Below are 215,878 nucleotides of genomic sequence, written 5' to 3' on the forward strand. Positions count from 1 at the left end.
GGAGCCCTTTTTTTAAATTTATGTATAACAATTTTTATTGAAAGAATCAAATAATCAGTACAATAGGATAATACAAAAATACATTCAATACAATAAGAATTACAATAAATTTCATACCCTTTTAACTCTAGTGGATAAAGGTGATCGGCTTTGCTGTCTAGATCTTAAAGAAGCATACATAATTATAAAAGACTTACCTTAGGCAGGATTTATGACCTTTAATATTAAGTAACCTGTTTTACTGGGGGGTGGGTCAATCAATAAAGAGAAGAGTGTGGGGTAGTGGTTAGAGCTACAGCCCCAGCACCGTGAGGTTGTGGGTTCAAACCTCATGCTGTTCCTTGTGACACTCGGCAAGTCACTTAAATCCTCCACTCCCCCAGGTACATTAGTTACCAGGGTGGGCAACCCCGGTCCTCGAGGACAGGAATCCAGTCGGGTTTTCAGGATTTCCCCAATGAATATGCATGAGATCTATTTGCATGCAATGCATATTCATTGGGGAAATCCTGAAAACCCAACTGGATTGTGGCCCTCGAAGGACCGGAGCTGCCCACCCCTGAGTTAGACTGGGTGCCCGTTGACACAGATAGGGAACATGCTTGAAAAGTGGTTCTCAACCCTGTGTTTTTTACGCCCCAGCCAGTCGTGTTTTCCAAGATATCTGTAATGAATATGCATGAGAGAGATTTGCATATAATGGAAGTGACAGGTATTCAAATCTCTCTCATGCATATTCATTAGGGATATCTTAAAAACCCAACTGGCTGGCTGAGCTTCTTTGGAAAGACGGGCTAAAAAAAAAAAATGAAGAAATGAATAATTTTGAGTTTAGCACCTGGACTCATTTTTGAGAAGTGGGCACTTCAGTAATATTTTATGTTTAATTTTAGTGTTTATTTTATGATTAATATTATTGCTTTATTGCCAAAACACGGCTTACGCTAGTGCATTTTTAAATTCGGACTAGCTCAATTCCTTTAGTTAGTCTAAGCCAGCCGGCTTGACTGAGGTGTGGAGCCGAGTGCGCATGTGCCGGTGCTATTCCGTCGCGCGTCGCGGATGGAGGCTGTCATTAAGGGCCGCGCCAGGGCAGCGAATCGAGCGTCGAGCGGTCTTGGATGGAGGTTGTCATTGGGAGCCGCGCAGGGCAGTGAATCGAGCGTCGAGCGGACTTGGATGGAACCTGTCTTTGGGGGCCGCGCAGGGCAGCGAATCGAGCGTCGAGCGGACTTGGATGGAGGTTGTCATTGGGGGCCGCGCAGGGCAGCGAATCGAACGTCGAGCGGACATGGATGGAGTTGCCTTTAGGGGGGCCGCGCAGGGCAGCGAATCAAGCGTCGAGCGGTCTTGGATGGAGGTTGTCATTGGGGGCCGCGCAGGGCAGCGAATCAAGCGTCGAGCGGTCTTGGATGGAGGTTGTCATTGGGGGCCGCGCAGGGCAGCGAATCGAGCGTCGAGCGGTCTTGGATGGAGGTTGTCATTGGGGGCCGCGCAGGGCAGTGAATCGAGCGTCGAGCGGACTTGGATGGAACCTGTCTTTGGGGGCCGCGCAGGGCAGCGAATCGAGCGTCGAGCGGACTTGGATGGAGGTTGTCATTGGGGGCCGCCCAGGGCAGCGAATCGAACGTCGAGCGGACATGGATGGAGTTGCCTTTAGGGGGGCCGCGCAGGGCAGCGAATCAAGCGTCGAGCGGTCTTGGATGGAGGTTGTCATTGGGGGCCGCGCAGGGCAGCGAATCAAGCGTCGAGCGGTCTTGGATGGAGGTTGTCATTGGGGGCCGCGCAGGGCAGTGAATCGAGCGTCGAGCGGACTTGGATGGAACCTGTCTTTGGGGGCCGCGCAGGGCAGCGAATCGAGCGTCGAGCGGACTTGGATGGAGGTTGTCATTGGGGGCCGCGCAGGGCAGTGAATCGAGCGTCGAGCGGACTTGGATGGAACCTGTCTTTGGGGGCCGCGCAGGGCAGCGAATCGAGCGTCGAGCGGACTTGGATGGAGGTTGTCATTGGGGGCCGCGCAGGGCAGCGAATCGAACGTCGAGCGGACATGGATGGAGTTGCCTTTAGGGGGGCCGCGCAGGGCAGCGAATCAAGCGTCGAGCGGTCTTGGATGGAGGTTGTCATTGGGGGCCGCGCAGGGCAGTGAATCGAGCGTCGAGCGGACTTGGATGGAACCTGTCTTTGGGGGCCGCGCAGGGCAGCGAATCGAGCGTCGAGCGGACTTGGATGGAGGTTGTCATTGGGGGCCGCGCAGGGCAGCGAATCGAACGTCGAGCGGACATGGATGGAGTTGCCTTTAGGGGGGCCGCGCAGGGCAGCGAATCAAGCGTCGAGCGGTCTTGGATGGAGGTTGTCATTGGGGGCCGCGCAGGGCAGTGAATCGAGCGTCGAGCGGACTTGGATGGAACCTGTCTTTGGGGGCCGCGCAGGGCAGCGAATCGAGCGTCGAGCGGGCTCAGCCCTTTTTTTTTTTTTTTTTTTAGCTCTGCGGGGAAAGGAAGGGGCGGCCTGGCCCGAGGGTGATGGGCTCGGAGAACAGCGCCCTGCGGAGCTCCGTCTTGCAGGAGCCGCCCTGCCCCTTGGCCTCCGGCCTCTCCTTGTACCGGGCTGTGCTGACCGACGGGCGGCCCGCCTCCGTCTTCGTCTACAGCCCCGAGAAGAAGGAGACGGTCAGCAAAGCGGCCCAGGTAGGGTCAGGTGGGAAAACCTTTGCCAGGACGGGTAGAAGTTGCTCAGTCGGTTCGGACTCACTTTTCCTCCCTTTCCTTCGACTGTGCTCGGTCTCAACACTTTCTTTTGCCTGGGTTAATGCTTTTTATTCAATTTTCTAGACCAGGGATCCCAAAAGTCCCTCCTTGAGGGCCGAATTCAGTCGGGTTTTCAGGATTTCCCCAATGAATATGCATGAGATCTATGTGCATGCACCGCTTTCAATGCATATTCATTGGGGAAATCCTGAAAACCCGACTGGATTCCAGCCCTCGAGGACTGGAGTTGCCCACCCCTGCTCTAGATCCAACCAATATGAAGAACCTATATCAGGGTCCCAAAAGTCCCTCCTTGAGGGCCACAATCCAGTCGGGTTTTCAGGATTTCCCCAATGAATGTGCATTGAAAGCGGTGCATGCACATAGATCTCATGCATATTCATTGGGGAAATCCTGAAAACCAGACTGGATTGTGGCCCTCAAGGAGGGACTTTGGGGACCCCTGATATTGGTTAGATCTAGAGCAGGGGTGGGCAACTCCAGTCCTCGAGGGCTGGAATCCAGTCGGGTTTTCAGGATTTCCCCAATGAATATGCATTGAAAGCGGTGCATGCACATAGATCTCATGCATATTCATTGGGGAAATCCTGAAAACCAGACTGGATTGTGGCCCTCAAGGAGGGACTTTGGGGACCCCTGATATTGGTTAGATCTAGAGCAGGGGTGGGCAACTCCAGTCCTCGAGGGCTGGAATCCAGTCGGGTTTTCAGGATTTCCCCAATGAATATGCATTGAAAGCGGTGCATGCACATAGATCTCATGCATATTCATTGGGGAAATCCTGAAAACCCGACTGGATTCCAGCCCTCAAGGAGGGACTTTGGGATCCCTGCTCTAGAGTTTGGCAACTAAAATTTAATGCTAAAAAAAATCATACATTTAGGCCAGGGGTGGGCGACTCCGGTCCTCGATGGCCGGAATCCAGTCGGGTTTTCAGGATTTCCCCAATGAATATGCATTGAAAGCAGTGCATGCACATTCATTGGGGAAATCCTGAAAACCCAACTGGATTCGGCCCTCAAGGAGGGACTTTTGGTACCCCTGATATTGGTTGGATCTAGAGCAGAGGTGGGCAACTCCAGTCCTCGAGGGCTGGAATCCAGTCGGGTTTTCAGGATTTCCCCAATGAATATGCATTGAAAGCAGCGCGTGCACATAGATCTCATGCATATTCATTGGGGAAATCCTGAAAACCCGACTGAATTCGGCCCTCAAGGAGGGACTTTTGGGACCCCTGATATTGGTTGGATCTAGAGCAGGGGTGGGCAACTCCAGTCCTTGAGGGCTGGAATCCAGTTGGGTTTTCAGGATTTCCCCAATGAATATGCATTGAAAGCAGCGCATGCACATAGATCTCATGCATATTCATTGGGGAAAACCTGACTGGATTGTGGCCCTTAAGGAGGGACTTTGAGACCCCTGGTTTACATGAATTTATTCAGGTACTGGAGCAGTTTTCCCTGTCTGTCTCGGCGGTCTCACAATCTATCTAATGTACCTGGGGCAGTTGGGGGGGGGAGGTCACAAGGAACAGGGTGCTAAGGCTATATAGCTTTAACCACTGAACCATACTCTCCCCCTTTTTGTGTTTCTCAGGGAGTTAGCAGCAGGCCCCATAATTTACCCAACCCTTCTATGTGGGTGATCATGATACCCAACTACAAAACATTCAGGAAAGAACTGTAAAACCAAGAAATTTGTCAAATGATCTAACCAAACCGTATCGACCCTTCCCATATCCTGACACATACTATAGCTATCAACCTTGTAATCTCTCTGGAAATGCCCAGGCTAATTTCTTGTTGTAAACCGCCTAGAACTGAAAGATATTGGCGGGATAGAAGACATCAGTGGAATGGAATGTACATTAGAGAATGACACGGGGTCAGATTTTTTCCCCGTTCCCCGCGGGAACTCATTTTCCCGTTCCCGTGAGTTCTTTTCCTGTTTCCTGACCTGTTCCCGCAAGCTCGATCTTCATCTGCACAAGCCTCAAACACTTTAAAATCAGAAGGGTTCGAGGCTTGTGCAGTTAAGGCAGGAATAGGGCAGGGACAGCGACACCAAGAAAACACACGGGGGACAGGACGGGGAAATTGAGTTTCTCTGGGGACAGGGGCAAAACTGTCCCCGTGTCATTCTCTAGGGTACATCCTCTCATATCTCAGTGCTTGACAAGTTGGGTTTTTTTACATTTAGGAGCTAACATAACGATAATGCTCTGGAGCGCATCACCAGAGGATGTAGTAAGAGCGGATAGCGTAGCTGGTTTTAAGAAAGGTTTGGGCAAGTTCCTGGAGGAAAAGTCCATAGTCTGTTACTGAGAGAGACACGGGGGAAGCCACTGCTTGCCCTGGATCGGTAGCATGGAATATTGCTACACCTTGGGTTTTGGCCACCGTGAGAACGGGCTACTGGGCTTGATGGGCGTATAAAGGTGAAAGATGATATCTTCCGTCTTACAGGGCCCTCGGTAACCAGAGGACACTCGCTGAAAATCAGGGGAGGGAAATTTCAGGGTGATGCTAGGAAGTACTTCTTCACTGAAAGGGTGGTAGATCATTGGAACGAGTTGCCTCAGCGGGTGATTGAGGCCAGCAGCGTGTTAGATTTCAAGAGAAAATGGGATATTCATGTGGGATCTCTAGGAGAGTAAGAATCAGGGAGTGGGTCATTGGTATGGGCAGACTCGATGGGCTATGGCCCTTTTCTGCCGTCAATTTCTATGTTTCTATGTTTCTATTGTTCTGACCCAGTAAGGCTAGTCTTATGTTCTCTCTTTTTTTAAGCTGTTTGATGCCAACTGCCCCCCTCATGTGTGTGTTCTCTGTAGTGTGGGATAATCCCACTGATAGCTGTGCCTGAGGCATTTGCCTCTTGTCATTGTGGCCTATGGCTTATCAATGGAGGCGGGGGGCACATTAAAAGTTAGCCAGCTTGATCTGATATGTAACTGATTCGCTGTGAATGTACCAACAGTACCGTTGGAAAGAAAATATGTATTTGTGGCTAAGGCAGCTAGGACATTTGGAGGGTACAAAATTCTGGATGCTTGGGGCTGATATAGGAAAAAAAACCCCAACAAAAACCTATGCTGAACATTAGATGTTGGTTCTATAATGCAAGTGCTAAAACAAAGTTTTACTCCACATTTTGTAAACTAATAGTATGCAGATAATCTGAGTGGAAAATAATAATTTAAAAAGTGCACCCAACTGCCAAGAAAATCACTATTTTAAAGGGCTCCGACGGGGGGTGGGAAACCCCCCCACACACACTTTACTTAACAGACATTGCGCTGCCGTTGTGGGGGGTTTGGGGGGTTGTAACCCCCCACATTATACTTAAAACTGAACTTTTTCCCTAAAAAACAGGCAAAAAGTTCGGTTTCAAGTATAATGAGGGGGGTTACAACCCCCCAAACCCCCCACAACGCCAGCGCGATGTCTGTTAAGTAAAATAGGGGGGTTCCCCACCAACACCCCCCGTCGGAACCCTTTAAAATAGTGCTTTTGTTCGGCGCGCCGTTGTCTCGCGCGATTTTGTCTATGAACCAAGTTAACATGCATTACTGTTGGTGGCAGACATCGGTATTTAGCTTAGGGCACTCTTCCTAGCCTTGTTTATAATTCATGGGTTATATGCATACACGGGGTCACGTGAATGTTTCTGCGAGTCGTCTTAATTGATACGAAATGAAGCTTTTCCTTTCTGATATTATGGTACCTCTAAATGTTTCATAGTGTCCAGCGATTATTTGTGACTAAAGCAAGTGCATGGTTATAAAAAGTGAAAATATGTTGTATTTATTTATTTAGATTTATATTTCTCCCCAAAACTCGGTTACACTTTGCAATCACAGTGTTACAATGTAGGGTTTGCATACAGCGTATTGCAATATATCTTCCTATAAGGATTACTTACTGATACTGTTGAAGGGTTAACAGAATGACTAAGCAAAAAGGTTTTTTACAGCTTTTCTAAAGATAAGAAGTCCTTTAAGGGCTCTGATATGATGAGTGTTGCCTTTGTCTAGCCCTCATCTGCTAGCGGCAGTAAAATAAGAAAAGGAATTACGTTGTGGATAATTTGTGTGGATCCATAACCTTCACTAATGGTGTCAGGTCAAAAGCGCGCCGGGACAAAGGCGCACGCAGGCGCGTGCCGCAGAAAATGACTGTTTTTACGGCTCCGAAAGGGTGGGGAGTGGGGGGAACCCCCCCCCCCCACTTTACTTAATAGAGATCACGCCGCGTTGTGGGAGGTGTGGGGAGTTGTCACCCCCCACATTTTACTGAAAACTTCACTTTTTCCCTGTTTTTAGGGAAAAAGTTAACTTTACAGTAAAATGTAGAGGGTTACAACCCCCCAACCCCCCCCACAACGCCGGCGCGATCTCTATTAAGTAAACTGGGGGGGGGGGGCTCCCCAACAAAACCCCCCGTCGGAGCCCCTAAAAACTGTAATTTTCTTCGGCGCACGCCTCCGTCTTGCGCTCAGTTGTTGGCGCGCGCCTTTGTCTTTCGCGGGGTTGTCTATGAACCTCACTAATACTAGCCACAGAAAACCAAGCTAAAACCACGAACCTCTTTAGATCAGTGTGTCTCAAACTTTTTTTGCTCTAAATGGAGCAAATGTTCTCATTGAAATGATAAAATTGCAAAACCAACCAAAAATTAAATTTTGAGACTTATTTAAAGTTCTTTAAGCTATGTATGGGTAATTGTAACAATGGTGAAACTAAAGTAGATAGAATAGAATTGCTAATCAATTGGACGGATGTGCAAATTAACTCAAAATGCAGCTCAATAGTCAACAAGCAAACACGCATTTCATGATCCACCATCTGCGGTCGTTCTCTTTTTTTTTTTTTGTCAGAGCTGAAAATCCAAGTTCGCAAAGATACTTTCATAAGAAGAGCCAAACGGTAACAAAGCCTTGATTGCTACCGCATATAAAATAAAATGACTTGCTATTAGTTTTCAAGGATGAATCGCATCAAAGAATGATGCTTGTCTGGTCTGTTGGATCCTTACGCACACAGACGCTCATAATATTGATAGACTCTTGCGTACGTGAAATTCTGGAATCTCTCGTGGCACACCCGGAATCTCTTTGGGGAACCCCACTCTGCCCGTGGCACACAGTCTGAGAGACGCTGCTAATGATTTGAATGTAACTTTGCTGCTTGAGATATCTGATAGAGAGTTGGTAACACCTGCAACTTTGCTATTGACAGTGGCTCTGGCCCCGGACAAGAATTGGCTTATAAAAATTTTCTTTAAAAACAAGCAGAAGGGATTTTTAGGCTTAAAAATCCATATGTACCCAGATTTGGCCAGAGATACCCAGAGACTTAGGAGAGAATTCCTACTGCTAAAACCTGGAGTCGTAGCTATGGGGGTGTGACATTTTTTTTGCGTCATCCTTGTAAATGTGTCATGCATTATTCTTCTCTACACACTTCTTTGCATCCAGATTAAAGTATGATTATTATTAGACTAGTGTTTAAGCCCGTTACACTAACAGGTGCTAGAATAAATGTGTAGACTTTTAGCACAATGGGTCGCTCAGGCGTTTCTTCCTTCCTTTATGTTTTTTATCTCTCTCCCTGCCCCCCTATCTTTCTGTTTGTCTCTGGCCCCCTGTGTGTCTCTGTCTCTTCCCTGGCCCCCTGTCTTACTGTCTCTCTCCCTGGCTGTCTATCAGTCTTTCTTTGTTTCTGTATCTTCTCCCTTCGCGAGTGTGGGGCAGTTGTAGGCACACATGCGCACTCCTTCCGGCCATGGACATACGGAACACGCAGGTAGGATTGCGCATGCGCCGCTTAAGGTTTTATTATCTAGTCATTAAGCCCGTTACATTAACGGGTGCTAGAATATATGTCTGTCTGTCTCCCTCCCGCTGACTCTCTCTCTCTCTCTCTCTCTCTCTCCCTGGCCCCCTTTCTCTGTCTGTCTTTCTGTCCCTCTCCCTGCCCCTGTGTCTTTCTTTCTGTCTGTCTCCCTCCCTCCCGCTGTCTGTCTTTTTTTCCCACTTCCCTATGCAGCAACAGCATTTTCCTCCTATCCCCCCCCTTTCCTGTGCAGAAGCAGCAGCGGTATTTCCCTTCCCCTCCAGGTCCCTGTGTAGCAGTAGCAGCTTTTTCCCTCACCCCCCTTTCCCTTCTCATACCGTGATCTTGGCTTGCTCTGTTCGGCCCCTCCCCCTTCTTTTACTGCGTTGCCCTGCTCGATCTGGCCTGCTCCTGACCCTCCCATCTGACCCTCCCACCGCTGACAAACCTCCCGGCTCCAGCTGCATAGGCAGCACTTTAAACACGCTGCTTCGCGGCCTTCTACTGCCGATTTCCTCTCCCGCTTCTGTCTCCGATGATGTCATCAGAGACGCGGCAGAGGAAATCGGCAGTAGAAGGGGGGCGAAGCAGCGCGTTTAAAGTGCTGCCTACGCTGCTGGAGCCGGGAGGTTTGTGGAGGGTCAACGGGCGGAGCGTGGCTGCTCTCCACCACTCAGTTGCTGCCACTGGAATGCAAAGAGGGCCGCGAGTGTTGGGGCAGTTGTAGGCGTGCGTGCGCCCTTCTTCCGGCCACGGACATACAGAACACGCAAGTAGAAGTGCGCATGCGCGGCTTAGGGTTTTATTATAGAGATGTATGATAAACTGCTTTTCTGTAGTACAGCCAGAACAATTTTACATATTACATATAGGTACTTAATTCAACAAAAAAAAGCTCACGGGTAATTTTTTTATTTATTTTATTTATTTTAATTTAATTCTTATAAACCGCTAATAACCGTGAGGTTTCTAATGGAGGATTAAGTGACTTGCCCAGAGTCACAAAAAAGCCACCGTGGGAATCGCTGGATTCAAATGAACAGTGCGTTGATGAGTTTGTGTGGTTTTCTTAAGAACATAAGCAGTGCCTCCGCCGGGTCAGACCATAGGTCCATCCTGCCCAGCAGTCCGCTCCCACGGCGGCCCAAACAGGTCACGACCTGTCTGAATCACCAGAAGGGGCCCCCTTGCCACGACCTGGTTGGCTTTCTATACTTATTACCTGGTTGGGTTTCTATACTTGTGTTACATCCCAGCTCCTCTCTCAGTATCCCACGATCCCTTTATCCCTCAGGAATCCGTCCAATCCCTGTTTGAATCCCTGTACCGTACTCTGCCTGATCACTTCCTCCGGTAGCGCATTCCAAGTGTCCACGACCCTTTGGGTGAAAAAAATCTTCCTTGCATTTGTTTTGAACCTATCTCCCTTCAGTTTCTCCGAATGCCCCCTCGTACCTGTTGTCCCCTTCAGCCTGAAGAATCTGTCCCTATCCACCCTCTCTATGCCCCTCATGATCTTGAAGGTCTCTATCATATCTCCCCTGAGCCTCCTCTTTTCCAGAGAGAAGAGCCCCAGCCTGTCCAACCTCTCGGCGTATAGGCAGTGTTCCAGCCCTCTTACCAGTTTCGTTGCTCTCCTTTGGACTCTCTCAAGTACCGCCATGTCCTTCTTGAGGTGCGGCAACCAATACTGAACGCAGTATTCCAGATGTGGACGCACCATCGCTCGATACAGTGGCATGATGACTTCCCACGTCCTGGTTGTTATGCCCCTCTTTATGTTGCCCAGCATCCTGTTGGCTTTTTCCTTGGATGCAAAACTTCTAAATACATAGGGTGGTTATAACAGTGTAGAAAATTGTCGAGAACATGTGCTAACCGGCACTTTATTATATCGGTTATATCAGTGGTCTCCAACTCCAACCCTTTGCAGGGCCACATTTTGGATTTGTCGGTACTTGGAGGGCCTCAGAAAAAAATAATTAATGTCTTATTAAAGAAATGACAATTTTGCATGGGGTAAAACTTTTTGTAGTTTATAAATCTTTATAGCTAAAGAGACATATGATCGAGAAACAGTTTTATTTTACTTTTGTGATTATGATAAACATACCCAGGGCCTCGAAATAGGACCTGGCGGGCCACAAGTTTGAGGCCACTGAGTTATATAAATAGTGCCCGTAGAAGCTAAGAAGCACTGCCTCCTGTTTTACATGCTCTTTGCACTTTCTGTATCTTACAAACCATAAACCTCATTTATTATACATTCATTCATTATCTCAGCAGCAGGCGATAGTGGAAGTTTAACAGTGTGTTTGCACAGGTGACTTGTGTAAATTTCTGTGATGGCTTTTGCTCTTAAATAAGGGGCAGATAAGGGACCTAAAACGATGTACATTGTTAAATGAATGATGCTTTGATGTCAGTAGAGGTCTGCACGGGAACAGGGATCGCGGGAATCCCACGGGTCCCGTGGGAATCCCCCCTAACCCATGGGTCTCCCACGGGGACCCCCCTCTGGCCCACGGGACTCCCACGGGGATGGAAGGCTTTGGAAGCAGGGTTTGTCCGTATAATATAATGGACACGTCAGCCTTAGTAAAAGAGGGGGTTTATAAGTTAATTACCTGAACAGAAAACAAAAAAAGGGTTCCACCAACGAGATTCCACAAGGAAAACAGCAAAAGAAACTGTGGAATTGATGATCCTGTCAGAAGTAATTGCTGCTTTTTATGGAGATGGGCGGGGATGGAGGTAATTCCTTGCGGGGATGGGTGGAGACGGAGAGGATCCTGGCGGGGACGGGTGGGGATGGAGAGGATCCTGGCGGGGACGGGTGGGGATGGAGAGGATCCTGACGGGGACAGCTGGGGATGGAGAGGATCCTGATGGAGAGGATCCTGGCGGGGACGGGTGGGGACGGAGAGGATCCTGACGGGGATGGGTGGGGACGGAGAGGATCCTGACGGGGACGGGTGGGGACGGAGAGGATCCTGACGGGGACGGAGAGGATCCTGACGGGGACAGTGGGGATGGAGAGGATCTTGACGGGGACGGGTGGGGACGGAGAGGATCCTGACGGGGACGGGTGGGGATGGAGAGGATCCTGGCGGGGACGGGTGGGGATGGAGAGGATCCTGACGGGATCGGGTGGGGACGGAGAGGATCCTGACGGGGACGGGTGGGGATGGAGAGGATCTTGACGGGGACGGGTGGGGATGGAGAGGATCTTGACGGGGACGGGTGGGGACGGAGAGGATCTTGACGGGGACGGGTGGGGACGGAGAGGATCCTGGCGGGGACGGGTGGGGATGGAGAGGATCCTGGCAGGGATGGGTGGGATTTCTGTCCCCGCGCAACTCTCTAGATGTCTGCAGGTTAGAGTCAAATGCAACATATTAGGAGAGTCATATCCACCCCACATTCGTTGAGAATGGAGGAATGTGATAGTCGAAACGGTTTCATGAAGCTAAAATGATTTCCAAACTATTTTGTTTTTGAAGTATCTAAAGACTTTGCGCCATCCTTGTTTGCTGAGGTTCTTGTCCTGTGTGGTAGAAGCAGATGGAATTCATCTGGTCACGGAGAGGGTGCAACCCCTGGAGACGGCTATGGAGAATCTTTTCTCTGAGGAGATCTGTGCCGGAATCTATGACATTCTGCAGGCGCTAGTATTTCTGCATGATAGAGTAAGTATCTAGTAGGTTTTTTTTTTCCCCTTGCCTCTACATACACTTCCCCCTCCCCATTCGCGGTTTCTGCACTCGCGATTTCACATAATCGCAATTTTTTTCTGGGGAGTGGGAAAATAAAAAAACCTGCCCCGTGCAGATCGCCATGAGGAAATGGCTGTAGGGAGTTCCCATCGTAGTCTCGAGAGACTACGGGAACTCACAGCAGCCATTTCCTCATGGCGATCTGCACGGGGCAGGAGTGTAGGAAGATCGCTCCTGCCCCGAAAGCCCTCTAGACCACCAGGTAAGGCCAGGGAGGTGGGGGTGGGTCAGAGCCGGATAATCGCGGTTTTTCGCCATTCGCAGTCCGGCTCTGCCTGTATCCCCCGCGAATAACGAGGGAGAAGTGTACATCCTCTTTTATGTATAACAATTTTTATTGAAAGAATCAAATAATCAGTACAATAGGATAATACAAAAATACATTCAATACAACAAGAATTACAATAATATTTCATACAAATTTAAATCCTTCTTTCAAATTTAATTTCCATATGAATTAATTCAATCTTATCTACACCCCCCTTAATTCCATCCCCTACCCACTATCTTCCCCTAAATGAAATCCCTCACCCTGGATGAAAGTTGACAAAAATAAAGAATTAAAATAAATAACTGGAATGTAATTATTAACCCTAATTTTCATAATAAATCATTGATAACCAAACTTCGTATTTTTGGTGAAAGATTCTGAATATAAGGATCCCAAACCTCCATAAAAAGACGAGTTTTTTTAGGCGAACCTCGAACCTCCCAACTCTCAAATAAAAATAAGCGATGTAATCGGTTCCTCCAATGCCAAAAACTTGGAGATTCTTTCTGCAACCCAAATGGCATAATACATTTATGTCTAATCATACAGGCTTTCTGAAATAAAAGACATTTTAGTTGGCCAAAACCCCCACAAGCTGATGCTTTACCAAAAATTATACCCCTAGGACAACCCACTATCGAATTACCCCATAAAGAACCCCAAAATAATAGGATGGCAGACCAAAATGAGTTGATCAAAGGACACAACCAAAAAGCATCCTCTTTTAAACCAAAAAAAAAAAAATCTATTTTCTGAGAAAATGCGTAGCTGCTACTATTTGGGTTTTTTGCCAGGTACTTGTGACTTGGATTGGCCTCCATGAAGGAGGGCTACATGGACCATTGGTCTGACCCAGTAAGGCTATTATGTTCTTATGCATTTCGTCATAAGACTCCAAGAGCTGTTTCTAGTGCAATAGACATAGAAACATAGAAAATGACGGCAGAAAAGGGCCAAAGCCCATCAAGTCTGCCCGCTCTGATTGCCCTCCCCCAATTGACCCTCTTAGAGATCCCACATGTGCATCCCATTTTTTCTTAAAATCTGGCACGCTGCTGGCCTCAGTCGCCTGCATTGGAAGTTCATTCCAATGACCAACCACTCTTTCGGTGAAGAAATACTTCCTGGTGTCGCCATGAAATTTCCCACCCCTGATTTTTAGCGGGTGCCCTCTTGTGGCCGAGGGGTCCTTTAAGAAAGAAAATATACCTCGATACGACTGGTGATATATTTAAACGTCTCAATCACGTCTCCCCTCTCCCTACGTTCTTCGAGAGAGTACAGCCGCAATTTAGTCAGCCTCTCCTCGTATGAGACATCCTTGAGCCATTCGTTGAACCGACTCAACTCTCAGCACATCTTTTCGGTAGTGTGTCATTCTGGATAATAGGGTATTCTCCCCATGCCCACGAGCCATGCTGAAGGCATGCACTTCAATGTTTCCTTTTGCACACGAGCCGGAAGGTGTCCATCTGCTCTGCTCTGTATATTTCGTTATTTTCAGTTTTTTTCATAGTTTTGTTTGGGGTTTTTTTTGTTTTTGTTTTTTTTTGCGACTGAACAAATTGCAGCTCTACACTCTAGAGGAACGCAGGGAAAGGGGGGACATGATTGAGACATTTAAATACATCACAGGACGTGTCGAGGGGGAAGACGACATCTTCTTTCTCAAAGGACCCTCGGTCACAAGGGGACATCCGCTCAAACTCAGAGGAGGGAAATTTAATGGTGACACCAGGAAGTATTTCTTCACAGAAAGAGTAGTAGACCACTGGAACAAGCTTCCAGTGCAGGTGATCAAGGCCACCAGCGTGCTTGACTTTAAGAATAAATGGGACATTCACGTGGGATCCTTACGAGGGTCAAGATAAGGAACTAGGACATTAGCACTCAGACTTAATGGGGTGGGTCAGTAGAGTGGGCAGACTTGATGGGCTGTAGCCCTTTTCTGCCGTCATCTTTCTATGTTTCATTACACCAGAGATCCCAAGTGCAGGGGAAAGCTCTGCCTGCCTGGAGAAGAAGCAGACTTGGCCGGCCTGCAGAAAATGTTGGGGAGCTCGAGGTCCATATCCCTAGTTGCTTAGCTCACCTACTCATTTTGCTTGAGCATCTGCAGGGGGCTCAGTGAGGCTTTTCAAAGTGTCGGCTGCAATTTCAGATTTCCCTTTTCAATTTTAGGGAAACTCGGCTCACAACAATATTAGATTATCATCTGTCTTTGTGAGTGAGGATGGGCACTGGAAGCTAGGAGGCATGGAAATGGTGTGTAAGCTCACAGAAACACCACCACAGGTAAGAGCATCTATCAAAAGCAGAAACAAACATTTTAGGGGTAGTGCTTGACAGTGAACTAATTACTGTATATATTCGAATATAAACTGACCAGAATCTAAACTGAGGTAACTTCCCCCCCCCAAAAAAAAGGAGGGAAAAAGGTTGACTTGAATATAAACCGGGAATGGGGGGGGGATTAATATCCAAGCGCTGTGCCGCCACTAGACCACCAGGGAGGGGCCTTAGGCACCAGGACCGATCAGGCCTTAGGCCTGTCCCCGGTGCATCCCGCTGGGAAGGGGCAGGCCCGTCTCTTCCCAAAGGAGGCGGACCTTCTGGACAGACGTAGGGAAGACCCGGCTAGCCATCATTTCAGGTTAGAGGGGGGGTTAGGAGGGGTTCGGGTTCAGGTGGGGGGTGTTTCCAGCAGGAGGTATTGGGCTCCCTTCTGCCAGTTTCGTTTCAGGGGGGTGTTCCAGAAGGAGAGATTGGGTGACTTCCTGCCGGTTTCATTCAGGGAGGATGGGGGGTTTTCTGGCAGGAGGGAATGGGCACCCTCCTGCCGGCAATCTACTGGCGGGGGGAGGGGGTGTTCCGGACAGGAGGGACAGGGCATCCCTCCTGCCGCGTTCGTTTGGGGGGATGGTGGGACTGGTGGCTGCTAAACTTATCATGGTAGGGAGATCCCTTGCCGCGATAAGCTTAGCAGCCGTGTCTACAGCAACCCGATTCTCTAACCGGCGTCTGTAACATGGACGTCGGTTAGAGAATCGGGTTTACTTTAGGTAGCCTTAGGCCTGATTCTATATAGGATGCCCTTCGTCTTCTGAGACCAGGCATCCTATACAGAATCTGGGCCTTAGTATCCCTGGTGTTCCAGCTGTGAACCGCAGAGGAACGACCTTCCTTCGCTCCTGCCTGTGCAGTGACGCTAGCTGATTGGCTGCTGTGAGTTCTTGCGGGACCGCAAGAACTCACAGCAGCCAATTAGCAGTTCTGCAAGGGCAGGAGCAAAGGAAGGTCGCTTCTGCCCATACAGAGCCACTAGCTTATTGGCTGCTGCGAGAACTCACAGCAGCCAATCAGCTAGCGACTCTGCGTGGGCAGGAGTGAAGGAATGTCGTTCCTGCTGTGGTTCACTGCTGGACCACTAGGGATACTAAAGGTAGGCGGGGAAAGTGGGAGGGAGCTAAAAATTCTTAGAATCTTCTGGGACAGGAGGCGGGAGGGATTTTTCCTGTCTCGGCCACCGCTGGACCACCTGGTCTCGCGGCACGTCCGGCAGAGGCCTGCAACAGGTTAGGGGGGGGGCAGGACCCAAATATAAGCAGAGACCCCCATTTTTTTGTTGTCTTTTCCTTGTCTCAAGATTGGCGCTTCTGTCTTTCACCCCCCCCCCCCCCCCGATGACTAGCACTGGTTTCATCCCTCCCATCCTTTCTGATGACCATCTATGCTACTTTTCCCCACCACCATGACCATCACCGTGCTGCTGTTCCCCCCCCCCAAAGATGACTGGCGCTTCTGTTTTCCACCCCACCGCATGACCAGCACTAGTGTCCTACTTCCTCCTTTTCTCCCCCTCCCGCCATGATAACTATGGCACTAGTGTTCCTCCCCCCTCCACGATGGCCATTGGCATTCTGCTGTCCCTACTTCCACAACCCCTCCCCCAAGATGACTGACGCTGCTGTTGTACACCAGGCCTCCCCCCCCTGACCAATATCGCCTTTACCAAAGCTGAACAAACTGCCATCGATGCTCTGTGTTGGACCGGTGTAGGGTCTTGAACTTCTGCGCTTGCTCAAGGCCTGCCGGCCTCCACACTTGGAGCCAGTGGGAGCCAGCAGGCTTTGAGCGTGTGCAGAAGCTGAAGGCCCTACACCAACCCAACGCAGAGGATCACTGGCAAATTGTTCAGCACAAGTAAACGCCATGTCGGCCAGGGGAGAGTCCGGTGTATGACAGCAGCATCAGTCATCTTGAGGGAGGGGTTATGGAAGGAGAGACTGCAGCGTGGAGGTAAGTGCGATTCCATTTGTAAGGGGTGGGGAGCAGCAGCCCATCGATTGCCAGAAGGGAGGGGAGAGGGGACAGTAGCCTTCTAGTCATTGGGGGGACTCGAATATAAACCGAGACCCTCATTGTTTGGGAAATTTTTGGCCCCAAATCTCTGTTTTATATGCGAGTATATACAGTAAGTTAACCAGATACATTTCTTCCCTCCCATCCTTAGTTAAGTGAATATTCAGGATATCTGGATCTTCCCTCTTCCTGTGTCCTACAGTCTCAGGGATTATCTGTGCAAATGACATATCAAATCTGCTTTCAGAGCATTAAAAAAACTCATTTCACCCCTTCTCCACCCCCAGAATTGTGCTTGCATTGTACCTTTAAGGGGGGTGGGGGGCTACGCCAAGAAAAAGCACGCCTAGCTCTATTGAGGTCCTGTTTCCTCACTTAGTGGGAGTCTCTCAGAAGTTTAGAAAATATTAACAAGAGAAACTTGCTCACATTTTCTAACAAATCTTTTTGGTGACTAGTATTGTACATTTGAATTTATTTATTTATTTTTTTTAAAAATTATGACTCGCTTAAATCTAAGCGATGTACAAAACATTTACATTCACAGTTTCAAGCACAAACATTTATGAAGTGCAATAAACAAATAAGTCAGTCTTCCCCACAAATTTCTTTAATACAGAATTATTTCAATCTGAAACAAATAATAACCAGAGTTCGAGAGAGGTTTACACAAATGTTTGTGCTTTTAACATTTTCTTAAAAGACTTACGATCTTTTTATAAAGTACAGTGAAACCTTGGTTTGCGAGCATAATTTGTTCCAGAAGCATGCTTGTAGTCCAAAGCACTCGTGTATCAAAGCGAATTTCCCCATAGGAAATAATGGAAACTCAGACGATTCGTTCCACAACCCCAAAACTTTAACACAAAATACTATACGTACTTGTATTGCAAGACCTCACTACACTCCCGCAGCGTCAGAGAGAGAGAAGAACCATCGGCTCAAGTGTGATGATGTGACACATGTAAACTGTATGTACTCGTATTGCAAGACTTTGCTTGTTTAGAATAGTCACTACACTCTTATAGTGTGAGAGAGAGAAGAACCATCGGCTCAGTTGTGATGATGTGACGCGTGTATACTGTATGTACTCGTATTGCAAGACCTCGGTCATTTAGAACAGTCGCTACACTCCCCCAGCGTCAGAGAGAGAAGAACCATCGGCTCAGTTGTGATGTGTGTACACTGTATGTACTCGTATTGCAAGACTTTGCTTGTATATCAAGTTAAAATTTAATCAAATGTTTTGCTTGTCTTGCTAAACACTTGCAAACCAAGTTACTTGCAATCCAAGGTTTTACTGTAATGAGGTCTTTTCCTAGCTTCTGAAACTATACCCATTTCATCCTGTATGGACCTAGCAGAGGTCAACTAACCTTTGGTTTCTTGGTTAGTCTGCAGAGTTTGGGATCCTTCCTGAAGCCTATGGTCATGCCCGTGATGCTTTTGACTTTGGGAAGTTGGTTGAAAGTTTACTACTGTACATGAACGATCAGGGTAAGTTTCGGCCTTCTCCAGCAGCTATCCCTGCAATCTTGCTGCCCGTTTGCTTTTTGTATGACATATTCAGTAGAAGCAATAAACTTGATACAGAAAATAAGTAAACAATCTACAAAATCTCTTTTAAGGAAGAACTAAAAGGTATCCCAAAAATTCCCCTTCGCCCCCCCCAAAAAAAAAAAGTGAAAGGGGACAGTCACTCGGAAATAAACAAGGGAAGTTTATTTTTAGAAAAATTAACAGGAAAACCCAATTTGCAGGTACTTAATGAAGAAACTTGTCTACCTGGCAGACTAATATGCTCTTATTTATTTAGATTTTTATCCCGTCCTCCCAGTAGCTCAGAACGGTTTACAAGTAAAGATTCACAATGGAGTGAATTGGACGTACAAGATTATACAGTAGATTTAAATACTTGGACATACGAGACTGAGCAGCAGTTTAAATATAGGGACTATACAGCAAATTAAGAACAGTAGTTTAGTTTAGATACAAGTTATTTGAGTATAGGCTGAGAGTGGACTATACAGAAATTTAGGCAGAAGATTAGAATGGAGAAAGAAGGGTAGAGGTGGGGTTTAAGGGAGTTGGGTGTAGACTTAGGGTGACCTTTAGTTGAAGAGGAGGGTCTTTACCATTTTCCGGAATGTCATTAGTGAGTTCTGTAGTCTGAGTTGAGGGGGGAGTTGGTTCCAGAGTTGGGGAATGAAGTGGCTGTAGGAGCGTTTGCGGATAAACACTTTACTCAATTGAATAGGAAACTTATCAAGAAGATTTAAGGACCTAGGTGAAAAAAAAAATCCATAATATATTTTTGAAACTTTATCAAACGCTTAGGGCCGGATTCTCAAAATTAACTGGTAAAATCCAGCGAGTCTATATAGTGGTAGTAGTGGGAGTGATTTTTATTTTATTGGCGATTCTCAGCATAATATGCAAATTATATGCTTGCTATTTGTGCAGAGAATCACCGTCTTACGCTCAGTTGATGGCGCGCGCCTTTGTCTTCGGCGGTTTTGTCTATGAACCATATGATGGTGTTGACGAAAAAGAACATGTACTTTGTACCTACTATTGTGTATGAACTGAGCTGCCTACTTCCTCTTTGTTTCTGCAGATCTTGTCTCAAGTTTTCAGGACACAGTGTGCAGCTCCCTCCTGAATTCTGACCCTTTACGCCGGCCTCCTCTGCACAACTTATTATCCCATGAGTTTTTCAGGTGAGCAACAGAACAGCATTTCACTGCTCTAGCAAACACGGTGTATAACTGCAGTAGAATTAGGGATCCCTGAGTGATAGACACAATGTATAGCGCCAATGATAATTTGTGTGCCTCACCACGGAAGGCCTGGGAGTGAGGGATGTGGCATATACCTGCAAGTAATATCCCGGTGCTTCGCTACCAGAATTCTGGGATTGAGGGACATCACGTATACCTGTAGGTCATATCCCAGTTCCCCGCTCCTGGGATTCCATAAGTGGGGTGATGAAATGTTCTAGCTTGCCTATTTCGATTCCTTTTGCCCAAAAAAATTTTTACCTTTTCACATCTTCCTTATTAGGGATCCTCTGTGTATATCTCATGCTTTCCTGAATTTTGCTACTGTCTCCCTCACTTTCCCTGGGATAGAACTGAAGCTAGGAAAAGGTAATGGCTGTTGCCTTAGGGCCCTTGGGAGACACCCTACTTTCTGTTACCGTATATACTCGAATATAAACTGAGGTGACCTTTCTTTTCCCTAAAAAAGGAGGAAAAAAGGTTGACTCGAATATAAACTGAGATTAGACATTTAGGTATGTCAAGGATCATGCATAAATAATCGCTAATTTTTCAGCTGGGGCTGTTTTTAGTCCAAAAAAGCTGAAGGAGAGCTAACAAGACGTAAGAAGACTTGAGGCGGTCCAGAGGAGGGCGACGAAAATGATAGGAGGCTTGCGCCAGAAGACGTATGAGGAGAGACTGGAAGCCCTGAATATGTATACCCTAGAGGAAAGGAGAGACAGGGGAGATATGATTCAGATGTTCAAATACTTGAAGGGTATTAACGTAGAACAAAATCTTTTCCAGAGAAAGGAAAATGGTAAAACCAGAGGACATAATTTGAGGTTGAGGGGTGGTAGATTCAAAGGCAATGTTAGGAAATTCTACTTTACGGAGAGGGTGGTGGATGCCTGGAATGCGCTCCCGAGAGAGGTGGTGGAGAGTAAAACTGTGACTGAGTTCAAAGAAGAGTGGGATGAACACAGAGCATCTAGAATCAGAAAATAATATTAAAAATTGAACTAAGGCTAGTACTGGACAGACTTGCACGGTCTGTGTCTGTGTATGGCCGTTTGGTGGAGGATGGGCAGGGGAGGGCTTCAATGGCTGGGAGGGTGTAGATGGGCTGGAGTAAGTCTTAACAGAGATTTTGGCAGTTGGAACCCAAGCACAGTACTGGGTAAAGCTTTGGATTCTTGCCCAGAAATAGCTAAGAAGAAAAAATTGAAATTGAATCAGGTTGGGCAGACTGGATGGACCACTCGGGTCTTTATCTGCCGTCATCTACTATGTTAGTATGTAACAAATAGCTTCCTACTTGGGGCATGGCATCAACCAAAGTTTCTGGACTTCAGAACACCTGCAGAAAACAGGAAAAACCCTTTTCAAATACAAATCCACAAATTATTATCCACAAACGAAACCCTAATATACCAGACTCTGCACACAGTACACCAGAAGAGAAACAGAAAGAAATGCATTTCTTCCTGAACACTCCCAAAATATAAAAGCAACAGATGTACTGTTCATGTTCAAAATTGACACATTTCAATAACTAAATTGAAAAAAATATTTTCCTACCTTTATCTGAGCTCTTAACTCTGTTTCCAAGGTCTCCTTAGGCATTTGCAGTTTCTTTTCTCTCCTTCACATTTTGCACCACATCCATCTTTGGCACTAATTTTCACATTCAGTTTTCTTCCATTTTTCTGCCTCTATGTCAAATCTATCTATCTTTCCAACTCTTCCCCTCTCCTCCAGCTATGCGAACCATCTTTTCCTTCGCTTTTCTTTTCTCCCACTTCTTTCTGGTCATATGCATCATCTCATTCTCCTCCCCTCCGTCCATGTGCCACATCCCTTCCCTCCTCTCCCACTTCCCTCCGTCCATGTGCCACATCCCTTCCCTCCTCTCCCACTTCCCTCCGTCCATGTGCCACCATCTCTTCCCTCCCTGCTCGGGTTCCACCAGATGTTCTCCCCATCCAGTTCCAAAGCCCCTCTTGCCACAAAAACGTCAAGGCGCTCGCTGGCACAGTATCAATTTTCTTTTTCTTGCGCTGCCCGCAACCGCCTCTGCGTGGCTCCTTTGCTGCGGTCGGCCCAAGCAGGAAGAGGAAGTTCCTTCAGAGGAGGAGGTGGACTGTGGCAAAAGAACAGCACAGAGGAGGCCACCAGCCGGGCTGAAGAATCGCTGCCGTTTTTGAGGCGAGAGGGCTTTTGGAACCTGGTGGGGAACGGCAAGCCGCCATTGGCTCGTGGGCCTTGCAGTGAAGAACAGTGGCTAAGGCACTTCTACCCGTAACTGCCTGCTCCCCCCTGCTGCAGACTGACATCGCACTTACAGTTCTAGTGCTGAGGAGGTCGACGCCAGTACTGGGCTGACCTTGAGCGTCTGCGCATGCTCAAGGCTTTCTGGACTCTCTTCGCGAGTCCCAGAGAGGGCAGGAGCCAGCAGGCCTTGATCATGCAGAGACGCTCAAGGCCCCTCACCAGCACAGAGCATTGGCGTCTGCTTCCTGGGCAAACTATAAATGTGATATTGGTCTGGAGCATGAGGGAGTAGGTGCCGGTAATCAGGTGTGGGGGGGAGGGGGTAGATAGCAGTGCTGGCAAACCGAGACCCCCATTTTATTTTTTTGCCTCTTACAGTTTGGTTGATATTTGAGTATATACGGTAATTTTTATAACTTATTTTTACATTACAAGAGTGCTTTCTGGGCACACTGAAACACAGGAGGAGGGGGGGGGGAATATCAGAGAGGTGCCTGTTCCTCCACAGGTAGACTCTTAGGAATACTTTGCTTTCTTTCTAGGATTGATTTCCTGGAAGTTGTAAATTTCTTAAAAAGTCTGACTTTAAAGACTGAAGAGGAGAAAAATGAGTTTTTCAAGTAAGTGGTGATGGCCCCGGAAGGAAGCGTGTAATGTTTGTTCTGTGCACCGCTGTGGATGTGCTGATGGTGCCGTGTTAGAAAAAGCAGAGCTAGACAGCACACTGCCTTCTGCTCTTACTCAGAAGTGGTATGGTGGCAGCTGTTGTGAGAACCAGGAACAGCCTCTTTCTATATTATTATTCTCCAGCTACACTGGAAGCTTTCATAAATGGATCAAGTGCTTTCTTGCATATGTTAAATTAGAACGATTTGAGCAGCTTCTGATGTTAGTTTTTCATATACTAGTGCCTATTTGGCAACAGAGCCACTGTGACTATTTGAAAATGTTTGGCTCCTTTTTTAAACAGAATAATAATAATAACTTTATTCTTCTATACCGCCACAATCTTGCGACTTCTAGGCGGTTTACAATCAGGAGAGCTGGATATGCAGCGAAATGCAATATGCAGATAATCAGAGGAAATACAGAGAGCAGAGTCCTTAAGAGGCATTAGTATAGAGTTACAATTTGTTGAGTAAAATATAAGATGTACATTTTAGAAGATAATTTCCGACAGGACCTGTTAGGAATAAGTGTATGGCCTGATGTTGATTTGCATCCAAGCGAGCGTGATTGTCTCCTGTGGGCAGGTTTCTCTTGGACAGAGTTTCCTGTCTGTCAGAAGAGTTAATTGCGTTCCGGCTGGCTCCCCTTCTGCTCAATCAGCTGGTTTTTGCTGAACCAGCGGCCGTGAAGAGCTTCCTCCCTCACCTTCTTCGTCCAAAGCATGGTGAGTATCTGGAACAGAAATTTTACTGGGGTTCTGCTCGTTTCTCGGTTCTTTTATTGCATCACGGTCAAAGAAATTGGGTTTTTGGTGGTCAAAATCTGTGCTAGCTACAGCTTGGTTATCAGTGGCTGAGTATCTATCTTTCTTCTGCGCTGACTAACATAGGAACTCCCACTCTGCTCCCCTGACACGTTCCCTCCAAGAAAGTTTAAAAAAAATGTTAGCACATGCTGATTTGGCACACACATCAAACACAAGGGGGGGGGGGGGGGGGGAGGGGGGGGGGCCCGCCTGGCCGTTTAATGCGGCCCGCATTTAAGCACCTGACTGTGCAGCCCCAGTCCCAGTGGCGCTTCAAGCTCCTCTCCACGCTGCCTCGGTATCCATTTGCAGGCAGAAGAACCCAGTCCCACGGGTGTCTGAAGGTGAGGAAGGATCTATACTTCTACTAAAACTAAGTATCTTCTTTTTTTCCCCCCAATTCTTTATTCATTTTTTTATCTTACATCAAGTGTACAATAATACATCAATTGAATCGTACACATCACTTGAAATTCTTTTCTACTATCATCTACAATATATAAATTAAGTCTCTTTCCCACCCACCCTTTCCACAAATATTATAAAATAAACATTTCTCACATATAATAAATTGAAAAAACATTGATTTAACCAATAATATAACTATATATCCCCATTTCCCAAAATTATAATTATACTTTTAGTGTAAAAAGGTGTCTAATCATTACAAAATGTTATCAATGGCCCCCAAATCTTTTTAAAATTGTTATAGTTCCCTTTTTGTATGGCAATTATTCTTTCCGTTTTGTATATGTGACATAACGAGTTCCACCAGAAAGTGTAATTGAGTCTGGTGTAATCTTTCCAATTTCTGTTAGGAAGAGGGAGCTGGCTCGAAGATAACGCCGGGCATCGATCTTGTTGAATGTTGCTTCTATACTTATCTAAATGCTCTTGCTCAATATACCCCAATGCATGCTCTTGTCACAACACACCTTGATTACTGTAACATTGTTTATGCTGGTGATAATATTTCTGAGATTTAGACAGCTCTAGGCTGTTCAAAACTCAACCTTTAGGCTACTTTGCTGGGCTCGCAAGTTTGATCACATCACCGGCTTCCCATTTAATTTTGAATTCAATTTAAAATGTTAGTACTGGTCCATAAAAGCTTTCTGTACTTATGATCTGTCCCACCTTGATTTCAGTTGTTTTCATAACCCCTTACTCATTTGCTTCATTTTTCACATGACTATAGACTTCTTCCATCTTTCTTTTTCTTTATAATTCTTTATTCATTTTAACACTTCCAATAAGTGAAAACAGTAAAGAAAACAGTTTGCACAATAAACAACACTTAATAATCTTACATGACATCAACAGAGTAATATCCCTCCCTCCCTCCCTGCCCCCTATTATCAATCAAATTATCCATTTAGTTCTTAGAAGTATAATAAGTATCATATACCAAATATATCCTGCCTACATAACAATCATTTTGAAATTATAAAAACAGTAAACAGAACCTTCACCCCCCCTCCCAAATCTTTAAGAAAGATATTATTTCATTTAAACCCTTTTGTTCCCTCCCCCTCCCTTCCCTTGGATATGTAAAGTAATACATAAAATAAATTTAAACTATAATAATTGTACAAAAGACATCAATGGGCCCCATATTAATTTGAAATTTTTTGTATTCCCTGTCAGATCAGCATTTATTTTCTCAAATTTATAGATTAAGCCTAAGTTTGCCCACCAAAATGTGAAATTAAGTCGATCCCAATTTTTCCAATTTCTTGTGATTAATTGCCGTCATAATTAAAAAAAGTTTTCTTTTATATTTATCTAGGGGATCTTTTACATATAACAGTGTGCCACAAATCACAACTTCATAGGTCAAAGGGACCACAACTTCTAAAATATTATTTACATGTCCTCAAATCGACTTCCAAAAAATTTGAATCATAGGGCAATAAAACAGTAAATGATCCAATGTTCCCATGTCTAGATGACAGTGCCAGCATCTATTAGACCTTGAATTATCTAACTTATTCAATCTAACCGGGATCCAAAAAGAACGATGTCACAAAAAGAACCAAATTTGTTTCATAGATGTCGACGCTGTACATCTCAACCTCCAAGACCAAATCCGTGGCCATCTTCAAAGGCCAGGTTAGAATAAACAAGGCATTGCGCGGCATCATCTGTATGGAGCAAGCTTCCTACCCCTCTAAGAGATGAGCTGTCCAATTGGTAACGGCTTTCAAAACATCACTTTTCTCATCTGTCTTTGCTGGGTAATAGGGGCAGGTTGGGGAATGGTGCAGTGGGGACAATTCAGCCTGGATGTCTGGGTTCCCTGCACTATTGCTCTATAAGCTTCTCTTTCGTGTTCCTGTTGCTTTTCTGTCTCATAATGGCGGTTCCTTTTCCCATTCGTTATTTAGATTGTAAATTTCTTTGGCGGTGTTTTATAAAGGGTGGTATTGGAAAAGCCAGTAAACATGAACATTGTTTAACTAATTATAATGCCCCAGTGGTTAAATGCTAAAAGTTGTTTTTTTCTGAAAGATAACATGAGACTTCCAAAATACATGTGCACAAAATTTCTTATAGTTTGAAATTCATATTGCAATAAAGATAAAATTTGAAAGAGACATTGAAGCCAAGAATGCACCTAATGTGTGTGTGGTTTTCCTCCCAAGAAGCATAGAACCGTCAGGCCTAACCCGATGTTTGTCTCTTTGTCCCGTTTGCATGTACTTTCCTCAGACAGCCAGAGGAGCCAGACTGAATGCCTGCTGTCCCCAGCTCTCTTTCAAACGTATGTGATTCCAATCATCCTGAAACTGTTCAAAGTACATGAAGAACATGTGCGAATGGTGCTTCTCAGTCACATTGATGCCTATGCCGACCTCTTCTCTCAGGAAGAGCTGAAAGCCGTCATATTGCCACAGGTGGGTGAGGGCAGCCATAGCTTTACTATATGCTTCTTCATTGGCACCTCTGTTTGTAAAAACAAAAATAGTAATAGTAATAATAAAAAAACAGATGAGACATCATTACCAGAGGGGGAGAGGGCAGCTATAGTCCCACTTTCAGTATCACATCACTGTACAACTTCCTGTTATGTTCATATATACAGTGTTCCCCCGGTGGTTCGCGGTCGGCGGTTTGCGGTCCCAGTCATTCACGGTATTTTCTGACCCCCGAACCACTGACAAGGAGAGGGCAGCGGGAGAGGCAGGAGAGAGCAGCCGGAGCGCCGCGAGGGCAGGAAATCAACTCGCGGTACGCTCCGACTGCCTCTTCCTGCACTAAGTCGGGCCTTATCCAATCAGGAGCTGCTTTGACATGCAGCTCCTGTTTGGATAAGGCCCGACTTAGTGCAGGAAGAGGCAGTCGGAGCGTACCGCGAGTGATTTCCTGCATTCGCGGCGCTCCGGCTGCTCTCCTGCTGCCCTCTCCCGCTACCCTCTTAAGGCTCCCCCATGAAAAACCGTATTCGCTGTTTTTTGAGATTCGCAGGGGTTCCTGGAACGGAACCCCCGCAAATCTTGGGGGAGTACTTTATACTGTTGGATTTATTGTTATACTGGCACACATTTATTGGTTAATATCAACTTTATTACACCTTAATACTGATTGCGTGGGGTTTATTTTCTGGTAATAGTAACCTTCAGACAAAGTAGTTAATACACGGGCTAAAAATGAGAAAAATATATAAATAGGGTGTTGGCTCAGGAGAGAAGTGGGTCTTTTTCATTCACGTTACCTCATCAAGGGCTCCTTTTACAAAGCTGCAGTAGTGAGTCCTGGGGAGCAAATGCAACACAGCCATAGCAATTGAATGGGCTCTGTCACATTTGCTGCATGGGAATTGCTACCACAGCGCTGTAAAAGGAACCCTAACTGAAGCACATGAAGGATTTTCAAATTCTGACAGTCTTTGGCAGACCTCAAATTGGTTTAATTGTATGTGTGTGTGTTTTTTTCCTTGCCTGCAACACTGATTCCTCTAATGCAGGTATTACTGGGCCTGCGAGATACCAGTGACCCTCTGGTAGCGGTAACTCTGCATAGTCTGGCAGTACTGGTTTCCTTCCTTGGACCAGAAGTTGTCGTGGGTGGTGAAAGAACCAAGATTTTCAAAAGTACAACGCCAGGTTTTACAAAGACTGCAGACACTACCCCAGAAGGTAAAAATTTTCACAAAGTTCTGACGGATGCTGAACAAGAGACATGATACTAAATCAGAATTCATAATGAAGAAACTGAAGAAGAACTGGTGATACTTGAGTAGAAAATTCAAAATACTTTGGTGGACATTACATTAGAGATTTCTATTCTGCCATTACCTTGCGGTTCAAGGCGGATTACAAATTTAAATTGAATCAGGTTGGGCAGACTGGATGGACCATTCGGGTCTTTATCTGCCATCATCTACTATGTTACTATGACATAAGAATTGTCGTGAAATTAGGTAATACATGTTGGGTAATTTGAACATTTTAGATTTGATAAGGAGTAGACAATATAGTAGGTGGAGCTTGGGATGGAGCTGGTCGTGTTAAATAGGTTTTATGTATTTTTTGAAGAGTAGAGTTTTTGTTTCTTTTTTGAAGGTTTTGTACCAGTGAAAGATGTGAACTAAATCAGATAAGTGACAATAAATAGATATAACAACATTGGGCAAGAAGGCTCTTTAAAACTAACAAACTGAGGGGAAAAAATTCTTAATCTCTAGGGCATAGCAGACAAGCTAAAATAATAACCTAACAAAAACAAAATACCCTGCAGATACATGGATCAGCATGAGTCTGTGCCTTGGAGGAGAGCAAGGCAGTGGAGGACAGTGCAGGCTAGCGTGGAAAACCTTTAAATGCTTGGAGGGTGGTAGAGAGGCTGTCCTATAACAAGAAATCTAAAGCAAAAGGTATATGAGTCTTGAACCAGTGGGTTATTCTCCTTTACTTGTGAATTTGTAGAAGGCATTATAGTGGAACCTTGGTTTACGAGCATAATTCGTTCCAGAAACATGCTCGTAAACCAAATTGCTCGTATATCAAAGCGAGTTTCCCCATAACTACGACTTAGCTTGGATTAGATGAAAACGATTTCCTTCGGTTTAGCAGGAAAGTCCAGGGAATCGCCGCATTCGGAGATCCCCTTATGCCATCTAATCCAAGCTAAGTCGTAGTTCATTTTGGGAGTTGGCTGGGGGGGGGGTTCTCAAAGTGGTTTTCTGGTTTGATTTCACTTGTGTGAATATTCTAATTATTTATTACACTGTTTTTCACAATTTCTGTTGAGGCACACGTGAGATATCCGATGATGGTGTGCTGGCAGGGTTTGTTTAGCCTTTGCCTTGCTGTTCAAAGCGCTGGAAGTTCTCCTCCCTTCGCTGACCTCTCACACTGAGGATATCCTGTTTCGCAAAAATTTTATATATTTCACACAATTTTCTAATCTTCAGAATACCACTCTCAGAACCTATCGACTTTCACTGCCTTTACGTTTGTGTCTTTTGATAGTTACTTTGAGCAGCACTTCAGCCTTCACAAGAAGTAGAGTGCCGTGCACACGTGGTCTGATGGAGATCAAAGGGACTCGTATGCTAGTTTCAGAGATTTTTGATTGGTTAAAGCCTGTGCTGCGATGGAAGAATCAAAGGCTCTCAACACTTCCTATGTGTCATGAGAACAGTTATACATGATAAAGTTGCTCCATCAACAGTCATACCTCCTACAGCTTTTATATTGGTTTTGGTGCATGCAGTTCCCAAGGAGGCCTCAACGACGAGACACAACAAAGGAGTCGTGAGGATGAGGATGTCAGTAATTCAGCCACGGGTGTAAAGTTCAAAGTTCACTTTATTGATAGTACAAGTTTCAAGTTTATTAAAAATTTGATAAAACGCTAATCATAAATTCTAAGCGTTTCACAATAAAAATTAATTGTTTATTAGAAAACCATGTAGCTCTATCATATGATACAATTCTATTTGGAACGTCCATGAGAATAAAAAGTCAAATTTTATCTAGCAATAATAAACGTTTATTAATAATGACACGAGTTGCCATTCAACATATCACCAGAAATTGGAAAAATTACACCAGACTTAATTATATCTTCTGGTGGAATTCGTTATGTCATATACACAAAATGGAAAGAACAATTGCCATACAAAAAGGGAATTATAATAATTTTTTAAAAATTTGGGGGCCATTGATAACATATTGTAATGATTATAATAATGGGAAAGGGGGGATATATTGCTATATTATTGGTTTAATCAATATTTTGAATATATTACATGTATGATATGCTTGATTTACAATATTTGTGGAAAGGGAGGGTGGGGGAGGGGCTTAATATATGTATTGAAGATAATAATAGGAAAGAATTTCAAGTGATGTATATGATTCAATTGATGTAATATTGTACACTTGATGTAAGATGAAAAAATGAATAAAGAAATGGAAAAAATAAATAAATAAAAATTTGATAAAACGCTAATCATAAATTCTAAGCGTTTTACAATAAAATTTTTTAAAAGGGGTCCAGTTAATAAACTTTTAATAACATAACATTACTTACATGGAACAATAGGAAAGTGGGGAGAAATACAATTTGAAAGAAAAAGAGAACAATTAATAAGGAAAGGGAAAAAATAAGTTTTGTATAGAAAATGAATTTTTATATTGAAAATGAGCTAGAAAAGTCCCTTAGACCAATTAATAGTCGCATGCATCTTTTTAAATAAAAAGCTTTTGAGGCCACCCTTGAATTTATCCAAATTCTGTTCAGACCTTAAATATGATGGTAACGAATTCCACATTGTTGGGGCTATTGTTGCAAAAGAAGAAGCCCTACAGGTACTAATAATTTTTAGGGATGGGATATGAAGAATATGCTGTGAAGCGGATCTTAATGTTCTCGGAGGATCATGTGGAATCAGATATTTATGGATAAAGGTGGGTTCCTTGGTTTTCATAGTTTTGAAAGTGATTAAAGCGATTTTGTAAGTGATACGGTGATGGATAGGTAGCCAGTGAGCACTTTTTAACAAGGGACTCGCAGTGCTACTATCAATAAAGTGAACTTTGAACTTTGCACCCCTGGCTGAATTATTGACATCCTCATCCTCACGACTCCTTTGTTGTGCAGTGCATGCAGTTCAGCAGTGACCTGTTTCGAGGATCTGGGTATGTTTTTTAAGTAATAAATTGCTTATAGATGTAAAATACATAGGCGGTGATGCGGTGACACTTCTGTAATAAATGATAGTGTCAGCAAAACATGAACTTTATATCAGCTACTTGCTGTAATCTTTTGAAAAGCGTGATGCTTTAGTCTCTCACTTCATGCGTCATTTTCTCTTCCCTTGTAGACTCGCCTGTTCACATAGTCAATAACCTGAAACCTGTAATGACGCAGGCCGTAAAGAATAACTTATCCAATCTGCTGCCAAAAGGCACACTTTCTGGGAAAATGTTCTTCAATGGAGAGGAGACTCTGAAGAAATGCTTGGAGGAAACGGAGGCTCTTGGCTCTTTACAGACAGGTAAATCTGTGGCAAATTCTCAATAACCCTCCAAAGAGCTGTCTAATTTTTATTCTTTGATACATGGGCTGGAGCAAATGATTAATCTGAATCTTGCTGAGATGATCTGACTTGATGCTATCATAGGTAGGTGTTAAACACTGTTTTCAGAACAGCAACTGACCAACCCACAAGAGTTTGTATTAACATAGAGGTGAATTTCAAAAGCATCTCTCGTAGATTTTATTTTTAATGTCCCTTGTCCTGTAGACCCAGAATTCTTTGATGTACTTGCTATCTTGACTCATCCACTGTTCTAGTGCCTAGAAGTTTAGGCGTGAATGAATGTTTGTTTTATTAACATTTGCTATACTGCTTAACCATATTACAGAATAAAATAAAATAAAATTAGGTACTTAGAACTTCCCTATCTATCCCAAAGGCTCACAGTCGAGCTAAAGTGACTGAGTAAACAATTATTAAAATAAGATGTAACCTTTTAGGATATAACTACTGAAGGAATTTTTCTTGCTTATGTGAGGGTCCTCGCTACTAAGCACCAAATGACTGTGAAGAAGGTATTGATGTCTCTAAGAAGGGGGGGTGGACACCCTTTGTTTGATACACCTGGGAGACTTAGGAGAGCATTAGAAGATGTGTGAGAGGGATAGAACACGTGGCACAATACTAAATACTTTATTTTGCTCGGAGCAATTTTATTTGTATCAGTGAAGCGAGCCCTCGGTGTCTTCCGAAACAAGACAAGACATAACATACAAGTCATAAACAGAGTTGCAGTCCAATAATATTGCTTGATTACCATGAGTTTAGATAGCTCTTTGCAATAGAATAACACACATGTAATGTCAGCAGATGTTTTTAACCTTTGCTAGTGCTGCCAAAGGGGACCCTATGGCATGCTATAACTGCGTCGTCATTATTCCTAGGGAATCCGACTAAAACATAGACTGAAGAGACCAGGCTGACCTACAATATTGCTTCTTCCAGTAGTTGTTTAGACGGGTTAAAGAGAATAATATGTCTATTCATAAAAACATAGTTTTATTCCACTTACATAGTTACGGCAAATATTAACGACCTTGTAAGAAACGGACTATCATGTGATTGTAACCATATGACTAGTAGAAGTACTAATAGTATGATTGACTTATGCACTATGTATTTTCTTTGTATCTGTGATGTGATTGGTGAGTTCCTTTCCAAGCTTGTACTCTGATTGGAAGTTGCATTAACCATGTAGAAATTAATAAAAGGAAGGGATTCCTAGGGTCTCGGGGTGCTCTTAGTTTGGACACTGCAATTTTAGCAATTCCTAAGAGTACCCAATCTGTATACATTGCTTGCTTTATTTTTACCCTTACTTGGTTCTTTGGTTAGGCATTCTTTGGTGGTTCTTAAAAACTTGGAAGTAAAGGGCCGAGGGGCTTCCCTGGAGGGTTTCCCTGACCAAACAACTGCAAGCTGAGATTTTACAAGAATTTTTCGGTGTGAATTATAGCAAATTTTTGTTATAATTCAGTATGCAAGACGTTTGGATGACCAAATCAATACCTTTTACTAATATAGATGTTATTTTGACCCTAGGAACAATTATTCCAGGGGGAATACTGTGCAGTGCATAATTTTATGCAGAATTCTGTATAGGCATGTGCATCAGTGATTCTCCTATATCCCTTCTTCCTCCCCTTGAGAGACTGCAGCGACAAGAGGAGGTGAATGGCTGTGCATGAGGGGCCTGTTCTCCTCCTCCTGCTGTTGCTGTCCTTGGACCAGCTGTTCATTTGAACGACACAGGCCTCTGAGTAGCACTGCAGTTAAAATAAACAGGAGAGCAGAGGAGGAGGAGACGGCCCAATGGGGGTCGCTGGAGATAGCTGGGAATAATGTTGCACAAGGATAGTCTTTGGAGCTGGGTTGAGAGGTCACTGGAGCCAGAAGGGTGGGTGGGTGTGACTTGAATGGGGAAGATAGGATTACCATATGGCTCCAGAAAAAGGACGACAGATTGAGACATCCGGGTTTTATTTCTATTGGAAGCAATGGAAGTAAAACCCAGATGTCTTAATCTGTTCTCCTTTTTCTAGAGCCAGTGCTTGAGTGCCTGAAAAAATTCATGTAAACTGTTCTGAGCTCCCTTGGGAAAATAGTATAGAAAAATTGAATGAATGAAATAAGTTAACCCTAGGGAGGATAAGAGTCACTGGAGCAAGCTGGGGGAAAGTGTGTTTGTAAGGGTATGGAGCCATTTGAGTAAGGTGAGGTTATGTGTGCCATGAGGGTGAGGGGTGCATAAGCAAGTTGATGGGTATATCATGGAGTTGTGAATCTCTGAAGGAAGGTGGCGGGATGCGAGGAATGAGAAGTTTGGTATATTTTTGAGGCAGGGAGGAGAAAAAAGGTGGAATATATATCAAAGGGAAGAAAGAAGATACTGGAGAGAAAAGGAGTTGGGGATATGCAAATCTTGGGTGAGAATGTCCTGGGGAAAAAGATAAGAGGTTCTATACATGGGGATTGGGGGGAACCATGGGAGAGCTTGCTGAGAGGGAGAGAGAATGAGGGGTGGGAGAGAGAAATCTGTGGTAGGAGCAAGAGAGAGTTGAAGAGGGAATATTATATTTTAATGATCTGGGAATTCTACATAAAAAAAATGACAGGTAAAGCATTTAGAATTTTAAAATCTTTACAGAATTTACAGGATTTTTGTACAGACCACCCCCATGAGTAAACAGAATTGGCCTTGCGTTGTCCACTTTCTTATACTTTTTGTGATCATCTTTTTTTTACAGGACAGAATGTTGTCCAGACGTTTCTCAACCTTTCCAAAAGTGAAATCACTAGTTCGGAGAGGGACAGTTGTACCCTTTTGAATAGCTTTGAGAATACAGCTGAAGAATGGCCAGATTGGAGTGAATCGGAGGAGGTAGGAGTTTCAGGGCAGGATGTGATCTCTGGAACACCAGCCAGGAACAACGCAGGAGACCAGGCAGAGCCAAGGACATGTTTAAAAGCTTATCATACAAGCTCAAACAATATCAAAGGATTGGAGTCCCTGGCTGCCACATTTCAGCCGGGCATGAAGTGCAGCCCTCCAAAAGCAAGTCCTGCAGCCTGTAGCAATAATAGCTGGAAGCAGCCAGTTATAGAGGAGGAAAAGAACTCAGATTTACGGACTCAGATGTCCTCTGAGAAAGAACTTGGTTTGGGTGAAGAATTTACTATACAGGTGAGGAAGAAGCTTCAGGACCCTGAGTTGGACTGGTTTGCCGATATGATTCCAATTATTAAACCTTCTTCAACTCTTCAGATTTTACCAAAACAGAGGACTGAACTGGTAGATGTGGTACCAAACCAAGAAGAAAAGAGGAATATGGAAGCACTGTCATTTTCCTCCAGATTTGCTGCTGAGATTACAGAAGTAAGTATATAAGCTCTCAAATGTTTTCTATGGAATTAAGAATGCCCCAGTTAAATTCACTTTCCTCCTCCTTGCTGCATTTTGGCATTCTTGTCTATTGTTCATTGAACACTATGGAGCATGTGCGACTCCTTACCTTAGATGGTTCTCAAATATGTGGGGCAGCAGAGCCAAACATTTGGGGGGGGGGGGGGGGTCAGTTTTCAAAGTTTTAGCCATCTAAATAAGCCCCTCTGAAAAAGTAGGAAGGGCTGAGCTCAGAAATTTAAGAATCTAAAAAGTAGGCAGTTACAGGGGCAGTTAGGTGCTTAACACTGTTTTTAAGCACTAGGCACTTAGATTGTCAGTAGATTTAAGGGACTATCCAGTCTTTTGCACTGAGTTTCACATGTTCGATTATCTCCCAGATGGTGAGAATTTGTATGTGTGCTTGGTGCAAAGTGGTTCTAGCACTTAGGGAACAGTCAGATCTCTGGAGACTTGGAACAACTGAGGCAGACTGTGTTTTTTGGGGGGAGGGGGGTTAAGTAGAGGCCTACAGGAACATACCGTGTTTCCCTGAAAATAAGAGAGTGTCTTATATTAATTTTGGGCCCAAAAAGTGTATTAGATCTTATTTTTTCATGTACAGTGATCATCTCTCCCTTCCTCTCCTCAACCCCAATTCTTCCTCTTTTCTTTCTCTCCCCCACATGTGCAGCATCTTTCATCCCCTCTCACCCATCTCCTTGTGCCTTCCCCCTGCAGCATCTTTCTATCCCTCCCTCCCATCCCTCATGCAGCAGAATCCTTGCCAAGCTTCTATCCCTTCCTTTCGTGCAGTAGAACCCTTGAGCAGCCCTGCCACCGCGGTGCAGCGGAACCCCCACTGACCCATCCTTCCATCTCTCCCTCCCATCTGAACCCTGCCGACCGCAAGACCTACATGCCTCCCTCCAAAGAGCAGCGTGGCAGCACTCTAAACAGGCTACTTTGCAGCCTTTTCCCTCCAGGACCTTCTGTGTGCCGCGTTTCTGATGCAGCAGAGGGAATGCCCCGGCAGGAGAAGGCCACGAAGCAGCCTGTTTAGAGTGCTGCCATTGCTGCTCTTTGGAGGGAGGCATGAAGGTCTCGGGGTCGGCAGGGATTGAATGGGAAGGTCAGAGGGGCTTTGTCTGCACAGCGGCGATGGAGGCAGGGGGTGGGAGGAACCGCTGCTGCTGGCACAACAGGGACTATGGCTTTTTTGGGAGGTAGGGCTTATATTAAGACCTACCCCCAAAATCATGCTAGGGCTTATTTTCGGGTTAGGTCTTATTTGGGGGGGAAACCAAAGAGAATTGACCCCAAAGTATCCACAGAGAAGAAAATCCAGAAGAAACCAAAAGAAACTGTGGAGTGACGATGTTCCTAAAATGGACTTTATTTGAAAATGTCAAAGTTCCAAAGATACACTAAAATTATCCACATAAAAGTGAAGTAATCCACATGAAAACCTTAAAGGACCTCATCCGTTAGAGACGCAGGACCCAACACGGTCTGCTTTTTGACAGAAAGTCTTCTTCAGGGGTCCTATAAATAATGAGGGGTACGTTTAAAAAATATATGTAAATTCTGAAAAGTAGTAGCTATAAAATCTGAAACTGTGAGTGATATCAAACATGCAAAAAATGTAGAAAATGTGAGATGAAGGATACAGTGATGTGAATGAAACTAATAGTAATCAGTTGGTGAAAGACCGTGATGAATATCACAAACATATAAAGACAGGAAGTATTAAGTCTATGCAAAATGCAGAGTGAATTGAAAAACTTAATATAATACGAAAACTGTGCTGAACAGTTGATCTGTGAACACAGTGTAAACAAGCTTGAAAAGCAGAAAAGACACTATACAGGACGAACGTACATACCTGAGGGTCCTATAATGGTGAATACGTGGAGAAGCTGATTAATTTAAGAAAATAAAATTACATAAGAGAGATTAGATCAAAATTTGCAAGAATTAAAAATGTATCTAAAACTCAGCACTACTACCAGATTTAAAATTAAGCATATTAGCAACACCATATAAGATATTTAGGAATTGCATCGTGAAAAACTAGTGACGTCAGAAACCAAGTGCAGGTGATGGAAGTGGAAACTTCCAATGAAACAACTAAACTAAAAAACTGAGCTAAAAACCCAAGCTACAAAAGCTAACAAGCCCAGTGAGCCGTGATCATATAGACAAACCGGTGGGAAAAAGGCATCTACAACGGAGCCACAAGAAAGTAATAGTGGGGGATGGGCTCACATTGCTAAATGCTGCTAAAAAAGACGATGACATAGAAGAAAACCTATAGAGGGCATTCCGGTGAAAAAACAAAGGGAGGGGAGAGCTAAGAAAGACCATATCTAAGAGAAGTCGGATACAAAACCGAAAAACATAAAACAGTAGTGTCCGTGAAAAGGGGCAAAAGCAAAAAAGCGAATCAAAAGCACTTACCTAATATGTGGTGAGCCGCTGCTTGCATTCAAAGGGAATAGGGATGCGCGTAGAAAGAGGAGCATTTAAATACGCAGTCTAATTGGTGGAAAAGAAGGGGAGGAACTAACTAAAGTGAATGAAAACTAATCAAGTGCAATACCAAAGAAAGGGGCCCCGAACACATATTAAACTGCTAAATAAGAAAAAAGATTAAGCCGGTATGTTTTAAATATATGAAAAAAGGAATTTTACGGTTGAATTAGACACAAAAGATTTGGTGATTTCTGATGTAATTGCAAAATAAAACTGCAATAGATAATATAAGTTAGCAACAACCTTATATGTGTAAATCCATAATTACAGTAAGATGCTTATGAAAAATATAGATATTATAAATATACATAGTAAATCTGTTTACACATAATCAGCTTTTATCACTTAAAGGTCAACTTAATGTAAATCAAAGAAAAGAGATGTAATCTACATCCTGGTTAAGACCTGCAGGGTTTGTGGTATTCATTTCAAAAATCACCGATTACATCTCTTTTCTTTGAGAATATTAATACATTTATTCGAAACTGTTTTAATTTACATTAAGTTGACCTTTAAGTGATAAAAGCTGATTATGTTTAAATAATATATATATATATATATTTTTTTTTTTTTGTATATCTCACCTGACACTTATTATGTTTTAAATGCCATTTTTTGGGGCTTTTAGATTTCATGTTCATCACACTTTAATGTCACTCATTCTTTCATGTTTACTGTATAATTATTTATCATATTTGGCATTTTGTTTCATTATGTGGATTTGGATTTTATATATGTCATGCATCTTTTATGTTCCAATGTGGATTTACACATATAGGGTTGTTGCTAACTTATTGTATTTATGCATCTTTTATTAGATATAATTTTTACTTTTCCATATCTATGTCATTGCAACTTTGTTGTTTATTTTGTTACTTGATGTATGCACCGGCTTAATCTTTTTTCTTATTTAGCAGTTCCGTGATTTTCTGAGTTCTCACACAGTGTCTATGTTCAATCAGCCTAGTAGTCTCCAACATTCTGGAGTTTTGACCCACATAAATCACATTTAGGGATAAACTATTGGTGAGATCTCAGATGAAAACGCACATTAGATTTTTGATCAAAAAAGACATCAGATAACAAAACATTACACAAGCCACAACTTCCGTGTCCACCAAAATATTCCCTCCCACCATCCCTTTTGTATGCCGCACTTCAGCCAAACACAGCTGATCACATAAATTCCGTTGATGCTTATAAGAAAAAATGAAGTTCACATTATGAAACATGGGTGAACATGCACTATCTGAGTGCGATTATACTGGAGCACACACAAAACTTTCTCCGATTCCTTATTCACATACTGCAATAGTTGATCCTTAGAATTATACAATGCTTCTTTGGCAGCGTTCTTCACAATCTCCCGACAGTATCCGCTATGGATAAATTTATATCTCAAAGCCGAGGATTTACTTCTGTATTCTTCCACTGAAGAACAAATCTGTATCTCCAGAACTAGGCTGTAGGAATGTTATTTTTGGAATGCCTTGGATGCATACTAGAGTTCATCAGCAAGTTGTTTTTATCAGTTGGTTTCACATAAACAATAGTACGGAACATATGCTGTTCCATAGAAATTTCAATATCCAAAAATGAAATTCTGTTGGAATGGCTGCTGGACTCAAAACCAGTGGTAGAATGGCAAGAGTTCAGAGGTAACAAAACTCATGAAATCTTCCTGAGACCCCCCTTCCATATTAAAAAAAAAATCAGCAATGTACTTGGGAAAACCATCCTCAAGAATACACAGATATCTCTTCAAACATGGACATGAACAAAATGGCTATAGATGGAGAAAACACCACCTCCATTTCTACTCCCTTCTGTTAAAAAAAAAAAATATATATATATATTTTTCAAGACTACTTCCAATAAGGACAAAATAAACTCAACTGGAACCAAACAGGATCTGGGGTCCAAATTCAAAATATGAGCCACTGTTTCCAAAGCCTCCTTCAATGGTATATTCGTACACAAAGACGTAATATCCAATGTCACCAATAAAAAAAGGAGAGTCCAGGACAAATAATTCTGCCAGCAATCTAAAAACATGCTTACTATCCTTGATGTAATACCAAACCTCACAGTCTCAAGGTTGCGGGAAAATGTCCACATATCTTCATACCCATTTCAAAAGTGAACCCCTAGCCGAAACTGTAGGGCGGCCAGAAAACTAGAATCTTAAATTTTTTGAAATTCAAAAACTGAAATTCAGCTTTGGTCATAAAACCGCCTCTCAAACCAGCACTTGAGATCTTCATCATGCAAGCTGCCATATCCTCTGAAAAATCCTCCACCAGCTCCTCATAAGTTAAATTATCATTCAGTTGTCGATAGATCTCCTTCATTTAATCCACTCTGTTCTGTACAATAATGGCTTCACCCTTGTCTGCCTTGCGAATCACAATATCCACATTATTCCATAAAGAATGTAAAGCCCTTCTTTCTCTAGTGATATTTCACTTAGTCTTTGGAAGTGTGGACTCCAAATCCTCCATGAGTGAAGCCTCATCCAAGGGCTCATATAGAGCCCGAGCTGGTGCCCGCAGACGAGATTAAGATTCCAGGACAGAAACGGCTGCACAGGGGAATGAAGACGCAATGCTTCCTTTAAAAATCTGGACCCATCTTGATAAGAAGCCAAGTTCGCTGTTTGGTATGCCCTCTAAAGCAGGAAACACCTGCTATATGAACCTTAAATGAACCCACTGCAAGGCCTTTATCAAGCCCTTTATCAAGCCCCTCTTGAAGAAAGGCTAAGACCATGGCAGCTGGAGCCTTAGTTGTATCTGTGTATCTCTGACTGCACCAGCTGTTGAAATGCTTCCAAGCCTTTGTATAGGCTGCCAAAGTGGACTGCTTCCTAGATCTTAGCAGGGTGTTTATCACCAAGTTCGAATAGCCTTTGCTCACTAAGGCTTTGCACTCAAGAGCCACATAAGACCAGACACAGAAGAACCCAGACACCATTCACATACCCTCCAATCAGAGACATCAAATGGAAAAAACTGTACGACGGCCTTCTAGTCACACAGGCAGCAAGACTAGACCACCAACTCTCCAATCTACTAATCTCGACCCCAGACTACAAAACTTTCAGAAAAGAAATAAAAACCCTGCTATTCAAGAAATCCATGAAAACTAACACACACCGTATGAAACATTTCAATCCTCTGAAGCAACTCGCTCTACTCTGTAACACCTCTGGACATGTCCAGAAATCCTCTTCTGTAATCCACATTGAACCGCAAGATAATGGTGTAATAAAAATCACTAATGTGATGTAATTTATGTGGTGATTGCGGGTTTTGCTCGTGGGCAGATTTTGATTTTTTTTTTTGCGGTTTCTAGTATTTTTCTAGGGCCGGGAAGATTTAAGAACAGCGGCTATGGCTCTGCTGGTGAGCTGTGGGGACATTTTTATACCAGGTTTTTGGTTCTATGCATGTTCCAACAGTTGTTTACAAGTGTTTTGTTGTTTTTACACTCTTGTTCGGAGTATGTTTTACTGTTCTCAGTTTTAGCCTTTCCTAGGTTCTGCTTGGTTATTTGGCAGACTGGATTGGTAGGTGGGAGTCTATCCTAATATACACGTTTTGTTCTCAGTCTCCACCTGTTGGTCACAGTGAGATATAAACCCATTTGTAAAAACTATACCGGTCTACAGGCTAACAGAAAGAAAATTAGAAGGTAAGAACCTAATTTCTCCTTTACTCTTTCAAAAATACTAGGACTAGGTGGCATGCAATGAAGCTACTAAGTAGTAGTAAATTTAAAACAAACTGGAGAAAATATTTCTTCACTCAATGTGTAATTAAATTATTGAATTCATTGCCAGAGAATCTGGTAAAAGGAGTTAGCATTGCAGGTTTTAAAAAAGGTTTGGATAATTTTTTAAACGTCAAGTCCATAAGTAATTGTTATGATGGATTTGGGAAAATCCACTGATTTATTTCTAGGATAAGCAACATAAAATCTGTTTTGGAATCCTTACCAGGTACTTGTGACCTGGATTGGCTACTGATGGATTTTTGGTCTGTCCCAGTATGGCAACCTTTATGTTATTATCCTAAAATCATAGCCTTGTGTGCCCAGATTTTGGAGATGCTGAATGCCTCCTACTGACTGCAAATGCTTTTTGTAAATGTCATCAAACTAATCTAGAAGTGTTGTTAAAGTCAGTGTTTCTCAACTTCTTCAAGCCAAGTACCCACTAAGTCTAACAAATATCAACAGAATACTCTGCCTAAGCTCCGCCCCTGAACCCACCCCCATAATAATAGTGGTAATTGTAATGCAATTTCTTCCATTCATTTTTCATATACACACAATATAATATTATTAATACATAATAATGGTAACCACAAAATAAAAAAAACACAAAGCACTGTATGCAGAGAAAATGTTAATTTATCATTTATATTTGGGTTTTTTTTAAAAAAGAGGTCAAGGCAGATGACTTTAAAATATGCAATGTCACCTCAGTAACAACTATAGAAAAATAGACACATACAGTGCAAAATATAGACAGCAGATATAAATTCTCAAGACTGACACATTTCAATCACTACATTGAAAATTAAATCATTTTTACTACCTTTGTTGTCTGGTGATTTCATGAGTCTTTGGTTGCACTTCCTTCTATTTTCTTTCTGCCTCCTATACTATTCCTCTCCTCAGGTCCTCATTTCGTTCCCCAACCATCTCTTTGTCCCTCCATGAGTCCAACTTTTCTTCCTCTCTCCTCCACCTCTATTGGCAACATATCTTCCTCTCTCACTGTCTTTCATCCCTTCCCTTGCTGCAAAGGGAGTGGGGAAAGAGAGAGAGATCCAGGGTGCATCTCTCCCACCCCCTCTACTGCCACATCTAACATTTCTCCCTCTCTCATCCACCGGATCGTGTGCAGAATTTTTCACCACTGCCTGCCAGCCCCATGTCCATTTCTCCATCACCCCTCTCAAGCATCAAACCACATCTCAAAATTTTAACAAAACTTGAAACCCTGGAAACTAAAAATTCCCTCCATCACTATATTCAAAAGTCCTCCCCCTTGCAGCCCCTTCAATCTGTCCCCTCTCCACCACCATATCCATGTCTCCCTTTCATCCTTCTCTTCACTTCTCACTCACACACTCATGCCCAACAATTCTTCCATTAGTGCTTCCTTCCTCCCTCCCTTCTTTCTGTGTCCCAAGTTCGTGCCCCCTTTTCTTCCTTCTGTGTCCCGAGTCTGTGCCCCCTTCCCTGCCTTCCAGCTTTTGTCCCAAATCCCCCATCTCCTTTTGTCCCATGATCATGTCTCCTCTCTCCCTTACTTGCTACACTGTGCTTGCTCCCTTCAGGGCTGCCCAATTGGGCTGTTCCTTCCTGCTTTCAGCAGCACAGGGATGGCATCGCGAGCAGTGGCTCTTACACACTGCACGTGACTGACCCACAAGCCTTCCCTCTGATGTCAGCTCTGACGTCTGAGAGGCTTCTGGGTAGGCACGTGCAGTGTATAAAAGTCGCTGCTTGTGATGTGTCCCTGTGTGGCTGAAGGCTGGAATGAGCAACCCTGAAGGAGGTAACTGGGATCTCCTGCTGACCCGGTAGACTTCCCTCTGACATCGGAGGGAAGCCTTTTTGGGTCGGCTTTGGTGGAGGGAATGCAGGAAGAAGGGCATGCGGCAGCAGCACTTTGGTAGAGGAAGGGGCAGGAAGGGGGCGGGAGACCCGCAATGTGCCGCATACCCCAACAAGCGACTCGCGTACCCTTACCGTATGTTGAGAAACTCTGGTTTAAGTCATCGGTGTCACAACAAACAGGCAATTGAAGAGGTCACAATATCATGTCTTGTGTAGAGTTTAGAGCTTGAGTCAAGTGTGTGACCATTTGGCTTTTAATGTTTCTTCTGAAACCATTCACCGTATTGTATCCCCATTGTATAGTCTTTTTATTTTCATGTTGCTCTATTATTACAGGTGGAAGCAGGAGGCTGGAGTGGAGATGATGACCTTAACTGGGAAGAAGATGAAAACAACTGGTGATAATAGTAAAGGCACAATTTCTACCCTTACAAATACAAGAGACTAGGTCACTGCGTTTGCCACTCCCAGGATGTATTCTCCTTCCTTTCTACAGCCAGCATATGATACAGCAGATTGATTTCCTGAAGGCAGAGAGAATTGCAGTATCGCTTGCTGGTGCTAAGCTTCTGTCCTAAAGCCATAATCGCATCTTGATGTGAGGGAAGGGGGGATCCTCAGTGTGCCAATGAGTCTTATCTAACTAAAATATAGTTGGAAGGAGCTAGTCTCTTGTGGGTGCTACAGTTGTTTACAATTGGAAATTAAAGGGGTGAAAGACTCCGTAAATATTTTTAAATGCTACTTGTAAAGATTCTGGAATGGATGCACAATTTATTTATTACTGGTTTTATTGAAAAGTGAATGGTTGGGTAGTATGACATGGAAAGAGAGCACAACGTAGAGGAGAAGATGCATCTTGGCCATTACTGTGATCTAATCCACAAGGAGCCAGTGCTTAAACAAAATCTGTATAGTTGAATGTTATGCTAGTTTGTCAAATATTAAAATGGACTTAAATTATTGCATACATTATGCAAGCCTAATTTTATTATATATATATATATATATACATACATACACATACATATATATATATATATACTGTATACTAAAAGGAAAAGTCTCTATATAGTGTGTACACCTGCTGTTTGTGTTTACAATTTAGGAATACTGTTGGCCTCAATAAAAATTTCAGTTTCATTAAAAGATTTTCATTTTGGCCTTTCTTTCCTTTTTTATCATATCTTGTTCAATCACTTCCATTTTTCTTACAGTAATACTCCTAAATAAATTTGTGCTCTAGAAGCAACCGTGTGTGAAAAGGGATGATGCTGTCCTGTAGGTAACTGTCCTTTAAAAAACAGCTGAAATAGCTCAATTGGGAAAACGGTAGACTGAAGATCTAAAGGTCCCTGGTTCGATCCTGGGTTTCAGCCCCCCATTTTCTTGCCCTGGCTCGCTGGCATGGCATGCTGCTATAATTTAAGTTTTTGCCAGGTACTTGTGACTTGGATTGCCTTCTGTGAAGATGGGATACAGAGCTACATGGACTATTGATCTGATCCAGCAAGGTTGTTCTTATGTTCTTATTCTGGGGGGGGTGGGGGGGGTTGTCTTTAGCACTGTTCCCAAGAACAAGTCTGCTTTTGAGTACAGGGCATCAAACACTGACTTCTCCAAGCACACTACGCCAATACCTACACTGAAAACCATCTGCGGGTAGAAGGTACTGAAAAAAGAAAAATCTGGGTCTAGTCTTTTCCTCTTGTTACTAACAGGCCTTCACCTCAAGTGGTCTGAAAAGCCTCTTCCCCCAATCCAGTCCATGATTGTCCTTGGAGGTTCTACAAAACCATTTTTCCCTTCAGTATGGCCCAAGAATGAGGTAGTTGGTCCAAAAATGAGCCAAACTAAAATTTAAAGAATGTATAAATGTAAATGTAGATAGATGTCTTAGGTTTGCAAAAGTACATAAGGGAAATCTGTCCTTAAATATAATATTTATTCTCATTGCCAGCATATTGAAAACTGGTTAATTTTCTTCTCTTACCCCAAATCATAGACTTCTTAAACTAAACTAAACCTTAAGTTTACCGCATCCTCTCCATAAATTATAGAGCTTCTTACCTGAATCATAACTGCAGATTTTTTATTTACAGTGCAATAGGGATGGTATGCTGATCCATGGGGTCTTGCAATCCCCCTCTTGTGAGTCCAGTGCAGGAGATACTAAACACTGTTTTCTAGAGAATAGAAACATAGAAATAGACGGCAGATAAGGGCCCACGGCCCATCTAGTCTGCCCACCTTAATGTCCCTCCCCTACCTTTGCCCTGTGAATAGATCCCATGTGCCGATCCCATTTGGCCTTAAAATCAGGCACGCTGCTGGCCTCAATCACCTGTAGTGGAAGACTATTCCAGCGTTTCAGTGAAAAAGAATTTCCTGGTGTCACCTCGTAGTTTCCCGCCCCTGATTTTCAACGGATGCCCTCTTGTTGTCGTGGGACCCTTGAAAAAGAAGATATCTTCCTCCGCCTCGATGACACAGGGAAAAAAATTGGTCCCTGTCTCTGCGAGCTTGGTCCCCATAAACCATCTGATCCCATCCACACAAGCCTCAAATAGTTTTATATTGAACTTATTTTAATAAAATATAAAAGGAAACAATATTCTGTACAATTTTATAAATCAAGAGTTCTGGCTGCTGAGCTAAAGGAAGACATCTTCTGGCACCTTTGGGATTTCCTGGAGGCATGCACTAGAGCAGGGATCTCAAAGTCCCTCCTTGAGGGCTGCAATCCAGTCGGGTTTTCAGGATTTCCCCAATGAATATGCATTGAAAGCAGTGCATGCACATAGATCTCATGCATATTCATTGGGGAAATCTTGAAAACCCGACTGGATTGCGGCCCTCAAGGAGGGACTTTGAGACCCCTGCACTAGAGGTTTGAGCTCTCTAGAGTCTCCAAACCTCTCTGAGATCCATGAATCCCTGCTGAGGACTGAAGATTCTCAAGAATCCTGAAAGAAACTACGACCTAACCCCCCTGAGGCACTCAGTCTGTTATCTGACAAGGACTTTGGTTAATGATCTGCCACTTAGTAACATAACATAGTAGATGACGGCAGATAAAGACCCGAATGGTCCAGCCAGTCTGCCCAACCTGATTCAATTTAAATTTTTTCTTCTTAGCTATTTCTGGGCAAGAATCCAAAGCTCTATCCGGTACTGTGCTTGGGTTCCTACTGCCAAAATCTCCGTCAAAACCTACTCCAGCCCATCTACACACTCCCAGCCTTTGAAGCCCTCTCCAGCTCATCTTCCCCCAAACAGCCATAAACAGCCATGCAAAGTCTTTGGCTATTAGATCGTCCAGTCTGTTTCCAAAGAGCATTTTGCCCTTGAATGGAAATTTGCTCAAAGTGGCCTTTGACACTGAATCTCCCGCCCATTGTCTGATCCAGAGCATTCTATGGACAGAGATCAAATAAGCAGAAACCTTGCTCATAACTCTGAAATCATCATATAGACTAGAGCATCTGCCACATAATCCACTTCCAAAAGTAGAAATGGGGAGTATGTGCACCTGCCGTTTTTAGATCCTAGGCCAGGGCCTCAAATTGCCATTGAGGACTAAATCCACTCTTTGGTCTTGCACATCCTTGAAAGTTACTCCACCTTCACTAGGCAGTGAAGTAAGTTTACTCACTTGCTCTACCAGAGAATCCACTTTAGGCAGGACAGTTTCTGAGAATCTGGAGCCATTGGATATTGCTTTGTCTTCCAAAGCTCTGTCAGCATCTTGGTAATATCTGAATGCAAAAGAAAAAAATGTACATGAAGAAGGACACGGTACTACTCGAAAGGGTCCAGAGAAGAGCGACTAAAATGGTTAAGAGGCTGGAGGAGTTGCCGTACAGTGAGAGATTAGAGAAACTGGGCCTCTTCTCCCTCGAAAAGAGGAGACTGAGAGGGGACATGATCGAAACATTCAAGATAATGAAGGGAATAGACTTAGTAGATAAAGACAGGTTGTTCCCCCTCTCCAAGGTAGAGAGAACGAGAGGGCACTCTCTAAAGTTAAAAGGGGACAGATTCCGTCCAAACATTAAGGAAGTAGTTCTTCACCCAGAGAGTGTGGAAAACTGGAACGCTCTTCCGGAAGCTATTATAGGGGAAAACACCCTCCAGGGATTCAAGATAAAGTTAGACAAGTTCCTGCTGAACTGGAACGTACGCAGGTAAAGCTAGTCTCAGGGCACTGGTCTTTGACCTAAGGGCTGCCGCGTGAGCAGACTGCTGGGCACGATGGACCACTGGTCTGACCTAGCAGCGGCAATTCTTAGGTTGTTATGGTCTAAGCCTTAGAGCAGCTCATTATTGAAAGCTGAGCCTCGAAGGTCTGCAGAGGCTCAAGCTTTAATTCCCTCAAGGATTCTATAATTATCTCCAACAATGCTGCAAGCTTAAAAAGGCAGCACACCATTGGCCCTTCCCCTGATCCAGGGCTGCCATAGTCTCCTGCCTAGTGACCTGTCTGAAATCCTGCATCCTCCAGGATTGAGGATTCAGACTGGGGTATTAGGGACATTAACTCCAAACCCCATTCCTCCTAGTCCTTCACCGACTGGAATTCTGTGTCCTGCAGATGACTCTTAGGTGGGAAAAATCCGCTGAAAGGGTTAACATCCTCTGCGCAATCACAGACATAACCCCCAGATGATGCCTGCAGACCTCAATAATTTAAATAGGATGTGAACATTAAACTCACAAAATCTGGAGTAAACCCCTGAACAGGGAGCCCCAAGGACTCCTTCAGGACCTCACCTTCTATCCACACAGGCCCAGATGCATCTGCACTTCACAGAATCCACCAATTTGCAGTAAGTTTGCCAGTTCCACTCTTTATCTCTTCAGTTCCTGTTACACCAGAACAAGAAGTTACATCAGCTGTTCCAGTGTAAGCAGGGACTGAAGAGGCTGTGGAGCTGGCAAGCTTGCCAGCAGTGCTCTGCTTTAATTGCTAGCAGGCTATAAAAGGTTAGTTGAAGGGAAGGAGAGCAACCGATTTGACCCGGGAAGGAAGGAAGGAAGGAGAGACAGAGACCTGACCAGAGGGGAGGGGTGAGGGAGGAAGTAGAGAGACCACCAAGGGAGGCAGACTTCCCCAATCATGGAGGGGAGGGAGGAAGGAAGGAAGGAAGAGAGAAAGAGACCCAACCATGCCGGGAGGGAAGGAAGAAGGAGTGAGAAAGAGGGAGACCCAACCAGGGAAGAAAGGAGAGAGAGAAAGACCTCAAAAGTACTATGCTCTATGAAAATGCATACCATCATACTACATTGATGGTAATTTTTATGAAGGTAAAAGAATCTCAGAAATCCAAACCATAGACTAATTGAATGTCTCTTGGTAACCAATGGATTGTGATATCTTTCATTGATCCTAAAAAAAACTTTTTTTCAATATATTTCTTGAAGAAGCCTAATCAGCGAAATGGGTTCCCATCAGCTTAATTTGCTATATGGGGAGAGCAGAACCATTTACTGCATGTTTGAGATAAGTGTGTTTTGTTTTAATAAGCCCAGTTATGCTGGTTTTTTTTTTTTTTTTTTTTAATAAGTTCAGTAACCCTGAGGTTTCAGCATATTCTGGAGACGTACATGTTTGTATGTTTTAGTAGCTAAGTTATTTTGAAAGTGTTTTTTTGCTACTTCGTTACGATCAATGAGTTAGTTTCTCCAACAAGGACATTGTCTTTGCTCTATATTCCTCTCAGTGATTTGAATAGTGAATCCCAATGGGATAAATATAAATGTTTTCAGCCAAAGGTCACTCTATATAAATTATTTCACATGAAAAATTAAGATTTTTTTCACAATAAAATTCACAAGAAATATACTGACAAAAAGAAGGTTTTTAGGATCAATGAAAGATATCACAATCCATTGGTTACCAATAAACATTCAATCAGTCTATATGGTTTGGACTTCTGAGATTTTTTTACCTTCATGAAAAATACCATCAATGTAGTATGATGGTATGATGATATGCGGTATCTATATTATTTTACTTGCTCACATTTTTTGCAGTTTTTGGGTATTGTGTAGGAGAGAGAGACTTAACCAGGGAAGGACGAAGAAGAAAGAGACCCAACCACGGAGGAAGGAGAGAGAGAGGGAGACCCAATCATAAAGGGAGGGCGGTAAGAGAGAGATCCAACCATGTAGAGCGGGAGAGAGAGGAGTGGAGATCCAACCATGGAGGGAGGGAGACCAAACCAAGGAGGGAAGGCGGAGAGAGGCCCAACCATGGAAGGAAGGAGGGAGGAGACAGAGAGACACAACTATGGAGGGAGGAAGGAGACAGACACAACTAGGGAGGAAGGAAAGAGACAGAGCCACAGAGGGGGGTAGGGAGAAAGGGTAGGATCACAGGAAGATTTCCTGGGGGAAAGAAGTGCAGATAGAGAGTGGGAAGATAGAGTGATGTTTGAGATGGCTAGATTCTTGAAAAAGGAATGGGAAAAAACAAGGGAAATGGTGACATGAGAGAAGGAGAAAAATGGTGAGCAGAGTGGTGGGAAGAGAGGGTACCCACGGGAAGGAAGGGATGATAGTGCCCATGAATGGCAGGGAAGAGACAGAAACTAAACAGATTTTAAAAAGAGGAAGAAAAATTGATCATGAAAGATGGATATAGGACAGAAAGTAAAGAGAATTTTTTTTAAATCAATGTACAGCCCTAATCTAATACAATGTCAGCACCCTGAGATTGTGTATTCAAACCCACACTACTCCTAGTGACCCTGGGCAAATAGCTAAGAGACAGTGATGTCCTCCTGTATGACCCAGTTCAAATCCAGTGGAAACACAGGAATATTCGAAGTCTCCATCCCTCTCTGGATAAGTTAACGAATGGATCCAATCCACCTTTTATCCTCACTGAATGCCAGGCTGATTGTCTCAAGACAAAGCACAAGACAGAACAAGTCTCTGCACGCAGTTGGATAAAATTCAGAACTGAATCAGTATGGTCGACCTGGGATGGAGCAGCAAATCCATTTAAGACTCGCTAGACCAGCCCTCAGGATGGCTACTGAAACAACTTGTGCTGTGCAGAAGCTGTGGAGTCTTCCCTAAAGGCTGGTAAGCGAACCCAGGGCTACCAAGTTTCCCAGTTCCAGGCTGGAGCCTTTTTGGCCAGTCCTGGTTTTGAACTTCCATCCTAAAGCACTATGGGATTCATAGTCCCTGGATTTACCCACTGAACTTTGTGCTGAAAATCAAAGGCATCAAGGATAAGACTGTCAGAAACCCAGAACTGACCTATGATCTTCCTTTTGGATCTTTGCAATTTGGCAGTTGTGGCACATTGCTTCCAAAATGCACCTCTCTTAAGATCTTAGAAGCAAGGAGTTAATATACTGAATATTTGTCACCCTTCTATTGCCCTTTGTATATTTTGTTAGATAAGGGACAGGTAAAAATAAATTACAGAATGTTTAAGGTAGAAGACCTCCAGCTAGCTGGCCAGTCTGAGGGACAGAGAAGGTAGGGTGTAGTAAACGTTGCTGTAAATTTATACCAATGATTAAGCGATTATACCTGTATTCTGAGGAATGACCACAGGATAGCACTGAGCTATTAAATATAGTTCTAAGGTAATTGGCGCCCTCGTGTGGCACTATCCAGAATAGCACCTATAAATCTAAGATTTGAGAGGGGAGATACGATAGAAACGTTTAAATACTTACCTAATATAAATATGCATGAGTCGAGTCTCTTTCATTTGAAAGGAAACGCTGCAATGAGAGGGCATAGGATGAAGTTAAGAGGTGATAGTCTCCGGAGCAATCTGAGGAAATACTTTTTTCCCAGGAAGGATGGTAGTTGCATAGAATGGTCTCCCAGAAGAGGTGGCAGAAACAGAAACGCAATAAACTCGCTCCAAAAGTAACAAAAACAATGTCAATTAAAAAAAACAAACCCTTGGTATACACCAGAACTATCATTTATCAAAAAACAAATGCGTTCCTTGGAAAAAAAATGGCGCAAAGTAAAAACATCTGCCAATCAAGTCAGATATCTAAGTCAAGCACAGTATTATAAAAACAAAATCAATGAGACAAAAAAAAACAACCTATACTTCACGCATTAGAACAGCAAACAACTCTGCTACATTATTTTCCATCCTAAAATCCTTAACTACGTTTAAAACACGGTCAGCACAGGGTACAGCTAGCACCCTGACTGCTCAAGAGCTAGCTAATCATTCTGTAAAGATCCAAGGGTTAAGGAAAACATTCGGAACCAACCCAGACCCAGATATGGACTATTCAACTCCAGATACCTACATTCCAATGTCAAAGTGTTCTCATTTCACACTACCCTCAATATTAGACCTGAAAAGTTTATTTACCTCACTAAATACAAAGGGGAATAAAGAAGACTTACTCCCTCCACGTATTATGAAAAACATTTTCAACACATTCACCAATTAATCTGTTCTTCATTAGAGAAAGGCCAAACCCTAAAACTGGAAAAATGCAATTATCCACCCAATTCCCAAAGACGTAAAAGGAAATCGGAATGATCCCAATAATTTTAGGCCAATAGCAAATATCCCATTCTTAGCAAAAATGACAGAAAAAATAGTTTTTTAATCAAGTCTCAGAATTCATAGAGAAAACTGGAGCATTACACCCTCATCAAACGGGATTCCGACAATTTTATTCAACCGAGCACTCTTTAATAGGCCTGACATCTTCTGTATTATATTTTTGGGATCAGCATCAATCAGTCATATCTTTAGACTTGTCATCGGCTTTCGACACCATTGACCATCATCTTCTCTTACGCAGACTAAAATCTACAGGAATATCAGAAGTAGTTCTCCAGTGGTTTCAATCTTATTTTCACAAACGCTCATCCAAGGTTACATTCAATAATTCTTCGGCAAAGATAACCGCCACAAATTTTGGGATTCCGCAAGGCTCAATCCTATCTCCGTTACTATTTAACATATTCTTGGCACCATTTGCATACACAAATGATGTTCAATTGCTATACCCTATAGACACCAACGTTAATGGAGATATTACAATTATCAATGAAAAACTTTCTAAAATATCAAAATGGTTGCACGACAACAAATTGGCCCTTAACGCATTCAAAACAGAAGCCATGCTGTTTCCGTGTAGGGAGGGTCAGAAATTAGGAGCCAATATAATCATAAACACAACTAATCTCAAAGTAGTTACTAAGGTAAAAATTCTTGGAGTCATACTGGACCAAAAGCTCAGCTACCATGACCAAATTAGTTCATTGGTAAGAACATGTTTCTACAGGTTAAGATTAATTAGATTTCTTTCTGCATTCCTCGATAAATCATCACTAAATATTATAATACATTCTTTGGTCATCTCTAAAATCGACTATTGTAATGCCCTATACAAAGGGATTACCTTAAAAGAAACACGTAGATTACAAATTCTCCAAAACACTGCAATAAAAATTATCATGAACAGGAAAAAATTCGATCATGTAACCCCACTGTTGAAGGAAAATCATTGGTTACCGGTAAACCACAGAATTACTTTACTGACACATAAGATATTAGCAAATAAAGATTAGAAAGATTTTTAATACCGTACACGCCTGTAAAATCTCTCAGATCAGAAGAAAAATCCTTGCTGGTAACTCCCTCACTAAAAATTATTTATTCAAGGAGGGATATGATCTTTTCTGTCACAACTCCCCAAATTTGGAACTCTCTTCCTCTCAATATAAGAGAAGAAAAATTACTTACTAAATTCAAAGGCTTACTAAAAAGCTGGCTGTTTAGGGATGCCTTTAACTGATCTTTCTTAATCACATTACTTCTTTCTTTGAACTTATCTGGACAAGGAACACTGTTAAGTAGAAATTAAGTGGGTACCATCCCCTAGCCTTCTGTTTCCTTACTCACCCTTTCATTTATTTTTATATTGTATTTAATCCATTTTTCCCCCTCATTTTCTTTAGTGTTTTACGTCATAATTGTCTTCAATGCCCTGTTTGTTGAAAAAAATTTTTATTTTACCTACTTTTAATTTTGTAAATTGCATTGGATTTGGATACTGCGATTATATCAAATATAATAAACTTGAAACTTGTGTCTGAATTCAAGAGTGTCTATATTAATAACAAAGTTTGCAATTCCTCTCAACTGCCTCACTCTATGTTGTCCAATTTTAACCCATATGTATAAACAACCAATTCTGTAACTCCTTTGGTACGTTCCACTCCATGTATATTAATTTGTAACAAAACAACAAGGCAGTCACTTGCAGGCTGAAACTAGAACTAGAACCTTTGCACCTGAGGGTGTGTGGCATGACTGCAGGCTTTTACTCCAGGGAGCAGAACAGATAGAGAGGCAGAGGGAAAAGGAGCAGCAAGGAAGGCAGGAATGCTCAGGGCTGAGAGTGCTGGGTGGCAGTGAACCACCAGAATGCATGGACCTGGTAGAGGTTAGTTCAGAGCAGCTGGGGCCTCAAAACCAGGAAGTTCAAGCCATGGAGCTGGAGCCATACGAGCAGCTCAATGGGACATTGCCTATGGAGATTTGCTGCACTAAGGGCAAGTGAGTTAAAATTGCCTTATTATTTTTTCTGGTTTTGGATTTGCTTATGAAGAACTGGATATGTTTGTTTTTTATAAGCTTGCTCGATGCATAGGGCTGTGTAACCCTGAGAAAGGTGTGGTGCTTGGTGGTACCTGAAAGAACTTTTAAAAAAACTGTTTTTATTTTCCCCTCTTTCCTTCTGGGTGGGGGAAGGACAGTAAGTAGTCCCAGGAAGTGGGGACTTCTCTGTGTTTTTCTGTGGTGGGTTTGAGGGCATAAATTTTGCATATTGAGACCACATAGAACACACTCCCTGGTCAGCAAGCCATATGCTGGGGTCTAGTGCTGTAGCACTAGTGCAGGCTGAGTTACTGACATCAACCCAAGAAACTGTTTTTGAGATATCTAAAAGTTGTGAACAATTGATCAGCTGGAGAACCTGTGGCAGCTTTGAAAAGCCAGAACTGTGGGGTTTTGGATTTAATTATTTTCCCAATACTGAGAAACCCAAGGGAAAGGGTTTCAAAGAACTTTATTGGCTGGCATTCATGCAGAGACTGAAAATACAGTTTGTTTTTTGTTGTTTGTTTTTGCACATGGTAGACACTAGCAGAAGGACCATTCTTTGTATTTTGGAGCATTCTGACAATATTGATTTTCCTTCTTCCAATGTGAAACTGTTTAACCCTATGCAAGCAGGCTGGTTTAAATGTTTTTTTTGTGTGAATAAACTCAGACCTTGCTTTATGAGATACACTTACCTGGTGCTGTGGTGTTTCTTTTTGCTTGCCTATTTTTTCCTTGTGCAGCCTGTAGCGGCTCACAAGAGTTTTCTCTTGTCACTACTGTTGCCCTAGGACCCATTGCCCTGAGGCTGCCAGTGACAAAGTTGGTGTCATTCTTGAGATTTAATTTTTACTGTCTCTTGGAGACTGTGATAGGAAGGAACACTACACCAGAAATTTGAGTTTTGTTTTGAAACAATGCTTGACACCATGTTTTGTTTTGGACTTTCACCTGTTGAGCCAGTGGACTGAAAGCTGTTCAGCAGGAGTGAAGACAGTTGGAGAGCTATGCGAGGGACCGTGTAGCATATACCGGGAAGGACTTCCAGAAGCATGGAAGCAGAACCAAAGGGAGCCCAGTATTCTGAAGTGCTGAGCCAGTTATCAAACCCAAAGGCCCAGATTCATCAGTCTGTCGGGTAAGAGTACCCTGGGGACAGCTGGGGACACAGGGATTGATACCTTAGTCAGGAGGCAGGAGCTCGGGCTAGCTCTCAGAGGTGCACAAAAGGGAAAAAAAGGCCACACAAGTTCTCTTCTCTTTCTTTTTCCTTTCCAGGCTCGACATGGATCTCCGGCAGCTGTTTACCCACTTGGCTTCAGAGTGGCAGAAGCAGACGGACGACTTAGACAGTGTTGCAGAGCAACCAGGAGCTCTGGCGGGTGAGCCAGATGGAGTCCAGTCGGCGGCATGAGGAGCTGGTGCAAGTAATGGGCAACCAGGCGAGGACACTAGCATAGTATCTGCAAGAAGTGACCACTAGTGGACCGAGTACAGGGTTACCAGCAGCAGCAGGAGCTCCGGTAGGACTGAACTTTTTTACAAACATGCAATTTTGTAAGATGGGACCTACAGATGCCCCGGATGATTTTTTACATGCATTCGAGAGAATGGCAGCGACTGCAGGTTGGCCGGAACAACAATGGCCACTAGGCTGATACCATGCATCGGCTGTAGAAGCATTGGCAGCTTATCAGACTCTCAGCCCTGAACTAGCCAATTATAGAGCTATTACAAACCATATATTTGACTATCTAGGCTTCACTAGGGAGTACTACCATCAGGAGTTTAGGAAAGCCCAAATAATGGATAGGGAGAGACCTAAAGTGCTCCTGCACAGGTTGAGGAAATTAGTCGAGCGGTGGCTACAGCCCTGTCTTGTGGATCCTCAGGCATTGCTCAAGCAGTTTTTGGAATCTGTGCCTAAGAACCTGAAGGCCTGGATCCAGAGGCAGGGAAGTCGCTCCCTAGCCCATGTTGTTGAGCAGGCAGAGGCCTACATAGATTCAAATGCTTCCACAGGGTGTGAAGGGGGCACACATGGGGGTACTTTCTCACTTAGGGGACAGTTACCATAGGCAATGGCCCATAGTAAATCCCAGGTTAGCATACCCCAGCATATGAAGAAAATTCAGGACCCAGTTATATCAAGTAGAAAGCTTATATCCTACTTTTTGTGCTTGAAACATTCTGACAGTATTGCTTTCTTTTTGAACCTTGGACTGTTTAAACCTGGATGCAAGAAGGCTGGTTTAAATGTGCTTTTTTGCCTGAATAAACTAGGTCCTTGCTTTATAAAACATACTTACCTGGTGCTGTGGTGTTTTTCTGTGGCTGCCTTTTCTTTTCCTTGTGCAGCCCGCAGTGGCTCACAAGAGTTTTCTCTTGTCACTGGTGCACTAGGACCCACTGCCCTGAGGCTGCCAATGACACCCTGCAGCAAACCACAAAACGCAGACAAAGCTGCAAGCTGAACCCGGTGAGACCAGGCCAGGTCCCTATCCAGGCCATCCTGCAAGAACTCTAAGATGTGAGACAAAGAGGCACGAAAGGAAACCACTCCATACACAGCACACCACTCTTCAAAAATATGTCAAACCCGCACATAAGCTCGAGAAGTGGAAAGCCTCCGGGATCCCAAGAGAGTGGATATCACTTTATCTGAATAACCTTTCTTACCTAGGTGTTCCCTCTCAAGAGCCAAGCTGTGGGAGTGAGATGCTGAGTGGATTCCCCCAAAGCAGAGGGTCCACTACACGCTAGGGCTCATTCGCATGTTCCTCGAAACACAATACCAAGGAGACCTGAAGAATAAGCTGCTGGAGCTCTTCTCACTGAAAGATGTGCACTGCCGACGTATCCTCGCCAGCTGACGGAACCAAAAAACTGCTGCCAGCGGCATCCATCCCCCCGAAAGGAACCTGGAGGATCTCCCAAAGGGTATATAGATCCTCATCAAGAGAAAATTGCTCCACATAGAAAAAAATCATCGTACCAAGAGACCCTCGGCCGCTTGTATGAGAGAGAAGACGAGGACGAAACCAGCTCTGAGGGTGGCCAAACTGGAGTGGATGCAGAGGGAACTCCCCCCCCCCACCCTAAACCCCCAGGGCGTAAGCAGGATTCCCAGCCGCCTGAAGATAAGCCTTTCACAAGGCAAAAACAAAATCGGGGAAAAAAATCCTGGCGGCCCAATGGGACTCACTGCCAAAGAAGAGAACCCAGCAGAAAACTGCCCCCTGTCTCTCCAATACAGGAGGAAGGTCACCTGAGGCTGAAGACAAAATGGAGGCGCTTCTCACCAAAATCAGAGCACAACCCGCCAAAAAACATGCCCCCAAGGCCTGTAGCAGCTGAGAAGCCTGAACCGTCCCAGCTGCTAAAGAAGGCAAGCAACGGTAAGGGAGTCCTCAGAAGTATCGGCGGTAAGGGAAACCTTATTTCCCTGACCATCAACGGCTGGGGGAATCCCTTTTTGGGCAGCGAGGGAAGCCTGGGCTTCCCCGCTGCCAGCATTTGAGGCACTCGTGAAGGGGATCCCTTGATGCCAGCACCCAAAGCCGACGAGCATTTCCCTTTGTGGCGGCTGGCACACCGTGAGCACAGGCTGGCCGCATCGACCTCGTGTCTGGAACATAATGAGCACTTTTTCCCTTTAATTTATAACATTTTATTGAAGGAATCAGAAAAATATACAAGTATACAAAAATATAATATAATACATAATAAAAAACTCATAACAATTAAATTCATAAAAATATTTGTCAAACATAGATCTATTATTCCTCCAAAATATATTTCCATATTATTAAAAGTGCTGATTGTGCAATACACGACCTAGCTAAGAGAAAAAGTGCCAGTAAGCAATTAAAATGAACTGAAGGCTCCCTTCAGACCAGCAGTGCCTTAGGATTTTTTTTTCTGTTAGAACAGACTCCACTGGCACTCTAAGCCATATGCCGGTATCAGCAAGACATATGCCTTGCTGGTATGGCAAGACTTACAGCTGCGGCACCTCTAAAAAAAATTTGGGGGAGGTAGAAGAAATGTGGGGAGGGACTCAACTCATGACTCGTCGAGTGTGTCACCCCCGAGGTCAGGTGGATCCCCATAAGGGTTCCCCCAAGCTCAGTCTGGCACCAAACAGGGACAAGAAGGCTACTAAACAACTTCCAATAGGCCTACACTAACCAATGGAAGACTGGCACAGCTTACCACACCTACTGAGATTGAGACTAGACTGGTTAGACTAGAGGGAAGCACAGCTATTAGTATTACAGCCAACATTTTGACTCAGTCTCCACCTGCTAGTCATGATGAGTTATTATCCATCAGTGAACTGTACCGGTCTGGAGAGATGCTAAAGAAGAACCTGTTTACAGTTATCATTCTTATGGCTGATTTCTGTTTTACATGTAATAAAGATTAAAGTTTAAAAAAAATGTTATCTGGCTGATCCCAAAACGTAGATCTATTTCTCATACTTCATTTCCAGGGATGAGCAAAGGCTCTTCCAAGCATACCTGGATAGTCAGTTTTTATGGACTTTTTCCTCCAGGAACTTGTCCAAGCTTCTTTTGAATAATGTTATGTTACTTACCTTGATTACAGCAGACAATTGTGGGGTATAAGAAACAATATGGTATATCTTTTGCCACTGGTTCCACAGCTTAACTTTCTGTGATTTGTTTTCAGTGTGCTGGTCATTAGTTTTTTGGAGCATCTCCTTATTTCTTGCTTGAAAGGTGAAAAAACTATACCCTATTTAACATCTTCAAGCTGAACAGCCCTTACCTGTTTACCTTAATTTCTTAAGGGAGGTGTTTCAAATCCTTTATCATTTTTGTCACCTTTCTTTGAACCTTCTCTGGTTCCACTATATTATTTTTAAGATGAGGTGATCAGAAATATACACAATATCAAGTTGCTGTCACACCATGGACCTATACCGAGGCAAAACCAGCATTTATTACCTGGAATTGGGATCACATGTTGAATTGCTTTGCACTTGCCCCATACAAATTTTCATGTGCCGTTTACACACCATCCTCTGGTCTCACAAGACCCATCTGTAAAATTCTCTGGACTGAGAATGACTTTTTTATGCATACACAAATGCTGCAGATTTCTTTTGGCATACATGGTTACACGGTCTCTAAAAAAATGTAATTTATTAAGCAGAAACAAGTACAAAAAGGACATGTTGTACAAAAGAACAAAAAAGAAATCAGAACTGCTAAAATATTAGTTTACCGATCCTTTTATGAAGCCGCACGCTAACCTCTGTGCTAGCCGAAAAACTACCGCCTGCTCAAGAGGTGCTATTACGTACGTTAAACCGCTTCATAAAAGGAGCCCTAAGATCTGGATGGCAGCAAAAGGAAAGAGATAAAATTCCATGCTTCAGTTCGTAACCATATGCTGGAAACCTCAGGCACAAAACGGCTAGGCTTTAGGTTACATGAAAATGGCTTCTGAATCTCCTACAACATGCCAATCCACAAAAAAGCAGCAGCTGTGAAAGTGAGGAAACATGGAGTTAGGGAATCCTGGGTCTTCTGGCGTTATGATGGCAGCAGACCCTGCACATGCCTTTGTAAACTTGTTAGTGAGGTTTGTAACTCCTGCAGCTTCTGTGATAACCAGTGAGGCGGTGACCCTTTTGGCACCAGCATGTGCAGCGCTTGGAGGGCAGCTTCCATAGAGTATATCTCAGAGCTATACTTCTCGTCATGGTCAGGTTCCTCTCGTGGTCGCTTTGCTGAGGGCTGCAGGGATGAAAAACCACCAGAAACTTATTATTATGTACTTCATTAACACATACATTGTCACCAACCTTTTATTTGGTTACAGCTTAATTTTAAGGAACCCCTGCACACTAGGATAATGATTCTACTGTCACTGTTCTTGTATCTCAACTTGAGGCAGTCACATACTCCAACATGTTTCCTTAAAGGTATTTCAGTTTTATCAAGATGGACACTATGGGGCCCATAATCAAAAAACAAACAAACAAACAAAAAAGTCTAAAAAGTGGGGGCGATCATGGAAGGGGGTGCGCCGAGGGCAGGAGGGCCTGGGATCCCTCCTGCCCAGATCTTAGTGGGGGTGGGGGGTCACCTGGGCAGGAGGGCTTGGGCTCCCTCCTGCCCATATCGTAGTCGGCGGGGTGGTCGCTGGGCCAGGAGGGCTTGGGCTCTCTCCTGGCCCGATCATAATCGTGCGGAGGGGGGGGTGGTCACGGCTTGCCGGGGCAGGAGAGCTTGGGCTCCCTCTTGCCCCGATGTTGAAGGGGGGGGGTCACGGCTTGCCAGGGCAGGAGGGCTTGACTCCCTCTGGCTCCGATGTTGAAGGGAGGTCACGGCTCAATGGGGCAGGAGGGCTTGGGCTTCCTCCGGCCCAGATCGTTGTCGGGGTGGGGGGGGGGAGAGATTCTGTAACCGGTGTTGTTTTTGACATGACACTGGTTACAGAATCCAGCTTTTAGGCGAAGGACTGGCTCCTCCTTCGCCTAAAAGCTCTTGTGTTGGGGTTTTGGGACTTAGGCTTTTTTTTTTTTTGGTTGATTATATGTTGTTAGTGTAGACGTTGATGGTCGTAGAGGCTGAACGTAGAGGCAGGCCATTATCAAAAGAAAACTCCTTTTGGATGTTTAGGGCCTTAGGCCAAAAGGGGACTTAGATGGTTTTTTTTTTAATTATGCCCCTCCACGTTATAGATTTTATAGATCTCAAGTGATTTTTTTTAACCATTTGCATTAATGAAGTAACTGGTTGAAGTTTTTGACATCTCACTTGCCTCCTTTCATTGGTTTGCTTTGCTATATTTTTGAGTCAAATTTCTTCTTTCCCCTTCTGGTTTGCCTGTTGTCTTGTATTGAAGTCGAGATGCCATTTTAACCAAGGGACGATGTCCTCAGTTACTCAGAAGAACAATTGCAAAAATTGATGCAAATACCTATGCAAAGATCTTAGCAAGAGCGGTTGAAGTAAAAACAGACATGGTGGGGACAGAATTAAATTTGTGTTGATGCGGGTTCTCTGAGGCAGCATGGTGAAACGCGCCAGAACCTGTTGAACCCCTGCATTAAAAGCTATGTCTGTTTTGGGGGCGTGGCTTGGAGCGCGCACGATATGGCAGCCTAACCGCAGCGCTCCCGTATCCAGGCAACAAACGGAACAAAAATAAAACTTCTACTTTATCATATCGATATTAAAAATATATAAAACAACGTCGGAAATGGCTAGCATGAAGCAGGGGAAAGCTGAAAAACCTTCAACATCGGGAATATCAGCAAAAAGAACAAAAGTTACTCCCCTGTCACCATCGAGTGTGCCGTTCCCGATGGAGACTGAAGAACTCACAGAAAAGTCTGATATCATGACTGAACTATTCAAAATAAAACTGATGCTGACTGAAAATGCCAATAAAATATCTGAGGTAAAAGAAGAGCTTCTTAACATGAAACAAGAGATCCAAACGGAGAGACTGAGAATGACAGTGCTGGAAGAAAAAATGGAGAGGTTTGAATCCTTCACACAGGAATATGACAAAGATAAAAAAGAAGTAGCAGCTTTAAAAAATCAAATGGTGGACATGGAAAACCGAGGAAAAAGAAAGAACATCAGAATTTTGGGGCTGGCTGAAAATATTGAAGGGGGAGATCCTGTACAATTCTTGGAAAATCTTTTACCTAAACTGCTTCAGCTCAATTCAAAATGGCCGTTAGAAATTGAAAGAGCCCACAGAATCCCCACAAGAAAGCCAGTAAATCAGGCTGCTCCAAGACCTTTGATATTCAAGGTTTTAAGGTATCAACAAGCTCAAGAAATATTAAAAATGGCAAAAGCAAATAAAAACTTGAACTATAAAGGATCAAAACTGATTTTAGTTCCGGATTTTGCTAAATATACAGCAAACATAAGAAAACAATTCCTCACATACAGACAGCAGCTGAAAGAAAAAGGATACATATATGGACTATATTATCCATCTACTATGAGAGTATCCAGTGGAACTAAATCCATATATTTTCAAGACCCTGCAAAACTGAAAGAATTTTTGTCACAAAAAGAACCTATCTTTACATAAAAAACAGAATAATTCAGCTGAAGAAAGAAGAAAGAAGAAAGAAGAAAGAAGAAAGAAGATGGAAGAAAGGGAAAATAAAGAAGATTATAAAAAAAAAAATTTTTAAAACATAAGAAATGTTATTAATTGGAAAATAATTCATTGATATAGTGGATTCAATAATATAATATTATTTTATTAAATTAATAATTAATGGATTAATAAAATATTAACATCCACAATCATTAATATTAAAAAAAAAATAATAAAAAAATAATAAAAAAAAAATTTTTTTTTAATTATTAAAATATAAATAAATGAATTATTTACTTAAAAATTTATTAAAAATACACATTTTAATCAAAATAGAGAAATTATTTAATTATATAGCATATTAATTTATTATGATTAATGAATAATGAAATGATTACAATGAAAATATCATTAAAAATATTGAAAGGAAATTTTATTATTGCTATATTGAGAATAGGATAGAAAAATGAAATATATTAATTTATTATAAATACAATATTTTAATTCTGTGTAAGAAAATTATAATTTTATGAAATATATACAAGAAAATAATTTGATTATTGACAGGATTAATTAATAAAATAGATGTCTACTATAAGATTTTTATTTAATTCAATTATCCAGTCACATTAACTTGTTATAAAAATAAGAAATTAAGCTATTGATTGGTAGATAATTAATAAAATATGAATTTATTATAAAACTTATTTATTGATATAAAATGTATATTTTGTTCAAATATTTATTTAAATTAATTTATTATGAAGATGATCTAAGAAATGATTGAAATGCATTATTATTAATAATAATATTTTTATAAAAATGGATATATTTAATTCACATGATGAATAACAGAATATATAGAGAATAAGAGCTATAGTTGTAATATATTTATTTATTCAGAGTATTATATTATATATATGCATGATATTGAATTTAATTTTATGAATCAAATATACATAATTCTCAATAAATTTATAAAATTTTATAGATCAAATGGACATAATTTACAATGATATAAGGGTGGAAGTATTAAGAATATATAGAATTTAGAAATATGTTTTTGAATGATATAATGAATTATTAGTTGCCTGGGAAAGGAGATTTAGGTTTTGCATGACCAATGCGTGTTCCAAATCAGAATATGATAATGGGTGGGAAGGGAGGGAAAATAAGGGGTGGGATAAGAGATAAAATTTTATTGAATGTGCTGGAAACTAATCTTGTAAATTATCATAGAATATTGGTTACAACATAATTATTAATTAGATGGACATAAAAATGTATTCCCTGAATGTCAATGGTTTAAATCATCCTATTAAGAAGAAGAAATTATTATCGTTCCTTAAAAATCAAAATGCGGACATTTACTTCATTCAAGAGACCCATCTTTCAGAAATTGAATCAAAAAAATTATCTGGAGGTTGGATTTCTAAATGTTTATTTGCACCGGCTTTAAAAAAAAAAAGCTGGAGTGGCTGTTCTAATAAACAAAAAATGTAATGCAGATTTTAAATTAATTAATTATGATCCCTTAGGAAGATGGGTACATATCGAAATGGTTCTGGGAAATACAACCCTGAATTTATTCAATTTATATGCTCCTAATACGAATCAAATGGAGTTTTTTAAACAAATTCAACAATTACTTTTACCACTGGCTACATCTAATTTAATAGTAGCAGGGGATTTCAATGCTGTAATGGATCCGATATTGGATAAAAAACCAAGTAAAGTTATAAAATCATTAGGTTTAGATAATTTGATTCTATCTTGTGATTTAGTAGATATATGGCGAATTCTTCATTTTAATGATCAGGAATTTTCTTTTTGTTCTCAGGTTCATAAATCTTTTTCACGAATTGATTATATATTTGTTTCTAATAATATAGCGCAGCGTGTACTAAAAGCAATAATTGATCCCATTATAATTTCAGATCATGCTGGTGTGTGGATTAACCTTCAAAATTATGATGTTGAAAACTTTGATTCAATATGGAGATTTAATAATGATTTATTAGAGGATTCAAAATTTCTTGAAGATTTTAAAATAAAAATGCAAGAATTCTTTCAATTTAATGAATCAGATGATATTAATGCTGAGATCTTATGGGATGCTTTTAAAGCAACTATGAGAGGAAATATTATTTCATATTCAACATTTATTAACAAACAAAAAAAAAAACAATTTCTTGAGATGGGAAAGCAAATTAAATTATTAGAAAATAAATTAATTGAGAAATGGGAAAATAATACATTACAAGAATTATTAAAATTAAAAGTTAAATATAATGAGATTTCTTCCCAAATTGTGAGGAAAGACATTTTCAACAAACAAGTACAATATTATGGAAATTCAAATAAAGCGGGGAAATTATTAGCAAACTTTCTAAAAGCAAAGAAAAGAAAATCTAAGATTATTGCAATTAAAGATACACAAGGTAACACACATACCAACACAAAAGATATTATAACAAAATTTCTTGATTTTTACAAAGAATTATATACTTCCAATTCTTATAAAAATAAAGAACAAGACGGATTAACTTTTTTAAATTCATATATTGGACCAAATATTCCAGATCATATAAAAGGAAGTTTAGAAGAACCTATATCTTTAAAAGAAATAGAAACAGCATTGAAGTCTCTTAGAGTTGGATCCGCTCCAGGTGGAGACGGGTATACTGTTGAATTTTATAAATTTTTCCAAAATATCATATTACCACATCTGTTAAATTTGTATCAATATCAAATAAAGAATGAAAATATTTCTGGTACTATGGCAGAATCGATAATTATAGTCTTACCAAAACCAAACAAAGATCCTACTCTGGTTTCAAACTACAGGCCTATTTCATTATTGAATGTGGATAATAAATTAATGGCAAAAGTATTAGCATTAAGATTGGCAAAAGCTCTCCCTTTCATTATTGATGTACATCAAACAGGATTTATTGCTAAAAGACATTCATCAAATAATACTAGATTAGCATTCCACTCATTAAATTTAGCAAAAAATATAAATGATCCAGTTTTCTTTTTTTTTTTTTTAAATTTTTATTTATAAATTTTCCATTCTTACAATATTTGATTCATTTATAATATTATTAATTATTACATGTGAAAATTTCATCATTAATATTTCATATTGTTTAAAATATAATATGATAAAGATTATACAATGTTCTATAAAATATAAATCCCTTCCCCTTTTTATATAATATATTTCCATTAATATTCAATTCCCACCCCAATCATATATAATTTTTATCATTGTGCTAAGAACTAATCATTAGAATAATTTGTCAATGGTTGCCAAATTTTCTTGAAGTTAGGAAGATTTCCCTGTTGTATCGCTATTATTTTTTCCATTTTATAAATATAACAGACAGAATTCCACCAGAACGTGTAATTTAATTTGGTATAATCTTTCCAATTTTGAGTTATTTGTTGCATGGCGACTCCTGTTAATATTAGTAATAGCTTATTATTATTTGCTGAAATCGGACTCTTAGTTCTCATTGCAGTGCCAAATAATATAGTGTCATATGAGAGTCCTACATGATTTTCTAATAACTTATTAATTTGGGGCCAAATTGATTTCCAAAATGCGTTTACACAGGGACAGAAAAAGATTAAATGATCTAACGTCCCTATTTCTAATTTACAATGCCAGCATCTATTAGATCTAGTACTATCTATTTTTTGCAGGCGCGTTGGGGTCCAGAACACTCTATGTAATAAAAACAACCATGTTTGATTCATAGATGCTGACCTTGTAGTTCTTAATCTCCAGGACCAAAATCGTGGCCATTGAGATTCAGAAATAGTCTGACCTATCTCAATACTCCAAATATCCTTAAGACCTGTTTTCTTTTTTTTATTTAAAAATCCGTATATTAATTTGTACCATTTTGCGGCTTGGTGACCCAAAAAATCCGTCTGGAAACATAGAACCTGTAGACTATATTTATTATTTAGATTTTTCCATTCAGGGAACCCTTCTTGAATGGCCTGCTTCAATTGCATCCATTTAAAATATTGTGTTTTATTTAAACCAAATTTATTTTGCAATTGTGAAAAACTAAGCAGTGATCTTTCTGATATAACATCATTCAATGTTCTTATTCCTGCATTTATCCATTGTTTCCAGACGATTTTAATTCCGCCAATTCTGATCCTGGAGTTTATCCATATTGATTGATTTAAAGATTTAGTAATAGGTTCTGGTGATAGATTACTAATATATCTCAATGTTTTCCAAGTGTCAAATAAAATTTTGTGGTCTTTGTATCTTTTAGGCATTGTTATAGTTATTAGCTGTTCTGGATATAAAGGAAACAGGAGCCGCCATTCTAAATACAGCCAATCTGGTACATTTTCTAAAAGGTCTGGGAGGATCCAATACATACCCTGTCTTAAAATATAGGCTTGATGATACCTATAGAAATTTGGAAAATTTACCCCCCCTTCCATAATTGGTCTTTGTAATGATACTAAAGCGATTCTTGGTCTTTTCCCACACCAAACAAATTTTGTAAGAACATTGTTAAGTTTTTTATAAAATGACCCCTGAAAAAATATTGGAATCATACTCATTTGGTAACAAACCACAGGCAATATCATCATTTTAATTGTTTGAATTCTTCCCCACCAAGAAAGATGTAATGGATTCCATTGCTCACACATTTCTGTTATTTTTTTTAATAAAAGTTTCTCATTCTCTTTAACTGTATCTTCAATTGTATTTTTAATCATAATTCCTAAGTATTTAATTCCATCTTCTTTCCAAATAAATGAATATGGATCAAATAATCCTTTGGTACAATGAACATTAATTGGGAGAATTTCAGATTTGTTCCAATTAATTTTATATCCAGAAAAAGTACCATATTTTTCTATTAAATTAAGTATACATGGAATAGTAGTTTCCGGTTTTCTTAAATATAATAATATATCATCTGCATATGCAGATAATTTAAATTCAAAACTATTAAATGATATTCCCTCTATCTCCTTAGTTTTATTTATTGCAATTAATAAAGGTTCTAGGACAATATCAAAAAGTAATGGAGACAAAGGGCATCCTTGTCTAACTCCCCTATGCAAGTTAAATCTATTTGATAAATTATTATTAATATATAATCTTGCTCCAGGAGAGCCATACAATGTCTGAATCATTTTAATAAAACCGGATCCTATACCAAACCATTGTAAAGCTTGGTATATAAAATTCCATTCCACTCTATCAAAGGCTTTTTCTGCATCTAAAGATATTAAAAAAGCTGGATCAATTATATTTTTTGCTATATTTAATGAATGGAATGCTAATCTAGTATTATTTGATGAATGTCTTTTAGCAATAAATCCTGTTTGATGTACATCAATAATGAAAGGAAGAGCTTTTGCCAATCTTAATGCTAATACTTTAGCCATTATTTTATTATCCACATTCAATAATGAAATAGGCCTGTAATTTGAAACCAGAGTAGGATCTTTGTTTGGTTTTGGTAAGACAATAATTATCGATTCTGCCATAGTACCAGAAATATTTTCATTCTTTATTTGATATTGATATAAATTTAACAGATGTGGTGATATGATATTTTGGAAAAATTTATAAAATTCAACAGTATACCCATCTCCACCTGGAGCGGATCCAACTCTAAGAGACTTCAATGCTGTTTCTATTTCTTTTAAAGATATAGGTTCTTCTAAACTTCCTTTTATATGATCTGGAATATTTGGTCCAATAATTGAATTTAAAAAATTTAATCCGTCTTGTTCTTTATTTTTATAAGAATTGGAAGTGTATAATTCTTTATAAAAATCAAGAAATTGTGTTATAATATCTTTTGTGTTGGTATGTGTGTTACCTTGTGTATCTTTAATTGCAATAATCTTAGATTTTCTTTTCTTTACTTTAAGAAAATTTGCTAATAATTTACCCGCTTTATTTGAATTTCCATAATATTGTACTTGTTTATTAAAAATGTCTTTCCTCACGATTTGAGAAGAGATCTCATTATATTTAACTTTTAGTTTTAATAATTCCTGTAATGTATTATTTTCCCATTTTTCAATTAATTTATTTTCTAATAGTTTGATTTGTTTTTCTAATTCAAGAAATTGTTTTTTACGTTGTTTGTTAATATATGCTGAATATGAAATGATATTCCCTCTCATTGTTGCTTTAAAAGCATCCCATAAGATCTCAGCATTAATAGTATCTGATTCATTAAATTGAAAGAATTCTTGCATTTTTATTTTAAAATCTTCAATAAATTTTGAATCTGTTAGTAAATCATTATTAAATCTCCAAATTGAATCAAAGTTTTCAACATCATAATTTTGAAGATTAATCCACACACCAGCATGATCTGAAATTATAATGGGATCAATTACTGCTTTTAATATTCGCTGCGCTATATTATTAGAAACAAATATATAATCAATTCGTGAAAAGGATTTATGGACCTGAGAACAAAAAGAAAATTCCTGTTCATTAAAATGAAGAATACGCCATATATCTACTAAATCACAAGATTGAATCAGATTATCTAAGCCTAATGATTTCATAATTTTACTTGGTTTTTTATCCAATATCGGATCTATTACAGCATTGAAATCTCCTGCTACTATTAAATTAGATGTAGCCAGTGGTATAAGTAATTGTTGAATTTGTTTAAAAAACTCCATTTGATTCGTATTAGGAGCATATAAATTGAATAAATTCAGGGTTGTATTTCCCAGTACCATTTCAATATGCATCCATCTACCTAAGGGATCATAATTAATTAATTTAAAATCTGCATTACATTTTTTGTTTATTAGAACAGCCACTCCAGCTTTTTTCTTTAAAGCCGGTGCAAATAGACATTTAGAAATCCATCCTCCAGATAGTTTTTTTGATTCAATTTCCGAAAGATGGGTCTCTTGAATAAAGTAAATGTCCGCATTTTGATTTTTAAGGAACGATAATAATTTTTTTTTCTTAATAGGATGATTTAAACCATTGACATTCAGCGAATACATTTTTATATCCATCTAATTAAAATTATGTTTTACCAATATTCTATGATAATTTACAAGATTAACTCCTAGCACATTCAATAAAAATTTATCTCCTATCCCACCTATTATTTTCCCTCCCCTCCCACCCATTATCATATTCTGATTTGGAACACGCATTGGTCATGCAAAACCTACATCTCCATCCCCAGGCAACTAATAATTCATTATATTATTTAAAAACAAATTTCTAAATTCAATACATTCTTTATACTTCCACCCTTATATAATTGATATTTATATCAATTTAATCTATATATTTTTATAGATTTACTGAGAATTATATATATTTGATTCATAAAATTAAATTCAATATCATGCATACATGTAATATAATACTCTTAATAAATAAACATATTACAAATATAGTTCTTATTCTCTATATATCTGTAATTCATCATATAAATTAAATATATCCATTTTTATATAAATATAAATATTAATAATAATGCATTTCAATCATTTTCATAGATCATATATATCTGTAATTCATCATATAAATTAAATATATCCATTTTTATATAAATATTAATATTAATAATAATGCATTTCAGTTATTTTCATAAATCATCTTCATAATGAATTAATTTGAATGAATAATTGAATAAAATAAACATTTTATCTCAATAAATAAGTTTTATAATAAATTCATGTTTTATTAATTATCTACCAATCAATTACTTAATTTTTTGTTTTTCATAATAAGTTAATATGACTGAATATTTGAATTTAATAAAAAATTTTATAATAGATATCTATTTTATTAATTAATCTTTTCAATATTCAAATTCTTTTCTTGTATATATTTCATAAAATTATATTTTTCTTACATAGAATTAAAATATTGTTTTTATAATAAATTAATATATTTCATTTTTATATATTATTCTCAATATAACAGTAACTAATTTTCTTTTCAATATTTTTAATAATAAAAACATTGTAATTCGTTTCATTATTCATTAATCATAATAAGTTAATATGCTATATAATTGAATAAATTCTATATTTGATTAAATTATGTATTTTATAAATAAATTTATAATAATTTAATAATTTTTTATATTATATTTATATATATTTTTTTTTTATAATTTTTTTTTTTTTTTTCCTATTAATATTAATGAATATAGATGCTAATATTTTATTAATAATTAATTTAATAAAATAATATTATATTATTGCATTCAGTATATCAGTAAAAATATTTCCAGTTAGTATCATTTCTTATTTCTTAATTAATTTTTTTTTTAATAATCTTCTTTCTTTTCCCTTTTTTCCATGTCGTTTCTTATTTCTTCTTTCTTCTTTCTTCTTTTTTTTTTTCCTTCAGCATAGTTATTTTTTCCATGTCCTTTCTTGTTTCTTCTTTCTTCTTTCTTCTTTCTTTCTTCAGCATAGTTATTTATTTTTTTTTTTTTTTATGTGAATATAGGATCTTTTTGTGTCAAAAATTCTTTCAGTTTTGCAGGGTCTTGAAAGTATATGGATTTATTTCCACTGGATACTCTCATAGTAGATGGATAATATAGTCCATATATGTATCCTTTTTCTTTCAGCTGCTGTCTGTATGTGAGGAATTGTTTTCTTATGTTTGCTGTATATCTAGCAAAATCCGGAACTAAAATCAGTTTTGATCCTTTGTAGTTCAAGTTTTTATTTGCTTTTGCCATTTTTAATATTTCTTGAGCTTGTTGATACCTTAAAACCTTGAATATCAAAGGTCTTGGAGCAGCCTGATTTACTGGCTTTCTTGTGGGGATTCTGTGGGCTCTTTCAATTTCTAACGGCCATTTTGAATTGAGCTGAAGTAGTTTAGGCAAAAGATTTTCCAGGAATTGCACAGGATCTCCCCCTTCAATATTTTCAGCCAGCCCCAAAATTCTGATGTTCTTTCTTTTTCCTCTATTCTCCATGTCCACCATTTGATTTTTTAAAGCTGTTATTTCTTTTTTATCTTTGTCATATTCCTGTGTGAAGGAATCAAACCTCTCCATTTTTTCTTCCAGCACTGTCATTCTCAGTCTCTCCGTTTGGATCTCTTGTTTCATGTTGAGAAGTTCTTCTTTTACTTCAGTTATTTTATTGGCATTTTCAGTCAGCATCAGTTTTATTTTGAAGAGTTCAGTCATTATATCAGATTTTTCAGTCAGTTCTTCAGTCTCCATCGGGAACGGTACACTCGATGGTGACAGGGGAGTAACTTTTGTTCTTTTTGCTGATATTCCTGAAGTTGAAGGTTTTTCAGCTTTCCCCTGCTTCATGCTTGCCATCTCCGACGTTGTTTTATATATTTTTAGTGGCGATTTGAAAAAGTGAAAGTTTTATTTTTGTTCCGTTTGTTGCCTGGATACGGGAGCGCTGCGGTTAGGCTGCCATATCGTGCGCGCTCCAAGCCACGCCCCCATGATCCAGTTTTCTTAATATCTTTAGATGCAGAAAAAGCCTTTGACAGAGTGGAATGGAATTTTATATACCAAGCTTTACAATGGTTTGGTATAGGATCCGGTTTTATTAAAATGATTCAGACATTGTATAGCTCTCCTGGAGCAAGATTATATATTAACAATAATTTATCAAATAGATTTAACTTGCATAGGGGAGTTAGACAAGGATGCCCTCTGTCTCCTTTACTTTTTGATATTGTCCTAGAACCTTTATTAATTGCAATAAACAAAACTAAGGAGATAAAGGGAATATCATTTACCAGTTTTGAATTTAAATTATCTGCATATGCAGATGATATATTATTATATTTAAGAGAACCGGAAACTACTATTCCATGTATACTTAATTTAATAGAAAAATATGGTACTTTTTCTGGATATAAAATTAATTGGAATAAATCAGAAATTCTCCCAATAAATGTTCATTGTACCAAAGGATTATTTGAACCATATTCATTTATTTGGAAAGATGATGGTATAAAATACTTAGGAATTATGATCAAAAATACAATTGAAGACACACTCAAAGAGAATGAAAAACTTTTATTGAAAAAAATAACAGAAATGTGTGAGCAATGGAATCCATTACATCTTTCTTGGTGGGGAAGAATTCAAACAATTAAAATGATGATATTGCCTGTGGTTTGTTACCAATTGAGTATGATTCCAATATTTTTTCAGGGGTCATTTTATAAAAAACTTAACAATGTTCTTACAAAATTTGTTTGGTGTGGGAAAAGACCAAGAATCGCATTAGTATCATTACAAAGACCAATTGTGGAAGGGGGGGTAAATTTTCCAAATTTTTATAGGTATCATCAAGCCTATATCTTAAGACAGGGTATGTATTGGATCCTCCCAGACCTTTTAGAAAATGTACCAGATTGGCTGTATTTAGAATGGCGGCTCCTGTTCCCTTTATATCCAGAACAGTTAATAACTATAACAATGCCTAAAAGATACAAAGACCACAGAATTTTATTTGACACTTGGAAAACATTGAGATATATCAGTAATCTATCACCAGAACCTATTGCTAAATCTCTAAATCAATCAATATGGATAAACTCCAGGATCAGAATTGGCGGAATTAAAATCGTCTGGAAACAATGGATAAATGCAGGAATAAGAACATTGAATGATGTTATATCAGAAGGATCACTGCTTAGTTTTTCACAATTGCAAAATAAATTTGGATTAAATAAAACACAATATTTTAAATGGATGCAATTGAAGCAGGCCATTCAGGAAGGGTTCCCTGAATGGAAAAATCTAAATAATCAATATAGTCTACAGGTTCTATGTTTCCAGACGGATTTTTTGGGTCACCAAGCCGCAAAATGGTACAAATTGATATACGGATTTTTAAATAAAAAAAAGAAAACAGGTCTTAGGGATATTTGGAGTATTGAGATTGGTCAGACAATTTCTGAATCTCAATGGCCACGATTTTGGTCCTGGAGATTAAGATCTACAAGGTCAGCATCTATGAATCAAACATGGTTGTTTTTATTACATAGAGTGTTCTGGACCCCAACGCGCCTGCAAAAAATAGATAGTACTAGATCTAATAGATGCTGGCATTGTAAATTGGAAATTGGGACGTTAGATCATTTAATCTTTTTTTGTCCCTGTGTAAACGCATTTTGGAATTCAATTTGGCCCCAAATTAATAAGTTATTAGAAAATCATGTAGGACTCTCATATGACACTATATTATTTGGCACTGCAATGAGAACTAAGAGTCCGATTTCAGCAAACAATAATAAGCTATTACTAATATTAACAGGAGTCGCCATGCAACAAATTACTCAAAATTGGAAAGATTATACCAAATTAAATTATACGTTCTGGTGGAATTCTGTCTGTCATATTTATAAAATGGAAAAAATAATAGCGTTACAACAGGGAAATCTTCCTAATTTCAAGAAAATTTGGCAACCATTGACAAATTATTCTAATGATTAGTTTCTTAGCACAATGACAAAAATTATATATGAATGGGGTGGGAAATGATTAATTAATGGAAACATATTATATAAAAAGGGAAAGGGATTTATATTATATATGTTATTGTATAATCTTTATCATATTATATTTTAAATAATATGAATTATTAATGATAAAATTTTGATATGTAATAATTGATAATATTATATATGAATCAAATATTGTAAGAATGGAAAATTTATAAATAAAAATTTAAAAAAAAAAAAAAGCTATGTCTGTTTTGAAGTTGAGCAGACAGAAAGTATTTTAAAAAGATCAAAAAAAGTTAAAAAAAAGTGAGAGAGCATTATATTAATAGATATTACAGGGACCAGTGCAATGATTGAGAATTGAGCCGTATCAGTGGTCTCATAAGCTAAAAACGGTTCTCTGAGCATGAAAAGTGTTAGAAGGTGTGTGTTAAAATCACCTGTGTGCACATATAGTTATATCTGTATAAACCCACCAGGATGTTTGAAAAAACAAAACAAAACACCCAATTGGGCACTTTTAAAGTGCCTGTACCGGGGCTCCGTGGATGACGTCACCCACATGTAAGAATATGTTGCCTGCTTGTCCTGGGATAAATGCCGTTACAATAATCAAATACAGGGCTATTTGAATAGTTTTACAGTAATGATACTTTTATGTATTATTGAGTAGGGAGGGAGGGGAGGGGAGGTTATTCTATTCAATAAGAATAATTTAAATATTAGATTTCTTACATAATTTTTAAAATATTACAGAATATTAATTTGTTATGAAATGTTATACTTAAAGCATATATGAGAGTTAATCAAGTGTGTATCTTTAAGTTCATATGAGTTTAACTGCTTCACTTGTTGTAACATGCAAAAATGAATAAAGAATTTAAAACAATAATCAAATAAAGGACAAATAGTACTTCGTAGTACATCCCAAAATTTTTAAATGACAAAGCTTCCTATAATCTACAGACCAATCAAGAGATCCTTTAACAAAGCCGCAGTAATCACTCCGATGCCCATAGGGATTTAATGGGTGTCAGCGCATTTGCCTCGCCCTGGCTTTTAAAAAATACGACTAAATTAATTTTAAAACATGGCTCATCATCTGAATCAGCTACCCCCTCCATATTGGATCAGGCATCATTATGAATCGTTTTTCACTTTACCCCTTTTCAGTAACACTCATCAAGAAAGCAAAACAAGCTATGCATAATTATTTCTCCTCCAACAGTGAAAGATCATTTCAAAACTACTCTATGGCTGTAACTGTAAGAGCACAACTTTATCCCTTCCTTCAAGAAAGACTGGCCGTAGCTCTACCCTACCTGTTTCTCTTTTGAAATGATGGGTTTTTGCAGCTGCATCTCCTCTTCTGTGTTGCTTGTTTTGAAGTTGGTGAAGTATTTCTGAAGCACAAGTTTTTCCTGATTGACTCTTTCTAGTCTGGCTTCCTCTGTCTCATCAGAATGGCAAGTCTGAAAGAAGTCATTTTTTTTTGTAAATTCTTTATTCATTTTATAACTTACATCAAGTGTACAGTAAATATCAAACAATTATAATACATCACTTGAAAAATCTTCAATATCATACACCAATAAGATTTAACCCCCACCCCCTCCCAAATTCATATATAACTAATATATACCACCTGAAAATAATCTTATGGCATTCATATATATATTCTTGTCTGTAAATTCTTTATTCATTTTTGCATGTTACAACAAGTGTAGCAGATAAACTCATATGAACTTAAAAATACACACTTGAAGTGTCAGTTATCCTCTAATAATAACAAGCTTTTAATGATTTTAACAGGAGTTGCCATTCAACAAATAACATACAATTGGAAGGATTATAGAGGGTTAAATTACTGCTTTTGGTGGAGTTCGGTGTGTCATATGTATGAAATAGAAAAAACATGGTGATCTGCACGGGGCAGGAGCGTAGGAAGATCGCTCCTGCCCCGAAAGCCCTCTAGACCACCAGGTAAGGCCGGGAAGGCGGCAGGGAGGAAAAAAATATGGGTTATTTTAAAATTAAGACTGCTTTTTTTATTTTCCCCTCCCCAGAAAAAATTGTAATTATATGAAACCGCAAATGGAGACACCGCGAATGGGGAGGGGGAAGTGTATAATACAATGTCAGTATAATACTTATGAAACAACTAATAAATACACATCATAACATTCAAATAATATAGATATGATGCTAATGTGTTTCTACAATACAGCTTATCCTATAGCTGAGGGGCCAAGTGCAGTTATTAGATAGGGACAAGTTGAATATTGAAGTACCTGCAGCAGTACAATGACTTCTGAAGGTAAAATTCACAGTGCTACTGTCACATCAGCAGCTTAAAATACCAATCAAGCTCTGTAGCAGCTGAAAAAGCACCAGCCCCAAATACACTATGCTTCTACAGAGCCATGCAAAGAGAAATTTAATTTTAAATCTAATAAAAGATTGGAAAACACAGACTTCTGAATAAAACTATGGCAGTGATATCTGTATAGAGGACAAGGAGGAGACTAGAAGCATTAAAAAAAACAAAAAACAACCCAGTAGAAAGTACAGAGATATGACCTTAATAAAGGCAGCCCTTAATACATAGGGTGAAGATGAGACATTTTCAGTTCTACTTTACTGCAGGTTAAGATACCTGGCTTAAATGATTCATAATTATGATGGATGACTTCTATGGTTATTTGACTTCCTTTGAGCCTTACCTTGTTCAGAAAAAGAATCACTTTGTTCTTCACCTCTTCAGAATGGAGACTCTGGGAAATTGCTTCTTCGTGGCTTGTTTCCTGTAAACAAATAACAGCAATTTTTAAGAGAGACAACCAACATATATCCTTGTCCAGCAAAAGAAATGAGGATAATGTACCGTATTAGATAACGCGCACCCGTGTAAAACGCACACACGGGTATACCGCGCGGGGAATACAAATTTATGTAGTAAAATGTTAATATAGCGCGCACACGCGTATACCGCGCATGCTAAAACCTCCTCCCGCCTACTCCGAACCGGCATCCTCCCCCCCCCGCTCGCGTCACCCCCCCTCCCCCGCGATCCTACATCCCTCCCAGCACTGCAAATACAACTCTTACCCGATTGGGCACTGGCACCAGCACCAATGTACAGCATGTGCCAGTGCCAGTTCCCGAAGATCCTCCCTCGTTGGTTTAGGCTAGGCTGGGCTGGGCCGAGCGGTGCAAGATAGATCCTCCTTCTTCCTCTGCCGGGCTGGACTAAGCTTTGAGCATTTGCACATGCTCAAAGCCTTCTGGTCTCGCTCTCTCCGAGATAATCTCGGAGAGAGCGAGACCAGAAGGCTTTGAGCATTTGCTATTCTGATTGGCCCAGGCGCCTTAGGCCCCACCAGGAGGCGGGGCTTTGGTGCCCCTGGGCCAATCCAGCCCCATTCTTCATTGAGCTGCATGCCGGACGGACGGGTTTGGCACCCGTCTGTCCGGCCAATCTAAAATAGGTACGGGGAAGGGAGGGTGGGGTGGGGGGGGGGTCGGCCAGGGGGGGGGCGATCGGGGGTTCTTGGGGGGGCGGACGTTGGGGGGGAGGGGGGGTGCGTCGAGGGCAGGAGGGCCTGGGATCCCTCCTGCCCGTACTGTAGTGGGGGTGGGGGTAGGGGGGTCGCCTGGGCCAGGAGGGCTTGGGCTCCCTCCTGGCCCAAACGAGTCGGGGGTGCCGCAGGTGCCTGGGGCAAGAGGGCTTGGGCTCCCTCTTGCCCTGATCGTGTCGGGGGGGGGGGGGGTCGCGGCTGCCGCAGATCAAGAGGGCTTGGGCTCCCTCTTGCCCCGATGTTGTGTTTGGGAGGGGGAGTGATTCATCGCGGCAAGAGAGATGCCTCATCTCCCCTACCGCGATGCTATCACTCCTCTACCCAAACTGACGCGGGTCGCGGCAGTTTGGGTAGAAGAGTGATGGCATTGCGGTAGGGGAGATGAGGCATCTCTGCTGCCGCGATGGTTAGGTTGCCGGGCCGCTGAACTGATGGCGCCAGCGGCCATCAGCTCAGCGGCCCGTTTTTCGGCACTTAGACCTGGTTTTATTTCATCTAAGTGAAACAGGTCTAAGTGCCGATTAAATTGTTTTGGTTATACCTGTTGTAGGTCGGCCCACCTCCCGCCCACTGCCCGCCCTTTCCCCTCCTCTAAACACACCTCTTTTCTCTCTGTGCGTTTAGAGGCAGGGGAAAGGCCTAAGTTGGTTTTAGATACGTCTAAAAACCAGCTTTGGTTATGGGTACTTGGACGATCAGGCTTTTTGATCGTCCAAGTAGCCACTTAGGACACTTTTTAGACGTTTTTTTTTTTTTTTTAAATTATGAACCCCATAGTGATTAAGGTCATAAATGGAAAGAAATCAATGAAACCTAATACCCTTTGTGTTACAAACTAAAAATATATTAGGTTTAATTCTTACTAATACTCTCTGAAATAATATGCATTCTATATAGATGTCAGAGAGTATTAGTAAGAATTAAACCTAATATATTTTTAGTTTGTAACACAAAGATAGACCTGTAAGCAGTATATATTCCAGGACATGCAAACATCATAGCAGATTCACTCAGCCGCAAACTTGACTCATAAATGGTCTCTCAATTCCAAGATATGCCGACTGTTTAGGCTATAGGGGACCCCTGCCATAGACCGCTTTGCTTCATAAGACAATGCCATCAATTCTGTTCACTTCGTCCAGTGTCTCAAGCCATTGCATGGGATATTTTTTCCATCCATTGGTCAGAGATTATTATATGTCTTTCTACCGTTTCCACTCATACCCAGTTCTACAGAAAGTCATCAGGGATTCCACTCACCTCATCCTAATTGCTTCACAATGGCCCAGAAAAATATGGTACCCACTGCTCTTGGACCTACTTGAGCCAGGACCCCAATCCTGATTCCACTGGAATCCCATCCTACCCTCCTTTCACAACAGAATAGACCGATTCTTCATCCAAATTTACCTAACCTCCTCAAACAAATTTCAGCTCTCCAAATAGTAAAATCAATTCTCCTAGCTGCTAGATGACCTTCAACCAGGAGATCCTACCAATCTAAATGGACTCACTTTTCTCATTGGAGGACATCTACCCCAGGTCAGATTCCTGTTGTATGTCTAATTCCTCAAATCCTGACTTACCTTCTCCATTTGTCTCATTCAGATATCAAGACCAATTCAGTACAGTTTCATTTATCTGCTATATTGGCTTATCATAACACAGTGGATGGAAAACCAGTCTCACGTTATCTCCTAGTAGTTTGCTTCATAACGGGTCTCACCAATCTCTGCCCTCCCATTCAGAACCCAATACCACTTCCATTCTGTAACAATTCTGGACATCTGCAAAGCAGCAACCTGGTTTTCAGAGCACACTTTTACTAAACATTACTGTCTGAACCAGAGTTTAGCATAAGACATTCATTTAGGACAATCAGTTCTACAAAACCTATTTGCTCCTCAAATTTTTTCCACCAACCATACAGTATACAGCTTATAGCTAGGGACTCACCAATAAGTGTGCCTGCATCTCCCCTGCTTGTCTCCAGAGAAAGCGAAATTGCTTACCTGTAACGTGGGTTCTCTGTAGACAGCAGGGGAGTGCAGCCACACTTACCCTCCCTCCATCCCTTCAGAGAGAGAGAGAGAGAGATATTTTAAGCTAGAGACAAACTGACCTGGCAAGGGGAGGGGCCACAGAGGGCAGAAGTCCTTGCACATCCCAGTAAGAAAAAAGCTCACTGTAGCTAGGGGAGAGAACGACACACAGGCTCAGTGTGAGGAACTCACCAACAAGTATGGCTGTATTTCCCTGCTGTCTATGGAGAACCCACATTACAGATAAGCACCTTTGCGTTCCTTTTTGTATAAGCATCACCCAGTTCTGCCAGCAATGTTAGGATCTCAACATAACAGGTACACTAGATAGAGTTTGAGCCCACAGAGACAGATAGGGAAATATGATAAAGTACCTGAATGTAAATCACTTAAGATATAAGTGGTATATAAATAAATAAAAAATAAAATACAAATAAAGCATTTAGTACTAATTTAATATTTAGCCTCATACTCTCCTACCTCTGCAAACTGAGTGAAAGCCTCCAATGCATGATGATGAATGATCCAGGAGCTGTCAGACAGAAGTGAATAAAACAGAGTAGACAGCACAGGAAGAATACTGGACTGAAATAAAAACAGAAAAATAATCTAGTAACAATAATTAATTTTACTTGTAACACAATTGTTCTAGAATTACAAATGATTCCATGAGGAAACACTGAGCCAATTTAACATCAGATTTAATTAAGAATAGTATTGAAAGGGAGGGGGGGGAGGGGTTTATATATATATACAATTGTTATTATCTTGATGGATTTATCAAGTGTTGTTTTTGAACCTATATATCACTTTTTATTGTACACTTGTTGAATGATTAAAAATGAATAAAGAATTATAAAAAAACCCCAAAAACATCAGATTTGTAATGTAAATTTATTTTCAAGTGATTCCATTTAATTCCAGCTGCTCTACAGCCAGACATGCTCTATGGCTCCCCGGGCCTGATATAGTTTCACATTAGAGTTATAATGATAAGATGTTCAAATGCTCAAATTAATTGTGTTTATTATGAATTTTTGTACACTTGATGAAAGTTTAAAAATGAATAAAGAATTTAGAAGCCATATGCTCAACCATCAACATATGGCTCTAAAGACCAGTTTTTTTAAGAGATATTTTTTGATGTATTAGGTTAGATTTTCTGAAACAGGTAGGGAGAGATTGGGGTTTTTTCTATTTTAATTACAATTGTCATACATATTAAATGTGTTACATAATATTTAAATTATTATAAAATATGAATATAAGAATGATATGTTGTATTTAAAGTGTTACATGAAGGAAAATCAAGTGTGTATTTATAAGATCATATGAATTTTTCTGATACAGATGCCGCTGCTGGGTCAGACCAGTGCTGGGCATGATGGACCACTGGTCTGACCCAGCAGTGGCATCTCTTAAACTGGTCTTTAGAGCCATATGTCGATGGTTGAGCATATGGCTTCTAGTGTGAAACTAATGTCAAAGTTCTGCCGTCAAATGGCATGCAAATCACTGCTGCATTAAAAAATGTGCATTATCGGAAAAAACAGCACAAACCATGGTGGAGCCCAATGTCTGATCCACAAGATTCTGCGAGCAGACAGAAGGATAAATTATGTTCTTACCTGCTAATTTTCTTTCTTTTAGTCTCTCCAGACTGGCATAGTTCACTGATGGGTAATAGCCCATCCTGACCAGCAGGTGGAGACTGAGGCATAAACTTTTGACTGTAGTACAAGTGGGTTGTGCATTCCCCAGTACACTCCGTCTGCCGAATAGCCAAGCAGAACCAAGAAACTAACAACTGTGAACTTTTTGGGGGGGTAAATCTTTATTCATTTTTAATTCTTACATCAAGTGAATTATAAATAATAAAACAATTTTCACAAATCACTTGTAATTACAATCATATATTCTTATAAAATAAAAATAAATACCCCCCTCTTTATCAATATCCCCATGAACTGTGAACTAAAATAGCAATAACACTTCAAATGAGGAGCAACCACTTAACATAAGGAAATACTGTTGGAAATTGAATAGGATAAGGACTTTCATAAATGTCCCCACAGCTCGCCATCTATGCCAGACGAATCAAAGGCCGCTGTTCTTTTTATCTCCCCACCCTCACTAAAAACACGAGATCCCGCGAAAAACCCATACTCTCCACATGAATCCTGAACAATACAGACAGACAGGGCAGAGGGGCTACCATAGGAATCACCCTCCCCCCCCAGCGGGCCCCACGAAAAGATTGCATGCGCTGAAAGGAATGGAGCTTGGGCGGGTCTGGGGTGGAGCTAGGGCAGGGGTACTCAGTTGGTATTTGTTAGGCTTAGGGGGTACTTGGCTTGAGAAACACTGGTCTAGACCACCAAGGATTTACTTTTTAGGGGTGTAAGGGAAGTGTAAAGAGGATCTTTGGGCCAGGAGTTATTACGTCCCGATGCAACTGTTACAGAAGAGCAGGCTAACTCTTCCAAGTTTATTAAAATTTAATATATTGCTTATAACAGCTGTCTAAGTGGTGTACAAAGTTACAATATTTTTAAAAAGTTTTAAATTTGGGGGGATAAAAACAAAGGCATATGATGTACAGGAATGAGTGGAAGAGTGGGTGGAACTACAATTGTAAACAGAATAGACTACATAGAAGGAGGGTACATTAGGGAGGGGTTGTTATGCTCTTCCTTTTTGAGAATCATTAGCGGCGGGGAAATCAAAGGTTGTACGCATCCTTAAATAGGAAGGTTTTTAAGTTTCCTTTGAATTTTCCAAGATTAGTCTCTTCCCTCAGATAAAGTGGGAATGTGTTCCAAAGTGTAGGGGCTGTGACTGAGAAAATTTGCTTCCTAGTGGTATCGTTAAAAATATGTCTTACTTAAATTATACTTTTTGGTGGAATTCAGTGTGCCATATTTATAAGATGGAAAGGGTATTTGCTCTGCAACAAGGTAATTATAATAAGTTTAAAAAGATTTGGGGGCCACTGGCGATTGAATAAGATAAGGGGGTGGGATTCTGAAGGATAATTGATAATTGTTATTTATTGGTATATGGGCGGGAGGGGTGGGCTTCTTATAATTATTTATTTGGAGTAATACAAATAAGAATGTCAAGTGATGAATTAAGGTATTTCTGAATGAATGTTGTACACTTGTAATTTTTGAAAATGAATAAAGATTAAAAAAAAAAAAAAATGTCTTACTGAGGGGATGTGCAAAAGAAATTGGTTGCAGGAGCGAAGTGGAGAACAGTAGGAGATGAGTAATCTGTCAATAAATCCAGGTATGTGTGAATTTTTTATTTTGATTTTAACGGTTACTCTGTGTTGGATCAGTAGCCAGTGAGATTTTATTCATAAAGGTGTAGCATGGCAAACTTTTTGGCTTTATATATTAGTTTGACTGCAGTGTTTTCGATAATTTGAAGTCTGAGTTCTTTTTGAGTAATTCCAGAATATAATGAGTTACAGTAGTCAAGTTGTGATATAACTAAAGAATGTAGAAGAATATTGACTGAAGAGGGCTCTAATAGATTAGAGATTGATTTTATCATTCTTCATTTATAAAAGCTTTTTTTAACTTCCTGAGACCTGGTGTTTGCTTTAAAGTCTTCCTAATGGACCACCAGCTTTTGCTTCTGTGTAAAACTTTTTTTCTGCATCAGGCACCCATAAAGCTGAGCACAGATATAGTGCTAACTATCTGCTTCCATCTGTGCCAGCATAGTCTCCTACCCTCCATGTCTGATGCCTCCGCTTTAACCTTGAGGTTTCATAACTTCACATTGTTACTGAACACAGAAGCTGTGTTGGATTTTGCTGTGATTAATCATTGCTAAAGACAGATTTCACTCTGTTGCTTTTACCTTCATCTTCATTGCTAATGAAACCGTGCTCTGAGCAATTACCTGCATTTCTGCTGGTATATGCAGCTTTCTTAAACAGGACAAAAAATCCAGAGTTGCCAGATGTACATGGGAAAGTGGTTCCAGCTGGACGAGAGACAATACTAGGGACAGAACCTAAAAATAAAATAAAGGCCTGTTAAATCTGATGTACTCTGAAAAATGGACACTTAAAGAGCATCTACTGTACTTGTATGTTGTCTTCATTAAACTGAAGCATTTCCTTTTCTTTCTGAAGCCCATATTTCTGAAGCTCTTATTTTCCTTATAGATCAACCATTATTATTCATCGACCCTGGATTCGCCAGCATTCAAACCCCATACCCAGTGAACCTGGGCTGTGGTGGAAGACCCTATTAGCTAATCAAACCAGAAACTTTCTGCATGACAGCACTGCCACCAAGCCAGCAGGGCTAAACCATTTTACCTTTTCTAATTGTGCAATATCTTAATTATTATTATTTATTTTTAACCGCACAACTTTCTAAATGTCAAAACTAGTTTTAAGCAAATCACGTTTCTTACCTGAGTGATCAGGTTAGGCTTTAAGGTGTGTATGAAAAAGCCCAAGAGAGACAGGAGCAGGCTAAGCGTGTGCTGGAGGGAGGGCTGATCTGACACCTGAATCACAAGATAGCAACATGATACACTATCAAACTTGTTCACACACAAAAAAATTATACTTCCATCTTATGGACTATGTGGATTGTTTTGTCAGTGACTTGAGAAGTTTCATATACTCAAGCAGATGCTTGTGAAAGTGACCAGGAATATGTGCACTTAAAACTAGACATGACAGCTGTGGAGATATTCATTAGGGAGAAACAGGAGCAAGAGAGAGAATTTATGTCGCTAGTTAGTTTGCTGTTGAAACAAATTATCGTTCACCATTGGACATAGAATGGGTGATCTCTGGGCAGGAGGTCAGAGAAATTATGAGACATGAGTGTTGTGTGTAGAATCATTGTTTTCTGGAGAGAGAGAAAGATCTCAAACCAACCATAAGATTTAGGACCCATTGATTAAAAGATAGTAGTGTATAAATGGGTCCTAATCTTATGGTTGGTATGAGATCTTTCTCTCTCTCCAGAAAGCAATGATTCTACACACAACACTCATGTCTCATAATTTCTCTGACCTCCTGCCCAAAGATAACCCATTCTACTTCCAATGGTGAGCGATAATTTGGTACCTTGGTTTACAAGCATAATTCGTTCCAGAAGCATGCTCGTAAACCAAAGCACTTGTATATCAAAGCAAAGTTCCCCATAGGCCATAATGCAAACTCAGATTTGTTCTACAACCAAAGTTTGCTATGATGGCCCAGGGGTGGGTACCTGCCTATGGGTGCCACAGCCCCTTCAGCAGGGTGGCTTCCTTCCCTCAGGGTCCCCATGCAGTTGCCCTCCTGCTTTGGCTGATGCCTCTGTCATCCGCCAGCACCTTCCGGCTCCCGATTTAAGCCTGCCGCCATCCTGCAGAAGCATGCTCCCGAATCAAGCCGGCCACCGCCCTGACAACGCGTGCACCACATACAAACCTGCCTAAAGTTATACCTGCTGTACGCCTATATCTAGGTCAGCCCACCTCCCGCCCTTTCCCCTCCTCTAAAAACGCCTCTTTTCGCTCTATACGTTTAGAGGCATGGGAAAGGCCTAAACTGGTTTTAGATACATCTAAAACCAGCTTTGGTTATGGGTACTTGGACGATCAGGCTTTTTGATTGTCCAAGTACCCATTTAGGCCACTTTTTAGACGTTTTTGGGGTTTTTTTTTATTATGAGCCCCTAACTGTCTAGTAATGCTAATAAAGCTGTGCATAAAGTGGGAAAGTTTAAGTTTAAAATATCGTTTTGCTCCAGGCTGTGTGACTATGTATGCATCAGTCACGCAGCCTGGAGCAAAACGATACCTCTGAGGGAGGCTTCTTTTTAAAGCCGAACCATGTCGGGTTTGCAAAACAGATAGGTTCTGATATACCATTTTACGGCAATATTGCCTGTTTTGCTTTATAATAAGTTGATCGTATTAAATAAACTCTTCTTTATCCCAGGTTGATGTGTCCAAGTTCCTTCCCCACTTTCTTTCCATAATAGGTTAGACAGCCAAACAGACCTGCCTAAACAGCTGGTCTATCTTTGGCCACTATAACTTGGTAGCTGTATTAGAAATAAATATGCTTAGAAAATGATGGTAAGCTGTAACAAGCTCTTAAGAGGATATACACATACATATAGCATTCACAATTGCATTTACAGGGTGGTATCTCAGAAACAAACAGTTCACCTTCATTTAGAACTACAAACACACACCACAGTGTTCATGAAACTCAGTGAAAATATTCTCACCTGTTTGACATGAAAGAGAGGCCAGAGCTGAACAATAGCTTCCGAGGCAACTACCTGCAGTTCGGGCTCCATCACCTCCTCAGCAGAACTACACACGGTTAGCAAAGCAGCAAGAGAGGCATTCTAACAGGGCAGAAACAACAGTGAGTAATACTTCAGCTAGAAGTAGAAAGAACCAACCTACATACCAATAAAGCTAGAACTAAACACTGCCATCCAGTGAGAAAAACATAAGGGGACATGGGCACCTTAATTTAGGTGAATCAAGAGCATATCCTATACTGGCATCTGGGCACCCACATTCGATTATAGAATATTAACATAACCAGGTATTGTCATACCTTTCATTTATATGCCTGCAGTTACAATAGCCATAGACCTGGCATATCTGTGGTCATCTAAATGTAGCAGGGACATGCACAACTTACACTATTCTATAAGTTATGTGCATAAGTGGGAGTCCCACCCATGTGTACGCCCCCTTACATTTACATGCTATGCTGTTATAGAAGTGACATTTTTGCAGGTAAGTGTACATTTACGTGCTAGTATTCTACTAATTTACATACACAGGGAATGCATAAATGTGGACATCCAGTTAAAGAAATGCCCTTTAAATGAGAAGGGAGAGAGAGTGACTCTAAGAACCTTCTTTTTTATGACACCAGCCATGGATATTTGTTGAGAGCCAGACGGGAAAAGATAAAAAGAAGCTGTGCATGATATCTCTCTGGTGACAGCTGGATAGGGAGGAATGTGAGAGAAGAGTCCTGAAAGATGCTGTTCATCTTCTTTCTAATCTGAGTTACATTTTCAACTGGTTTTCAGTCTATGCATGAGTTGCTGGTATTAGATCTGACAAAATCCAGGTTATCATATGCAGTTATTTTTTCCTATCACTTCAAAATTTTTCTGAGTTGATTTTTCCTTCTTCCTGGTTGAGGAAAATTATAACTAGAGCCCCCACAATCCATAAAATATGGAGCTCCATTTAAACTCCTTAGTCCAGTACGAGGGATTAGAGATAAACCAGCAACTCAACAGAGGATCTCATGGTACTCCACTATTGTTTATAAAGGTGGTGTGAAAATTAGCAAAGTCTGTCTTGCACATGGAAGATTGTCATTTTATTCTCATTGACCAGTCTCTATATTACTCATGAAACATTTTACCAGCAACAGCAAAAGAATCCGATTAACATTACAAAGGCTACCATTGGAAAATTAACTACAAATCTGGAAGGTCTAAATTTTGCTTGCTTCATTAAAATTAAAATATTCGTCCCCTTACCAGATGTATAAGGTCTCCCAAGGTGTACATGTTACTTGCCCACTGCTGGCACACTGTTGCTACAGCTGTAGTGATATCATTGGCTACTTGCTTCCTGAGTTCTGTTGTGAATGCCTTGAGTGAAATATGCTGCCATAACACTAAGTTCTCTACTTCTCCTGGAGAATGATTATTGATAAATTCAACCTGAAAAAAAGGCAAACATATGTATTTTAGCATGGACTATGCCTGTCTGCAAGGGAAGATTAAGTTCCTAACTCAGTAATCTTCTTTTTAGTATAAAGAGACGTGAGTCTTGACAAGTGGGTTTCTTCCCTTCACCTGCAAGGATTGCAGAAGGCATCATCTACATTTTTCAAATCTGCCTCCTTGTGTCACTGGGCAGTGCCTCAGCTCTTCAGTTCGTACCAAAGCAATGGATAACCCCTAAGGAGAAGAAATAATAAGGAGAACTCCCTGACAAATCAAGTCTTTTTTTGCTCTGCAACAATAACATTTAATTGAACAATTAGACATGTGTTTGTTTAAAAAGTATGTTTGATTCATTTTCTTTTGTTTGGAAGGAAGATGGATTGAAGTATTTAGGAATTTGGATTAAAAATACAGTAGATGAGACGGTAAAAGAAAATGAAAAACTTTTGTTAAAAAAGGTTACAGAATTATGTGAACATTGGAATCCATTATATTTATCTTGGTGGGGGAGAGTCCAAACTGTTAAAATGATGATATTGCCTGTGGTTTGCTATCAAATGGGTATGATACCAGTATTCTTTCAGGGGGTCTTTCTATAAAAAACTGAATTCGATTATTATTAAATTTACTTGGCTTGGTAAAACTCCTAGAATTGCTTTAGTATCTTTGCAAAGGCCAATTAAGGAGGGTGGGGTAAATTTTCCAAATTTTTATAGGTACTATCAGGCCTTTATTTTACGTCAAGGTATATATTGGGTCCTCCCGGATCTCATTGAGTATACTCCTGATTGGTTATATTTGGAATGGCGACTCATGTTTCCTTTACATCTTTCTCATGTTCTCAGTATCAAGATGCCCAGATTATACAAAGAAAATAGAATTTTAATGGATACTTGGAAAACGCTAAGATTTGTTAGTAACTTAACTGATATTCCTATTAATAGATCAACTAATCAATCCATATGGCTAAACTCCAAGATTCAAATTGGCGGTTTCAAGGTCGTCTGGAAACATTGGATAATTGCAGGAATTAGAAATTTAAATGATGTCATCTCTATTCAGCTAAAGATGAGCATAAGTCTTCCGATACGTAAAAATTGACTTATCGGAAGACAGACTCGTAATCGATAAGGATGAAAGCTATGGAAACATAGAAAACTAGCTCTATCCGTAGGTTTTCTAAACAAAGACGTCTGAAGGGTGGTACTTGATTTTAAAATATGTATATCTAAAAAAATCCACCTCTGTGTTATTATATGTTACTGTAAATTGTATACAAGGATCTATTGTATTCAACCACTGAACAAGACAGTAGCTCTTTTTCTGTTGCTGACCATATGAATAAACAACATCCAGAAAACGCATCCAGAACTTAACATGTTTAAACTTTGTATTAGCATATATGTACTGTTCTTCAATATTTGCAACATATAACGTGGTCAGTGAGGAGGCCAACGAGGCTCCCATTGCAATACCATGGACCTGTAAAAAATATTCTCTATTAAATGAAAAATAATTACAATAGATGCTTCTTTTCGTCTTTTTCTTGTCTTCTTTATGGCACACATGGAGGGGGGGTAGTGAAAATAATTTTACATAACATGTTATAATATGGTATACAATATGTATAAGGTGATTGGAAAGTACTTGAAGGGTGGGGGGTGGGAGAGGGGATAAAAAAATTTGTTCAGAATATTATGTAATAGATATAAAAGTGATTTTGTGTATTCATTAGTTGTAACTCAATATTTTGTACACTTCATGTAAAATATGAAAATGAATAAAGAATTATAAAAAAAAAAGATGCTAATTTTTTTTTAATTCTTTATTCATTTTTACATATTTCAACAAGTGTATCAGATGAAATCATTCAAATTTATATATATACACTTGATTAACTTTCATGTAACACTTTAAATATAACATTTCAGTCAATACTTATGTTCTATCATATCTTAAATATTATATGCTACATTTAATATCTAAAGAATTAATATTAGGATAGAAAACCCTCCCATCCCCTCCCTCCCTCTACAGAAATTCTATCTACAATATATCAAAATTATTAACACATTCATATACATTATAGTATTAATAAATATTACCAACCCACAATTACAACTCACAACAATGCTAATTAACAAAAAAGAGTGAGCAATTCTCAAGAAGCATATTTTCTTATAGAAATACATCTGAAATAATCTTCAATGCTTTATTCACAGGAATCATCATGTATAGAGAGGTTATATCCATGGAAACAAACCAATCTTCTTCCTTAATGTCCATTAGATCATCTAACATATTAAGTATATGCGTTAAGTCTTTAATATATGAAGTAACCTTCTTTGCAGCCTGTTGTAAAAAAAATATCAAGAAATTTTGATAAAGGCTCTAGAATGGAATTTTGCATTGCTACTATTGGACGGCCAGGTGATGTCTAGATTTTTTATGAATCTTAGGTAGGAAATAGATTTGTGAGACATGGGAGAACTGTTCCTGTAAAAATTTGGCCTCCTTAGGAGTAATCATTTTCTGTTTAAGAGCAGTTTTTATAATATCCCCAATTAATTTTTTTTATATTTTCTGTAGGGTCTGATAGTAGCCATTGATAATGTTCACTTATATTCAGTTGAGCATACAACTCCTGAAAATACATCTCTTGAGTTTGGATAACAAAAGCTCCTCCTTTATCAGCACGAGTAATTATTAAGTCTGAATTTTGACGCAAGGATTGTAGAGCTTTCCATTGAACTGAAGACATATTCTGTTTTATAGGGGGATTAGAATCTTCTAATGTTGCCAAATCTTTTAGAACCAAGTCTTGAAAAATAGCCACATTTTGATTTAAAGGGCCCGGAGGACACCAAGTAGATTTAAGGATCACTAGAGAACCATCCAATGTATATTGATGGTCTTTAAAAAGATCTTTAACTGAAGTTTACATAGAAATCTATACAATTCCCGGCGGGCTTAAAAAGGATAATATTTCGGTGTTGGTATAAATCCCAGCCCAAATCCTAACACTTCTACTTGAGGTATAGTCAGTTGGAAAGTGGTTATATTGATGATCGATGATACTACTGTTGTTGAGACCTCGTGTTGGGACGACTGTTGTCCTGTACTCGGGATTGGAATCCCACCCGATTCAAACCTCCTTGTCTTTTTCTGCCTCTTTGGCGCCAGTTTAAAAAATTACCAGGAGACCGATTGCCTCCACGGGCACTACTGTCACTTCCGGAGCCTGAATCTATCATAGATGAATCATCATGAAATGGCTTTACCTGAGACTGGTTTACTACAGGTCATTTAAATGTCCATGTACATATTTTATTTTGGCTATAGTCCTGTTCATCCCGTTTTAGTTTTTTGATTTTAGTTTGCTTCACAGATTCCCTAAAGGCATCCAACCTCTGTTGAGTTTCTTCTTTTAATTTTGGAAACATTTTTGTGTTGGTGTTTTGTTGAATTATATTTTCTTTTTTTCCAAATTCTTTAATCATTTTTCATCTTACATCAAGTACACAATATTACATCATTTAAAACTTTTACACATCACTTGAATTTCTTTCTATTGTCATCGTAAATACATAAATTTATGTTTTAATTCTGCAATCTTGGTCTTCAGTTCATTCACTATCTTTGTGATGTGTTCAATTATAAGTAGCATTAAATCCATACTACATTTATTAAGAATAGATATCCATTTTCCCCACAAAACCTTGGTCAGTTTTAAGCTTCAGACATCAAACTTACAAAATCAGTCAAATCCCTGAGCCAGATCTTCTGAGGAACTCCTACAGAAGAGCTTCTTGTCTCCTCATGGGTTCAGAAGTGTCTGTGCATTTGCATTTTGACAACAACGCCAAGTCACTATTCGAGGCCTCTAGGGGGGATTTATGCCCCAACCAATGAGCTTCCTGTGATTCTAAGACCCTGGAAAGACCATAAGAAGCTAAGCCCATCACTCCCGTCCCTCCTTCATTTATTCCATGGCACGTGGCACATGGACGCTCCTCAGCCGGTCATGCAGAGGAGTCCTTATTAACCAATTTTTAGTAAAATCGATGGGTTTTTAGACAGATAGAGGCTTTTAAAATAAAATTGAGAAATCCAAGATGGCTGCTGTGGCAGTGTTTTGGCGCCTAAAAATGGCCCAGGAAAGCTGTAATAAAGATCCAAAAATTCAGAAAAAAGATTATTTGTGGTGGAAGACTCTAAAGGAAGCCTCAAAGACTCTCAAAAATTTGATTCTTAAGACCACCCCAATGTCTCCTATAGATAGTAATGCACTGTATTTGCAGAACAGGAAGGTGCTGTGCCTGCATCAGCTACCACTGCAGCTGGACTATGCAGAAGAGTTCTGCCTCAGAAAAATCTGTAAATTCCTCCAGCAGCTTGTCACTTTGGGCTGCCTTTTAGTCAGACCCGAGTGTCTGAAATCCTCGACCCCTCTAGTTCCTCTGCATCGTCAGTGGGGGGGAGGGGGTCACAGCTGGCACCTGCTACAGCCCTCTTGGCCAACACAGGGTCACACAGCCTGTGTTTCAGCACCTGATAAATCAGGGGTGAGCTGCACTACTAGGGGAACTCTCCCTGAGCTGTTTTAGAAGTTATTGCAGGCCAACTAGGTAGGTTCCTCTCCACAGAGGCTGCATCTTCTCCCAGGCAGAGCAGTTCCATGATTTCTGGAACCTCTGTAGCACCAGAAAGCCTCAAAAGTCAGATTAAAACCCTCAAAATAATAAATTATATGCAGAGCACATGAAGAGACATCTTCTCAACTGCGGAGCTGAGGCACTGTCCAGTGACACAAGGAGGTGGGTGATGAAACCTAAAACAGTGATAAGAAACTTAAGATACTGTAAAGCAAAACTGCTGATATAGTAGTATCATACTAGACAAGGCAGTGCAGAAAGCCAACTGGTTAGTAGAGATTTTCAATCTGCTAAAAAGGTGTTCTAACTTTATGCAGTGATGGCAACCGGGTACCTGTCTGAATATCAGCTGGTGCCTGGGTAGCTTCCAGGTAATGACCAGATTGCCCCCCCCATCCTGATCCTTTTTCATGACTATAAATACCTCCCCCTCCCATCTCAGTAGACCCTTCCAAGTCTATCTTCAATCTCTAGTGGTCTAGTAGTGGTGTGATAGGGGAAGAAGCTAACCCCCTTCACGCTTGCCTCTAGCACCAGCATCTGGAAAGTGGCTGCTGCAACCTCTCCCATTAGTCTTGCAGAACTGCAAAAGTACTAAGAGATGGTTGTAGCAGTCATATTAAAGAAGCCTCCATTAGGGGCAGGAGCAAGGGAGTTCGCTCCTGCACCAATCACTCCCACTAGAACACCCAAAATTGAAGGTAGGCCCGAGGGGGAGGGCAGAGGGGGCTCAGAGGGTTACTGTAAAGTTATGCGGACCCTGGCTAAATATCAGCTGAGACCTGCATAGAAACATAGAGTATGACGGCAGAAAAGGGCAGACGGCCCAACAAGTCTGGCCACTCAAGAACCTTCCCTCCTCCCTCCCTCCCTCCTTCGGGAATCCATCTTTTAGGCATTCCTCTGGAGCGACCCCACCTGTCTGCCACATCGTCCCTTGAAGTCGAGCGTAGTCAGCACAGCACCATTTACCCTGGATATTCAGTGTTGGGGTCCACACACAGCTTGGCAATGAATATCAGGGGCTAATTTAGCCGGCAATGGTCAGCATTTTTTTAAAAAAAATGCTGACTGCCAACAGCTCAATATCAACCGGTTAGATTGTAAGACCTTCACAAACAGAGAAATTCCTACAGAACCTGAATTTAAATTGCTTTGCTATATTATTGCAGATCCTCCTTGAAGTGACTCTAAACTACAGATCTTGTAAGTCTATGCAAATTACCAAGATTCACAGACCAAATGTATGCTAACATATCTCATGAATTCACTATGGATATCCTGAAAAGCAAACATACTGGCAGAAGTAGCATCGGCTCTCTAGGACCAAAGTTGAGATCACTACTTTAATGCTACATTATTTTGCAAAAATAAGACATCTTGATTAATTTGTGGATGCATAGTGACTTCAAGCCTAGTTTATTGGTTTTCTCTTTCATACCCTGATACCTTGTATATAAAGTTCAAGGTATGCACTTGATGTGACTCTAGCAATGCGGTTTCACCCCTTGAGCTTTGTATTTTGTTCCCAATGCCCAGTAACCAATTATTTAATCAATGAATGATTAAAATATCAAGCATCCCACATACCTTTCAGGCACAGATGTCACTACTAACCAACGATGGCTTTATCACAATGTGTATAAAGGACACTATCAAAGCAAAACAGTAAGGAGGTATCCTATGTTACAAACCTGAACTTAAATGAGGTGAGGTGAAGCAGCTCTTGTGTAAAATAAAACACCTCAAATTGTGGGCATGAGTGAGGTGCTTTCATGATATGTCAGAGCTTCCCAAATTGTGGGAACCCAAAATGGGGCTGCAAAATCCATATTTGGGGTCACGATTTAGGTAGACTTTCCATAGGTACATAAGTATTCTGCATCTCCAGGGGGATCACAAATTTTTAATTGGCTGTAATCATAAGATCATGTCCTCAAAAAGACTGATAAGCATCACAATACATTCTGTTATTTATTGATTAAGGGGGAGGGGAGAGATAAATTCTAAATTGATATTTTGCAGATTATTAAGTATTGTTATTTAAGTTAAAAATGTTTTTATTTGCTTATACACTTATTGTAAGTTCTAAAAATGAATAAATAATTTAAAAAAAAAATTCACAATAGCTCTTAAGAAGCTCTGGACAGGAAAAAATGTAAATGAAAATCTTCATCTTGCCTGTTAAGTTAACTCTTTTGAGTTATTCGATATAGTCACAGGATGTCAGGTTTCTTCCTTGCTCTACTACAGGAGACAGAAACTTCTATGAACTGTAATCTATGAGTTTCTGCATGACTGACAGAACCAGAATTAACAGGTAAGACATGTGCTTCCTTTATGCTTCCTCATTATCTGTTGTTCTAAGCCATAAAGGCCACCATTAGTGTAGGTTTGGCATTCAATCTATGGGGGAAAAACCCTCAAACTTATATTGCCCAGCTCACACATGCTCACAAGAGCAAGAAAAAAATCACTCTGTGCATCTATCAGAATTTCACTATAGAAGGATGTTTCACTTAACCTGTTATGCAATGCCCAGGTTTAGCCTGAACAAAAAATTACAAAAATATTTTGGGCCCAATATTCAACTGGTGGCAATCAGTGTTTTGCTGACCACCACCAGTGTTATACCTGGAAATTCAATCCTGGGCCACGTCTGGGTTCCAGTACTGAATTTATGGGTATAGGGAGCAAGCTAAAATATTTTTGGTTAAGTGCAACATTTGGCATTTAACCGACTATGAAGAACTTCATCTTAACTGGTTAAGTGCCAAATATCAGCACTTAATTGACTAAGTGCTGACTTTACCCCAAGTTGATTTCAGCTTGAGCACTAACCAGGCGTTTTCAGCAGTACTATCCAGTTAGATGCCATTGAAAATGCCCCTTTAGCCCCAGACAGCACAAGTGAAAAACATTCCATCTTCTGGAGTTCAGTGATAAGAACACAGACTGCTCTTGTGATATGTTCCTTCTCATCAATTCATGTACAGTGGCCCTGATTCTTTCTATAAATGGTGTCTAGAAGGCAGTGCCTAGCTGGTTTCCATGCGAAACTCAAATTTTTTAAAATGGGCTTAAATGGCGATGATCGAAAACACCATTAAAAAATGATAAATTTAAGTTCATCATGAAAATAGACATGGCGCCTCTCTGCGCCTATGCAAAAAGTAGGTGTGGTTAAGGGCGGAGTTTGGGCGTGGAATGACACCAGCATTAATAGGTGTCTTATTTTGGGCGCCAGTAAATTAGACTAGGAAAACCCTGGCTTAATATACTGGAGCCTTACATTATGATGCCTACCGATGCCTGAGTCAAGTTAGGCACCACTAGGCGTGATTCTATAAACGGTGCCTTAATTTGACTAACATGTGGAAGGTGCCATTTTCAACTGTGCCTACCGATTTAGGTGCTGTTTATAGAATCAGGCCCAGTATGCCTTCCTTCCTCCATTCTCATCCTCCTTCAAAATACTAGGCTGATTGAGAAAGAAAGGGAAGGAACCAGGCCTGGTTCCCTACCCACTCCTGCCTCCTTTCCTCAAACACAGAGGAGCATAGTACTTACCTGGTGATCTGCAGCCATAAGGAATACCATACGTCGTAGCAGCACAGATAGGTGAGACAGCTGGTAACACTCTCCTGGACATAATTTAATCTGTCAAAAGAATGAGATCAGGATAACACATGCCAATGCATATGGAGTGTTCCCACCTGGCTGGTGTCCTAGGAATTGCCTTACACATACAGAATAGAAAGACCAAATAGGAAGAGAAGCCTACTCATAGGACATCAAAGATATCTAGGAAAAGCATATGCAAGGCTCTTTTCTTTTTCATTTTATTCATTTTAAACTCTTACAACAAGTGATTTATACATAATATAACAATTTTCAGATGTCACTTGTAAGTACATTCAAAAATTCTTAAATAATAAAATATCATTCCCTTTTCTCCAATATTCTTATATCTTTTAATCAATACCCCCACCCCCACCCTAACCCATCCCCATCCCCTTCCCTTATATTCTTCCAGGTGCTAAGATATCTCATCATTAGAATAATTAATCAATGGTCCCCATATTTTCTTAAAATTATGATAACTCCCTTGTTGTAACGCAAACGCCTTTTCCATTGCAAGGCTCTTTTCAAAGTCATTTAACTGGATTTAGTTGGGCAAACCAAATGCAGCTAAAGTACATGCACATTTAAGAGATGTGTGTTTCAGTAGAAGTTAAAGCTTTCTGGGCTATATTCCGAAAAGGTATATATGTCCACCTTGCAGATTGCTTTTATTGACTGAAAACTTCCCTGGGCTCTATAAATGCCTGAAACATGCTTTGCTAGGACTTCTCTGTTTAGGTCAGGCCTCAGTTTTTCTCTCAATTTAGGGAACGCTGCAAGAATTCTTCATGAAGCGGACTCTCTATAAACAATATTTCTCAGCTCTTTTGGGGCAAAGCAGGAATTACTGCAGAAATCTGTACAATCAAACAGAAAAGTTTTGTCACTTACCAGCTGAGCTATAATCAAGACATGCTGGGCACAGAGTTCTGCTGTCCCATAGCTGTAAAGAGATATGGATAGTGAGATTCAGCCTACATTTACTACAGTTTTATCTATCAATGGGACACATTCTTTCTTTTTGCTCATGAAGATTTAGAACAGGGGTGTCAAAGTCGGTCCTCGAAGGCCGCAATCCAGTCGGGTTTTCAGGATTTCCCCAATGAATATGCATGAGATCTATTAGCATACAATAAAAGCAGTGCATGCAAATAGATCTCATGCATATTCATTGGAGAAATCCTGAAAATCCAACTGGATTGCGGCCCTTGAGGACCGACTTTGACACCCCTGATTTAGAACATTTGAAGCTATGGAGTTCCAGAGTCCTCGGGAGGTCTCGCTATACCAGCAGTCTCAAACTCAAACCCTTTTCAGAATCCACAACTAGTGATTGAGACCTATGTCTCCTGCATCGTTGGTACCGATCCTGTGAGGGTGAAGGTATCCGATGCTTGCACGTCTCTGAACACTTAGATGAGACGTGTTTTGATTTAAGAGAAAACTTACTCAAGTGAGAGCGTCAAGGAGAGGAAGAATGCTGTCTGGCGTAACTATGGCTGGAAGCAGTTTTGGATGCATGCCTGGATGATGGATGGTGCCGACCGGGTGACTGCATCGAAGACTAGGTACTGGTACCAGCATCCCTGGCATTGGTACACTCAGGCTGGACCAATACTTGCAGAATCAGCTCTGGGGTCAAAAATTTAAATATGTGACTTTACTCTGCTCGAAATAACTCCTCGAACTGTGGTTTTATTGTTGGTAAACCCTTTCTACCGGAGTACAGCCTGTGAAAATGGAAGAGTGAAGTAGAGTTTGGATCGGGGCCGGAATGAATGTGGGTCCTGGCCCGTTTGTGCAGCAGCAGTGCTTGGAGACTTTAACAGCTGTAATGGCTTTTGTGAGCTACACCAAAGAATGTGAAAGAGAACTTACTGGATTATATCAACTACAGCAGTGGATTATATCAAGTGCAACAGTAGACTGATGTCTTGAACTGGTAATATGTTGATACTGCAGGACGTTTGGATAAGTCTCTCCAATGGAAGCCTCTACTGTTTCCAGCTAAGTACTTGGCTTTTTTGAATTTTTGTTTTTTGTCACCACATGTTAGGCTTTGTAGTTTTGTTTTGTTTTGTAGTTCTGTGCTTTATTGTCTCTGTGCCTGGGTGCAGCTCAGGTTTTTCTCAGTGTTCTGAGTTTTTTTTACTGTAACTCCACCTGGCCACAAAAGGAGCCTATGATTATTGGGCTCTAGCCGGTTGGCTTGAATGGTCTGGCATGGAATAAGTGGTCTTGCCTGTCTTTCTGAGGCTCGTTTTGATAAAGAATTGTGATGGCCAGTAGCTCATGACAACACAGTGTCTGTGTAAAATTTTTGCAGGTGTTTGAGAATACTTTAAATCAGGGGTGTCAAAGTCCCTCCTCGAGGGCCGGAATCCAGTCGGGTTTTCAGGATTTCCCCAATGAATATGCATTGAAAGCAGTGCATGCAAATAGATCTCATGCAGATTCATTGGGGAAATCCTGAAAACCCGACTGGATTCCGGCCCTCGAGGACCGACTTTGACACCTGTGCTTTAAATAATGAATTTTTTGGTGACAAAATCACCTTATTGATAGTTTTTTGCATAATAATCATCTATGCCAGGGGTAGGCAATTCTGGTCCTCGAGAGCCACGGGCAGGTCAGGTTTTCAGGATATCCACAATGAATATATATGAGACTAGCTGATGCCCCGGCGTTGCACGGGTATTTAATTATAGCAATAACACTGTAAATGGATTCAAATAAAGATACTTTATAGTGGTGAATGAAATTATTTTTTTACAGCTTAATAAAAAGTACAATATTCAAATTATAATGTGAAATATTTGACAAAATGAATACAATACAACTAACGCAAAACGTGATTATAAACAACATTTTTAGTTTCACCTCCTGGAGCAAGAACATATAAATTCTTAGGTGAACCCACCCTTGAGCAAGCAACATAGAGTTGTGGGCCGCGAGACCCCCAGAACATATCACCCCAGGTAGTGAGGGATCTGCATACCAAGTTTCGTTCAAATCGGTCCCACAGCTTTTTACATTTTTTCCATTGACATGAATGGGTGAAATCTGATTTTCTGTTTGTAGCTCCGCCCACGTGTGCAGGTGGGCCGCGAGACCCCCAGAACATATCATCCCAGGTAGTGAGGGATCTGCATACCAAGTTTCGTTCAAATCGGTCAAGCCGTTTTTGCGTGATTGCGGCACATACACACACACATACATACCTCCGATTTTATTTAGATAGATAGATGGATTTGCATGCACTGCCTCCTTGAGATGCAAATCTCTCTCATACATATTTATTGTGGATATCCTGAAAACCTGACCTGCCTGTGGCTCTCGAGGACCAGAATTGCCTATCCTTGATCTATGCCTTCAAAGCAAGAGAACATCATAACTTACCGAGCCAGAAAGCACCAGGTGTCCATAGCAAGTACAGATGTTATCAGATTTGCACTGAGCACAGCATCCAGCAGAGCACGCTCCTGAGCAGAAAAAGTAAACAGCAGAACTTACCGTTTTAATGAACAGCTTAATATTTTATCATTACATTCATAGAGTCATATGACAAATATTTCTATTACAAAATAAGAAAGATTGATGGAAGGTGAAATTTAGCCTTATTTGTTGAATTCTGATGAACCACACCAGGCAAGTGGGTTTATGTCTCCCTGCCAACTGATGGTGGAGAAACTGTACACAGTTTTGCAGTATCATCATCATTGCCTAAAAGAGGCTCTATATCCTGGAACTATCAGTAATTCCTCACAAACCCAGCAATCAAAGATCTGAACAATGAACTACAACAGAAGACCTCACCTGAGCAAGCAAGAACCATCTGAGAAAAAACCAAAAAGCTTAAGGCAAAGGAACAGATGGTAACCTGACACTCCCACCACCAAAGAAAAGAGGAAACTCAGAACTATAATGAACATACAGATTAGAGTATACTTCAAAAGAAACAAGGAGATCAATGCCTGGCTTCCCCGGGTGAGTCCTGCACTAGTTTAGCAGGTTTCAAGAAGTATGGAAATTTAATAGGTAAGGCAACATTTCACATGCCTTATTATCTTGTCTTCAGTCTACACCAGTGGGTAGGAAGACAACAGGGCCACTTTTGAGAACATCAGCCCCAAATGTCATCTACAGTGCTTCGTAAAGGAATGCAAAGAAGACAATGTCCTCAGGATAGGAGAGCTTGAGACTCTCCCCATGACAAAGCCTGAGCTTTAGCTGAGTCTGAATGGAACCCTACCAGGACTGGTTGCCCCTTTAAAAAGTAGGCTGGTGCAATGGCTTATTTCACCCAATTGGCTATATAGGCCTTAGAAGCTGTCTGCCCCTTGCACAGTCTGCCAAAGAGAATGAACAGGTGATTTGACCTTTTGAAAAAGTTACTAACTTAAGTATCCAAATTGTGAAGGTCTCTTTCATCACTGCAGCATTCCTCCCTGCAAAAGGCTCAAACAGGCCTGGATTGTATAAACTGGAGGGGGAGGCCATGCTACAGTTGGATAAGTAGATTAGGGTAGACAAGGTATAGCCTACCAAAACCTGGCAAATCACCAGGATTAGATAGTCTGTCTATAAGACATCTTACATTGGCATCCTTTAATTTCATTAGTGTGCACTAAGCTCTAGAAAAGGGCCCCATAGTATGGAAGAGACTGACATACCAGCTGAGAGAAGTACACAGGAGGGAGTGCTGCTATTAAGGCACACAGGTGCACACAAACATACTGATACACAGTGACATCAGTAGCTGCCTGTCCATGAACAACCACATCCACTAATCGCACAGGAAGTGAGAGCTCAGCATAGCACTGTCCAAAACTGAAGAAAAGGGCTTCAAACAGAGAGAATCTAGAAAATAAAACAAAATTTATATATTTTATATAATATTTCACCCTAAAAAGGCAAGTACTATATACAAGAATTCCAACTTCAGCTAGAAGAATCAGGCCTTCAGTACCTGGGAGTCTCCTCTGGGAAGCAAATTCCAGTGCACCACAAACTCTGCACATCTTCTGACATAGAAGGAAGTTTGTCCATGATGCTAATCAGCAGGAGGCACTGTGGGAGCAGCAGTTCACTTGGAAGATCTGGAAAGAAAATCAAGAAAAGTGAAATCCTTCTCGATGAAACTTAGTCATGCTTATATCATTTTAATAGATTGATGTTATTTCAACATGTCACTCTATTTTGTTGCTACTTTGAAAAGCACACAGGGTCAGCTGAAATTGGAGGAGTCAGGAGAGTAATGAAAGAGTGAAGCTCTCCTGAACGTTTATCATCAAAAGCGGGTTCTTTGAAGAAGCCGTCTTGGCGAAACGCGTAAGATCCCGCCACAGTGAGACAACTTCTACTACCGTTTTGATTCAGAAATGAGCTAAGTTGAAGTTCATATTCTAAAAATTTATGAAAATTTTTTTTCTATGAACACTTATTACTAATTCAGAAATCACTATACAGTGGTACCTCAGTTTACGAATGCACCGTTTGCGAGTGTTTTGCAAGACGAGCAAAACATTTGCAAACTTGGTGCCTTGTAAACCGAGCTTGCCTCGCTGTACGAGTGCCCCCCCTCCCCCCGCGATCTGGCATCCCCCCAGCGATCCGGCATCCCCCCCGCTCGCATTGCCCCCCCTCTACCGCGATCCTTTCCCCCCACGAGCACATCAATGACACTTCCTTTACCCGACTTGGCACCAGTGCCGGTGCCCGAAGATCCTCCCTCTTCTGGTCTGGGCTAGGCTGGACTGGCTTTAAGCATTTGCGCATGCTCAAAGCCTTCTGGTCTCGCTCTCAATCTCGGAGAGAGCGAGACCAGAAGGCTTTGAGCATGCGCAAATGCTCAAAGCCAGTCCAGCCCAGCCCAGCCCAGAAGAGGGAGGATCTCCGACGCACCGCCCACCCAGGCCGCACCAGAAGAGGGAGGATCTTCGGGCACCGGCACTGGTGCCAAGTCGGGTAAAGGAAGTGTCATTGACGTGCTCAGGGGGGGGGGAAGTAGGATCGCGGTGGAGGGGGGGGCAACGCGAGTGGGGGGAGGATGCCGGTTCACAGGGGGGGAAGCCGGATCGCGGGGAGGGGTTTGGAACAGCGTCGGATTCCTCAAGGGGGGGGAGAATGGAGCAGCGCCGGTAGCCTCGGGGGGGGGGGGGAGAGGAGGAGGTGGAACCAATCAAAGCAGTTTCCCTTACTTCCTATGGGGAAACTTGCTTTGATATACGAGCAATTTGGTTTACGAGCATGCTTCTGGAACGAATTATGCTCGTAAACCAAGGTTCCACTGTATTTGGAAACCAGTGCTAAAATCATTTGAAATAACTTTATACAAACTCAAGATGGAGCAATGATAGACACAATGAAACACATTTAAAAGGGGTTTTTTTTTTGCCCTGATTGCCCTGAGCTCCTCTTGTAAACGTATAAAGTATATTTATGATTACAAGTGCCCCTTATTTTTGTTGTTGTTGATCAGCTGAAAATAGGCCACTTTGGAGCTTAGTCATAGATTTTTTAAAGGTTTCAGGTTTGTTTAAAAATTTGATATACCGCCTTATTAAAAATTCAAAGCGGTTTTATATAATATAAAAACAGAGTATAATAAAAATGTACATTAAAAACAAATTACAATCAATGCTACAAACAATCAAACACACTGACTAACATAAACTTACCGATACAAGATTGAGAAGGGCAAAAATACAATTTGTATGAAGAGAAGGAGAGGGGGAAGAGGGATCAAGACAAAAGGAAGGGGAACAAAGTATAAAAGTCTAGAATTATGTAAAATAAGCTAAAATGATTCAAAGATGGCAAGGTTCAGATTTCCATCACTGTCCTTAAAAGGACTATTATACACCATGTGTCTTTATTTTTTTTTTTATATGAATTTAATACATTTACAATATCATAAATATATCAAGAAAAAAAGGGTTTCCATACAAATATTTCAATAACAAATCATACACCAAACAATCCTTTAAAAGGGTAGTTGATCACTGGAATAATCTTCCACAACAGGTAATTGAGGCCAGCAGCGTGCCAGATTTTAAGAAAAGATGGGATTGGCATGTGGGATCTCTTCATGGTGGTAGTTAGGGGGTGGGCCATTAGTGTGGGCAGACTGGATGGGCCGTGGCCCTTTTCTGCCGTCATGTTCTATGTTTAATACTGTAATGAGAAAGCTAAGATCCATCAGAAAATACTTCGAAACAGAGGCTTTCTGAATTTTAGTGCAATCCCCAATCCTATCTTGACAAGACTATTGTAATGTAATACTAATTCTTTGTTCTAAAACATTCTGTTGTGTCTACAACTAGTTCAAAATGCAGCAGTAAAACTCATATACAGACTATGAAAATCGGAATACTTCACAGTAAAGTCACAGCCCATAAGGTCAGAGCAATGGCAGCCTCTGTTGCTTTCCTCAGATCTACACCTATTGAGGAAATCTGTAGAGCTGCTACTTGGTCCTCGGTTCATACCTTCACTTCTCACTATTGTCTGGATACTTTCTCCAGACGGGATGGACAGTGTGGCCAAACAGTATTGCAAAATTTATTCTCCTAAGTTGCCAACTCTCCCACCATCCCACTTTGGTTAGCTTGGAGGTCACCCACTTGTGAGAATACCTTCCTGCTTGTCCTGGGATAAAGCACAGTTACTTACCGTAACAGTTGTTATCCAGGGAAAGCAGGCAGCTATTCTCATGTCCCACCCACCTCCCCTGGGTTGGCTTTTCTGCTAGCTATCTGAACTGAGGAGACGCGCCCTGTGCTGGGTGGGAAGGCACTCGCGCATGTGCGGTGCGGGCGACTCGAAACTTTGAGTTTCTTCAAGCAAGACTGCTTGTGAGGCGTCCGCATCGGGGCTCCGTTGGATCACGTCACCCACTTGTGAGAATACCTGCCTGCTTGTCCTGGGATAATAAGGCAACGCTTACAAGTGACTGCTCTGTCTCCATCTGCTAGTTGGAGGGCACAACACATTGGTACTGGAATGGTCTGGTCAGAATGATAAGGAAATTAAAAAAAAAAAAATTTAAGAAAAGAGTTTCCTCCCAATCTTGTTTATTCATTTCACAATACATAGCTGCAATTTACAGTACTTCAAATCATCCAGGACTTTAAAATGATATTTTTCAACCTACCTAATTTTTCAGCTAACACCAGTTCCATGAAAGGTCTAAAGAGAAGAAGCTGTCGGATAAGGGGATCCAAAACGACTAAGAAAACACAGGCCAACTCATCCTTGTGCTCTTCAGAAATAATTGGGGCAGAAGGACTTGGAGGAAATTTGCTGAAGAAAGAGAATATATGGTATAATAATTGCACATATCACATATAAGTATGCATTTCTATGTACTATTGATACATGCACACATGGTATACATAAAATGCAAATAGCTTAAAAATAAAGATCAAGAACTTTATAAATTTCCATTCCCAAAAAAGCATCAATCTTAAGAAGTTTCTTTAAAAAAAATGCAATGCATACGCCAAACATATAGCACTAGAAAGTAGGTCCTCAGTTCAAAGATACAGCTTTCCTCACAAAAACAAATAAGTTGCCCCATCAGAGGACAGATAAAGCATGGTTAGTAGCAGTACAAGGTTCCCTCAAACACTGTTCCACCATATAACAGGCACAAGGACAAGTTTCTGACACATACACAAAAGCATAGCTACTCACCAGTAGCAGGTGTTATCCAAGGACAGCAGGCAGATATTCTCACATGTGGGTGACGTCATCTAAGGCAGTGGTTCCCAACCCTGTCCTGGAGGAACACCAGGCCAATTGGGTTTTCAGGCTAGCCCTAATGAATATGCATGAAGCAAATTTGCATGCCTATCACTTCCATCATATGCAAATCTCTCTCATGCATATTCATTAGGGCTAGCCTGAAAACCCGATTGGCCTGGTGTTCCTCCAGGACAGGGTTGGGAATCACTGATCTAAGGAACCTTGGCGTGGACAGTTAAAAAGTGTACTGTCACTTTAAATCTTTAAGACCGCCCATATTGTGCAAGCCGCCTGATGTTGGCTCGCAGGACTATGAGTTCAGTAAAAAAGCTAAGAAACCAACTAGGGGAGGTGGGAGGGTTGTGAGAATATCTGCTACAGGTGAGTAACTATGCTTTATTTAAGGACAAGCAGGCAGTCCAGAGGAGGGCGACGAAAATGATAGGAAGCTTGCGCTAGAACACGTATGAGGAGAGACTGGAAGCCCAGAATATGTATACCCTAGAGAAAAGGAGAGACAAGGGAGATATGATACAGACTTCATGATTCAGGTTCAAATACTTGAAGGGTATTAACGTAGAACAAAATCTTTTCCAGAGAAAGGAAAATGGTAAAACCAGAGGACATAATTTGAGGTTGAGGGGTGGTAGATTCAAAGGCAATGTTAGGAAATTCTACTTTACGAAAAGGGTGGTGGATACCTGGAATGTGCTCCCGAGAGAGGTGGTGGAGAGTAAAACTATGACTGAGTTCAAAGAAGCGTGGGATGAACACAGAGCATCTAGAATCAGATAATAATATTAAAAATTGAACTAAGGCTAGTACTGGGCAGACTTGCATGGTCTGTGTCTGTGTATGGCCGTTTGATGGAGGATGGGCTGGGGAGGGCTTCAGTGGCTGGGAGGGTGTAGATGGGCTAGAGTAGATTTTAATGAAGATTTCGGCAGTAGGAACCCAAGCACAGTACTGGGTAGAGCTTTGGATTCTTGCCCAGAAATAGCTAAGAAGAAAAAATTTTAAAAAATTTAAATTGAATCAGGTTGAGCAGACTGGATGGACCATTCGGGTCTTTATCTGCCGTCATCTACTATGTTACTATGTGGGACTCCCTAGCTGCCAGGATCATGCCTCTGAGAAGGTTATTGACAACTACCATGTGCCTGGCAAAACCAGTTGCCATCTAAGTGGAGAATAAATTTTGTAGAATTGCTTGACCAAACTGACTATCCCGTCTGGAACGATTTTCCAAACAATAGTGGGATGTGAAAGTATGAATTGAGGACTAGGTGGCTGCTTTACAGATGTCGTTGAGGAGAGTGGAATGTAGATGATCTACTCATCTACTTGATGTGCAGTGACACAGCCTTCAAGCTCCAAGACTACACAGAGGCTAAGGAATCCCTTTCCAACTATGCTTTCTCTCAATCTAACTACTCCCCTGATTCAACCTAGCTGACCAGACCCAGACTGCATAGGATGTCTCACCTACCATCTGCTAGAGCAGGGGTACCCAAAAGGTTGATTGCGATCGACCGGTAGATCATGAAGGCAACGCGAGTCAATCGCGTTGCCTTCTCGTTCTACTTGCTTCCCGACTCAGAAGTGCCGAGCCAACCAACTTCCCCCACCCGACGTCAATTCTGGCGTCGGAGAGGAAGTTCCAGGCCAGCCAATTGCTGCCTGGCTGGCCTGGAATTTCCTCTCCGACTTCAGAAATGATGTCAGGGGGAGGAAATATGGTGGGCCCGACGCTTCTGTGTGGGGAAGCAGGGAGAGCTTGGTGCGGCGGTGGTTTGGAGGCCTGTTCCCCGATGGCAGTGGCAGTGGCTTGGGAGCAGGCAGGGAGACAGAAAGAAGGGGAAGCAGGGAGACAGAAAGAAAGAATGGAAAAAGAAAAAAAGGGGGAACAGGAATACAGCAAGAAAGGGGGCATGGAGAGAGAAAGACAGACAGAAAGAAAGGGGGGCAGGGAGACAGAAAGAAAGAAAGGGGAGGGGGCAGGGAGAAAGGAATAAAAAGTTGGCAGAGGGAATGAAGTCTGGATGCATACAGCAGGCTGAAAGAAGGGAAGAAATATTGGATGCACAGTCAGAAGAAGAAAGTGCAACCAGAGACTCATGAAATCACCAGACAACAAAGGTAGGAAAAATGATTTTATTTTCAATTTAGTGATCAAAATGTGGCCATTTTGAGAATTATATCTGCTGTCTATATTTTGCACTAGTGGTTTTTAGTGCAGGGAGCCTATGAGCATCGAGAGCAGTGCTTGTATTGACGTATTATATGCTATATATTCATGTATTGCACTATTGAAGTATGAAAATCAATAAATATTTTTTTTTTAAAAACCCGTTATCGTTTCTGATAAAGAAGGGAGGGGAGGGTGGGTGATAAACTTTTTAAAATGGATTATTGGAGAATATTAAGTGTTGTATTTAAGTTATAAAGTTTTTATTTGCTGTGACACTATCGCGGTTTAGTAAAAAGGGGGGTATATTTGACTATTTTTGTATAGTTGTTCCTCAGGTGACATTGCATAAAGTCATCTGCCTTGACCTCTTTGAAAACCCGCAGAATATAAATGATAATTAACATTTTCTCTGCGTACAGTGTGTTTTGTGTTTTTTTAAATTTTATTGTTGGTAGATCATTTTGACTTGGTCATTTTAAAAGTAGCTCGCAAGCTAGAGGCTAAGAAATACTGGCTAGTGTGGGACTATGCAAGTTACTTAAATGATGCTGGCACTAGTTCAGTGGTAAACAAATCCAAGTATCTGGTCTTGTCTGGTGTGATGATACAGAAAAGTCATTTGAAAGATTTTGTTAGTACGCTAAAGACATAACCAAAAACCTCAAAACTCCATTCAAACAGCTCTTTAGATCTAATCTAATCTAATCTAATCCTTAGGTTTGTATACCGCATCATCTCCACGTTCGTAGAGCTCGACGCGGTTTACAGTAGGAGAAATAGGAAGGAACTACAACAGAGGGTTAGAGGTAGAAGTGGGAAGAAAATTTACAGGACTTGGGATGGCAAGATATAAGAGTTTCCTTGATTCCTTTTTTTTTTTCCTTATTATTTTTTATTTTCAAATTTTACATAAAGTGTACAAAATACTAAAATACAATTGATGAATACAGAATATCACTTTTATATCTAATACATCATATTTCTAAATATATTTTTCCCCCTCTCCCTCCCCCCACCCTTCTATTACTTTTCATATATTATTTTTAATTTTCAAATTTTACATAAAGTGTACAAAATATTAAAATACAATTGATAAATACACAATATCATTTTATATCTAATATATCATATTCTAAATATATTTTTATCACCTCTCCCTCCCTCCACCCTTCTATTACTTTTCATTCATACATTACGTATTGTATAACATATTATAACTTGGAGAGAGCTCAAGTTCCGAAGAGGGGAGGTAAGGTTGTTCCAGAGCTCAGTGATTTTGAAGTGGAGGGAGGTCCCTAGCTTTCCTGTGTGGGAAATGCCTTTTAGCGAGGGGAAGGATAGTTTTAATTTCTGGGAGGATCTGGTGGTATTAGGGTTTGAGGAATTCCAAGAAAGAGGGATAAAGGGAAGGAGGATACCATATAGGATTTTGAAAGTTAAACAGGCGCATTTATAGTGGACCCTGGCGATTATCGGAAGCCAGTGGAGCTTGGCCAGGAGCGGGGAGACATGGTCAAATTTACTTTTAGCGAAGATGAGCTTGGCCGCAGCATTCTGAATCCGTTGGAGTCTGTGGAGGTTTTTCTTAGTTAGGCTTAAGTAGATAGAGTTGCAATAGTCCAATCTGGAGAGGATGATGGATTGGACAAGGAGGGTAAAATGTTTTTGATGGAAGCAGGATCTAACTTTCCTCAGCATGTGAAGACTGAAAAAGCATTTTTTTTACCAAGGATTGGAGGTGGTCATTGAAGGACCATGTGGAATCAATGATGATGCCCAAGACCTTGCTCGAGAACTCAAGCTGCAGAGAGGAGCCAGAGGGTAGTGGGATGGAGGTGGGTAGGTGATCTAGTTTTGGACCGAGCCAAAGAAGTCTTGTTTTGGACTCATTCAATTTCATTTGCACAGTGTGGGCCCAGGATTGTAGGTTCATTATACAAGAGGATATGTTCTTAGACAGGTCGGTGAGGTTCGAATCGGTCTCGAGGAGGACGAGGATGTCGTCTGCATAAGTGTAAATTGTTTCAAGGGGGGATAGGTGGAGGAGTTTTAGGGAGGACATATAGATGTTGAAAAGGATAGGGGATAACACACTTGACTGGTCTGCTATTGTTTTGTCTGGTGTAATGCATACCTATGTATCTGAAGATATAATTGATGTATTCTGCTGCAAGAATCAGATAGGAACGGCATGAACTCCTGTTAGAAAACACATTTTAATTATGAATGAGATATTCTTAATTTTCACAAAGTATGAATATATACCAGTAAGATAGAAAAAAGCCCTTATTATATCTAGATTATATTCTGCATTCTATCTCACCATAGTAATATCCAAATTCAAGCATGTATATCACTTAAAATTGTATTCGTGGAAGGACATAATCAAAACATACATATAAGTCCAATATGTTTTCTTTGAACCAAATCAGTTAACGGCACTTCTCTCCATGTCTCGCCTGGAAAAGGGGAAAGAATGAGGGCTTAGATATAAGGCGCCTGGAATTTCAGTTAACCACGTACCACTTATCTTTTATAATATGGTTCTTTGTTAAAATTCAGTTTAATTCACATCATGGATCAAAATGGTGGACTTGAGAGATTATACAAATATTTGATTTCTATATAATCCATTATGTTTCTTTTTGTTCTTTTTGTTGTAATCACTTTCTGTACAAGATGTATCTTGATTTGTTAATTTGAAAATTATAAATAAATAATAAAAAAAAAAAAAAAAAAGAAACTGCATTGAAGTCTCTTAGAGTTGGATCCGCACCAGGTGGGGATGGTTTTACAGTAGAATTTTATAAAATATTTCAAAATGCGTTACTCCCTCATTTATTTTTTTTTTTAAATTTTTATTTATAAGTTTTCCATTCTTACATTATTTGAGTAATATGATATACAATTAATTATTACATATCTGAAATATTATCATTAATAATACATCATGTTGAAAATATAATATGATAACACTTATACAATAATATATATAATATAAATCCCATTCCCTTTTTATAAAATATATTTCATTAATTATTCAAAACCCACCCCATTCATGTAGAATTATTTATCCTTGTGCTAAGAACTTAATCATTAGAATAGTTTGTCAATGGTTGCCAAATTTTATTAAATTTAATAAGATTTCCCTGTTGTAAAGCTATTATTTTTTCCATTTTATAAATATGACAAACAGAATTCCACCAGAATGTGTAATTTAATTTGGTGTAATCTTTCCAATTTTGGGTAATTTGTTGCATGGCGACTCCTGTTAATATCAGTAAAAGTTTATTATTATTTGCTGAAATCGGACTCATAGTTCTCATTGCAGTGCCAAATAATATGGTGTCATATGAGAGTCCTACATGATTTTCTAGTAATTTATTAATTTGGGGCCAAATTGAATTCCAAAAAGCGTTTACATAGGGACAGAAAAAGATTAAATGATCTAACGTCCCTATTTCTATTTTACAATGCCAGCATCTATTAGATCTAGTACTATCTATTTTTTGCAGGCGCGTTGGGGTCCAGAACACTCTATGTAATAAGAACAACCATGTTTGATTCATAGATGCTGACCTTGTAGATCTTAATCTCCAGGACCAAAATCTTGGCCATTGAGATTCAGAAATTTTCTGACCAATCTCAATACTCCAAATATCTCTAAGACCTGTTTTCTTTTTTTTATTTAAAAATCCGTATATCAATTTGTACCATTTTGCGGCTTGGTGACCCAAAAAATCCGTCTGGAAACATAGAACCTGTAGGCTATATTGATTATTTAGATTTTTCCATTCAGGGAATCCTACCTGAATAGCCTGCTTCAATTGCATCCATTTAAAATATTGTGTTTTATTTAAACCAAATTTGTTTTGCAATTGTGAAAAACTAAGCAGTGAACCTTCTGATATGACATCATTCAATGTTCTTATTCCTGCATTTATCCATTGTTTCCAGACGATTTTATATCCACCAATTCTGATCCTGGAGTTTATCCATATTGATTGATTTAGAGATTTAACAATAGGTTCTGGTGATAGATTACTGATATATCTCAATGTTTTCCAAGTGTCAAATAAAATTCTGTGGTCTTTGTATCTTTTTGGCATTGTTATAGTTATTAATTGTTCTGGATATAAAGGGAACAGGAGCCGCCATTCTAAATATAGCCAATCTGGTACATTTTCTAAAAGGTCTGGGAGGATCCAATACATACCCTGTCTTAAAATATAGGCTTGATGATACCTATAAAAATTTGGAAAATTTACCCCCCCTTCCATAATTGGTCTTTGTAATGATACTAAAGCGATTCTTGGTCTTTTCCCACACCAAACAAATTTTGTAAGAATATTATTAAGTTTTTTATAAAATGACCCCTGAAAAAATATTGGAATCATACTCATTTGGTAACAAACCACAGGCAATATCATCATTTTAATTGTTTGAATTCTTCCCCACCAAGAAAGATGTAATGGATTCCATTGCTCACACATTTCTGTTATTTTTTTTAATAAAAGTTTTTCATTCTCTTTGACTGTGTCTTCTATTGTATTTTTGATCATAATTCCTAAGTATTTTATACCATCCTCTTTCCAAATAAATGAATATGGGTCAAATAATCCTTTGGTACAATGAACATTTATTGGGAGAATTTCAGATTTATTCCAATTAATTTTATATCCAGAAAAAGTACCATATTTTTCTATTAAATTTAGTATACATGGAATAGTAGTTTCCGGTTTTCTTAAATATAATAATATATCATCTGCATATGCAGATAATTTAAATTCAAAACTGGTATATGATATTCCCTCTATCTCCTTAGTTTTGTTTATTGCAATTAATAAAGGTTCTAGGACAATATCAAAAAGTAAAGGAGACAGAGGGCATCCTTGTCTAACTCCCCTATGCAAGTTAAATCTATTTGATAAATTATTATTAATATATAATCTTGCTCCCGGAGAGCTATACAATGTCTGAATCATTTTAATAAAACCGGATCCTATACCAAACCATTGTAAAGCTTGGTATATAAAATTCCATTCCACTCTGTCAAAAGCTTTTTCTGCATCTAAAGATATTAAAAAAGCTGGATCATTTATATTTTTTGCTAAATTTAATGAGTGGAATGCTAATCTAGTATTATTTGATGAGTGTCTTTTAGCAATAAATCCTGTTTGATGTACATCAATAATGAAAGGGAGAGCTTTTGCCAATCTTAATGCTAATACTTTAGCCATTAATTTATTATCCACATTCAATAATGAAATAGGCCTGTAATTTGATACCAGAGTAGGATCTTTGTTTGGTTTTGGTAAGACTATAATTATCGATTCTGCCATAGTACCAGAAATTTTTTCATTCTTTAATTGATATTGATATAGATTTAACAGATGTGGTAATATAATATTTTGGAAAAATTTATAAAATTCAACAGTATACCCATCTCCACCTGGAGCGGATCCAACTCTAAGAGACTTCAATGCTGTTTCTAATTCTTTTAAAGATATAGGTTCTTCTAAACTTCCTTTTATATGATCTGGAATATTTGGTCCAATATATGAATTTAAGAAAGTTAATCCGTCTTGTTCTTTATTTTTATAAGAATTGGAAGTATATAATTCTTTATAAAAATCAAGAAATTGTGTTATAATATCTTTTGTGTTGGTATGTGTATTACCTTGTGTATCTTTAATTGCAATAATCTTAGATTTTCTTTTCTTTGCTTTTAGAAAGTTTGCTAATAATTTCCCCGCTTTATTTGAATTTCCATAATATTGTACTTGTTTGTTGAAAATGTCTTTTCTCACAATTTGAGAAGAAATTTCATTGTATTTAACTTTTAATTTTAATAATTCTTGTAATGTATTATTTTCCCATTTCTCAATTAATTTATTTTCTAATAATTTAATTTGCTTTCCCATCTCAAGAAATTGTTTTTTTTTTTTGTTTGTTAATAAATGTTGAATATGAAATAATATTTCCTCTCATAGTTGCTTTAAAAGCATCCCATAAGATTTCAGCATTAATATCATCTGTTTCATTAAATTGAAAAAATTCTTGCATTTTTATTTTGAAATCTTCAAGAAATTTTGAATCCGCTAATAAATCATTATTAAATCTCCAAATTAAATCTAAGTTTTCAGCATCATAATTTTGAAGATTAATCCACACACCAGCATGATCTGAAATTATAATGGGATCAATTACTGCTTTTAAGATGCGCTGCGCTATATTATTAGAAACAAATATATAATCAATTCGTGAAAAAGATTTATGGACCTGAGAACAAAAAGAAAATTCCTGATCATTAAAATGAAGAATTCGCCATATATCTACTAAATCACAAGATAGAATCAAATTGTCTAAGCCTAATGATTTTATAACTTTACTTGGTTTTTTATCCAATATCGGATCCATTACAGCATTGAAATCCCCTGCTACTATTAAATTAGATGTAGCCAGTGGTAAAAGCAACTGTTGAATTTGTTTAAAAAACTCCATTTGATTCGTATTAGGAGCATATAAATTGAATAAATTCAGGGTAGTATTTCCCAGAACCATTTCGACATGTACCCATCTTCCTAAGGGATCATAATTAATTAATTTAAAATCTGCATTACATTTTTTATTTATTAAAACAGCCACTCCAGCCTTTTTCTTTAAAGCCGGTGCAAATAAACATTTAGAAATAAAACCTCCAGATAATTTTTTTGATTCAATTTCCGATAGATGAGTTTCTTGAATAAAGTAAATGTCCGCATTTTGATTTTTAAGGAACGATAACAATTTCTTCTTCTTAATAGGATGATTTAAACCATTGACATTCAATGAATACATTTTTAGATCCATCTAATTAATAATTATATTTATCCAATATTTATCCACTGTTCTATGATTGTTTACATGATTAGTTCCTAGCACATTCATTAAAAATTTATCCCCTATCCCACCCATTAATTTCCCTCCCCTCCCACCCTTTATCTTATTCTGATTTGGAACACGCATTGGTCATGCAAAACCTACATCTCCATCTCCAGGCAACTAATAATTCATTATATTATTTAAAAACATATTTTTGAATTCAATACATTCTTTATATTTCTACCCTTATATTATTGAAAATTATAATCATTTAATCTATAAAATTTTATAAATATATGAAATTTATATATATTTGAATCATAAATTATATTCAATATGCATACATGTAATATAATATTCTTAATAGATAAACATATTTCAAATGTAGCTCTTATTCTCTATATATATATCTATATATCTTCATATAAATTAAGTATATCCATTTTTAATATAAATATATATTATTAATCTTAATAATAATGCATTTCAATCATTTTCATAAATCATCTTCATAATAAATTAATTTGAATGAATTGATTAAAATATACATTTTTTGTCAATACATAAGTTTTATAATAAATTCATCTTTTATTAAATATCTATCATTCATTTACTTATTTTCTTATTTATCATAATAAGTTATTATGACTGAATAATTAAATAAAATAAAATATTTATTAGACATCTATTTTGTTAATTATTTCTGTAAATAATCAATTATTTTTCTTATATATATTTCTTAAAATTATAATTTCATTATACAGAGTTAAAATATTGATTTTATAATAAATTAATATATTTCATTATTAAATCTTATTCTCAATATAACAATTACAAATTTTTTTTCAATATTTAATGATAATTTCTTTGTTATTCATTTATTATTACTTAATCTTAATAATTTAATATGCTATATAATTAAATGTATTATCTAATTTGATTAAAACTTGTATTTTATATATAATTTTTTATTTATATTTTGATAATAAAAATTTTTTATATATTTTTTTTAATATAATAATAATTAGTGATATTAATAATTATGGATGCTGATTTTTAAATACTATTATATTATTGCATCCATTATTCCAATAAATACTATTTCCAGTTAATAACATTTCTAATGTCTTAAAAATTTTTAATTTTTTTTTTTTTTTTTTTTTTTTTTTTTAATAATCTTCTTTATTTTCATTTTTTTCCATCTTCATTCTTCTTTCTTCTTTCTTCTTTCTTCAGCTGAATTGTTCTGTTTTTTATATAAACTTAGGATCTTTTTGTGTCAGAAATTCTTTCAGCTTTGCCGGGTCTTGAAAATATATGGATTTATTTCCACTGGATATTCTCATAGTGGATGGATAATATAGACCATATATGTATCCTTTTTCCTTCAGCTGCTGTCTGTATGTGAGGAATTGTTTTCTTATGTTAGCAGTATATTTAGCAAAATCCGGTACTAAAATCAGTTTTGATCCTTTATAATTCAAGTTTTTATTTGCTTTTGCCATTTTTAATATTTCTTGAGCTTGTTGATACCGTAGCACCTTGAATATCAAAGGTCTTGGAGCAGCCTGGTTTACAGGCTTTCTTGTGGGGATTCTGTGGGCTCTTTCAATTTCTAACGGCCATTTTGAATTGAGCTGAAGCAGTTTAGGTAACAGATTTTCCAGGAATTGTACTGGATCTTCTCCTTCAATATTTTCAGCCAGCCCCAAAATTCTGATGTTCTTCCTTTTTCCTCGGTTTTCCATGTCCACCATTTGATTTTTTAAAGCTGCTATTTCTTTTTTATCATTGTCATATTCCTTTGTGAAAGATTCAAACCTCTCCACTTTTTCTTCCAGCACTGTCATTCTCAGTCTCTCAGTTTGGATTTCTTGTTTCATATTAAGAAGCTCTTCTTTTACTTCAGATATTTTATTGGAGTTTTCAGTCAGCATCAGTTTTATTTTATACAGTTCAGTCATTATATCAGCCTTTTCAGTGAGTTCTTCAGTCTCCATCGGGAACGGGACACTCGATGGTGACAGGGGAGTAACTTTTGTTCTTTTTGCTGAGATACCTGATGTCGAAGGTTTTTCAGCTTTCCCCTGCTTCATATTCGCCATCTCCGACGTTGTTTTAAGTGTTTTTAATTGCGATTTGAAAAAGTAGAAGTATTATTTTTGTTCCGTTTGTTGCCTGGATACGGGAGCGCTGCAGTTAGGCTGCCATATCGTGCGCGCTCCAAGCCACGCCTCTACTCCCTCATTTATTAAATTTATATCTATATCAACTAAATAAAGGTTGTATTACAGGTACTATGGCAGAATCTCTAACTATTGTTTTACCTAAGCCAATAGAGATCCTACTTCGGTATCAAACTATAGGCCGATATCTTTAATTAATGTAGATGGAAAGTTACTGGCTAAAACTTTGGCTATGAGATTGGCTAAGGCTCTCCCTTATATAATTGATGTACATCAAACTGGATTCATTGCGAATAGACATTCTTCTAGTAACACAAGATTGACATTCCACACTTTAAATTTAACTAAAAATATGAATGATCCGGCTTTTGCCATATCTCTAGATGCAGAAAAAGCATTTGACAGAGTGGAATGGGATTTCATGTATCAAGCCTTGGAATGGTTTGGTATAGGTTCAGGATTTATTCAAATGGTTCAGACTTTGTATAGCTCCCCTATGGCAAGATTATATATCAATAATAAAATGTCAGATCGTTTTCAGTTACATAGGGGAGTTAGACAGGGTTGTCCACTATCTCCTTTGCTTTTTGATATAGTATTAGAACCCCTATTATTAGCTATTAATCAAGCAAAGGGGATACAGGGTATTCCTCGTAATGATTGGGAATATAAATTCTCTGCTTATGCAGACGATATTTTATTATACAGTGATGCCTCACACAACGAACTTAATTGGTTCCAGGAGCAAGTTTGTTATGCGAAAAGTTCGTTATGTGAAACGCGTTTTCCCATAACAATACATGTAAAAAAAAATAATTTGTTCTGTAGCATAAAATATGCTAAGATGACATAAAAAAAGATAAATTTTTTGTTATTATTTTTATTTAGATACATCTAAAAACATAATTGTTTTTTAAAACAACACACATTTTTTAAATTTAAAGACAGACTAAGTAGAGTCTAATTTTACAGTGAGAGAGGGCAGTCTCAGCTGCAAAAACTGGGACTTAACTGTTCATTTTTTTTTTTTCTAGCATCGGGGAAGCGGCGAGAGTAGCTCCGCCCCCCCAAAGCAGCCCCCTTTCCTTCTCCCGCTGACTCTCTCTCTGGCCCCCTTTCTCTGTCTGTCTTTCTGTCCCTCTCACTGCCCCTGTGTCTTTCTTTCTTTCTTTCTGTCTCCCTCCCTCCCGCTGTCTGTCTGTCATTTTTCCCCATTTCCCTGTGCAGCAGCATAAGGGGTTAGGGAGTTTCTCAGGCTGGCAAACTGTCTTCTCCTCTCCCTCTCTAATGCTCCTCCTATGCTTTCCTTTTCTGTTCTCTTCCTCCTTCACCATCCCCTCCTCTTTGTCCAATCTCTCTCTCTCTGCTTCTCTCCTCCTCTCTGATTTTCTTCTTCTACCTTGCCTCTCCTCCACCCTCTGATGCTCGTCTCTCCTGATTCCCCCCTCTGGTGCTGGCCGACTCGTGGCTGGCACCCATTGGCTGCTGCGCGCAAGACCTGCCAGCGGCCGGATGCAATGGGAAGCAGTCATCTGTTGGAGGCTGTAGTCGGGAGTCAGCGCCGTTAAAGCTGGTGGTTCTGCTTAGAAAGAACCACGCGCCTGTTTGAAAACTGTCACGCCGCTGGAACCGGGAGGCGACAGAGAGCAACCGTTGCCAATCCAGCGCGTCTCTCCCCGTCTCCTCCCTGTGCGCGCATGCTCGCTCTCAGGCCTCCCCTCCCCACCCCACCATCCTAACTCATACCTGAGGCCGTCCACCACCAACACCACTTCTGCAGCTCGCTCGCGCTTCGATACCCCGTCCCCTCTGACGCGGGCCGCCTCGCTGGAAACAGGAAGTGTTTGGGGGGGAGGGCTAGATGCTGGATAATCGGGGGAAACAAGTGAGAGAGGGCAGTTAAGCGCAGTGCCTGCGCGGAAGGATGCAGCTCGGGCGACTTCGTTGTGTGAAACGAAGTCCGTTGTACGAATCAAGACAAGAAGTTCGTTGTGGGCAGCGCTCGCTGTGCGAGGCGTTCGTTATGCGAGGCACCACTGTATTTGAGAAATCCTGTTTCCTCTATTCCTTGTTTGTTAGACTTGATAGACAAGTTCGGTAAATTTTCAGGATATAAAATAAATTGGAATAAGTCTGAACTTCTTCCACTCAATGTATATTGTTTAAAAAGTATGTTTGAGTCCTTTTCTTTTATTTGGAAGGATGATGGTTTAAAATATTTAGGAATATGGATTAAAAATACAGTAGATGAGACTGTAAAAGAAAATGAAAAAATACTATTAAAAAAGGTTACGGAATTATGTGATCATTGGAATCCATTACATTTATCTTGGTGGGGGAGAGTTCAAATGGTTAAAATGATGATTCTACCTGTAGTTTGCTATCAAATGGGTATGATACCAGTATTTTTTCATGGATCTTTTTATAAAAAATTGAACTCGATTATTATAAAATTTATTTGGCTTGGTAAAACTCCTAGAATTGCTATAGCATCTTTGCAAAGACCAATTAAGGAGGGCGGGGTAAATTTTCCAAACTTTTATAGGTACCATCAAGCCTATATTTTACGTCAAGGTATGTATTGGGTCCTCCCAGATCTCATTGAGTATACTCCTGATTGGTTATATTTGGAATGGCGACTCATGTTTCCTTTACATCTTTCTCATGTGCTCAGTATCAAGATGCCCAGATTGTACAAAGAAAATAGAAATCTAATGGATACTTGGAAAACATTACGGTTTGTCAGTAATTTAACAACAATTACTATTAATAATTCAACGAATCAATCCATATGGCTAAACTCCAAGATTCAAATTGGCGGTTTCAAGATCGTCTGGAAACATTGGATAATTGCAGGTATCAGAACTTTAAATGATGCAATTACTAATGGTAAGTTGCTGGATTTTACACAATTGCAACATAAATTTGGGCTTCACAAATCACAATATTTTCGTTGGTTGCAATTGAAGCAGGCCATTCAGGCAGGGTTCCCTGAATGGAAAAATTTGAATACTCAACCTAGCATAGAATTTTTATGTTTTCAGGCGGACTTTCTGGGACATCAGGCCGCACACTGGTATAAAACTATTAGTGAATTGGTTAAAAAAAAGCCTAAAAATACTCTTAGGGATATTTGGAGCATTGAGATTAAGCATGATATTTCAGCATCTCAATGGCCACAAATTTGGTCTTGGAGAATGAGATGTACAATGTCAGCGTCTATGAAACAAACTTGGTTTTTTTTGTTACATAGAGCTTTTTGGACTCCAGTTAGATTGCAAAAGTTAAATAGTTCTTTGTCTAATAGATGCTGGCATTGTAATCTGGATATGGGGACTTTAGATCATCTTTTGTTCTATTGTCCCCATATCTTAGCCTTTTGGAACTCAATATGGGATCAAGTAAATTGTTTATTGGAAAATCACGTAGCATTAACTTATGATACTGTACTTTTTGGTATGTCTATGAGAAAAAAGAGTCAGATATCAATGTGTAATAACAAACTTTTATTGATTTTGACCGGAGTAGCCATTCAACATATTACTAATAACTGGAAAGACCATAGTAGGCTCAATTTTAAATTTTGGTGGAATTCAGTGTGTCACATATACAGAATGGAAAGATCAATAGCGGTGCAAAATGGAAATTATAAAAACTTTATTAAAGAGGGGCGTGGCTTGGAGCGCGCACGATATGGCAGCCTAACCGCAGCGCTCCCGTATCCAGGCAACAAACGGAATAAAAATAAAACTTTCACTTTGTCTAATCGCTATTAAAAATACATAAAACAACGTCGGAAATGGCAAGCATGAAGCAGGGAAAAGCTGAAAAACCTTCAACATCGGGTATATCAGCAAAAAGAACAAAAGTAACTCCCCTGTCACCATCGAGTGTGCCGTTCCCGATGGAAACTGAAGAACTCACTGAAAAGTCCGATATTATGACTGAACTGTTCAAAATAAAACTGATGCTGACTGAAAATGCCAATAAAATCTCTGAAGTTAAAGAAGAACTTCTCAACATGAAACAAGAGATCCAAACCGAAAGACTGAGAATGACAGTGATGGAAGAAAAAATGGAGAAATTTGAATCCTTCACACAAGAATATGATAAAGATAAAAAAGAAGTAGCAGCTTTAAAAAATCAATTGGTGGATATGGAAAACCGAGGAAAAAGAAAGAACATCAGAATTTTAGGACTGGCTGAAAATATTGAAGGGGGAGATCCTGTACAATTCTTGGAAAATCTTTTACCTAAACTGCTTCAGCTCAATTCAAAATGGCCGTTAGAAATTGAAAGAGCCCACAGAATCCCCACAAGAAAGCCAGTAAACCAGGCTGCTCCAAGACCTTTGATATTCAAGGTTTTAAGGTACCAACATGCTCAGGAAATATTAAAAATGGCAAAAGCAAATAAAAACTTGAATTATAAAGGATCAAAACTGATTTTAGTTCCGGATTTTGCTAAATATACAGCAAACATAAGAAAACAATTCCTCACATACAGACAGCAGTTGAAAGAAAAAGGTTACATATATGGAATATATTATCCATCCACTATGAGAGTATCCAGTGGAAATAAATCCATATACTTTCAAGACCCTGCAAAACTGAAAGAATTTTTGACACAAAAAGAACCTATGTTTACATAAAAAACATAAAAAAAGGAACAATTCAGCTGAAGAAAGAAGAAAGAAGATGGAAAAAAGGGAAAATAAAGAAGAATATTAAAAAAAAAAAAAAAAAAAAAGACATAAGAAATGTTACTAACTGGAAAAATATTTTATTGATATAGTGGATGCAATAATATAATATTATTTTATTAAATTAATTAATTATTAATAAAATATTAGCATCCACATTCATTAATATTAATTTTAAAAAAAAAATAAAAAAAAAATAAAAAAAATTTTTAATTATTAAAATATAAATAAATAAATTATAAAACTAAAATATTTATATAAAATACATATTTTAATCAAAATAGAAAATTATTCAATTATATAAGCATATTAACTTATTATGATTAATGAATAATGAAATGTTTTACAATGAATTTATCATTAAAAATATTGAAAGGAAAATTTGTTATTGTTATATTGAGAATAAGACTTAAAATGAAATATATTAATTTATTATAAAAACAATATTTTAATTCTATGAAAGAAGATTATAATTTTATGAAATATATACAAGAAAATAATTTGATTATTGAAGGGATTAATTAATAAAATAGGTGTCTATTATAAAATTTTTATTTAATTCAATTATTCAGTCATATTAACTTAATATGGAAAAATAAGGAATTAAGTAATTGATTGGTAGATAATTAATAAAATAGGAATTTATTAATAGCGGTATATAAGAAATAAATTACATTACATTACATTACATTATAAAACTTATTTATTGATATAAAATGTATATTTTATTCAATTATTCATTCAAATTAATTTATAATGAAGATGATCTAAGAAAATGATTGAAATGCATTATTATTAATATTAATATTTTTATAAAAATGGATATAATTAATTTATATGATGAATAACAGATATATAGAGAATAAGAGCTATATTTGTAATATGTTTATTTAATAAGAATATTATATTACATGTATGCATGATATTGAATTTAATTTTATGAATCAAATATATATAATTCTCAGTAAATTTATAAAATTTTATAGATTAAATGGATATAATTTTCAATTATATAAGGGTGGAAGTATAAAGAATGTATTGAATTTAGAAATATGTTTTTAAATAATATAATGAATTATTAGTTGCCTGGGGATGGAGATTTAGGTTTTGCATGACCAATGCGTGTTCCAAATCAGAATATGATAATGGGTGGGGGGGGGAGGGAAAATAATGGGTGGGATAGGAGATAAATTTTTATTGAATGTGCTAGGAACTAATCTTGTAAATTATCATAGAATATTGATTAAAACATAATTATTAATTAGATGGATATAAAAATGTATTCGCTGAATGTCAATGGTTTAAATCATCCTATTAAGAAGAAGAAATTATTATCGTTCCTTAAAAATCAAAATGCGGACATTTACTTCATTCAAGAGACCCATCTTTCGGAAATTGAATCAAAAAAATTATCTGGAGGATGGATTTCTAAATGTTTATTTGCACCGGCTTTAAAGAAAAAAGCTGGAGTGGCTGTTCTAATAAACAAAAAATGTAATGCAGATTTTAAATTAATTAATTATGATCCCTTAGGTAGATGGGTACATATCGAAATGGTTCTGGGAAATACAACCCTGAATTTATTCAATTTATATGCTCCTAATACGAATCAAATGGAGTTTTTTAAACAAATTCAACAATTACTTTTACCACTGGCTACATCTAATTTAATAGTAGCAGGGGATTTCAATGCTGTAATGGATCCGATTTTGGATAAAAAACCAAGTAAAGTTATGAAATCATTAGGCTTAGATAATTTGATACTATCTTGTGATTTAGTAGATATATGGCGAATTCTTCATTTTAATGAACAGGAATTTTCTTTTTGTTCTCAGGTCCATAAATCTTTTTCACGAATTGATTATATATTTGTTTCTAATAATATAGCGCAGCGTGTACTAAAAGCAATAATTGATCCCATTATAATTTCAGATCATGCTGGTGTGTGGATTAATCTTCAAAATTATGATGTTGAAAACTTTGATTCAATTTGGAGATTTAATAATGATTTACTATCGGATTCAAAATTTCTTGAAGATTTTAAAATAAAAATGCAAGAATTCTTTCAATTTAATGAATCAGATACTATTAATGCTGAGATCTTATGGGATGCTTTTAAAGCAACTATGAGAGGAAATATTATTTCATACTCAACATTTATTAATAAACAAAAAAAAAAACAATTTCTTGAAATAGGAAAACAAATTAAATTATTAGAAAATAAATTAATTGAGAAATGGGAAAATAATACATTACAAGAAATATTAAAATTAAAAGTTAAATATAATGAGATTTCTTCTCAAATTGTGAGGAAAGACATTTTCAATAAACAAGTACAATATTATGGAAATTCAAATAAAGCGGGGAAATTATTAGCAAATTTTCTTAAAGTAAAGAAAAGAAAATCTAAGATTATTGCAATCAAAGATACACAAGGTAACACACATACCAACACAAAAGATATTATAACACAATTTCTTGATTTTTATAAAGAATTATATACTTCCAATTCTTATAAAAATAAAGAACAAGATGGATTAACTTTTTTAAATTCATATATTGGACCAAATATTCCAGATCATATAAAAGGAAGTTTAGAAGAACCTATATCTTTAAAAGAGTTAGAAACAGCATTGAAGTCTCTTAGAGTTGGATCCGCTCCAGGTGGAGATGGGTATACTGTTGAATTTTATAAATATTTCCAAAATATCATATTACCACATCTGTTAAATTTGTATCAATATCAAATAAAGAATGAAAATATTTCTGGTACTATGGCAGAATCGATAATTATAGTCTTACCAAAACCAAACAAAGATCCTACTCTGGTATCAAATTACAGGCCTATTTCATTATTGAATGTGGATAACAAATTAATGGCTAAAGTATTAGCATTAAGATTGGCAAAAGCTCTTCCTTTCATTATTGATGTACATCAAACAGGATTTATTGCTAAAAGACATTCATCAAATAATACTAGATTAGCATTCCACTCATTAAATTTAGCAAAAAATATAAATGATCCAGCTTTTTTAATATCTTTAGATGCAGAAAAAGCCTTTGATAGAGTGGAATGGAATTTTATATACCAAGCTTTACAATGGTTTGGTATAGGATCCGGTTTTATTAAAATGATTCAGACATTGTATAGCTCTCCTGGAGCAAGATTATATATTAACAATAATTTATCAAATAGATTTAACTTGCATAGGGGAGTTAGACAAGGATGCCCTTTGTCTCCTTTACTTTTTGATATTGTCCTAGAACCTTTATTAATTGCAATAAACAAAACTAAGGAGATAAAGGGAATATCATTTACCAGTTTTGAATTTAAATTATCTGCATATGCAGATGATATATTATTATATTTAAGAGAACCGGAAACTACTATTCCATGTATACTTAATTTAATAGAAAAATATGGTACTTTTTCTGGATATAAAATTAATTGGAACAAATCTGAAATTCTCCCAATAAATGTTCATTGTACCAAAGGATTATTTGACCCATATTCATTTATTTGGAAAGAGGATGGAATAAAATACTTAGGAATTATGATCAAAAATACAATTGAAGATACAGTCAAAGAGAATGAAAAACTTTTATTGAAAAAAATAACAGAAATGTGTGAGCAATGGAATCCACTACATCTTTCTTGGTGGGGAAGAATTCAAACAATTAAAATGATGATATTGCCTGTAGTTTGTTACCAAATGAGTATGATTCCAATATTTTTTCAGGGGTCATTTTATAAAAAACTTAACAATGTTCTTACAAAATTTGTTTGGTGTGGGAAAAGACCAAGAATCGCTTTAGTATCATTACAAAGACCAATTATGGAAGGGGGGGTAAATTTTCCAAATTTTTATAGGTATCATCAAGCCTATATTTTAAGACAGGGTATGTATTGGATCCTCCCAGATCTTTTAGAAAATGTACCAGATTGGCTGTATTTAGAATGGCGGCTCCTGTTCCCTTTATATCCAGAACAGTTAATAACTATAACAATGCCTAAAAGATACAAAGACCACAGAATTTTATTTGATACTTGGAAAACATTGAGATACATCAGTAATCTGTCACCAGAACCTATTGCTAAATCTCTAAATCAATCAATATGGGTAAACTCCAGGATCAAAATTGGCGGATTTAAAATCGTCTGGAAACAATGGATAAATGCAGGAATACGAACTTTGAATGATGTCATTTCAGAAGGTTCACTGCTTAGTTTTTCACAATTGCAAAATAAATTTGGATTAAATAAAACACAATATTTTAAATGGATGCAATTGAAGCAGGCCATTCAGGTAGGGTTCCCTGAATGGAAAAATCTAAATAATCAATATAGTCTACAGGTTCTATGTTTCCAGGCGGATTTTTTGGGTCACCAAGCCGCAAAATGGTACAAATTGATATACGGATTTTTAAATAAAAAAAAGAAAACAGGTCTTAGGGATATTTGGAGTATTGAGATTGGTCAGACAATTTCTGAGTCTCAATGGCCACGATTTTGGTCCTGGAGATTAAGATCTACAAAGTCAGCATCTATGAATCAAACATGGTTGTTCTTATTACATAGAGTGTTCTGGACCCCAACGCGCCTGCAAAAAATAGATAGTACTAGATCTAATAGATGCTGGCATTGTAAATTGGAAATAGGGACGTTAGATCATTTAATCTTTTTCTGTCCCTGTGTAAACGCATTTTGGAATTCAATTTGGCCCCAAATTAATAAGTTACTAGAGAATTATGTAGGACTCTCATATGACACCATATTATTTGGCACTGCAATGAGAACTAAGAGTCCGATATCAGCAAATAATAATAAGCTATTACTAATACTAACAGGAGTCGCCATGCAACAAATTACTCAAAATTGGAAAGATTATACCAAATTAAATTATACGTTCTGGTGGAATTCTGTCTGTCATATTTATAAAATGGAAAAAATATTAGCGTTACAACAAGGGAATCTTCTTAATTTCAAGAAAATTTGGCAACCATTGACAAATTATTCTAATGATTAGTTTTCTTAGCACAATGATAAAAATTATATATGATTGGGGTGGGATTTGAATAATTAATGGAAACATATTATATAAAAAGGGGGAGGGATTTATATTTTTATGTTATTGTATAATCTTTATCATATGATATTTTAAATACTATGAATTATTAATGATAATATTCTAGATATGTAACAATTAATAATATTTTTTATGATTCAAATATTGTAAGAATGGAAAATTTATAAATAAAAATTAAAAAAAAAAAAAAAAAAAAAACTTTATTAAAATTTGGGAACCATTAACGTCCTTTTGTCATGATTGATGCCATTTTTCTAATATTTCTATATTTAATATGTAAGATAAGAGTGGGGTGGGGGAGGGTCTCTATTATATGAAAAAATAAAAATTACTAAAGGGATTTCAGGATGGGAGAGGGAGGGTTATATTTACAACTATAAGTTATAATGATAAGATGTACAAGTGGTTAAATCTATGTTATTGTGTTGCAATTTTTGTACACTTGATGAAAGTTTTAAAATGAATAAAGAATTTATTTAAAAAAAAAAAAGAAATGGATAATGTAGGCATCAGAGCTGTTGTGGCACCGTTGTTTGTTGCACGTGCCTATCTCTCTTAGTTGCGCATGCTGGAGACTGCTGTGGTGAATCTGCCTCCTCAATTTCTTATGGCTAGAACGGATTATCTGGCGGATGCCTTATATGACTTTTTGAGAGTGCTGGCTAGGGTGTCAGCGTACTCCCTTTCGGCCTGCCAAATGCTCTGGGTCAGGTAGTGGGCTGGTGATTTCACTTCCAAGGCGACTTTACCGAGGCTGCCTTTTAAGGGGCAGTTATTGTATGGCACAGGCTTGGATGACCTCATCCTGCCTGATAGTGGACCCAGACCCTCCAGGGATTCTGGTTGTTCTAATTTTCATGGCTCCAGAGAATATGCACATTTCAAGTTGCAGAGTTTTTCCCAGGGCTCCCGAGGTCGGTATTCGAGCTACAGGCGTTTTCAATCTTTCACCTCCTATCATGCATGCTCTACCAGAAAGACTCCAAGACACCAAGATGAGGGATGTCCCTCTTCAGATAGGGAGCCGGCTCTCGGAGTTTCTGCCTGCCTGGATGTGCATTACTGCAGCCCTGCGAGTCTTAAGACTTTATTCGATCAGGCTGCAAGCTAGAATTTGTCCAGCCTCTGTCAGATTGGTTCATGGATTCTTTGTCCAGGCGCCCGGATAAGGCGCTCAGAGTCCAGACCACCGTTCAGCACTTGCTGGATCTTCAAGCTGTAGAGTCAGTGCCACACAACCTCTCGGTCTCAGGCAGATACTCTGTATACTTTCTCATGCCACAGAATGGCCCAGAAGATTGGAGATTCGGGGCCAAGGTCAAGGCCGGGGCCGACCTCGAGGCCGAGGTAGAGGGTTGGTCGGCGGCGAAGAGATCCGCCATGCGGGCTTTTCTTCGGCGAAGGGCCCGGTTCTGGAAAGTAGCGCACTGGGGGCAGGAGTCGGTTGGATGAGCGGCCCCCAGGCAGAGGATGCACCGGCGATGCGGGTCTGTGATGGAAAGAAGCCGCTCGCACCGGGTGCACTTTTTAAAGCCGGTCAAAGGCCGGGACATAGAATCGAAACTGGCCGCGGCTCGAGTAGCCACGCGGCCACGGGGACCCGGAAGCCTCCGGGTCGGTCAAAAACGAAGCAGGAACAAGTTGAACAAGAAAAAATTCGCGCACAGCGACTTAATCGAGAAAAATAAGAAAAATTGCGGTGCTAGAAGGCAGTTGGGGCAGAGCCTGAAACACACGACTTCTAGGCTCAGCGGAAAATTTTGAACTGGAGACCACGAGGGGATGCGCCCCCTAGTGGAGCAGGAAGGCACGCATGCGTGGAACAGCAGAGCAAACTTAAATCTTCAATCAAGTTTGCTTGAAAATGCTTTTGCATCGGGGCTCCGTAGATGACGTCACCCACATGTGAGAATATCATGCCTGCTTGTCCTGGGATAATTGCATATTCCCATATTTCTGGCCCACCGCAAGTTTCTGTGGTTTCATGTTCTAGAGCAGCATTTCCAGTTCTCAGCCTTGCCCTTTGGGCTGGCGACAGTGCCTCGGACCTTCTTCAAGGTGATGGTGGTAGTAGCAGCTTTCCTGCGAAGATGGGTTTACACCCTTATCTGGACGAATGGTTGATCCGAGCTCCCTCATTGGCCAAGGGACATTGCGCAGTGGAGCAGATGCTTCAGCTGCTGGAGGACTTGGGCTGGATTGTCAACTTCATTGGAGTACCTAGGAGTCCTCTTCAATACGGCTGCAGGCCATGTCTACCTGCCCGAGACTCTCAGGCAGAAGCTTTGTGCCCAGATTTCTGCTCTTCTAGAGTGGTTGGCTCCTTCAGCGTGGGATTGCCTTCAGGTTCTGGGATCTAGGGTTGCCACACTGGATGTAGTCCCTTGGGCAAGAGCACACATGCATCCTCTTCAGCTTGCCCTACTCTCTCGCTGGACACCAGACTGGATGCCTTGCAGACTTGTCTGCTGTGGACTCTGAAGGCTCAAGTTTCAAGTTTCAAGTTTATTATGGGACTTGATAAATCGCTTAATCGGATATTCTAAGCGATTTACATTTAAAATTTACAATGTAAAATCAAAGAACAATAACAATGCAATACATAATAATACATACAATTTAAATAATGGCTAAAATACTCTAAATTTGAACATTATTAAACAATGGGAAAGGAGGGATGAAATATAATTTTAAAGTAAAGAAGAAATATTAAGGGCAAATACAAAAGGGACATAGTTAAAACAGATTCAACCAAATAAATATAATTCATGAAGTATAAAATTATGTAGAAAAGGCATCTTTAAAAAGGAAGGTTTTTAACTCAGTTTTAAATTTTTCAAGGTCTTTCTCCTCCCGTAAAGTAATAGGGAGGGTGTTCCATGTTTGAGGTGCCGTACAAGAAAAAATAAGTTGCCTCCTTGTATTAATAATTTTTAATGATGGGATCGATAGCAGTATGGACTGGCATTCCACTCCACATTGCCTCCTGGATGGTAATGACAGATGCCAGCCTTCGGGGCTGGGGAGCTCATTGCAATCGTTGTTCAGGGGTGTTGGACACTCTCACAGAGAAAGTGGTCCATCAACCGGTTGGCACTCAGGGCCATTCGTCTGGCCTTGAAGGGATTGCAGAAGACTCTGGAGGGCCAAGCGGTCAAGGTCTTCTCCAACAATGAATAGACATAATTCCTTAATTCCTTGTGGCTCAAAATTGAAACTAAACTACTTTTGCAGTCAACACACACTGCTGACAACATAAGAGTTTTCAAATATTGGTCTAAGAATATTTTGGCTAGCATTATTGCTTTCATGTTTTCTTTATTTTAGTATTTATATACCCCATATAAACTAAGTTGTTTACATTCAGGTACTCAAGTATTTCTCCTTATCTGTCATGGTAGGTTCACAATCTGACTAATATACCTGGGGCAATGGAATGCCAAGTGACTTGCCCAGCAAATCAAATGCTCAAAGAAAAGACAGAAAGACTTACCTTCGTGTAATGTACGAGAGAATTAGCAAAGAAGCGGCACAATTTGGCTGTTTTCTGGAATAACCGAAGTTCTGTGTTCTCCTATTCAAAATGTATGATAGGAAAAATTTACAATTTATGTATGCATTAAAATAAGAACATAAGCAATGCCTCTGCTGAGTCAGACCATGGGTCCATCATGCCCAGCAGTCTGCTCCCGCGGCGGCCCCCCCCAGGTCCATGACCTGTAAGTGATCTTTTACCTAAAACATTTTATCCTGTATAGTAACCCTCTAATTATACCCTTCAATCCCCTTTTCCTTCAGGAAATCATCCAATCCCATTCTGAAACCCAAAATCGTACTCTGCCCCCTCCTCTGGAAGCGCATTCCAGTTGTCTACCACCCTCTGAGTAAAGAAGACCTTCCTAGCATTTGTTCTGAATCTGTCTCCTTTCAATTTTTTTTGAATGCCCTCTTGTTTTTGTTGCCCCTGCTAGTCTGTCCCTCTCTACCTTCTCTCTACCTTTCATGATCTTATAAGTTTCTATCATGTCCCCTCTAAGTCTCTGCTTTTCCAGGGAAAAGAGCCCCAGCTTCTCTAGCTTTTCAGCATATGAAAGGTTTTCCAAGTCTTTTATCATCCTTGTTGCTCTTTACTGGACCCTCTCGAGTATCGCCATATCCTTCTTAAGGTATGGCGACCAATATTGAACGCAGTATTCCAGATGCGGGCACACCATCACCCGATACAGTGGCAGGATAACTTCCTTCGTTCTGGTAGTGATACCTTTTTTGATAATGCCCAACATTCTGTTCGCCGCCTTTGAGGCCGCTGCACATTGTGCTGCCGCTTCATTGTTTTATCCACCAGAACCCCCAAGTCCTTTTCTAGTTTGCCTTCCCCCCAGTACCATCCCCCCCATCATGTAGTTATACATCGGGTTTCCTTTCCCTATGTGCAAGACTTTACATTTCTCTACATTGAAGCTCATCTGCCATTTATTTGCCCACTCACTCAGTTTGTTCAGGTCTCTTTGTAGTTCTTTACATTTCTCAAGAGCTCTAACCCTACTGGAGAGTATTGTGTCGTCTGCGAATTTTATAACTTCGCACTTCGTCTGCTTTAAAATGTTTTGAAACAAAGGAATACAACATTAAAATGTGCTAATATTTTGATTTATAATTCTGGTTTTACACATTATAAAAAGCATTTGAGACATAGTAAGACTGATACTTTAAAGCAATTATGCGGTTGGCAGTGGTGTCAACCATATAAGTGCCTTTTCTAAAACAATTACTAGGTATGAGGGAAGATAATCTTCTTTCTAGTAGAAAGGCATATGAGCCTTGATCAGTTGGTTATGTACCTCTACTAAACTAAACTAAACTAAACCTTAGGTTTGTATACCGCACCATCTCCATGGTCGTGGAGCTCGGCATGGTTTACAGGAATTGTAATGAGAAAGGAACTCCAAGGAAAGGGCTAAATGAAGATCGGAGGAAAGAAGAATGTTAGAGGGCTAGGATGTCAGATGAGGAGGGAGTGTTAGATTTTTGAGAAAAGCCAGGGAGGGAGGTTAAAAATGGCATTGGAGAAGCAAAATAAAAGTGCCAAATCATGGGGGAAGGGGTTTTTGAAGATGGGGAACCTAAATACTGGTCCTAGAAACCCCCAAAATTGGGAATTAAAGACCCCCCTCCTCAATTTGCCCCATAGACACTAAAAGGTTCAGTACTCAATTTAACTAGTGCTATTTCTCTCTCAGCCCTCAGACAAGCTGGACAGTAGTGAAGATTTACCTGCCTTAGACAAGCATACAAAAAGGAACTCGCTTGTTTCTTCTGGTTGCTACTCAGACTGTGATAGATCCTGATCCCTGGGCCTCACAGCCCCTCTTCATGGGGGGATGTAGCCGGCACCTAATAAAGTCCTATCTAGAACAGATTATCTGGCGGATGCCTTATATGACTTTTTGAGAGTGCTGGCTAGGGTGTCAGCGTACTCCCTATCGGCCTGCCGAATGCTCTGGATCAGGTAGTGGACTGGTGATTCCACTTCCAAGGCGACTTTACTGAGGCTGCCTTTTAAGCCTAGAGACAGATACAGATGCCAATCAGCCTGCACTCAGCCCCAAGAATGTCCGAGAACACGAGGAAACAGTCTCCAAGCTAATGCAGCATTAGTGCAGGCTGGCCAAGTAGGTTCTCTGAGTCAGCTACAGACACTGAGTGTGTCTGTGTCTCTACCCAGGTACAGCTGCTTCAGGAAACCTGAGCTGTTTTAAGACACCAGAAAGCCTCTCAAGTGGTACCCCCCAAAAAAAATCCCAACCCCCCCAAAAAAAAATCCCAAACAAACCCCAAAGAACAGAGCAGAGAAAAAATGATGCCTTCAAACTCAAGTATAGAATGATGAACTGAGCAGTACAGAGGAGGTGGAGTCAAAAAATATAAATTGATACCTTCTACACAAACTCGCAAGAAGGGGTACATAACCCACTGGTCAAGACTCATATGCCTTTGCACTAGAATTAAGTTATCTATTTATATTCTGAACACCCCTCTGTTTACTGCCACTGAATATACATATGTTTATTCATACCACCTTTTGTGAGAAGCCTGTCACTAAATCTTGGCTTAGTGTATCCAACTAGCAGGTGAAGTATATTTGAGATGAAATCTAAAGGCAACCCAAAGATCTCATCTGATCAACCAAAGACATATTGGGCAATTTTTACAACTGCCTGGGTAATTTGAAAGTCCATCTCTAATAAACAGCAGACTTTCAGACTCAAGCAGAACAGTCAGGCCTTCTCTTTGGGCAGCTTATCTTACTCCCCTGTACCCCATATACTCAGAAGGATACATTAGCAGCAGACTCACTTGCATCCCTGACTGTTTCATTTGCTCAGCCAGCTGTAAGCAGGACAGGAAAGAGACCAGGATGTCATCACAAAGCCTACCAATGATGTCACGGTGTCTCAGCTGGTTCTCCACCAGGGACTGGTGCTTTAGGCTTTGCCTTTCAACAAATATTAAAGGAAAATCAAAGTTTGACAATAAAAGAGCACTTATACCTGTTTTGACTTGGTCTAAATCAAAACGTATAAATGCCGACTAGGCAACCTGTCAAATGTTTTGGTTATACCTGTTGTACGCCTAGGTCTAGGGCGGCCCACCTCCCACCCACCGCCCGCCCTTTTCCCTCCTCTAAAAACGCCTCTTTTCTCTCTGTGCGTTTAGAGGCAGGGGAAAGGCCTAGATTGGTTTTAGATAAGTCTAAAACCAGCTTTGATTATGGGTACTTGGACGATCAGGCTTTTTGATCGTCCAAGTACCCATTTAGGCTACTTTTTAGACGTTTCTTTTTTTTGATTATGAGCCCCATAGCTTCTGCCTCACAAAGCAGGTGTATAATCTCTGCTACCATAATCTGCATCTGAAGTCTGGCTAGAAATCACTGAAGTAACTTAAGTACTTCTCTCTCTTTTACATGATGTAATTTTCTTTCTTTGAAAAACATTCCTTTTTAAAAAAATCTGTCTCAAATATGGGGGCCATTAACATCTTTTTGTGATGATTAAACACCAGTTGTTTGATTGAAATATACACCATGAATAATAGAGGGGGAAGGGTGCTTATTTATTGTGTTTACTATTAATAATAATGGGAAGGGGGAGTGGGTTATGGGTTTATATATATACATATGGTTGTTTTTCTTGATAAATTTACAAGTGATGTTTTCAAGAATATGTATGTGTATCTATGGAAAATGTGAAGAAGGACTTACAAATATAGTAGGAAAGACTTTGAATGTTGCATGGACACATCCAGTGGTTGGGCAAGTTCTGGGTGCATTCAGATGCATGTAGAAGTAATAGAGTATAATAATAAAAGGAATATAGATATACAATAGATAATAGACTCATGTACATTGTGGGCCTGATTCTCCAAAGTGCGTCCCGATTTTAGGCAGCTGTAGGCGTCCTACAGCTGTCTAATCAGCCAATCGGGATGCACGTTTTTAAAAAAAATGCTCCCCAGGCAGGCCGCCTATATTGAAGGTGCCTCCGGGAGCCTAGGGAGACCCGCAAGACGCCTAAGCTCGCCTAAGGGCCTTAGGCGGGCCTTAGGTTAACCTAGGCGGCCCTAAGCGTCTCCCTAGAAGAGGAAGAAACGCTTAAAATGTAGGCCAGCAAAATGCTTAGTGGGGATGGGCGGACCCGCTATGCCTAAGGCCTGATTGGTCCAGGCTTCTAGAGCCTGGGCCAATCAGGCCTTAGGCTTTGGCGGGATGGGCCAGGAAGGAGCGGGCCCGCCTTATTTCGACGAGGCAGGCCTGCCGGCTGGACAGGCAAGACCCGTCTGGCCTTAAGAAAAGGTTAGTTTGGTGGGATGGAGGTTTGGGGGTTGTTAGTGCCGGGGGAGGGGGAGGGTGCGTCTTCGGGCAGGAGGGATTGGGCACCCTCCTACCAGCAATCGATATTGTCGGGGGGGAGGGTGCGTCTTCGGGCAGGAGGGATTGGGCACCCTCCTGCCAGCGATCGATATTGACCCATATTCGAGCATGATCCGAAATAATAATTGGATCAATGGAAGCTTTAATCACATGTTGAACTTTATAAGATGAAACAAATATATAATCAATTCTCGAAAAAGACTTATGGACCTGTGAACAGAATGAAAATTCCTGATCATTAAAATGAAGAATACGCCATATATCTTTTAAATCACAAGATTGAACCAGATTTTCTAATCCTAAAGATTTTATACTCTTACTTGGTTTTTTATCCATTAATTATATTTTTAAAAAAGAAAGAAAGAAAGAAAATAGAAAATAAATGCAATAATTTACCTCTGCATAGGTCCATGGAGTAATGCATGCAGTTGTGGTTATCTCATCTCAAAAATTATATTTAACTAGAAAAGGTTTATTGGTGATCAATAAAAATTATAAGGAAGGCTAAAAAGGTTAGGCTCTCCAGCCTGGACAGGAGAAAGCTGAGAGGAGTGAATAGGCTTGTAAATGTGCTGTAATGAAATTAACAACTTACTTGATAATGAACTTCCATGTGTTGGCATGTAGGGCATGGTCCATGCTAGAAATGACAGTACAAATCTCCAGCACAGTGTGCAATACTACCAAAGAAAGAACAAAAAATAGATATAAAGGATAAATCTAAATAAATAATAATAAATAAGACTTGATTTAAATGTGCAATATGGGGTTCATAATTGAAATGGAAATACGTCTACAAACTGGCCTAAATCGGCACTTAGACGATCAGTTAGACAAGTCGTCCAAGTGCTGATAATCAAACCGGGTTTTAGACATACCTAAAAATGACTTAGGCCTTCACAGTGCTGCAGTACGCCCAGAGCTAAAAGGGGCATTTTAGGTGGAGTGGTGAGGGCGGGATTTGGGTGGGACATGCTCGTACTGCATGTATAACCGAATGTTTAACAACACTGCCTAGACGGAACTTGGACGTTGTGACTTAGGACATTTAAAACCAAATCTAAGTCACAAGGAGGTATCCAAAGAGACCAGATAAGTAAAGCAGGCACAAAGTACAGACCTCTACACACTCCCCCAGTGATCACTGACTCCCCAACCCCCCACTGCCATAAAAATCATAATAACAAGTTTACATATCTGCCTCCAGAACATCAGCACCTGGCAGCCTGGCATAGGAAAGCCTAGTAGAGCTGCACAGAGGTGGCTTAAGTGGTCTTGGCGGGGGGGGGGGGGGGGGGGAAGGCTAGTGAACCATGAAGAAGAGGACCCAGGCCCATAAGCCATGCTAACCACTGCATGCATGGTGAAACATGTGCACCCCACAAAATCCCCAAAATCCTTATGTACTGCCATATAAGAGGCACCTGCAGCCATAAGGGCTATTGGGGTGGTAGACAGATGGGTCTAGTCGATTCTGGAGGGTGTTTTGGAGGGCTCACCGTGACCTATAAGGTTGTGGTGAGATGTGTATGTGGTACCCTTTTTGTGAGTTCACAGCAGTGCCTAGTACTCTGGTGCAATGTTTTGCTGACCCTGCCCACGTCCAAAAGGTCTTTTTCTAGGCGTTTTTGACTTGGACAAATTTTTGGACGAAAAAGGGGTATAAAGATGGATGACTTAGCGGTCTAGATGATCAGACGGCTGGACGTACAGTTAGACGATTTAAAAAAAAAAAAAAAAAATATGTTGGATGTATTTTTCGGAAATGGACCCTTTTCTCATGTCCGACTTGACGCATCTTTTGATTATGCCCCTCTATGTATTTAAACATCACTATAAACCTTAATTCTACATCCCATATTTTTATTTCTTCTCAATTTGTACTGAACAGAAATAATTTAATTCCCCCATAATCCAAGTCTTCACATACAAAGAAAGAATCTCATGGCAAAAAATGCAGGCTCATTTCAGTAAAGGAGTGCTCTTCTAGAACATTTTGCACACCTCTAGATTTTTGTAAGAGAGATTTAATCCATTCTTTACCACTGAATAGTGATGGTAAAAATTCATCTTCACCTTATTCTACTCACACTGTTATTCTGAAGAAATAAATGGGCATGTCATCTAATTGGACCCCAAATTCCAGACAAGAAACCATACACAGTATGGCGCTCATAATAAAAAATTTTAAAAAGTTAAAAGTGGCCTAAGTCAGTACTTCGACGATCAAAAAGACAAATCACCCAAATAGTGATAATTATAAGAATATAAGAATTACTGCTGCTGGGTCAGACCCATGGCGGCCCCTAGGTCAAAGACCAGCGTCCTAACTGAGACTAGCCTTACCTGCGTAAGTTCTGGTTCAGCAGGAACTTGTCTAACTTTGTCTTGAATCCCTGGAGTACATAGGGTTCTCGGTGGCAGCTACCATGATTGGTAAAAACTCTTGAAAACCCTTTTGAGCATCAGAGACTGAACTGTCTTGCAAGTAAAACTTGTTACAACTTGCACGGCAAGCATTTGAGCATCAGGGCCTCTGAGTTAACAGTTTTAAGGCAAAACTATTATTTCATCTGTCCATCTAGCAGTGCACTGCTTGACCAAGCAAGCGAGGCGTCAGTGAAGGGAATATCTCTTCCTCCTCCTCTGCCTCCCTGCAATCTGGGTGTAATGCAGCACCTGTGCATGCCCTGTGGCCAGATGAAAATCCTCTGATCCTGAGAGAGCTATCTTTGGACATACAGAAAGATGAAAATATACAGGAGACAAACACGAGATTAGGAGACTGGAGTAATGCAGTGCAGGGTGGATTGCTTCTGAGCTTCTGCAGCTTGCTCTCTAGTTGTGTAGGTATCAGAGCACTAATAAGAGGGAGAACTACTCCTATGTGGAACCCAGAGCAACAAAAGCAAGTGATGTACATATGTTGCTGAGGCTGCAGGAAGGAAGGGAAATCTAGATACTGCTGGGGCTAGGGGACGTGGGCGAGAGGAATCCATATGGGGGAAAATTATAAATGTATCATTTTAAATTATGCATGGTGGGGAAAAGAGTGTATGACTGAAGGTTTGCCTTAGGCACATAATATCAATGCACCAGCCCTGCCTTAATTTCAACATCTCCATCTTCAATGGGTTTTGGGTATTTCAACTGACAAACACACACAAAAAGAAGCTTGTGTTTGCTGACAGAAAAAGAATGAATGGGTGGACAAAAGTTTTTGTTTACATTATGAACAGATATAGATTGATAGATATTAATTTACATTCCCAAGACTATAGAATGTTTAGTGCTCTCCAGTGCCAAACAGAAAACCAGAATTGGATTAGATTGGACTTGTTTGTAGACTGGCAGAATCCTCTTCCATTGAAGAAGATAAAACCAAGTTTTAAACTTAAAGTAACCTCTAACCAATGGAGCAACAATAGATATGGCAGCAAGGAAGCTCCCACAGAGAAGAGGACAGAGAAAATGCTGGAAGTTGTACATGTCTACCATGACGAGAACTAGTCAGGAGAACAGACAGAAAAAGAAGAAGTGCATACCTGACACCATGTCTATAATATCATCCTCTAGAGCAGTGGAATCCATGTTGATTTTATCCAGCAGCTCCATCAGTTGCTTTTGGAGCAAGACAGCCTCTTTAAAAAGAGCCTGCAATAGGTCAGACACCAGGTGAAGACAGCCACTGTACATCAACTCACTTTCCTGGAATAAGAATAGAGGGAGGATTCAGATATCATGCTATGAAACAAGCTGGCTAACTAACACCATGATGTGGAGACTCTGTTCTTTTAGGCCTATACTTATGTTTATTAGATTCCTGATATACAGACTTTCTCTTTAATAATCTTTATTCATTTTTACATCTTACAAGTGTATCAATAAATTGACAATTGAAATTAAGTACATCACTTGAATTTCTTTCATATTTAACAGACTTTCTGTGGTATAGCCAAAATGGTTTATTGATCCATATCAACAGTCTTCAGTTTGATGGCTTCAGTTTGCTGCTGCAGCTCAAGGATAGGTATTAGCACCTGTAGATAATTTGGGGTGGAAATTATATGTTAACTTCAACAGCTTTGGGGCGTCCCTTGCCACTCAGCTGTTAGGGCTTCCCCAGACCAGATCTGCGCATGTGTCATTCGCTCTCACAGCAACTGATCGGATGTGGATTACCAAGAACCTCCACAGTTGGCCAAAAAATCAGCCGTGTTTTGTGCAGCTAGCCCTTTGTCTTTCACTTTGCCTACCCCTCCCTCCTCCTGTAAGACTCTCATTGGAATGTTTTTTTGTTTCACTTGTATATACCGTATTTTCACGCAAATAACACGCACCCGTATAAAACGCGCACACGTGTATAGCGCGCAGAAATCACGATGATAAGCACAAAAACTTTGGTATAACGCGCTCACGATTATACCGCGCATGCTGCCCGACTCTCCGTTCACCCCCCTGACTTCCGTGCACTGCCCCGCCTCTCCGTGCGCTGTCCCGACTCTCCGTTCACCCCCCCTGACTTCCGTGCACTGCCCCGCCTCTCCGTGCGCTGTCCCGACTCTCCGTTCACCCCCCCCTGACTTCCATGCACTGCCCTGACTTTCCGTGCGCTGTCCCGACTCTCCGTTCACCCCCCCTGACTTCCGTGCACTGCCCTGACTTTCCGTGCGCTGTCCCGACTCTCCGTTCACCCCCCTGACTTCCGTGCACTGCCCCGCCTCTCCGTGCGCTGTCCCGACTCTCCGTTCACCCCCCCCGACGTCCGATTCATCCCCCCCCCCGGCAGGACCATTCGCACCCCCACCCCGAAGGACCGCCGACTCCCCGACAATATCGGGCCAGGAGGGAGCCCAAACCCTCCTGGCCACGGCGACCCCCTACCCCCACCCCGCACTACATTACGGGCAGGAGGGATCCCAGGCCCTCCTGCCCTCGACGCAAACCCCCCTCCCCCCCAACGACCGCCCCCCCCAAGAACCTCCGACCGCTCCCCCAGCCGACCCGCGACCCCCCCTGGCGACCCCCCCACCCCCCTTCCCCGTACCTTTGGTAGTTGGGCCAGAAGGGAGCCCAAACCCTCCTGGCCACGGCGACCCCCTAACCCCACCCCGCACTACATTACGGGCAGGAGGGATCCCAGGCCCTCCTGCCCTCGACGCAAACCCCCCTCCCCCCCAACGACCGCCCCCCCCAAGAACCTCCGACCGCTCCCCCAGCCGACCCGCGACCCCCCTGGCGACCCCCACGACCCCCCCACCCCCCTTCCCCGTACCTTTGGAAGTTGGCCGGACAGACGGGAGCCAAACCCGCCTGTCCGGCAGGCAGCCAACGAAGGAATGAGGCCGGATTGGCCCATCCGTCCTAAAGCTCCGCCTACTGGTGGGGCCTAAGGCGCGTGGGCCAATCAGAATAGGCCCTGGAGCCTTAGGTCCCACCTGGGGGCGCGGCCTGAGGCACATGGGCCCAACCCGACCATGTGCCTCAGGCCGCGCCCCCAGGTGGGACCTAAGGCTCCAGGGCCTATTCTGATTGGCCCACGCGCCTTAGGCCCCACCAGTAGGCGGAGCTTTAGGACGGATGGGCCAATCCGGCCTCATTCCTTCGTTGGCTGCCTGCCGGACAGGCGGGTTTGGCTCCCGTCTGTCCGGCCAACTTCCAAAGGTACGGGGAAGGGGGGTGGGGGGGTCGTGGGGGTCGCCAGGGGGGTCGCGGGTCGGCTGGGGGAGCGGTCGGAGGTTCTTGGGGGGGGCGGTCGTTGGGGGGGAGGGGGGTTTGCGTCGAGGGCAGGAGGGCCTGGGATCCCTCCTGCCCGTAATGTAGTGCGGGGTGGGGTTAGGGGGTCGCCGTGGCCAGGAGGGTTTGGGCTCCCTTCTGGCCCGATATTGTCGGGAAGTCGGCGGTCCTTCGGGGTGGGGGTGCGAGTGGTCCTGCCGGGGGGGGGGGGATGTATCGGACGTCGGGGAGTCGGCCGGGCAAGAGGGCTTGGGCTCCCTCTTGCTCCGATCGTGGATGCGGGTGCGGGTGGGAGCGCGTGCGAGTGGTCGTTCGGGGTGGGGGTGCGAGTGGTCCTGCTGGGGGGGTGAATCGGGCGTCGGGCGGGGTGGGAACTATGTTTGAAAACTTTCGTATACCGCGCTCACGCATATAACGCGCGAGGGGTATGCGCGGTAGGTAAAAACGCGTATAACGCGCGCGTTATATGCGTGAAAATACGGTACTGGTATTTGTCAACATTTGCTTATTTCTGATCTGAAGATGAGTTACCTTTGAAAGCTAATCAAACATTGCACTAAGGGGTCCTTTTACCAAGGCGCTAAACACCAACGCGTCCATAGGATATAATGAACGCGTTAGCATTTAGCATGTGCTAAAACAGCTAGTGCGCTTTCGTAAAAGAACCCCTAAGTTAGTCCAATAAAAAAGGTATCGCATTTATTCCTTTGTTTTTTTTAATTTCTACATATTAAACTAAGTGCAAAGCAATAAAACCAAAGAAAACAGGGGGTCCAACCTTGTCTGCAGTAAAAAACCAACCAGAAGCAAACAAACCAAAACTGCAGGCGTGTGTACATGATGGGCGACTATCCATAGTAATTTGCGATTTTCGGCGAAATATACGACGTTATCTTTCCAGCTTTTTTTGTGACAAATTTTTCCTTTTCTTTTTTACCACGGACCCCTGATGAAGGTTGTCCGAAACACGGACCGTGTTGGGTCCCTTGCTTGGTAAAAAGGTTTTTAGATATAATTTATTTGTCACAATAAAATTTGCCTGCATTGTGTACACGCCTGCAGTTTTGGTTTGTTTACATATTAAACTAAACCAGAAATAACCAAGAAAATGCATCAGCTTCAGACCCCTCTTGCATAATCTGAAATATTTGTTGAGGGAAGGGGGCGGTCCAATGTGAAATCAGCATTCATAACTCAAAAAAGGGAACAAGTAATGTAATAGCTATGTTAATCTTCAAAGTAGGTTAATAAATAAAAAGAAAAGAAAATAAGGTGCTTTTATTATTTTTTTTTTTTTTATTGGACCAACTTTGACTGATTTTTTTTTCAACTGTCTTGACCTAAGGAAGGTGGTTTAGGCTTCCAACAGCTCATCAAAAATATATGTATTCAATTCATCCAACAAAAAGATAGCACCTTATTTTCCATTATTAAACATTTTGAATTTATTAACCTTAATAGGAATGTGTAATGCTGGCTCCAAAGCAACTTATACCAGGATTCAGAGGGAATTCCGATTTTTCCGGCACAGCAAGAGGACTTTCACTACCACTTAACATCCAGAAAACCTGTCTGTATCCCACCTTGCAATGCGTGAAGGTATTCCTGAGTATGTGAAGGACAGCAGTAGGAAGAGTCTGGATGCTGTGCAACGCCAGCGGCTCATCCAGGGAAGAAACATGACACACACAGGCTGTCAAAGCTTCGAGTCCATGAATCAGATTCTGCAATTCAGGAAACAACATTCAATGCATCCTAACAACATACATGATGGCCTTTATATCTAAGTATGTAAGTGGATTAAGAAGATAACAATAGATTCTCAAAATTAAAAAGGAAACTAGTTCTAGGAATGCTTTAGATCAGTGGTCTCAAACTCGCGGCCCGGAGACCATATGCGCCCACCAGGTACTATTGTGAGGCCCTGGGTATGTTTATCATAATCACAAAAGTAAAATAAAACAGTTATTTGATCATACGTCTCTTTAGCTATAAATGACAATATTATTATTAAGACTTAGCCAAAAGGAAAGATTTATAAACTATAAAGAGTTTTACCTCATGCAAAAGGAGAAATTAGGTTCTTACCTGCTAATTTACTTTCTTTTAGCTTCTCCAGACCATAAGAACATAAGAACATAAGAACATAAGCAGTTCCTCCGCTGGGTCAGACCTCAGGTCCATCCTGCCCAGCAGTCCGCTCCCGCGGCGGCCCGAACAGGTCACGGCCTGTCTGAGACACCAGAAGGGGCCCCCTTGCCACCTTGGTTTCCCATTGAGTTTTATCTTCCCATCGAAGTCCTAACCCTCTGGTCTTGCACATGCACGACCTGGTCGGATTTCTATACTTATTACTTGGTTGCTAACCAGTAGAGGTTAACTTTACGAATGGGTATATCTAATCATGACCAGCAGGTGGAGACTGAAAACAAAACTTTGGGACAGTATATACTATCCTCCCTTCTCTATTTCCCTCAGTCTGCCGAATAGCCAAGCAGAACCAAGAACTGGAAAACAGGAAGAAAACAATACTCCGAACAGGAGTAACAAATAACATACCCAAATGCTGTTGGAAAATGCAGAGGAGAAATACCCGAAGGAAAATGTCCCCACAGCTCGCCATCTAAGCCAGCCGAGCCACAGCCGCTGTTCTTTAATTCTCCCCGGCCCTAGAAAAATACTAGAACCCGCAGCAAAAAACAAAAACTGCCCGCGAAAACAGCCCCAACAACAACAACAACAACAGACAGGGTGGGGACCTCTACTGGTCTGGAGAAGCTAAAAGAAAGTAAATTAGCAGGTAAGAACCTAATTTCTCCTTCTTTAGCACTCTCCAGACCAGTAGAGGTTAACTTTACGAATGGGACGTACCAAAGCAGTCCCTCTCACGGGCGGGACCCCCGAAGGGCCGATACCAGAACACGCTCACCGAACACCGCGTCCCGACGCGCCTGAACATCTACCCGATAATGTCTAACAAAAGAATACAAGGAGGACCAAACCGCAGCCTTACAAATATCCACCGGAGGCACGAGCGACGACTCAGCCCAAGAAGCCGCCTGACCCCGAGTGGAATGAGCCTTGAGAAACTCCGGAACAGGCTGCTGTTTCAGAAGATAAGCGGAAGCAATCGTCTCCTTGATCCAGCGCGCAATAGTAGCCTTAGAAGCGCCAGCTCCCCGACGAGGACCAGCCAGGAGGACAAAGAGATGATCGGACTTCCGGAATTCCTGGGTCCGCTGCACATCAGAGCGAAGGACCCGACCGACATCCAACTTGCGCAGCTGCCGTTGCTCAGAAGAGCCCTCCCGACCACCCAAGACCGGGAGAACCACCGATTGATTGACATGAAAAGGAGAAACAACCTTCGGCAGAAAGGAAGGAACAGGCCGCAAGACGACCCGCTCCCTAGACAACTCCAAGAAGGGAGCCCTACAAGAGAAAGCCTGCAGCTCAGAAATACTCCTAGCAGAAGTAATGGCCACCAAAAAGACCGCCTTCAAAGTAAGGTCCTTCAAAGAACAGTCGTCCAAGGGCTCGAAAGGCGGGCGCACCAAAACAGAGAGAACCAGATTAAGATCCCAAGAGGGAACCGAGGGCCGTAGGGGAGGCCTAAGCAACTTGGCCGCCCGCAGAAACCGAATCACATCAGGAAGAGCCGATAAACGCTGACCTGACACCAACCCTCGAAAGGTCGACAGGGCCGCAAGATGAACCCGGAGAGAAGACCAAGCCAGGCCTCTATCCAGGCCATCCTGCAAGAACTCTAGAATGTTAGGCAGAGAAGCGCGAAAAGAGGTCACTCCCCGCGCCCGACACCATTCCTCAAAGAGACGCCAAACCCGCACATAAGCCCGAGAGGTAGAAAGCCTCCGGGACCCCAACAGTGTAGCGATCACCTTGTCTGAATATCCCTTCTTGCTAAGGCGACCCCTTTCAAGAGCCACGCCGTAAGACAGAAGAGAGACGGGTCGAACAAGGGAATGGGACCCTGCATCAGAAGGTCGTCCGAGAGAGGCAGAGGAAGAGGAACCGCCACCAGGTGTCTCACCAGATCCGCATACCACGGACGTCGAGGCCAATCCGGAGCCACCAGCACCACCAAACCCGGATGGTGAACAATGCGAAGAAGCACTCTGCCCACCAGCGGCTAAGGAGGGAACACATACAACAGCCCCTCCGTTGGCCACGGCTGGACCAGAGCATCCAGACCCTCGGCCAGCCCTTCCCTGCGACGACTGAAGAAGCGGGGCACTTTGGCGTTGCCACTCGTGGCCATCAGGTCCATCAGGGGCTGCCCCCAATCTTGCACTATCAACCGAAACGCTCCGGCGCCGAGAAACCACTCTCCTGGATCCAGGAAGTGACGACTGAGGAAGTCTGCCTGAACATTTTCTACCCCGGCTATATGAGAAGCCGAGAGGTCCAGAAGATGGGACTCCGCCCAAACCATGAGCCGAGCCGCCTCCTGCGCCACAGGAGTGCTCTTGGTGCCCCCCTGACGATTGACATAAGCCACCGCCGTGGCATTGTCCGACAGGACTCTGACCGACTTGCCCAGCAAAAGGGAGTGGAAAGCTAACAGCGCCAGCCTGACCGCTCTGGTCTCCAACTCGTTGATCGACCAGGAGGCCTCCTCCGCGGACCAGGTGCCCCGAGCTGAGTGGCCCATAAACTGAGCCCCCCAACCGAGGAGACTCGCATCCGTAAGGAGCACCGTCCACTGCGGGAGATCCAGACCCACCCCCTGAACCAGGTGAGGGGTCCGGAGCCACCAGCGCAGACTGCAGCGCGCCAAGCCTCGCAGGGGAACCGGAACATCCAAATCTTGCCTCCGGGGAGACCACCTCCGGAGCAGAGCATACTGAAGAGGACGCATGTGGGCCCGCGCCCACCTCACCACGTCCAGGGACGCCGCCATTGACCCCAGGACTTGGAGGAAATCTCGCGCCCGAGGACCCCGGGACGCCAAAAGCAGGCGAATCTGAGATTGCAATTTGCTCACCCGGGCCTCTGGAAGGAAGACCTTCCCCAAGGAGATGTCGAACATAACCCCAAGGCACTCCAGACGCTGAGCCGGGACCAACCGACTCTTGGAAAGGTTGACCACCCAGCCCAGCGACCGGAGAAACTCCACCACCCGAGCCGTAACCCGGGAGCTCTCCTGCAACGACTTTGCCCGAATCAACCAGTCGTCCAGGTAGGGGAGAACCAGGATGCCCACCGACCGCAAGGCTGCCGCGACGACCACCATTACCGTGGTGAACGTCCGAGGAGCCGTGGCCAGACCAAAGGGAAGCGCACAGAACTGAAAGTGCCGCCCCAAGATCGCAAAGCGAAGGAAGTGCTGATGAGAGGCCCGAATTGGAACCTGCAAGTAGGCCTCCGTCAGATCGAGAGACATCCAGGATGGGCCGAAAGGTCCCCTCCTTTATGGCCACCACAAAGTAAATGGAGTACCTGCCGGTGCCCCACTCCGTAGGGGACACCGGCACCACTGCCTCGAGATCTAGCAAACGCTGAAGGGTCTGACGAAAAGCCTGCGTCTTCCATGGAGTCTGACATGGAGAAGCGAGGAAAAGGTCCGGCAGAGAGCAGGTAAACTCCAGAGCGTAACCGTCCCGCACCACCTCAAGGACCCACTGATCGGACGCGATCTCGGCCCATTTGGGGAAAAATTTGCGCAGCCGGGCCCCCACCGGAACCAAAGGGGGCGCCGGCAAGGAGTCCTTGCGCAGGACGGGAAGCGGGGGAACCGGCGGAGGGATTCCCTGCCCCCCGACGGGCCCCCCGAAAGGGCTGCATGCGCTGGAAGAACCGACCCCGGGAAAAACCCTGAGCCGGGAAAGAAGCAGCCCCACGCCCCGGGCGATACTTGCGAAATTCCCGCAAACGCCCCCGGGCAGCCCCACACCTAGACGCAGGGCGGGCACGGTCCTCAGGCAGACGGGGCACCTTCGAGTCCGTCAGAGTCTGAATCAACTCATCTAATTCCTCTCCAAACAAAAAGACCCCCTAAAGGGAACTTTAGTAAACTTAGCTTTGGACGCAGAATCCGCCGCCCAAGCGCGCAGCCACAAAATACGCCGCGCGGCCATGCCATAGACTTAGCCGAAATCCGCACCAAGTCATAAAGAGCATCTGAGAGGAACGAGGCAGCCATCGCAATCTTCGCTACCTCCTGATCCACTAGAGACCAGTCATCAGACTCCCGATCCAGGACACGCTCAGCCCACCGAAACACGGCGCGAGCGACTAGCTCCCCACAAACAGCCGCCTGGACCCCAAAGGCAGAGACATCAAAATCATACTTAAGAAGAGTCTCTAACGCACGCGCCTCCGAGACCCTAAGAGCAGAACCGTCCATAACAGGCACGGTATGCCGCTTAGGAAGTGCCGAGACCACCGCGTTCCCCATTGGCGAAATTAAGGTAGCCCTACCTCCCTCCGGGACGGGATACCCAAGAGCCAAGGCGCACACCAAACGAAACTGCGCCCATAGGCCACTGCGCCAACACAAAATCCCGCAAATCCTGACGCACAGGAAAAGAGCGGGAACCAGGACAGACCCCCTGAAGCAGAGGGGCCCCCATACGCGGGGTCTCCGGCGGCGCCACTGCAAAAATGCAGCACCAAGGAGACCTGCTACACAGGTCTAAAAGCTCATCCCTCTGAATAAAAAAGCGCACCACGGACGCATCTGCTCTGGAAGACGGGAAACCCGCCGCCCCGCTGCCAACAGGCGTCCCCTCTAGAGGATCCTGGAAGCCCGCCAAAGCAGCCAGGTCCTCAACCAGGCCAACACGCTCCTCCGCCCACCAATTCGCAATCCAAGCCCCCCCGCGGGCGCTTGGATGAGGGAGGAGGAAGAGGGGACGCCAAACGAAAAGAGGGAGGCAAAGCCATAGGGGGCGCGGAGGGAAACCCCCCCCGAAACCCCCCAGGCGCACGTGGGACCCCCAAAAGTCCGCACAAAGAAAGAAAATAAATTGGGGGCAAAAAACCCCTGGGGGTCCCCAGGGACTCCCTGCCCCAGCAGGGGTCCATGCTGAAACCTGCCCCTGTGTTCGCCATACAGGGGGAAGGTCACCTGAGGTTGCAGACAAAATGGAGGGGCCAGACAAAGAAAATGGCGAAGTTCCCGCCAAAAATGCTCCCTCCATGGCCTGTAGCGGCTGAGAAGACTGAACAGTCCCAGCCGCTAAGACAGGCAAGTCGGCATCAGCTGTCAAAAAATCAGCTGAGAGGGAATCCTTCGGGGAATCCCTCCGTGGGCGGTTGTGGAAGACCGGGCTTCCCCACTGCTCCAAGCCGACTCGCGAGGCACCATCGGCGGGGAGCTCTGGGCGCCTGCAGCCGCTGCCGACGGAGCTCCACCACCTCACCGACCCAAACCGCCGAGTTCAGGCCGGCCGCGAGTGCCTCGCGGCTGGACTAAAATTGTGGCCTACTCCCCCGGAGAAGGGCACAATTGCTCCAGACGCGACCTAGCTATAAAAAAGTGCTGGTTACATGAAAAAATACAGTAAAATACAGTTTTCTTAAAGGGAAACAACCCTTCAGACCAGCACTACCTCAGGATTTTTTTTTTTTTTTTTTTTTACAGAACAGACTCCACAGGCTCTCGAAGCAATATGCCTTGCTTGACTTAGGGGGCAAGGCTTACTGCTAAGGCTCCTCTAAAAAAATGTGGGGAGGTGGAGGAAGTGGGGGGAGGGACCCCGCTCGTGACCCGCCGGGTTTGACACCCCCGAGGTCGGACGGACCCCCAAACAGGGCCCGACCAAGCTCCGTCCGGCCAAAAACAGGGACAATAAACCCCTAAACAAATTCCAACAGCCCTACCAAGAGAGATGGGTACAGATCACTCAACACCTGCTGGAGACTGAAAGAAGACTGAGGGAAATAGAGAAGGGAGGATAGTATATACTGTCCCAAAGTTTTGTTTTCAGTCTCCACCTGCTGGTCATGATTAGATATACCCATTCGTAAAGTTAACCTCTACTGGTCTGGAGAGTGCTAAAGAATTGTCATTTCTTTAATAAGACATTAACTATTTTTTTTTTTTCTGAGGCCCTCCAAGTACCTACAAATCCAAAATGTGGCCCTGCAATGAGTTTGAGACCACTGCTTTAGATCAATGATTGTCATTAATTTTTAAACTGGGGCCACTTCAGATTCTAATGAGTTGACGGAGAGACGCCAAATATCTTCCCATGCAGAGCCATGATACTGCTGACCAGTGTATGTCATTGACATCCATCTCCACCAGCCCACTTTCAAATTTAATTGGGGGTATCTTCAAGGTTGTGAGCATTTCCAAATGCATTCTCTTTTATCTATTGAGAAATGTCTTGTCCTTCAAGCATACAGCTCTTCCCCCATCCACTTTCCCTTTTTCGTACTGAGCATGGGTACAGAGGCAGCGTAGCAGAAAAAAAACACAAAGAAAAACAATGGGGACTGCCCCAGAGGTCTCTGGGAGCCTCCTTTGGCTCCCAGGCTTTGCACTGACGAATACTGCTTTAGACAGATGATAAATTATGTTATTAGAGAAAATACAGTTTTCTACATAAAAAAGTGATTTGCCATGACCTCCACAAGCTTATTTTTGTTCTATGTCTGGCCACTGTTAATTGTGCCAAATTATAAGTCTTTCAGTAAACATTTAGAGGCCGTTCAACAATTTTATTTTAATACCGTATATACTTGAATATAAGTCAATCCAAATATAGGTTGAGACCCCCTTTTTCCCCCAAAAAAGGAGGAAAAAATGGTTGACTCGAATATAAGTTGGGTAGCTTAATATTCAAGTGTCCTGCCCTGTCAGGCTCTGCGCCCAGCACCCTTCCTTCCTCCCCTCCCCAGAACTGCACCCAGAACCCTTCCTTCCTCCCCTCCCCTGTCAGGCTCTGCACCTTTCCTTCCTTCCCCTGTCAGACTCTGCACTCTGTCACTCCCTCCCTGCCCTATCTTCATACCTCTACCGATCTGGCAGTGGGTCCTCTGCCGATCACTGGTGGAGGTGCAGCAGGCAGGAGCAAGCTTTCCAAACTCCTGCCCCGCTGCAAACCAGCTGCGCATCAACTTCGCCATCTGAGCTGCACGAGCTGCAGCGTGATTCGGCGCTGCTTCTCAGCGCTCAGTGGCTTCCTTACTGGCTCCTGTGAATTCTCGCACTTTGAAGATAGCAGTGTGTTCTAAACTCCAAGATTCAAATTGGGTAAGTCTAGGATCTTCTGGAAGCACTGGATGCAGGCAGGTATACGTACACTAGATGATGTTTTATCAAATGGGAAAATGCTTGATTTTCCATGACTGCAACAATCTTTTGGTATTTCAAAGTCTCAAAATTATAGGTGGTTGCAGTTGAAGCAGGCCAATCAGAAGGGGTTCCCTGATTGGCGAAATCTAAAAAATCATTATAGTTTGCAGGTCCTATGCATCCAGACAGATTTCTTAGGACATCAGGCTGCCCAGTGATAAATTAATATCTGAATTATTGAATAAAAAACCAAAAACTAGTCTTAAGAGACATTTGGAGCATTGAGATAAAGCAGTATATTTCTGCGTCTCAATGGCCACGAATTAGGACTTGGAGGATGAGATGTACAGCGTCAGCATCTATGAGACAAACATGTTTTTTTTTGTTACATAGAAGTTTCTGGATCCCTGCTCGTTTACAAAAATTAGATAGTTCTAAATCTAATAGATGCTGGCACTGTCATCTGGACATTGGATCATCTGTTGTTCTATGGTCCTTTGATACTCAATTTTTGGAGGATGGAGCAGAAAACCTCTCCTGCTCTAAAGTCTGAAAAGAAGTGGCAGAACTGCATTCCAGAATGTTCCCCCTAAATGAAGCCCTGCTAATGATCATATACATTTAAAGGTGTAGAATTTTTGAGCTTCACCATTTCACATTTATATTTTTAAAATCCGCCAATCAGAATTTAGGGATGGTTATACCTGTAGAATATTTCTTAGTGTTGCTTGTAGCTCCAGATTCTGGCTGTTAAGTCTTGTTGCCTGACTAGATAACTCATGCATCAAATCATCAAACAGTTTTAACGCCTGCCAAAGACATCAAAGATTAATGGGACTTTAGGAGAAATGCCCTTGTTGAAAGCAAACTTGTTATTTTTTTATCTTTATTTTTTTTATTATTCAAATTTTTCATCATAACAACAAGAATACAAACTTGAAAAGGAATTGAAAAATAATATCCAACAAAGCAAATGTGGTTGATTTAACATCAAACAACAAATTAATTAATTATTTAGTCCACATATTATTATTGGATCCAAGAACAAAAAAAGTAAAAATAAAAAAACTAATACTTAACCTATTTAGACAGAATCAGGGACATAGCTAACCCCCAGACAGCCGGTTTGCTACACTGCGGCTGGTACAATTGGACCTAAAGCGACTCCATCCCCTTCTCCGGCTGTAATAAATTCACATAACTGTTTTGAATCAAAAAATAAGAAATTCTTTCCTCCTAAAGAAATGCAACATTTCGCAGGAAATTTTAAAAAGAACTGAGCACCCAGAGCCAAGACTCTGTGTCTATAACTAAGAAATTCTTTTCTCCTCTTTTGTGTATCTTTAGACAGATCAGGAAAAACACGTACAGTGGAACAAAAAAAAACTTATCATTCAAGTGCCTAAAGTATGTTTGTAAGATTAAATCCCTATCAAACTCTAAGGCAAAAGTCGCAATACGGGTAGTTCTTCCCGTTATTATTTCAAGTGAGTCCTCCCAAAAAATGTGTCAGATTTAGATCGCTTTTCTGTTGTTCTGCTGTATTTTCCCCACTCAAAGACAAATTCTGAGCCCTAATTATTGAAGGTAGATTTTCTTCTGAGATTAACAGAATTTCTTTTAAGTACTTCCACATCATTGCTAACGGAGCAATTACTGATGACTTTGGGAAGTTTAATATTCTTAATTTGTTTCTTGTTTATTTTCTAAATATTCCAATTTTTTCTGTATATAAGATCTTTCCTTAACAATCTCTGTCTCCAAACTTTTTATTTGTTCTTGATGTTTCACAATAGTCTCACTCTGCTCTTTTAAAATAATCCCTTGTGCGTTGACCTGAGTACTAATAGTAGCACAATCAGCACGAACTAAAGTTAATTCCTTTTTAAGGTTAGAATCCATGGTCACTATTGCCTTCCACAGGTCGTCTAAATTGACTTGGGCAGGCTTAGTTAACTTCCCAAATTGAACCAGTAAAGATAGAATATTCTCACCAGCTTGGGCTATGGAAGATATCGATGTTGCGCTATCTTCAGTGGGGGGCCTGTCTCTCAAAAGACATTCCTCTCACCTCTCCTCCATCAGTTGTCCACCTTCACAGGACCGCTGAATTGCCTATTCCACCGCCGTAATATCTCCTTTAGGTTGGGGAGGAGGCTGCCTTGAGATCGGGTTCAGAGAAGCCTGATCAGAGGTAAGGTTTGCCGATGGAATCGGCACTCCTTCCGAGGCCTGGGTCGTCCCTGGAATCTGACGTGTAATTCCGGCGTCCAACATCGTCTGCATCATGGCTCTGGAGCCGCCGACCGTCTGAGGTCCCAGTCAAGAGGCTCCCTTCATTTCCCCCTTCGCGTATCAGCAACGGAAATCGGTAAATCTTCTTTAAGCAAGAACACGTCCAAATGACCACGCAGGCCAGTGACTTATTGATGTCAGAGGTAATTTAATTCCTGATTCTGTAAAGCCATTCTCACCATCCTTCTATCAGTCTGAGGTGTTGAAGCCTTTTTCCAGCCCCTTCTAGCTTTGTTATTGATGCTTCTAGTCTCTTCAAAGCGCTTGCAGAGTTTTATTACCCGGGCTGGTGATACACCTTGACCAATTTTGGCTGCACTCTCTCAGTAACTGTAGCTTTCTTTTCTTAAGGTTATGGCTGTTGCTCTCTTTTTAGGCGACCAGTCAAGAACTGCAAAATTTAGCATACAACTGTCATTTTAGTGTATTTAGACAATTAATATTCAATTCAATTCCAATTAATGAAAAATCATTCAAATTTTGTCAAATTGCACAGCAGGCCTTCAGACCCACTAGCTGCGACAACATCAGAGCATCAAAACTACTACTGTACTGTATGCACTCAAAATCTAAGCAATACGTATCAAAAGAAACATGAGCAATCGCTTACCTTTTAGACATCAAATCACTAAAGTCATTCCTAACCACAAAATTACTACACAAATACAAAGGTAAATCAAAAAGTAAAGGCTCACTCATCCTACCAATCCTTCAGAAAATCCCTGAAGACCCACCTAATCAACAAATTTATCGAATAAGAAGCCACCCTCCAACTATCCCTTCCCTTTTTCTCATTCCCCCACTCTTCCCTAATACCACCACAATCCGTCTTCCCCCCAATAACCTCTGCTGAACCAAATTCTTAAACCAAGTTCAAATACTTAAAGGGTATTAACGTAGAACAAAATCTTTTCCAGAGAAATGAAAATGGTAAAACCAGAGGACATAATTTGAGGTTGAGGGGTGGTAGATTCAGGGGCAATGTTAGGAAATTCTATTTTACGGAGAGGGTGGTGGATGCCTGGAATGCGCTCCCGAGAGAGGTGGTGGAGAGTAAAACTGTGACTGAGTTCAAAGAAGCGTGGGATGAACACAGAAGATTTAGAATCAGAAAATAATATTAAATATTGAACTAGGCCAGTACTGGGCAGACTTGCACGGTCTGTGTCTGTGTATGGCCGTTTGGTGGAGGATGGGCAGGGGAGGGCTTCAATGGCTGGGAGGGTGTAGATGGGCTGGAGTAAGTCTTAACAGAGATTTCGGCAGTTGGAACCCAAGCACAGTACCGGGTAAAGCTTTGGATTCTTGCCCAGAAATAGCTAAGAAGAAAAATTAAAAAAAAATTTAAATTGAATCAGGTTGGGCAGACTGGATGGACCATTCGGGTCTTTATCTGCCGTCATCTACTATGTTACTATGTCATCTACTATGTTACTCTACCTCTATCGCTACCCAGCGATAACCACGAAGTATCTCTACCTTACTCTACACCGTCTTGCACTGAACAGGTATGACGGGATATAAATAAAGATATTATTATTATTATTTAACATCTTTAATAGAAGTAATTCAACATATCACAAATAATTGGAAAAATCACAGTAGACTCAATTATAATTTCTGGTGGAACTCATTATGTCACATCTATAAAATGGAAAGAACAACAAGGGAATTATAATAATTTTAATAAAATTGGGAGCCATTAACATCTTATTGTAATGAGTAGACACCATTTTCTATTGAAATATACACCATCTAATGTTGGGAGGGGGGGAGGTTTTATATATTATTATTCATATTGGGAAAATAATAGAGGGAATGATGGGAGGGAAGGGAGGTAATTTTATGCATTATAAGATAAATTAGAAAGATTGTCAAGTGATATATTTAATTTTAATGTTTTGATGTTTGTACACTTGATGTAAGATTGAAAATGAATAAAGATTTTTTTTTTTTTTTTAAAAAGAAGTAATTGTGAACAATTGAACATATCCATTTTCCACATAGTCCCCATGCAAGACAACACATTTGCTGTATCATTCAACTAGTTTTTGCATTCCTGCAGAGAAGTTTTTCAGCTGCTCCTGGAGCCAGGTGAGCACTGCTTCCTTTACTTCATCATGCTTTGCCCAAAGAAAGTGCACCACTGCACGTTGCTCTTTGATGGTGCAATCTTGCAATGCAGCGTCTATGTTTCTGACCTCATGGCTGCCACATGACTAAAGGCCAAGATCTGCACCGTGCATGGATGAACTCTCTAACAGGCACATATGTTGCACTTTGCTAGCTCTGTTCCAGTTATCGCATAATTTACTGCCTTTCGTTTTTGATTTGCCCTCGTACCATACGTTGCAGGATTCAATAAGTAACTGGAGCAACAGTTGAATAAAGTTCTGTGATCTCGAAAAACTCGAAGTGTTTCTACAATTTTGGCCACTAGTGTAAATACAATACTGAAGGTGCAGTCACATCATGGAGTGATGCAGAGGCATTATAACATATTGGTTTTTGGGCCACTGCCACACACTGGTCAGAAGATTTCAGTACATTACATTAGTAATTTCTATTCCGCCAATGCCTTGTGGTTCAAGGGGGATTACATAAAAGTTTACAGGAATAGCATAAGAGGTGTCATAATAGTTACTTAAGAAGTACCAAGGAGTTGTTGAGATCTTAACACCTAGATCGTTTCTTGGGTGCTGACTCCTAAGGTGGACTCTAGCATCAAGTAACTATTATTTGGATTACTCTTTGCCATATGCATTACTTTGCATTTGTCCACATAAGAACTGCCATCTCTGGATCAGACCTTCGGTCCATCAAGTCCGGCGAGTCGCACACGCGGAGGCCCAACCAGGTGTACACCTGATGTAATTCTAGTCACCCATATCCCTCTATGCCTCTCATAAGGAGATGTGCATCTAGTTAGCTTTTAAATCCTAGAACGGTGGATTCCGCAATAATCTCCTCTGGAAGAGCATTCCAGGTGTCCACCACTCGTTGCGTGAAGCAGAACTTCCTGATATTTGTCCTGGACTTGTCCCCCTTAGCTTCAGTCCATGTCCTCTTGTCCGTGTCACATTGGACATTGTAAATAATTTTTTTTCCTGCTCTATTTTGTTGATTCCTTTCAGTATTTTGTATCCCCTCACAGTCTCCTTTTCTCAAGGGAGAACAATCCCAGTCTCTTAAGTTGTTCCTCGTATTCCAAGTTCTCCATACCTTTTATTAGCTTTGTTGCTCGTCTCTGCAACCTCTCCAGCAGTTTTATATCCTTCTTTAGGTTGGGAGACCAATGTTGGACACATTAAATTTCATCTGCTATTTGGATGCCCAGTCTTCAAATTTCCTAAGGTCTTCCTGTAATTTATTTTACAGTTCACATGTATTTTAACAACTTTGAATAGTTTTGTGTCATCTGCAAATTTAATCACATCAGCTGCGATTCCAATTTATAGATATTTATATGTATGTTTTAAATAGCACCGATCCTTCAGTCATCAGTTTATTTGCCTTAGTATACCGCCTTTCAAAGCCAGAATCAAAGCAGTTCACAACTGAGAGATAGATGCACTAAAGCCAGCAATTGTCGCTAAATCTGTTTTGACAGCTTTAGAGATGATCACATTTGCCAACCCGATGCACAAAATGGTTCCTGCAGGCTTTTTTCCCCCTTTGATCGCACATTTTCCAATCTGGCCATGTAAATTAAGTAAACCCAATGCAAAATAATCAAGCAATTGATGCACTAACGAAGCTTGGCTATGCACAAAAAAAGCATGGGGGGGTTTAATGGGACCTCCGGTGGCAGGAGGGAGTGTTTATGTTTATTTAAGATTTGATATAACGCTCCTGCATTTTAAGCGGTTTACAATGAATCAAACTAAAATGAAATTAGGTCCTTGAGAAAAACTACCCTATCTGCCCCGAAGGCTCACAATATATTTCCAAGATCAAAAATCAAAGAAATAGAAATAATGAAAGAAGATAAAAAATTATAAAATAAAATAAATTTAACAGATAGAAAAATCTCTGAAGCAGCATGATAGGAAACAGTCATATTTTAGTGCAGGTCTTAATACAACTCCCGTTAAAGCACATTTCACAGATCTGTCACTGGCAGAGCTTGAGAGCATCAAAGAAATTAACATTTCTAACACAAAGATCAATAGCTATACAAAATGGAAATTATAAGACCTTTTCTAAAATATGGGGGCCATTGACATCATTTTGTGATGATTAAACACCAGTTATTTTATTGAAATATACACCATGAATAATAGGGAGGGGGAAGGGTTCTTATTTTACTGTGTATACTATTAATAATAATGGGAAGGGGGGTGGGTTATGGGTTTATATATATACAATTGTTCTTTTTCTTGATAGACTTACAAGTGATGTTTTCAAGAATATGTATGATATTAAATTGTACACTTGTTGAATGATTAAAAATGAATAAAGATTTATTTAAAAAAAAAAAAAAAAAACAACCCCATTTCTACCACATATCCACTAATCCCCTCTTCTACTAAACCGTGCTAGCGGTTTTAGCATGGGGAGCCGCGCTTGACATTCATAGGAACTCAATGAGCGTCGGGAGCAACGCTGGCCATTTAGCGCAGCTCCCCGTGCTAAAACCATTAGCGCGGTTTAGTAGAAGAGGGAGTAAAACTGTTATATGAAATAAATAAATCCAAATCAACACAAATCAGTACAAATTAATACAAATGAAGGCAGATTGCGGTCCCCATTCCATTATTCAATTCGGGAGAGCCATTTGAAAAAAAAAAATGCTTTTAGATGTCTCTTAAAATTTTGAAATGATTCTTCCTTCCTTAACTCTACTGGTAAATTGTTCCACAATGTGCATCCCTCCTGCTGATTTTCACTAGTGTGGGGGAGGAGGTGATTCCCAGTGCCATAGTCATTGGGGAGGACCATCGGTGGGGGGCTTTTCTTTCTTTTTTAATGGAGCAGATATTGTACGTGTGTGACACACACAGCATGTGTGCCCATTGGAAAAAAATAGTTTCCTGCCCCAAACAGCTGAGTGGCAGAAGGTTGCTTTCGGGGCTTTCCCCTGCTGGCTCTCACAGCCATCAATTGGGTGGGAGAGACAGTGATTACGACGAACCTCCACGTGAATCATTTGCATGGAAACTTTTTAGTGTATCAATTGCTCTTTTTGAATCAGCCAAATATTGAATCGGAGCAGACCCACACAGTCTTACCTATCCTCTTTCGTGCATCTAGCTCCGAGTCTGCAGATCTGAAACTACCAGATCAAACCATAAATAGGGATCTAAAATGCATTTAGCTAATTTTGACTTTTATGTTGGGGTAAAATGAACAATTTTTACAAAGAACTAACAATTCATCTTCCTATTACTGATGAAAGCAAACTTTTGAGCACCTTGGGCAATACTTGCGAAAAGAAATTCTCTTCCAGCTCTGAGAATTTAATATGAGGCAGGACTGTTTGTGTCAGGATCCTGAGAACTCCTGGGGAAACACAACAGAAGGAAAAAAAAAGCCATCATTAACTGCATAGACTCAAATTTAGCAGTTTGAGTCATTTTTAAAATTTCATTATAAGTTTAAATAGTCATACCTAAACAGGTAAGAAATTTTACTATTGAATGGATTAGATCAGTGTTCTTCAACCTTTTGACACCTATGGACCGGCGGAAATAAAATAATTATTTTGTGGACAGGCATCGTGGCTTTGTGCACTGAATCAGTTAGGAAGAGGGAGCTGGCTCGAAGATAACGCCGCATTGATCACACCGTGGAGCGGCGGTTGAAGAACACTGTTTTGGGCCTGATGCACGTGCTGGCCCTGTGGACCGGCAGGAAATTTCTGTGGTCCATGAACCGGTGGTTGAAGAACACTGTTGTAAACCACACTGAACTACATGTCTGGTATTTTGCAGTGTACAAGTAATTGTATTGTATCACACTTCTGGTTTACACAAACCCTAATGGATACTGTCATTTGCTAGTACTGCTGGTTTATACACCACTCTGGTGACTATTTTATAAAAGTATTTCTAATATTCTACAGTTATAGCTAATCTATCAGGATAAAATTCACTATAATGATGAAGCAGCTCTTACTCCCGAGGTAAACCTCCAAATACAAGGGATTTTAAATTTTTCTATATATTAACACATTTCAAATAAGTCTAAAATAATCCATACTGCAAAATAAAATTGTTCAAACATGTTTTTAAAAAATTTGAGAAGAAAAAAAATCCAGCAAGTTATATCTCATGTACAGTACTGGCATCGTAGAGAGTGTACAGGTTTTTAAAGCCATTACTTACTTATGTGTTCAGGCCAGCTGTCAGCACATTGATACATAGAGTAAAATAAGTTAAAGAAATTAAATGCCAGCATATCCATATCATACAAATCAGGTTGACACTTATGTATGTTCATTTCCCAAGATATCATAGCTCTAATATAAACATTCAAGGTACTGAAGGGGATAGACTTAGTAGATAAACACAGGTTGCTCTCTCCAAAGTAGGGAGAACGAGAGGGCACTCTCTAAAGTTAAAGGGGGATAGATTCCGTACAAATGTAAGGAAGTTCTTCTTCACCCAGAGTGGTAGAAAACTGGAACGCTCTTCCGGAGGCTGTCATAGGGGAAAACACCCTTCAGGGATTCAAGATAAAGTTAGACAAGTTCCTGCTGAACCGGAACGTAAGCAGGTAGGGCTGGTCTCAGTTAGGGCACTGGTCTTTGACCTAAGGGCCGCCGCGGGATTGGACTGCTGGGCATGATGGACCACTGGTCTGACCCAGCAGCGGCAATTCTTATGTTCTTAATAGCATTTCTACATGATTATAGTTTCATTTGTTCAGCTTCATCAAATATATTTGTATTCTACGGTAGAATGGTGCTAGATGGTAACGTCACCATTGAGCTGGGGTTAGGGGTAGCGCGGGGGGCAGCGCGGCTAATCTGCAGTGTGCACTAAAAACGCTAGTGCACCTTAGTAAAAAGAGCCCTTAACTCATGTCAATCCCAAAATAAAAAAAAAGATGCTGATGCAATTGGTGCACAGGGAAAGGGGAAAGAGACATAAGGGGGAAGGATACTGGATGGAATTGGGTTGGAGGAAAAGAAAGGGGGCAGATGCTGATGGAAGTGGGGGGAAGGGAAGGAAAGGAGAGAGATGCCACACCATGGAGGGGAGAGCGGAGAGAAGTAGATGGATACCACACCAGAGGGCAGGGGAGGGAGAGATGGAAGGGAGAGGCAGACAGTTTCTGGAAGAGGCATAGAAAGAGAGCAGATGCCATATGGAAGAGGAAGAGGGCATACAGTGGATGGAAGGAAGAGAATGATGAGAAGATAAGGAAAGAAGAAACCAGACAACAACAACAAAGGTAGAAAACAAAATTTCTATTTGTTTTATTTCTTTCTTTTTGCTTTAGGATAAAGTATTATTATAGCTGTGTTGATAATCATTTATTAATAGAAAATGGAAATAAGGTGATCCTGTTCATTGGACTAATTTTAATATATTTTTTACTAATTCAGAGATCATAACTCCTTTCTTCAAGTCAGGACAGGGAAACTGTAACAGCAGTATAGTTTACTGACCTGAAAAAAGAGGTTTTAACCTCTGAAAGCTAAGTGAGAAATGTATTAGTCCAATAAAATGCCGGGTACCAAATTTTCTTCCCAGGCCTCCTACCCATATGCAAAATATAAATTGGTGGGCTTCCCAAAGCCCTGCCAGCTGAAGATCTCTTCCTCTAGGAAGGAAAGGGAGATTTGTTCAGAGATGTTTGGAGGTTGCATAGAAGAAAAACTGTACACTGGCACTGGTATGGTAATCTTTGCTGTTTGTTTTGAATTTTAAAATAAAACAAATAAAGTGGAAATAAAGAAGTAAATAAGAAAATGGGGGCGAGGCATGGTGGGGTGGGGGCAGGGGGAGCAGTGTACTAGGGGCCCTGAGAAATTAATCCTGCCTTGCCTCCAGAGTAAAAACTTAAAATCAAAGTGAAAAGCAAAAAGCATAGGAAGATGCAAAGGGGTGCCTTGGGATTATGTAATTCACGATTGTGAGATGTCATACATGATTACTTTAAAATACGATAATCAACTTTATCTATTTTATTTTATTTTTCTTAATACTCAATATAGTTTGCAGTTCCTCTGCTTTCAGGCGGATTTTTTGGGACACCGAGCCGCAAAATGGTATAAACTATTATATGGATTTTTGAATAAAAAAAAGAAAACTGGTCTTAGGGATATTTGGAGTATTGAGATTGGACAGACAATTTCTGCCTCTCAATGGCCACGGTTTTGGTCTTGGAGATTAAGGTCAGCATCTATGAGTCAAACTTGGTTATTTTTGTTACATAGAGTTTTTTGGACCCCTATACGTTTACAGAAGTTAGATAACACTCGATCCAATAGATGCTGGCATTGTAGATAAGAAGTGGGGACTTATGGAGATAATGCGGTATATAAACTTAAGGTTTAGATTAGATTAGATCATTTAATTTTTTTCTGTCCATGTGTAAATGCCTTTTGGAAACTAATTTGGCCCCAAATTAATAAATTATTAGAAAATCATGTAGGACTCTCTTATGACACTATATTATTTGGTACAGCAATGAGAGTTCAGAGTCCGATTTCTGCAAATAATAACAAGTTATTATTAATATTGACAGGGGTCGCCATGCAACAAATTACTCAAAATTGGAAATATACTAAGTTAAATTATACATTTTGGTGGAATTAAGTTTGCCACATATATAAGATGGAAAAGATGATAGCGTTACAAGGAAATTTTCATAATTTTAAAAAAATATGGGGACCATTGACTATTTACTCTAATGATCAGATATCTTAAGCACATGGTTAGTTTATATTTGGGTTGGGATGGGGAATATGTATCATATGGTCATGGGAATATTGATAAAGAGGGGGGTATTTATTTTATAAGAATATATGATTGTAATTACAAGTGATTTGTGAAAATTGTTTTATTATTTATAATTCACTTGATGTAAGAATTAAAAATGAATAAAGATTTACAAAAAAAAAATATTTTATTTTTCAGGACAGCCCTATCCATTTATTGGGGAGGGTGTTAACAGATCATTCTAATCCAGTAATACCTAGCAAATTTTCAATACACACACCCTACCTCACACCGAGATGGTCCATTTATCTACGAAGAAACCAAGACCCCTGGCTGAACCCGGTCAGTTTCTCAAGAACCTTTTTTTACGCAGTCTGCGTCATCAAATCCTTTCAATGATAAAGGCAAGTCTTGCTTCTGATGTCTTTCCTTTTCCTGGAAGCAGGCAATTTATGTACATACTTTTCCAAGAAGCCCAAATTAGATTTGTTTAATATTCCACACTACCTCCCAGTGTCTTTCCCATTTACTTCTAACATAAGAACATAAGCAATGCCTCCACTGAGTCAGACCCGAGATCCATTGTGCCCAGCAGTCCGCTCACACGGCGGCCCAACAGGTCCAGGACCTGCGCAGTAGCCCCCTATCTAAACAATGAAAAATTATTATTGCATTTATCTGTCACCTATAGTTTTCATAAAGCTTTCACAAGTTACTTTCCTGCTCAAGTGAATCTACAATCTATTCTAAACTATGGGCTCCTTTTATCAAGCCGCGCTAGCGGGGTTAACCCGCACGACTTTTCATCACGCGTTAACCCCTGCCCTGGCCTAAAAACTACCGCCTGCTTAAGAGGAGGCAGTTTATCCGGCGCAAGGGAGGATAAAGTAACTTGCCAAGGTTACAATGAGCAGACTCAGCCAAATAAATAAATAAGGGGGACCACAGACTAGGTACTCTATATTATGTAAGTGATTAAAGAAAATATAGCCAATCTGGTACAAAATCACTCTTCAATATTCAGATGTTACTTTTCTGAAAGATCATATCAACTTATAATAGGAAATATGCTCAGAGACATAGGGCTCCTTTTACTAAGCTGCTGTAGCGTTTTTAGTGCGTGCTACAGATTAGCGCGCGCTAACCCCTGCGCTATGCGGAGAAACTAACGCCAGCTCAATGGCGGCGTTAGCGTCTAGCGCAGCTTAGTAAAAGGAGCCCATAGAGGCAAAAACAAGGGGGCGAACCCCACGAGTGTCGCCTCATCACCCAATCATCACATATTAAGGGCTCCTTTTACAAAACAGCGCTAGCGGGTTTAACGCGCGTGACTTTTCATCACATGCTAACCCCCGCGCTGGCCGAAAAACAACCGCCTGCTCAAGAGGAGGCTTTGTAAAAGGAGCCCTATATGTATTTAAAAAAAAAAAAAAAAATTCTTGAGTATTTTCATTCAACACAGTAATCTCAATACAACATACAATTTATAAACTAATTAAAATATTGCGCCCATCCCCCTCCCAATAGACCTGCTTCCATAACAATAGAATAGTTATTTCAAAAGGCTTCTTTTACTAGTTCAATATAACTCTCCCATATATCAGAGTAATCCAGACTCCATTCAAGCTGAATCCTGAAAGAGCATTGTTGGGAGTAAGGATAGAAGGTTTAACATCCTCTCAATCTAAACTTTTGGACTTAGCATTTATAGCTGCTAGATTGACTCTTGCCCAACAATGGCATATGCCAAATGTACCTACCTTAAGAGATGCGAGGGAACGTTTAGGAATAGTCTGTGAAAAATATAGACTTTCGGCCCTTTTAAATAATCAATGGGCAAAATTTAATGATATATGGGAGAGTTATATTGAACTAGAAAAAGAAGCCCTAGATGTATTTCAATGGATATCCAAAAAGTGTTCAATATGCTGTGTTCCTGAAAGGTCACTTTGGTCAGCCACAAAACTTAGAGACTTGAAGAAAGCACAGATGTTTATTCAGCATATGCGGACCCCTGAGCCCCGAGCTGGCTTCAGAAGTCCCGAAGCCAGGACGTTACAGAGATATTTATACATTCTTCTGGCTACACAACTGAATTCTAGAAAAAACTTTTCACGTGTTACTTTTCTTAACAATCATTGGTCCTAAGCTCACACTAGCAGGTCACTAATCTAAGCCCTGCAGTCTTTCTGTTACATGTCCAGGAGGGCGGAATACAATATCGTGTATGCTGAGATAGCCATAAGAAGCTAGAATGCCCAAGCTAAAACATCCAGTGCAGGCAGGCTAGAACATCAGATAAGTTAGATCTGCAGTGTTCTCCCCAGCGCTTTTTAGCCGGGCGCACCGCCCAGCAAATTTAGATGCCCGCCCGGCTGTCATCTGCCACGAATCCTGCTGCTGCTACTGCTTAACGCGCAGCCTGAACAGCCGCCGAAAGACTCCCGCCTGACTAAACAAAACCCAGCAAGCGACTTGAACCTGGCTTCCCTTCTCTTCCCTCCGAAACTGGAAGTTACGTCCGGGGGGGGGGGGGTAGGGAAGAGAAGCCGTCACGGACAGTGGTACCATTAGAGCCTCGGAGAATGCGGGAAATAGGCCAGCCACGGAGTGAAGCTTACTTGCTCTTGCTTACTTCAGGCCTTTCTCGCTGCAGGTCTTGCCTACTTTCTGTTTCCACGAAGGCAACGAGAAAGGCCCGAAGTAAGCATGAGCAGCAAGTCCTGTCGCTGACCTTTGGGAGATAGGTCAGCGACGAAGGGAAACTTGCAACTTGCCTGTAGCGAATCTGCCGGGTGTGTGAGACGGGGGGGGGGGGGTGAATGGGAGGAGAAACGCTGCTGTACCCAATTAGAGGGAGAGGGGGGAAGAGAAATGATGCTGCTGCTATACCCAATGGGGGGGGAGGGTGAAGAGAAATGCTGCTGCTTCTGCTGTACCCAAATGGGGGGGATAAGAGAAATGCTGATGATGATGCTGCTGTACCCAATGGGGGAGGGTGAAGAGACATGCTGCTGTACCCAATGGGGGGAGGGTGAAGAGAAATGCTGCTGCTTCTGCTGTACCCAAATGGGGGGGGTAAGAGAAATGCTGATGATGATGCTGCTGTACCCAATGGGGGAGGGTGAAGAGACATGCTGCTGTACCCAATGGGGGGAGGGTGAAGAGAAATACTGCTGCTTCTGCTGTACCCAAATGGGGGGGGGGGGTTAGAGAAATGCTGATGATGATGCTGCTGTACCCAATGGGGGAGGGTGAAGAGACATGCTGCTGTACCCAATGGGGGGAGGGTGAAGAGAAATGCTGCTGCTTCTGCTGTACCCAAATGGGGAGGGAGGTAAGAGAAATGCTGATGATGATGCTGCTGTACCCAATGGGGGAGGGTGAAGAGACATGCTGCTGTACCCAATGGGGGGAGGGTGAAGAGAAATGCTGCTGCTTCTGCTGTACCCAAATGGGGAGGGAGGTAAGAGAAATGCTGATGATGATGCTGCTGTACCCAATGAGGGGAGGGTGAAGAGAAATGCTGCTTCTGCTGTACCCAATTGGGGGGGGGGAAGACACATGCTGACTCCTTCATTCCCTGGGGGGGAAGACACAAGCTGACTCCTTCATTCCCTGGGGGGGAGACACATGCTGACTCCTTCATTCCCTGGGGGGGGGGGAAGACACATGCTGACTCCTTCATTCCCTGGGGGGGGAAGACACATGCTGACTCCTTCATTCCCTGGGGGGGGGAAGACACATGCTGACTCCTTCATTCCCTGTGGGGGGGGGAAAGACACATGCTGACTCCTTCATTCCCTGGGGGGGGAAGACACATGCTGACTCCTTCATTCCCACAGCCTATCACATTTGTGAAGTTAAAAATGCCAAAATAGCAAACTTATTTTAAATTGCAGCTCCCTGCGGTCAGGGAACCAAATGCTAGATTCCAGAAGCTTCACCTGTCTCAAAACGGGCTCAAAGGCATTTAAAGCCGTGGCCGGCAGTTCCAATGAGCAGCTGGAGGGGGCGGAGCCTGGGACCCTGCGCCCGCTCTGTCCTTGGCCAGTTCTCGAGCAGAGGCAACGCCCAGCGCCACAGCAAGTGATAAGCACCTGCCGTTCAGAGCGCTCGCGCCGCTCAGAGCGGCCAACGGCTGGGACGCACGAGGACGGGACGTAAAGAAAAAAAGGGAACGCCGCTACAACACACGGGAAAGGATATAAGAAGCCGGGGCATTGCCGACTGCAGCTCCGCCTCGCTCAGCTCCGGGGGCCAACGGCCAATCTCCTCCAGCAGCTCGGCCCGCGACATGCTCGGCCCTGGAGACGTTCCACGGCGTCTGCCGCCGGCTGGCTCCACCGGTGCGCTTCGAAAAAGCGCGCCGTCATCCGCCCGCTCGGAATCGACTTGGCGGCCTGCGCTGCGTGCGCTCGAGTGGTTGGCGCTCCCGTTGCCATGCCTGCACGCCGGCTCGCGTTTGAGCATGCGCCGAGGGGCTTTTTTTCCGAATGAACCTCCGGCTCCGCCCTCTTTTCTAGTCCCTGTGGTCAGTGGGTGGTGGAGATTGTGAGGTAGTTGGCCCTAGATGAACTTTCACCTTTACACAGTCCCTCCCTCTCCACATAGCCTTCAGGCCCTTTGCCTGCTGCCCCCATCTTCGAAGATTTTGATAATTAAATGCAACAAACATTCTATAAAAATGTGCTACTCATAGCTGATTGTACTTATATGTGGCTGTCACTGGGCTGATGCAGGGTATTTGTCCTCTAGGCCAGTGGTCCCCAACCCTGTCCTGGAGGACCACCAGGATAGCCCTAATGAATATGCACGGGGCAGATCTGCACTCCTATCATCTTCATTGCATGCAAATCTCTTTCATGAATATTCATTAGGGCTATCCTGAAAACCCAGCTGGCATGAAAGATGTAGTCTGAATTTTTTAGTCACAGTACCTGACACTGCGGTAAAAGGGTTCAGAGGTTTGAGGACAAGGGGCATTTCTTTCTCCAGAAAGCCTTTCACTTGCAACTCTTTGGCTGCTTTGTTCAGCTCCTCTTGCTCCATCTTCGGCTTGCTCCTCTGCTTTTTATATGCCTGCACAGCCAGAAATGTCAAGAAGGAAAAAAAGTAACCCAGGACATCTTCCCCCTCAAGCACCCAAGCTCAGCTGTCTCCTCAGAGATGCCAGTGCTGTTATAAAGTCCTCAGACCTATAATAAACCTTAGCAGGGATTTGTCTCACCTCACACTTTGCTTGCATGCAGAGAGTGTTTCAGGTCACAAATACCCCAATGTATTTTATTCTTCATATAAATGTTTTCTCAAATATTAAAAGCTTGTAAAATATTACTTTTAAGAACATAACATAAGTATTGCCAGTTTTTTTACTCAGAGCTTTACTATGATTGATTACCTGTATGTCCTGAGGCAGCTTTTCTGAAGCTAAACACTGGCCATTGTCGATGGGTGGTATATCTTTCAGACGCAATCAGTATTGCTCCGATGAAGCATTAGCTGCTTAATCATTTAGTCTCTCAATGCAGCATAAACTTAGGGATTCTATTGCTTTGCACAAGGATTTCATTTAGTGAAACATTATAGAGGAGGTTTTTTAATGTCAGTGATTTATACTAACCCCCATAAAGCCTCCTATTTATCTACAATTTTAATATAGTGTTGGGTTGGAGGAGGGGATGAGGCTTTTTCCTATCTCATGATAATTTTCACAATATTAAGCCAGTTGGTCAGTGCTTGCCAATCCCTATTTTGTTTCTATTCAGGGTCATGGGAGACTATTTGTGAATTATTCCTTAGCATTCACATGGTGTGTGTGTTCACTGTGCTGCAAACATTTTGAGAGTGTGGTTGTTAGTAATAGTATGGTACCTTCTACTATGAAAATACAACTCAAGCCAATACTGTATGAAGGATATCTATTACTAACTAGAATGTTGCAGTAACAACAATCAGGAAACCCTTAACTATTTGTTCCATTCTGCAAGATAATAAGTCATTATGGAGTAGCAGCTCTCCTCTTGTTCTGTGCTCTGGTACCGCTCCCCTCTTCCTGAAGTTTGAGCCACTAGTTAAAGACAGTCTAGAACCAGCCCTACCCATGTTCGGCCAACTCAGAATGGAAGAGCTCTTCTGTGGAAGTGACCCCTCTGCTCCCCTCCCACTTGAGAAAATGAAAGAGCCAGTGTGAGAAGAAACCATTTTATTATCACAAAAAGATTACAGCTCCGCTGGGGGTAAAAACTGTCTAGCTGTCAGATTCATCTTCATCCAAGGTCAGTTTATCAAAGAGGTACTCTCCCATGCCCACTTCTGCTGCCTTCAGCCTCTTCAGATTGGTCAGGTTGTCTCCCAACCTCTTGATGAGCTTCACCTCTTCCTCCAAGAAACAGGACTCCAGGAAGTCACACAACTGTCCAGAATGAGACCAGACATTACTACAGTATTTGAAATATGCTATACCAAGAGTCCAGTCATTCTGCAGTTCTTGAAGAGTGAAAAAATAGCCTAGAAAGAATCCCAATATTAACTGCCACATGAATTAGCACCAACACCCCTCCATCTCCCAGCTGCTGAGTGATTTGCACAGTAGTTCTGGTGGGTATTGTACAGCAGCTGAATTGATCCTATTTTTAGCCAAAAAGGAGCTCAAATTTTGCTACCACAAGTAATTACAGTAAATCCCTCCCCACCTTTCCCTCCCCAGTATCTATACGTACATGGGGATCAGCATGGTCTCTGGTAATCTTGTGCAGGTCCAGCAGAGCCTGGTTAATAGTCTTCTCCAGTTTTAGGGCATACTCCATGGCCTGGGTCCCATTTCCCCAATCGTCAGATTCTGGCTTCTGAAACAGGGCATAGGGTTGTCTAAGTACTAGCCCAGGCAACTGTTTATATCACAAAACTGCCTAAGAAACTCATTTTCTGGCTGACTTACATGATACTAGAACACTTGATAGCAAGAATGATTCAATACATTAATAGTATTTTATGCACTAGGCAGACATGTCTACTGTATAACCAAACCAATGGTTACAAGCAGAACCAAGACATCTATACCTTTTATCTCATCTCTCCCTGAAAAGATTAAATGAGTAAATATCTTGAGGTACAATGGCTAGGTGAACATGCCTCATTTATTACCTTCACATCCTGCAGGACCACACGCCCTCCACGCTTGTTCTGGAACTTCAGGAATTGCTCCGACTGCTCATGTTTCTCCTTGGACTGCTCCAGGAAGAACTTTGAGAACCTGGCCAGGGCCACATCATCCCGGTCAAAATAATATCCCTGAAACAGATAACGGCAGTAAAATCAAACATCCCAGATTTGAGAAAAAGAGACCCCATCCTATACCCTCAACATACAGCCAAGCTCCCAGAATAACTTGAACCCAAGGAATCTCCAGCCTACATACTGAGCAAAGGCTCAAGGGATTAACTGCATATTGAAGTGAGAAAGAGTGTAGTTGCAGTAGATTTGTTATTTTTACATAGGGAAATGTGCTTTTTGTCCACCAGTCACCTAAAGGTAGAGGAGACAGGACAGGAATAAATGTAGCCACACAAATAAGCACAAAGTCAGACTAGAGCTAAAGACCTACTGGCAATATCCTCACCCTCTCCAGTCACTCCTAAGCTTCAGCACTTCCCCAGTTACTCAAAGCTTCTCCCATATGTATAAACTCTGCTCATTTAATCCCTAGAGCCAGGATCCTTGGGCTAAAACAAACCCCAAAACCCCACCTTCTCTTCGCCATTCAATATATTATTACATTTCTAGACAGTAAAACCTTATGGATTGATGCGGTTCACAAAAAGATAAATTAGACATTGCCAGTGCTCTACAAAACTTGTCAAAATCTTATTAGTGCTCTAGAAGTTTTGTAAATATTTAGTCATTTCCTAAAATGTAAATAGGAACAAGACTTTGTAAATAAAGAGCGTTAACTCCCTGTCCCCACTTGCTGCCTGATAAGCACATCCAAGCCAGCTCCGATACCCAAGACATCACTAACCAGATTAAAACATGTGGAATTATATTAAAGGTCCTCCTTCCACTCAGGACTTTTGAGTAATTACTGGTAAACCAGAACCACACCGAGCTAATCAGATACCAGCCAAAGCCAATCAAGTATCCTGAACCAGAAGGTTACAAGACAGTCCCCAGTCAAAGGTAAACTAATGAACCTCAACCCCCTTTCATTAATGAGGAGAGTAATTTTAATGAATTTACTAGTGAGTGGCTAAGACTAGAGATAAAGGTCATGAGTTTATGACCTCAAGCTTCTGCTTAACCTCCCTTCAGGCCAGTGTTGGTATGAGGGGTGGCACAATACCACCTCAGTCCTCCCTCCCACCATATCATGCACAAGAATGATAACTGCAACTGGTAGCAATAGTGGCCTAGCCAAACATGCCAGTTTGTGTAGGCCCGAGTCCAAAGTGGGCCAAGTACACTTTCTTCTGCCCCACCTCATTATCCCAAATTAAATAAATTCCCAAGTTGACAGGGAACCCCAAGCCCCACCAGCTGAAAAGGTCTTGTTCCAGGAGTTCAGAGCACCCCCTGTACCCATAACAACTGGCAACACTCACTATGGGCCATCATCAAACCAGCCCTCTTCCCTCTTATGTATGGGCAAACAGCCAGCCTAGAGTTACCATTGGCTGCAGCAAGCAAGACCTCTTCAGCTAGCAGGGATTGGGGATCCCCACCAGCCTTAATAAGGGCACCACAGTTACAGATGGTCAATTGTAAGGGATTAGGAAAAAACAAGGGAAGGGCATGTTGACTGTAGCCAGAAACCCACAAGAAGTGAAGGAGACGAAGGCCTAGGAGTCAATACTCCCTTCAGCCCCTAATCAACACTTTCCCAGGATTGTGGTGATTTGAAAGGGGGAGAGGAATGGCCAAAACCAGGCAGCAACTCTATACAACACCTGCAACAGGCCAGGCCAGTCATTGAGGGACTGTTGTTGGAATCAAGGGTTACAGGGTCCCATTCCTCCACCCTGCTTCTCAGCTCCTATGAGTGTTGAAAATGAGACTTTGCAAGTTCCAAAGCCCACCCCTGGCCAACAGACACTACTTTCACCAAGAGGAATTAATGAGAGGATTGTACACACCTTGGTCTAATTACCTTTCTACATTCACACTGCCCTCACTCTCTGCCCTACCAGCTCGCTTGGTGAAACTCTTTAAAAGCTAATCATAAAATGCATGCAGTTAGTCCAGAGTTATTACCTTATATCATTGATGGTTTTGTTTTATTTCTCTATATATTATCTAGATCCTTAAAGAAAGGCACCCTGTCCTTCCCTCTACCCCTCCCACAAACACACAACCCCTTTGCTCTTACCTGGGACAGGTAGGCATAAGATGCCTGCAGGAGCAGATTCACCAGCCTGTTAACTCCAGCCTCACTCTCCTGGTGGAAGTTCTGGCAAATCTGAGAGCTCATGGTGGTGGAAGAAAGAGAAATCAACCTCCAGAAAAGCAGCCAAGATCCTGGAAATGGCACTAGCTCTAAGTCTGTTCAAATCCTGCTGAAGCAAAACTCAAAGCGACTTCCTTCAGTCTAAAAGCAGAGAGCTTGCTGGAATGCTTTTATAGCCCATGGAGGCCACGCCTGTTTTTAGTTCCAACCAATGGCCTGCCCCCCTGCTGGCAGATCCAATGAGAGCTCTTGCATTGGAACTCAACTCAGATTCACACACACCTGAGCACAAAGGCAAACATCATCATGCAGACACACTCAAAGGGGTCTCCAAAGTCCCTCCTTGAGGGCCGAATCCAGTCGGGTTTTCAGGATTTCCCCAATGAATATGCATGAGATCTATGTGCATGCATTGCTTTCAACGCATATTCATTGGGGAAATCCTGAAAACCCGACTGGATTCGGCCCTCAAGGAGGGACTTTGGAGACCCCTGGCGTAGACATACAAACACGCAGGGTCAGCTTTGGGGGGAAGCAAACAGGGCAGTTGCCTTAGGCCCCACAGCTACAAGGATCCCCCGACTGCTTGGCAAGGTGAACTTCCCTCCCTTCCCTACCTGTCACCCACTTGCTGCCCTCTCTCTCCCACCGCCACTTCGGCGGCATGTAAACAAATCTAACCCATGCTGCAGGGCCTTAATGCTGTGTGTGCCGCTACCGGCTTCTCTCCCCTTCACAAAGCAGGAAGTAATATCATGAGGGGGAAGAAGGAAGCCAGCAGCGGCACACACGGCATTAAGTCCCCTTGACATGGGTTACTTTTGTTTGCATGTGGTGGTTGTGATGGTAGTGGGAGGGAGAGTAAGTGAGCAACAGACAGAGAAGGGTGGGAAACTGGCTGTGGCACACATAGGTTTTGGGCTCCACAGCACGGGTGAGAGGCAGCTGAGGTCCCGGGGGAAGGAGGACAAGGGAGAGAGGGGATTGGCAAGACCCCCTTCTTAATTTCTGCCCTTAGCCCCACAATGTATATAACCAGCCCTGCAAACACATACTATTATCCCAGAATTAAATAGCAGAAAACTGCCTGCTGTCAACTTCCAAAACAACACAGTCTGAATTTTCTGTTCCACTTCTCCACTGCAGTATTTAAAACTGCAAACACATGATGGGGAGCCAGAAAACTGGTGAGCCGGGTATCACAGAGCAAAGACACACGCTGTCTCATGATGACTATAAATTTGGGGGTGGGGTGGGGCTGGAAATCCTTCCAAATTCTGAGCTCATGATGTGCCTGTATATTTATGTGTATTGGAGAGGTCTCCTTCCATGACTCCCAGTGCTCTCTTTATATCACTAGGTTTACAAGCTGCCTTCCTGAAGTGTAGAAATGGAATACTAAGGGCTAGATTCACTAAGCCCACCGTTCCATGGGCGATTCGAGGCAGGCCGACTAATCCACAACATGCCCTCATTCAAATGGGGGTGATCGGAGGTATTTATTCCGGAGCAGATGTGGCAGCCACGCTGAAGTGCAGGAAGGTCCTGCGATGACTGCGTCTACCGCCTCTGCTCCAGAAGAGGTAAGTGACGTCGGAGGGGGGTGGACAGGAAGCCACAGTCATTGCGGAACCTTGCCACAACTCCCTTCGTCTGCCGGCCCACCCCTCTCCAACGTCACTTACCTCTTCCGGAGCAGAGGCAGCAGAAGCATTCATCGCGGGACCTTGCTGATTTGGATGGAGAGAGAAATGAGCATAGCAGGGTGGTGGAATGAAAAAAAGGGCATCAGGGTGGTATGGAAGAGTGGTGAAGTGAGAGAAAGGGGGTCAGGGTGGTATGGATGCATGGTGAAGGATGAGAAAGGGGGTCAGAGTGGTGGAGGGAGAGAAAAAAAGTCAGGGTGGTATGGAAGGGTGGTGAAGGGTGAGAAAGGGGGTCAGGGTGGTCTGCAAGGGCGTGGATGGTGAGAAAGGCGGTCAGGGTGGTATGGAAGGGTGGTGAAGGGAGAGAAAGGGGCAGATGCTGATGGAATTGGTGTGCAGGGAAAGGGGAAGAGACATAAGGGGGGAAGGATACTGCATGGAATTGGGTTGGAGGGAAAGAAAGGGGGCAGATGCTGATAGAAGTGGGAAGGGAGAGGAGAGAGTGAAATGCCAGACCATGGGGGTGTGAGAAAGGGAATAAGAGGAGAGGAGAGAGATGCCAGACCATTGGAGGATGGAAGGGAAGATGGATGCCAGACCAATGGGGGTGAAGGGAGAGATGTAAGGGGGAGGCATAAAGTTTCTGGAAGGGGAATAGGAGAGAAGATGCCATATAGAAGGGGCAGAGAGAGGGTAGACAGTGGATGAAGGGAAGAGAGTGAGAAGAAGATGAGGAAAGCAGAAACCAGAGAAGACAAGATAGAAAAAAATTATATTTATTTATTTTTGCTTTAGGGGAGATGCATCGCTGTTTCTGTGGTGTTGCATTGTATGCAGAGTTCAGCTTCTTGGTGCTTCAGTTTAACCTTTGTCTACGTATTTCTATTTAATCTCCCCATTTACAAAACTGTAAAGCGTTTTTTAGCGTTGGCCATGGCTGTAACAGCTCTGATGATCAGAATTCTATGAGCATCTGAGCTGTTACCACCATGGCTAAAAACCACACTACAGTTTTGTAAAAGGGGGAGGGGTTAGTTTGTGATTATATATTCCATACTAGGCGAAGGTGTTTTCTGTGTTCGAAAGACATGGTTATCTGTTAGGATTGACTGTGCAGGATTGATCTGTACTAGTCTGGGTTGTTTAGTTTTACAATGGGTGTATTGATGTACTGCTCACTGCAGTATGTAAGATTCTGCCTTTTCCTAGGTACATTTTTGTGTGACGTGTGGATTGTTACTAAAAATCATGTTTTTCATACAAATGGGGTGTGTGTGTCAAAAAATGATGGGCCCCGGGTGTCACATATGCTAGGTACGCAACTGCTTCTGCCTCAACAAGCCTGGAATCCAGACTGCTTGTCTCTTCAGACTGCATCTCAGCCCCTAACAAACCGGCCAGAGACCTCAACCCCCACTGGACCTCATGCATGCAGATGGGGAGAGGAAAGCAGTCGGCCCCAATCCTGGAAAATCTCCATGGAGCCGCTCAGCCTGCGCTCAAGCCCACTGAGGATGAAACCTGGGAGGGATCGGTTACTGAGCCCCCCCAATTGTTAGTGCAGTGCCAAGGAATCTGCACCTTGGAAACAGACCCTTGATCTTAGAGTCTGGACTCTCCAACAAGAAGATACACTTCCCCCTCTGTATTCGCGAATTCCATATCTACGGATTTGCTTATTTGCGGTTTTAAATCAAAAAATGCATTTTCATTTTTCAGGCTATTTTAAACCCTGTAAGCCCCCCCCCCCCCCCCTTAAGCCTTACCTAGTGGTCTAGCGGGTTTTCGGGGCAGGAGCGATCTTCCCACGCTCCTGCCCCGTGCAGATCGCTCACAGGAAATGGCTCGAGAGACTACGGGAGCTCAAGGCAGCCATTTCCTGTGAGCGATCTGCACGGGGCAGGAGCGTGGGAAGATAGCTCCTGCCTGAAAACCCGCTAGACCACCAGGTAAGGCTTAAGGGGGGGGGCTTTCAGGGCTTAAAATAGCCGGGTGAAGCGGGGGTTAGGAGCAAAACCAGCCCAAATATTATTTGTGGGTTTTTAATATTCACGGGCCGGCTCATAGAAACATAGAAACAATAGACAGCAGATAAGGGCCCACGGCCCATCTAGTCTGCCCACCTTAATGTCCCTCCCCTACCTTTGCCCTGTGAATAGATCCCATGTGCCGATCCCATTTGGCCTTAAAATCAGGCACGCTGCTGGCCTCAATCACCTGTAGTGGAAGACTATTCCAGCGATCAACCACTCTTTCAGTGAAAAAGAATTTCCTGGTGTCACCTCGTAGTTTCCCGCCCCTGATTTTCAACGGATGCCCTCTTGTTGTCGTGGGACCCTTGAAAAAGAAGATATCTTCCTCCGCCTCGATGCGGCCCGTAAGATACTTGAACGTCTCGATCATGTCCCCCCTCTCTCTGCGCTCCTCGAGCGAGTATAGCTGTAATTTGTCAAGCCGTTTTTCGTATGGTAGATCCTTGAGTCCCGAGACCATCCGGGTGGCCATTCTTTGCACCGACTCCAGTCTCAGCACATCCTTGCGATAATGCGGCCTCCAGAATTGCACACAGTATTCCAGGTGGGGCCTCAAGATGGATCTATACAATGGCATAATGACTTCCGCCTTACGACTGACGAAACCCCTTCGTATGCAGCCCATGATTTGTCTTGCCTTGGACGAAGCCTAGGCTCTGCCCCTAACCCCTGCGAATAAGGAGGGGGAAGCGTATGCAAAAAGATTGGGGTCCTCTGCAGTACAGAAAAAAGCCTCACAAATGGTAAGCAAAAGCCAAATTTAAATGAAAAATAAACACAAATAGAAAAGACAGGCTCCTACCATCTTGCTTATAGAAAGACAACTGAGGAACTGGAGGATAGCCCAGGGAGCAGAGCAAAAGAATGCTAATAAGGATCTCTAGAAGAATTCTCACGAGAAGGTTCAGGAATAAAGGGTCTGTTGCACTAGAATAGCTCTTGCACTCTTTGTGAGGGCAGTTTGAAAAGTTCAGTATAAATAAGCAAGTTGAACGAATATTTTTTTCCACCTTTGACAAAACCTATATTTTCTACGGGATGGAAAACCTGGACTAAGGGCTCCTTTTTTACTAAGGTGCGCTAGCATTTTTTAGCGCAGGCACGAAATTACCGCATGCTACACCGCACGGTACGCTTCTAGAATAACGCCAGCTCAATGCTGGCATTAAGGTCTAGCGCGCACTATTCCGCGCGGTAGGGCTCTAACGCTCCTTAGTAAAAGGAGCCCTAAGGGTGACTATATTGATGAAGACTATATTGAGAAATATTTAACTTGGTTTTTTTTTTACTGACCTTTTCAAATCAACCTCGTATTACTCCTCTGGCAACTCTTATATAAGATTGAGATGTTACAATTTACATTTATGTGGACAATATATAACTCGCCATTGCCCACAATACTTGAAACTGTACATGTCAAAAGAGCTTGTTGGATAGCGTTTTTTGATATTACTTCTTGGATAGCAGAACATAAACTTGTCCTTAATCCTGCTAAAGTAGAAGCAACTTTGCTCCCTCACCATGCTACTTGTTTCCCTCTTCAACCTCATATTGCAGCTTCAAAAATGCCAGTTAAGGACTCTAGAAATCCTTATAGACAGTTCAGTCTCACCTGGATCCCTCATCTCTTGGGTGATTCCGAAGTCATTCCGGAGACTGCGGAAGATTGTATCTCTTAGACCTTTGTTAGATGAGAGCACTAACCCCTCTTTTATGAAACTGCGATAGCAGTTTCTAGCGTGTGGAGCCGTGTTGAATGGCCTACGATGCTCGCGTCGGGAGCAGTGCGGACCATTCAGTGCGGCTCCCTGCACTAGAAACTGCTATCACAATTTCATAAAAGGAGGCTTAAAAGTTTTAATTTATGCCTTCATTCTGTAAAGCAGTTACTTACTGTATCCGAAGACAGCAGGCAGATTTTCTCACATATGGGTGATATCATCCACAGAACCCGATACGGACAGTATGACAAGTGAACTGTCACTTTAAGTTTTAAGAAACTTTGCAACTGCTTTCCCGCCCGCTGAGGCTTGCAGTACGTCAGTTCCGTAAGCAAGCTAAGAAGCCAACTAGGGGAGGTGGAAGGGATGTGAGAATATCTTCCTGCTGTCTCCAGATAACACCTGTTACGGTAAGTAACTGTGCTTTATCCTAGGACAAGTGGGCAGCATATTCTCACATATGAGACTCCCTAGCTTACTGCTATGGGATGGAGAGTTGGCCGTCAAGAAAACAAATTTTGTAAGACTGCTTGGCCGAAAGGTCCATCTCTTCTAGAATATGATTCCAGACAGTAATGAAACGTGAATATGTTGGTTCAAATGGAGGTTTCATCAGTCTGGTGAGAACATTAAGATCTCAAACCACTGGACCCTTCATAAATCTGGAAACAAGAACAGCAAGGGATTTATTGACTTGAATATGGAAAGCACTGATAGCACTAAGGTGAACTCTGACTGAAGTGGTTTTAAGACCTGAGTTGGATAAGTGTAAAAGAAATTCCAACACTGAAGGTATGGAGGAGGATGAAGCATCTTGATGATGAAAATCACACCACACTGAAAACTGTGTCCATTTCTGCTGGTAGCACTGCTAAGTAGAAAGTTTTCTGGATGCTTCTAAAATGACTCTAACCAGATCAGAAAGATCAGCGTCTGTTGATGTCAGGCTGAGAGGTACCAAGCTGTCAGGTGTAACTATTGCAGATTGGGATGTAAAAGAGATCCTTGACTCTGAGTAAGAAGAAATAGCAAGATCTGGAGGGTTATTGGATCTTTGACCTTGAGCTGAAGTAGAAGGGAGAACCACGATTTGTCTGGGCCACCGAGATGCTATGAGGATTATAGTGGCTGATTCTTGCTTGAGCTTGACCAGCATCTTGAGAACAAGAGGAATTGGAGGGAACACATAAAGATACTTGTCCCTCCCATCAAAGAGGAAAGCAACTGCTTCTAGGCAAGGAGAGTATAGCCTGGAACAGAATAGAGGCGGTTTGTGATTGCTGGGGGGTGCAAATAGGTCTATCTGAGGCGTCCCCCAATAAGAAAATATCAGATGCAAGAATTTGGAGTGCAGCGTCCACTCGAAGATATCTGCTGAATTTGTCGGCAAGTGTATTTTGTGCTCCTTGAACATAGACAGCTTTGAGGAATACGTTTTGAGCAATTGCTCAGGTCCAAATCTTCTCGGCTTCTTTGCAGAGAGTCAGAGAACCCATCCCTCCATGAATCAGTCTATGGTCAGGATCTTCTGATGTGGAGGTGTTTGAAACAGAAGTCCTTTGAAAAGATTTGACAAATTCATCCACCACTGAAGAGATTGATGAAGTGATGTTGTGACTGTAATTTTTTGTGAAAAATGATCTAAAGCTTGAGACCATCGAGATGCCAGGGGCCACTGAGCTGTTTTGAGATGAAACCTCGTAAAGGGGGTAACGTGGATTGTAGATGTCATATGACACAATAGTCTCATCATTTGGCTGGCTGAGATGGACAGAAGCTGTTATATTTTGACGTCACAGTTGAATCGGGTTGTCCTGTCATTGCTGAGGTAGGAATGCCCTGAGTTGAATGGTATCGAGCAGGGCTCCAATGAACTGTAGAGTTTGAGAGGGTTTAAGTTGTGATTTTGGAAAGTTGACTTCGAACCCTATGTGCTGAAGGAACAGGATTGTTGACTGTGCTGCTGAGCGCACTCCCTGAGGAGAGGCATCTTTTATGACCCAGTCATCGAGATAGGGGAAAATTTGAAACCCTTGGTCTCTTAAAGCTGCTGCCACTACTACATGGCATTTGGTAAATACTCTTGGAGAAGTCAAGCCCTAAACATTGCAGACACCATTTATGAGGGTCTGCAACAGAAACAGACCGCTGATACCTGCCACACTTCTTAAAACCCGTCAACAATTTAGACATAGACGGAAAAATTACTTCAGTGAAATTGAACTCATTTGTCACTGAAATTTACGAGAGAAAAAAATAAAATTTAATTCTTCTTTCCCCTCGCTAAGAGAAAGAAAAAATACAGAAGAAAAATGGCATGAAAGCGGGAAGGCAAACTTAGACTGAAGAGTCCAGCCAAACAGTAGTTCTTCGCTCTGCGGAAAACGAAGAACTGAGGTACCACGAGCCTCAGCAGACGGGAAGGCAGTTGAGCAAGCATAGTGCGGGCAGTCGCAAAGTTTCTTAAAACTTAAAGTGACAGTTCACTTATCATACCGTCCGTACCGGGCTCCGTGGATGACGTCACCTATATGTGAGAATATGCTGCCTGCTTGTCCTAGGATAACACCTGGATTACTGTAATTCTCTTTTAGTAGGGGTTTTGTCCATGCAATGTTGGCTTCCCATCCGGTGAGCCACTATGGGACTCCTTTTCAAAAAATAAAAACATACAAAATGTGGCAAAAAGAGGCAGATGATGTTTTTCTTGCCAAACCTTCCAAGTCACTTTTTTAGAAATGCATTTTGTAGGATTTCTATAGTGTTTGTCTGCGGTGCATCTAAATCTCAAGGGGTAATGGTAGAGGCATGATTTAGGTGGGACTAGGGTGAACTTGTGATTTGGACATTTTTCTACAATAATCAAACATTTTAGAAAATGTCCAGGCCACAATTTGGACATCTGGGGCTAGACCTGTTTTAATAACAAATAAGTGCCAAAAGGTGCCCAAACTGAGCAGACGACCACTGAAGGAATGAAGGCATGACCCCTCACACCCCCCCCAAAGGTCACTGACACCCTCCCACCCTCCAAAGGTATGAATGAAATAATGCACACCTTCTTGTATGTTACCTTCCGATGTTATATAGTCAGTCCTAGTAGAGCAGCAAGCAGGCTCATGGAGTAGCCTAGTGGAAGGTGTAGTCAACCATAAGAGATGGGGACTCAGGCCATTATCCTACTTATGGTGGAATAAGTGAGCCTTCCAATATCCACCCAACTCCCACTATATCTACATATAGGTCACATCCGCAGACATAAGGGCTCTTGGTGTGTACATTTGGTTGGGTTTGGAGGACTTACCATACATTAGAAAGGGGTTATGGTGAGATGTGTACCTGATTCTTTTTATCTTAAGTTCACTGCAGGGCCTTCTAAGGTGTCTCACTGCTCTGCTGGGACGTCTATGTGGCCAGTCTACTAAAATTCCTAGCCCCTCCTACATCCCGATGGCTCGTTTTGTGCGTCTTTCTTTCGGATGTTTTTTTTTTTTTTTTTCAAAAATGGATTCCAAAAGAGAGATGCATTGAGGACAAGCACATCTGAGAAACGGCCATTTTCAAAACAAAAAGATATTTCTGTTTCTAAAATAGTCATGTTAGTTTTGGATGTCATATCAAAAATGTCCCTCTATATCTGGTTTTGTTATACCTTAAGCTCCTTCTTGTTCTCTTCTCTGCAAAGCTATTGGGAGTCCTCTGTCTCGCAAGTTTTCAACTTGACATCACATTCCATAACTTTCTGTGTGTTGCATCTGTCCTGTGGAACGCACTTTAGAACTATGATTAGGATTGTCATTGAAGACGTTTAAGACTGCCTTGATAACTTGGCTCAAGGATCATTTCTTAAACCGGTTCATCAGTTCAGGTGTTCTAATGGACGTACATGATATGTCCCTCCTGCTCCTCACCTGTTTAGATGGGCAGTTATTTATGTTCTTCTATGTTACTGCTGTCCTCTATTTTGATTTTTCCCTCCCCTTTCCTCCCGTCTGTGTATGGCCGTTTGGTGGAGGATGGGCAGGGGAGGGCTTCAATGGCTGGGAGGGTGTAGATGGGCTGGAGTAAGTCTTAACAGAGATTTCGGCAGTTGGAACCCAAGCACAGTACCGGGTAAAGCTTTGGATTCTCGCCCAGAAATAGCTAAGAAAAAGAAAAAAAAAAAAAATTTAAATTGAATCAGGTTGGGCAGACTGGATGGACCATTCGGGTCTTTATCTGCCGTCATCTACTATGTTACTATGTTAAATACATTTTCTAAAGATTGTACACCACCAAGAAGGACTGTGTGAATGAAAAAAAATGGGCAAAAACTGAACTTAATGATTAATAATGGAAAAACTTATCTTGATGTGACAAGCAAGGCCCTTGGTCCAACAAGACACCCCATTTCATTTGTCCTCCTCAGGAAAAGTGTAGAACAGTGGTCTCAAACTTGCGACCCAGGAGCAACATATGGCCTGCCAGGTACTATTTTGAGGCCCTCGCTATGTTTATCACAATCACAAAAGTAAAATAAAACAGTTTCTTGATCATATGTCTCTTTTGTAAATCCTTCTCCTGTCTCTTCCTATATTTTTAAGCTTTGTAAACCGTGTCGAGCTCCACTTCCGTGGAGATGATGCTGTATATAAACTTAAGGCTTAGTTTAGTTTAGCTATAAATTGCAATATTATTATTAAGACTTAACCAAAAGGAAAGCTTTATAAACTATAAAGAGTTTTACCTCATGCAAAATCGTCATTTCTTTAATAAGACATTAACTATTTTTTTCTGAGGCCCTCCAAGTACCTACAAATCCAAAATGTGGCCCTGAGTTTGAGACCACTGGTGTAGAAGGTAATCGTCCAACATACAATATTTGCATTGCCACATTTTCATCAGCCAAGTTAGTCCTCCTGGTATAGCAAATTTGCTACATATGGGACGAATGTCTAGTATTATAGTGGGTTATTAAGGGATGCTTCTGTGGATAAAGCATTTGTTTACAGAACTGGAGGTGCAGGATTGCTGTTGGCATTCTGACTCACTGTGGTTGGGACTGAACGGTAGAGATCCCATACATCATGCCCCCAAAATAATGGTTTAAATAATGCTATCAATTTTTATAATTTGCATAAATCTTTTTTTTTCACCTTATCCTTCTCTCAATATCTCCCAACCTTCCATCATGCATTTTCTAGTGCAAAGCATTAGTTACAAGAACGGACACTTTTTGATATCCTGATATGACCTAGGAAAAGCTCATTGAGAACATAAAACTTGACAAGGTCCTATCATTCATAACAGATTCTCTGGCGAATTTCAAAAAAATATATTTTACTACCCTAGAGCTGCAGAGTATCCAGTAAAAACTTTTCAACACACTCAGTCCTTTTGGGATTCTGCAAAGTCCCAACAAGTTTCTTTGATATTTTTATTTTTGGCAATGTAGCGTTTGTTAGATCGTCAGAAGGAAGCTGGATCCGATGGATGTGTGGTCTTCTTTCAATTTAGCCAACTATATAACATCAGAATTAGCTCTGAAGATGCTGCGTCTTGAGGCCAGAAAGCACTTTGGCATGTGCCGTACCAAAAAAATGTAATCTGGAACCAGAGATGCAGATTACTGGTTTTATGACATATTCTGAAGTGAGCATTTTTCAGCAATGTTGCTCCTGCTTTCATGGTCTCTGCACACAAACAGTCTTCTATATTTTCCCTTTCTGCAGTCCTGGGATATATACAGGTAAGATCTCATCTACACGGTTCTTGTGGATCTGGAAGGCTGGGGTTACCCAGCGAGCACAGGAGCACCGTACACCATACCAGTTAAAGGATCCCAACTTCCAGCTGCACTTGGGACACAGAAGCTAGGAAAAACCAACAATGGAATGATATTAGTGAACATAAAAAGTTATTTCTGCCGTAAAGTCCTTTCTTACAGCAGCCAATAAATTCTAGGAAGTAATATATACATTATTCATTTTAAGAATTACAAAAGAATTGTAGAACGGACTAGTTCTGGTCACTTAAATGTGACGAAGTCATAATCTATGATAAATAAATAATCTGCTGCTTTCAGGAATACATTTATGATTAAAATTTATATCCTAATACTATAAACTCCTCTACATTTGCCAAAAGGTGCTTAAAAAGATACAAAAAAGAAGGCAAAAAATGTCAGTAAGGACTCTATGAGTGTGTCTATCAGCTAATCACTGCTAACAAACCATACCACACAAATACCAAATGTCAATTAAGGAGTAGGGACGCTCTCAGTGTGAGGTTATTAGCGACGGGAGAACAAACTCCAGCGCTTCCACTTACAAAGACGGAGGTGAATCACCCTAGTGCGTCCCTAGTGTGCAAAATCAACTGTGCAGAATTAATAACAATAAATAAGTCACAAACAGTGAACTAGTGAGAGAGTGAATCAAACTGAAAACCCACTCATAGAGTCCTCCCCAGCCTAATCCCCAAGATGCAAAATGAAACCACAGCCAACTTAGCTTTTAAAGCGAGCCAAATGAAGTCAATGAGAATTGCAGGAGACCAGAATAGTCATTGGATCAACCGGTTTCGGGTGAAACTCTTCATCAGGATCTTAAGGCTGGAGCAGAACCGGCTGGGAGGGAAGCAGGAGAGCCCGCAGAGGCAACTGACCGGGCTTAAAAGCAGATCCAAAATGACGTCAGACACTTTCAACCAATCAAAAACAAAAAAGAAAAAACAAGGAGGAGTCACCAAAAGATCAAACAATGGTATTCCACTCCACACATTCATTGAGACCCCCCGGAATGACCGTGCCAAGCTTGAAAATCCAATGTTGTTCTCTCAGTTGGAGTTGTGTCATTCTGTCTCCTCTGTAGGTATCAGGAATTTGTTCCAGCACCATCCATGTTAAGTGTTGGAACTCATGGCCCAATTGTAAACAATGGGAAACCATAGGAGCCGACTCAACAGCCTGGTGAAGTCTACTCTTGTGTTCCGTCAACCTGGTTTTGATCATTCTGCATGTGCGACCTACGTAGGATAACCCACAGGGGCAGTTGATGACATACACAACCCACTGTGATTCACAAGTGGTGTGACTCCTTAACTGAAATTCCCTGTGGGTGTGAGGATCATGCCAGTAAGACGCAGTGATAGTATTTGCACACATGGAACAACGCCCACAAGGTAGATGAGAGCCAGGACTGCTCTTGGTGACACGAGTAGACAACAAATTTTTTAGATTCCTGGGGCGCGAGAATGCAATGAGGGGGGGTTCCTGAAAGATAGAGTGGAAACTCAAAACCTGCCAATGTTGTCTGATGAGAGCAGCCATTTGTTGAGCCCGAGGGGAATAAAAGCTAAGTTGGCTGTGGTTTCATTTTGCATCTTGGGGATTAGGCTGGGGAGGACTCTATGAGTGGGTTTTCAGTTTGATTCACTCTCTCACTAGTTCACTGTTTGTGACTTATTTATTGTTATTAATTCTGCACAGTTGATTTTGCACACTAGGGACGCCCGATGATGGTGTGCAGGCGGGGTGATTCACCTCCGTCTTTGTAAGTGGAAGCGCTGGAGTTTGTTCTCCCGTCGCTAATAACATCACACTGAGAGCGTCCCTACTCCTTAATTGACATTTGGTATTTGTGTGGTATGGTTTGTTAGCAGTGATTAGCTGATAGACACACTCATAGAGTCCTTACTGACATTTTTTGCCTTCTTTTTTGTATCTTTTTAAAATTTATATCCAGCATTATCTGCAACATCTAAGCAGGTTACAATTTAACATACACAAAGTAAGATTCATAGATAAAAAAACATTACTTTATGATGTCATAGACCACTTACAGTCAAACATGAAACAACTCGCTCGTCTTTAAAATAAACTACCTTATAACAATTGACAATTTATTGCAAAAGGACATAGTAAAGCAGTTAGTATTGCTGGGTTTAAAAAAAATGTGTGGACAAGTTTCTGGAGGAAGAGTCTATAACAGATTTGAGAAAATCCACTACTTCTCTCTGGTGGGTACGTAGCATGAAATCTAGCTATTTTTTGGTACTAATGAACTGGATTGTCTACTGCTGAGAATATGATACTGGACTTGATAGACTGTAGTTCTTATGTTCTTATATTCACAATGGTTGTCCATTAGATGTAAGGCCATACTCTCAACTCTCTCTCAATGGGACAGTGAAGACAAAGTATATACACATTATCCACCCTCACAGACTTCAATAGCATCAACTTCTATAAAGATCTGAAAGAGAGAGTTGCGCGGGGACAGAAATCCCACCCATCCCCGCAAGGAATTACCTCCATCCCCGCTCGTCCCCATAAAAAGCAGCAATTACTTCTGACAGGATCATCAATTCCACAGTTTCTTTTGCTGTTTTCCTTGTGGAATCTCTTTGGTGGAACCCTTTTTTTGTTTTCTGTTCAGGTAATTAACTTATAAACCCCCTCTTTTACTAAGGCTGACGTGTCCATTATATTATATGGACGAACCCTTCTTCCAAAGCCTTCCATCCCCTTGGGAGTCCCTTTGGCTAGAGGGGGATCCCCGTGGGCCAGAGGGGGGTCCCCGTGGGTTATGGGGGGATTCCCGCGGGATTCCCACGATCCCCGTTCCCGTGCAGACCTCTAATCTGAAAGATCCAAAAGATTTTATTCATTCGTGCCCATACTTTCACGGTGAGATACGGTGCCTTGTAAAAGTCTTCACGTCCTTGTACATATTTCACATCCTTTTAAAATATACCATTCAAAATTCATTAAAATAGTTTTATTGATCCATGCAACATACTTTACACTTTTGACATGACAAACAATTACTTTTTTCAATATTCTTGTCCGGAATATAATTTTGACCCAAATGGATTATTGTAATTCAGTTTATATTGGGGTTTTGGTGAAAATGATTAGGAAAATCCAATTGATTCAGAACACAGCTGTCTGATTACCTAACCCTGACCATATCATCCCAATGTTTATAAAATTGGACTGGTTTCTGGTAGATGCACATCTAATTTTGATGTCAAGTTTTGTTTTTCAGATTCTCAATGGGGAGGTTCCTTTACAGCAGTGGTCTCAAACTCATGGCCCGGGGGCCACATGCGGCCCATCAGGTACTATTTTGCAGCCCGTGGTCTGTACCAGTGCTGCCTGCTCTTTGCAGCGTCTTCCGGCTTCCCCCCTGGCCTCCCGCTCTTACCCTCAGATAATTACCGCAGCAAGCAGAGAGGATTGCAGGTGTTGTAGCGATCCTTGCAGGCTACCGTCACCCTCAGCAGCACGTTCCCTCTGCTGCGATCCTGCCCCTGATGTCAGAAGAGGGACGGGACCGTGGCAGAGGGAACATGCTGTGGAGGCCGATGGCAGCCTGCAAGGAACGCTACAGCACTGGTGATCCTCTCTGCATGCTGCGGTAATTAGCTGAAACTAAGACCAGAAGGCCAGGGGGATGCTGGAGGACACTGCAAAGAAGGGGGGGGGGGAAGATTTATAAACTATAAAGAGTTTTATCTCATTCAAAATTGTCATTTCTTTAATAATACATTAACTATTTTTTCTGCGGCCCTCCAAGTACCTACAAATCCAAAATGTGGTCCTGCAAAGGGTTTGAGCCCACTGCTTTACAGCTAATGAATTTATTTCATATTTTGACAAGCAAAGCTTGTTTTAAAAAAAACACCTTGCACTAGGTTTTCCACCAAGAAGGCAGTGCTGGCAAATCTCTCTCATGCATATTCATTGTGGATATCCAGAAAACCTGGCCTGCCAGTAGATCTCGAGGACCGGACTTGGGTAGCCCTGCTTTAAAGGAACATTGAATAGCTCTTTTACTTACTTAGCAATAACGATTTTACTTAGGATTTTAAAGTGTTCGAGGCTTGTGCAGATGAGGACAGAGCTTGCAAGGATAGGACAGGGACATAACTCGTGGGGACTCCTGTGGGGAGGGGGACAAATCCCCGTGTCATTCTCTACTCAGTATTTCAAATGTCAAATTTTTCGCCATTTGGCTTAAGTTGTTGTACCAATATTCAACAAAACAAGACTACATGGAGAGTTGATGGTCAAGATGTAGGCACATCAAGGACACAGACCATGCGGTTTCTGCTCTGTTTGCCACCCCCACCTGGAATACTGCATCCAACACTGGTCACCGTACAAGAAAAGGACATAGTACTACTCAAAAGGGTCCAGAGAAGAGTGACAAAAATGGTTAAGGGACTGGAGGAGTTGCCGTACAGTGAGAGGCTAGAGAAACTGGGCCTCTTCTCCCTTGAAAAGAGGAGACTGAGAGGGGACATGACCGAAACATTCAAGATATTGAAGGGAATTGACTAAGTAGAGAAAGAGAGATTGTTCACCCTCTCCAAGGTGGAGAGAACGAGAGGGTACTCGCTAAAGTTAAGAGGGGGTAGATTCCGTACAAATGTAAGGAAGTTCTTCACCCAGAGAGTGGTAGAAATCTGGAACGCACCCCCCTCCAGGGATTCAAGACAAGGTTAGACAAGTTCCTGCTGAACCACAACGTACGCAGGTAAGGCTAGACTCAAATAGGGCACTGGTCTTTGACCTAAGGGCCGCCGCATGAGCAGACTGCTGGGCACGATAGGCCACTGGTCTGACCCAGCAGCGGCAAATCTTATGTTCTTATAAAACTTTTCAAACATCCGCGAACATGAAAGGAATACAAGCTCAACTTTAATAGTGATTGCAGTTCAGAGAATGTTCTATATCTCATTAAATGTCCTTGTAACCTTCTATACATTGGTAAAACTAAAAGAAAAATTAAAAGCAGAATCATCGAACATAGAAGCTGTATCCTAAGAGAAGTAACATCGGCACCACTTGTGAGTCATTGGATGGAACTGGACAACAAACTGGTTATCAAGTAAATTTAATTGACCAGACCTCAAACACCCAAGGCACTACTTGTAAGATTTTTCAAGCCCTTACTGGGGTGGTGTATTCATCACTGGTCTTGGTAAAGTGACGTGTGCAAAATTAAATTATTTTTAATGCGTTTTTAACAGGATCAATATAAATATAAAGTGCTTATCTATATATATAAAATCGGAGGTATGTATGTGTGTGTGTGTGTATGTGTGGAGGTATGTATGTATGTGCCGCGATCACGCAAAATCGGCTTGACCGATTTGAACAAAACTTGGTATGCAGATCCCTCACTACCTGGGATGATATGTTCTGGGGGTCTCGCAGCCCACCTGCACACGTGAGCGGAGCTACAAACAGAACATCAGATTTCACCCATTCATGTCAATGGAAAAAATGTAAAAAGCTGCCATTCTCACAGTAATTCACAAACGGCTTGACCGATTTGAACGAAACTTGGTATGCAGATCCCTCACTACCTGGGGTGATATGTTCTGGGGGTCTCCCGGCCCCCCTGCACACGTGGGCGGAGCTACAAACAGAAAATCAGATTTCACCCATTCATGTCAATGGAAAAAAATGTAAAAAGCTGCCATTCTCACTGTAATTCAAAAACGGCTTGACCGATTTGAACGAAACTTGGTATGCAGATCCCTCACTACCTGGGGTGATATGTTCTGGGGGTCTCGCGGCCCACCTGCACACGTGGGCGGAGCTACAAACAGAAAATCAGATTTCACCCATTCATGTCAATGGAAAAAATGTAAAAAGCTGCCTTTCTCACTGTAATTCAAAAACGGCTTTCACATTATAATTTGAATATTGTACTTTTTATAAAGCTGTAAAAAAATAATTTCATTCACCACTATAAAGTATCTTTATTTGAATCCATTTACAGTGTTATTGCTATAATTAAATACCCGTGCAATGCCAGGGCTTCAGCTAGTGGTGCTATGCTAGTGGTGCTATAAAAGGAAGGCACTTATCTTTAATGCCTGACCGTTTCACACTTTGTTTCATCAGGGGGCTATGCCTCCTTATTCATCCAGGTTGCTTGTGACCTCAGAGTTTTCCACCGCATGACGTCGCCTCGGCTTTAGTCGGTTAACACAACTCAGTCCCGGTCTCACACTCCCCATTCGTTTAGCATCCCGTTTTACCGCTAATCACAATTCTATTTTTGTTTGGCAGAGTGGTTATTTTATTTGAAAATTTTTGATTGCATTCAAGGAAAAGTACAACCACCAACCAAGACAATAAATCCATACCCAACCCATCCTCAAATCCCCCTCCCCCCAATACCAGACCACTGTGACCCTCGGACCCCCTTCCCACCCACCCATCTCACAGTTACAGTAGGCGACCCAAGTAAACATTCCAGGAAACACATAGCATCAAAATCACAGATTATTCAAAATCTGACCGGCCTTTCGGATTCAGGACATTCAAATAAGGAGTCCACGCTTGAAGGAAAGCTTTACATCGCTTCCGGGAGCCTGCTACCGCTCTCGCCTCCCAACGCATCAGGGTATGCAGTTTATTCCTCCAGTAGCACACAGAAGGAGGCTGCACCGAAATGGTTCCTGATACATTTTTTCCCTACAATGTAATACTTGCTCAGAAATATTCATTCCCAAGCAGGATACATATTTAACAAGGTAATATGACAGAATAGCAAGCCAGGTGTCGAGAGAGAGACGGTGGCAATCAGAGTACCCAAAAAGAGAGCCACCCACAGACCATGTACATAGGAGTTCACCTCTACACGACATTTTATAAAAAGCTGTGTATCTAGACACCCCATATGATAAACCTGGTTCTGGAGGACATAAGCTCTCAACATAGTACGGCAATGTCATTCTCGCAGTTCTGCAATTCCCACCATCCCTGGTATACCCTTAAGTGCCCTCATCAGCACCGGTAAGGTTACTTTCCAGATAAGATCCCTTTGCCAGTGTTGTATTATCCCAGAGAAGTTCCCTGGTGGTTGTACTTGAAGCAAGCCCTTATGAAAATAGGAAACAGATATTCTGATCTCCGCGGATGCCTCTAAGAATTCCTTAAAATGAACCCCAAATTCCCTGGAAAGATAACCCACCGAGAGGAACTCACATAGTACCTAATTTGTTGATAAGCATAGTGTGCCCCAAAGCCGGAATCCCCTTAGTAAGTAAATCCTCATAAGAGAGTAAAGTACCCTCCTCTTGCAAAATATGACATAATTGAAAATTTGTTTTGAATCTGTCCCCTTTCAGCTTTTCCGAATGCCCTCTTGTTCTTTTATTATTTGAAAGTTTAAGAATCTGTCCCTCTCTACGAAGGGCATAGAGAGAGTAGAATGTCAATACGAATGTTAGGAAGTTCTTCTTTACCCAACGTGTGGTGGACACCTGGAATGCGCTTCCAGAGGACGTAATAGGGCAGAGGGTACTGGGGTACTGGGGTTCAAGAAAGGATTGGACAATTTCCTGCTGGAAAAGGGGATAGAGGGGTATAGATAGAAGATTACTGTGCAGGTCCTGGACCTGTTGGGCCGCCGCGTGAGCGGGCTGCTGGGCGCGATGGACCTCAGGTCTGACCCAGCGGAGGCATTGCTTATGTTCTTATGTTCTTTACCCTTACTCTGCCACCGGCAGAGTATATATGATTGTATATATGATTATCTCCCAATCATGACAGAGATACCAAACTCTCACCTGGCCATCTAAAACCCCCAGCAATGTTGGTTCCATCCACCGCACGGGCTCAATGAAATAAGAGGTGCACTTAACTGGGCCCTCTGCTCCAAGCATTTCTCCTGAAGACAAGCGTTTGTGAGTGAAGGCCAGCGGTCCACTTCCGTAGGTGTGGTTCAGAATGCTGGAACTACGAAATAATGCTCGCCTGCCGCAAGAGATGGCAAAAATCGTCTTTAAAACGGGACCTTGACAACAGTCGATGGGACTTTTATTTTCTTACAGCAAGCAGTTTTCAAAGCTAAGCAAGTAGCTGCAAAGTACAGTGGTGCCTCACACAACGAACTTAATTCGTTCCAGGAGCAAGTTTGTTATGCGAAAAGTTCGTTATGTGAAACGCGTTTTCCCATAACAATACATGTTAAAAAAAATAATTCGTTCTGTAGCATAAAATATGCTAAGATGACATAAAAAAAGATAAATTTACCTTGTTAGAGCTGTTAGCATGATATAGAGGGGATATATGTGAAGGGGAGGGGAGACAGGGGTTTTGTTGATCCTTGCTGTGTATTATAATCACCCCCCACATACTCCCCAGTACCTTTTTTAATTCCTCCCATCTTTCCCAGCCAGTGGCGTACAGGCCAGAAGCGCAGAGATCAGGAGCAATTCCTCTGCACGCCTGTGTGGGCCCATGCCGATCTCCGAATGGCTGCAGTTAGTTCTTGTGAGTCCCGCGAGAGCTGGCTGCAGCCATTCAGAGATCAGCGCAGGCCCAGGCGGCGGGGGGGGAGGTTTAAACATATGCGGTGGCGACGGGGGGAGGTTTAAACATATGCGGTGGCGGCGGGGGGAGGTTTAAATATATGCGGTGGCGGCGGGGGGAGGTTTAAACATATGCGGTGGCGGCGGGGGGAGGTTTAAAAATATGTAGCGCCAGTTAAGCGATGCAGCTCGGGCGACTTCGTTGTGTGAAACGAAGTCCGTTGTACGGATCAAGACAAGAAGTTCGTTGTGCGCAGCGTTCGCTGTGCGAGGCGGCCGTTATGCGAGGCACCACTGTATTCTCAAAGCAAAAGCATGCCTCTGGAAAATCTGCACTACATTTTTACAGATACATTTTTTTTTTTTCTGCAAACAAATGCACCAAATACTGAAAATGCAATATGACATGCATTGTTGCTTCCCTAACATAATTGCACTTCTATGTCCCTCCTAATTTTTCTCCCTGGGTAAACGTGCATGCATCATTCACACTCTACATCAGGGGTGTCAAAGTCCCTCCTCCAGGGCCGCAATCCAGTCGGGTTTTCAGGATTTCCTCCATGAATACGCATGAGATCTATTAGCATACAATGAAAGCAGTGCATGCAAATAGACCTCATGCGTATTCATGGGGAAATCCTGAAAACCCGACTGGAGTGCGGCCCTCGAAGAGGGACTTTGACACCCCTGCTCTACAAAAACTTTTGCCTACGCAAGGGTGGCAAATGTTTAAATAGGCCATTTATACCTTTAAATAGCAATTTTCCCTGGTAAATGACTTCTGAAAACTGTTCTTATTGCGCTGACCTCATAAAAGGGTAGATATATAAAGCATTTTTCCACCCCTATAGTATCTCCTAGCCAATTCTTCAAACCATATCCCCAAAATATACTCAGAAACCTAAACAAGCAACCTCCATCTGTTACCAGAATATTTCTTCCCTCAACGTTATGTAATAATCTTCTATAACCTGAATGTATTGTTATTCTTACCTGATATGTAAACTTGATATCTTTTTTACTATTGTATAAATATATTAGCTCATTATTTATCTGTTATGTAAATTCTCCCTTTTTTTTTTTTTAATTGTATTTATTGTATAAATTGTTAGTTTTATAATATCTTATATGTTATTTTCTATTTTTGTATTATGTTCAATTATATGTTACTTTTATATATTGTAATTCGCTTAGAAACAATTTTAATTAAGCGATTAATCAAATATAAATAAAACTTGAAACTTGATATGTAAACTTCCTGGAAATGTCCAGATTTCTTCTAATTTTGTAATCCGCTTAGAACTGCAAGGCACAGGCGGAATAGAAATCACTAATGTAATGTAATGTAAAGCTGCTCTCTTTGCTATATTACCTCAGACTGTATGAACAATATGATAACTTTATTTAGCATATATAATTCTTCGTAGCATGTTTAATTCTATACAGAATTCTATGTAGTAATATGCTATTTCTAACCTGCCCAGAACTCTAATGAGGATTCAGTGAGATTTAAGATAGCACATTATATGCAGAAAAGCTGCATGACCACATACTCTATGCACAATGTATCACACATGGAAATTGTGAGCTTATTGTCACATCATAGGCATTTCTGGATGTGTAATCTAGGCAGAGTTGTATATGAATATTTTGTAAAATATGACTGTACAGACACAAATAAGCACCTGCTTCAAAGGTGTAATTTTAATAAAGACATATGTGTGATGCATGGGGAGGGGTCTAAGGCCCTGATGTCTTAGCCCCTCCCAATGCATCACACAGGATTCAGAGGGAGGAGCCCGAGGACCTGATTGGCTCAGATGCTTTTGGTTCCTCCATCTGTATCCCATGTGATGCATGGGGGAGGGGCCTAAGGCTCTGATTGATTTAGGCGCCTAAGGCCCCTCCCCTTGGGAATATTCTTTGTATATCTATGAAACAGTTTCAGTTGAAAGAACAAATACTGAAATATTCACAAATTAAAATTTTGATTACATGCGTCGTCCTACTTGGGAGGGGCCTGTATCCCATGTGATGCATGGGGAGGGATCTAAGGCATCTAATGCACCGAGATGGGAAGACCCACCATTTTGGATCAGCGGGCCATGAAGGTAGAGGGACCGTTCTTCCCTCCTGCTTCCATTTTCGAAAAAAGGTACCGAGGGGGAGGGCTTGGGGACCATCCAGTGGCAGGAGGGAGCAGGCATCCCTCCTGCCTTTTCTTGGGGGGGAAAGAGATGGTTCAGGGGGCACCTGGTGTGGGAGTGGGCATCCCTCCTGCTGTTTCGCTGCTGCGGGGAGCGGTGGTCGGCATGGCAGGGGGAATGTCGGTTCCTGGTGCGGAGAGCACCGTCATTGGCGGAGATGGGGTGCTTTTTTTACTTTTTAATGGGGCAGATATTGCACAGCTTCTGTGCTCATTAAAAAAAAAATGGGCTAAATTATGGTTAGACAGGTAAGCGAATGGTCTTGACCAGTTGCTTTTTTTGGATCACTAAAAGTGATCACTTTTTTTGTGCATCGGGAAGCCATGTTAGAGCATCAATCGCTCTACTAGTTTACATTGCATTTCAATATTAATGAGCTTATTTGCATGGTTGGATCGGAGAATGAGTGATCATGCAGAAAAATCACGCGGTGAGCCATTTTCTGCATTGGGTCGACAAATATGATCGTTACTAAAGCTGTCAAAACAGGTTTAGCAATGATTGCTGGCTTTAATGCATCTGGGCCTCTGTCTCTTGGTCCTGGAATAAATCTAACAAGGCGGTTATGTGGGTTATGTGAGTAAGAGCCTGGTAATCAGAGGAAAATAAACGAAAAAAACCATCAGTCGTCAAGTAATGCCACTTTTTTCCCATTGTAGCTCTTTGTGATCCTAAGCAATGAAGGACTAACCCCCCTCTTCTACGAAACCGCGCTAGCGGTTTTTAGCGCATTGAGCCGCGCTACTCCCGACGCTCATAAAGTTCCTATGAGCATCGGGAGCAGCAGCGCGGGACATTCAGCGCGGCTTCCCGCACTAGAAACTGCTAGTGTGGTTTCGTAGAAGGGGGGTAAGTGATTTGCTTAGAGTAACAAGGAGCTGAAGTAGGCGGTGGGGTGTGTGTGGATACCTTTCATCGCACAATAAAAATTTTAATTGAAATGCAGCACTAAGTTTTAGATGAGAATTATTGTTTGCAGCACAGGAAAGACTTTAGGGCAGTGGTTTTCAATGCAAGGCCCGGAAGTCAGTGGCGACCCACGGAGCGATTTCAGGGTTTGGTTTGGTTTTTGGCTACTCTCTGCCTCTTTATCCAAGGTTGTGACACAAAAGGGGAAATGCATGAGGCAAGGAGCCATATGCATAAAGGTCAAGCCATTTCTCAACAGTAAAAGAGATTGCACTTGGAAACACACACCTACCTCTGTGAGGATACCCCAAACGGAGAGTTTGAAAAGGGACTAGAAGGGATGGATGTCATTGATGCATGCTAGTCAGCAGTATCACAGCTCTGCATGGCAAGATATTTAGTGACTGTCCTTCAACTTGTTTGGATCCATAGTGGCCCCAACTTAAAAATTAATGAAGACTACAGCTCTAGGGTAACAGTATAAGGGGAAATGGTGATGAGAATGGCTGAGTCTACTCTCAAATCTGGAAGCAAGCTCTTTGTTTGGATAGGCCGGGATGCTGTATTGCACCGACAGAAAAAATGATCAAATAGATGAGACAAACTTGTTTTGTTTTTTTTTGTTGCATAGAAGTTTTTGGACCCCTGTTCGTTTACAGAAATTAGATAGTTCAAAATCTAATAGATGCTGGCACTGTCATCTGGCTATAGGAACACTGGATCAAATATTATTCTATTGCCCTTTGATACTTAACTTCTGGAGATCTATTTGGGGGTCATATTAATCTGATTGTGGAGACTGGTTCCGTTATCATATGAAGTGGTGTTATGTGGGACGCTGTTATTTCCTAAATCTCCAGTAGACAGGCATAAAAACAGGTTATTGGGCATAATGACTGGGGTAGCCATCCAAATGATTACAAAAATTGGAAAACTTATTACCGACTGAATGTCACCTTCTGGTGGAATTCGTTATGTTTAGGTTACCAATATGAGAAGACATTTTCTGATCAATAAGTGGTTCAATCTGAAATGGGGCCATTGACTAATTTCATTGATTCTACTTGAATAGTTCATTATTCACTTATTTCTGGTTATCAGTTGCACATCCAGGGGGGGGGGGTTGTATATTGGGATTGGATTTTTTGAATTATATATATATGGACAAAATACTGTATGGTTTACTTATTACATTGTGATTTGGGGAGGGGGTGAAAATGTTTTTCATAAATATTATTGAAGGATGATAGTGTTGTTTTTCATGTAAATTGTATGAATATCTGTATGCACTGATTTTAATTTAAAAAAGAATAAAGATATTTTAAAAAAAAGAAAGAAAAGGCATCATATAATCTATTATGTTTTACAACAAAGAAAAATGGGGAGACCCAATGATCCACAGTGAAAACAATCCACCGATGAAAACAAAAACAAAAAACTGTGGATACCGATGTTCTGGAGATAATTTATTAAACACTGACATATAAAACCATGAAAATTCAATTTAAAAAGTACAATGATAAAAGATACAGTGATAAAAATCCAACCGGACCCTACACGGTCCGTGTTTCGGCGAACACGCCTTCCTCAGGGGTCCAATGGTTTGCAAACTCACATATAAAGAATTGGGCTGAAAACAGTCTATTATCTTTAAACATGTGAGCAAAGAATACCACAGACAACAGACTGTTTTCAGTCCAATTCTTTATATGTGAGTTTGCAAACCATTGGACCCCTGAGGAAGGCGTGTTCGCCAAAACACAGACCATGTAGGGTCCAGTTGGATTTTTAGCACAGTATTTTTTATCATTGTACTTTTTAAATTGAATTTTCATGGGTTTATATGTCAGAGTTTAATAAATTATCTCCAGAACATCTGTATCCACAGTTTTTTGTTTTTGTTTTCATCGGTGTATTGTTTCACTGTGGATCATTGGGTCTCCCCAATTTTCTTTGTTGGGCAGACTAGATGAGCCATTTGGCCTTTATCTGCCATCATGTTACAATGTTTCTATAACCATAAAGCCCTATGACCTCACAATGCAGGTGTAAAGAGCCTTAGCCTATAGGAAGAGGAGATGCAAATGTTAAGAGCCTTAGCCAATAAGGAGAGAGATAATGGTTACTGCAGATGGGTATTTTTTTTTGCTACTTCAGCTTGTCTGCGGTGTTCTTTGCTCACACATTTAAAGATTGTTTCCAGTCCAATTCTTTATATGTGAGGTTGCAAACCATTGGACCCCTGAGGAAGGCGTGTTTGCCGAAACATGGACCGTGTAGGGTCCGGTTGGATTTTTATCACAGTATTTTTTATCATTGTACTTTTTAAATTGAATTTTCATGGTTTTATATGTCAGTGTTTAATAAATTATCTCCAGAACATCTGTATCCACAGCTATTATGTTTTACACCACAACAAACCTTCGTTGTCATTGTAGTTAATTGAATGAAATAAATAAAACACCTGCACTTCCTGCAGCGATAGAGAATCTCTCCAGAGAGCGATGTTTGGCAGGTGGAGGTTGGATCTACTGCAAACACTTCCCGAGGCAAGTTCTGTAACTCTGCAAAAGAGAAAAAGGGAGGGGGGGGAGAGGGGAAGCAAGATCTGGAGAACATTAATCCTCTCAAACATGAACTGTACAAAGATGGCCTGCAAGCCAATTTCTAAAGTGAAATTCTGTAGGGATCTCTCACTATAAAAAGCAGTGCACAAATGAAATCCCTGTTAGAGAATGACACGGTGGCGGTTTACCCGCGGCTACCGCGTTTAGCCGCGGGTAACCCGCCAAAAACGGGGAATGAAAATCAGCAGCCTCTGCGGGGACGGGGACAAGGCCATCACCGCCCCGTGGAGCGGTGAATGGTCTTGTCACCGCAGTGAGGCATAAAGGATCGTGCGGTCCCCGAAACCCCCACCTGCCCACCCGCACGCCGGCTCGATCGTTTAACCAGCTTCCTCTCTCCACTTCACCTTAGTTTGCCGGCTTTCTTTTTCGGCGACCGGAACGCTTTCAAAAGAGCCGCGCATGCGCGGCTGCTCAATATTCAATCTTCTGCTCTGACCCAACCGGAAACAGGAAGTTGCAGCAGAGCAGAAGATTGAACTTTGAGCAGCCGCGCATGCGCGGCTCTTTGAAAGCGTGCCGGTCGCCGAAAAAGAAAGCCGGCAAACTAAGGAGAGCTGGAGAGAGGAAGCTGGCTAAACGATCGAGCCGGCGTGCGGGTGGGGGCTGCGGGGACCGCGTGTTCCGGCTCACACAAGGAAGGAGGGGGTGAAAGGGAAAAGTTTCTCTTCCTTGGAAATGTGGAAGGCAGAGTGGGGAGAAGACGCTGGAAGGGAAGAAGACAGATGCCAGACTATGGGGGAGCGGAGGGAAGAAGATGGGTGCTAGACCAATTGTGGGAGGGGGTGAAGGGAGAGGCACAGTAACAGCAAATGGAAGACGCAGAGAGAAGACACACAGTGGATGGAAGGAATTGAATGAGAAGATGTGGAAAGCAGAAACCAGTCAACAAAGGTAGGAAAAAATTTATTTATTTATTTTTTGCTTTAGGATAAAGTAGTATATTAGTTGTGTTGATAAAAATTTATAAACAAAGCCCTGCCAGCTGAACATCTCTTTCTCTAGTTCAGCAGCAGGAACTTTGATTTATAAGAAAGGAATAAGCTAAATATTGCAGTACTAAGGCTTATATGGATGCTGCGGGGACGGTGACGGGGCGGTGAATGGGATGGCAGTGGCGGTGACGGGGCGGTGAAGGGAACGGCGGTGACGGGGCGGTGCAGAGGATGGTGGGCCGGGGACGGTGCAGTGACGGGGCAGATTTTTCCCCCGTGTCATTCTCTAGCTTGCTTTTCCCAGCTCACCCTGATCCCACCTCCAATTACCATGTCATTTCAGTCTGGGCCTGATATTCAGTGCTATTCAGCTGGCCAGGACTAAATAGCACACAGCCGGCTATCCACCGATATTCGGCAGAAGACTGATGGCTATCTACCACTGGATATTCCGTTGCCAATATTCAGCAGCCAATCAGAGCCACCTAAAAAGCAGGTCTATCTTTGACTGTTAAGACTTAGCACACCAGACACTGAATATCTGCTTAGTTGACTATGTTTCGGCTCCCAAACCCCCCCCCCCCCTAGAAATTCAATGCTGGTCGCCGGATGCGGCAGCAGCACTGAATTTCCAATTTCAGTGCAGTCTGCAGGAGATAGCTTCAAGAAATCCCTTAATAAAGCTTAAAACCATGATAAAGCTTAACCCCCCTCTTACCATCCCCTCCCTAACCCCAGATCCTACTTTTCCCTCTCTTGGAAACCTTCTCTGATCTAACGTTGTAACCCTTCTTCCATAACTCTTTTTGTAATCCGCTTTGAACCGAAAGGTAATGGCGGAATAGAAATCTGTAATGTAATGTCATGTAATAGCTGGCTATCTCCCGCAGTCTGAACTTCAGATGGACTGTGTACCGTACAAATTTGTCTGTGGTGGGGAAGAGACCGCAAATTTCAACGGGCCTTAATTTTCAGGTGATTACCCATGCAGAATCCCATTGAATATGCAAAAGATCGCGGCTGGTGGGTTCCAAATCATTCCCTCCCCACGTCACACTCGCTCTTTTCCACCCTGGCATCTTCATTCATGGCCTTCTCACCACACTTCAAAAGCTGCATCGAGAAAGATGAAAGCCCTATTTATCAATGGCAGGTTACGAGGGAGCCCCGGTGACTGTGCAAGCGCGCGCTTTGAACGCAGTGGTTAGAACAGTGAACGGAGGAAAACCGGGCAACTCATTCTCATCCGCCACTGTCCCTGATAGAAACCAACGATTCCAATGAAAGATGGCCCCAAAGAGAGGGAATTTATGTTTTTATGTGTGAAGAAAGCTTTACAAATGGTAGAAGCAACAGAAAAGACTATTCAGCTTTCTCTGCTGCTTCTGAAAAGAATCATATAACAATCGTTCCCACGATTTCTTCGTGATAACAGAGTATCAAAAATTACCTTTTAAAATGTCTCTAGGGATCTTCAGACCTCCGTGCAAGTAATATAACTTGCAACGGTCTTAATCCTCATTAGTCACGACATTAATATGTAATATTTGATAAACACTATCATTTCTTTTAATTTTCTTATTTATACTTTTACTCATTTATTGATTTCAGACTACACATGTGCTACTTAGGGCTCCTTTTACTAAGGCGTGCTGGACCTTAACGCCAGCAATGAGCTGGCGTAAGTTCTAGAAACGTAGCGCACGGCACGTTCCTGCGTGTGCTAAACATACTAGCGCACCTTAGAGCGTTTTTAGGGCATGCAGCAGATTAGTGCAGCTAGAACCAACACCAGCTCAATGCTGGCGTTAGCGTCTAGCGTGCACGGCATTGTAGCACGCGCCTTTCCGCGCGTTAAAGCCCTAACGCAGCTTAGTAAAAGGAGCCCTTCTTTTCTTTCGATAACTGCCTCTGCCGATAGTCCAGTAAATCTTTTTGATTCTGGTAAGAAGAGTGCTTAATAAAATAATACTGGTTTTAACATTTTAAAATGTATGACATGTGCGGAGGCACTCTTTAATGCGAGTTTCTCTTCTTTTTAGTACTCCCACCCTTGAGAAAGAATCTCGAAACGCGTCAGCAAGGGGAGTTATCTAAAGAAAGAAGTTGTTTTTTTTTTACTTTGATTGCAGGGTTCTTCATAAAGTAGTGGCCATCATTTATTTTGTTTCCAGCTCATCAAGCATTGCCCTTAAGAAGACTACACATTCTTCCAAGTGGGAATGGTCCTCCCTCCCACATCACTGTTAAGATTAAGAGGATGGAGGAGTTGCCGTACATTGAGAGATTGGAGAAGCTGGGCCTCTTCTCCCTTGAAAAGAGGAGACTGCGAGGTGAAGTTTCGCTGCTTAGGGTACCTCATTGGAATGACTACAAGACGGCATTGTACATGATCAAAACATTCAAAATACTGAAGGGAATATACTTAGTAGATAAAGACAGGTTGTTCACCCTCTCCAAGGTAGAGAGAACGAGAGGGCACTCTCTAAAGTTGAAAGGGGAGAGATTCCGTATGAACATAAGGACGTTCTTCTTTACCCAGAGAGTGGTAGAAAACTGGAACGCTCTTCCGGAGTCTGTTATAGGGGAAAACACCCTCCAGGGTTTCAAGACAAAGTTGGACAAGTTCCTGCTAAACTGGTGAGACTGGACTCATTTGGAGCACTGGTCTTGACCTAGGGGCCGCCGCGTGAGCGGACTGCTGGGCAGGATGGTGGACCATTGGTCTGACCCAGCAGCAATTCTTATGTTCTTATCACAGGACATTGAGATCCCAAAAGGGAGAAATTCCTAACCTTTCTCACAAAGGCACTGAAGAATCATAAGTATTTCTGCTGCTGGGTCAGACCAGTGGTCCATCGTGCCCAGCAGTCCGCTCATGCGGTGGCCTTCTGGTCAAAGACCAGCGCCCTAACTGAGACTAGTTCTACCAGCGTACGTTCTTGTTCAGCAGGAACTTATCTAATTTTGTCTTGAATCCCTGGAGGGTGTTTTCCCCTATGACAAGACTCCTCTCCTTCCGCTGCCTCTGATAAGGAGCTCAGATATTTTCCTGAGGGTCCCTCACTGGACCCTGTTGAAAAGGTCAAATGGTGGTCACAGGGAAGGAAAGCATAATGTAGTAAGCTGTCATCTCTGGGGCAACGTAAGTGGTCTCTGCAAAGTATACAGCATGAAATAAAAGATTTTGAAATGTGTCATGAGCGCAGGAGGGAACAGACAAGCACTCCAGAGAGTGCAGGACAAGTGAAGCGTCTCAGCTAAGAGCATCCCAACAGCTCCACTCTCTTTATGCAATAGTGCTGATAACCTGTTGTCCTGTCCAGCTGTGGATGAGCAATCCTGATAATCTCAGGAAGTTGTTTAGGAAAAGTGGCGGAACATCTCAGGTAAAATATCTCGTTAAGAGCCACAAATCTAGAATCCTCCTGTTCTCTGTAAACAGCACCCAGTACTTGGAGCATTCCTGGGGATGAGACTGGTACTTACCAGGGTACTTTTCCATCACCATCTGCAGACGGTAATGTTTATAGAGGCTGCTGGTTACATCCACGTTACAGCCCATTGCTTCATAGAGCTTTAGTTGGTTCACAAATCCCTCGTTCATACTGCAAATAGAGGAAAAGTAACAGTTTATAAAACAGAGCTATAGAATGGAGGTCACCGCTTGAAAGGAAGGGAACTTCCCTTTATTTCAAAAAAGCATCCGATTGCAACAACTTCACTTCCACAGCTTTCATCCACGGGGACTGAAACAAAGTTTGCCTGTTCGTCAATTTTTTGCGTTTCCAACAGATCCTGTTCTTTGTTTTCAGAATTTAAATGGCAATCTCCCTTCTTTCCTGTTAAGAAAAATAAGACAAACTATGGGAGAACACGTCTCCAAGAGAGAGGAGGCTTCCAAGGAACTTGGACCCACTGCTCTACCGTGAATTTTCCCAAAGCTGAACAATTATCTGGACAGGTTAACCTCTGCACAGTCCCTTCCAAAAACCTGTATTTAGAAAGCCTGTGGAAGCACGGGTATTGTTCAAGTTGGTCTGTTTTTGTTACAAGGTTTTCTACGGTGCAGCCCCTACTTATCTGGCTAATAGTTTTTCCATAGCTACGCACAAATGCAAAACTCAAAACTCAAATTAAAATTGAACTCTGAAAAAACCAAAATCTTCCTAGCTAGTCCCAACCACAAATTAACAAACACTTCCCTCAGATTGAATGGGCTAGATTACCCTATCTTACCCACCATAAAAATCCTTGGAGTCATCCTGGACCGCACCCTAACCTTCGATGACCATACCAGTGCCCAGGTGAAAAAATGTTTCTGTACCCTCTGGAAACTGCGCACCATCAAACGTTACTTCGACCACCAAGCCTTCCGTCTACTCGTCCAATCTCTGGTATTAAGCATATTAGACTACTGCAACATTATTTACCTGGGATCCTATAAAAATACCATCAAACGTCTTAGAACAGTCCAAAATGCGGCCGTCCGCCTCATCTATGATCTCAAAAAATACGACCATGTTAGCCCCTACTACACCAAACTCCATTGGCTCCCAGTAGAGGCAAGGATCATCTTTAAGTTCGCCTGCCTCTGTTTCAAAACTCTAACAGGATCTTCCCCAATCTACTTGTCTGAGCACCTTGAAATAGCAGGCCCCTCTCGCACACGAAACGCCCACCTATTCACCTTTCCCTCCCTAAAAGGCTGCCTCTACAAGAGATTCACTGATAGAACCCTAGCATTCCAAGCGGGCAAATGGAACAATTGCCTTACCGCCCTCATCTCCAACTCTCCACCCTACCACCTGTTCAGGAAGTCACTAAAAACCTACCTCTTCGACAAATTCCGCTAACGCTACCTTCCCCCCTTCCCTGCACCCTCCTGACCTCGACATGCCTCCATTCCCTCTGACTACGCCCCCCTCCCAAGCCACTATGGCCTCTCTTTCTCAAGCTCTGTTTTATCTAATTGCCCTGCCTTTTCATAGCCTCATATTTAACATCACTGTAAATGTACCACCGCTTTAACATGGAACATCGCTGTATACGTACAGTCTCTTCTTTAGTATATGCCTTTTTATTACTGCTATTTATGTAACATCTTTGTAAATGTAATAACACTGTAATATGTATCATCGCTGTAAATGTACAGTCTCTTCTATTGTTAACCGCATTGAACTTCCATGGTATTGCGGGATACAAGAATAAAGTTATTATTATTATTATTATTAGAAAAACTCATGCTCTGTTCAATTTCCCTTCTGTAAAAGCAAGAAATTCCTAAATCACTCTTTAGCATCTCAGGCAGCTTCTCGGGAAAAAGAATTTCGATCATTGTTGCTCACAGCTGTTTCTTACATTTTAGAAAACAGCTAAAAACCTATCTTTTCTCCAAATACCTGACTAGCTGACTCATTCAAATATACAATTATGTTTAATGTTCATAATCTTTTGTAAACCGCGTAGAACTTTTTGGTAACGAGGTCTATAAGTATAATGTTATGTTATGTTATGTGTTTCTATAAGAAACAAAACCCCTTCTCTAAACGTATGTGGATTGTCTGGGCTGGTCTTCATGGAACATCACAATAGTAAATTAACAGATTAAGAAACCGAGATTCTTCCCGATACACAATGGAATTTACAGAAGCAATTGCTTAAATATCATTAAGCAGAGAAAGTCACTTCTTTGCCACCACTGCTGAAAGCAGAGTTTTTGCTAAAGCTTCTGAATCGGCAGGTTTGGAGTCAGGACTGCGGGAAGGGAAGGGGGGGGGGGGTCGGTAAGGCGAAGAACTTTATTTTCAGCAGAGCAGGGAGTCCAGCGCTGGCGACCAGTCCTGCCGGCAAGTGTAGTTAGGTGCGGTAAGGCTGGGGACCCGCGCATGCGCACTCCTGCCACCGTGGACCTACATCTCATGGAACAGGGAAAATGGAACACGCAGGTGGGAGTGCGCATGTGTGGCTAGGGTTTTATTATATAGGATGTTATGTTATTTTGTTAATCTGCTCTGAATCGCAATTAAGGGATAAGCTGGACAGCAGGGCTTTACCATCATGGGCTCCTTTTACAAAGCAGCGCTAGTGGTTTTAGTGCACCCTAAGTTGGCCCCATGCGCTAGACCGCCAACGCCAGCACTGAGCTGGTGTTAGTTCTAGCCGTGTAGCACGGGTTTAGGGCGCGCTTAGTAAAAGGAGCCCTATGTTTCCAAATAAATCCAAATAAGAGATATATTTCAACTTATCTTAGATGCTCTACAGTAGCCGTGCCAGCAGTTCAATTTACATAAAAGTAGATCTAGGAATGTTTGAGGAATATTTCCATGGGAAGATCAAGACCCTACATATATGTTTAACGGTGGTGCTCTCTGATTAAGGAAACTCTCTGGAAACTCAGATCCATTAAAGCTTATTTCGATACGTCGGCATTCAGAACCCTGGTCCAATCCCTCGCACTAAGTCAACTTGACTACTGTAACATCGCCTACTTAGCCATTTCCCCCAAAAAAATATGCGACGTGTACAACTAATGCAAAATGCAGCGGTCAGATTAATCTTCGGACTAAAGAAATTTGATCATGTTCCACCCTACTACCGGCAGTTGCATTGGCTACCGATGGAAGCCCGCATAAAGTTTAAATTCGCCTGCTTCTGCTTTAAAGCGCTAAACGGACTTGCCCCTAAATACATAACTGACCTTTTCTCGTTCTCTGCCAACAGACACAAGAGAAGCTTCATTCCCGACCCCCCTCCCTGGATGTGTAAGGAAATCGGACAAAAATTAAAGAGAAATGGCAACTATGTAGAAGCAATAAAAGATGCCAATGGGCCCCACACCAAGTTCAATACATTACTATTCCCCAATATCTCAGCATTCATTTTGCATGGCTATTCCCGTCATAATTAAGAAAAGCCGGCATTTATAACGATCCATAGGGGGGTTTGACATGTAATAATGTTCCACATATTACGACTTCATAAGTCAATGGGATTGATGACTCAAGTACAACATTAATTTGACCTCGTATCGACTTCCAAAAATGTCTTAAGAGTAGCTCACACTGATAACTCCCACCTTAACCCCAATAGTTCCTTTATACAGGGGAATGCCAAGCAAGTAGAAAACACCCGGATGCTGTGATGTGGAGAAGGAATGATGGGATTAGGTGGGGTTAAAACGCCTGCATACTGTGGTGATTTGGAACGTTCCAGGGCACTTTCAGGTACTTGAGGTTATAGAAAAGAAAGGAGAACGAATGAAAAGAACAGACCTTGTATTATTAGTGCACCTAAATAGAGGAGCATTTCCCTAGTTGTTTAAGGGGAATTCTTGTTTTTCTCGAGTTATATTGTTTAATAAAAAGGAAGTAAGCCCTTTCTTAAAGTGGGCTAGATGGAAATAGTTAATATTTAATTTAATAATGATTTCCTAATAGTGTTTGACTGTAAAATTCCATTCCTTACTGTTCTGGAAAATGAACGGTTGTAAAAATGATATATATAAAAAAAAGAAAAGAACAGACCTGACATCAGATTTGGTGGCTTGGAGTCTGGCATAGGCGTCAGGAAAGGTGAGCTGCAAACTCTTCATCAGATAGGCTGTGACTACAGCCACACTGCGACTGACTCCTGAATGGCTGAGAAGAGCAAAGAAATAGAACCGCAACCGGCACTTTGATTAACATGAAAATTTCAGGTAAGTTGGTATTTTAAGAAACGAACGTGCATTTTCTCCATACGCGACCTAGCTATAAAAAAGTGCCGGTTAGATGAAAAAAAACAGTAAAATACAGTTTTCTTAAAGGGAAACAACCCTCCAGACCGGCACTACCTCAGGATTTTTTTTTTTTTTTTTTTACAGAACAGACTCCACAGGCTCTCGAAGCAATATGCCTTGCTTGATTTAGGGGGCAAGGCTTACTGCTGAGGCTCCTCTAAAAAAATGTGGGGAGGTGGAGGAAGTGGGGGGGAGGGACCCCGCTCGAGACCCGCCGGGTTTGACACCCCCGAGGTCGGACGGACCCCCAAACAGGGTCCGCCCAAGCTCCGTCCGGCCAAAAACAGGGACTATAAACCCCCTAAACAAATTCCAACAGCCCTACCAAGGGAGATGGGTACAGATCACATCAACACCTGCTGGAGACTGAAAGAAGACTGAGGGAAATAGAGAAGGGAGTATATTATATACTGTCCCACAGTTTTGGTTTCAGTCTCCACCTGCTGGTCATGATTGGATATATACCCATTCGTAAAGATTAACCTCTACTGGTCTGGAGAGTGCTAAAGAAATACGGTATATTCATCTAAATAATATCTAAACTTAGCTTAGCCTCACCAGTGGATTAGGATAGCGGTTGTGTCGGTGGCCAGCACTTCGTTCACAAACGCAACGCATTCGTCAAGGCAGCTGAGGAGGTCGGTACTGGCGTCGTCCAAGGCATGGACAAACTTTGTTTTGAAGGCTTCCAGATTCTGGGGTTTTTCGGCATCCACGGTCAGCACGTGAGTGACTCCTGCTTCTTGCAAGCACCCAGGGTCAGCAGCGTCTGCGGCGCTCCCCAGAAATAGCCGGGGCAGCACGAAAATCATGGCACAGTAATACCCAGGTCACAGACGCACAGTTCACCAATATTCCGGTGCGTTCTTTGTTTCGTTCTACCTTCAGGAAGGAAACATCAGTAGACATAAACAAGTATACGCTTTTCATGAGGAGATTCTCAGCTGAAAACTAATCTCTAGAAACATAGAAAAAGACGGCAGATAAGGGCCGCGGCCCATCTAGTCTGCCCACCCTAATGACCCTCCCCTATTTAACTCTGTGTAGAGATCCCACGTGACGATCCCATTTCTTCTTAAAATCAGGCACGCTGCTTGCTTCGATCACCTGAAGTGGAAGTTTATTCCAGCGATCAACCACTCTTTCGGTGAAAAAGTATTTCCTGGTGTCGCCGTGCAATTTACCGCCCCTGATTCTCCATGGATGTCCTCTTATCGCCGTCGGACCTTTGAAAAAGAAGATATCCTCTTCTACCTCGATAAGGCCCGTGAGGTATTTGAACGTCTCGATCATGTCTCCCCTCTCTCTGCGTTCCTCGAGTGAGTATAGGCACAATTTATCCAGCCGTTCCTCGTACGGGAGATCCTTGAGTCCCGAGATCATCCGGGTGGCCATTCTCAGTACATCCTTGAGGTAATGAGGCCTCCAGAATTGTACGCAGTACTCCAGATGGGGCCTCACCATGGATCTATACAACGGCATAATGACTTCAGGTTTACGGCTGACGAAACTCCTACGTATACATCCTATGATCTGCCTAGCCTTAGATGAAGCCCGCTCCACTTGATTGGCAGTCTTCATGTCTTCACTGATGATTACCCCTAAATCCCGTTCCACAACAGTCCCTAGGACAGCAATGAAATTATGCAGATTTAAAATAAGTGTATACTACAGCAAATATCATAAAAACCTTGAAACAGTCAGCTACGATCTAGCTATTCTTAAGCACTGCTTGTCCCTGTACTTTAAGGAGTTCGCTTCATGTCCCGTTGTGACTGTCAAAACTCCTAGACTACCATTTTTAAAACTTACTGTTCAGGCTTTTCCGCAGTTCTCTGGATTGCTGTTGGTAGGTCTGGATCGTACAGAAAGGGCAAAATGTTTGAGTACCTGAATAAATTCATGTAAACTGTTCTGAGCTCCAAGTCTTGATCAGAATGTTACAAATCCTATATGAAACTTAGCCATATTTGCTGGACACCACACACTGTGAGCTCTTTCCCATCCCATAAGAAAATACAAAGGGTTAGGAAAAGAAAATTCTTTTCTATAAAAACTGACTTTAAATTAGCAACCAAATAATCCCTACTTCTTACTGTGTGTAATTTCCAAATATTGTACGATTTGATAGGGAATGTGTCCCTTCAAAGATGACTTTACTTTAAAAGTGACCTGTGGCCCAAGCAAAACGTGGCCTGGGGAAAACGGAGGTTGGCAGTGGGACGGGAATGCTGCTCAGCCAAGGTAAGTGCTGAATCACTGACCACAACCATGGAGAAATTGAGCGGCTCCGGCCCCTGCCCGAAGCAGCTACTGGCTTGCTGCCTCCCTTATTAGTTTGGACAGAGACATGCAAAGTCCTGGTGCTCCCTTCCCCCCCCCCCCTCAACAGCCCATGCAGCCTCTCTCTTCTGGACGCCGGCAGCAGGTCTTGCCCGCTACCGGTGGCTGACCCAGAAGCCTTCTCTCTAACGCGAAACGCAAACGCATCACAGGGAAGGCTTCCGAGTAAACCACCAGCAGCCTGTAAGGCCGGCTTTAGGCAGCATGTAATTGCTGGGAGGACAGGTCCGAGTCCAAACTGGGTGGGCCAGGCCCCTGTTAGCAGCAGTGTTTCTACTTTCAAAGCGGGATAGTTTTGAAGGTCGGCTGCAGATAATTTTGTTTCTTTTTGCTTACATTTGTGGATTTTGACTTACTTTCTTGACGTTGCCATGTTACTTTCTAGACAATATTTGCCATTCGACCAAGCTGTACTCTGGTCAGGGTTGCCAGATGGTGAAAAATTATCTAGCCTAATTGATGCCAAAAATAGCCCAACCAATTTGACACCAAAAACCCAACAAGCATAGTGATGATAAATCAACTTCCTTATTATGTTGTATTCTGTTCATATATCGTTAGCAAGTTTAGACAAGTACGGGAATAGGCAAGTGATGGCGTGCCCCAGGAGCTGCATGCAGCAGGGTTTTGGGCTGTCGTGTCCAAGCAGAGTATAATGGTAAAAAGTCTGTTGGTAGCAGTTCTCTTGTTTTCTTTTTAGGTAGGCCCCACCAATGGGAAAAGGATAGTACTGTGATTGGTGTTAGGCTTGCAGTAGGAAGTTATACTAACATGGCTCTGCTCTAAATCAAGTTTATTGCATTGGCCCCAATACTGTAAAAAGCCACTATTATAAGATGTAAAACAGAAAAAAAAAGAGGAAAAAGAAGTGACAGTTAAATAACAGACTGCCTGAACGGTACACTGGCCCCCTGTGATCATTTAAACATTCTACTTTTGCTAGCACTTAAAGGAATTAAAAGATCTCTACCACCCACCATTGGAAACCGATCAGTATAAGACTTCCACATTTTAGAAATATTAACAACTGTGTTCGAGGGGAGATCCGGAAAACTACGGACCGGTGAGTCTGACCTCGGTACCGGGAAAGATGGTAGAGGTGCTGATAAAGGACCGCATCATTGATCACCTTGACGGACACAATCTGATGAGGACCAGCCAGCACGGCTTCAGCAAAGGAAGATCTTGCTTGACGAACTTGCTGTACTTCTTTGAGGGAGTAAACAAGCAGATAGACAAGGGTGACCCGTATATCTGGATTTTCAGAAGGTGTTTGACAAGGTTCTGCATGAACGACTACTTCAAAAAATTGCAAGCCATGGAATCGAGGGTGAAATACTCATATGGATTAAAAACTGGCTGGCGGATAGGAAACAGAGTGGGATTAAATGGACAATACTCGGACTGGAAAAGCGTCATGAGTTGAGAGCCACAGGGTTCAGTGCTTGGACCCGTGCTCTTCAACATATTTATAAACGACCTGGAAATTGGTACAACGAGTGAGGTGATTAAATTTGCAGACGATACAAATTATTCAGAATAGTGAAGACACAGGAGTTTTGCGAAGACCTGCAATGGGACATAGACAAACTCATGAAATGGGCTGCAACATGGCAAATGAGGTTTAATGTGGATAAGTGTAAGGTGATGCATGTCAGTAACAAAAATCTTATACATGAATACAGGATGTCCAGTGCAGTACTTGGAGAGACCCCCTAGGAAAGAGACTTGGGAGTTCTGGTCGACAAGTCGATGAAGCCGTCCGCGCAATGCACGGCGGCAGTGAAAAGGGCAAACAGAATGCTAGGAATGATTAAGAAGGGGATCACGAACATATCGGAGAAGATTATCATGCCGCTGTACCGGGCCATGGTACGCCCTCACCTAGAATTCTGTGTCCAGCACTGGTCGCCGTACATGAAGAAGGACATGGTACTACTCGAAAGGGTCCAGAGAAGAGCGACTAAAATGGTAAAGGGGCTAGAGGAGACGCCGTACAGCGAGAGATTAGAGAAATTGGGCCTCTTCTCCCTTGAAACGAGGAGACTGAGAGGGGACATGATCGAAACATTCAAGATAATGAAGGGAATAGACTTAGCAGATAGAGACAGATTGTTCACCCTCTCCAAGGTAGGGAGAACATAAGGAAGTTCTTCTTCACCCAGAGAGTGGTAGAAAACTGGAACGCTCTTCCTGAGGCTCTTATAGGGGAAAACACCCTCCAGGGATTCAAGACAAGGTTAGCAAGTTCCTGCTGAACCAGAACATACGCAGGTAAGGCTAGACTCAAGTAGGGCACTGGTCTTTGGACTGCTGGGCACGATGGACCACTGGTCTGACCCAGCAGCGGCAATTCTTCTGTTCTTATGCACTCTGGGACAGATTCACAAAGCATTTTAACGGACATAAAATGGGCAACCGAAAACTTAAATCCCATTAATACTTCAGAACCAAACACACTGATGCAGTTTTTTCGTCCACATCTGCATCAGCACCAAAGCCTAGATATTTGTAAATGCCTTTAAGTCCCTGTGTACAATATTCCTGCCCTGTGAACACTGAACAGTGACTACAGAGCAGCCCTACCTGAACAATCTGCATTTAAAACACCTTTCTCCTGCCTGAGGTTAAGAGAAACTTTTATAAAACCAATCTGCTTCCCAATCTTGCATACAGAAGGGACCCACAACAAACCACCAGATGCATGGGACATAAGATTAAAAACAGAGCAGCTAGCAGCAGATAAATCAGTTTAATCTTATCCCTTGTTTTCTTACTTCCAAAATCCGCTTATAGATGGGTGGCAGACAGCAATCATCACGTTGTCAAGGGGGAAACATCAGAAGATAGTGGGTGAACAGCCAGAGTGAGGTCTGGAACGCCTTGACAGAAGCTATTGGAGCACCAGAACGAGGCTTGAATAGATTGCGAGAAGCTATTGGAGCACCAGAATGAGGCTTGGAATACGGGACGCTATTGGGACCCTGGAATGAGGCTTGGGGTGCACAGAGAGCCAGGAATTCCAACAAAACTCAGAAACCGGCCCCAAGAAAACGCAACCCGCAATTGCTAAAATAATAATAATAATAATTCCCCACAATCAGTGTTCCTAAAGCAGTCCAACTGAGCTATGACTCCGGTTGAATGGCATGTGGAAAATGCAAGCCTCTTTCTGGTGCCCCAGTCGTCTTTTTGCAATGTGTTCCAAGCCTCATTCTCGCAGAGCTTCTCAAGCTTCAGACTCAGGGAGAGCTGAAATCATTTGAGGCTTTATTTGGGATTTTGAGTCTGTGTGTCCTATCTCAAGAGCCACAAAACTTCAAAGGAAGTACTGTATCTTGTGTCCTCTCTTGAGAATAGGAGACAGACTCAAAATGAGGCTTCAAATACAGTGCAACAAAGGATGACACCCAGGGAGATCATTAATACCATTCTTCTCTCTATAATTTTTTTTTTTTTTTTTACAAAAGGAGCCCCTTAACTGTATGCATGTCGTCCTGTTTGTCTGTTTATCAGGGGTGGGCAACTCCGGTCCTCGAAGGCCGGAATCCAGTCGGGTTTTCAGAATTTCCCCAATGAATATGCATGAGATCTGTTTGCATGCACTGCTTTCAATGCATATTCATTGGGGAAATCCTGAAAACCCGACTGGATTCTGGCCCTCGTGGACCAGAGTTGCCCACCCCTGGTTTAGATTGTAGGCTGTTTCAAGCAGGTACTGTCTTCTCCGTAACTTTGTACAGCGCTGTGTACGTCTGGAAGAGCTATAGAAATAATTCATAGTTGTAGCCCTTAAATTTTTTAAAAAATATGTGTTAGTAATTGAATTGCACATTTCCCTCTTTTAAAATCAGACTAAAATCCAATTAAAAACATTTTTTAAATCTATAAACTTGAATAAAGTGTTAGTACTTTTAAAGCGTCCAGTGCAGTACTTGGAGAGACCCCCCAGGAAAGAGACTTGGGAGTACTGATCGACAAAGTCGATGAAGCCGTCTTCCAATTGCATAACAAATATACTAAATCATAAATACTCTTCCTTACAGCTTAACCAACTCAGAATATCAGTAAGAAGTTCAATTCAAAGAAGCAATCTGCCTTCCTGTTTTGTGCCGTGGTCATGAGATCGAAGTGAGGCCGATCCCAGTGCTGTACAATGGCTTGGAATGCTGCTGAGGACAGCACCCACTCACCTGGATCCAAAGTCTGTCTGCTGAGAAAGTCTGCTTGAACATTGTCGACTCCTGCCACATGTGCTGCCGAGAGCACCTGGAGGTGATGCTCTGCCCAATGAAAGAGCAGACAGGCTTTTTACCCCCTCGGCAATTGACATAGGCTACTGCTGTCATGATGTCGGAGAAGACCCTGACCACTTGGCCCTCCAGAGTCATCTGCAGTCGCACCAGAGCCAAACGAATGGCCCTCAACTCTAACCAGTTGATCGACCATTTCTTCTGAGAAGTGAGCTTCCACAACAATCACCTTAGTGAAGGTGTGAGGAGTCGTTGCTAGGTCGAACGGCAGAGCCGAGAATTGGTGATGATTTTCCAAGACATGAAAGTGCAGAAATTTACAGTGAGCCAGAAAAATCGGGATATGCAAGTAAGGAACTCTCCCGGTGCCACTGCTGCTATGACACACCTCACTGTCTCCATACGAAAGCACAGAATCCTGAGAGCCTTATTCACAGGTGTAAAACCCAGAATAGGTTGGAGCCTTTCTTTGGCACCATAAAATATATGGAGTATCAGCCCATGCCTGAGAGGTCGGGCAGCACCTGCTCTATGGCCTGAATATCCAGCAATCTTTGAACAGTGGCTTGCACCTGGACTGCTTTGTCCAGACACCCCGCAGGAGTCCACGAACCAAGCCATCAAAGGCCGGGCAAATTCCAGCTTGTAGCCAGATCGAAAAATGTCCAGAACCCATTGGTCAGGCATAATGTATTGCCAAGCCTGCAGGAAAGCTGAAAGCTTAAAGCCTACCCCCTATCCAAAGAGGAGTATCCCTCAGCCTGACATCATTGCACCTTTTTTGCAGAGGGAGTTGAACAGGAGGAGGAAGGCTAGGCATGCCTATAGCTAGAGAACCTCTGCCTGTAGCCCTGTGAAAACCTTTGAGACATGGCACTGGAATATGGGTGGGAATGCCTGGAGCCATGAAAATTAGAGCACCCTGAACCTCTAGAGCAGTGGTCCCCAACCCTGTCCTCGAGGACCACCAGGCCAGTCGGGTTTTCGGGATAGCCCTAATGAATATGCAAGAGAGAGAATTGCATGTAATGGAGGTGCCAGGCATGCAAATCTGCTCCATGCATATTCATTAGGGTTATCCTGAAAACCCGACTGGCCTGGTGGTCCTCCAGGACAGGTTTGGGAACCACTGCTCTAGAGTGTCAGGGTCTGCTATCAGGTAGGGTCTTAGGGTGACAGTCTACCACCAAATTCATGAGAATGTCCAGGCCCTTGCCAAACAACTGCCCTTTAAAGGGGTGTCTAGCTAGAGTAGCCTTGGAGGTGGAATCACCAGGCCATTGTCGAATCCAGAGCATTTTGCGAGCAGAATTCGAATGTGCTGAAACTTTACCCAGCACCTGCATAAGGTCATATAAGGCATCAGCGGCAAAATCCCTTCCAGCAACAAGAAGCTGAGGAGGGGGCTCTAGAGCCTCATTCTCCAGCGTGCATAGACACACACTAGGGTTGTCCTCAAAATCTGACTGGCTGGGGGTCCTTCAAGACAGGTTTGGGAACCACTGGTCTATTGGATTGAATGGTGTGGTATTGGATTGGTTTCACTCATTTTTAATTGGGAGAAGATATTTTACCTACCGGAGTCCCACAAAAATCTTGTTTATCAGTTATAATGTTTTAGCATTTCCTTATTACCTTTACATAGATTGTTGAATTGTCTGAGATTTCAATTTGAGTCGTACACTAATGGCATTCAATATTTACTCTGCATTGACAAGTCTGTTGAAGACTGTTTTGGTATGTTATGCCTTTCTTTGCCCTCCAGTACTCAGTGGATGAAGGGAAATCATTGCAATTAAATGTTACCGAGATCTAGATTTTGCTTTTATCAGGGCATCCTTCAAATGATATCCCCCCACTCATATTTTAGGTGATGATGCTGTTCAATAGTTCCTGTTCAAAATATTCTGAATTTGGGAGTAAAGTTAGATTTTGCATTGACTAAGAAATTCCAAGTTTTCAAAATTATTGGCTTACATAGAGCGTTATGGACCCCTGTTCGGTTACAAAAATTGGATAGCTCTAAGTCTAATAGATGTTGGCACTGTCATCTCGAAGCAGGGACTTTAGATCATTTATTGTCCATTTGTTTTGAATTTCTGGAAATCAATTTGGGACCAAATTAATTGTTTATTAGATAACCCAGTGGCATTATCATATGATACTGTGCTATTTGGTATGGCGATGAGAGCAAAAAGTCAGATTTCTACAAACAATAAAAAATTATTTCTCATAATGACTGGTGTTGCCATTCAACAAATTACGTATAATTGGAAAAACTGGAGTAGATTAAATTATAATTTTTGGTGGAATTCCTTATGTCATATATATATAAAATGGAGAGATTTCTGACAATACAGTGGGGTAGTTTCAAGAAATTTCAAGGTGTTTGGGAGCCATTAACAAAGTATTGTACTGATTAGATGAAATTTTCTTTTCCCTTAAATTTACAAGTTCAATTGTGAGGGAAGGGGGGGGATTTTTTAGTTATGTATTGTATAAGTATTGATTATTTGATAGGTAAGGGGGAGAAGGGTGGGAGTTAAGTATTTATCACTGTTACCATTGATGATTATTAAGTGATATAGATATTGTTAATTTATTTGGACATTTTATCACACTTATTGTAAGTTTGAAAATGAATAAAGAATTTAAATTAATTAAAAATTATTGGCTTGGTTTTCTCTAAATTGTGAGTTATCAGACCATTAAGTGATTTTGTTAATGAGGCTAATTTTAGAATGTTGGTTCAAAGCATCATCATCCCTGTTTTGATTACTGTAATGGCAAATTGATTGGGTTATGAGGAATGAAGCCACTTGAAGTTAAGATGCTCGATGGTGGTCTGAAGATCCTTAAAGACTGGAATTTTACTCTTTGGCATAATAGGGAATGTGCATTATCGATTGGGATTTTCCTATGTGAAGAATATTATAAGACTGTGTATTATTGATTGGGTTAGCATATAAAACAATTCTGGAGACTGTATCTTCAAAAAGGATATAAACTGGATGAAGGTGGTCCAGAGAGCGGCTGTTAAAATGGTCGGTGGACTTTGTAATAAAACATATAGGGCGAAAGGTTCATAGTCATTCGCGCGCAAGAATTCAGCGTACCAAAATTACAGCGTAGACAATTCGGCGCAAGACCCCAGCGCGCCACCTAAAAAGTTACTTTTAAAGAGCTCTGATGTGGGGTGTGAGTGGGGAACCCCCCAGTTTACTTCATATTCTTCGCGCTGCCGTTGGGGGAGGGGTTGGAACCCTCCATTATAGAGTAAACAACTTTTTACCGATTTTTTTGGGAAAGTTAAGTTTTCTCTTTAATATGGGGGGGTTGCAACCCTCACACTCCCCCAACAGCAGCGCGAAGAGTATGAAGTAAACTGGGGGGTTCCCCCACCCCCACCCCCTGGCACTCCGCTCATCGAATACGTTTTTCTTATCTGTAGCTTTCTTTTCTTTGGCCAACTCCTTGTTCTGTCCCTTCTACTTTGCTGTACCATATGCCTGGAACAAACCGCCTGACTCTGTACGTCCAGCTCCATCTCTAGCAGTCTTCAAATCCAGGCTGAAAGCCTACTTGTTTGAAGGTGCTTTCAATTCCAAACTCCAACTCGCCTTCTAGCACCAACATCTGTCTTCTCATTCCCCACCTGAGCACTGCGTGTTGATGCCCCGTCTTGACTAGATTGTAAGCTCTTTTGAGCAGGGACTGTCTCTTCTATGTTTTGATGGACAACGCTGCATATGTCTAATAGTGCTTTAGAAATGACTAGTAGTGGTAGTGTACGTTGCAAGAAAGGCAGGAGAGGGGAGATATGATAGAAACATTTAAATACCTATGTGGTATAAATGTAGGGTTACCAGATTTGCAGCCAAAAATCCCGGACATATGGCCACACCCTATTCTGCCCCAGCCCCGCCTTGTTCCACCCCCAGCTCCACTCCATTCCCCCTCTAACCCCATCCTGTTCCACCCCCCCAGCCCCGCCCTCAGCAAGCCTCTTCTTTTAATTCCCGACCTTCGGGCCACATCTGAGGGTCTCCAAGCATGCACAGACACTTGCGACATCATCCGTGCATGTTCAGAGGCTCTCCAGATGCGACCAGAACTTTCCAAAACCCGGACAAACTGCCGGGTTTTGGAAAGTCCAGCCGAGCACCTGGACAGTCCTCTAAAAAGAGCCCATGTCCGGGTTTTTCCCGGATGTCTGGTAACCCTATATAAATGCACATGAAATGGACCTCTTTCAATTGAAAGGAAGCTCTGAAACAGGAGGGTCATAGGATGAAACTGAGAGGAGATAGACTCAGGAGTATTTTAAGGAAATACTTTAAAAAATGACCATCTTCTTATCCCACTTCTCTTCCCTCCTGCCCTCCCATTGGTCCAAGTTTCATCCTCTCTTTCCATGGTCCAGCATCTCTCCCTCTCTTTTCTGTTGTTCTTCTCTGTTCCCCTTTGATACAGAACAATGGGAGAGAGGGAGGGTGGGGGGGGAAAGATGCTACATCTCTCTCTACCTTCAACCCCCAAACCTAACATTTCTCCATCGCTTCCTACTGAAATGGTAGTGGATGCAGAGAAGAGCCTCCCAGGGTAGGGGGTGAAAACAAAAACTATATCTGAATCCAAGACATCACAAGACAAACAGAGATGATCTTTGAGGTACAGGCATGATAAAGAAAGGAATCACGAGTATAGAATGTCAGGTGCAACTCTGGGTAAGAGCGAACAAGAAAAGGACCTGGGCGTACTGCTAGATAGGACCCTGAAGGCCTCAGCACAATGCGTGGCGGTGGCAAAGAAAGCAAATAGAATGTTAGGCATGATAAAGAAAGGAATCACGAGTAGATCGGAGAATGTTATAATGCCGCTTTATAGGGCAATGGTCAGACCACACTTGGAATACTGTGTCCAATATTGGTCTCCCAACCTAAAGAAGGATATAAAACTGCTGGAGAGGGTGCAGAGACGAGCAACAAAGCTAATAAAAGGTATGGAGAACTTGGAATACGAGGAACGACTTAAGAGACTGGGATTGTTTTCCCTTGAGGAAAGGAGACTGCGAGGGGATATGATCGAGACTTTCAAAATACTGAAAGGAATCAAGAAAATAGAGCAGGAAAAAAAAATTATTTACCATGTCCAATGTGACACGGATAAGAGGACATGGACTGAAGCTGAGAGGGGGCAAGTCCAGGACAAATATCAGGAAGTTCTGTTTCACGCAACGAGTGGTGGATACCTGGAATGCTCTCCCAGAGGAGGATATTGCGGAATCCACCGTTCTAGGATTCAAAAGCAAATTAGACGCACATCTCCTTACGAGAGGCATAGAGGGATAAGGGTGGCTAAAATTACGCCAGGTTTTCACCTGGCTGGGCCTCCGCGTGTACAGATCGCCGGACTTGATGGACCGAAGGTCTGATCCGGGGATGGCGGTTCTTATGTTCTTATGTAAAAGATTGTAGAGCTGAGAAATCTGCATGATCAAGTTTCAAGTTTTATTAAAATTTGATAAAACGTTAATCATACATTCTAAGCTTCTGACAATTAAAAAAATGGGGAACAATTAACAAACTTATTAGTGACACGACAGTACTTACATGACAGCAACAGGATGGTAGGGAGAAATACAATTTTAAAAGAAAAGAGAACAATTAAGGTTAAAACCAAGAGGGAAATGAGAGGGATCATATCAGTGTTAAATACATGTAAAACAGAATTTGGCATGGAAGGACCCAGAGATCATTTAGCAATCATAAGCGTCTTTAAATCTGGCGAAGGACATAAGAAGGCTTGAGGCGGTCCAGAGGAGGGCGACGAAAATGACAGGAGGCTTGCGCCAGAAGACGTATGAGGAGAGACTGGAAGCCCTGAATATGTATATCCTAGAGGAAAGGAGAGACAGGGGAGATATGATTCAGACGTTCAAATACTTGAAGGGTATTAACGTAGAACAAAATCTTTTCCAGAGAAAGGAAAATGGTAAAACCAGAGGACATAATTTGAGGTTGAGGGGTGGTAGATTCAGGGGCAATGTTAGGAAATTCTACTTTACGGAGAGGGTGGTGGATGCCTGGAATGCGCTCCCGAGAGAGGTGGTGGAGAGGAAAACTGTGACTGAGTTCAAAGAAGTGTGGGATGAATACAGAGGATCTAGAATCAGAAAATAATCCTATATAATAAAACCCTAAGCGCATATGCACACTTAGGGTTTCGTGTTCCCTGCCGCTGTGATCCGTGGCCGTGTTCCATTTTAGAACCCGGCGGCAGGGAACATTCTGGCCACTCCCCTCCTCCTGCCCTTACTCACCATTTGGAAGCGCAGGCAAGCTCTCTCCCTGCCTGCGTCCACGGCAGGGAACACACCTCCCACCCTTACGCTGCCGATCCTCCTTTTCAGAGCAGCCTGTCCCGCCCTCACTCGCCGCTACCGCCGCTGATCCTCCTCTTCAGAGCAGCCTGCGATGGTGGCCGGCTTTAAAAGACCTCGCAGGCCGCTCTCCAACCTCAGTAGCACGTTCCCTCTGACGCACGGGATCGCGTCAGAGGGAATGTGCTACCGAGTTGGAGAGCGGCCTGCGAGGTTCGCTAAAGCCGGCCACCACGATCGCAGGCTGCTTTGAAGAGGAGCAGGCCAGAAGACGCCGGGATGGAGGGAGGGTAAGAAGCAGATCAATACCGAGGGCCAGGGGGAGAGGGAAAGGGGGCTGCTTTGGGGGGAGAGGTGTGCTGGGGGGAGACAGAAGGGGCCATGGAGAGAAAGGGAAAGGGGGCTGCTTTGGGGGGGGAGGTGTGCTGGGGACAGACAGCTTTGCTCTGGGGGGAAGACAGAAAGGGCCATGGAGAGACAGGGAAAGGGAAAGGGGGCTGCTTTGGGGGGGAGGTGTGTGCTGGGGGCAGACAGCTTTGCTCGGGGGGGGGGGGGGGAGACAGAAGGACACAGACAGCGGCCAAGGAGAGAGAGATAAAGAAACACAGACAGACAGACACATCTATTCTAGCATCCGTTAATGTAACGGGCTTAAAGGCTAGTATTAAATATTGAACTAAGGCCAGTACTGGGCAGACTTGCACGGTCTGTGTCTGTACATGGCCGTTTGGTGGAGGATGGGCTGGGAGGGCTTCAATTGCTGGGAGGGTGTAGATGGGCTGGAGTAGGTTTTAACAGAGATTTCAGCAGTAGGAACCCAAGCACAGTATCGGGTAGAGCTTTGGATTCTTGCCCAGAAATAGCTAAGAAAAAAAAATCTAAAAATCTAAATTGAATCAGGTTG

General features: G+C 41.6%; 4 protein-coding genes across 9 annotated transcripts; 1 reads left to right on the forward strand and 3 right to left on the reverse strand.

Annotated features, from left to right (window-relative positions):
• Nucleotides 1-2,286: 2,286 nt before the first annotated feature.
• On the forward strand, nucleotides 2,287-43,771 carry SCYL3 (SCY1 like pseudokinase 3). 3 transcript variants are annotated; one of them, XM_033961200.1, is made up of 13 exons: nucleotides 2,287-2,687; nucleotides 12,108-12,293; nucleotides 14,833-14,946; nucleotides 18,408-18,510; nucleotides 19,631-19,733; nucleotides 22,592-22,669; nucleotides 23,303-23,442; nucleotides 26,236-26,420; nucleotides 27,491-27,662; nucleotides 30,857-31,030; nucleotides 33,820-34,256; nucleotides 34,338-34,448; nucleotides 42,957-43,771. In XM_033961200.1, the coding sequence occupies exons 1-13, from the start codon at nucleotides 2,523-2,525 to the stop codon at nucleotides 43,020-43,022; spliced, it is 2,034 nt and encodes a 677-aa protein (XP_033817091.1). In that variant the 5' UTR covers nucleotides 2,287-2,522; the 3' UTR covers nucleotides 43,023-43,771. The 3 variants fall into 3 exon arrangements, with proteins under 3 accessions (XP_033817091.1, XP_033817090.1, XP_033817089.1); XM_033961198.1 differs by having other exon boundaries at nucleotides 2,290-2,687; nucleotides 33,820-34,448; XM_033961199.1 differs by lacking the exon at nucleotides 22,592-22,669 and having other exon boundaries at nucleotides 2,288-2,687; nucleotides 33,820-34,448.
• Nucleotides 43,772-58,395: 14,624 nt separating this feature from the next.
• On the reverse strand, nucleotides 58,396-162,872 carry C10H1orf112 (chromosome 10 C1orf112 homolog). 3 transcript variants are annotated; one of them, XM_033962137.1, is made up of 24 exons: nucleotides 162,587-162,869; nucleotides 155,813-155,852; nucleotides 154,900-154,988; nucleotides 147,896-148,000; nucleotides 139,510-139,650; nucleotides 135,736-135,898; nucleotides 132,786-132,870; nucleotides 130,615-130,753; nucleotides 127,751-127,831; nucleotides 107,553-107,617; nucleotides 102,635-102,783; nucleotides 99,449-99,578; nucleotides 99,153-99,339; nucleotides 97,879-97,961; nucleotides 95,371-95,422; nucleotides 94,426-94,515; nucleotides 86,009-86,194; nucleotides 84,719-84,841; nucleotides 82,896-82,991; nucleotides 82,374-82,487; nucleotides 78,939-79,043; nucleotides 75,562-75,642; nucleotides 74,161-74,310; nucleotides 58,396-59,006 (listed from the first exon to the last, which is right to left on the reverse strand). In XM_033962137.1, exons 1-24 carry the CDS (start codon nucleotides 162,848-162,850, stop codon nucleotides 58,803-58,805), a joined length of 2,922 nt encoding a protein of 973 aa, XP_033818028.1. In that variant the 5' UTR covers nucleotides 162,851-162,869; the 3' UTR covers nucleotides 58,396-58,802. The 3 variants fall into 3 exon arrangements, with proteins under 3 accessions (XP_033818028.1, XP_033818029.1, XP_033818030.1); XM_033962138.1 differs by lacking the exon at nucleotides 74,161-74,310 and having other exon boundaries at nucleotides 162,587-162,872; XM_033962139.1 differs by lacking the exons at nucleotides 155,813-155,852; nucleotides 162,587-162,869 and adding an exon at nucleotides 162,325-162,449.
• Nucleotides 162,873-164,567: 1,695 nt separating this feature from the next.
• On the reverse strand, nucleotides 164,568-167,973 carry LOC117368028 (ferritin light chain, oocyte isoform-like). Its single transcript, XM_033961267.1, has 4 exons — nucleotides 167,742-167,973; nucleotides 165,524-165,670; nucleotides 165,100-165,225; nucleotides 164,568-164,792 (listed from the first exon to the last, which is right to left on the reverse strand). The coding sequence occupies exons 1-4, from the start codon at nucleotides 167,841-167,843 to the stop codon at nucleotides 164,628-164,630; spliced, it is 540 nt and encodes a 179-aa protein (XP_033817158.1). The 5' UTR covers nucleotides 167,844-167,973; the 3' UTR covers nucleotides 164,568-164,627.
• A 10,544-nt stretch (nucleotides 167,974-178,517) lies between these two features.
• Nucleotides 178,518-207,234, reverse strand: DUSP12 (dual specificity phosphatase 12). Of its 2 annotated transcripts, none has more exons than XM_033962046.1 (7): nucleotides 207,117-207,234; nucleotides 202,555-202,878; nucleotides 201,743-201,856; nucleotides 197,706-197,824; nucleotides 193,119-193,218; nucleotides 186,795-186,981; nucleotides 178,518-179,071 (listed from the first exon to the last, which is right to left on the reverse strand). In XM_033962046.1, the coding sequence occupies exons 2-7, from the start codon at nucleotides 202,806-202,808 to the stop codon at nucleotides 178,910-178,912; spliced, it is 936 nt and encodes a 311-aa protein (XP_033817937.1). In that variant the 5' UTR covers nucleotides 202,809-202,878; nucleotides 207,117-207,234; the 3' UTR covers nucleotides 178,518-178,909. The 2 variants fall into 2 exon arrangements, with proteins under 2 accessions (XP_033817937.1, XP_033817938.1); XM_033962047.1 differs by having other exon boundaries at nucleotides 202,555-202,874; nucleotides 207,117-207,198.
• Between the last annotated feature and the right edge of the window lie 8,644 nt (nucleotides 207,235-215,878).

The sequence above is a fragment of the Geotrypetes seraphini genome, chromosome 10 (assembly GCF_902459505.1).
Source record: "Geotrypetes seraphini chromosome 10, aGeoSer1.1, whole genome shotgun sequence".
Taxonomy (NCBI): Eukaryota; Metazoa; Chordata; class Amphibia; order Gymnophiona; family Dermophiidae; genus Geotrypetes; species Geotrypetes seraphini.

Excerpts from the sequence above, each read along its gene's own strand:
- SCYL3 (XM_033961198.1), top strand. The coding sequence starts at position 2,523 with ATGGGCTCGGAGAACAGCGCCCTGCGGAGCTCCGTCTTGCAGGAGCCG. Across the intron at positions 12,294-14,832 it reads TAGTATTTCTGCATGATAGA|GGAAACTCGGCTCACAACAA; the intron begins GTAAGTATCTAG and ends TTTCAATTTTAG. Across the intron at positions 23,443-26,235 it reads CCTTCTTCGTCCAAAGCATG|ACAGCCAGAGGAGCCAGACT; the intron begins GTGAGTATCTGG and ends TACTTTCCTCAG.
- C10H1orf112 (XM_033962137.1), bottom strand. The coding sequence starts at position 162,850 with ATGCTCAAACGCGAGCCGGCGTGCAGGCATGGCAACGGGAGCGCCAAC. Across the intron at positions 99,579-102,634 it reads GGTGTTAGCTGAAAAATTAG|ATCTTCCAAGTGAACTGCTG; the intron begins GTAGGTTGAAAA and ends TTTTCTTTCCAG. Across the intron at positions 99,340-99,448 it reads TTCCCAGAGGAGACTCCCAG|ATTCTCTCTGTTTGAAGCCC; the intron begins GTACTGAAGGCC and ends TTTATTTTCTAG.
- LOC117368028 (XM_033961267.1), bottom strand. The coding sequence starts at position 167,843 with ATGAGCTCTCAGATTTGCCAGAACTTCCACCAGGAGAGTGAGGCTGGA. Across the intron at positions 165,226-165,523 it reads TGGTCCTGCAGGATGTGAAG|AAGCCAGAATCTGACGATTG; the intron begins GTAATAAATGAG and ends GCCCTGTTTCAG. Across the intron at positions 164,793-165,099 it reads GAGACCATGCTGATCCCCAT|TTGTGTGACTTCCTGGAGTC; the intron begins GTACGTATAGAT and ends CATTCTGGACAG.
- DUSP12 (XM_033962046.1), bottom strand. The coding sequence starts at position 202,808 with ATGATTTTCGTGCTGCCCCGGCTATTTCTGGGGAGCGCCGCAGACGCT. Across the intron at positions 186,982-193,118 it reads TATCGCTGCAGGAAGTGCAG|GCGAGCATTATTTCGTAGTT; the intron begins GTGTTTTATTTA and ends CTCTTGCGGCAG. Across the intron at positions 179,072-186,794 it reads TGGGGGTTTTAGATGGCCAG|CTTCTGTGTCCCAAGTGCAG; the intron begins GTGAGAGTTTGG and ends GGTTTTTCCTAG.